Here is a 217,696-nt window from a genome sequence, read left to right on the forward strand (position 1 = left end):
AGTTAGCTAAAGCCATTTAAGAACTAATTCTTACGTTTTCTGAGATGCAAGTGACATTTACTGTGCTGCAAAACAATAGCCAGCCTTCATGGCATCAAAATATGTGTGTACGTGATTGATAACTGCAATAATGAAATTAGAGGTGGTGGGGTAAAAAGGGATGTGGGTAGGGATGAGAAACAATTAATCAAGTTTGCCTGGCCTTGTTAAATATATGAGCACATTTAGGCCAAACAAAAATTTCAGTCATTTAATTCGTTGGCGCATATAACTACAACTGCTGATGAAATTTATGAACATATTTAGATGATTTCAGCTATTTGACACCATAAACATCAAAGCAAATCATTTTGAGTGTTTAGTATATTTTATGATCTGTAGCTGGGCTGCTCCCAAACTAGCTGCACATGAAGATTCAGAACACCTGCTATAAAGCCACAAGCAAACTGTTTCAGTAAATCTTTACTTGGAATGATCTCACTTGAAGAATGATGCAGTATTGAGGCATTTTTACTTGTCCTGTTACTTGTAGCTTATCTTGTATTATCAGTATGGTTGTATAGCTTGTAGTTGTGTTTATTGCTGTATGTGCTCTGGTAGGGAAGAACAGCTTTTGCCGACTACCATGGGGTTAAACAAATAATCAAATCAATTTTTAAATGGAATTTCAGTGACTGTTCTATAAGAGTAGTTTAAATATTTTGACTGCTTTATTAGAGTATCTCAGTTTTTTTCACTCAAACTATGGTTCAGAATATTACTAACAAGTTAAATTGCAAGATTTAAGTAAAATTGAAATACTCTAATAAAACAGTCAGGATTATATCAACTATTGTCAGTTACAGCTGCAGTGGAAATTCCATTCAAAATACTTCCATATTGTATCATTCTTCATGTAAGAATATTCCAAGTAAAAATTTACTGAAATGTGGTTTGCTTGTAGCTTTGTAGCAAGTGTTCTGACTCTGAGTATATTGGTAGTAGCCCAGCTATAGATCGTTATAACAAAACTGAACACTCAAAATGATTTGTTCTGATGTTTATGGTGTCAAATTGCTGAAATCATCTCATAAATTTCATCAGCACTTGTAGCCTAAATGCATCATTGAATGAGCGAAATTTGATTGGCCTACATGCGTTCATACATTTAATAATATCTGAGGCATACTGTTGATTTATAAGCTGATACTTGGTGGGCTAGACCTTGAGTGACTACCCTATAGCTACATGTACAGTTGCATTTAAATCTTTGCATTTCCTGTGCTTTGTGAGGTATGGTCCAAAAATATGTACTTTTGGCCAAAACGTCATGCAATTCAGACATAGACTGAATGCCTCACCAAACACACAGTTCTTGAATAAATTCTACAAAACTTGGTACTTGGTGTGCTAGTTGGTGAGTGTCTAAGCTAACAATGATGCAAACTTCAAGGGAATACATTTTCATAGTTCTTGCATACAAGCGTCTGAAAATCCCTGGTGGCTGAACATCAGTGGGATATTGGAAGTGATATCCCACTAGTGATCTGCGAAGCCTGTAAATGTAGGAGTCTAGCATTGTTGAGAGCACACTGAGGCAGTGAGGGTGTGAGTAGAGTTGTGCGTTAGTTATAAAAAATTTAAAAAGCACAAAACAAATGACAGGTCACATTAACACTGCACACTTAAGGCCACTCCAAGTCATACCTTAGTTTCTGGTCACTCCCAAGCCTACAAATGGATGCGAGCGGGCGGATGATCAGGATTTCAGGACTATAGACTCTACTGTGACAATATACTGTATGGTATTATTATTTGCTCAATTTAGCAAATTCATGTTGATTTTGTTTTTGAGTCAAACTTAACCAACAACATAAGTAGTTGTGCTTCGGCAAAAAATGCACTAGGAAAGTTGTTGATGGATCATGGCTAGCTATACACTGATGTATAGCATTTAAGTATATTTATTTATTTATTTAGAATATACTATAGGAAATGTTTTGCTCATGTAGCTACTTATGCTTTCCAAGTGAAATAAATGTCTCATTAGCTATGTCAGGAAAGTATTACTATGACTTATAGCTAAGTTGTTCAAATGATCATGATCCAAAATGAAATTTAACTTCTATTTTCACATCAGAAATTCTTCATTCAAATGTGAAGTCTTAGCCCACTAGCTATGTGTTTCCAGCCTTGTATTCAGTAACCTTGAGAAAAGTAACTGTCAAAGTTTTGAGTCATTGAGTGCTCCAAACTAGTGCTTTTAGTGATCATCTGGGAATGTTTAAACTATAAGGGTTTCTACTTGCCAATCTAATTTTAGTTATGGAAAAGTTTAAGTTTAAGCTCACCGAATGTTGCCGGCTTTCCATACCCCTGTAGTGTTCAGTGATAAGGAATTTGAAGTTACTAGACTAATCATTAGAGGACTACATTTTAACTAGTTAAAGTTATGGCCCATCTGCATGGACTAGTAGTTAATGCTACTGAAATTACTTTGGTTACAGAAGCATTAGTAACAGTTATAATCTGAACAGCTATATAATCAAGGACAAAACTAGCTATAGTTAGAAACATTTTATTAGTGTGGCATATATACCTAATATTAGAGTTAAGAGTAGTGTGACTGCTCTATTGGAATCCCTGACTGCTCTATTAGAGTATATCGATCGTTTGCAGTAAAAAATAAGTGTCTTGCTGGGTCATATGCACTTACGGTACCGCTCAAAGCCAACGTCGCACGAAACCCTGGGGTGCACGCGAGCGACTACGCTATGACTTTGGAGTACTTTCGTGCACAAGCTTACACAGCCCCAGCGCAGACTCGCACGTCAATGGGAGCGGTTTTCTTAATAATTAATACACTTGCATGTTAGCTGCACAATCGCTACTCCATGCAAGCATGTTAGCGAAAACAGAGCCATTGCAACAATACCGGTTGTTTTGCGTATAGCACGAATAGTAGGTTTTACGTTTAGTATAGCATGAATATATAGTAGGTTTTGCGCCTTTGTCGACCGCCACAAATGCTTCAAGTTGTTTCAAGGACCATTCCTGGACTACTGAAAAGCAAACAAGAACGTCACGTGTTGAGTCACTATCCGGGCGATCGAGTCCACTCGAGTGCTCTCAGCTAGCTAATTATAATTCTCCGTGGGGAAAACCCAGCAGGTGGTTGACAAAAGCACAGCTAATGTTATTAACTTACATTATAATAACGACAACTATTGAACATAAATTTATACTTACCAGGAAAATTAGGCTGCCAGTGCTCAAGAGAGCTGAAACAATTTTGTAGCCTGGTTTATTTTCACACGCGTTCACTTACGACGTTTTGATTAAAAGCCGCAGTCTTTACGTATGTTAAGCTACCATGCGGATTTTAATCAAGTTGTTTATATTATATAGGCTATATGTATAGACTTGACATGCAAATATAATTATTGTTGCGTATCATCAATATTACAGGTGTTGCTAGCCATGCCTGAGGACGCGAAGATAGCTTGACGGTCTACAAGTTAGCCAGACGACGGGTGAAGTCTCCAAAGAAGAACCTTCAACGTTGTATAATGTGATTTTAAGTGTTTACGTATAACCTATATTCTATATTAATCATAGAGCAGGATGTTTTTAATTAGCATAATGTTCTTGCGTTGGCGTGGCCGAGGGCGTGGCTAGCCACTGGCCGGGGAACGTGATCCAATACCGCACTTCTTAGCCTATAAGAGAGGGAGAGAAACCATCAATATTTACGAATAGCAAGGTTGTGTTACAAAATATTATAGCTACCCATTGAGTGAGTCCTCGACGCTGTGACAGTAGAAAACACACGTGACAATAAAGTAACTTGTGTACAACCTATATGGTAGTCTGTCGGCGCCCGCCCCTTTGCATAGAGTGGTCGGGCGCCGCCAGACTATATAAATGGCACAATTATAATAATTCAAGCGTAGCTTGCAAAATGCCTCGTATGGATGTAGCAACCAGGAAGAGAGTAATTGTACTGCATAGAGCTGGATATACCCTAGGAACCATTTGGAAACGACTGCAACAAGAAAGGATTAAAGTAACACTCAGAAGCTTGCAGCGGTTGCTGAAAAAATTTAAGAAGCATCACATTATCACCGACTTGCCTCGACAACATAAGTCCCGTAAAATAACCGCAAATATGAGCAAGATGATTGATAGTATGCTACAGGACAATGATGAACTTACTGCTAGACAGATTCGTGAAAAGTTAGAAAAGAAGTTTCCATCTTTGCGAGTTTCTCTAGCTACAGTAAAGCGGTCTCGTAGAGAAAATGGTTGGGTATGTACTCGTCCCCATTATTGCCAGCTGATTCGAGAAGCTAATAAAGCAAAAAGAGTAGCGTGGTGTAAAAAGCAATTAGAAAACTGTGAGCAGTTTGAAGATGTTATCTTCAGTGACGAATGCACAGTTCAATTAGATCACCATGGTAGACTGTGCTTTAGAAAGCAAAACCAAAAGAGGATACTGAAACAACGACCAAAACACCCTGCAAAGGTTCACATTTGGGGTGGCAATTCGGTTAGAGGAGCAACCCAAATTGTTATCTTTACTGGGATTATGAACGCTGTGAGGTATGTACAGCTACATAGCTGTAGATAACAATTGCAGGTATTAGTTAACATAATATTATACTTGTGCAGGTATCGCAAGGTATTGGAATCATCACTGCTGTTATTTTTGAAAAAGTGCTATCCACGGGGTCATAGACTACAGCAAGATAACGACCCCAAGCACACCAGCAAGTACATTGGAAGGTTTTTTGCAGCTAAGAAGATTAATTGGTGGAAAACGCCTGCAGAATCTCCTGACATTAACCCCATCGAAAATGTATGGGGATCACTGAAACAGTTTTTAAGAAGCTCTTACAAGCCATTAAACCTTGAAGAGTTAAAGGAGGGCATTCAGCAATTTTGGCAGACACTGACTCCAACTGTTTGTAAAAAGTACATTGGGCATTTGCATAAAGTGATACCAAGGATTATAGAGGTGGAGGGAAATCCAAGTGGATATTGATACAATTAAGTTCTGTAGAATACTTAACTACATAGCTATACTTTATATACATTTTTTATGCATTGACTTCAGTAATAATTAAGCAGAAATGAATTATTCATGAAAAGGAAACAGTAATCACTTATTAATTGGGATAACAGTAATCATCTAGATAGTTATTACTAACGTTTCTGAAGTATTCACTGTGGTGGTTGTTGTCTACTAGGTTTGTTTATCAGCCTCCTACAACTTTCATCGATAGAAACGACGCAGGCAGCCCACTCTTTTCTTTCATTTTCATACCCCTGGAGAGGAAAGAACTGGAATGTCAAAGATCGGATATATTGAATCATTTGAGGATTTAACTGTGATTTTCTACCCTTTCCAGACACATTGGATGAGCACCTCACCGAAACAGTGAATAATCTTCTGACTAAGTTGACAGAAAAGTTGCGCCTAGAGCAACTAGTATTGTAAATGGATGTGAGCTCCATGTTTGATAAAGCCGTAGTGGGCATTGGAACTGGTACCATACGGTTAGGGGTAGGAGGGGTCCTCACAGAATTTGGTGTGGGATCTGTAGCATTTGTCCCTTGATCTGGTACCAAACAGGCAGGGGTAGGAGGGTTCCTCACAAAACATTGTACAGAATTTGGTGTCACTGCAATGGGATCCATAGCATTTGTCCCTTGTACTGATACCATACAGGTAGGGGTAGGAGGGGTCCTCACTAAAGGCTGTACAGAATTCGGATTCACTGCAATGGGGTCCGTAGCATTTGTCCCTTGATCAAGTAGTACTCCAGCTGGTACCATACGATTAGGAGTAGGAGGGGTCCTCACAGAATTTGGTGTAATTACCACAGGCACTGTAACATTCGTCCCTTGATCAATTGTAGGGTTGGCTTCAGCAATAGTTGACTCATGACTAGGTGGTATCATATTCTCTTCAGCATTTGGCGGTAGCTCCCCCTGATAAGGCTCTGCAGTGGTAGTAAGTGGACTAAGTGATGACTGGTGACTTGGTGGTATCATAATACACTCTGTTGGGGATGGAACTTGTACACTTGACGAATTGAATCCAACTGATATGGTATCGGTGGGATTGAACATTTTCGTAAGAATAGACGCAAGAGTTTTTTGCGAATCCTCTACTGCTTTTGTCAGCTTCCCAACAGTTGAATTGAGCTCCACTAAAGACTTCTTCTATAAAAAAGAAAAAGTTTTATGATTTTTTCAGAGACTTAGCTACTTAAACTGAACTACATTAGTGTGCCAATATTATAAGTTGTGTCATGATTTATGCTTTTAATTAATATTAGTGAATGGGTGAGTCTATACAAAAATTATTAATGCATGTAGAGAATCAAATATATGCAATAAGAAGGTAGTCATGACTGTGCTTTACATACAAAAAAAATTTGTTAGCTTCTGCTTTTTTCTGTATTTGTTCTAAGCACTGATGTTGTTCAGGATGACATCAGTGAAATTTATTGTAGCTATATGCATACTTTTGATTCCCCACAAGCATTAGCACAAGTATGTATTTCTTACCTGTTCAGTGCTTTCAATTTTTAATTCCTTCTTTAGCTCATGAATATCTAATTCCTGCTGGAAAAAATTAAAATTAACAACGGTAACTAAAGTAACTATGTAAATGGAAGCATTTTAGGACTACTCAAATTTTCCACAGTTATAGTTAGAACGAGCCGACAAGGTTTCTACGTGATTTAATGACCTGATTTATGGGTAGTTGAGCCCACATCATCAGAGGGGCACTAAATCATAGAAACTGAAGTCGGCCCATTTTAAGTAGTTTAGAAAGTTTCTCTGAGCGTAGCAGGCAAAGAAAGATTGAGAGAAAGTGGCACTAAGGGTACTCGAATCGAAATTTTTTCGAGGTGTCAACACCATACCATAGTAGCTACTATGCCTAGAAGAACGGCGCCAATGATGATTGTCTAGTGTAGAAAGTAAGCTATAACAAGTGGCAAAATGGCTGTTAGCATTATGAGATATCTGTTAAGTTTGTTAATCGGCAGCGCCACACTAACATCGCATTGTGCCCAGTTATACTGAAGTGGTGTGTTGGCTAGCCAGTATTGTAAGCCTTTAGAAACTTCTGATCGAGTGAAGTGAGTACAGGAGAGTAAAAGAAAGTAGCAAACTCTGTAGCTGTTGTTGTCAGAGTCGAGTTGCTGATATTAAGTGTCAGCCACGCCACCATGTGGCAATAGAACGATCAGCCCAAATATTGTGTGTCTTGTCCATAAAGTAAGCTAACAGTGAAGGTACTGTGTATTTGGCTTTTGCCGACTTTTGTTTGATGAATGTAGTAAACAACCACTGGCGAGACCACAGGTTACTAAGTGGTTAGTAACCCCATCGCAGGTTTCTATTGGATTTAGTAACCTTATTAAGCATCTAGAGAAATTATACGTAATTTTCTAAGGGAGAATAAGTTATACATCCATGATGTTTAGCGTATGACTGGTTATGCAAGTCTTGCACCTATCATACTGAGTAATAAAGTTAGCTCAAACTATTATATTATTAGCCAAGTATTCAAGTGAGTTTCAAATATACTGATAATCCTAATGCTAATAGAGCTACGTTTATGATAGATATAATAGTAAAGTACCTCAGGTTGCACAGCTATCACAGATTTTCAAGATCCATGCTATAAAATGCCACGTTTCGTGTGACTTACTGCCAACTAAAATGGTTACAAGACAGTAGTCAGCATCCATAATTTCACATGTTATGCTGCTGTGCAACATAAGGAACCAAGAACTGCACAACTTGAAAGGGCTATACATAGTATACATTTTGAAGTACACACCTGTCTACCACCAGTGTAGTGGTACACGGAACGGTCACGCTCACGATCACTCGAATCCATAGCCATCGGTACCACAATTTCCTATGTAAAATTACAATAATTAAATGACCAAGTTTTCCAATGCTAGTACACAGTACATACTTTGTTCACTGCTCCAAAAGAATCTCTCGTATGCTGTAATTAAATAAATTAAAACAAATTTAATGTAAGAATTTACATAGACCATCTCAAGCAAACAACAACATAGGTTGCAGATTTCTTTTATCGTCTGATCTGTACATTGACTATGCTGAAAATACACTACTGGGTCAACAGTACCATACAAATTAGCATATTAACTTTTTCTCAGAGCACTAGTTATTCATTTATTCCTTTTTAAGTGTTGAACGTGTATCGGTACACCTAAGATGGCTTTTGCTGGGGGCAATAATTTAGTACATGAACTTGAGCAATTTTCTTGTTTGACACACTGCCCTGGTAGTCAGATAATTCAACATCAACAGTTTCCTACAACAATCATTCATCATCACTAGACAAAGCAGTGGTGATAGTTTTTTTTGACTATACAGTATTGTGCATCAAAGTGAATCCATCCAATAATTGATGGTACACAAGAAACAAAACACTAGGCACAAAAAGGCTACAAAATCTGACTGAAACACAGTGTCAGCCTATACAATCAACCAACTCTGCGAAGCCCAAAACTACACAATTACACAATGTAAGTATGGTTATTACAAACCCACTGCTAGATAACAGCTAAGAAAACTGTGCTTTTAAAGAAAAGTACCCACTTCAATATCATCTTCACTGTATTCATCATCAACATTTTTGTGCTGATCTATGATCTAGAGGATACATTAATTAACAATTGTACATATATTTAAAGCACTTACAATGTCATTCCAAGTATCCAAATCATCTGATGTCATCTATAAAATACAAAAATACAGTACGTTTTAGCACGGTAATGTATTTACACATACTTCAATTTCATTCATGGGAATTTCTTGTATGGGAGCTTCACCAACCTTTAAAATAAAATCATCATCATCCTGCTATATAAGATATATTTTAGTAATGAATATGTGTCAGATCTTGGTACTATGTATACTCACTTGCTTTGCTTTCTTTGATCGCTGCTTTTGTTTGCCTTTCTTTGTAGTTTCCTAGAAAACAAGCATCAAACTTGGTCACATAATAAGAAATGGATACATTTTTGGTCTTCTGTGGTTGTTGCTTGCCCATTCTCCCGGCCTCCTGAAAGATTTTATAAATCATGCACAATAAACATAAAACACCTGCACATACATTGTCATGTTTCATGCTTTTATCTTCATTGTTGTTTACCTAAAGGGAACAATAACAAATTATTGAAGCACCTATATATATGTTAAACTTGCACATGAAGCACATTCATACTTGTATCAGTTTTCTTTTTCTTCTTCTTTTCGTTTTCTTTCTTCCTATTTCTTCACTCATACTTTGAGCTTCATTAGTCTATGATTGATCTACTATAATGAAATTTTCAAATGGACATATACCTACATCAATCAATTTCCTTCCTACAACAGCTTTCTCCTTTGTGACGTTCTGTTTAACTCCTCTGTTCTCCTTTTCTTCATCATTCAGCAATTCGTCTTCTTTTTTATTGCAACAATCTTTTGATCCTACAACAGAGAATATAACACAACAATAATATGAACTGCATGGCTTGGTCTCTTGTTCATTTCTTTTATAGCATATGGGCAGATTGTGGTAGGAACTTGTAAGACAATTTAATAATACACTCCTATCAATTATCCAAGCTCTATATTGGCTGTATATCAATGGTGCATGAATTTGTGAGAGTTACGTAAATCTTAGCTTTGCATTTCACAGACATACACATTTATTAGGTGCTCACAGTGTTTCTGTTAGAATGCACGACATGATACATAGGTACAGAAAAATAAAATTGATCAGTCACTATAGGAAACCACATTTTCCAGGTTAGGTTATCCCATTTGCATCCATGAAACTGCAAATTGTGAATATAGATGTAGCTTATGCGGTATAACAACAACCCCTTAGTGGACCAGTGGTCCACTACACAAATCCATTCATAAATGAATTAAAGACCTTCTGACACCCGTGATGGAAGTATATTTACCTGCCATAACAAAAGTAGCTGGGTACAAAACTCCATCGTCCCACAGCACAATACAACTATCTCCTTCAGATAGCTTTTTAATATCTGATTGTATCCGAAAATCTTCTACAACAGACGTACACCCCTCCTCCTCATCAAATCGAACAACAGCATGATCACATGCATCTACAGTAAAACAATTGATCAATATGTACAAAATATTGCCAACAAACAGGTTCTCACAGGTGCATGTTTATGTGTGTAAGTATATATCTCATGCAAGTTCTGATACTGCTATGGATTATTGACCTATTACTGAGTGATCAAGCAAGTAGACACTAGACCAGAACATAAATTTCACAAATCACTGCAGATAATCATTGATATGTGGTAGCTTTGAGTTGACCAGTGAATTTTCAAGGTCCAGGATGCCACCAGATAGTACTCCCACAACATTATTTACAGCCAGTTTATACACCATAAACCACTAATTGCCCATAATTTGTGGTATATGTTTATCTAATTTCAAATGACCATGGTTCTTTTTTGGAAATTTAATGTTAAAGTGCAAAAAGACATCATGGATTATACAACGCTGGTTGTACGTAATAGTAAATCCAGCTACTACATGTACCTACATGTTCAGTGTAGGTGCTGTGTTCAATAAAAGATACAATTTATTACTGTAACAGTTCACACACAAATGCCATGTAACTTACATACCACTCACCATATCAACCAGAAGGCATACAATTGACCACAAATTACAACCACCTAGTGGTTTTCTGTATAAGGTAGTATTGACTAGAGAAGTAGTTCTTTGGCTTTGGTACCAAGTACATGTACTGTTCTAAGCTTCTGTACGATATAAATGAAGTTTCAGTGCTTGGTGTTTCCTAAGAAGTTAGTCAATTTTGGCAATTTGTCAGGCAGCCATGGTACAGTGAAGATATGGACACAATGCAGTTCAGCAAACTCATTACAGAGATGTGCTAATACAGCATGACCAGTAGCAAAGTACTATATAGAATTATAAGAAATGTCTATGACTTGTGTAGGCCTCTAAAAGCACACTTTGAATTTTACAGAGTATAAAATTATTTTTGAAATATATTGCATTCAGTCATGGGTTAAGTTAATTTCATTAGTCAGGAAAGTTTAATTAGGTGGGTTCAAACTAAACAAACACAGATGTTCCTCCTTAAACCAGAAGCCTGTAAACACAAAATGCTAATCCCTGTCAAACTTACCACTAATTGATATAGCAATTTGTGGTGCATAATCCAGGGTCAACAGAATTATACTCTGAGCCAACTTTAAATATGCTATAAAGCACAAACAAAAGAGCTGGGTGGATCTGACTGAGTTATCTTTAGGTCTAATGTTTTTGTTTGATAACTAGCATTGTATTCGTTGTGTCATTGAGCCAAAAATAATGATGAAGACATGCCATCCTATAATGTCAGCGTACTACATAATAAAACATGAAAGTCTTTATGTACAGTATGAAACCACTTATGAAATTAGATAAAACTGACACTACAGAATGCAATGTTACTGTATAACCAAGTTTAACAAGTAGAATGCTTGTGTAGCTTCCCAAACAATACCAGAGACAGGTTGGCGGAGGATATGTCTAGTACTAATGAATGAATGGGTGAGTAACACATGAATTTCGTTAACTTATGAAATCACTGTGACCAAGAAGAGGCTCCACTGAAAAGCTTTTGTGCCTACACCTTCCTCCACTGTAAAAACACTGTGCCTTCAAAATCCCAGTACGTACTAAACAGCACTGGTACTAGTGTGCAGAAAGCTTATTAAATTAGAAAATAAACTACCATAAGGATATGGATGCAAGAGGTCTTGGAGCTCAAACTATTCCTGAACATAATATCATGCGTGTGCTACAAAACAAAATAAACAATTATAGGCCAATTGCAAAGTTATGCAACTCTGTTGTGCCTTGTGTGATGCTATGAGATTCTAATCAATACCACAATTTTGAATCTAACAGTATTAGTATGCTTTTCAAAGATGACACTGAGTAGCTACATTATTAAAAACCACTATAATGTGGGTGGTAAGTACAGTGAATTGAAAAAGAATATAGTAAATGTTTGTCCAAGACATATTTTTGCCATGCTATGTCATAAGAAACCATGAAAGTCTTTATGTACAGTATGAAGCCACTCATAAAATTTAACAAAAAATTATGTGATTGGCTTCCTAAACAATACCAGAGACAGGTTGGCAGAGGTTATGTCTATAGTACTAAGTAATGAATAGGTGAGTGGAATTTGTAAACACATGAATTTCAATAGTCAATAGTCTGATGTACTTATTTGGATGTAAAAAAATATTGGACTTCTAAAAATTTTATTCTACCATTCCAGTAGTCCATTCCACTGTTTATACACTCCCATTAAAATGTTTAACAGTCATTCATTATCCTTTAACCATATTACAACTCTTATACCATTCATGCATGCTTATACCACAGACTTGTCAGTTAGGCATGTTCCTGAGCTTTTTAACCAAGCAAGCAGTATGCTACCTATATACCAACAGTAGCTAATAGCTTTGACCAGATGAGGTAACCAATCCATGTACAGCATCACTTCCTTCAACCTAACCTTGTTGTAGCATGCAAAGGAAGTTGGAATAAACTACCCATAACATGCAGCATACAGTGCACTAGAAGTTTCAAACAACCTTTCTAATGAGCACAAAACAGCAAGTTGGCATTGTGCTACTTCTAGAGAAGGCAAATGTTTAGCTAGATAAGTACATTATGGCTATAAAATATTGTGCATCCATAAGCGGGCAGCTCGATGGATCTGCGGGAGTCGCTCGTGTCCATCTACCAGCTCTTGGACTATCTCCTCGAACGATTGTTGCTCTCAACTTCACCGTCCTTCTCTGCAGTCAAGACGAAGTTTCCTTTCAGTCAGTTTCCTCAATGACAAAAAACCATCAGCAAACACCTATTGCATTTAATAGTCACTGTTAATTAATTCAATAGCATCTACCAGAAGTCACCATCTTTCACTAGTCCCTCCATTGACTCTAGGAGATATTCATTTTTTGTCAACACTACTTTCCTCTGGAACACTGTACCATTACTAATCGTTGAAGACAGTAATCGAAAGTCTTTCCAGCATCTCCTTATAATTACTTATGTGTCAATTAATTTCTGTATCACTGTTTTGAGCATTGTTTAGCTAACTGTGGGTCTATATACATATGTATGTATGTATGCTTGTTTTTGTAGGCAGACACATTGTACAAGCTTTACCTTTTGTGTATGCCTTCCTTTATGATAATAATAATAATAATAATAAGTATGAATATAATAACCAAGTAATAATAATAAGTGACGCCATTAATAATAAGTATGAATATAATTATTTTTGGTAATTAGTTACAATGGTATGGCCTCCAAATAAGTTTAATCTGCCATAACTTATGCATAGTAGCTATCTTCACAAGAAATGTACTTCACGACAGTTTCATAGTGTCTATCGTATTTTCTCATGTAAATTCTTTAGAGAAAGGCTCGAAGCTACTCTACATATTCGTTCGCGCAAGTATAGGCCACGCCCCTTTTACCTCGAACGTCAGTACGAAGCTATAGACACGGCGTTTTCAGCCCATTGTGAAAAGCACCCATAACATTTCAGGAGCTCGTTTCACACGGGTTCAAAGTTGGCACGAATAAACCTCAAAGCGAAAGCTTATACCTAGTTATATAACCTAGAACTGCTATACTGGCGCTGCATGCATAGCTATAGTCTTCATTCCTCTCATACTGTAGCATAGCTAAGCCACTTTGCTAACTTGGATGCGCAAATACAAACCAAAAGCTACAAACACACTCAAACGTTTTTGGAACACGACGGTAAACGCCCCTGGTAAACTACTTTTAAAAAGACCTGGCGCGTCCGTTCAACTCGCGCTCTAGCTATAACCGTAGAACTACTTACCATAAAACAAAAGGCGACGTCTGGCTAGCGTCACTTGGTTTGCTTAACAGCTGGTGCAAATCAATGCGAAAAACAGCTAGATCAATGCCCACCAGCCAGTATTGGTTGGCTAGCTACTTAGCGTTAGCTAAGCATGTACGACCAAAAAAGCAGTTAGCTAGCTAAATATAATACAGCAGTAATTAATAACAAACCTTTGCTCGCGAGCGCCATTGCACGCCTCGGCCTTAAGGATGCCATCTCCTTTCGAGTAACTTCGAGTAACTTCGAGTAACTTCGAGTAGACTGTGAATTGTCAAGTAGCTAGGCTCTACAGGGGGGTGCCAAATATCGTTAATTGTCAGCTGTCTGCGACGAATGGTTGAAAAGACGGTACCAGCCAGTTGTTGATGTCTCGAACGACTGTTCCACGGGATTGAAAGTTTAACACCAGGTGAATCCCGTAAAGTATGCATGAAATCATCACCACAGAATGTTTATCAGTGTATACCTCTTAATGGCAATGGATTTCTATCGCTTCCGTTGAAGGGCTAGCAGTATTCCATATCGTGTTTTGGTATACGTACCTGCGCATGGCGAACTCTCGAGGTAGCTTGGGAGTGCTTGCACGTTACGGTAGCGTGATCACGCGCGTACTCCAATGCACGATGTAATGGACTCCAGAGCAAGTGCGACGTTGGCTTAGAGCGGTACCGTAAGCACCTGTAATATTAATAATAGTCCTCATAAACTAGAGTTCCAGGTTTACCATGTGGGCGGGTGACCAGAAACTAAGGTTTGACTTGGTGTGGCCTAAGTCTCACTTGTCAGGACACGCTGTAACATCAAGTGATGATGTTTCTATATAATCACGGAGTTTGAAGTCGGTGCCCGAACGAAAATCTTAGAATACAAGTGCGTTGCCTAGGGCGTCTCCTAATCAACTCGCCGGTAAGAAAGAAACCTCGAAAGAAACAGCGAAACTGAAAGAAATGAAACTCGACTCGTTTATCAGACTTCTAGCTAGTAGTTTACTGAAGCCAGCACATGCTGAATGTCGCGTGAGATTGTAGAAACAGTACAAGTTTACTTTGTCGCGAGCCGCACGACAATTAACGACCCGGTTCACTTATTAAATATTTTATAAACAAGCTACTACAATACAGAGCTGCAACTTTTATTCGTACAATAACTAACTCACTTAGCAACGGCCTTTAGCCAGCTAAAAAACCGGTTCAACAAGTTGTACAAGTTACGTAACATAAATACACGTAATTAGTTTCTCGCGTGATCCGCGACACTCCCCAGGAGGGGGGGGGGACATCATCATCATCAGGGTCAAGCCACAACTTCAGCATACTTCTTGCTGTAATGGCTGCATTACGAGTCGGCTGGCTTGTCCTTGGTGTACACGAGTCGACTGGAGCATCATTACTCTTATCATCATTCAAGTCCATCTCATGGGGTATCTCATCAATGTCACTACCACTATTCAGTTTAGTGTCAGTATCCTTGTTCTCCATGTTAGATACATCAGTGTCAATAGTTGTTTCATCTGGACATTCAATAGGGTACAACATACTGACTGCTCTATTAAGGTACTTGTTTGGTGCAACATTAACCTTTGCTGATCTAATTTTCTGGTCCTTTCCCCTTATAACTTCAACAATTCTACCAACTCTCCAATGTCCACGAGGTAAATTCTCCTTTACCAGCACAACATCACCAATTTTAGGAGGTGTTGGTATGTTCTTTGATCCCTTCAATGGCACCTGTGATTTTTCTCTTAGACTTAAGAGATATTCATTTCTCCATAAAATCCAAAATTGGTTTAGACGATTCTGTCCTCTCTTCCAAGTTTGCAATAGTGCTTGTGAAGATGTTGGTCAGGATCATCCAATACATTGGGAAAGATGTGTTGTGAATGAAACGACAGAAAATTTGATGGTGTGAGTATCATACTAGAATTGATGTCATCATCCACATATACTAGTGGGCGGGAGTTCACCACTGCTTCTGTTTCTGTTAAAGTTGTGATTAACTGCTTTTCTGTCAAGCATTGATTTCCAATGGTTTTCCTCAGAGCTCTTTTAGTTAAACCCACCAATCGCTCATAAAAACCTCCCATCCATGGGGCCAACTCAACAATAAATTTCTATTGAATATCTTGTTTGGAAAGGAAGTCATCAATACCATCTGATGTTTGAAGCTTAGCTTTACTTAACATTTGTTTAGCTGCTTTAAAATGTTTTGCATTGTCAGAAATTATTTGTCGTGGAACTCCACAGCGAGCCATGAAACAACGTAAGCACAAAAGAAATTCATCAGCAGACATACCTTCTACTAGTTCTAAATGTATAGCTCTTACCACCATACAGGTAAACAAGCACACCCATACCTTCTTGTAGATTGGTTTATCACCATTTGCATACTGCTTGATATAAAGTGGCCCAAAGTAATCTAGCTCTGCGTATTCAAATGGTAGAGCTTCTACAACTCGTTCCTTGGGCCAGGGTGGCATGTCTGGCTTTCTATAAGCAGTTCCTTCACACCGACAACAGACTCTACATTGTTTCAACAGCTTTCTAACAGTTGACCTGCCATGTGGAATCCAGTATTCCAACCTAAGTTGAGCTAAGGTTTGAGAAACTCCAGCATGAAACACTCTTTTGTGACAGTCTTCAACCACAAGTCTGGTGTAGTGCTCATCCTTTGGCAGCAGTTTAGGACATTTCATAGCTTGATTCAAGCTAGTGGCATTTTCATACCTTCCATGGCATCGCAGCAGACCAGTGTCATCTTGCTGAAGGTTCAACTGATTTCTTAAATTGTTCTTACTTCCTCAAAGTATGTCTGGGTAGTACTTGTACTGGATGTAAAGATCCCATACCAACCTTGCTTTCTGTAATTCCTTGACTGTTAGAGGACCAGAATAAGATTCTCTTTTCCTCAGATTATTCACAAATCTTAGAACCCAAGCTGTGACTCTTACGAGCTTCAACAATGAGGAACAACGACTCTCATTAATATCTGATAGATTTAACAGTTGTGGAATTTCTCGTGAGAGATCCTCCCTAGACAAAAGACTAGCCTCAAACATTACATTATTGCCCTTAATTTCACTGTCAACATCACCAGTCTTGCACTCTGGGATTTTGAAAACTGGCCACTGTTCTTCAAGGTTTTTTAACCATGTGGGACCCATCCACCAGATAGATGATGTTAGTTCTCTGGGAGACTTTCCTCTAGTTGCCAAGTCAGCAGGATTGTCTTCTGATGAAACATGTTTAAAGGTTACTTCTTTCAGTGATTTGATTTCTTTCAGCCTATTGGTCACAAATGCAGACAGTGGCTTCTTGGACTGAAGCCAATGTAACACACACATAGAATCAGTGAAAACAATTGTATTGGTTACCTGCAAGTGAAGTTCACTTGTCACGAACTTGAGGGCACATACTCCAATGAGAACTCCCATTAGCTCCAATCTAGGAATTGTCATATTCTGTGGAGCTAGCCTAGTCTTTGAAAAGATCAGGTCTACCTCACATGAACCAGAAAACGACTGGTGCAAGTAAATAACTGTGGCATATGCCTTTGCTGAAGCATCACAAAAACAAACAAGACTGTACACAACTGGCTTCTCTTGGGTGATACCGATGTATCTAGGTAGGTGACACAAAGGAATGTCCTTTAGTGCCTCAATAACCTGTAGCCACATCTCTAGCTGCTTTTCATTCAACTTTGCATCCCATTCATGCTTCTCCATCCATAGGGTCTTCATAAACAGTTTGGCATCAAGAACAGTTGGAGAAAAATAACCAAGTGGATCAAAGACAGAAGAAATCACTTGCAACACCTTTCTCTTGGTCCAAACGCAGCCATCATTACTAATAGAAGGACCAGGTACTGATAACATATCATTGATCAAATCCCAGTTGATACCTAGGACTTTGTGTTCAAACTTTCCAGCTTGGTCTTCATATGGAACAAAATCCATAAACTCCTTAGAATTAGAAGCCCATTCTCTGAGGTTCATAGAGGCTGCTGCAAACAGGCTCTTAGCTTCAACATAGAGATCCTTAGCTTGACTGGGTGTGCTGACTCCTGTTATAACATGGTCAACATAGATATCTTTCTGTAGTTTCTTAGCAACAGGTAAGTCACATTGTTCTAGATGGTAATTAATGGTAGCTGCCAAAAGGAACGGACTGGAGATTACACCAAATGGTACTCGACAGAAACGATAAATCTGTAAATTGTTTTCTATATCTGTCCTTGTGGAATCTTGTAGCCAAAGAAATCTTGTGGCATCTCTGTCCCGCACCTGAAGTCCCACATTCAGAAAGGCCTTCTCGATATCTCCAACCACACCAATTGGAGAAAGCCTGAATCTGATCAACAGTCCATACAAACTAGGCAATATAACAGGCCCCCTGTACAAACACTCGTTTAGACTCTTGTTATCTTTATTGGTTTTTGCAGAGGCATCGTAAACTATCCTCACCTTTGTGGTGTTCTTTGCTGGAGTAATCACTGGGTGGTGGGGGATATAGTGTTTGATCAAGCCTTCACTTGATGTACTAGTGACTTTCTCAATAATGCCATGATTCAGTTGGTCTTGTATTATCTCATTATACTGTTTGAAAAGCTTAGGGGTCTTGGTCAATTTCTTCACTGTTGATCTCAGTCGTCCAACTGCCAGCTGATAGTTCTGTGGCAGATCTGGAGTACTCTCTCTCCACGGCCAAGTGACCAAGTACCTTCCATCAGCAAATGTTACAGTCTTAGAAAAGTTCTCAATAGCAATTTCGTCACTTTGTGATGGCGAGTCAGTAATGCCTATTGACTCCAGGTTCCAGAAATGTTCCAGGGAGAGCTTAGGGGAGAGGGAAGGATCTATGCTTGTCAGCATGTGAGCAGTAGGTTTGATGCCATTCGGGGCAGATCCAACAGTGCTAACTAGTAAACTAGATTCATCGTTGTTAACAGCTGGTTGCTCAACTCTCCCACCAAGGATCCAACCAAGCTTAGAGTGAAACAAGCACAGACCATCACCTAAATCCATCTTTCTTGGCTCTAACAAATCAAAATAGTAGTCATTACCAATGAGCATTTCAATGCTAGACGACTCTGCATGACATGGTAAAGAATCAGCCAGCTTCCCATCAACAAATTCTCCTTTCAAGAATTCTATGTCTTCCTCTTTCAGAGGAACACGGTTTATCTTCCCAGTAATGTGAGGGACCACTGTGATGTTCATTGGCATAGCACTACCATCCTTGAGAAGTAAGCTTAAGCTTCCTTGCTTACAGTTAATGTTCTTGGGTTTGTTCGAACCAAAGGTGACAACTGACAGCTTATCAGTTCTATCCAATGTCAACTGAAGTCCTTTAGCTAGGCTTTCTGTAATGTATGACCTCTGGCTACCTGAGTCAAGGATAAGACGCATTGATACTGATGAATTATCCTTTGTGTTCCTTACAGTTACAGTTTGCACCAGTACCTGGTTGGTACTGGCTACCATAGCACCTTCTGGCTTGGGACCTTCAGCACTGATTATTTGTGGACTAGGGGGCTGCTGGAATAATGTGCTACAAAGGCTTCTGTGATGACTCCCCTTCTTTCCACAATGAGCACAGGTTCTGTCAACCTTGCAGGTCTTCAAAACGTGGCCATTCTTTAAACAGATGAAACAACACCCTTTCAGTTTCTCTTTCCTGGCTTGCAGTGTGCTATACTTGGAGCATTCATCAGACCAGTGAGTTTCAGCACAGTAAAAACAACGAGGCTGGTAAGATTGGGTCCCTCTCTGTGGATTGTTACCTTTGTATTGACCATTTCCAGCTAATAGTCCTCCTGCTGTAGACTTCAATTTTCGCTGACCTCCATGATTGAAGTTAGAACTAGTTGGTGCTTTATGATCAGATGATTCACTACCTGCCATTTCCATGGCAGAAATGTGTCTCCCCAGCAACACACGCAACTTAGTAACAGTCCATTCTTCATCCTCTGGCTTCTGCATGTATAGTTGGTAGCGAACTTTCTGAAGAAGCTTCTCAAGTATTAAGGCAACGAAGTGCCGATGGTCAATGTTCTCACCAATTGCTTGTAGGCTTCGCAAATGGCATTCAATGGTGTCATAGCAGTGCCTTAATTGTGCAACATGATTTTTTGCAGGTGGCAGATGTGATAAACTGCGATAATGTGCATCGACAATAATCTGTGGTCTTCCAAACCTTCTCTTCAAAACATCAACTACAACCTTGTAGTTATCATTGGATAACTGATATCCTGCAATTGCCTCTAAAGCCTCCCCCCTTAACTTTGACTTTAGGTAGTTGAATTTGTCAACTGGTGCGTAGTCTGCCTTATCTACTGATGCTTCAAATGCATCCCAGAACTCTTGCCACTTTAATACTTCTCCGTTAAAAGGGGCTATATCAAGCTTGGGTGGTTTTATTGCTGCCATTGATGGCTGTGACCAGATTCTGGATATTCCTGATTCCATGCTTCCTGTTGATGGTGATTGCAGTTGTCTAACTTGTTCTTGCACTTGCTGGAGTCTTTCTTCTAATTTCTGACTTTGTTTTGACTGAGTTGATCTACGCTTTCTCTCTACTTCTTCCTTAAGTAGTCTCACTTGTGAAATTCTGTCAATAATTCCATCAGTAAACTCCCCATCTGCATCTAGGGTACTTTGAAATTCCTCTGCTGACAAGGTATCCTCACTCTGCTCAAGTGCATCTGCTAGCTTCTCATTGGCCGCCTCCAAGCGTGCCAACTTAGCTTCGAGATTTAAAATTACTCTGCTAATTGATAGCAAGTATCTGTCAACCTCTCTTTCTTCGTTCAGCTCTAAGTCTCTCTGTAATAGTGAGTTTGCTTCCGCTTCTTCTTTAGTCAATGCAGTCCTTGCCCTCGTCCTGTTGCTCTTCAAACTACTAATTGCCGGCATGGCTAGGTGAGCTCAGTCGAAACGCAAGTGGCAAAATTATGCTTTTTACGCGTATTTAATTGCACGGCTTTTCCCGCGGAGGCACCAGCGGTAATTGTAGTAAAACACCATCTCTTTTCATACGCTTGTAACTTCCTGCTGTGACGCTACACATAATTATCCAATGGAACACGAAATAATACGTCAGCTACCTTTCCCACAGTAAACCAAACCAGGCAGCTGGAATATGTTAGCAACGAAATAGAGACCGCAGAATGAACCAGGTGAGTATTAACACAGTGATTTTGCATGTAGTACAAATTTGTTTCAAGCCATACTAGTGTTGTTAATCCATTTAGTTAGAGAAACAAAGGCTTATGCTTGAAAATAAAGCTTTAAAATGTTGTGCACTTTAGTTGTTGTAGCCAGATTCGTTAATTATTTACAAGACTATTTTAACACATGTTTTTAATCAACAATTTTAAATTTAGTCATCAGGTGGAGACTCCTTGTGCCAGAATTCTGCTATCACTGCTCTTGAGTCAGCTGAAGAGGAGACCTCACAGTGCTGTGTTCTGTGTGGAAACAGAGTTAGTCAAAAATTAAGGTATATCAATGCAGGGGCTACAGAAAAAGAGTTATTTAGTAAACACCTTGGTAAACACCTACCCGAAGATAGCAATATTTGTAAAAAACATTGGATAGAAGCAAAACGTTACAATGACATTCCCCACTATACCCCGAAATGGAAAAATAGTATACAATCATCTTCTAAATTCTGTATACACCCTGCTTGCACCAACAAGTTAAGTGATAAACTCATCAAGCCTGCTTTTGCTAACATAAGTGAACTTGAGGAAATGCTTGGGGTACAGTCATCATCAAGTACTCCATTCCTCCTGTGCCCAAGCTGCTATAGTAAAGTTTATCGTGAGCTAAATCATCCACAAAACTGCTCCTCTTGTGGAGCTACACCTAAACCTGGTCAGAAGCTTTATCGTCACAGTCCCAACCCTGTAGTAGTTTCAAAATACATTACAGATACAACTGGAACTGACACTGTTATATCACCAGATGACTATATTTGTACTAGCTGTTATAACACACACTGCACTATTGTCAAGTCCACAGATTGTAAACCAAATTGTAAACCAAACGGGTCAGATGAAATGTTACAAAAATCTATCAAGGAATGGGAAGCTACAAAGGAAGATATCAAAACTGACCATCTTACCAAAGCCATAGTTTCATCTGTGATATATGTCTTATTGGTCCAGAAGGCCCTTTTGCTTCCATGGGTATGTCAAGTATTTCTTGATGTTTATGGTATTCAGCCCTCTGAGGACACCAATACTGTTCAAGTTACCCTAGACGTGGGAGATAGCAGTGTGAAATTTACTTCTCGTTGGCTACTACACCAACTAATCACTCACCTTGATGGTTACATGATTCACAAGTGTGTTCACAAGAAACTTGGGACTGTATTGTATCGTCAAGGGGGAGATGTCATAGTTGCATTGTCTTGGGCACTCAGTGCATCACAACCCCCAAATCAGTACTTATCTGAACCTGAAATCCAATGTCAAATACCAGACGTAGACACAACACTAAAGGAAGCAAGCATCATTGTCAATAATTTATTACATGAAGAAATAAAGAAGTCATCTCATTCACAACCATCTCCCAACTGTGCGTTACTTAACATCAACACAGAGTTAAATAATATCAATCCTCTATTACTTCAATTTTTAACATCTATAACAACTACAGTTAGAGATAGAGAGACCACCAATGTTACAGAACACATTAAAAAATTTTGATTATTTTTCATTTTAAATCAACTCAAGTTCTGCACAAATCACAAGAAGCCTACACCAATCCACGATCTGATTGCTGATGTTGTAGAAGTTTGTGGAGGGTCACGGCTACTAATTAGTATTCTAAACAGATTAGGGCGTGTCTCCTCTCCAGATACCCATGATAGATTCGTAACTCAACATGCTATAGCTCAACGTCAATCTAAAATCTGGGATGAAATCCCAAACAATAGATTTACAATAGCCTCCGTTGATAACTTCGACATGCTGCAAAGTTATGCAGCAGTTTATTGTGGCAACCAACATAGGAGTTATCATGGCACTACACTACAGCTAGTACAACCAGATCCAGACAATTTAGTGTTACCATCTACAGCAACCAGTTCATCAGAAGGTACTGCAACACCAAGTGCCCCTTGCAACAGTTCTCCACCAATAACTTCATCCAGTCAACAACATGCATCTTCTGATAGCCATCACAAACTGGGACCCAAGCGTCCAAGAACTGTTGAAGTCCACTCCTTAGCATCAGGTCTCACTACAAATAACACAATACAAACTTCACAAGTATACATGGAAACAACAGCAACAACATTAGCATTTAACCATTTTCTACAGACCAGCACTGAACTTGATGAAAAAAATAACTTACATGATCTATTATTTTCTTATGTCCTTCAAAAGCATACCTTACACTATCAGGCAAGCCAATTCCCATCAAAAGCAACTCTTTGTGAATTCAGATTTTGTTTAGAGGACAATAACAACTGTGGTCATCAACACCCATCAACAGTACATTACATGGAGCTAATAGATGAAAACCCGGATAGTATGGAAACCATGATACTGGTAGCAGAGGACTTGCTTGACAAATTTGATAATGTACAGAATGGATATGTGCTTTTAGTAGGTGACGGAAAAACATACAAACATCTTATGAACATTAAAAAACAGTATAGTACAACCCTTCAAAAGCTGTTAATTTTCCCTGGAGATTGGCATATTTTAAAAAATTATCAACCAATTCTTATGAAAATTTATTATGCTGCTGGTCTGAAGGAGATAGCCAGTAATGCAGGGTACCATGGTAGTACATTAAAATCTATAGAACAATGTTCTAACTTTAAACGTACGCACTACTTTCTCATGCAAGCATGGGAAGCCCTTTACAGAGAAATGTTGCATACTTACCTTAGTAACTCCAGCAACACCATCACTATGGATGCTAGCTGTATCCTGTTGCCTAGTATACAAGAAAAGAGATCGCCACAACACATGGTGAAACAAACATCTGAATTAGTGAAAGACAGCCATACTAATAAAGGTTTCAAGGATTTCGTAGAAAAGATGAGTGAAGTTGATCAGACATGGAAGTTTTGGGCCCAGTTTGTCTTTAGAGATTGCTTCTCCTACGTTAGCCTCTACTTGGCTGTACGAAGTAGCAACTGGAAATTACGTGTAGCAAGTCTGAAACAGATGGTTCCTATATTTTCAGCTTTCGATAGAGACTACTATGCTCGCATTATCCCACACCACTTAGCTGAGATTCAATGCTACCCATCAATTGTTCTAACCTGTCTGGAGAAAGGAGGCTTTACAGTAAATCTCACCGGACAACAACAGCGGGCAGTAGCATTGGATGAAGCGCACAAGATGTGCATCAACAAGGACTTAAAGACTGCTGTTGTTCGTCCAACAGAATCATACTTGCAGAAAACAAGTTTGTTTTTCAATGATCACATTATGCTGTACAAGAACCTATTAGATCAACTATTTCCTCCACAGTCAGGTAGCCACATACATCCATCAGAAATACTAGATAGTTCTCCTCAGACTTACAGGTGCGAAGAGAACATCATGGAAATGTGTAATTTGATTATTTATAAAAGTTTATTTCCTGCCAGCCAATGCAACAACAGAGGTTTACTGAATGTATTTACAGGCCAGCCAGCTACTAATGAGCAAACCAGTGACATGCTTTCATTCTATCAAATCGGTGAACAATCATACGTATCAAAATTATGTCAAATATCACATATTGCAAACTTCTGGTATAAAAACACCTTTACGACAACACAGATTGATAACAATGTCAACTAAACCAAAAAAAGCTCGCGGTACTGACAATGAAAGAGAAATGAAGCAGAAACTCACATGTCTGCAGCGGAAACTTGTTTGGGTAAAACATAAACATCAGCCATATATCACATCTGAAGAACAGTATTCAGAATTACCTAGAGCACTGTGTGATGAAGATGGCAATCCACACAAAGGGAACAAGAGCAAATGGACAGACAAGCTATCTACTCGCTATCAGAAGGAAAATCCACCAGTATTTACAACCACCTTACCTGTAACACCACAAGTTGTTATTATAGATGCTATGTTCATCATTAATACACGACCACTACGTCAAACCAAAACATTTTCTGACTATGCCTGTTTCTTGTTTGAACAGTTTGTCACCCAATACTTTAGAGCTGGAATACAAGAAGTACACCTTGTGTTTGATAAACCACATAGGCATGCTTTCAATCCTAAACAATCCGAGCACAGAAAGCGATATTCACAGAATAGTAGTAATCACCAACATGGCTCATTCACTCCTACCACAAATATCCCTAGTAATTGGCAAGAAAACCTCCAGTGCCAGCAATGTAAACGATTGATAGTTGAAGCTATTGGGCTTTCTCTGTTGCAACATGGACGTTTCTTACTTAAGGGCAACCAACGTTTAGTTATGGCTGGGTGTGTTTCAGGCTTAGGTGAGAATAACGCATGGCTATTACATGCAGCAGAATTGACAGTAGAACAGCCAGAGGAATACTATTCGAATGCTGAAGAAGCTGACAACAGAATCTGGTGACATGCTGTGCAATGTCATGCCAATGTTATTCTCATTTATTCTCCAGACACGGATGTGTACAATATTGGGCTAAGTCACTTAAGCCAACGTCCCAATACTACCTACGTTATCCAATTAAACATGCCACACAGTGATGAAAAGAGGTACATCAACATTAACAATTTAAAGTTAGCACTAACAAGAGACTCTGACCTTGGCAATCTACCTCAAGGAAATGAATTATGTCAAATATTACAATCTTTGTTTATTAGCACAGGGTGTGACTACATTTCCTACCTCAAGTTTATAGGGAAGGCGACTGTCTTGAACAACTTTTTTCAGTTTGCATCATTTATTTGTGGTCACAACATGCTAGGGTGTTTACACCAGACATCTGATGACAAACACTATGGTTTTTTGTCATTTATTAGACTTGTTGGGACATGCTATTTTATGAAGCATGCTACAGGTTTTGCAGCACTGAAAGGCCATAAAACACCACTACATAGTCATTTGTTTAATTCAATAGACCCCACACTACAGCCAGAAGAGCAGCATCGAATGTGGTTGAACAGCATCAGAGAAGTTGTGAGTGACAGAGTCATAATTGAGGAGGACAGGGTGCCCACTATCACATCACTTTGGCGACACTGGCTCAGATGCTGCTGGGTGAGTCAGATGTGGCAGAATTCTGGCAAAGCAGACATGTTTGCATCACTTACATCTCCACAAGACAGTGGGTGGTTAGTCCAAGAAGATGGTAGCTACGTATTTGATTGGGAAGCAACTGAGGTCCGACAAATGATCAAAGACAATATAGAATTCCTAACAAAAGGGTGTAGCTGCACAAAAGGCTGCAAAACTCAGAGATGTGGCTGTAGAAAGAGACAACGAAGCTGTGGACCAGGATGTTTGTGCCAGGGATGCACCAATTTGAATATCCCCAAACCACCACCAGATGATGATACTGAATCAGAAGAATCTGAAGATGAGCCACAATGTGAAGGTGATGAGTGTGAGCTATATGAAGAGGAAGTCATAACAGAGGATTTATTTTTAGAAATATGATATTGTATAATAGAAACAACTAATCACATACAGTGTGTATAATTATTAGCATGACTACCATGTGGTGGAAGAAAGTTTGTTTAACATCTCAAGAGATAGCTATATAGAGGTTTTTGCTGAGAATGGTGAATAGTGGAGCTAGCAGCCCCTCAGACAGTAGCAATATGAAGGTGGGAGGTATCGCTTGTTATGGTTGTAACTTGAATTGTTGGTGTTGACAGAGGGAAAAGTAGCTTAGAGAACACTGCTGTTGGTACTTCATCATGGACTCCTTTTGTTACGGGACATCATATTGCTAGGAACTCTGTTCTCCGTAGAATCATAGATAGTACATTCTACGTACCCGTACAATATACTATCTAAGGTAGAATGGACTCCAGGTCTCTGTGTGTGTAGTGTGTGTGTGTGTGTGTGCGTGTGTGTGTGTGTGTGTGTGTGTGTGTGTGTGTGTGTGTGTGTGTGTGTGTGTTGTACTTGGTATTTTGCTAAAGTTCTGTCACAATACTTTGATTGTTTAGTAGGCTACACTGTTATTATATTTGTTCCATCTTCTTCACCAAGAGAGGCTTACAAAGTCCACACAGGAGCTCATCTCGTGGTGGAGACACTCCTGATCGATCAATGAGCCCAACTATGCCACCTCTGTCTCCAATAACAGCAACTACTGACGACAGTCTTGAGGACTCCATAGTAAGTATATTATGTATGTGTAACTTTGTGTATATACGTACTGTAGGTAACGTGAGGTATGTTACAAGCTGTTTATGGCAACAATTGTACAGCCTAAAAGTTGCCAAAATTGGCAACTTCAGGCAACCCAAAATTGGCAATAAATGTACTTTCTTTTATAAAAGATGATAGAGAATTTGATTGTGGGATTCGGTTATCCACAATTGGTAATTTTGTGTGACAAATTCTTAGAATTGCCAAAAATGGCAATTTTATAAAAGCGTGTGCAGTAGCTACTGTTTTTGGCAATTATAACAACAGTCTAAAAGTTGCCAGTTTTGGAAACTTTGACACTTACAGTTTACCGGTATTAAGCATGAAAGTGAGCATTACAGTGTTAAAGTTCACAAAGCTGCTAACTTAACTATGCTTACTTTAGAGGAACTGTTATAATGATGCCTGAAAGTATTTAAATATGATTACTAGCAATATTATCAGTGGATGCCAGGTAGCTAGCTATGCATTCACTTTAAAAGCAGCAGTAGGGATATAGCTATGTAGCAAACTTATGATTTGAATGTGAATTGACCAAAATGCAATAAAATGGACAAAGTCATAAGAATATCTTGCTACAAATCATGCTATATAGCTACAGATCAAGGTGCTAATTTTATGCATGTCCATGCAGATTGCACTTTCATCAGCATCTTCACTCAGGTTCGAAATGCTGTGATGATTATAAATTTACAACATTCATGATTTTTGTAGCCTCCATTATATTAATCCAACATAGCTCTATCTTTTGTACATACTTACACATTGTAGTTTATCAACCAAATTTGCTATACAGCAAATGCATCTGTTATTCTGTAATACTAGCTCTCTGTGGAGCATCAGTGTGCTACACCTGTTCAAGTTCTCAACTTTCTTAGTTAAAATTGAGTTGTATTGCCGGAATGCAGAATGGATAGGTACAAGCACAGTTTGTGGATGTTCAGGCTACCAAATTTGGACTATAGTTCTCAGTTTTGGGGCAACTTTTGGCTTGCTTCCAAAAGTAGCCTAAAGTGGAAACCTCAGAAAATTGCCGAAACTGGCAATTTGTAAGCAATACAATAGTTTTGCAACTTTTAAAAGTTGCCAAATGTGGAAACTTTTATTTGCAAGAAATTGCCAGAAGTGGTAATTTTAGTATGCATGAACAGTCCAATAGTGGGCATCAAATTTTGTCATTTTTGCAAACTAGATCCCACAATTGATTTATTCATTGGTCTTCATAAAAAAGAGTACATTTATTGCCAGAATTGGTAGTTTTGAGCACCAAATTGCCAAATTTGGAAACCATCAGCAGTTTCAGGCTTGGCAACTTTTTGATGGTTTCCAAAAGTTGCCAAAGTTAGATAGAAACTTAGTTATCAAAACTTGCCAAAACTGGCAAATTCTTAGCAGTCCTATAGCTTTGCATTACACTGCTTTATAAAGTTGCCAAAAGTGGTAACTTTTGTTTGCAAGAAGTAGCCAAAATTGGCAATTTTTAGGCTGTCCAATAATTTCCAAAATTGGCCTTGTAACATACCTGGGTATGTATTTACCAATGCTTAGTTACATGTCATAGTGTTCTTATTTACTGGGTATATAACTTCTGTGTGTGTTCAGGTACCATCTTGGGTAGAACGGGCATTTTGGTTGGCTCAAAATGTGCTTATTAACTTATCACCAGCAGTGGACTCCATGATGTCTCCCTGTAACTGTCTCCTTTGGAATGAGAAGTGATATCAGCTTAATGTCCATCACACAAGATGATGTTCCTCCTGCAGCAATACAGAGGGTTAGCTCTTTTGATCACATCAAAGAAGGAGACCAAATTGTTAAGGGACCACCTGTACATAAACACTTGGAAAGAGATAGTTCAGCTGGTGATTTTGGGGCAGATGCAGCACCCTCAAAATCAGCTAACTCAGGTTTTCCTAAACTTAACAGAAACCTTCTTCTGTTAAAGGACAAGAGTGTAGAGTCCGTTCCTGTTTCATCTCTGGACCCAAAGTCTAAAGTTAGGAGCATGCCTGGAGAAGTTACTCATGTAGGCAGCAAAAAGAACTTCTCAGAAACCACAAACAATTTATCAATGCCTGTGGCGGCCACAATGTCTCCAGTGGATGGGCCCAAGTCCGTTATGAGGAGTCCACCAAGCGTGTTCGGTAGTTCACCAGTAATGGCAGGAAGGGTGCCACCATTACCTGCAACTACTGGAACACAGCCAAGCACCTCTTCAACTCAGAATGTAGCCAGCAAACGGATCACTTTTAGCAAGCAGAGAGTCATGTCTGGATGTGTCTATGTCTCCTCCTAGCCATGAAGGACTGAACACATCTAAAACTGAGCCCAAGTCTCCAAACAGTGTGTATGAGTCAAGTGTACAACCAGAGAACAGAGTCAAGTTGATTTTAGTGTGTTGGCTTGGTTGCTTGGTAGTGTGTGTCATGTTTACCTGTGTCTTCCAGCCCATACATTTTGGCTTACAATAGTTGTTGTTCTGGAGGACTGCTAGTAATTTCACTATATCTATACAGGCGAAATAACTGGGGAGGGGGATACAGTTTAATCAGAGGTAGTAGTGTATAAGCATTACTTTTATGTGCATGGCATCTAGGGGGCCATGCCCACTAGATTGTCAGATTGCTTCTGGTGCATTCTCAGGTACAGTAGCATTCCACTTAAAATATCTTTGCATTTTGGACTCTCATACTGTAGATTGCTTCTGATGCTAGCCACTCCAGCATTTTAGACTCTCATGGTTTTTGGTGTGTTCTCAGGTATGTGATATGCCGCTCTGAAAATCTTTGCATTTTAGGCTCTTGTAAATTACTTCTGAATGTGCTGCTCTAGAAAATTTTATGTTTTTGACTCTAGTAAATTGGGTGCATCTCATGTACTTGAGAATGACATGACACTCCAGAAAATTTTGTATTTTAGACTCTTGTAGATTGTTTTTGATGCATCTTGAGGTACTTTCATTTAAACTATTGCTTAAAATTTAAAGGGATGATAATTTGTCAAGGGGGGGGATGAGTGCCCCCTGCTCCCCTAAATGAAACTCTGGTATATATGTAGCTGTTAGCTTATTACTATAATTTTAATGTACTTGCATACTTTATGTTATTGTATCCACAGGTCCCAGTGACATGGACAGTACCATGAAAACAATGCTGATGCCTCATCTGTTGTCAATACTTCAACAAGGCTCAACCACTGAGAGTGGTACAGAGACTACTGGACTGGAAGGGATGAACTCCAGCTCCAGTGAGGGAGAACACTTTCCTCAATTTCATCACCAACAGAGAATGTACCGACAAAAAGGTGTGTTTGTCTGTGTGTGTGTGCGTGCGTGCGTGTGTTGCCTCCTGTGAGTTGTCCAGGAGGATTTGCCTGCACTGACTCACACTGGATTTGCCATGATTTGCATTCATGGTAAAAATTTTAATAACGACAATTCAGGGGAATTTTGTGCTGGTCTTGGCACAAAATTCACCTGAATTGTCGTTATTAAAATTTTTACCATTAACCTACCATCACAGCTATTTCTTGGCCGCCACCTTTGGTTTCACATCTTTTTTCACCATAGCGTTTTTGGGGGCCACACTCTTTTTTTTACAGCTTGGCTGTTTTGGATTAGATTAGTTTTACAACCACACCATACTTGTACAAATAAAGTTGATTACAAGACTGACAATGATGATTGGTGATTAGAATAAGGTGGCTGATAGCTAAAGGCCAGTAGCTAATTACTACGTACCTAATTAAAATATACTACTTAGTTACTTGTAGAGTAAAAGGGGTAGCACGTGTGTTGTTTGTACAGAAAGAACAGGGACAACAACAACAAATAAAACGTACAAGTATTGTTAAAATTGTTTTAAAGTGATGCCATAGAAATTGGGTGAGTTGCTTTTTTACTGTCACATAAGGTAGATTCAGGTCAGTCGAGAGTAGAGAGTTCCATAATCTTAGTAGCCGGCAAAAATAAAAATGATGGTTCGATCGTTGGTTGTGGAAATACAATGGACTAACTTGCCTGATGATGATGATCTTGTGGATACTGATGCTTTCATTGATATGTAGTTGTTAATGTCAAAGTGGGGGTAGGTAGTTTTGTAGGATTTTATAAAAAAAGTAAATCACTCAGTTTGTATTGGTACATAAAAGGGAGTAAATCGAGTTAGTTTTGTAGAGTGAGTGGTAGTCATTTAATATGTACTTTGTTGCTCTCCTTTGAACTCTTTCCAAGATAGAGATGTCTTTTAATAAAAATAAGGTCTCCATAATTGGCTACAGTATGTCAGTCATGATCGTACTAGTGTGAGATATAATAACTTTTTGGCTATGGTAGAATGCGTTAAGAAGGTCCTTCGGATTAATCCTAAAGTTTTGTAGGTTTTGGAAGCAAAGATTTCACAATGGGTCAAGGATTTTACAGATAATGATTTGTGAACTCCTAGATCTTTTACACATTTGGATCTTACAATGGGTGTTCCATTTACGGTGAAGTTATGTGAACCGAAATATGTGGAGAAACTTAGATTCATTGAAAAATAGGTCATTTGTGTTACTCCAGTTAAGTGCTTGGTTAAGTGCATTTTTTGGGGAGATCATGTCGGTATGGTTTGATACAATCTTAAAACATTTAGAGTCACTGGCGAATAAAAATAATAAGGCTAGTGTGACATATGTACAAAGGTAGGTCATTGATAAAAGCTACAAACATAAGTGGGCCAAGTATGCTTCCCTGAGGAACTCCTGAGAGAACAGGCACTATACTCGATAGAGTGTCATTAAATCCAAGGTAGGCCTTGAACCAGTTCCAAAGGTTACCCCTGATTCCAAGAGATCACAATTTTGATAGTAGCTTGTTGTGTGAAACTGAGTCGTAAGCCTTCTTGAAATCAAGATAAATTACATCAACACTTGTTTGCAGTTAAGGCTTTCTGGACTGCATTTGCTACTGACAAAAGTTGCAAATCTATTTGGTAAGAACCCAAACTGAAATACTGTGAATTGCTGTAACAAGGTTTTGTCATACACTAGCCTCTCTAGAACTTTGGACACGATGCAGCATTTATTGACCTCTACCACAACCACTGTACATAGAGTATTTTTCACAAGTCCATGTAAGCACTAGGGAATTTGTGCATAGTGCATTTCTGTCTCAGTCATGGTGGGGGTAGCAAAGAAGATGGCTCACCACTCTGGATCGCTTCCTGATCTTTGCAGGATAACTGCCCCCAAACCAAAAGAAGATACATCTGCAGACACCTTAATATCATTCATACAATGCGAGAAGTGGAGTGTTTATAAATGCATCTTTAACCTTTGTGAAGGCCTCACTGTGACTTGGTCCCCAATAGTATATGTGTTTGGAACTGAGTAAAGGTGGTAATAATGGTAATGGTATGCAATTCAATGGTTGTATGAAACTTGAAATACAACAGACACAGTGGGACTCTTTTATCCCACACCTGGGTGGCTTTTCAATCAGAAAATCTTCAGAAAAATGAGATAAAGCTAATCGTTATACAGAGTTTCATTCAACAAACCAATGGTAGCTAACACATTGCCAATGACCATAAAAGTGTGTTAGGAGGTAGCAATACCAGAGACCGTAGAACTTGTTTTCTTGTATGTACCACCTCAAGTCACCACTGAAACCATGGAGATAGAGTGTACTATGAACAAAGTAGCTGCAGCTGATTAAAAACATGTGTTCTACATGGAAAATGCATGCAAATCATTAATTATTTTTCTCCCATTAGGATAATTAAGTAATGGCATCTCTTCTATAGAATCACATTTGGGCCCAAAATTTGGTATTGTCCTATTTGCTACATGATAATTATTTTTGTTCATAGTCTCTAGCTACGTAGCTGTTTGATGAGTATGCAGTTTAAAACATGTAATATTTACATTCACCAAGTAGTTAGCTACGTACACGGTATACACTGTGAATGATTTGAAATAAGTGCTATAAAATTGCATTTCCTAGTAGACTTGCTAATTAATAAACATGTTCGTATACATATTTAGTTATTAATGGCTAACTTTGTACATAAAGAGGTATGTATATAAAATGATAGCATGAACAGATTAAAGCTAAAGATTTTTAGTTACCAAAGTCAGCTGAAGTGGCCATTCTGACTATAAGGTTGAGCCTCTTTGCCACCCCAAGAGGTGAAACATCCAGTTAACAGGTGTACATGTTCTGTGTGCAGTATTTAGAGAGTATAAGGTTTTTGATAGAAAATTAGTAACATAGTCCAGCGCCTAAGCCAAATATTAGTTCACTTTTTGATAAAAGTACCAATTTTTTTACAGAGTATATGGAGCGTGCACTAAGTGTTTTAAGAAGGGGAGGCATTTAAAAAGTCCTCAGGAACACCCCTTTTTGCACCCTGACAAGAAAACCATTTGTTACTATTAAAAATCAATCATGTTTCTATCAAGATAACTGCTGGGCCTAGTATCATAGCAGTACAAAGCATACAGCTGGAACATAATAGCCTATTAGTCATCTATAAAAAAACAAATCGTTTTCTCACCTAGGCAGTAAACAAAATCACTAAAATTTCCATTTGCAGGGATTCTGTTAAAGTTTTGGACCTTCAAAGCTGACGATTGTGTAGTACTATGTACAAGGATCATCCTGATGTGTATCGTTTCTTTATTAAAGGGGTATAACAAAAGTTATTTAATGCTAAAGTCACAGGTGGATATCTCAACAGAAAACCATGAACTACAGCAGTTCAATTATCAAGCACAGAGCTTGAACAAAAGGTCCCTTGTCCTTATACTGGGCACCATATGAAAGGTAATTAAATTTCTAGTTTAATGAAGGCAGTTGCAAGTTGTTTCAACATCTTGTTCTCAAGTTACAGCGCTTTCAATTCAGTGTTATATAGTATAAGCAAGAAAAGCACAAGGATGTGTCATAAGGTACTTCTTAGTGCTCAAAACCTCACTTCATTGGAACCCAGCTCCTTTATGCTTATTTTGAGCATTATCACAGCACTAAGAAATACCTTAATACTCATCTGTGCGCTTTTCTTGCTTATGCTATGTTACACTGAATTGAAAGCGCTGTAACTTGAGAACAAGATGTTGAAACAACTTGCAACTGCCTTCATTAAACTAGAAATTTAATTACCTTTCATATGGTGCCCAGTATAAGGACAAGGGACCTTTTGTTCAAGCTCTGTGCTTGATAATTGAACTGCTGTAGTTCATGGTTTTCTGTTGAGATATCCACCTGTGACTTTAGCATTAAATAACTTTTGTTATACCCCTTTAATAAAGAAACGATGCACATCAGGATGATCCTTGTACATAGTACTACACAATCGTCAGCATTGAAGGTCCAAAACTTTAACAGAATCCCTGCAAATGGAAATTTTAGTGATTTTGTTTACTGCCTAGGTGAGAAAACTATTTGTTTTTTTATAGATTACTAATAGGCTATTATGTTCCAGCTGTATGCTTTGTACTGCTATGATACTAGGCCCAGCAGTTATCTTGATAGAAACATGATTGATTTTTAATAGTAACAAATGGTTTCTTGTCAGGGTGCAAAAAGGGGTGTTCCTGAGGACTTTTTACATGCCTCCCCTTCTTAAAACACTTAGTGCACGCTCCATATACCCTGTAAAAAAATTGGTGCTTTTATCAAAAGGTGAACGATTATGTCAATTTTAAGGGCTTATGTACTGCACTAACAAGCTAATTATTGTGAAAATCTTCATACCTAGTTATGTTAAAGTTTTAGCGATTTTAATTTTTGCTAAATATTAGGTTTTGTTTAAACTGTCTATCATTATACAGAGCCATGATATTTTGATAAAACTATTATGGGATGTCATGGACTGCTCACTTACAATTGAACTTAGCAATGTGTTCAAAAAACAGAAGTTATTCAACATAGTACACATAATGTTGCGGATTGTTCAAATAGCTGTTATACAAAAGGGTGCAGGGTGAGTTTGTGGTGGCTAAAATCACTTTGTACATACTAAGGAATAACTGTACCAAGTTTGGTACTTTGGTCCAATAAATCATGATATTGCCTAAAATTTGACATAAGAGACTGGACTAGCTATTATAACTTTCGGTTTATACTTTCCGTGGTGAAGCTGGCAGTTTTGTCTAAATTTTACAATTATCCCAATCATCATTTACAAGTTACATCTAGCCTAAAGTCATGTACAACTAGCTTTTGACAATTTGCCCCTTTTTAAGTCTCTGTTTTGCCTAGCAGGCCACATATACTAGGATAGCATAGAGTCTAACTACATGTATGTATATGAAACACACTCTGGCTGGTACATACCAGCAGCCCAGTGTGTGCCTTGTGGCACTTATGGGCTCTGTACATACTACTGGTCTAAATGTATGTCACTATCTCCTTACTTGTGTACATGTCAACACTATCACATTACACTTCAACAGATGGAGCAGCAGATGAAGACATCTCATGAGGAGGAGAAAAAAGTGCTACAAAATTCAGCTCAACAACAAATAACAAGATCACGGGTTGGTTACTATGAGAACCAGCCACTCCTCCTAATGTGGTGTGCTATTATTAGGAAACTGAAAGTAATTAAAAGGAGAAATAGATGAATTGAAATCAGAACTTGTCAAGGTAACATATTGACTATGTAAATATGTAGTATGACATAATTACCTGAATGGCTCAGATCACAGAGAGGTCGCCAGCTATTCTGGATTACATGAGGAATGTGAGGTGAACATATCAATGTGTTTGGCCTAGTTTTCCATATTTCAGCAAGTTTGACAAAAAAAAACAATAGTGATGTCACGTCTGGTACCCTATAAGTACTGTCGCGTGATCACTCCCATCGGCCATTTTCTGGCTCCGACTGTAGACAATAATGCTGGAGGAGTGAAGTTAGATAAAATGGGAGACACTGCTCTCAGAAAGTAGAGAGACTCTGCTCTCAGTAATTAGAGAGACTCTGCTCTCAAGTCCCAACTTATCAAGGGTTGGGGTTGGGTGGGACATTGATATGTTCACCTCACATTCCTCATATAATCCAGAATAGCTGGTGACCACTCTGTGATCTGAGCCATTCAGGTAATTACATTTCAGAATGCTCGGATCACATATCAATGTGATGTTTGTAGCGAAGTTGTGGGAACAGATAACACTGAAACTCCAACAGCATTTGTATTAGTAGGCTTATAGTAAAAACGTTAGAAAACAGACTCTGAACTCCAGTTCGCTGCCTCCAATATTTGGTTTGTTGTCACACCAGAGGAGGCTGCTGCTGAGACAGAAGCACTCCTAACAGAGTGAGCTTTGAAGTTGTCAGTATCAATGCCAGCCAAGTTTAGCATGGCTAGAATCCACCTAGCCACTGAGGAGGATGAAATAGGATTATGTGGCTTAATGTAAGACAAGAAGAGCTTGGTCTTCCTGTCTGGCCCCGTGCCTCTGTAGGACTCTGTCCTGGAGATATACTCAGATAGTGATTCTTTGGGGCAGAGACTCTTATCTGCAGGGAAGGCTGGAAACACAAATGGAGCAGCTAGTTTAGATGGTCTGGATTGTTTAGCCAGAGTACTAGGTTTGAATTCCACACCATCAGGTAGAGATTTCATGTATCTTAGATCAAGGTTGGAGAGGTCGTGAGATCTTGATGGTCTTGTCAATGCTAGTAGCATTACCAGTTTTAGTGAGAGTGACTTAAGGGGTAAGGAACCGTTCTCTCCCATTGCAGTTATGTACCTTGTCATGATAGACACATCCCACGTGGTGGAGTATTTCGGTTGGGGAGGCCTTTGGTTGAAGGCTCCTTTCATTAGCCTAACAATTGTGGGGTGCTGACCCACAGGACAGCCATCAACCTGTTCATGAGTTGTGGAGATCGAGGACCTGTATGAGTTTAATGATCTGTACTGGTAGCCGTTTTGGTATAGCCCTGCTAGGAAATTGGCCACATCGCTTATAGGGCCACAAATGGGATCTCTATTCCGTTCACTACACCAGCTTGCCCATTTTCTGAAGCATGAGTCGTATGACTTTGATGACTTTTCCCTCCATGAGGACAGGACCAGGTCAGTAGCTGTTCCTGAAAGGTGGTTACGCAGGCATCTCTCCCTGATATGACCCACATGGCTAGTTGGGGTAGGAAGTCTGGAAGGTGGTTCTGACACACTGGTTGTATCATCTCTGATGATTTGGGTATGAGGAGTGGTACTCTGACCAGTCTCTGTAGGAGCATTGGGTACCAGGCTTGAGCTTTCCACACTGGAGCCACCAGGATGAGCTCTGGAATGCTTTGACTGCATGTGTGTGACAGGACTCTGCGCTATCATGTTCCAAGGAGGGTTCGCATAGATCTTCTGTGGAAGATCTGACCAAGTCAGTGTGAATGCATCTGTCGCCATTGCCAGGGGGTCTGGCTTCCAGCTGACAAATGTTGGGAGCTGATTGGAGAGACGGCTTGCCTGTTGACAAGGGACCCAGCTGAGAATTGATTCTCTGGAATATCTTGGGTGATAGTTTCCACTCTGACCTGTCTGACCATGCTCTGGACTCCCTGTCTGCAATGGAGTTCATGACTCCTGGTAGGTGTTGAGCTTCTAAGGAGATGTTCCTCTCCATGCACCACAACCACAGGGTTTTTGCCAGGTGTGAGAGTGTTGGGGACACTGTCCCTCCTTTCCTGTTGATGTACACCACTGCAGTTGTGTTGTCTATCCTCAGAAGAACTGAGATGCCTGATCTTTCTTTGGCAAAGGTTTGAATTGCCAGAGTTGCTGCCAAAAGTTCCAGGCAGTTGATGTGTAAGGTCTGTTCCTGAGAAGACCAGGGAGCTCTGGTTAATTTCCCCTTGCAGGTCGCTCCCCAGCCTAGTCTCGTGCCCAGACCCCACCCACTGCGTTGAACAGGGTCTGGTGACATTCGCAGGAGTTTTGGGCCCTACGCCATTTTTCTTTTCTGACCAATCGGACGCCTTGATTCAGGTACAACGCGATTTGATAGGCTGGAACTAGGAAAATGGCCGACTACAGCTATAGATACAAATGCGTAAACAATATGGCGGCGGGCCCAAAAACATAGCGTAAGTCACCAGACCCTATTCAACGCAGTGGGTGGGGTCTGGGCACGAGACTATCCCCAGCCCTGCAGTGAAGCATCGGAGTCTATTACTATCATGGAGGCTGGAGAGATCAGGCTTCTCCCATTCCAGGAGGTGAGATGGTGTTCCCACCATTGCAGGTCCTCTATTTCCTGTGGGGATAGTGTGATTGTTGACTGGTAGTCCTGAGAGTTGGCTGATAGGGTCTGTCTGAGACACATCTGTAGTGAGCGACAGAACAGCGGTGCCATTTGGAGAGCTGGACTGGTTGCATTCAGCTTGCCTAGGAGCTGAGCTAGTGATCGAGCTGGGGCATTTGGGGTAGCCAGAAGGTGCCGAGCTTCGGTTCTGATCTTCTTTATTTTCTCTCCTGGAAGTTTCAGCTCCATGGACTGTGAGTTCACGGTCATTCCAAGGAATTTGATTTGCTGACAAGGGGTTAGTATGGATTTTTGGTTGTTGATGACAAACCCCAGATTCTCCAGGAGGAAGAGTGCTATGTATGTGTGCTCTTGGATTAGCTGTACTGAACTGGCCGTGAGAAGCATGTCGTCCATATAGATTACTAGCCTGATGCCCAAGGTTCTCAGAAGCTCTACAGCTGGTTTGAGGACCTTTGTGAGCACTCTCGGAGCAGTGCATAGCCCGAAGGGGAGACATAGAAACTGGAATGACTCTGCATTCACTTTGAAGAGGAGGAGATGGCGGAATTGTTGTGCTAATGGTACCATAAAGAAGGCATCCTTCAGGTCTACCTTTGTCATCCAGTCTCCCTTCTGAAGAAGGGATTTCACTGTGTGAAGGCTCTCCATTTTGAAGTGCTCTGACCTCACATGGTTGTTGAGCCTTTTTAGGTTGATAACTGGTCTCTGACCACCATCTTTCTTGGATACCATAAACATGCTGGAGTAGAAGCCCATTGTCTGGAGTGGGACTATTTCTATGGCTTGTTTCTCCAGCAAGGTTTGTATCTCCTCCTGCAGCAAGGTCTGGTTCTCTGATGAAAAGTGAGGGCTGTGAGGTATGACCTCTTGTTTGGGAGCTGATAAGAGGGGGATGTGATAGCCCTCTGTCACTGTCTGTAAGACCCACTGGTCCTTGGTCAGCACTCTCCAATTCGGAATGAATAGACTGAGTCTTCCAGCAAACAATTTGTGAGACCTGGCTATCACAGCTGCCATTGGTGAGATGCCTTGCTTGAGGAGCCCCAGCCAAGGGGGAGACTGCCATTTGCAGTTCGTGTACAGTATTGGCATGCCCATGATAAGTGGGTTGTGGTCTGCTGTGCCTGGTGCAATCTCTGGCACCATGTGTGGTGGTGTGGTGAGTCTATCCCCTTGGCGATGGGTGGAATCTCTGCCACTCTTGTGTGGGTTGGTGAGTCTATCACCATTGTATCTGATGCAATCTCTGGCATCACCACCTGATGTAATTTTGGTGGGGTGGTCTTCAACACCTCTGGTGTGGATTGCCTCTGAGGGATCTGTGCCCCTCCTTGACTTGTGCATGCTAAGTGCTGAGTACTGTTCACAATGTTTAATGATTTTTGAAAAGGTATTGTACACAATACAGTGTTCAGTTTTTGGCAGGCTTTCTCTGCTGCTTGTTGCCCCCTTGGTTGTTGCTGCCTCCCCGGGACATTGGGGGGCAGCCCCTCTGAAAAGACTGGTTAGGTCTTGAGTTGGTGAAGGATCTCTGGAGGGAGTGGGCAGTGTCGATGTGCTCCCTGGCCCGTCTGTCAAAGTCCTTCCTGAAGAGTAGGGGGGCAGCATCCTTGAAGGACTCCTCTTCCTAAACTAGGGTGGATAGCTCTCGATTAAGGAAGCGGGAAGCTTTCTGGCGTCTGTCCATGGAAATGGTGGCTGATGCATTGCCCAACAGTCGTAAGGCTTGCTGTGTCGACTCTGCGGCATCTTTTGGGGTGAGCACGCCTCTGCGTGCTGACTCAAGCAGGTTCACCAATGGGCTGGCCACATCCAGTACCTGGGATTGAAGATGGACTAGGTTCGCATCAGTGTCTTTTGCCTGTTTGGGCAGCTTGGCTTTGATGGCTGGGTCCAGCCTGGGGCATTTTGTGTGTACACTGTCCGGAGGTGAGTGCTTCCTCTTGACGTTCTTGCGTCTCTTGCTGGAGAGTGTCTTGGAAAAGGCGTCTTGTATCACCCTGGCGGTGGTGTCTGATATCTTCGAAGATTTCCCCTCGGAATTGGACTCCTCTGGTGACCAGTAGACGATCTCGTCGTAGTCTGGGGGTCATTAGTTACGGAGCGTTCGTCCCATGGTATAGGGTCTGTGCGACTCTGCGCACTACCGTCCTTGGGTGCCTCACGGGTTGGTTGTGGCTCTGCGCGGTGACGGGGGGCTCTGCGTCACGGCCGAGACTCTGCTTGGGTAGCCTGTTTACACATGCGAGATTCTGCTCGCTGCCAGTTTGGGCCTGCGGGGTGGCTGATTCTAAGTGGGAGACCCGCTGTGACACAGTATTTAAGCTCCCATGAAGCGACTGAAATTCTGCTGCCATCTGATCCCGAAGGGTGGTCAACATCGTAGAGACGCCGGCAAAATCGTCCGAAGATCTCTGCTGGTGATGGCGGCTATGCCACTTCTTCCTCTTCTTGTGATGGTGATCCGGTGAAGAGCTAGTTGACATCGTGCTACACGTGTTGCTGAGCAAGAAAAAAGGCCGATGGGAGTGATCACGCGACAGTACTTATAGGGTACCGGATGTGACATCACTATTTATTTTTTTTGTTCTACAAACTTGCTGAAATATGGAAAACTAGGCCAAACACATTGATATGTGATCCGAGCATTCCGAAATGTAATAATGAAGTGTTTTGTGAAGGTAGTTTATACTGTAACTATTAATGCTGCAACTCAAAGATCACTTGTCTTCAGAATCCTTAGATTCCTTACCTAATAACATCAGGGGCGGATCTGGGGGGGGTTCAAAGGGTTCCCCTTTTGAAAGAGCCTTTCTTACTTGAGATACTCTAATAGAGCAGTCACAGTAGTCTTTTGAGGAGCAGTGTAGCAAGCTATGTATGTAGTTATAAATAAGGAAATATAGTTGGTGAGGGCATCTATGGTAGGGGCAGCTATTGTCAGCAGGTGTTGACTTTTTTTTTTGGGTCTTCAACTTACAGCTAGGCTGAAGTTGCAATTCCAGAGTGGAACCCCCCTTTATAAAAGTCTGGATCCACCCCTGAACATTATGATGTAAAAATTTTATCTCATAATCAAAAGTTCATTGTTAATAACATTTGTATATTTGTGGATACTTTTTGCTGTAATGTAGGGGCTTTCCAATTGCAGATGTAAAATTCCTCATAGCCAGTCCCTTTAAATCTAAAACTTACTTGTGTATGTACATGATGTGTTGTTCCCTATAGCAAAGAGACCAGAATCAGTTGAAACAGAATCAGGAGATAATGGAGATGTTACAGAAACACTTGAGAGTGCTGAGGAATTTGCCACCTATTACAGCATTTCCTAGCAGTATTCACGCTTAAACTTTCGTGGTGGACGAAAGGTGCCTGCTCAAAGCATTTAGCCGTGCATGTAAACAATGCACATTTGTCCACATTCCTGATAAGTGGGTGTGGCTCACAATGATAATGATGCATACATACACCTGATGATCAATTAAAGTGGGTGTGGCTTCACATTAAGCATACACGCAGCGATGAGAATGGCTTCGTGCTTGCCTTCAGACTACTACAACATAAATGGGTGTCGATCCATGTATGACTAGCTACAGACAGTGATGCACAATTCTAATAAGTAGGTGTGGCTCATGGAAGAAGCTGGGCTGCTGCAGGACTTTCCATGTTGTTAAGCAAATTAATTTTATTTCACACGTCAAACAATCCGGTCAGATAAGCTAGTAGCAGCATTTGCTAGAAAACTGTCGCGGCTTTTGAGAAAACTGTGAAATCCGTTTTGCCCCTCAAAACTTTCTCCCTATACGGTACACTGGGCCCTGTATACCTTGGGACCAACCAATTTCCAAGTTCCCACATTAACAGGATCTGTTTGTATGTCATACCTGTGATGTGTGACCATCCTTCACTATCAGTACACACTGTTGTATTACATATCATGTACAGTTAGTTGATGGTTGTCCTCCTCCCTATTCCAGACCACTACTCTACACAATGCTGGCCTACTTCATGACAAACACCAGTACTACAAGTCATCAAGTGATGAGGTCACAACCACAACAAAGTGAGTGTAATTTTATGAGACATTGAGATGGGAGGTGTACACTGATATCTTAAACAGTGAAACGTCACTGTCTTGTATGAGACCACCTCATCGTAGTGATCATGTCAAATAGGTCCCAAACATGGCTAAGGTGTACTTCATGACCTCATTAATAAGACCACCTCATTATAGTGACCATGTCAAGTAGGTCCCAAATGTATCATTCATTAATGTACATACTATCTGTCATCATACTATCATATCTCCTTGTACAGGTATGACCAGTGACTCTAGTAGTGTAGAAGATGATGAAACAACAGAAGAACAGTCCCACACAACAAACAATTACACTACACACATCACTGACAATATCACTATTACACAACCTGTATGTGATGATCAACAGTGATCAATAGGAACTAAATGATACTTTGTCATCAGGACACTGTTGACAACATGAATACAACATGTTGATATTACTGTAGTGATACTGATAGGGTTGTCATTCAGGCCTGTACTCGGAGACACTCAACAATAATACAGAATGTGGATTCTAGAGCTTGTAGGGAATGGCTGCATGTGTCTCCACACCTACAAACTTAAACTGATAGTTTGATAACTTGCTTGGACTCTGGTTTGGTTGTCCCCAGATGTTCTATGCTTATTGCAGATAGCCACTGTATTAGACACTTATCAAGCTCATTGCAGCACCATGTCAATGAGTCAATACACTAAAGTGTGCAGAAATATACGATGTTATACAAAATGTGTTATTAAGCCACACCCTCAATCTCTATTTAGTCAGGGTTGTAACCTTTAAAAAATGCCTTTTGTGCACTTTTGGATAAAAGCATGAAACTTGGTATAAAGTTTGTGTGTATGACAAAGATTATTTTTCAGTAGGGAGCCACCTCAGATTTGACCTTTACAGGCAATTTTATGTTCGAAAACTATCATTTTTATCTCCATTAATTTTCATGTTATGATCCAATATCTGCAAACTTGGTGTCAAATTCAAGCTCTTGCCCTAAAGAATAAGTTGGTTTTTACAGAAAGTCCATAGCTTAATCAGTTCTAAAGTTACAGTGATTTGAATGGTAAAACATGTCACAATTTTCTCCCGCCCACGCACAAGCTTGATGAAATATGTACAGAAACAGATTTACTTTTTCGATGTATGAAATTTCCCATGTTAAATAGGCATGATACTTTAATACTTAGGGATAGGTCAATGAACTATACCATGGGGTACATACCCAGGTTATACTCTGTGTGGCGGGATTACATACAAGGTCCAATTTGTGTAAATTTTACTAATTGAAACTTCACAAAAATTTTACTGCTGTTTTCATATGAATGCATTTTGACTATATATACCTTCTGGATTCTAATATTTTATTAAATCATCATAACCAAGACAGTTGCTTGTGTTCTGTAGTTTGTGATTGCAGGAGTTTCTACTGTGCACTATTAAATTCCTAATTAATCTCAACGCCTCTATAGCTGTAATGGAGAATATCTCTAATCTGACAACGATCGTTTGCTAAATCAATATAGAACTTTGTCTGTTTGATATTGTCTTGATAACCCAACATCCCCACACAATTTTTCTGTCCTATTTAGCACTGAGGTTTTACCGTATAGCTGTTTAGCATAAACAACTCACTCCTACAATTTATAGCATTGATCTCTTTACTTTAAAATAATTTATAGTGCATGTTTACAGGTACCCGTATTGTATTATAATCTTATAATGGGCCGGGAGTGCTGAAATGGGTGATCACTACGTAATTATAAGTTATAACCCAGTGAGTCAACTATAGGTAAGATTGACACATTGCTCTATATAGCTAGAATGTAGAAACTCAATAAAAGTTTTCTTGATTCTAATTTTGTATTTATTGTATACAGTGTGTAATGTCAAAAAGCTTGCAATAAGATACTGTAGTGAAGGAATTGGCGGTATACTTTCAATAGTATATAATAGTATAAATACCACTAGCTGAACTGCCTTATAATAGCTATGTACATGTATATAGATCACCAGTAGTACTGTTTAACACCAGTTCCTTGCAATACATACAAACCATAACACACCAGCATAATCCTTGATATACTGCATGTATATACAACATTAAGGGTGCTCTAGAATGGCATTGTTGCATGCAGTATTGGAGTTTAAGGAGAAGGGCAATGTGTTAATATTGCATGCTTAATTGTACTGGTTATTTTGTATCCCATAGGCATTAGCACCATTTTAGCCATAATGTTCTACTTCATTTTAGATGAACAGTGTGTTTACTGTATATGCTATATCTCCTTGTATAGAGAGTTGGTCTCTTAGCACAGGTGGCCACTATAAGACAGGTTCCACTGTACAATTGTAATGATATCACATATCTAACTTAACTTATGTTGTAAATACAATCTGTACTATATATGTATATAAGTGCACGCTATTATTGCATGATGTGCATGGGCAGGTGAAAATAGAGCTACTTTTTACTCTTATAAATGGCTATCAGGGGCTGGTTCCAGAAACCCCTTTGGGGCTGGACTTACTTCAGAACAGCTGTCCAGCCCTTAGGCAACTAGTATTATACCTCGTATTATACTGATTCTTAACGGTTAGCACACGAATCATACTCACCAATGCTCTGATACTTTCACTATTCTTGCTGTAAAACTTAAGGATCACAAGTATTTTTGAGAGCATAAGATCGAGCTAGATACTTTAATAGAACAGTCATCTACTCTAATAGAACATTCAGTTGAAACAATAAACATTATGCTAGTTCCACAATGTATTTGTTTTTAGGATGCAATTTATCCAAACCTATCTGCTATTAGAGATGTATCTTATGTGTGTAGTTCAAAGGCCTTTTATTTATTGATATCTATACTTGTACAGTACTTAATGACAGCCTTTGAGGAATACTGTATTCATGTACACATGCATCATTGAAATTGTTCTCAAACCTCAATTGTTCTCAAAACTTTAATCTTCAAAATTTTCCTATAGGCATATATGCCCTAGTATTGTGATTTGCGCACTGAGGTGCAGTTAATGATTCTTAGATACTTCCTGAATGTTAACCACCTCATATTTTTATTGTGCACGTTACATATAAGTAAGTTTTGTGTTGTTTTGTAATATTTTCAAGCATTGTAGTGTACGTAGAGTACTTTAAAAAACGTACTGTCGGGTGGAAGGTATAGTCACTGGTGCTTACTTTAAAGTGTGTAGTTACTTCGCTCGGGTTAGCGATTTTCAGCTCCAGAGCATTTTTCTGGTGGCTGTGTCATCAGCTCAAAAGTATAAACCACTTCAAAGTAGGCACAACAATGCCATAATTGAAACCACAACTCCACCTTAGGTATTGTGGCACCTCCACTTTAGTTGTTTGCTTTTATAAGTTGCTAACTTGATGTTTTTACTTACTTGAGATAGCCACTTGCCTATATGGGTATACACCATTGTATTGAGAAGTGTGCAGTAGGTGAAACATATTTGCTCACCACAAAGCATACAATGATTGCTGAGATCCAATAAGAACTGAAGTTACTCTCATTACATGTACAAACTTGCAGCTAGAAGCAACTGCAGTTTCAAGATAGTCCAGATTACTAGATGGCTTCCTGATTCAATTGTGCCATTTTCCCTTAAAATGTATGGGAAGCCCTGGAGAAATTTTTTTACCTTTTTTCAGTTTTTAAGCACTGTGCATGCCAAAGTAGCTAATTCCAACCCAATAAACTATATATTTCTGAGATCGGCAATCAATACACTATCTATTCAGCATATAAAAAGCCCATTTTTCCAAATTTTAAAAATTGGGCTGGAATGCCTACTATTGATGAAAACATGACATATTAAATGCTAGTGAGCATCAGTAGATCAGAAACTCTGTAAAATATTAGAGTAAGTTTCATTAAATTTCAAGCATTGTAAAATTAAAACCCTGGGGGAAAACCCCACATCTGAGTCCTGCTACCACTGGAAACCCCCTTCTGAAAATCCTAGATCCACCCCTGGCTATAACTATTGAATAGTGCCGGAAAGCTATGGACTTTCTTTAAATGTTACTGTCCTCTTTAGAGCAAGAGCATTAATTTGACACTAAGTTTGGAAATTTTGAACCATGCATAAGTGAGATACAGTAGACTGCAGAAAAAAGTTAACGTTTCGTAATTTTAATTACGCTGTAGTAGCGTAATTACAAAGCGTAATTACGAATTATGCTCTATTGGTAACTATGAGTATATTGTATATATGGCTGGTGAAAAACTACTTTTTTGCATAATTACAGATTACAGTCAAAACGTAATTACAGTACAAACATGGTAATTACTTAGTAATCACACCGTAATTACAATTACGAAACGTTAACTTTATTTTGCAACCTACTGTAGATGAAAAACTGAACGTTGTAATGCATTAAATTGAGTGTAAAGGTCACCAAAGGTCAAATCTGAGATGGCTCTCTATCAAAAAATAACCTTTATGATAGCTACATACAAACTATGTGACAATTGTCATGCTTTCAGTCAACAAAAGTGCACAAAAAAGGTCTTAGAATCCTAGCTAATTGTTTGCGAAATGGCTGAAGCACCGGAGAAAATTGAGGATCTCAGCGATAAGTTGATGGGACTTACTCTCAATGAAGTCCGACCACTGACCCAACGCCTAGGAAGAGGAGCGTACGGTAAAGTGTACGCAGTGGAGTATCGTGGGGTGGTATGTGACGCTAAAGAGATTCATTCAATTCTCCTCGAGGATGAGGATACGGGAAAGCTTCGAGCGTGAGTGCATCCGTTCCAGCGAGCTCACCCACCCCAATATCGTTCGCCTCATTGGTGTCTATTATCATCCCAGTCGAGTATCACTTCCGGTGATGGTTATGGAGTTGATGGACGAGAGCCTTACCAAGTACGTGGAGAAGCCAAATATCAGTCTGAAGAGGAAGATCTCTATATTACACGATGTAGCTGAAGGACTGACCTACCTGCACACTCGTACTCCTCCAGTAATTCATCGCGACTTGTCCCCCAATAACATCCTGTTGAAAAATATGTCATTATTTCCGGTTGCAAAGATTGCTGATTTGGGCGTGGCTAAAGGAATAGATGTTGATAGCTGGAGCGCCATGGAATATCTCAGTCAAGCCCCTGGAACTCTTCCCTTTATGCCCCCTGAAGCTTTAGTCAACAAACCCAAGTATGGATTGTCCTTAGATGTATTTTCCTTTGGAGGAGTAATGCTGTTCACCATCAGTGAACAGTGGCCTGAACCAAAAGCTCAAGCTGAGTTTGATCCAGTGACACGTCAGACCAAGGGGCTAAATGAAGTTGAACGTCGTAAGGAGTACCTTGACAAGATGACAGGAGAAGCTGAAGTATTGAGACCACTGGTTGAGGCTAGCTTGGATAATAATCCAGCCAGACGTCCCCCAATCACACACTTGTCTAACAAGATCAAACCACTGAAGGTGTGTAATGTGTGTAGTTTATGTGTGACACTGAGTTATTCCATGTAAAGTAATAGAAGAAGTTGTAAGGATTTTAACTCTTAGCAATAGTTATAAGTATTATTAAATATACATCATAGTACATACCATATGACCTCTCCAATTGGTAATTATGCTTCTTGTCTATCGTCTGCATCCTTTTCTGAGGATGTGAAATCTCAAAATACATGCAAAAAAGCCAAAGTTGGCATACTGAGAGACGTACTTCAGAAATGCATGTGGGGCTGCAGTGAATATGTTACATCTGCCCAAGAGTCACAATAATAGCAATTATCAGTTAAAACCTGTAAGAAATTGACAAATGTTGATCAATATACTCTAATAGAACAGTCATTTCATTGCTGTGAAATTATTATTATTAACCACTTTACAGTGACCAGCACTGAAAATCTGACAGCAACATGTGCTGCAGCCTTAGGATTACCTAACCTAATTTCAAGGACTTAGACTTAATGACTGATAAGGTGTAACAGAAAAGGGGCCAAAGTAAGGAAAAAATCTCTCCAACCCCAGGATTCGAACTGCAGGTCACCCAATGTCTAGTTGGGGCCACACTCAGTCTTTCTCCAGGAGGGATGGATAAAGGAATAGATGCCACCTTCCTGCATCCAAAATTGAATTCCACAGGACCAGAAACACAATTACAGTTGGAGTGACCTACCACACAGCCAACACTGATGTATAAAATTTGCAGATCAATGGCTGCCGCTACCTTGGGCTATCCCATGATGGGGTCATTTACTGAATCCCATATAAAGTATCAATTATCGACTACCAGCAATGGCGGATCCAGGATGGGGCATTTGGGGCAAAGGCCCCCCTCCCCACCCCTCCCTCACCTTGTCACAGTCGAGGAGCCAGCCATACTTCTGATTAAAATAGTTACTAAACTTTGTCAGGCCAAGATCAGTTTATCAACTCATGAAAATATGTACATTTTACTACAAATTCACCTGAAACCAAAGCGAACGAAAATCAAACTAACTGTAAAATTGTCACCCAGCACCTTCGTCCGTACTAAGTGCCTCTAAAAATAATTATCGTGTTGTTTAAGACATTCAGAGCCTTTTAAACAGCTTTTAAGACTTCACAACCATCTGAAACAAAATGGCAAAAATCAATAGTGAGACACTACTAAGAGGTGACTATTTGCTGCTTCAAAAATGCAGCACTGAACTAGAGAATCTGGTTCTCCCCTGTTTGTGCCCCTCCCCTTGCCAGCTCCTGGATCCGCCCCTGACCAGTACCTGTAAATTTATATTTGCATAATACTCCCTAAAACTCTGCCTTGGATATAATTTAGTATGTGTACACGCCCACCGTTTCAAACCATTAGAATGCTTGATACAATTGCAAAATAAATTGCAGAATAACATGACAATCATAGAAGAGACATCACGACACACCCTCACTCCCCATTATAGTCTTCATAGTAACTCATCATCAGTAACTTTATGTGTGTGTTTAGGAGTTGCCTCCTCAAGTGCCGGCACTACAATGTGGTTGTTATGAGCTCACATGGGAGAGGTGTGCAGACCTGCCATCTCCCATGTATGCCATATCAGCAGTCCTACATGACAAGAAGGTATACATCATGGCTGGTGATTCTCCAGATAATGATACATATTATCATGTCTACTGCTACAACATCACCACTGACCAGTGGGAACAGTTACCTCCCCCTGGTCACTACATGGGCAGACTACAAGTAATTGATGGGAAATTAACTGTAATTGGTGGACGGGATAATGCTACTAAGAAGGTCACTAATAAGGTTACCACCTACATTAACAATGGTTGGACTGACCACTTCCCCAGCTTGTTAAGAGCCAGGATCAAACCAGGAGTAGTGAGTCACTCAGAGTATGTCATTGTAGCAGGTGGAAAAAGAGACGATGACACTATTGAGATACTGAACACTACACAACCATCTCACTGGATAATGACTAGTATTCTCCTACCAAAGCCAATGTGGTACATTTTCCCTACCATCAGTGACAATATGATTGTTATTGTGGGATACAGTAAATCAACAGGCAGGACCAATAGAGTATACCAACTACCAGTGGATATCATCACATCATCCACCACATCACAAGCTACCAATAACCAGCCAGTTCAATGGATGGAGTTACCCAGTGCCCCTCACTATCACACTATAACAATACCAAACTCTCACCCACCAGTGATCATGGGTGGTATAGTACAAGGTGTTCCTACCTCTGATGTTGCCATGTTGGATGAATCTACTAACAAGTGGAATACAGTATCATCATTGTCCAGCCCCAGGGATAGTGTTGCTGTAGTCCCCATTGATTCTGACACCATCCTTGTCCTTGGAGGTTGTACTGGTGGAAGAGGTGTTGCAGGAGCTCTGGCACATTCCATCACTACAGTGGAGAAGGGAAAAGCTACCCTACACAAAGTAGCAGATATTCTTACAGAAGATACTCATTGTAGTATCTAGTAAGACTATACACACACTTTGTATGTTACTGTAATATTATTTACTATTAATTATTTCTAATTGAGAATACATTCAGTATGGGTTGATAGTGGACGTTATTGTAGAGTGGTTTGGGAAACTGGTTATTTTAAAAACTATGTATAACAAATGATACATGGTATATTCTAGGGTAACAGTGCAGTGGATCCTCCATTATCTGAACACCATTATTTCTCAAGTTCAAACAAATTGCATTTAACTGCTCTAATTGAGCAGTTATTGTCACTTTCAGATACTCAAGGTGTTAATAGAGGTCTGGATCCACCGTACTATAAATTCCACAATAAAATACCTTCTTGTGTTTTTTAGTGATGTCTCTTGGATCATCTTTTCACTAGTGGTTACAGTGGCAGGTTATCCACCATTCTCCATTCTTCTCCTGTAATGGACACTGTCACACTTGAAGTACTCACTTTATACACTCACTATATGTAGTGATCTCCTCTTGACTGGATGAACTACTTGACAACTTCACAGCCCGTGTGATTACTGCATACACCCACAACATTGCTAGTACTTATAGGAGCATTTATAATTTATTCAGTGAGTGCTATCCCACTAGGGACCTGTGAGAAGGCTTAAAGGGAAGTCAGAATCATGTACCTAAAACGTGAAGAATACAGAAAAAATCCCAGACCCAGTGGTGACTTGATCCCCAGCAACAAGTAGTCTAGGCATGTGCTAAAGGAGCCACAACACCTTGAATTTTAGTACAGTATTTAGTGAAATACAACACGGAGGAGTAATACATCCAGGTTGAGGTTCCAAACATGCTGACTTGCATGTACTTTATAAACCACATACTAGTTTAAGCACATATTGCAAGCTGTTACCAGAAATGGACCACAACATTACAGTGAACCATCCCAGGAGTTACATAACACCTTGTTTTGATTTGTACACTAATAACAAAGTACATGCAAGACTAAGTAATGGAATAATTTCAGAGATCTTTACTATTTATTTTCATATTTAGTAGTCCTGTAGACTAATAAATGAATGTCTTTGTAGTTAGTATGAAATAATTATTCCATTCCACAGTCTATACACACTCCCACAAATACACTATTAGGATATGGAGACATAGAGGAAATTTGCTCCATGTGCAGATGTGGGGAAACAAGGGGGGCACTGGCCTCTCTATGATCCTCAACTGCTTTGGAAAGATCGAGATACTTTAAGAACATTAAATGTGATACAACAGAAGATGTCCTCGGAACTTATCTGAGGAATCAAAAATATTTAGTGGGGACATACAGCTTGGTACACCGTGAAATTTTATTATTTATTTATTATCTAATTTATCCAAAGAGGAAGGGGTAGCACCAAAAGGCTAGGCCTGCACAAGGCTGCTTTCCCAACAGCTTACACATCTACATACAAAACTAGCTAGCTACATAAAATTATTACATGGCACCATATGAAGAAGTTTGCTACAAAAACAGACATTATTGTGCTTAATTGTCCTACATATATCACACTCAGAAAGTTACTAAACAGACACAACGTGGACAGTACACAATCATTAATTTTCAATGGTTTTTCAGTCAAAACGTATTGGACATGCCTGTTCCAGCTGGCATTTTTGCTGCAAATGTCCACAAAATTCTTGATATGAAAACTAAAAATGTCACGACAATTTTAAATTAACATCCATCTTGGTTGTACTCTACCACTGCATTCTTCAGTGGGATATGATATTGGAAGTGTTATCCCACTAGTGACCTGTAAACATAGATTATATCTATGCTGTAAATGTAGGAGTCTGGCATTGTTGAGGGCTGGCCTCGGGGCTGGCAGCTGCAGAAGGTGAGACTGTGAGTAGATTGTGCATGAGAACACAACAAATGACAGGTCATATTAACACTGTACACTTAAGTCTCACTTGTCAGGACATGCTGTATTAAACATCAAGTGATGGTGCTTCTGTGAGATTCTGCTTTGAAGTCGGTGTCCGAACGAAAATCTTAGAATACAAGTGCGTCGCCTAGGGCGTCTCCTGACAAAAACTGTTAAGCCGCAAGAAAGAAAGAAACGAAACTTGACTCGTTTATCAGACTTCTTGCTAGTAGTTTACTGAAGCCAGTACATGCTGAATATCGCGTGAGATTGTAGTAGAAACAGTACAACTGACGATTGTAGTGCAGATCAGCAAACGACAGTGAAGGAAGTCGCTATAGTGGAGTCCCTTGAGGCAATTGATGTAAAGAAGGCTGCACCATGTATACACTGACACAAATACAGAGAGCAATGAGTGGAAGAAAGTTTATTTAACACCTCAAGCTAAGGGATAGAGTTTTGTACTGAGAATGGTGAAATAGTGGACCTAGCTGCTTCAGATCGACAGTACTAATATCAAGGTGGAAGGTATCGCTTGTTATGGTTGTAACTTGTTGGTGTTGATGGAGGGACAAGTGGCTCTCACTCCAGGTAATAACATTATTGATAATCAGAATAGCTTAGAGAACACTGCTGTTGGTACTTCATCACAGACTCCTTTTGTTATGGGACGTCGTATTGCTAGGAACTCTATTCTCAATAGAATGGACTGCAGGTCTGTGGGTGTAGTGTGTGTTTGTATGTGTGTGTGTGTGTGCGTGCGTGCGTGTGTGTGGTATTTGCAAGTTCTGTCACAAAAATCTGCCAAAACAGTCACAAAGTCACAAAGTCAAGGGAAAACCTGTTTTAGATGATGAAATGATTCCTGACAATGAGTGGAATAATGCACTACTACAAGTTTACATTGCTCGATGAAATGAATGCTTTTCATTGTGGGTTTCAATTTACAGGACACATGCAGTCACATGCTAACTAGTGCTAAGGCACAACAAAGCAGTTTAGCTGAGCTTCAATCATATTATATAACATTTATCATTGTCTGATTTTGAATATAATGTGATATGATGATTATGGTTATTGGAAGCTCGATTGGAAGACGCTCTGATGATAATATTTTTTAAGGTTAGTGTTGAGTCAGATAGCTAGCTAACATTGAAAATAGTGAAGTCTCTGCAGTTCTGGAGTGAGACTGGGGTAATAATCATTTCAAAAAGATCGAGATTCTCTAACAGAGCAGTCAAACACTCCAATAGAACAGTCATTGCATGCAACAGAGAATAAGTAAGTGTTTATCCCCAGGAGGCTAATATGTTTTTAGCATGGTGCTGCAAATGCAAGTTTTAAACTGAGCAGTTGCTGTCCTTTGAATACCAAGTGCTACAACTCAGAAAATCAATCAGAAACAATTAATGCATAATATTTTATTTGCATACAAAACTACAAAGATATTAGACAATAAAATGTGTATAGCTTCTGAGGGACTATAGACATGCCCCCAGATCCCCTGCTCTAATATGCCTATGAACTCTGGAGCACATGACACTTCTCCATTTACATTGTATCACATGAAGAATGTTCCTGTACAAAGAAAAAACACGAAATAAAAGCATAATGCATTTCTGAAAAGCATAAAAACAAGCATAATAGGCAGAAAATTGGGTAAATGCCAAAAAATATAATAGGCAAATTTTAGAGCATAATAGACTCAAGCCTCGACAGGGCCTGTGATAACCATGCAGGCATGTGGCCACAAACTACACCCCATCACATATGAGGCTATATACCATAATTATAGCCGGGAAAGTTTGCGGGAGGAAAATTTGGAGAATTTTCTGTGATATGATTTTGGCGAGAAAAAGTTTGGCAAATTTGATAGTAGCTAATACAGATTTGTGTTAGACAAATGATTTGGCAAATTTTAATTTATCAAAACACCGCTCACTCACCAAACTTTCTGGTAAGTGTTCCTGTAGGACAATGACATGAGTAGTAGTGGTGGTGGTGACAAATCTAAAGCTGTATCCAAATTGACAACAACTTCCACAGCGTGAGTTCATCTGGTGTTATGTTGTGCACCAAAGTCTAAAGAGTTGGCATGTGTGTGAATGCTTGCAAGTAAATACCGTAGATTCCCTAAAATTTTGGCATCTCTAAATATTCGGCACTCCCCGTGCTTTGAACGCAATGTGCTCTAATAATAAATTTCGGCAAGTAGAAAGAAAGTTTCTATTATAAGCGCGCTAATTTTTCGGCACTTGGAGTACTAGTTGACGAAGGTTTCTTTAGTACTGAGGATTCCCAGTGACCTCACATAATATGCTACCTCGATGCTGGATGAAGCACCAAGTGTGAAATTGTTCACGGAACAAACATGCCCAACGATATCATCGTGTGACATCACGGCTACCACAAAACGATCTTTGTTTCTGTTCACAGAAGAACATCTCTCCTGGAGCCCACAAACATGATACATCCTCAGATATAACGCTCTGTTAAGTCATGGAACACTTCATGCAGCAACTGGGAGCTAGCGAGATTTCACGAGATAGCTACTAGTTTAACGATAGTAGCTATTGATTGTGGTTTCTATTATTATTAGTGTCGAGTGACTGTATACAAAAGCGATGTAGTAATGACAATGATCATCTCTCCTGGACAATGTAGGCAATCACGGTATATAAGTTAGTGCTGCAGCGAAGTGAGTGTTGCGGCCAGTATCGTCAGTTCCGCCACAAGGCGTTCCTGTTGGTCCCTGTAGAAAGAAATCCAGAAAGTAACCAGTAAGTAAATCACAAATAACATAGCCATGAAGCGTGCAGACTGTATTAGGGATAGATCCCTAAAAATTCGACAATAACACCGGGTTGATATGTTTTTTTCCTAATTGTTCGGCCAGACACGAACGGAATTAATTTATTTTTTGCCGAATTTTTAGGGAATCTGCGGTATACAGTTTTGTGTGTGTAGTGTGTAGTAATTCTCAGTTATATTGTTACAGACATGATGAAATGAAATCAGAGCATACAAAGTTACAGAGCCAGTTAAAGGAGTTTGAGAAGAAACAAGCTGACTATGAGGAGGTGAGACTAGACCACTACAGTAGTGTATCACATGATCTTGTTGTCATGGTGTAGGAACTAAAGAAAGCTAAACAGGAAACTGAACAAGCTCAACAAAACATGAGACATGAGCTAAGACAACTAGAAGATAACAAAAAGAAAGTAAGGAAGTTGTGTGTAATATTTGCACACTTTTATGTAACTAAACATGTTACTTTCATTGTACTATTAACAAATATCAAAACCTCTTATCAAGCTGTCTTCTATGAGCTTTAGAATTAAGGGTGATTTTTGGAGTGTAAGTAAAAGGCCTTTCATGATATCACTTCCACAATAAGTTTGACTATATTCTATTAGGATTTTCATCCTTTTTATTTTAGAGTATCATTATCTACATTGATGTGTGTGATTCGTGATTCTGTGCTGGAATTTTGTGAATGCTTAATTTATGCCTGAGCAGACCCAGCAGCAATGTTGTGCTCCATTAGCCCAAATAGTCCCCACACACCTCCGTTTTCTTAGCACTATGTGGCCATTGCACTTCAAACTTGAAGTGGTTGGTCCAGTGGTATACTAAAAGTCTATGCATCAAAAAACACCATGGCTGTTACATACCAGGAGCCTTGAAGCATTGTGCTTTGTGGGCTCTCTGTACATACCTATGGTCACTCGATTTCCTCACTTACTTGGCTTGGTGCTTTTAAAATTACCTATTACTCTGGTTTCTAGAAATTCTTTTTTATTTACCTGTTATTCTCAACATTATTCCTGATGGATTGATTTACAATTAAGTTACATGCATTTCTGTTTCAGCTGTAAATCAGCACAAAATATAATGCCAGATACAGTCACTGGTGACTGTTTTATTAGGATAAGTGACTGCTCTATTAGAGTTATCTCTATCTTTTTCTTGATTTTGTGCTAGCAATGTTTGAGGATGTGTTTCATGCAAGAAAAGTTTATGAATTTTAAGTTTGTTATTCTTGAAGAGTATTCCTAACGTATTCCTGTTTCTTTTTACCACCAATTATTCCCAGCATAATGTACGCATACCTGCCTATCACTTATATACATAATTATTACAATCACATTACACTTCAACAGATGGAATAGCAGATGAGGACATCTAATGAGGAGGAGAAAAAGGAACTACAAATTTCAGTTCAACAACAAAATCACAAGATTGCTGGTTAGTTTTTATGGTAACCAGCCACTCCTCCTAATGTGGTGTGCTCTTATTAGGACACTGAAAAGAAACTGAAGAAATCAGAACTTATCAAGGTAACATATTGACTATATAAAATTAATGCCACAATAATGAAATATTTTACTGTACATGCCCATGTGTAGCTACTGTTACTATTAACAAGAGTATTTTTATATACTCTTGCTATAAATGTTATACATTTCTGTAACTCAAAGATCACTCTCTTCAAAATTCTCTAGACCCAGTAACGTTATGATGTAAATGTATAAACTTTTTGTCTCATAAATAAAAGGTTCATTTGCCACTGTTAATAAACATTTATATTTGTGGACAATTTTTGCTGTAACATAGAGGTTTTCCAATTGCAGACGTAAAGAGCTAGACCTTTTGAGACTAAAACTTACTTGTATGTTTGTGTAGTGTGCTTGTAGCAAAGAGACCAGTTGAAACAGAATCAGGGGGTGATGGAGATGTTACAGAACCACTTGGGAGTGATTTGACAACTACAAACTCCTCAGCAAAGGTATATGCAATTGACACATGAGTAATAAATAAACTATTGAAATTGTGGCCACTCTTAACTTTTAAATTCTTCTATAAAGACTGAAATGAAAACAAATGAGATAATCATCCTACCAGTAATGTACATGTATTAGGGATCATGGAGTAGAGCTGGCAGAGGCGGATCTAGATGGGTTTCTGAGGTTTCGACAGAAGCCCCCTTTTAAATTTAGCTCAGTGGTAGTCTAAATACATAAACATTGTTGTACTGACAATCATATCAAACAACTATATATCACTGTGTTTCAGTAGTATGCTTGCAGCTGCACTTAACGGACACCATTTATAGTTATTAAACCCTCAATACCACATCACTTTCATCTCCCACTGTATTAAAAACGATACTCTAATCACAATAATGATAAGTATGTATCATGATAGTACGTGAAGGACAACAAGTTGCATGATAACACACTATAAAGTGAGCAGTGTGTATCACTTACTGCTCTTTTCTTGAGAAAAAAGCGAGCCTATGGTACAACAATAGTAGTAATTTACAGGTATTACATCCATCATGATAGTGTAATAGCTAATTATCACAATACGATTTGACAAGAAATATCACAATATTTGGTATTTTTCAATTATTGCCCAGCACTATCATGGAGGTTTCACAAAAAAATATTAGCTTCACAATACCTTCATGGCACCTTGGCAGTATTTGTTACATATAGTCAAACTCAAAAGTGCCTTCAGTGCCACCCAAAATGCTACCAATAGGTTCTTACAAAATAAAAATAATATTTTGGGAAATTTTCTACTGACTTGACTTACTTACCAATGCCTTCACTCTAGCAACTCAATAAGGGGTAACACTAAGGGCTTGGATTTTCACTGTGAGACATTGCTACAGCCCGACAGGTTCTTTTCTCCATACCATAGTACCAAGAGTATTATGGACCCTTGGTAGTACTTGTACATACAATGCATGCATCATGAACTTACCTTTGTACTCCTTTGTATCATATTCTTTTTGTTGACAGTGCAAGGTGTCGATTCGCAGTAGCGTGTCATGGCTTCCCTGTAGCTACGTGCTGAACATATGGCTATCACTATGTAATTTCTGTAGTGACAGGATTGATTTCAGATGCTTATCATGATGTTCTCTGTTTGCAATGCTGTGTAACATGCTAAACATAGCTGAAAATGAACTATAATGGCCACTTAACCTTTCAGTAATTAACCATAATTTTGGGTGCATGTTTTTACTTTATGATTATGTCTGGTGCCATTATTTCTTTTGATGTGGTATGTGCTGATTCACCAGTCATATACAAAGAAAATTAGTACATCTGCAGGTATAGGTGACCTCCCTTGTTTCACTTATTTCTATGGTCCCTATATTCTAACTTTAAGATTCATTGTTAGGTGAAATTTGAATAAGTATATCATTCACAACATCTGCCAATTTTATCTTTCCATGACAGTTACTTGCTATTTCTTAAATTCATGATCCCAAGCATGCATTACACTTGCAACCACTTGAATTATTTGTTTCATCATACTAAGAGTTAATAATATGGGGTCCTATCATTTTTGTAAATTCTTGATCAAACCTTCATAAGCCCATTCTTGTATGAGCTTCAACTCTCCTGTATACTTGTTTGAAGATTCATTATCCAGGGTAGTGCTGAGCGATAGTAAAAATTTTACTATCACGATAGTTACTCCTTAAATATCACAATAGTGAATACTATCCCAATAGTTTATGAAACGCTTTGCTCTTAACAAAATCTTAGTTGTATAGCTATGATTTGTAGTCGTATAGAGAGTTATTTTTGCATGCACAGGACATTTGTCAATTAACTGCGTGGGTGGACGATGAATATGGACTTTTGGTATGGCCACTCCTTTGTAAGAAAGCTGGTAATACTAACTGTAAAACAGTATAGAAGGCTTGTTAATAACATTTTAATGCAGATCTTAGCTTATCATAACTATCGCGATAGTGATATCACTACTATCGCTATCGCGATTGTGATTTACTATCGCGATATATTGCACTATCGATACTATCGCACAGCCCTAATCCAGGGTGATGTTTGTGTTATGTAGCCATTAATCCATTATTGTCTGTATTGACAGGTCGAGGAACTACAGGAAACTACTAAGAATGTCGACAAGTCTCCAACAAGAAACACAAAGAGCAAAGTTTGTAACTAAGGTAGTTACCAAGGTACAATGTAATTTTGGTGTATTATAATTTTTAATCATTAAGACCAATATATTACATGAAGCGTAATTGGTTTATTTCTTCTTTCCCTTTTTCTTCTTCAATGCGGAAGTTGATTGGTCGGCTAAACTCCTGGAACTGTTTTTCACCTGGATGTGTTGAATCTCCCTTTTTTACCTCATCTGAAGCAGTCAACTAAACACTCATATGTTCTGGCTGTTGAGCAGTCAGTTGATTCACTGATTGTAGAGCTGCGACATTCTGTAATAGCCAACAGTCCAGATGTCTCTTCCACTGTCCTAAACTCTTTATCTGTTGCTAAGGCTTCACTTTCAGTTGCTAACATATACTCTGCTACATTCAAGAACCATGCACATCATAATTTACATTGTACTCACATTGATTATTAGGAATCAAAATTTGAGCCATTAAACTGTTCAAAATAAATTTTTGATATTGTCACTCTGGAGCAAGCTTGGCTTTTGTGGGTTGATCTGAGAAACAGCAGCCCTAGCTTCTTGCTACATGCTGGTTGTGGTGCTCTACTCCTATGAACCTGGCTAGGTGGAACATCATTTCTACCCCTAAATGTGCCCTGTGTGAAGTTCCCCAACCCACAACAAACCATATCTTGACTAGATGTCCTGTTGCACTTGATCAAGGCAAGTAGCTACATATCCTGGAGACATCATTCAGTCTCATTCACGGGCTCCAACAGCATTTACCTGACATTTTAAACTCTACACAGCTATCTTGCTAGTGCCTGCCCATTCCAATCAATCTTTCCTCCACCTTTAGCAGGCCTGACTTGGTTTTGGTTTCTAATAATTCCATCTGTTTGTTCAGACTAACTCAGCTGTACATCTTTTTGCTACTAGAACTCAGAGGGAAGATTGGTATAGCTATTTACAGTATCACCTTCAGCTTTCTGGCTTAACGGTTGATTTTATTTCCTTGGTTTTTTATTCCAGACACAATTGCCCAAGTAGCTAATGCTTGTCAAGTGACGAAGATACCTGTCCGAGCAAGTTGCTTGCATTGCTGTCTCTTGCTCGTAATTCTAGAGCTGGATCTATCAGATTATCTAAACTGAACTTTTCTGCATGCTATAACTATGTATTATTATTATTGTCAAGAGTACATAATAAAAATAGGAGGGTACTCTTGTTATTGTGTATAATTGTAAACCTCATATGCATGAGTATAAAACAATATGTTAATTAAATTAATAAACTTGTTATTAACGTAACACTTTGAAAATGTCAAGAGATTGCAAATAATCAGGTAAGTTGTCCCATAACTGAATGACATTTGGATAAAAGCTGAATTTATATGCATCTATTCTGGTAGATGGCTGAATAAACTGTCCCTTGTGGAATATTGAATGTAGTTTGGACGTGGCAAATTCACACATTCATGGATAATTTTGTAAAAAAAGCAAATGCAGTTTTTTATTCGAGTTTCAGTGAATTAAGCATATGAGTGACACTACTTGTCTGACAATAATATTATTGGATATTACACATCTGGCAGCATGTTGGTGGACACCCTCTAGCTTATTAATTGCACATCTGGTATGGGGAGCCCATACTGACACAGCATATTCAAGGATTGGTTTGACATATGTTAAATATAATTTTCCTCTGACAAGATCTATCTTTATATTGTAATTTAATAGTGTCAGTCTTGTCAGGGCTCCTGTATTCACCACATGCAGTATCAGTGCATGGTACCCCTAAGTCTAGACCCCTGTAATTATGTTGTATATTATCTTAATGAAAATAAGACGCTAATCATCACTGTATTAGAGCTTTCAGCTACACAAAAATTCACCCTGTAGAGAGTTTAGAAACAAAAAATCACCTGGTGGAGAGTTCATCAGCAAACAAGTCACCCAGTAGAGAGAACAAATCACCCTGTGGATAGTTCAGCTACGAACAAATCACCCTTCAGCTACAAACAAGTCACCCTGTAGAGAGTTCAGGTACAAACAAATCACATTGTACAGAGTTCAGTTACAAGTAACCTATAGAGAATTCAGCTACAAACAAGCCACCTCAGCTAGACATTAAGAAGTCACCTGTAGAGTTCAGCTCACCCAGTAGAGAGTTCAGCTACAAACAAGCCACCCTGTAGAGAGATCAGTTACAAAAAAATCACCCTGTAAATAGTTTAACTACAAACACGTCACCCAATAGGCAGTTCGTCTACAAACAAGTCATCCTGTATAGAGAGTTCGACTACAAACAAGTCACCCTGTAACAAATATATAACTCACCCAGTTGAGAGTTCGGCTAAAAACAAGTCACCCTATAGAGAGTTCAGGTACAATCAGCTACAAACAAGCCACCCTGTGCAGAGATCAGCTAGAAACAAGTAACCTGTGGAGAGTTCAGCTACAAGCTAGCTGTACAAGCTAACTGTAGAGAGATCAGCTACCTGTAGAGAGTTCAGCTACAAACAGGTCACCTTGTATACCGTAAATTGCTCTTTTTTTCGGTGTAAAATAATTTTCGTATGTAACGAAAATTTCTTACACAATTTTTTTACACAAGATCGAACTACTCAGTCATTCACATAAATCATACGAAAATATTTTACACGAAAACTATAATCACGAAATTTTTTTGCATGAAAATAAAGCAAATTACAGTAGAGAGTTCACCTACAAACAAGTCACCCTGTAGAGTTCAGTCCCAAAAAAAGAGTTCAGCTACTTTTGTAACTAATTTAGTTGTGTAATAGATTAATATCTAGTAATATAACCAGCTACAGTAACAAGGAACAACTGCCCAAAATTCAAGTTCGAATCATTATTATGGTTACAAACATACTGTCTGCCTGTTCATTTATATAAAATTAGTATAATTATAAAAAGTTGCTCAAATCCACAACTGCTCTAGATCTCCTTTACTCTGTAGTAAAGAAAAAAAATACAGGTAAAAGAAGCTGGCTTATGACCTGTTTGGAGTATGCAAATACAAAAAGAAGAGATATCTATTCCAAAACAGTCAAGCTGTAAAAAGGTGCGGCCACCAAAAAGCTATGGTGAAAAAAGATATGAAATCCAAGTTGGTAGCCAAGAAATGGCTGTGATGGTAGGTAATTAGGTAAATGTCAAAATAATTAATAACAACAATACGGGTTAATTTGTTGCTGAGTCCTTGGTGGAGGCAGAACCGAATTGTTATTATTAAAATTTTTGCCATTTACCTACCATCACAGCCATTTCTTGGCTACCAACTTGGATTTCATATCTTTTTTCACCCTGGCTTTTTGGATGCCGCACTATTTTTTACAGCTTTGCTGTTTTGGATTAGATATTATCATCAAACATAATGCTGGCATAATATGATCATAATAGGTCAGACATAATAAGTTTACATTATTGTGGAGGAGCTTTGCTACAGAGAAAACATACGGTCACAGCAATAAAGTTGCCTATTCGATCCATTAATCTTTATCAATGGTAAATTAAAAATACAACAGTTATGGTAATTGCTAAAAATTCAACTCCAATATAGTATGGTTATACCAGTATTTTAATTGAGTTTGAATAGCATGTTGTCGGGCATTAAAATTTAATATTGTTACTGAAAGTTTGCAATTATACAACAGCTTTAGCTCAATTTGTAGGTTGTTTAACTTAACATTTGAGGCACAATTGGAAAAGTGAAGCATAAAAATGAACATAAGAAGTTGATTTTTCAGGAAATTCCAAAAAGTATATATAGTGGGTAAATTAAAAGGCATAATAGGTTGCTGAAACATTAAACATAATGTTAGCATAATAGGCAGAAGAATTATGCCACACTGTACATCCTGAATGGTGCATAGAAAATTCTCTAATAGAACTGTCAGGTACTAGTTGACCATTTATATCATTAGTTGTAGTTCTAAAAAAGCAAAGCTTATAATACCACACACTACAATATAGTCCATGATTTGTCTAACTTTACTAGACAAGTTCATTTAATTAAAATAATCTTCCTGGGGGTGACAGTGCACATCGTTTAACTGGATGTTGAAAAAGTGCTAGCCAATTAATGGATAACTTGAGTCTATTATAAGTATCAACACCTCATTAACTGATATGACAGTACAGTGCTGTTTGGTTGGTGCACACTTTCAGACATTCATACTAAGAAATGCTATAATTATATCCCACTGACCTTAGTACAACAAAACAGCTTGAAATTGCTAATTATAACATGCAAAATTATGTCAGTGTGTGCATGAAATAATATTATTAATAAAACTTTCCATATATTATCACGTTTAAGTTATAACAAAAAATACCAAAGCTAACAATGTTATGTAATTACTTAATTTCAGTGAAGGACCCATAATTTTCAGCTTTTTGCAAGCGTGCGCACTTTTTCATTTAATTTATCCCCTCCCTCCTACACAAAAGCATACTATATAAGCTGTTGTAAATGAATAGTGCTTCTTTTCTTTCACTCAGAGCATCTGCCAGCTTTGATTTGTCGAGACATATATATATATAGGCATTGATAGAAATACACTGTCTTGTGCACACTATACTTGGCTGTACAGCCAGCCCACAAAGCAGTCTCATTCAGACACCGGCTAGTGGCACCAAGATGGTTTTATGAACCTTGCAAGTAGCTATATGCCAGCTCAGTTCTACAATTGCTTATATATAAAATCACAGTATATAGAGTCATCATTGTAATATTCATGACCATGCATGACAGCAAAGTCTGTATGATCTATTCTTTGGTTATTGTTCATGTCCACTATGTTGTGTATTATGCATATACTGCCAACCAGCAGTGGCATCAATGATTGGGGAATTTGGCCTGGTATATACATGTAACAGTATACTTGCAAGGTGGTATGTAGATCAATGGATTGGACTGCATTCTACTATTGCCAGCTTTACACCATCTATTAATTTCAATATTCAAGAGGAAAGGGTAAATTCATCTGTAAGCTTTTTTTACATTAGAAGATTCACATAAAGAAATGATTACAGAACTAATGCTGTTGTATTGTGTTACATGTTCAGTACACAAGTCATTACCACCACTCCAATACAACATGAGCAGTAGTGATGAAGTGATCACAGGTATGCATAAGGTACGATCAATAGTGTTCAACAATAATATACTGTTGTTCATTGTATACATAAATAGTTAATAATCTTTTTGTGATAAGCAAATAATGCTATAGGTGTTTATGACTTAGAAGGTTGATAAGACAGTGTACGTAGTTGTAATGTAAGAGATGCTGTAGTAAAACTGAGTATAGAGTCTAAAAACCTACATATGTGGTAGCAGGTAAATACTTAAACTTTGGTTCTTGCAAAAAGTCCTTTTCCTGGAGAAAAGAAGACGTGCTGTTCTTTTTAAGTATAGTTTATTCAACTTACTTTCACATGATCCATTAATTTGAATTGAGTTTAGCTATGTATACAGTTAGTGATTGTGTGCATGAGTGAAGATATACCAGTATTTTGAGTGAGTAGCTGATTCGAAATGAACATTGTTTATAATCACTATAACAGAGTAGTTATGAACTGTTTTTTTTACAGTTTACATATGTATTCTTAGCCTCTTCAAAACTTCTTTGTATTTTTTTTATCAAATCCAGTTTTCTGTACTATGCAGATTTAAGGGATACTGAAATACTGTGTATACACCTGTATGTAATAGTTAGACTTCAGACCACAGGGGTCTAAGTAATTTATTTAGACCCCTGTGGTCTGAAGTCTAACTATTACTTATTGCTTAGACCCCTATTACTTAGACCCCTAGTTGTGAAGCATGCATTATGTTTAAAGCCAAAAAGTGTAACCTTGACCAGGTGGCATCATACTAGTATTGTCGCATGCTGGAAAATGCAATGGCTTCTTTAGGTATTCAAAGCCTATCAAGTATGTAACAGAAGAAGCAACAGTTACTGTGTGAAGCATGCATTCTGTTTGAAGCCAAGTGTAATCTGACCAAGTTGTTTACAAATGCTAGCTAGTCAACACTTGATTGGGACAAGCATGAGTGAGCCCCACACTAGCGAGAGTACAATGAATATTCTATATTTGGTCTGTACAGTCGACAGTATCCAGAACGAGTACAAATAAATATAGTTACAATAAATATTCCATATTTGGTCTGTACATTTGACAGTGCCTGAAATGAGTATAAAATAATTACAAAGTTAACTGACCATCACATGATAAAATTAGACAATCTGAAACTGCCAATAATTGAAGTGACTTCAACCATGTCACGGTAAGCATGCTGTAACATTTACTGAAATTCTTTCATGTCTGTAAAGTAGATTGCAAGACAGTTGTCAGTTACAATTCCTTTCATCAGTGCTAGCCTTTCCTTGTGTACAAATTTGTGTTATGTAGTTAGTCTGAGAACATCCCTTATAGCATGCACAGCATGACCAAAACAAGTAAAATACCACAGGTATCCCATAATAGAAAAACACTATACAGTATTTCATACATGTGTAGTGTAGTGTGCATAATATAAAATGCTGTGGGAATTATTTTAAACCATAATTTCCAGATCATTAATTTGGCATAATAATTAAATTTTAAAAAGTATATCATTGCTGCATATGTACAGTGTACAGTAAATCACAAGGGGATGAAGATAAAATATTAGAGCTGTGACTTGGACCAAATGTACATAACCGATTATTGGCTCCCTATAACCAATTGATTAACCGATTAATTGGCTTAATGATTATTTTTACATTTTCAATGTTATTTTGTATATATGTATTAATAGTGTTTTCTTAATCAAACGTGCTGTTTGACATAAGAAGTAAGAGGAAAGAGTGGCTTTGTGATGTGTGATCCCTAACAAACAAACAATAAACAGCCTCCTGCTCACTTTAGTGCACTCTTTATGACCAAAATGTAAACAATTCTGTGGTCATGTGATCCAATTGTATAATTGGTTGCTGCATACATAGCCCAATTATCAATCACTCTCAACAATAACTGATTGATTAACCGATTAATGCATAACCGATTCACAGCCCTAAAAAATATGTGCATTCATATACAGCCACTGTAACAGTGTGAACTCATCAGAGAGTATTTGTACTCCTTCTGAAGTAAAGTGATTTGTTGTTTCTGCATCATCAGATGACATCACCATTTCTACAATTGGGCCAGTACTTAGATTCTGAAAAAGAAATTAATGAAGTTAAAAATGTACTGTGTGCTAAGTTTTTTTAAGTAGTTGGTACTGTACTACACATAAATATACACAGTATTTCAGTATCCCTTAAATCTGCATAGTCCAGAAAATGGATTTGATTTTTAAAAAAAACTAAATAAAAACACAATACGGGTAAAAAACGCTTTTACAAATACCGCATGTTTATCCCAACTTCAATGGAAGTCACCAATAGGATAGCTAGCACACAAAGAAGTTCTGAAGGGGCTAAGAATGCGTAAACTGTAAAAAAAATGGTTTATACACTATGCTGTTATAGCGATTATAAACAATGTTAATGTTCATTTTGAATCAACTACTCACTCAAAATACTGGTACATCTTAACTCAAGCACACAATCACTAACTATATACGTAGCTAAACTCAATGGATCATGTGAAAGCAAGTTGAATAAACTATACTTAAAGATTAACTATTTATGTATACAATGAACAGGTTTGACTGAGACTATAATGAATGTACCTTATGCACACCTGTGATCTCTTCATCACTACTGCTCATATTGTATTGGAGTGATGGTAATGACTTGTGTACTGAACATGTAACACAATACAACAGCAGTAATAACAAGAGGGAAGCATACACAACAACACCAATTAATTGCAAAGAACAAGTACATGCTATTATCACTGAAAGTCTCACTCAAAGCTCATTACTACTACCAAGAGATGACAGATTATTATGATAACTACATAATTATGACATCATCAATGAGCTCCTGGTAATGTGCTCAGTTTCACATTTGTCTATTGAAAATTAATCATCTCATAAACATTTCCTAAGACGTTGTTTTAACAATGCTATAGTATACAGTGTACACTAACATCTCTTCTACCATATTACAAGTACTTACTAGTTTGAGCACTACTAGACGTCACTTGCATGTCTAGTTTGTTGATTTGTTTGCGATTCTTTATTTGATCCTCACATGATAGTTCAGCATTAGCAGTTACCTATGAAAATTTTTCCCTTTTGAAATTTGCAGCTCACTCAAAACGAGTATTATAAAAGATCCTGAAGAAGCAATCCCCCTCAAAAATTTGACCAAAAAAAATTCCCTCCCCCCCAAAAAATCCCAGTATACAATAATCAGGAGTTTTCATTGGGTACACTAAAATTCATTGTCTGACATCAGATCAACAATCATGAGAGGTGACTGAAAATACTCTAGTTTGTATCAAGGTCACACATTGATTTTCTGAAGAGATTTATCGTACTTTGACTAGTGCTACTACTAGACTACGTGTATGTTTCCTATAAGTAATTTTCGACTTTTTTAAAATTTATTTTATTAAGGCTTTACAGCACAAGAGCTGAAGGCCTGTAGGACACCTGGTCCTACAGCCTGTTTAAAGTTGCCACAGGCTTGGTACAGTACTTACTGATGGTTACACATCACCACCATTGAAGTTTCATTTACTTGTGGTGGTAATTTTGTGCCCACATTATATTTTAGGCCATGCAAAGTTAATTATATGTTTCTGGTACTACCAATTCCCCAAAATTGACCAGGCGACCAGGCTTCCCCCCCCCCCCCCCCCCCCCTGCAAATTTTGATGATACACTACAATACTACAATTAACATAGCAGTACATGGAATTATAGGCAAAAACAAAAGTTATGGTGTAAAGTTAGTGCATCTTTATAAAATACAGGAGTTTTTATTATTATTATTATTGTGATTTTGCTGCTGAAAGACATGGATACAAACTGGGGGATTGGTATAAAACTAAACTAGACTATAAAATACAGCAGCTGGTGTGCTGATAAGAGCTATCAGCACCCAATTATAAGTTAAGATTACAAGGGAGCAACTAAAATTACAAGTAAACTAATTAATTAACAAAGGGGTGATTGGGGTGGAACTACACCTATGACAAGGACATACAACATAATAAGTACAGTAATTATTGTCATCAAAGTTTGAAGTGAACATGGCCCAGAAGATGTTGTTTAACTGTCTCTTTAGTGTTGCTATAGATAGATCTAGATTTAAAGGTGGCAGTACATTCCATAAACGTGGTAAACGGTTAAAATAAAAGTGGCGGGAGGTGCTGTATTTCGTATAATTATGAACTAGCTTGGAATGGGTGGTGTTGCTGTAAAATAGACCCACTTGGAGATGTCAAAGTGTAAAGATGGATTCTTGATGGATTTAATAAAAAATAACAAGTCATTTAGTTCGTAAGTAAACATGAGGGGAAGCATCGACAACTTTAATAGTCTAGTTTTATAGGATGAAGTATAATCATTAAGAATGTACTTTGTGGCTCTCCGCTGAACCCTTTCCAAAAGATGGATATCTTGAACAAGATTGGGTCGCCAGATTTGGGAGCAGTACATAAGTTGAGAACGCACCAAGAAGATGTATAATTGTTTCTTTGTCAAGATACAGTTGGTTGTAAAACTACGACGGATTAAGCCTAGCTGCTTGTAGGCTCTGGACACAACCATATTACAATGAGCAGACCAGGAGAGGTCAGTAGATATCATGATCCCAAGGTCTTTAATCAGTTCTGTCGATTCAATATTGTTATTGTTGAGGAAGTACTGAGCAGTACTATTATTGTTGCACCAAAAGTGTAAAACAGCACATTTGGAGCAATTAAATGATAAATTACGCAACACAGACCAGTTTCTGGCTATGTTAAGGTCCTCTTGTATAATGTTGAAGTCTTCAGCAGTCTTAGCTGTATGTATACACTTGGTGTCGTCAGCAAATAAAAAGGGCAGTAATTCTTTTAATAGTGAAGGAAAATCATTGATGTAAAGAATGAACAAAAGAGGACCAAGGATGCTGCCTTGTGGTACTCCTGATAACACAGGTAGCACCTCTGAAATAGAATTGTTAATACGTACTCATTGCTGTCTGTTGAGAAGATAAGCCTGAAACCAATTCCACAGGTCACCACGAATTCCCAGGGACCATAACCTGGTCAATAAGTCATTGTGGGGAACAGAGTCGAATGCTTTCTTATATCAAGATATATTACATCAATGGGAGTGGATAATTCATGAGCTTCAATTACAGAGTTGATAAAGAGGAGTAGTTGTTGTAATGATGACCTGCCTCTAACAAAACCAAATTGTAATGGTGAAACAAGCTTGATTACTTTGTCAACTATCTTGTTGTACACTAATCTTTCCAAAAATTTTGAAAGAATACAAAGCAGTGAAATTTGACGATAATTTTTGATGTCTGTCTTCGGACCTGACTTGTGTATGGGAACTATAAGATGAGTCTGCCACTCACTAGGAAGAGAGCATGAAGTGATGGACAAGTTAATTAAATGATGGACAATAGGAGTAATTGGACCAGCACACTGTTTCAGTACCTCAGGGCTCATGGCATCAATCCCAGCTGCTTTACTAGCATCCAAGGAAGACAGACATTCAAAAACTTCCTCAGGTTGGATATCAATTGAGGACATAGCAGGTGGTTGTCTGCAGTCTGTGGTTGGTCCATAAAACTTTTGGTAAAAACTGAGTGAAAGTATTTATTAAAACCATTGGCTATACCAAGATCACCAGTACAAGAATCAGAGTCAAGCGACATGGCTGCTGGAATAGAGTGTTTATAAGATGTGAAAACTTTCAACAGATATAAAATATTATAAATTATTGTATGGTGATTGTGCAATTCATTCAACAAAAAAATGACCAGGAAGGAAATTCAGAACCGTATAATTAACTTTTCGTGGTCTTAGTATGCATGGCTTCATGTCAAATACATATATGTGGGAGACAGAATACAATCTGCTAGTTACATAGTTTTGACAATATAAAAATACTTTTTCACACTTAATGGACACTACTAGCAGGCTAATGGATGATCTGAACACACATATTAATCCTTTTTATGTACTGTTAGTTTACGTTAAAATGAATCAACTGAATTCTTACAACACATAGCCACTTAATTTCTACAACATATTTGTGGGAGTTACTGTTAGCTATAAGCAGAAATTTTTGAGGAATAAAATTTCATGTATTTTGTGATTGATGACAACTTCGTGAAAATATAATTGTGAATGTGTTTGTGTGCCAAACAACCCTGTTAAGTAGACTAATGTGATATGGTACTATAAAAGAGTATAATTCACTGACCTTGAGCTATCTTGACACATGGTTGAAATGAGCTGTGTAGAAAAGTGATCTACACATTGTAAAAACGATTATAGTCAGTGGTGCCTAGCAACCAAACTAAGAATAATAATAAACCTGCTCCTTGTATAGCAGATTTTGCGGTGTAACAGCTTATGGTATAAGATCTTCCAGTGGTATGTTGACTAAGCACCTGATAAGTTTGTCAGTGGCTATATTGTCCATTTCTTTTCATCTGTAGTAAAGAGAGAGTAACGTTAAAGATTCCAATCTTTCCTCATAAGTCATCCCAAGAGTTCATAATATAAGTACAGGAGACTAGTATTATGAATTCTTAGTCATCCCACTCAAATACGTATACACATCTCTGTACTGATTCTACTGCAGTGCCCTGATGTCTTTTAATAGGTAGAGATGCAAAATCCAAAAGGGGTCTAACTAGGCTAAAAGTAACTCCTCAGACTCAGTCCTCACTAGATTCCTGAATCACAATATCTTGAGAATCAACTATAACTGTATAACATCTATTACTTGAAGAATCTCTTAGTGACCTTTGATCTGAGGTGTCAAAGTGGTATATATATGTGTTATAATATGAATAAACTGTTAGATCTGGTGCTCCACTGTTACCGCCAACTATAAGCTCCACATAAGATATAAGAATGTCAAACAGCACTGCCTGTTAACTGAGACAGTGCACATTAATTTGATAACTTTTGTTGCAAGGTGTGGTGAAGCCAATCCAGGTCACATGTTAGAAACGGTCAGATCTGAATAAAATGTACACCTGTGAAGAGCCATTACAGTACTTCCTTCACAGTGATTATCTGTATCTTAGGAGCATTACCTTTATATACTTGACACCGGTTGGTTTCTACAGTGCTACCAAATTTCTACTCAGTATCTGTAGCAGTGGTTGCCTAGTAGGCACGTCATAGACTTATATAAATAGCATTGTATTGCATGATTGTATGGAGTTGCATTGTATTGTGCAATGAATTGTTAATAATATAGTATCTACATATCTACAGTAGCTGACTGATGTTTTCAGTCAAGCAAAGTGGTTTAGAGAAGAAAATTCCTATATACTTATTCCAACAATCTGATGCATTTGACAACACTGGCCATCAAGAACTAAAACTAGGAGAATGGATAACAGCATATAGTGGCCAGCCCACTAGAGCATGTTTAAGTAGACTGAAATTCCTTTACCACCCATAATGGAAATTTCAGCTCATTCCAAACAACCAACAGGTCTCGTTACAAAGGACAATAAAATTAGCAAGTTGTACTGTATTGTCCTAAGACCTCACCTGTAACAGAACTAATAACTCAATAATTAATTTTAAGACTTTATAATTTGGTTGACATCATATACAATAACATACAGACACAAGGACAAGCATAAAAAGCATGAATGAACTACAACTACAAATACACTTCAAACACTTTTACAATGATAGTCACAGAAATACATGGCTCAACTGAAATACAAACATCAATGTTTTAATGGAGTATAAGTCACTAAGAAAAAGATACAGTCATCTTTTAAATATTGGCATTGCTTTCTTGAATTGTATTTCAGTGTTTTATGAGAAATAAATCTGTCACACCAACACCCAAACTCTGGCTGTGTGTCGTCTGTGACTCGTTGGCACTCGTAGCCTCCACCGTAAAACACAAAATGTTTGACCTTAGAATGGGCAGAGTCTTTGAGCTGGTTTAGAGCTTGTACAGTGATTACTCCTTCAAATGGCCAAGGAAGTTGATTGTCATTTTCACCTCTCACCAAAGACACGACCATTGCAATAGAATCACCACCAGACCAACCATTGACATCAAGCCTCAATCTGATACTGTAACCATTTGTATGAGTGACAAGAACAGGGGAATACCATCTCTCATCCTCCATCTTCCTTTTGTTAAAATCATTCATCATGACCACTACAGGCATAGCGGAACAGTCTCTACTAGGCGGAGTTGTTCTTAGTGAAACTGGTAATTTAATACAGTTAGAATCATGGTGTTCCTTCAGCATACAGTGTGGTAGGTGATCATGACATACTCCGCAAGTTATCTCTACAAACTGACAGTCATTGACAATGTGAGTAGATATAGTATCAAGGGATCCATCCCACTGGCAGCCCCAGTGTTTATTAGGACAGTAAACAACAACAGTTCTCTTTGTAGGAGTACCAACTATACTCTCATCACTACTGCTACTGCTAACTGAGCTAGCAAAACTACCAGACAACTCTTGACATGCTATTCTACTAGGAACAGACGGTCCTTGTGATACAACATTGTCACCTGGTAAATACACCGAATCATCACTTAGATCAGCCATACTGTACAAGTCACAAGTCAACAGCAGCAAACCACACTCGACCAGCAGCTAAAAATGAATGCTGACCAAAATTATGCAGATTTTATAGTGCATGGCAAAGCCATACATATACATACGTGGTTGCCAAGACACCCACACCACAAAGTCAACTTGTAGCCTAACTAGTTCAGTTAGCAGTAGCAATGATAGTGTAGTTGGTACTCCTACAAAGAGAACTGTTGATGTTTACTGTCCTAACAAACACTGTAGTACACATAAACTTCACCACCAACATTGCACTACCACACCTAGCTATTACATAGTGATAATACAGATCAGAGTTTCATGGAACACCCTAGCTCCTATCCCACATTGGTATAATCAAGTATCTGCTGGGCAGTCACCTGCATGACTAATTTTAAATTATAATTGTAAATTGTATGCATATAATCAGACCTTCACAGGGTCTACCTTAACATCACAAGTCACCAATTGTTAGTCCGCAATATGATATCGGACCAAGACCGACAATTTTCTGCACAGTATAGCAATACTTATCTTTTTCTGTATAGACAAGATACAAGCAAAACCCTACAAGCACATTGCATTTCAAAGCACGTTTAAACCACATGCATGCTTCTCAACCACTCACACAAGCAGTGAGCAGTTGTGAAGCATGCAATATGTTTAAAGCCAAAAAGTGTAACCTTTCCTAATATCAGCCAATACCTGATACTAGACATTGGATAGTGTTGAATGTGACCAGGTGGCATCATACTAGAATTGTCGCATGCTGGAAAATACAATGGCTTCTTTAGGTATTGAAAGCCCATCAATTATTTAACAGAAGAAGCAATAGTTACCATGTGAAGCATGTATCCTGTTTGAAGCCAAGTGTAATCTGACCAAGTTGTTTACTAATGCCAGCTAGTCAACACTTGATTGGGACAAACCTGACACACTAGCAAGAATACAATGAATATTCCATATTTGGTCTGTACAAGTTGATAGTGTCTGGAATGAGTACAAAATAAATACAAAGTTAACTGGTCCTACATGATAAATTAGACAACCTGTCACTGCCAACAATTGAAGTGATTTCAACAGTGTTACGCTAAATGTGCTGTAAACATATAGCGAAATTCTGTAGAAACAATAACAAACACTGATAATATATTCGCATATACCAATGGATTATCTCTAATCAGGTTCGCCCCACAATGCTAGTAGCACCTGCTAGTACTAGACATTGTATATAGTGTTGAACTGATCTCACACACGTGACCAGGTGGAATCACAATAGAGTTGTCGCATGCTGAAAAACTATAATGCCTTCTTTAGGCATTCAAAGCCCATCAAGTATGTAACAAAAGTTACACAGTGCACAGCAGTTGGAATTATAACACAACTGTCGCATGCTGGAAAATACAATGGCTTCTTTAGCCCATCAGTTATGTAGCACAAAAGAAGCAACAGTTACTACTATTGCAAAACCCCACACACTACAAGTTATCAGTTCACAAATGCTGCATGTACAAATGGTGCATGTTTCAACAGCAGTTATATAATACACACAACATCAATACAGATGATGGCTTATACATATTCCCCAATAGAAGAACACTACAGTATTTCATACATGTGTAATGTAGTGTGTGTATTATAAAATGATGTAGGAATTATTTTAAACCATATATCATTACTGCATATGTACAATTTTAGTTCAGTGTACAGCTCATCATGTAACAAGGGAATGAAGATAAAAATATGTGAATTCACATACAGCCACTGTAACAGTGTGACCTATAACTCATCAGAGAGTATTTGCACTTCTTGTGAATTAAAGTGATTTGTTGTTTCTGCATCATCAGATGACATCACCATTTCTACAATTGAGTCAGTACTTAGATTCTGAAAAAGAAATAAATGAAGTTAAAGTTACAAATGTGCTAAGTTGTTTTATACTAGTTGGTACTGCACTACACTTAAAGGGGCAATGCGTCGCTAATGTGTTTGTTGCGAAATAATTCAAGATTGCATAAGCACATGATTAATTTGTGTACAACAAAATCACGTGCGTGTCACTGGATGGGAGAACAATCTTAAAAATTATCCACAGAGTTTATTCTATCGCTGTAAAAGGAATAAACAAACAGCTGGGAAGTACAACAACTTGTGTTCACGTATCACAACCAGGCGAGTTGTAACAGTAATGTTACTGTGTGAAACGAAGCGCTTCATCTCAAACAAGATAATCAATGTTATACAGCGCAGGGGGATTCTAAGCTAGCTTACCTGGCTTACAATTGTCGTATATACAAAGTCTGCCGCTTTAATGACACACGTGATCCATATAACAATGACATACTTTGTTTATGATTACATCACAAACTTGAACGGCTTCCTGTATAAACAATTCACGACACATTGCCCCTTTAAGTACACAGTATTTCAGTATCCCATAAACCCAGAAAATTGGATTTGATTTTAAAAAATGGACTAAAAACACGATACTTTTTACCAATTTACATAACACAGACGTATCTTGTAAAGCGTTCATCCAATCTCTTAGAAATAAAGATTTTAGTAAATAGCAAGGAGCAAGCTTGTAACTACATATGAACTATTATCATAACAAGGAACTCACTTGCTACAAAGCGTTGATTTGTTTTGTTTCCTTTTATCGTTGTATTGTCACTGCGCTTGTTGGCCATTTAACCTTTAAAGTCGCACACAATTATTAATAAAAGTGCACTGAAAATGCATAGGCTGATATTTCGGCCGTAATGCATGACGCGCTGTAACTTCTGTACAGTAAGTGCTAAAGCTATGCAATTTGTACCATTCTATCTGTGATGTAATAAATAACTAGTATTTAAATGAAGTAGGGATCTATGCAATAAAAAGTAGTGAAACAAGAGATGAATGATGGTATTACAGCATAGCTCGGTGGGAAAGTCCCTACCTTGGCACATTAGCTATAACAATTATTTTGTTCAATGCCAAAGTAGGGACTTCCCACTGAGCTATGCTGTAATACCATCATTCATCTCTTGTTTCACTACTTTTTATTGCATAGATCCCTACTTCATTTTTAAATTAACATTTTTTAAAAATACTGGTTTCTTTAGTTTTTTTTTGTTGTTGTAGCACAGCTAGCTACAATGTAACCTGTGACTGTTCTATTAGAATATCATACATGACTGTTGTATTCGAGTGTAGGAGTGACTGTTATATTAGAGTATTGCAAGTCAACCAAGGGGTGTGCAGCTAGCTAGACCAATAAGGGGTGAGGTCATCTTGTTTCTGTTAAGCAAACAGTTAGATTGCTAAGAGGTGTGCATGGTCTCCATACTCAATTGCTATTAGTCCACCTAGATCTTTATTATTTGATGGGTGTGGTCGTCAACCTATCGCGAACGGGATCCCAATTGCAAAGTTGGATATCTAGCTGGCTTCTGAAATCCAGCTCTGAAATAATTCTGTAGCATCTAAATATGCTACTGAAAGAACATGGTGATACAGAAAATTAATGCCTCGATATGGTTTCGTTGGATGAAGAAGAAGACAAGCAGCCTGATTGAAGATAAAAGAAAAGACAAGGCGCAGAGGACCTACATTCATCAGAACCCCAAAAGGCACATTCCACCGGTCAGTTTGTTATTGTGCCGTAAAATAGTGGCCATGCACTGCTTCATTTGGCCTCTAGGCTTGCGAATGTGATCAGGCAGGCAGTGAGACAGACTAAATTTCAAGTTTTGGCAATGTTTAAAAGAATCCATCCGTTCACCGATAAGTGTTTTCTTGTTTTCAATGCTGTATTTTATGTTAGATGGACTAATATTATTCTATAAAGGTGATTTTTGTCGCGTAATGTTTCTCTAGAATGATTTTTAAGGCAGTAATATTGGCGCGCGCATCATTTTGGGGCAATCCCTACATAAACAGTACCTAGGCTTTTACCCTTTATCGAAAACATAAGGCCAAACTCGTTGTGAATTAAAGCCACCACAAAAACGAAAACAATTCATTACAGTTGATAACTTCTTCACAGTGTGTCTTATGAAGTTCTGGTAAGGACCATTCAATTCTCCATTCAATGACGAATCAAAGCTCACATGAGTCAAACATTTTTATACATGGCTACCGAGGTGATGCATGTGAACTAATAGGAAATACAATCGCCATTCTTCATGGCGTCATAACAAGTGAGCGATTGTTGATACAACCATTATTTAAACTTGTCTAAGAAGCCCAATGAATAAACTTTCCATTGAAATAATGTTTTTAGTTAATGACATCAGATATTAAAGTTAGTCTGTGCTGGTTGCTTAGAAGCCAATCTTTAAGCATGCATTACTCGTAATATTTATGCATTTCACATGCTTTTAAAAAACATATCGGCCTATGTGACTTTAAAGATTAATTATATCAGCTGAATCGCAATCCCATGGCAAGCATCATGGCATCAAGAGAAAGTTGATAGGATGAAGTATGGCCGAGTTATGCTTTTTTATCCCTCATTACATAAGACAAAGAGATAATTCTTTAAAGGTATGGCACAAAGATCTGGGTTGGAAGGATGCGACAGGATGGAGCTGCTTAAACCAAAATTTACAGCAAGTAAAAAATGGTGGAGTTTATTTAAAGGCATGCGTTTACTGGACAATGTGTTTCCAGTGCTTCACATTTTAAAGTGGCTGTGGGCTTAAATAAAGGGTATTGTGAATATGAGGAACAAATCATACTATATACAGTAGAATAAAGGCGCTGCATGAAAAACAAAGCATAGGCTACAGTCAACTTGTTGAATTAATTTTGAAGCAGAAATCCTTGTAGAAGAGCACAAACTTATAATTTTGAAAGTGACGTTATTTCAAAGAATTCAAGATTATGAAAAAGCAGGCTTTGCTCTATACAACTGATCAGAAGTAATAAGTGATGGGTAAAAAAATGCTTTCTACAAAAACCAACGTGTTTATCCCAACTTCGATGAAAGTCACCAATAGGATAACTAGCATTATTCAAACAAGTTCTGAAGGTGCTAAGAATATGTAAACTCTAAAAAGACAGTTCATAACTACTCTGTTATAGTGATTATAAATAATGTTCATTTTGAATCAGCTACTCACTCAAAATACTGGTACATTTTCACTCATGCACACAATCACTAACTATATATATAGCTAAACTCAATTCAAATTAATGGATCATGTGAAAGTAAGTTGAATAAACTATACTTACAAAGAACACAAATTTTGTAACTATTTGAAAGTTGCCTGTTCCACATATCTTTATAGACTCTATACTTGCGGTTTTACTATGTATAGCAGATAGTTAATAATAATCTTCTCTGTACTGTACATATTTAAAAGCAAATGCTATAGCTGTTTATGGGTTAATGAGACAGTGTGTACTAGGATAAGAGATTACATATACAATGAATAGTACACCACTGTTGGACGTACCTTATGCATACCTGTGATCTCTTCATCACTACTACTCATGTTGTATTGGAGTGATGGTAATGGTTTGTATACTGAACATGTAACACAATACAACAGCAGTAATAACGAGGGGGAAGCATACACAACAACACCAATTAATTGCAAAGAACAAGTACATGCTATTATTACTGAAAGTCTCACTATAAAGCTCACTACTACTATATACGAGATGACAACAAATACAGATAATTACTATCATGACTAAATATGACATCATCAATGTGCTCCTGGTAATGTGCTCAGTGCCAAGGTGGCGGTAAAGCGGCTACCAGGCAGCCGCCCACTTTTAGTATTAAATTTTTCAAAATGCTGTATCTCTCTCTTCCTACAGCATTAAGGGAATTCTAGCAGTGCTAATAACAAGAAGGCATAGAACTATGTTCCTGCTGCATAAAGAAGACTTCGGTGTTGCATTATAAGATGGTTTTATAATATTACTTGAAACAAGTTTATGAACAAACGTGAAGCAATAATTGTCCCCCCTTTTGGTAACCTGATATTGGCAACAGTCTTTGTGGTTCTGTGTATTATCATCAATATTGGCACTACAGATGGCACAGAGCTCACATTTAACTTGGAAAAAGCAGTTCTACTTCGAAAACTGCTAAGTGCAGCGTGCTAATGATACAAGGAACCATTTATTAAATTATCCATGACCAGCATTCAAAATTTTGGCCTGATACGATAAGCCGTTGTGTAAATAACCTGCTCAACAGGTACTGTGGTTGAACACATGCTCGAATGCATGAGTTACATAATCAATGCAGATTTCTTTATGTAGTGTACAATTTTCCATTGTATCCAGTACGAGAAGTTGCTGCGATGAATTCTATATGCGTGAACTATTCCAACAAGAAGGAACAACCATGGATGATTGTTACACATTGAATCCAATCTCGACATTAGTACACCAATTATTGACTCAGTCTGAGAAAGAAACTATACTCTGAGCTGTACTTATCAGTGAACTCGACACTGAAGAACCTGGTAAGTTGTTGAAACTGCTGTAATAAAACTATACGTTTAACATTGTTGAACAACACACATGTACAGTATCTGCCTACTATCTGATAGTTAACACAACTCCTTGATGTCAGCTAGTTCCCGGATTGGCTGGCCTGTAGGAAACATAAGATCTGCCATTTCAGGCAAGTAGTACTTTAAGTAGAATCTTTTCAACTCAGGAAACATTTTGCTTCCAAAAATGTATTGTCTCTATTAATTTTTTCCACCGAAATTCCATGTGGAATCCAAATACAAAAGTCACACCATGGTCTTCGTGTGACTGCCAGTTGGCCTTGAAATTAAAAATAGTAATAATGTGTTTTCTTTAGACTGACATGGCCATCCACTAAATTACTGCAAAATCTGTTGAGTTCCTGACAAGCAGCTTCAGGAGTCAAAGTTCTGGCAGAGTATGGACATTTGATTTCAAGGATTCCTTGATTCCTGCCTTCCACCTCAGAAGGGTGCTCAACAAGTCCATCAGGGGATGCAGCAAGCCATGGATGCTCAATACTGATGTGTATGACTGTGTGATCTACCTGGTATGCTTCACCTCTACTGTTGCTGTTTACATAAGCTTCTCTTGCAGTGTCTTCATGAGATCTTCCCCATTCTAAAGTTGCCACAGCTTCAGGAGGTGGCTCGTAATGGATGGTCTCTACTAGCTTTTCAAACTTCGATTGGTATTTTATATGGAGCCACACTTGGATGCAGTCAACCGAACACTCCAAAGTCTCTGCCACAGACTGTTTGGTGATGGATCTTGATCTGCTGTGGGCTTTACAAACTCAGCCACATGGGTCTCAGTTACTTGTAGTAGAGACTTCAAGAACTCCTTACATATATCACAAAGTTCTGACTGACTTGTTGAACTTGGAGCAGTAGCTTCAGGGCCATAGTCCTTATCATGAATTGCTGGCTGAAGATTACATTTCCTCTACAGCCGAGCATGCTTGTAAGTTTCCGATGCTTTCCTAGCTGTGTTCTGTTCATGTTTCCATTTTTGTCAGTTAGCATATACCTCAGCTATGGGTGAAGGTGTTTTAAAGAGGTGATTCCATGATTCTACAGCCCATGTGGGACCCAGACAGACCAGCTGCCATACACCTGTGTTCAAAGGATCCAGACTGTACTTGATTAATTTGTTTTCCACTATCCATTTCGGCCTATACTGGCATGAAACATTCTGTCAAGTTGGTCGTTTGATAACTGATAAGCTGAGCAGCTTTACTGACCAGTCTATCTCCAGCCTACTCGCGGTAAGTCATTCAAATAAATATTTGATGGTTTGCCACTGACTACTTCTGAACAGCATACTGGATCACAAATCTCATGGTTTCCTAAATAAAGCCTTGGGCCAGCTCTCAGTAAGTTTAGCAACATCATTGGTGGAAGAATGTTTATGTATGGCACAGCGTGCACCATAGGCTATTTTTTGTGATATGTAACTACTTTAGTAAGGCTACCATGTCCCTGAAAAGTTGGATAGTCTTTTGCCAACTGATCAAGTCTTCCCCGATAGCATTTTACAGCATAGTTGGCACACTCTACATTTTTTTTTACAATTACCATATGGTGCTGTTGTCTGAACAGTGTGAAGCACCAAACTGTCACCATCCCTAATCACCTCAGTGTTGCATCGACTCCGATGCCTTCAATCCGACTGCAATGATATCTGCTTCCATGGAAGTGGATGACCCACTCCAATTTTTGAAGCATTTGTGCTGAGGAGGAGTACGCTGCTTTATCTTAGCAATGGAACAAATAGCACAATACTCATTGCAGACTCCTATATAAAGAAGTTTCTTTGTTGCAGCACTGAATATAACACCAACACCTGAGTTGGCATTATAGGAATGGCCATGTGATCTCTTGCCGTCAACAATAACACTAATGGCAGGTATTTCATGATGTTGTGTTTCATTTCATATGGCTGTTAGCTTTTCTTCCTGCCCAACCTTCAACATTAACTCAGTGAGGTAGTCCCCGAAGGCCAATCCTAAGCATCTTTCAATTCGATGAACGTTGGTTTTGACAGTGAGGATATACCCATTATGCTCACGGATTCTTCCAGGCTGCTACATCTGGCCCATCACAGCTGCTACATTTGTTTGGTACGTTGTCCTTTATGTACCATCCTCCCTTGTTAAATCTATTTTATTACATGATCTTATTTTACACTCCTCACTGCATTTGCTGTATTTAGCTAATAGAATGCAAGACCATCATGTTTTACTTTACCTATCAATTCAACTACAGACTGGCAAGCTGTACTGTGACAGGTAATGGTGTCACGTAATTTCTCAAGGCTAATAACTCTACTGCCTTTCAGGTGTGGTGTGGTACAAGGACTCAGACTTGAAGTACTGATGTCAAGGTCAGTGGAGGTGTTCTGACCTATAGCAGAGCATCTGTGAAGAATCTGCACCTTCATTAGTACTCATGTTTTCTGTAATTATTATAATGTTAATTAATGTGTTAATGCAATATTAATTACCCTCACCAGACGTGCGAATTGGATTGATTGCCTGTGGTGATGCAGCTGGCTTATTTCATCTAGCGTTTATAGCATTTCTTCTACTAACAGTTAACCTAGACGATCGATTCAATCACTTCTGTCTTCTTGACGTTCTACTCATCTCGCAAATTTGATTACTGGTACGTACCACTAAAACCACTGACCCTATGCGTATGTAATTCATCCCCTTACCTTTTCTTGCTCGTTCAGGTCCCAAAAGTCCACTGATCAGCTGTAGTGCTAATGGCTCCATCAAGCTTGTTAATGGCACGGCAGGCGTCTACGTTACTAGGCCCGGGGTAAATACAACCAAGTACAATCACCAACGGGACAACCTACTAATGGGGCAAGTACAAACAGTGCATGGCCAACACGGTGTGTGCAGATCGTGTAGAAAAGATGTACAGGAAATGATACATATGCATACGTACACAGTCAAGGGAGTTTAACTGGCATCAGAAAACCACAATACTAAAACACAACTGACACAAAAACCAAGTTAAGTTAGCTATATTGAAAATTTATATTGTAGGTGTGACGTGTCTCTGAAAATGACTCAGCAGTGAAGTGAGGCTATACAGAACAAAGGACATGGTGATGGCACAATTAGCAATTGATCCCAATCAAGCCAATATGGCACAACAGACTCTATTGTAATTAGAGGCCACCGGTGATGTGCCAGTATATCAGCGGTGTGGCATTGGCACTAGTTGGCACAGTGATCAGTCTATAATAATATGTATACAGCCATGCACAACATACAGGAGATAGTTACACATTGTAGTATATGCAGCAATGCATCTTCTTGTTTATTACAGACTCACAGTAGAGTAGCTAGTAGTTAAACCAGGTGGAAATAATTCCAGCCGCTAGCAAGCCAGATGAAGGATGAAGATGTATAATACAACTACAAGTAGTACATTACTCATTACCTTGTTGTTCACAAGTGCATCAGCTGGTCATGAGCGAATCAGCTGGTATCCCAGCTGGGCATCAGCTGGTTGTTCACTGGAACGTATATCCTGCATATAAAATATACAGTTACAAACATTTAAACTTACTTGTAATCTTGTTGTTCTGGTTCTCCTGCTATTACTCAGTGGATGTTTAATAATCTTCTCCATCGCGCAATCTGTAATTAAGCAAGGGTGTGGTGCTGGGCATTATATAGAATTACACGTACGGTCAAGTTATCAGTACGAACAGGCGTACTTATTATACGGTTGTGCCTTCATTCACAGGCAAATCGATCCCCACTTAGTTCATGTCTCTAGGCCTTGTAGTTTTCTCAAACATTATTTATTTATTATTTATTTATTTATTATGTAATTTTAACCGCGTTTCGTATTACTCTTAGTACTTCGTTGTATAATTATTATGCAATAAACTATGTAATGTGGTTTAGAGTTTGTATGAGTTCCACTTGGGTGAGCCGCCTGATAGCTGCTTGACCGCCACCTTAATAATATCATAGACATTTCCTAAGATGTTATTTTAACAATGCTATAGTATACAGTGTACACTAACATCTCTTCTACCATATTACAAATACTTACTAGTTTGAGCACTACTAGATGTCACCTGCATGTCTAGTCTGTTGATTCGTTTGCGATTCTTCATTTGATCCTCACGTGAATGTTCAGCATTAACAATTTCTAATAAAAAATTAAATTAAGTAATCATATTTAACCAAACAAATATGGTAGTTACACATCTCCACCACTGAAGTTTATGTCTCTTATGATGGTAATTTTGTGTCCAAGTATTTCTTTTAGTATGTGGTTTCATAAGTATGTGGGAGACTATCATATCTGTGAATATGATCTGTTAGTGACATAGTTGGGACTATAAAAATACTTAACACTTAATGGACACTAAAATCAGACATTAAAGTAAGCTAAAAGCACATAATGATCTGTTTTATGTTTATGTTTTAAATGTATCAAGCCAATTCATTGTACAGTATGTGAAGTAATAATTGTAATTACATAACAAAAAACGTCATTTCTACAACTAGTGGTTTATTTGTAGGAGTTACCATAAATACACAGAAATTTTTGAGGAATGAGAATTTCGTGAGTGACGACAGCTTCATGAAAATACAATCGTGAATACGTTTGAGGCTACATGTATCGCTTTTGAGTTGTGATGTCTTACTTCCTGAAATTTGTGAAGTAAAACATGCAAAATTTAATAAAGCATTTGTGCACTTTTGCAAAAAAAAATCCTCAAAATTTTTGTGCTTGCACATAAAAATCCCTTATATAAGTAATGCATGCCACTAAGGCATACTTACCTAATAGGTGAAAAGACAAACCTAAATTCATCTAATTACTTTTATACAAAGGCAGAATATGGGTTTAAAGCATGTACCATATATGACATCTAAAGTACAGTAGGCTAAGACGCTAAGGTAAGTTAAGTTACTGACCTTGAGTCTGGCCAGACCATTTTTTGGCATGATGCTTATCGATTACAATTATAAGTTCCTGCCTATCAAAAAAAAACCGAATCGACAACTCGTTCTGGCCTAATTTGTCAGTGCAATCTGTAGATCGGCATCAATGCCACATGCAGGAGTTAGGGTTACTGGGAGCAGGCACACCATAGAGCTGTTGTTGACAAATTGTTACCTACAGAACATGTAAACAACAAGAAAGTGTTGTCAATTCTGTCATTCCCAGACCCTATTTTGAGCAGGAACTTATACAATAAGAGCTATGCAGAGAAAATCTGGTCTGGTGACATGAGACTACCTTGAGTCACCTTGTCATGTGGTTGAGTATAGAACAAGATCCCCACATTGTAAAAACAATTAGACAGTGGTGCCTAGCTGCTAAACTAAGTATAATACTTTTTTTTCTTTGAGACAACACTTAAAACTTCATTAACATGTTACACCTCATGGCTACTCTTAATTTTCGTTTGCATACAAAAGGGATACACCCTCTTTCAACTCAAGAAGATATGCCATTCCTGGTAGCTTACAAAGCCTGTTATGTTGTTTTTCAGTTGCTACATGCATGGTACAGCAGCCTTACTAAACTTTTCACCTGGTTTCAGTTACCAGCCACACACCCTTCAAGAAGTAAACACGATAAAAATAGAAAATTAAGCTTTAATACGAAAACACGAAAGTTCATTTTCTGTAGCTGAAAGCCTATTGGCTCACGTGAGTGTTGGACAGACATACCTACACGCAGACACACGGTTTTAGCCAAACCGATTTCAGTTTAAATTACAAGAACCAGAAGAAGACACCCATGCCAACAATCAGATGCATCGGACTTCAAGGACAAATAGTAAGGAGGAAGGATAACAGTGCACAGTGGCCCACTATACACACTTGCACAATGTTCAATACATCTGGGAGAGTGGTACACTGAAAAAGGAGCTACCCAAGAAAATCCTTGGATTGTCCAACAAGACCCTGAAACCATCCAGTGCACTATGTCAAATATGTGTGAATAATCACACCTTGCCCAGCATGACACTACGCATTTACAAGCTGTCCACCACAAAATGGCTCTTTTGTGTGCTTGGTAAGAATGAACCATCATCACAGTCAATAACTGGCTATGATAAATTATCAGACTGAAACTCCTTCACAACCTACACAATGGAAGAAAACTTTCAGCTCATTCCAAGCAACCAACAGGTCTCATTGCAAAGGACAATACAATTAGCAAGCTGCAATTTATTGTCCTAAGCAACCACCAATACAATAATACCCTTATATAACAGAACTAACTCAATAAGTAATCTTAAGACTCATATATGGACAGACACAAGGAAAGTTGTAGCCTCTAAAAGTCATGCTTCCAAATGCTGCAGTTCAAGCATTAAAAGAGGAACGCTCAGAAGGTTTCCTTTATTAATACATACTCAAATTACATGCTTTACAAGCACATTTTCAGACAGACTACATACAAAAGAACTGGCTGTATAACGAAAACATCATTGCTACAGATTCTTTACTCAAATTGCACCATGACAATCAAATATTTATTATTTTTATTAAGGTTTTACAGCACAAGTGCTGAAGGTCCCCTGGTCCTACAGTTAAAGATGTTTTACATTTGAAAAGGTGAAGAAAGGAACTCTAGAGAGAGTGACTTATTATCTCAAAGTGCCCCATGTGGAACCAATGGACATTAGTTTATTTATTAACTCTTAAACCTGCAAAGTACTTTTGCGGAATGCGTGTTTACACAATGTGGGCATGCATGGTGACATTAAGTGGGGCAACTTAATTCTTAGAGCCTATTGTTCAAAAGTTCACTAGGCTACTTGGAGAAGGTTAAATATAAATGAACACTAATTACAGTGGCTTACTTGTTATGAAGCATTGTTATGAAGCAATGAACAACAGCAAGTTGTATCTCCATGTTTCAAAATTTTTGCCATGTCTTTAATTTCAATTGTGGGTTTACTCACATGAGTCACATATGGCCTGATAGAACAATTTATGGTGAAACGAATGGAACTTGTTGAAAGTCGATAGGAGCAACCACCATCGAGTTATGTAAACCTATGTCAACGGTTTGCGTGTTTCCTTGCCAAAAAGTTATTTACATGGCTAGTTTTAACCTCACTGTTTAGCATTAGGGAAAAACCCTTGGTATCATTTAAATCCTTGTTACATCCTGACGTAAATTGCATAGTCATAGGATGAATGCTTCAAATGCTACACCACATTGTGCAAGGCACGTGTATTTAGGCTAGTTTTCTGGCCTATGTGGGTTTAAGGGTTAAGGCTTTATAGCGCAAGTATAAACATTTCTAAATACATGTAACTCTTTCAACTGGCTGTGGTTTCAAAAGACTTGTTTATTATTTAGTAAAGGTATTAATATTCCTGTCACCTTTTTACTTTATTGCATAAAGCGAGCCTTAACAGAGATGGAATTAAATTTCTGATGTGGACAATACTGTTTTACTGACTTAATGTGGCAGTATAGTTGACACCATCTGGTACGCACCTGAAAGTAACTTCAAAGTTATGATGGTAATGGAATTATCACTGGAATTGGGAATTATCACTGGAATTGGATATGGTATTACAAGTGCTACTCTAACTAATGAAGGACTTCAAGCAATGTACTACCTGTAATGGCTTCTCACAGACAACAAACACTGTTATTTATAATAAACTACCTACTCTATTTTGCCATAGTTCAGGATACAACTGACAACGTAAGCATATTCTGTCCACAAATATACAATGATGCTTCGGACATTGTACAAATAGCCCAAACCTAAAAGAATTTCATTTAGCATAGTAAACATGTGATCATGATAAGTTGCTAATTTATTTGTATTCACAGCTGACAGAGTCCCCCTTTACATTATATAGTCACTTCTGAACTAAACAAATTTGATGGGTTGCCATGTTCTGGGAAGGGAAACAGTTATGCATGATGTCTGTTTTATTCTATGTGATAGGCAAGGCACAAAGCCATTGATGTGTTACTGCGAACTGATACCTGTGCACTGCAAGCAAAAGACATGAGACACAAAGGTGAGCCCTTGATGTGTGTATTGTATGAACTGCAGCTTCGTCTTGTTCATTGTTTGTATATTCATTACCGCATGCTTATAAGTATGGAATTCAAGACAATTGCATGATCACATATTAATCTGTAAAGTATAATTGAGTTTTGCTTATTTTGTACAACTTTCAAAAATCAGTTCCAATTTGTTTAACCTATTTCTGACATAGTCTACAGTTAACTGGTATCTGTGACTATAAATAGATAACGCATAATGCTTTGATTATCTGAGTATGGATGCTACTGAGAAAGATGACAATAATGATCCGTCCTTTGATACTAAATAGTAATCAGACAAAAGATATTAAATACCTACACACACTATAATTATGGTCTATGGTAACTATAGATGTCATTACTGTGCGTTAGTTTTACACATTGTGAGGTTACAGAACAACTGGCCCACACTCTTATGCTGTAGGTGATATGACTGAGCAACTAATTTTATAATTGGAACAATGTTAATTTTACAAAGTTAGCAAACAAAACATGCTAATATTATCAATGAAAGCACACGCACACATACATATATATCCATCCTTCAAGTAGTCCCAAAAGCTTTTGGTAAATGTAGTCTTAGTACATTAGGCCGTGCAAAGTTAATTATATGTTTCTGTTCCTACCAAATTCCCAAAATTGACCAGGTGACCAGGTTTTTATTTATTTATTTTTTTTTTGAAGTGGTACACTGCATTTGACATATGTAGCAGTACATGGAATTAGCAGGCTATAGAAAGTTGATGTATAAAGTTAGTGCATTTTTATAGGAAAAAGGTGTTTACAAGACATGAAAACTTTTCAACAGACATACATTATTGTATGGTGATTGCACAATTCATTCAGCCAAAAAATGACCAGGAAGGGAACCAGAAACATATAATTAATTTTTCATGGCCTTAGATCATTTTATTTCGTGTGCTAACTCAACTTTTGCTTTCTTTCATAAATTTTGTTTTCTAGATCTATACTCCATCCATTGTAATCTAATGGCTGTTCTTTCTGTCAGTGGCTTACAGTAGAAGAAATCATATTGATTCTAGGCTAGCTTGACATATCATTCATTGTATGTAGGAACACAGAGGTTGGATGCGCTTTAAGTGCTACTTAAATATATTACTCTTAATTACATTCTTTTGTTTGGTATTTCACGTGACTCTCAATAGTCGCAATACTAAATGAAAAACGATATGGTTCACTGGGGTGCATTAGATATTCAGATCGTCCTTTACATAAGCTTCAAGGCAATGTACTTTGTTTTCTAAAAGTACTCTAGATTTGGGGTGAAATTAATAAATTGCGATTTGATGCATACAACTTCACCAGACTTGTCACGTACGTTTTCTACAATGAAACAATGACCCTTCTCTGCGTTACACTGAGATCACTGTATTATCCTCCTCAATAAAACAGATTTTGCATAATTTATTTTATTGGTGCTTTAAACTCTGGCTTTTTTACCAGCTTAATCAGCAGGGTTGACTGGGGTTTATCACGCCGTTAGATTTAAAAATACATGAGCTTTCAAATGCACTATAGTTTTAATAAAATTGTCTTGAATGAAGATTTTCCAATGAAAATGTACAGCTCATGTGAACGCGTCCAACCTCCTCTGGTAGGAACATAACACAGTTGAAAACTAAGCAAAATGGCTACATTGTTTATCAAGGACAGTCTGGTACCATTCTTGCCTTTGATGTGGTGTTGTTATAGAAGTTTGATAATGATGAATTGTGTCACATAAAAGTTAACAGTTGAGTATGACAGAAATTTTCCCGTGCACTTAGAGACAAATGACATGGGAACCTGGTATATTAACTGAGACTGAAGCTTACCAAGAATATCATAAAACAAGACCCACTTACACAACCAAAACCACCAAAAGTGGAGTGCATACTATGTAGATATATGTTCTCCTGACACACACACACACACACACACACACACACACACACACACACACACACACACACACACACACACACACACACACACACACACACACACACACACACACACACACACACACACACACACACACACACACACACACACACACACACACACACACACACACACCACGGCTTGTACCAAGGCTCAAACGATTAACCAAAATGTTCGGATTAATATTCAAATGTACTGTAGTTAAATATGAACAAGTGATTATTTGTGTGTGATCACTTATACAATGGCATGAGATTAATTGTCAGCAATTAACATAGTAGATGGATGTAAAATGAAAGCAATGAAAATGGTAGTGATAAAAGTGAAGTGTAGACATATTATTAGGCACGTGCCTCTTGTCACTCACACCAATCACATATCACTAAATCTCTCACAAGCGTCACAGAAGTGTTAAAGGACAGTACTGAGCCACTGACAAAGCTTCAAGTGATCATCTTGTTAGAAGGGTTACAACATAGGAAAGACATTTCAACTAACTTTGATGGAAAAATAGCCTTGATGATTGAAGAACAGAAATCTACGAGTGTGGAGAAGTTTTTCAACATTGGTTTGTTAACAGGATCACTAAACTCCAGTTTTTCCTTCGTTTTCAACTTGTTCTTCAAAACCAGCACTGCCTGCAGACATCCCTCCGAATTCCAATACCACCAGTCAATCCTCAACCTACAAACACAAGCTCACAACCTCCCACGTAACAAGTAGACTTAAAATACACAGAAAACACTCCATGACAGCTACACAGAAAACACTCCATGACAGCTACAAAGAAGACACTCCATGACAGCTATCCAATGATTATAACAGCCTCTACACTATCACAGAACCCAGTCACTTGAGTCATTTAGTGAACACCCTTGCTGTTACCCTGGCTGCATTCCCATGTACGTAATTGTGGATGTTGCTTAATACGATATAATGGCATCAAAACTGTTCTGAAATGTATGCCACACTAAACAGGTTTCCCCCTCACAAATAACAATAATTTGCCATCAGTCACAGGTGGTTTGCTCAACCTCACAAAGCTCACATGCAGGCTCTCACACTCCTACACAATTTCATAATTTAATTGAAAACCACACCAGAAGCCTTTGCATGGGAAGAACAGTGACTCTCATGGTGACTTACCTACTTGTTTGTGCCCATCACTCTCGGGAAGTTGCCCAGAGATAAGTAACCAGAGAGCAGCACAACAAAGAATGGACACTAACAGTTAGCGTTACTTGTAGAAATCATATTCTCAAAGCAACTACCACTAATTCTCACTATATCATACATGCTGACACCTACACTACTAGACATCAAAAAGAAGTATCCGTATCTGTGTTTATTGTTGTCCAATTGTACTGTATCGCTGAACATTTAGATTGTGCTAACCATTTGTTCCCCTATTCAGAAATCCTTTCAGAAAGGGCACCATGTATCTTCTCAGAAATTTATTCATACCACCACAAACGTGATAGTGGTGTGTAAAAGCTTTTGGTTGAAACAACTTGATTGCACTCTCTCATAGCAATGAAACCTTACACCTATAATTCTCCACTAATTATGTAACAGCTAAGCAGTAAACTATTATTCATTTGAGCCTTAAGCTTCGACCAGCATTTCCAGTTGCATCATCTATTGTCCAATTTGGTAAGTGTAAACCATCAACAAAGTTGCAAATTGGTTGTGGAAAATCAATAGATGAAGACTCCTTCACCATATTAACATTATCAGTTCATTCCAAACAACCAACAGGTCCTCATTAGAAGACATAAAATTAGCTGGCTGTATTTAATTGGCCTAAGCAACCACTGATATAATTTTATGTCTGTGACAACTACATTTCACCAACTCAATAAGTACTTCTAAGAATTCATCACTATCATACACTACACACAGACAAGTGGCACATAGCAAACATGAATTACAAATACAAATACACTTCAAACACTTTTACAATGATAGTCACAGAAATACATGGCACAAATACAAATATCAATGTTTTATTGGAGTATAAGTAACTAAGAAAAAGATACAGTCATCTTTTAAATATTGGCATTGCTTTCTTGAATTGTATTTCAGTGTTTTATGAGAAATAAATCTGTCACACCAACACCCAAACTCTGGCTGTGTGTCGTCTGTGACTCGTTGGCACTCGTAGCCTCCACCGTAAAACACAAAATGTTTGACTTTAGAATGAGCAGAGTCTTTGAGATGATTTAGAGCTTGTACAGTGATTACTCCTTCAAATGGCCAAGGAAGTCGATTATCATTTTCACCTCTCACCAAAGACACGACCATTGCAATAGAATCACCACCAGACCAACCATTGACATCAAGTCTCAATCTGATATTGTAACCATTTGTATTAGTGACAAGAACAGGGGAATACCATCTCTCATCCTCCATCTTTCTCTTACGAAAATCATTCATCATGACAACTACAGGCATAGCAGAACTGTCTTTACTAGGTGGAGTTGTTCTTAGTGAAACTGGTAATTTAGTACAGTTAGAATCATGGTGTTCCTTCAGCATACAGTATGGTAGACAACGATGACATACTGCACAAGTTACCTCTACAAACTGACAGTCATTGACAATATGAGTAGATATAGTATCAAGAGATCCATCCCACTGGCAGCCCCAGTGTTTGTTAGGACAGTAAACAACAACAGTTCTCTTTGTAGGAGTACCAACTATACTCTCATCACTACTCAAGCTACTGCTAACTGAACTAGCAAAACTACCAGATAACTCACAACGTGCTGCTCTACTGGGAACAGACAGTCCTTGTGATACAACATTGTCATCTGGTAAATACACCGAATCACTCAGATCAGCCATACTGTACTAGTCTAAGTCAACAGCACTCGACCAGCAGCTAAAAATGAATGCTGACCAAAACTACGTGGATTTTATAGCAGAAAAGCCATACATACACGGTTGCCAAAACAACCATACCACAAGTGCATACCAAAATAACTCATTGTCACTCAAGCACCCACAAAAAGGATGGTGATGATTTACATGTGTTATAGTCATTTGGTTTCTGTTGCACACACACATACACATATCAGTACAGCTGCAGTACACTTTAAGTAATTCAGTTAAAACAGTAATGAACTAGTTGATGTGTTCCCCATATTGCATGACGTGTTACTTACTGGCTTTGAGACAACCACTACTTTCTTTGGGTAACTGCTACTTATAATATGATCGTGAACAGTCACCTGAAAGTTTCAATAGTTTTCAGATTAAATGCTTCACAAGCACACTTTCAGATAGATTACAGAACATAATACATTACAGAGTCGGATGGGCAAATGACAACCAAAAAAACTGACATGTAAAAAATTACAAAATAAGTACATGGTTTTCGGATTTATAATTATGAAATAATCAATATCTACGCCGGTTCCCTTTTACTGTATACAGCCTTATCAACTGATATGGTAGAGATGAGATCACATTCTGTGTATGCACAATAGATTTGTTTGTTGACTTCATGTGGCAGTATAGCTGATAGTAACATCTGTACTGAGTAGATACATTCCTTTGACTGTACAAAGTACACATATTACGGTGTGTACATGTTCACGCAACCATTCGGCACATGACTACGCACGCATCACATGAAAATCACCACCAAATTGCATGATTGGAATTGGTACTAGTGAAGTGGTACAAGTGTGCTGCTAGGATTTCAAGCAAGACAATACAATTACAAGATAAATGCCTTCACACAGACAACAAGCACCATGTACTGTATCTATTCTGCGATCTAATATCAAGGATCATGCTGCAAGGTTGAAGCAGACATATGTTATTTTGTGAGATAAGAGTTGTCAGTTCAAACTTGTATTTGTGTAATCAAGGCTTGCCTATGTAACAACATTTGTCTACAGTTATCTTTGTATCATAGCATACACTTGGTAGCTCTTCATAACACACTACAAGTCAATGAAACAATAGAACTAAAGCTGACACCATAGGTACACATTTTGTACTCAGTCCACAAATACAGAACACGATTTACACCATAATCAATTACCAAATGCCTGTTTTGCATGTGAACACAACAATTGCCAATTTAGTATCCATTACAGATAGAGTCCTCTTCATAATGTATGCATCTTTAGTAGCTTTTTAACTAAACAAAGCTTGTCATGTGCTTAATCATTAACAGAAAGAGTAACTATTATGAACACCAACTACAACAGATGGAGTACAGACCTAGCACATCCCAACTGATGTTATACAGTGTACATATTAAATTACATTCACTAACATTTCCAATAAACATTTGGTCTAATACTGTAACCTTCTAATACAAACATTGCCAGTAGCTTCTCAGTATTGCACAGATCGTGCAGTGTTTTCACTGGGCAGGCAGAATTGTGTAACAACAGTAGCTGCGATTTTGGTTTATGTTATGGTCTAATAGCCAGTATGTAATATTGTGATTCTATTGTGGCTCCCCTAACAGCCTACACAGGATTTTGTATCTTTTCAAGTGGAATACATTACAATTGCTTGGTCACTATAATAATGTGAATTGGGTTTTACTAACCTTATTCACTTACAAGAATCAAGTTCCAATTTGTTTGACCTACAACTGACATAGTCTACAGTTGACTGGTGTCTGTGACTATAAATAGACAACACAATGCTTTGATTTGCTGAGTATGGATGCTACTGGGAAAGATGAGAATAATGATCACGGACCATATACAATAGCATAGTAAGGTGTGGCCGATGATTTATTCTTTGATATTAACTAATAATGAATACCCAACCATGCAAAGATTGTCATGTGTGTTATGCACTATTACTATGGTCTGCGGTGACCATATATGTATGGTTGCTAGGTACTAGTCTATAAATACATATTGTGAGGTTACATAGCAACTGGTACACACCCTTACACTGTGTGTTGTGACTGAACAATTGGGACAAATCTTCCTGGAAACTGTATTAGTGCATAACTTGTATCAGAGCTGTAAAATATCCCACTAGAAACCTGTAAGAATGCTACTAGCCACATCAAGTTGTTACCGGAATGCAGAATAAAAAATTACAATAGCAACTAACGCTTGTACACAAACTATACTCAGAGTACATTAGCCGTGTACATCTATATCTCCCACAACATTGTACCTCACAGTACAATCACAGGAAGATAACTTTTTATGGAAACTTAATAGCATACCACTGTATTAAGGAGTACTGATCAACTATCATATCTTGTACACATAATTGTATTGATAACGTGCTAACATCAAGCTATAAAGCCAAACAATCACATAGATCGGATATGCTAGTGTTTAAACAAACCTATCGTCAACATGACAATACAGTAGCTGGTGACGGTTGGTAACTGAAACTGTTTACCTAACAGCTCTATTTCTTAAAGGCAATCAAATGAAGTAAATAGTGGCTACTAACAACTGTTAAAAATGCATAAGATAGCGTATATTTGTGACTGGATTTTGGGAAACGATCATTACAAGTGTTGATAGTTTTAAAGAATTCAAGCTATTACAACTTGCCAAGGACAGTAACTACGCATATGAAACTTAGTATAAGAGATTCATCAATTTATTACTTTTCAGACCACTTCCAGCACTTTTAGCTGCTGGTAGAGTTTCCCACCAAATAAGATAGAAAATCTGAGCAGTTATACAAGAGAAGTAGCATCATGAGTGCTCACAAAGAGGGGAGGCTGGAGGGTGGCAGAATGGGTGAGTGATAGACTTCAAAACTAGAGCTTTGCAGCAGTCATGAACTCCTGGCATGAACAATTGCATGTTATCATCACACAATTACAATCAGTAACCTTTGTGATAATGGTGCCAGGTTTTAAGAGGTACAAAATGTCAGCTCTACAAGTGAAATCTTGCAGGGATAGATATACTGCCTTATACTATAATCTGCAATATCATAGCACAGATACAAGTATCAAATTATGAAATCTACGAAGTGACCAGATACTTGTAACACAATCCAACATGCAGACATGTGTGTAGTTAAAAAAAAAAACACGTGTAACACTATACCATGTACAGTATAGAATGTATAGAAGATGCTGTTGTAACTTACCTGTAGTGTGTGTTGGTACTAAGATGTTATCAGTACGCCACATACTAGATATTTGCTGGTCTTCATCACGTGACTGTGCCTCCTCATCTGACAACTCTAATGGATTACTATGCATAAAAAGATTAATAATAACAAACCAATATTTAAAGTTATCTAAAATGACATCAACACAATAAGCCGCTGAAGACCAACCAGCTTTTTCTCGTAACATTTTTATGGAAACTATTACACAGGCTTATGCATATTATGTTATAATGGAGAGCCCATTAGGCTCGGAATCTCATCTATCAATTATCACAAATGTGAACGTTAATTTATACAAATGGCTGTCCCTAAATATGGGTTATTAGTCATCAATCAGACACTTAATACTACACAACCTACACACACCCTTGGTATTCAACAGATACATAGTTGCAAGTGGGGGATTAAAATAACAACATCTTCTACAATTAACCACTCAAATACATAAGTTAAAAGACAAAATTAGTTGCAAATGGCTCATGATTACTAACAGAGTATCTGTACTTGCCTATTTAAAGTATCTGTGTGTGTCTGTCTTGTAAGGTGACCTCTTACAGCTGCCTGGATAACATTCACAGCCTCATCATCTGAATCTTCTGTGGCAGCTTCTGACTGAGACATGTCAACACCATCTTGGAGAAATTTTCTTTGACTTAAATGTGCTCTGATTGCTGACTGGACCAGGGAAACACCCTAAAATTAAAGAATTAATGCACTATAGCTAAACAAACACAGATACCTTCCAGTAGTGTTAATAGAAATGTGAAGGGAGTAGTGGTACACAATACATGATGCTAGGAGCCCACAGTGCTGTATTGCACCTTCAGCATTTTTGGGTCCCTGATGATGCTCAGATTACAAAATAATTAGGAAAGTAACCATATATATTCTACAGCCACTTGATACTGAATAACTTAAATAACATGATGCCAGCTGCCCACAGTGTTGTATTGCACCTTCAGCACTTTGGGGCTCCTGATGATGCTCAGATTACAAAATAATTGGAAATACTAGGAAGGTAACCATACAGTCACTTGATATTGAATAACTTAAATAAGCAGATATAGCAGTTCTGATAAAAGTACACATTTAGGACCACTGAAAAGTTAATCAACTATTTCTTAAACTCAACATATACTCATGAGATTATTCTTCAAGATGCATAAACTACATCAGAAGCAGACATGCTAAGTAACTTCATGTATGGATGTATACAATGGTGTTCATGCAAAAAGCAGCTCAGGGACTAACCTGCATGTCTTAAGGCGTGCGTTTAAAAGACAAATTACAACACTACTACCTTAACATGTATACATACATTGTAATGTGTACATGTATAGTACCTCATTGAAATCTTCATCATAACGTTGCTGTTTCCTCTACATCAAAGAAAACAATACAATAATGTACACATTCAAATTTGTAGACACACATACACTAGCGCTGGGAATTGTGACCCCAGTATCATATTATTCATAGTATCCTGGTAATCAACTAATACAACACTTTTAATCAAGATAACCAACTGTTAAAGTCATGGCTAACAGGTTTGTACAAGAAGGCTGACACTGTATATTGTAAATGAATGTAAACTGACCTCACACTTTACTTAGGCAGGGCTTGTGGTCACCACCAAACCACCCAGCACTGAAATCCACACATACACAAACATGTGCATGCATGACATCATTGACATGCGTGCATGACACAAACTTGTGCATGCACACTTGATTATGTGCACAAATTCATACACAAACACAAACACAAACACACACACACACATTCATCACACCAAACCAATACGCGTGCACAGTATACAGTTATTCATAGTACACTATGTAATCACATGACCACAATGGCTTTGGAAGCTAATCACACATCACATCAGTCTCAGGTACACAGTACACACATGCAAAAGAACACTCTGTACTATGCACAATGTCATGGAAACCCTGACCATCATCCTTATTGTGTAATGTTACATAATCACACACTACCAAAATTCAGTTCAAGGAATTTACAAATCTCAGTCAAAAGATTATTATATACTATTAGTACAGAGCCTGAAATTATGGTCAGACATCTGCCATTTTCTAACCATTTCTGGCTAATGTCTGAACACTTTTAGAAAGTCTTTTTACAGTATAGTACTATTGAGTATATCCGACCACATAACAGGATTTGTCAGATCATTTCCAAAACATAATTTCAGGTCCTGTATACTGACTTTGGCCTCCCCCCACCTTAATATCCTGGACTGAACCCTGCTGAGGGTGTTAGCAACCCAAGTGCTATCAGGTAGACCAGCCATGCGTTACAATTACTAAGGGGAGAGCCTGACGGTAAACTTTGTGACTTTTATGTGTCGTGAATGCAAATTAGCTAATTAATTCTTTTTATCTAGCTGCAACTCATCACAAGCTGTCAGCCAGAATGTCAGGTCATGTAGTAGAAGTGAATGTTCCTGAGTGAGGTAGACCATCAAAAAACAATGCCACTGAATCTTACTAAACATTTATCGTGTAGTAGTCAAACAATCTGTTGAAATCATCAGTTGATGTTGCGCTGAGTGATTGGAACTACTTTATCATTCCATAGGCCATGATTCTTCTTGTTATAAAGCTTTTCCCAACATCAGGCAGTCCTTTACTGACTGAACGTGCATTTACATGATCAGTCAATGTTGTATTTTTGTACTTTGTTGACCAGGGCCTTATGGCATTATAATGTTTCTGTGATCATTTAAAAAAATATATAAGGCTGATGTTTATACAACGATGATGTTGGTAAGTTTCTGTAGTTTAACTTAATACAATCTGTCTGCGTTCTGCAAACTAGGTTGCACCATAAGTCCCTAGCCTTACCTGATCTCTTTCTCTTCTTCTACCCAACCTTACATCTCTTTCCTCCACCATTTCCTGTGCTCTTAAATTCTAATTTTATACTAGATGATACACTTATGCATAAGCCTCACGCAAGAAACATTTGCGCATAACATAACATATAACACTGAAAATATATATTATTAATTGCTGTTGGTACAAAGTCAGTGATTGTACAACAGCTTTAGCTATTGCTAACTATCATGCAATACTTATCATGACTCAGCCGTTACCATGTCACTATGAAGCATGCAGTAGAGCAGTATAGTGAGTCACTACATTCACCACGAAGCAGTCAGTGGTCACTGTGTTCACCAAGAAGGAGTAGTCACTGTGTTCACCATTTCAATATCTATGTCACCACGAAGCAGCAGTTCAAATGCTTTGACCACGAAGCAGTAGTCACTGTATTCACCATGAAGCTCGTTACAACTAAAGCGCCAGGTGACTCCCACATCCCAACCCAGCCACCTGGGTATGAAACATGGACAAAAGGTGTCATGTAGCATTCACTTTGATTATATTATCAGCTGCTTGTTTTCTTGCTCAGTAGACAATTCGAAGGTTACTTTATTTTATGAAGATGCCGATTAGCGCTGACATCATGATTTACATACGTATTTGCGGGGCACTTCTGTTGCAGATATATACTTATTTACTTATACACAGGGTCGAATAGAACCAGATTCCTTGCCTCAAGCTAAGGTGTTTGGCAATAATTCTCTTCTATGCAATCTCTCTTCTCTATCCATTAAACTATCACTCTGAGCCATCAACATCGCATAAACCACCACACCAACCAAATATGGAGCATTTTTAGTAATCTCAATTCATTACTGTTTATGACTTAACCACCATACCTACCAAATATGGAGCATTGGTAATCCCAACTTATTATTCTCCATGACTTGATCATCCTTATTATTCATAACTTGAAAGACCAGGTTATGAGGTCATGTAATACCATACCAAGTTGCATCAGTGTACTGTGTTTGATGACATGAGCACTCATACTAACCAAATAATTTTTTCCCCAATAATTGTTAGTACATGTGACGACCATATCGACTCTCGCTAGTATGGCACACCAAACATGTGATACTTTTTGGCTGTCATCTCATACTACAGAAGGTACAAACCTCCCACTTTACTTAGGCAGGGCTTGTGGTCACCACTAAACCATCAACACATATATAATTTAATGCCAAATACCTGATGCTTGGCTTCCCTCATAGCCTAATGGCATCCATGTCATTATAACACACCATAAAGAGTAATATAATGGTTGATAGCACCCAGCACACACCAAAAATTGGCATGTGCAAACATGCTCATGCATACACACGCATGCACAATCACACACGCATGCATAATCACACACGCATGCATCCTCACACACAGTGCACACACACCATACAAATACACGTGTAGTTTAGTTATTCATAGCACACCATACAATGACATGTTTACAATGGCTTCAGAAGCTAACCACACATCAGCCTCAGGTGGACAGTACACGCATGCACAGGAACACACTGTACCATGTACACACACCTAGATCATCATCTATATTGAGTAATGTTACATAATCACACACTACCAAAAAGGTATCTGCAAATCTCAGTCAAAAGATTATCATCCCTCATATGCCTTTTGTAGCATGTACATCATATACTAACTATACCCAGCATATAAGATATCCTGTTTACTGTCTATATTTGTAACATGGGCATGACTGGTCTACCTGATATGAAAATTCACCCTCAACAACCCATGGGCTGAGGGTAAACAAACAGCATCAGGTAGACCATGATCACACATGTTACGACTATCATGTGACACTTTTGGTATTATATCTCATACTACTGAAGGAAATATAGAGATAAACTAGTACGTGTTTCAGAGCTTACAACGTACAAATTAAGTCCTAGATATGCACGCTACATCGTAATATGTGCACAGCCCTGTACAGTGAATGTTTTAAGCAGGAAAAAAAGAATGGCTAGAAATATTTTTACTTTCAACAGTGCTTTTGTAATAACAGTAAAACAAACAAGATACTCAAATCTGAGAAGCTAGGATGAGCATGACGAAACTGCAAAAGTGCAATCAATCATGGGCTATAACCAGTAATACCATCACATTAAAATATAGTGTTTCCAATCCATATGACATTGTTGTACATTAAACAGACAACCAGATTTTATGCAACCATTACAGTAACATGTCTGAACAAAATTACTCAAATATGTCAAATTCATTACCTTCATATGCAACATATACTTGCTGACTGATGCGTGTACAAGACAATAAGCTTCTTAACACAAAATGCAATGAAATACAATGGAATTCCTTTAAGACATGCTTGAATAGTGGATAACATCTGTCTAGGTCTCAAATCAATGGTATTAGTAGTTTACAGACCTGAAACTCCCCTGACAATACTTAATTCCAAATGACTGAATTCATGTAAATAATGTATACCTTGCAAAGGACTCAGCTAAGTGGAAACTGGCTGTTTTAGCAAACTTTTATTTTGCCATGAAATACACGTGCTACATAAAAATACGCATGTTTTAAGTGCTTTGGTACACACTGAAACAAAGCTCAAATCAACAAAACATTAATACCATCTGGTTCATCTGTTAAAGGACAGTAAGAAAATATTTAAATTGTTTTGTGTTCGTACAGCAAATGGCATGTGAGTTATGGGTGCTTATTTATGATGAATTAAAAATACAGTCCATCATTGTAATTTCTATGTTGAAACAGCCTGCTTCCTTGTCTGCACAACGAAAGCACTATACTTTGATAGAAATGACAGTTCATGGTGAACAGATTGAGCCAAGTCCCATCTTTATAGCTTGTTTCAGTTGTGAGTTATGATTGATTAATTAAGCACCTATAATTTACTTTCCATATTGTTGCTGTACAAATTTAACTTATTGCTGTTCCAACTGTCTAGCGTCATAACCTCAAGGCCATAAAAGGCTGAAACTTTGGCTATCCACTACTTTATTATTTTTTTAAAAAACAGACGGAATCCAAGGAGCGTTAAAAAAAGCTGGTTTTTCTGCTTAGTTGGTCACAATTACTGAGACTTGTCTTGAGATTGTACTCCTTGGATGTGTCTTTCACCATTCTCTGTGTCCTTGTTATTTAAGGCCACATGTATCTTCGTTTTTATTGTTTTTCTGTTGTTTTTCTGTAGTTCTTATGTAGGCTTGTAGGCATTAATTAGAAAACATTATGGAATTGTTTTTTTTTGTGTCAAAGTTGTGGTCGGTTGCCAATCCCGTCGCATATACTATCTAAAGAAGCAACACGTGGTGTAGTGTTGAAGCCTAGACAAGTAATACAGCTTCCTTGGAATGAAATGTGATTATGTAGTGATGCTGTTGACTGTCTGCTCATTTAAACGGGTATTTTTTAGTACATACAAGCCAGCCTATGTATATACATCTATACCCAAGAAGGAAGCACAGTTAACATGTTTGTAGACACTGTAAGATATTTGTAATGGTTGCAGTATAGCAACAGCCATAACTATCAAAATTCAAATTTGCTGAGTCAACAATATGGAATGACACTTAGTGAGTTACCGTATTTGACCGGTTAATAGCCGCGGCTGCTATAACTTTCAGCAAGCAAAACCCTGTGGCTACAATGCGAAGGCAGCTACTATCTGAGGTCGGCTACTATGAACTTGTGTGGCAGCAGCCCGTGGTGTTTATTCACGAGTGGCTGACCTTGTTTAATCATCTGTCAATACTGCCATTCATTTTAACTTCTATCAAAAAACACTTAAAACAACTCCTTTTCCCAGTTTCTGCTTCAAACATGTCTAGTCAACACTTGCAACAGTATGTTCAGATACACAAGCCGCGGCTTTTATTAAAAGGGCGGCTCTTATGACAATAATTCTAGGCTGTGGAGTGGCTACTATCCGGGGGTGGTTGTTATACGAGCCGGGGGTGGTTGTTATACGAGCCGCGGCTATTAACCGGTCAAATACAGTAGTTAATGAACCTTAGCCATAATGATGAAAGTGTCATCACAATTAACAATTGTGTAGGGTCACACAATCAATGAATTGAACATTTTTAATGGATTTGTTCAACTTGGAACCATTAGATAACAGTGTTAAATGTATTGTAGCAGTGCAAAACGGAAGTACCTATACCAAAGTTAATATAGGGTACCTAAACACACTTTTGCATTGGAAGTAAGTATATATGTGGTGTCTTTGTTAACTTTATCATGGCTAACTGACATCTCTCTCAACATCTCTCTGTACAAGTTCCCCCACTACCGCTACTATTGTTATTTCATGAAATAATTAGGTTCAAATTTTGATCACCACAGAAACTAAATACTCTAATAAAACAATCAGTATTTCAGTTGTTCTGGATTAGTCATACTGGATAACTACAAGACAATCTATGCAACAATGTTTAAAAAGCCAGCCGTGGCACTAACTATATCCATAAATGTCTTGAAACGAGATTAAACAGTAATACACACACACACGCATATACACACAATCACTTACAAACACAAACACAGACACAGCTAAAACTCAAACAAAAGTATTACAATGAACTTATGCCATACAACTAAAACATACAATGCTCTGAGATCTCTTCCAACGCTCTTGTATTACTGCAGCTGCCTCGTGTCGCTGTGCACGTGAAGACGCAAACATGTGTGGCTTTTTCCTACACAACACAATACACCATATAAGATTCTATAGATCACATATTTGACTAAATGGAATACTCAATACAACATCATTCAAAGTTCTCATTTACTCTAATAGAACATACACTTACTCTATACAGAAAATACACATCAGTAGACAAAATGTTCTAAGAAAAATTACATTAGAGAATGAAACAAGGGAAATCATCTACACATGCAGTTATACTGTAATTTGTTTTTCTCGTAAAATAATTTTTGTATGCAAAACTTGTATGAAAAGTTCTTACATGAAATTTTTACATAAGATTGAACTACTCTAATAGAGCAGTCATTCATGTAAATCATACTAAAATATTTTCACATGAAAATTTTTATCAAGCAAATTACAGTACTAGTAGACATCTAATATCACTCACGTACAGCCTGTCAATAATATACCCACGCTAAAGACTAGGGATTAATATAGCTGCAGATGTACATAACCTTCCTGTTTCATTGCTTTTTTGATCCCTACTCACTCAAATGATAAATTAATACTTGCCTGTTTACATTTTTGTAACCTAGTCCATGGTTCCATTTGTATCAGCACACACACCAGGACACTCACTACAATAACGGTACCTAGGATGCTTGTCAATGGTCCCATTTTTATTATTTAGAACAATGAAACTAGCAGCACAACTAGGAGTATGGTTCTGAGGTGTCCCAGAATAGAGGGACGGATTCAATGTACAAGGTAAAATTTTGGTGGGAAAGTCATTGTAATTAAATGTTAAGTAGATGCCTTCTTTATAATGTAACAGCCCTTATCAAAATGATAACAAGAAACCTTTAGGCAACCACAACAGTTAAAAAGATTACACTTCACTGTTTAATGAAGATGACAAAAAGGTTACTACACTATGGATTAACCTCTGTAAGGTGCGAGCATGTTCCCTAGCCTTCTCCTCATTACTCAGCTGTTCTTGTGTCTGTTTCAGTTGCTCTTGTAATTGCTGAATTGATGTGGAATGTGTGTGTAGTGCAGCCCTAGCCTCTTCTGCTTCTTGACTACAGCAACATAAAGCAACGATAAAGAATATTTTTGAGTATGTGCATGTCATTGTGTGTGTGTGTGTGTGTGTGTGTGTGTGTGTGTGTGCGTGTGTGTGTGTGTGTGTGTGTGTGTGCATGCTTGCATGTGTGTATATGTGCGTACGTGTGTGTGTGTGTGCATGCATGCATGCATGTGTGTATATGTGCGTACGTGTGCGCGTGTGTGTGTGCGAGCACGTGTACATACATACACATGTATGTGCGCATATATATGTATGTACTACCTTTTAGATTTCTCTTGTTCACGGTAATAATTCTTGTCAGTTTTCAACTGCTTGAGATGATTCTTCAGCTTCTGCTTACTCTTCTCAGCCTCAGCCAGCTGAAACTGGACAGTAGTACTCTGAGAGTTTGACTCATCCAAGTTTGTCGCAAGACCTTTGTACAGTATAAGATGTACACAGTTTGGTAGCAACATACATTAGCTAAACATTTGCAAAGGTAGTAGCAACCTACATATCTACCGAAACCCAACAGTCCCTAGATCTACTAATATTAGATTCCCACCATAAAGTACAACCTCTTTATGATAGTAGAATTAGTTGATCTTAAAGTGTAGGTTCAAGGTTGGGGCTATAGAGTCTGTCCTTCATAGAGAACTTATATGTGTCTATTATCACAAAGAGAGGTCCATTGTATGTACCATAAGCTTTACTTAATAAAAACACATCATCAATCTAATGTATAGAAGAAGTTACACCTATACAGTACAAAAGCTGCAAAGCACAAGCAGTATAACATGCTTTACTTAGTGACCGTATTGTATATTAGAAAGATTACTGGGCTGTAGGCACTGGTTGCCAGCAGACCTTTGGCTTCTTGCCATAAAGCAACAATAAATAAATAAATAAAGTTTGTTCACCATTAATTCTCTCCTCATACTGCTTCTTATTCTCCTCAAACTCATTACACAGTGAGGTGATGGTATTTTCTTTCTCTCTCATTGCCAGCTCCAAGTCCACAATACGAGACAACATCTCTGCTCTTTGTTGATCAGCATATTGGTCAGCTATCGGAGCTCTAATACCTACAGTATGACATATAGCACAGAGTCAGGATAAAGAGTAAAGAAGAAGGACATGTTCTTTACTTACAACATACTCATTTGTGCTGGAGTTTTATATTGTGTTGTTTACTTAGCTCTGTTTCCTAATGTTAGACTTACTATAAAATAACCTCATTAAACATTAACAAGTAAATTAATGTTGGTAGGATGTGCATATAGTACTTGATCCTTTCAGTACAAAGACAATATTGACCCATCGCACCAAACCTAACACTTTATAGATATGGATAGGTGCTAGTGTAACCAAGCTCCCAAAAATACATCCTCAAATGCTGTATTTTAGAGAAACAGTTGAAATACTCTAATAGAACAATCATTCAATAGCTACCATATACTCATGTTTTCACTCTTATGTGTGACCGGCTGAGTAAAAACCCGCCATTTTTGCACATTCCTCGAATTCCATTTTATTGCATCGCTGTAATCTATAGTAACAAAAGAGTGGACAGCCAAAGTTTCAGCCTTTTATGATGAATGGTCTTGGAGTTATAGTGCTCGATATTTGGAACAGTGACAAACTCAATTTGTACAGGAAATAAATTACAGGCGCTTAGATAATCGATCATAACTCACAACTGAAACAAGCTACAAAGATGAGACTTGGTTCAATCCGTGCACCATGAACTGGCAAATCAATCAAGGTATCTGTACTCCTCCGTGTTGACAAAAAAGAAGGCCATTCCAACTAAGAAATGGTGAATGTTGGTTGTAAATAAATACCCATAACTCACATATCCTTTGCTGTGCAAACACGAAACAAAGATTTTCTTACTTTCCATAAACAGGCGAATCCAGTGGTATATAGGTTTTATTGATTTGAGCTTAATTTTAGTGCATATGAACACGATTAAAGCATGCACAAATTTTTCACGTAGCATGTGTATTTTTACCCGGTGCATTTCCAATATGGTTTTATGGCAAAATAGAATTTTGTGGTTTTCACTCAGTGGGTCACATATTGCAAAGACCACACAAACAACATACCTGTTTCACTATGCTCAATTCTTGCAACAGAGTGTTTGAGTTTCTCTTGGAGTAGTTTCTTGTCAGATTGCAAGGCCTTCTTCTGCTCCAATAGTTTAATGACTGCAGCATTGAGCACTGCTAGTCTGGACATTACATCACCAGCAGTACTACAAGACACAAAACACAACATACAATTAAGTTACAAATTGATATTACAGCTAGCACTTTGTCCTATAGGCATTGCTTGGTTTTGCTTCGATCAAGGCAATTTACAGAAACAGGAGCTTATGAGCCGCTGAAGGTGGCAAAGGAGCATGAAACTCGGTTCCACCACAATCCAAATTACATCACGTTTTTGAATAAATTGCTACGAGTGTCGCGTACTATTAGCACATGGCATCCACTAATGAGATTTTGCTTTCCTTATATGGAAACTAATTGCTATTGAATTTGGATTTCGATGGCACCCGGCAGGCAGCATAAGTTTCATGCTCCTTCGCTGCCTTTGGTGGCTCATAAGCTCCTGACAAAAAGCATGTAAAAAAGAGGATGGACACATCTCATGTAATAGTCACTATAACACATGCTCACATTTAGTGTTGTTTTGGTTCTAAGGTACTAGTAATTTTAGTACAGTGATTTGAGGTCCTACTGTATACTAAAACTAACTCAAAATTATTAGGTATTTTGGTTTTAAAACAAAAACAACACAATTTTTGGTTCAAAAACTACAACTAAAGGAAAACTTCTTGAACTTTTGGTTCTATGGACTTTATCCACAATGACATCACAAGCACAAGATGGCTGTGTTATTTGGGGTACTAATGTACAGGTACTTATGGAGAAATTGTTTTGATTGATCATATTTCACCCGTGAAGAAAGATACCGACCAGTAGTCAACAGGTATGAACAAAAACCATTGCAAATAAGCGTTACCTCGAAAAATTTTCCATCATGCAATACAAATCGTTTATTGTATTGTCTTGTACCCATACCTGTTTCTTAGAGCTCTTCCCTGGCTGAAATATGATCAATCAAAACAATTTCTCCATATATAGACGCCTGTACATTAGTAATCCAAATAATGTGGCCATCTTGTACACGTGACATCATTGTGGATAAAGTCCATTACTAGTACTAAATTAAAGGTTTAAGACAAAAGCAAACCGGACAGTGAATTCTAAAAGGCAAAGACCACTGCCAACTATCACAGTTTACTGAAGTTGCTTATGTCTGTAAGTGAAGTCATAAAAATCTTTGTCTTACTTACTCTTTGTATAAGCTGTCAACAACACAAAATAAAACACCTGTACACTGAGGATACTAGAACTAATACTAACTAAAACTGTTCTTAAAATTGAGTACTAAAACTACAGTAGAACTAAACCAAAATGATTTTGCAGTACTAAAACTACACTACTCACACTGAGTCTGACCTCAATAACAGTAAGTGTGGAGCACAAGTGAATCTATTGAAACTTTTAACACTTGTTCAGTTTGATACTTAATCAAAAATAAAGTTTTAGAGAAAAAAACATGGATCATTTAGGCCTCTGAAACAATTAAGTTGATGTCGTCTAAATAAGGAGTGCAACCAAGAACAAGAAATACTCTAATAGAACAATCAACTACCTTACAAATAGCAGCGATAATATTGGTAGAATATTTCAAAGCATGATCGACTTATAACTTACACTACAGTTTACCACGTAGATGTTTCTCCTAAGTACTGTACCTTAAGGACAGCATCTCCTCCACTTTACTGTTTTGGTGTCTGAGTATTTCTTTTAGTCTACACACCTCATAGTAATATGTCTCAGCTGTTAGTTCAGCCTCTTCCACACGAGACACTTTCAAGTTGGCACTTAACTTGTTAATGGTTGCCTCTTTCTCTCGCAAGTTTCTCTCCAGCAAGTGAATCTTTTGCTTTAGTGATGATAACACCTGTGTAATACATGAGTAGAACATGTGTAAAACAGATGGTACAATGAGACACACTTAATATGGATATACCAACAATTCAGGGGAGTCCATAATATAAAAAGGCACAAGACATAGACAGTCATCAACTTACTGTGGTATCGATTTTCTTTCCGCCAGCAAGTGTCCTCGTTACTTCATGGTTACCAACATAACCAGATGCCAACATGTCTTCAACTTGTTTATCTCGTTTTACTAGTAATTTTTCCAGTTGAACCAGTTTGGACCTAGCAATATCTCTTTCAGATGTAACAATGTTCAGCGACTACACAAACAACAATGTATTAATACATTTTGGGTGACTATAAATAGTACCCTTTTTAACTCCACAATTTCATCATACATATCCTCACAAGACTTGCTGTATTCAGCTGCAGGACCACCTAAGGCTATACAATACAAGCACTGTTAGTATACAAGCAAGACCTCCACTTTAAACACTGAACACTGTAAGCACTCAAGAAAGTAAATTGGTTAAATAAACCAATTCACTTAAAAAGAGTACAGCACTTTGTCCAATTGCTACAATAGAACGTACACCGACAATTTATACCCTAATAGAACAGCCACTTCAACAATCACAGGTTTGCTTTGTAAAGATTTAACATACGACAAAAATCTGTCTACTATAGTTATTGGGGCTAAAGGAGTTGGTTGTTCATATGTATATTACATCTATAGTGGAACTTCAGCTATCCGAGCCCATGGGACCAACTGGTGTTCTATGTAAAATCAGCAGCACTTTTGCAAACTTCATGAAATTTTGACTACTCTAACAAAACACTCACTATTGTAACAGAACAACCATTTTCTGAGTTCAGTTAACTGAATTAAAGTTCAAATAATTGGCATTTGATAACTGAGGTACCACCGTGTGACTTCATGTTCTAAACTTACAAGTGGGTTAATTTATTTCATCTATACACTAAACACAGTGTTCCACTTCTTCACAAACCAGGGTTTTGATAAGTATTTCAACTCTGACCAAAACTGGCCCAACCCAGACATTTACTGCTCCACCACTGGACCAATCAGCTTATGTTTGATGGTTATTAGTCACAAAACTGGACTAGTGCTGAGAAAATTGGAGCAGAAGCCATGAGTTGTGTGGGTCATTTTGCGTTCACACTGGGCCAATGGAGCGCCATATTGCTTTATCAAATACCCTGTCACAAACTATAGTATGTTCACGTTGAGCTGAACCCTGAAAAACAGCTAAAAATTAAAAGTGGATTTTTCTCAACAGAGTTAGCATTTCTGCCAACCAGATGATTATTGGTAACAGCAAAGGTGTCAACAACAGACACGTACGGTTTGGCTCCATTACAAGTTCGGGAAAGGGCTCTAATGGACACTGCGTTTATATGGCTTCTCCATAGGAAATGTATTGTGAAAATTTTGATTGGCTGTAAATATTATGTCAAACATTTGAACAACAAGATTTTGAAATATTTTTAGCGGGTCAAGCAGTAAAAAATGAGCCAAATTTCAAGATCATATGTAATTGCATCCATGAGTTATTAAATGTTTTTGAGGATTCAGCTCAACGCGAACATACTATATAATACTTAACTCATTTCACTTGAGTGTAATCTTCGTTTTCTTCTATTAGTTTCAATGCCCTCAGTGGACTAAATGATAAAGGATAATTTGCAATCACATACAGTACACATAAAATCTATAGAGCAAAAGCTGTGGCTAAGCTGTGGCTAAGCTGTAGCTTTGATTGCTCTATTAGAGTATCTTGATCGTTTTTAATGCAGTGGAGGTAAAAAGTAAAGTGTTGCTGAGGGTTTAATAGCTATAAATGGTGTTAGTTAAGTACAATTTGCATGCATGTTACTGAAATACAGTATATAGTTGTTTGCTACGATAAATTATCAATACAACAATGAGCTAGTTAGACTGCCATTGAGCTAAATTTAAAAGGGGGTTGCTATCAAAACCACAGAAACCCATATTGATCCACCACTGATTCTAATCTAAAGACCACTTTCGTTACCTGGCATTCATAACAATCTGCTACTTATTGTGTCCCATATATGTAGCATGTAATGTTATACTGTACAAGCACTATTATAACATACTTTTAATTTAGAACCCATTTAAGAGATGAGTGGTCAAATAAAGTACTTTAAAAGTAATATTGTGCATGTATGTCAATGAGAGTTCTCGTGCCGTTCACAGTATCACACTGAGAATGACACAGTTACACTTCCATAAAGCGTTTCATGACTGTGGACCTGCCTGCCCCTACACATTGTAAAAGTTGGTTTGTGAGGAATGATGGTTTTGCATGGACCTTATACGTACTAAAACACTACGGCAACAGGGGCGGATCCAGGAACTGGCAAGGGGAGGGGCACAAACAGCAGTTAGTTGCTGAAGCAGCACCTCTTAGTAGTATGTTGATTTTTGTCATTCTGGCTATATAAATTGATTTTGGTCTAACAAGCTTTAGTATTTTTAATCAAAAGAAGTATGGCTCCTCAAACAAAGCTCAAGGGGGAGGGGAAGGGGGCATTTGTCCCGAATGCCCCATCCTGGATCCACTATTGGGCAGAACAGCTTTGTACATTGTTCATATTACTAATGTTGCAAATAAAAGCATCAAAGGTGGGTGTCCAAACAGCCCCTGAACTACACAACAGAACACTCAAGTCACCTTAGACTTGTGCAGGGACTTCAGGAACGCAGAAGTTACAGCTTGTTGGGTTGTGGCTGCTCTGACAACATCCCCTGGAAAACAACAATACAACCGTAAAAAGTCGATTCTGACTATAACAATATAACATGTGGCAACCAGACATGTTCAGCGAGCATTAATTTGTTGACAGCGTAGATTTTATTTACTCATTTATTACTATTTCCAAATATGCACTTACAACTTACACCAACATAAGCCAACTTAATGCAATGACAAACCATCTCTACTGTACATACACCCCTATACCAACTGTCAGGAGCTAATGGAGCATGAAACTTACGCTGCCTGCTGGGTACCATCAAATTCCAAATTCATTAGCGATTAGTTTCCATATAAGGAAAGCAAAATCTCATTAGTCGACGCCGTATACTAATTGTGTGCGACACTCATAGCAATTTATTCAAAAAACGTGACGTAATTTGGATTGTGATGGAACCAAGTTTCATGCTCCTTCGCCGCCTTTGGCGGCTCATAAGCTCCTGCAGCTATAGTATTTGCTCCTAAAATCAGGTACTTGATAAATAGATTTTAACTACCCAGTTCAATTTTGTGAATTGCATAGCTTTATTACATGTGTACACTGGTGTAAAAGCTGATATAAAATAACAACGTATAACCACAAATTCTGAGTATACATGGTGCACACACATGTGTGTGTAGAAAACCTCCCTTTTATACAACCTGATAATTAAGCTGATAAATCAAGGTAGTGCATTGGAAGCTGATAAACAAACATTTCATTACAAGAAACTATTTGAGAGTTGAAAGTGTAACTACAGTTCTACAGCAATTAGCCAACAGTCAACAACTATTAGCCCGTCTTTCCTTTGCAATAAGTGGCCTCACTTCAGTCAGTAAGCTACCAGTCTAATCAAGTAACTAGTCACTTGGCCATTGTTAAAATCTCTGTACATAAGTGACCTGTCAAAAATTAAACCAGCCAGTTTGTCAATTCCTAAGCTTGTAAAAGTGTGGCCACAATCTGAAAATTCGAATAATAGATAATTCATTTGAGCCCTACACTGCATACATCATGGCCTAAATACCCATTGTGCCATATATACGTACGTTATAAAAATGTTATCATGTCAATGGCTTTTGTATGTTAGCTATCATACAGTGTGGTAGTGCTGTGTATAAGGCATCATGAAGGTTTACACTTTTTCACAAAAAAATATTAACCAGATACCAACCTCTGTACCATAATTGGACCTTGCAGTATTGCTTAGGTTATATAACCAAGCCCTCAATATGACCTGAAATGCTTCCAATTGATCTTTTAAATCCTTTTTGTTAAATTAGCAGTGGAATTTTCTACTGACTGACTCACTGCCTGATTGATGCCTTCAGACAAGTATAACTCAACAACAGCTAAGGTTACAGCCTTGATTTTTCACTATCTGATGTTATTCAGCTTGACAGGTGCCTGCTTCATGGAATTACCTGTGCCCTCCATTTATTTTTGCTGACAGTGCATGCAAGATATCAATTCATGGTAGCACCACATCATGGTAGCACCACATGATGGTTTCCTTATGTTTGTAACAGGAATTGTCTGAGTTTCATTTTAACTGGATTGATTACAGAAGCCCTTCTTGTAGTGCTCTTCCTTCACAATTTTGTAACTTTGCATAACGGATCGCTGAAAATGACGTGTAATGACCACTGGCTTCACTGTTTCAGTAACTGATAGTTGACGCAGGCATTCAGATGAAAACAATATGGTTGTCTTTCTTTTAATGCAGTGTGGGCTCACTCATGTTACAAAAAGAAACAAATAAGTACAAGGAAAATTTGAACTTGAATTTTGATTGGGGATCAAAGAAAAAAGCATTGAAACAAGATAGGTTGCCTACGCTTGAAGATATATGGACATTTAATCCCAAATTCAGTCATGGGCTATACACTGAATCAACTAGGAATCAAATGTACAAATGTACAGTAGTATATCAAGTGCAGGTGACCTCATTTTTTACTACCTTTTACTTTTATTTGATCCCAAATCAAAATAATTCCTCGTACCTGTCATGTTAGTCCTATATGGGACCAAAAGGATAAGACGGACAAGTAGGATTGAGCTGTATTGGTGGGACACAGAGGACAGTCCTAAGGATGTCCACCCAGTCCTATGTGAGACCAAAAGGATAGGATGGGCAAGTAGGATTGAGTTGTATTGGTGGGACATGTGGGACAGTCCTAAGGATGTCCACCCAGTTCCATATGGGACCAAAAGGATAGGACGGACAAGTAGGATTGAGTTGTATTGGTGGGACATATGGGACAGTCCTAAGGATGTCCACCCAGTCCTATGTGGGACCAAAAGGATAGGACGGACAAGTAGGATTGAGTTGTATTGGTTGGACACGTGGGACAGTCCTAAGGATGTCCACTCTATCCTATATGGGACCAAAAGGATAGGATGGACAAGTAGGATTGAGTTGTATTGGTGGGACATATGGGACAGTCCTAAGGATGTCCACCCAGTCCTATATGGGACCAAAAGGATAGGACAGACAAGTAGGATTGAGTTGTAATGATGGGACATATGGAACATTTCTTAGGATATCCACACTGTCCTACAGGCACAGTGGGACATCCTACTTAGGACAATGGAAATCCAATGGCAAACTTGGACATGAGTGAAGGGCCACAATAGCAAGTTGGCATAACGGTGACTGGAATAGAGCAAGTTTCTCTGTACGTATTATAGTCAGATACCCAAATTGTAATAGTTGGACACAATTAATCATTTCATTAAAAATATTGTAATATTGCAATACTCACCAAAAGACTTCCAAGTTCCATTAGAGCCTAGTTTGGCACTACTATCCTTCACAGATTCTTTACGTTGTTGTGGCTGCTTGGTGCTGGTAGCAAGATAAGGCGAGGAAGCTGTAGTGAGATAACACACATAGCACATTTCAAAAAGAAAAAAAGGTTAACTATGACCTTCATAATTACATTATGTCAGTGTGCATGTTTCCCATTGTCTGAATCATATACAGTGGAACCTCTCTATTACAGACATTTTGGGACCCAGAATTTTTGGCCACTTATTTCTGTAATATAGAGGATTTCCTCCTTTAGAGGTAAAAAATATATTAACTAGACCTGTTGGAACCAAAATTTTTGTCCTTATTACGGAGGTTTTTTTCTATTGTGTCCTTAATTCAGGGAGTTTGTTAAGGGAGATTCCACTGTAGTAGTAGCATGGAAAATAGAGACATGTACTCCACTACATGCAAGTAAGAAGTGTTAAAAGTGTACTTGTACTTAACACATGGATGACAGATGTCTTGTACATAAATTCAGCGATTCATACACAATCATACAGATATAAATTTTCCACTGTAGAAGATTTTGTATCAATTGTACCATACTACTTGGAGTACAGTGAATATACAGATAAATAGTACAGTATGTAGCAATTCACATCACCATAAACAACATACTTATAGGGCTTAGAACTCAAACTTCAGGAAAAGGCTTGTTGTAGCCTCATAAAGCGACAAGCAAAAGATACTTATATAAAGTAACTGCACAAGTTAAACATGACATACTCAATACCTATTCTTGAGCGTCTCTTAGTATCCTTTCTAGCAGGCTTGGGACCATCTACGGTAATAACAACATACACATGTTACACAGAGACACACTACCATACGCCCACTATAGTGACAAGACAGTGAACAGTAAATATACCCTCCAAGACAAGCAACAAATTAACTTGCTTTGTTGACAACTTTTCAAAAATAAAAGTAAGCTTGTAAAAGCAACTCTAACCACACTTCCTCAATTCCTTGTACCTCAATTCCTTGTACGAGGAAAGTTATAGTGTGTCATTTGTGACTTTACACCATGGTGACAGTGGGTATTGTAAAACAAGTAGCCATTTAAAAATAACGCACACCATCATATTTAAAAGTCACTTTATACTACCTGAGATACAATGTTGACTGATAACACACCAGAGTGAGTAATAAAATCACTGGCAGATGAGACATTAAATAAGCCTTGTCAACACTGACCTCACAAAGAAGATGTACACAAACTTGTCCTTTCCATTACTGGCAGTGAACAAATGATGACATGTTAGGCTACACATGCTTACAATATGTGCTATGACAACCTCATGAAACATCACAGAACCATTTTGATGAGCTGACATGTATGATAAACCTTCTTATAAAAGAGAATCCGAGAAGCCAAAGCTGTTTTCAGACTGAATGCTAAAGGGACACTTTTTTGGTACTCATATTGAATGACACCTAGGGTAAAGCTATCATCGGTCTGTTTCCCTTTTTTCAATGAATAAAATGAACATTCTGAGCTAACAAGCCTAGTCAGCCTTCTTACATCTTACAGTCCCTAATGGATAATATTTATGATGTTGTTTTATTTGCTCACTATGGCAAGGGAAAAACATAGTTTTCCATATATATATACAAGGTGCATGATAGGGATGGTGTACAAAGGAGCTTGTCAGGGTTTTGCTACTAAAAATGGTTACATGAATGTACCAGAAGTTCTACCTGTGAAGTAAAATATTTGACACCCACATAGCAGAATTCCATGTGTATAGCTTTGTCCATTACAAAATTTAGGTTGACAGGGTACCTCAGAATCATACACTGTACCATATACAATTGTTTTATCACATTTCAAACAAACGATTATCCAACAAATTTAACTGATTAACAAACATGATAACCTGGTCAATTTCTAGAGCCAGAAACACACAACATCTGTTTTCTGCAAACACAAATATAGCTCAGTTCTCCAGGGTTCATGTTGACATAATGAAAGGCTTGTAACCTCACTGGCTCCCACACTATCCCAACATTGCTATACCCACCTACCCACAAAATTGCTTAATTTAGCCTAACAAATAACAGTGCTGCAGATAAATGGGAAACAACATTACGGAATATAATTGATCCAAACATTTGAAAAAAAAATTATGTCAATTATTAGCAAAAAAATATTAAAGAAACAAACATATTGAATTTAAAGGAAACGTTTACAAAACAGCAATCGTCACTTACATATATGGCAAAAGAATGAAATGATGTAATTTTTACAGACACCAAATAAAATACATGATTCTTATTGGTTAAATGCTGTTTTTTAAAACATAGTCATAGTTCTACTCCACAATCCCACCAGACCATATATAAGGAATGAAAGTTAGTTCACTGCCTAAGGATAGACCACTATCCAAACTACCCACCATCATACCACTGTGATGTACACTAAACAAGATTCATAGCTGAGAGCAACAGTCCCAAAATTCTGAAATTAGTTAACCTTGTGTAAAATGGACACCTTGAAAGTCAACTGACCAATTGTCTTGATTTTCAGTTAGTGTCCTAGTTTTCTAGACAGTCTGTGATAATGGCTGGTTTCCATGTACAAACTGTCTTCCGGAGTCAAAAAGCAAATTAGTGTCTGTGATAGCCTGTGACTAGCCTGATAAAATAGTCTACTACACGTCACTATTCTATTAAGCTTAGCGAACCGTGGAAAAGAACCTGGCAACAAAGGTATGCCATCATTTGTTACAATATGGTGTAGTACAAGTAACAAAGGATGAAGCAGGGTATACAAGAAGACTTTACTCTTGGTGTTTCTTTGTGTTAAACACTCCAGTGCTTTCCTTCAGTGTTTGTTTCCATTTACAAATCATCCTGCCTGTAATGTCAGAAGAACCGGAAAGCTCCCAACTATTGCAATGGCTCTGGCACAGTTGTTGCTATGCCGGTGGTTTCATATTATTTTATATGTCCCCGTTACTAACTGCTGGCAATGCACAGGAGGTGTGCGGTAATATGGAAACCAGTCTTAAAGGTCAAGCTGGGTAAACAAAACCATTTGTACTTTTTGTCAGTATAGCTATTGTACTGTACTTAACAAGTTTATAATATAGCATATGGTCACTAGGGGTGTTTAACTTGGTAACACTTTTAATTTTTCAGATTACAACTAAGTGTTAAATTTGGCACTCTTGCTCATGTTCCTGCAGCTAATTGTTTCACTTACCTAGTGTATTTCACACCTAACACACACACATACACACACTTGCGCATACGTACACATGCATATATACATATACAAACACGTGATACAAAATCATGCACGAGTGCACATGCACGCAGACACGAACACACACAAACACACACATACATGTGATGTGCACACAACATACACATAATATACACACGCAAGCCCACACACATACATGCAAGAAAGTGAGAGAAACAGCAAAGACGTCTTAGCAATATTTCCAGACAAAAATAATTAGCAGAATCTGTGTCATACATGCTGACACAAATCCTACTTCTATCAATATATTACACTCAGCTAACAACTACATAAAAACACAACATAATCTCACCTGGTGGTTTTGGCATAAACACACCCAGTGCTGATATTTCACTAGCAGATGCATCACTAACCTAAAGCAATTCACAAAATTACATGAACGGCGAGCTAAAAGTGGTAGTGGAGGGCATTGTACTCCTAGATATGCCGAAAAAATACGGACAAATCCGTTTGCTTCAATCCAGCAGATTTAACCGATGAATATTAAAGGATTTAAGCGTTGTGGAGTGCCAGCATAATACAACAATATATTCCTACAATTTATAAATCTAGTCTGCAGTGGATAAACGTTCGAAATATGATGGTGAGTATTAATTAGAAAACAACGCACAAAGACGACTACAAAGGTTATGTGAAAACTTAAAGTGTAGGCTACTTGTTATCACGTACCACTGAGTGAGATGATAGGCTGTGCGCCTCCATGAGCGACTTTCAACGTTTCACCACTTCTACGTTTAAAAATTTCCCGCCCACCAGTACATTTTCTAATTACAGCAATCACCACGAATAATTGAACCCATTAATTTTTAACTGCACCACTTTATAATGTAAACAAGCCATAAAATAGATATACAGCATCCAAATATACAATATGCGATAAAATTAAACTACGCTTACATGTAAGTCTTCGTAGCTAAGTATCATAAAATATTTACATCTTTACGTAAATAAATATTGTGTATATCAGGTGGAGAATCATTGCTGAATTTCATCAATACTGTTGACCTCGTTTTCAGATGAAAGTGTCAATTGGTTGACAGCCTTCGGAGAGCTAGGGACATCTGGGATATCTGGACTGCTGGACAATCTTAGAATGTCTGGGCTATCGGAGAGATCAGGACTGCTAGGAAATTCTGGCATATCTGGACTGTATGCCATCCCTGTGTTTTCTGGACCACTAGATGTCCCATTAGTAGGAACCCCTTCTTCGATATCTCCTAGTGTAGCACTGCCAGATGGCTCAGCTGTGTTAACATCACTAAATGAGCTTTCCTCGTGTACATCAACTTCAAAAACGAAATGTGATAGAGTGGCACCTCTTTCGAGGGTGGATGATTCAGGAATTGGCTCTAAACTTGCCAAAGCACTAGGTTTAACAACATCAAGTTCAATTGATCCCTCAAATCGGGTCTTTTTATGGGACTTACTAAGGTTAAGTGATCTATTACTACCATAGCTTAAAATGGTACCGTTTGCTTGTGAATCCTCTTCAAATCCAGAATCACTTTGTGTTCGGCGTAAAGGTGATGGTGAAAACCTGCTGTGACGTGATCCCAATGGTGATTCAGTTGCAGTAGTTAATGAAACATCCATGAGTGAATTTGAAATACGGTGAGATAGTTCAGATCCCTTCTTTATCATGGCCCCTGTTCCAGTACGGATCGATTCACCAATGTTCTTCTTAACACTTACTAACTCTGTCCTCAAGTCACTAATAAACAAGGTTTCTAAAACAGGCTGGAAAAGAATATTGCTTAGATAACAGAGAAATCCAAACACAAACACTTGTGCAGGTACCTTGCCATCATTGCGACCTCCACTAAATACAAAAACAAACCCAACAACAACAATAGGGGACCAAGCAAAGATGTACGCTACTAAGAAGGCACCAAAAACTCTTGCTAACTGACGCTGCTGGCCTTTGTGGTGTGTAACTTCATTCATTTCTTGCATGGATTTTCTTCGATGAAGTGACTTGCGTCTTATGTGATTAGTTTTCAAAGACCTTCCAATCACTCTGTAGGTCCAAACACTAGTAACTATTAGTGTTATCAAGGGAAACAAGGCTTCAATTAAACAGAAGCCTATGTAAAATTGCTGACCGTCACTGCCTGTAAAGCGTGGCAGGCATACTCCAAGATTTCTGTTAAAATCAATTTCACCAAATCCACAAAATGGCGGAACAACAACTAGTATGCATAAGACAGTTACTACTATGATTGCAATAAGCATCTTCCTCTTGTTAATGTACTCTTTGTAAGTTAACGGTTTTACCAACAGTAACATACGATCAAAGGACATCAGGGCTAGTATGTGCAATGCTACATCCACCAGTAGTACAACAATAGCACCTTGGAATCCACAAACTATGCAACGGCCACAATCTGAATCATCAAAGAATATCCACTCCTGAGTTGCCTGGGTTATAACCATTGGGAGAACAACAATTACACAGGTGATGATATTTATCACTGACAAACTAAATATTGCAACATGTGCTGGGAGTTTGAAGGTTGTTCTTTTCTTTACCATAACAATCAAAATAAAAAGATTCCAGCCAAAGGCCACTACAACGAATATGGAGTACAACACAGCTAGTATAGGATGGTGAGCCTCTCCACGTATTCTCCAGAACCTGTTGTCAAGGGTATGAGAACACCTAGTCTCGTTCGTGCAAAGATGGTAATCGTCGTCAAATGTGAAATTGTTGTCATTGTCAGGTGTATTCATGTTAGAGGTTATATCCATTTCGTAGTCCCACGAAGAATCGTTAATTTCGCTGGCTGACACAATTAAACGACAATTGAACCTGCAACGCAAAACGAATGAAGCATTAAAAACATACGCATTTGAAAAACATCGACAAAGCCTATCATGGCAAACGCAATTACGGAAACAAGTAACACTCGCCTGTAAAAACTGCTCCAACTGTGTTAGTATCGTCTTGTCTAGCAAATGCAGCCACAATAGTGAAGATCAGAGTCTAGCGCCAAGGAATTATCACGTTTATTAGCACACAAACTAGATGCTCTAAAAGGAACATTATTAACAACGGAAAACGCAGAGAAAGGAAAGTGTTGCTCCGCCTAAATAAGGTACGTCATGATTTGCAGGGCGAATTCCTAAAGATCACGCGTCACTACATCCGTAGTTTATTTTATGCGGTATGTAATTTTAGCGATTTAACACATAATTATTTAGCCTGTTTAATTGTTGGTTCACTTGATGACCAGACCAATCTCTAATACTGTGATCATACCATTTATCATCCATATTTATGCTGCAGGATCACTGAGTCCTGCAGTTGTGCTGTGAAGCCGCCTCAATTATGCTATAAGCTACGTATAGTTAAATTAGGTAACTGTAGAGGGTGTACCAAAGGAAATAGTCAGATCTCTTCAAGTTTAGCAAACCGTGCAGTTGAGAATTTAGATTGTGACTTGGTCAGGAGTATGTCACATTGCAGTTTATCAATCAATGAATCTGTAATATGGCATCTCATATTAACAGTCTGAGAATGTCCTTAGCTACATAGTAAAAGTCAGCAAAACAAATCATGTGCTTATATGCATAGATAATATAGTACATATACTTATTATCTATGCTATATTCTCGCATATAGTGCCACCTGACTTATACATACTACAAACCTGTGCATTTATCAACAATGCTATGGGTATACTTTTTAAAGGAGTTTAAACTGTCAAAATCATCAAGTAGTATCATCAATGCTCAAGTAGTCACCACCATGATCAGTTGGTCACTTGTGTTACCTATAGCTACACGACTGTGCTGTATTATAATTTAGCTTGCAAAAACATGATCATGTATGTCTCTGCCTACAAGATTCTTTATTACAGACATTTTGGGACCAAGAATTTTTGGCCACTTTTTGCTGTAGTATAGCGAGGTATTAACTAGACCTGTTGGGAACAAAATTTTTGTCCTTATTGTGGAGGTTTTTATATTGTGTCCTTAATTTGGGGAGTTTGTTAAGAGAGGTTCCACTGTACAATTATATGGCATAGATGGCAGCCATGAATGTATGGATTCTATGTAATCCCCAATTTTATACCAATCTTTAATGCAATATTACTAAATTGTGGTATCACTGAACACACTTGCATAACATTTTAGTCAGAAAAAAACATATAGCTTGCTACGTATAAGGTGGTTGTATAGCATTCCAATTTACTTTGATAGAGTTCTCTTCCCTACATGTGATACGTCATGAACACAGTTCAGCTAATCATTTTATTGCTTCAAAACATGTATGTTTTCCTCTTACTATGTGATTGTGCCTGCAAAAATAGAGCATGCATGTGGGCACAAATTACATTCCATCACCTGATAGATTATATCTCAGCACTGGGATAGCATATCTACTTTCTGTAACTTGCATTATAAAGCCAATTAAATGTTTAATTATTCATGAAAATTGCATGGCTGTAGCATAACTAAATTAAAAATTATGATCCTTGCAAGTTTAAAAAAGTAGGCAAATTTTATGTGCCCACATGCCAACTTTGTGTGTGTATATAATTGATAAGTGTATCATGCTGTAACTGTGGTAGTCTCTACCTATAACACTGCATACATGCATGGAACAATGCTAAGGCTATAGCCCACTGAAACAGGGACAGATCTATAGGATTTCACAATGTATGGGGTACTAATTCTTTGCAGTGTAGCCTACATAACAAGCAAGTATGTGTATAGCTATACAAGTGTAACAAGAGATAGTAGGGATATAGAGTCATTATTTACCCTGCAATTGTTTTAGCTATATCACCATGGTTATCATAGGTGGACTGGATCTGAGGAGAGGCCAAGGGGAGCTTTGCTCCCTCTGGCCCTTTTCTTACCCCCCCCTTGAGAACTATATTAATTGATGCCAGAATTTAAGCTAGGAATCATTTACACTGTATTGAAGTGCAGAAAGCCAAAGAGCAAACAGTTATAAATGTGTTTAACAGTTATTAACTGTACACTGCGAAGAAATTGAAGAATAAAAGTTTGAATTTTTGTGACAAGATTGAGTTACTCTAATAGAGCAGTCACTTCTCTAATAGAACAGTCATAATTCCAATTTCATCAATTACTGTCTTATCTACACTTTAACAAGTTTTATTTCAGATAGGTTAACTAATTTTCTATGCATGCTTTTCAAGGCATACGCTTTGCTATCAAATAATTTATGCTTTCAAATTCAATGCCTAATTTTAAAAATTACTCAGAAGCGTCTTAGAATGTCTATTTCCTTTTAGTAATGATGTCTATTTCCTTTTAGTAATGACAGTTTGTTGCAGAGTCTATAATGTGGTACCCTGTCAAAAGCTTTGGAAAAATCAAGGAAAGTACAATATATCTGGCTGTTACAACATGTAGGTTTGCATGATATATATATATTCTGAGAGGTCAGTGGGCAGGCCCCAACAATTTTAGATGATCTTTTTTGCTGTGTTGTAGCATAGCCAATTTAATACAGATGATATATATGCAAAATGTGACTGAGTGATTGCAGTAAAAACAAGGCTGGCTAAGGTGTGCGTGTAAATCACATACCCAATGCATTGATTGCATTTGCAGTTATGATTAAGAAAAACCTTCATTGTCAAAGTTGCCACATGGGCAGACATGCTATTTGGCAATGGATGCATGTAGCCTAATTCTATATTGTTTATAGAATGTCATCAAACTATATATGCAGAAAACATTAGACACTCAGTATGTATTCCACTAAGAGGAGAAAATGGAACTCTAGACACATTTGCATAACTTTGTCTAAATGAATGAAGAGCAATAGCTTAGCTACCCTCTCATGCTGAAAAGTACTGCTGCAATATCTTGGTAGGCAACATGGTCTTATAAATGATTTAGAATGGCAGAGTTTACAATCAAGGAGATCAACTCTAAAAGTGACGATGATGTACAGAATAATTCATAGGTTAGTATCCATTCCCAGCCATTACCTCGTCCCAAGTAACTCTAACACACGACATCACAATTTCACCTACCAACTACCCTACTCTAGAATAAACAGCCATCTGTACTCATTTTTTTCCATCAACAACTCAACTTTGGAACAGCTTAGACCATGAATAATTTATAAATATTCTTTACAACAATTTAAGACTACGCTACATAATCATGCACTGTAATTGTATTTTTAAGTAATCACACACCACACTTGTATTTTTGCACTCACAAAGTACTTGTAATTTGTGTTGTTCACTCAAGCTGTTTAGAGGTTTTGCACACTATTTAATAATAATAATACTTTAAACTCCATGCACTGGGTTCTTGTTCCTCTTCTACATGAACATCCCTAACTTTAAGACCTTATAAAATAATGCAGGTCATGTAGAGGAGGGGCATCTCGAGCAGGCTTGGTCTTGAGGCTGTGTACATGCACATGCAACTAAACCTTTTAAATAGAGCATCTTAGCAAATTAGCTTATAAAGTTCAGTGTGGGAGTGTCATTATTCACTAGAGCATTTTCTTCTTTCAAATTGTACAGTAAGGTGTGATAATAACAGGGATATATGGAATTGAGAAACCAGAACCCAAAGTATAATTGTAGAAAGAAACAATTCATCATGCACACACTTAATTGTCATACTTTTTTATTACAAATAAAAGTGCACGGCAGCTGGTTATTGAAGATGTAGCTATATGGTGACAAGGATGCAGTGTAAAATAATTGAAGAAATCTAGATAATTATAGTTAACTGAGTCAAGTTCTGTTATAGTTAACTATGCAAAGACCACTTGCAGGCGCTCTCTGTCCAATCCAAGTTTGGTGACTCTGCCTGAACTGGAAAGCTCGTGTAACTAGGAGTTTTCATCCTGATCATCTATCTTTTCTCTTACGAGCTGCTTCAACTACACTACCCACTGTTGTCAATTTGCAGAAGTAGTCTATTTAGTGTGATGCAAAATGCTTATTATTGTAAATTGATTGTTTCCCATCCTAGTCAGACAAAAAAAACACCATGCAGGCGGGCAGCTATTTTTTATTATATTGTTAAAATCTATTATTTAATATCAAGGATATTAAAGGGAACCTGTTAACTCCTAATTACTTTTTTCTCTCAGATTCAGGAGAGCTAGATTCAAGGTTAGTTGTGATTTGAAAGATTTTACTGGGATTCAACAAGATTCAAACCTCTAGAAGGTGAGATTCATAGTGTTGCAAACCCCTCGTGTTTTCTGTGCAGCCATGCAGAAAAGCATTTGTCATGCTCGTGGTGACACATGCTATACAGCACTACCCTGACTCTGTACCATCAACTTTAACAGTACAACTTTTCTGAATGTTTCACACACAATAATAGAGAATTGGACTTGAAAGAGAACCATCATTATTAAATGAGGAAACAAGTAAATACATTACGGTATGATGGGCCCTTGGTCTCGTGCAACCACAGCCAGACTCTTAAAAGAGATCTGTGTGGGCACGGCAACGTTAAACAAACAAACATACTAACAAAAACCTAAACCTACATACAACAATAGAAATTTGTTACATTATTACACATAAACTACGCTGTCCACTCACTGCAATTCCTGGCCAAGAAAATTTTCTGAGAGCAGGATATGCACGCCTTAGCAGCATTGTCAAAAGTCTGTCGAATAGAAGACTGCTATATAGCATTACCCTGACTCTGTATCATCAACTTTAACAGTGTGACTTTTCAGAATGTTTCACAGACAATAATAGAGAATGGGACTTGTGTTCATCTAATGTATCTCAAGGCTACGTGAAGAGATCCACTGCTAGTATTCAGAGCCATGCACTAAATAACATAACATCTGAAGCTCACATCAGAGTCCACCTCAATGGCGGATCCATAATGGGGCATTTGGGGCAAATGTCCCCCATTGTGTGGAGAAACCACACTTCTTTTGATTGAAACACTAAACCTTATATCAGACCAAGATTGCTAACTCATGAAAAATATGCACATATATTATTAGTATTCATTGCAAACTCACCTGAAAACAAAGTCAAACCAGCTTTTAAACAGCATCTTCGTGTGTACTAAGCGCCTCTAAAATAATTATCGTCAGTGTTGCTGGTGTTTAAGACATTCATAGCCTCCCCACCCACCTACAACTTAGCCTGTGTTGTGCCCCTCCCCTTGCCAGCTGCTGGATCCGCCCCTACGTCTATCCAATAATACACCATGACACTAGTACCAGTAGTAATATTTAAGTCACGTGACTATCAAATGCAATAATAAATTTTCATGTGGCTTTATGCAGGCGACAGGAAACAAGGTATCTACAATTGGTGGTCTTGTGTGATTCCACTCAACCTACAACAGCAGCACATCTGCCCGGTTGCATTGACTTAGCAGTGTTACCAAGAGTACATAATATTTACATGGGGGAGAGTGTCTAACTTGAATGCATTCACCAAACACCCTGGGTAAAGTAACAGCTCATCATTTTGTGAGAACAAAGGCTTTTCCCTCATCAACATAAATCAACACCAATCAACAGTTCTCTATTTCCAATGAAGGTGATGATTTGATGAAAGGTGAACTTTGGTGAACTTTACCCAGGGTTGTTGTACAGGCCATACTGAGAGTTAGATACTCTCTCCATGTAAATTATTATGTATTCTTGGTGTTACACTTTGCCATAACTTCAATAGAATCACACGACTTACACTTTTACTTCAATAGAATCACACGACTTTACAACTACCTCCCAGTTATTAACATTTCATTACCAACTAACATTATCAAACGCCAATTAATCCAACACTTATAGACTCATTTTTACAATAATTTCAATTCTGATCGAGCCTGCACTTTTCACCTTCTTTGTCCATGTCATCGCTGCTCCAGTGTGCCTATATCTGTAAACTTCAATGAACTGTAACTATAATTCTGTAATTAACGGTAACTAAAATTGTTTATTTATTAAATTTTTTTTTTTTTTTTTCACCTTGGATGTCAGCACCTGTTGCTGGCATACCTTCAGCATGCAATTTTGATTTTACTTGCACGCATGCTGTAAAGCTAAATAAATAAATAACTAGGTTCTTTATATGTGACTGGATACTGAATGGGGTCTTCCAGTAGACTTCCACAAAGGACTTACTTTATCTCTTGCGCATGCGCAGGTGATAACACAGAGTGTGGTCACATACAGTACGAGTTACGCAATTTAAAGGGTGGGGGAATCTTGCGGATAATCCCCGCCCGTAACCTCGTTCATTATGTTAAAAAAGGCTTTACCTTCAAGTTTAGTTCCATTGAAAGCTGAGGATGTTACTCAAACTGATACTGAACTTGGAATTGGCACCTATGCGAGGGTTTTCGAAATTGAATATTGCAGAGGACACTTTGCTGCCAAGAGGCTGCGTTTTTCATTTGTTAAGAATGCTAGCCAAGATGGCATTAAGGTGTTTCTGAAGAAGATCACAGATGAATGTCGCTTTCAGAGTCAATGCAGACATCCTAACATTGTTCAATTCATTGGAATATACTATGGTGACGAGGACATGAGCGAAAGTGGGGGTTTGCGTGAGTTGTTTAGATTCACTAAAAACATGCCCCGAATACCTACGGTAGTAATGGAAAAGATGGAATGTACCCTGTTTGAACTTGCTAATCGTGATATTAAAAACGACCTAGACAGGATTTTGTCAATTTTACAAGATGTATCTAGAGGTGTGTATTATCTCCACACACAAGATCCTCCACTAATGCATGGTGATCTTAACCCTCATAACATTCTTATCAACACCACACCCAGCTTGCAGGCTAAAATATCTCATGTTGTAGCCGTGAGAGACCAAGAACATATGCTAGGGACAGTAGAGTTTATGCCACCTGAGGTACTAACTGCTCTTCCAGTTTATGGCCAAAAGTTAGATGTTTTCAGTTATGGAGGGGTTGTACTGTTTGCAGTTACTGGTGAATGGCCTACGCCAATGGCAAAAATAAAGCATGATTTTAGGACAAGAAATGTTGTTCTACTTTCTGAGTTTGATCGACGTCAACAGTACGTTGAAAAAATTAGAGGTGGGGCTGAATTGCTAAAATCTTTGGTAAAAGAATGCTTGAATAATGATCCTGCTATAAGACCCAACATAGGAGATGTGTCCAAAAATCTTGAAGTGATACAAAAGAAACTAAAGGTGGGAAATTATCCAGACATTGAGGTAAGCAGTTATACATACGTACATACACAAGGTAAAGCAATATTTCAGAACCTGTGCTGCCTTTTGTTTCGTACACTTTAGTAATAGTCTGTTAAAGTGAAGACAGGTTTCACTATGTATACTGTGTTTGTGTTTTGTAGCTACATACATAGTTGGTATCTACTTAATAGACCATGCAATAAAAATTATTCACCCCAGACCACTTACAGCTACTAAAGATGTTCACTTGCAATGCCCCAACTGGTCCCTGGACCACTTATGGCACTGGCCACAATGAAGTAATGAAGCCTACTGAATGAAGCTTATTCACCAGCTTCTTCTTACTTATAACCAAGATTTGCACATTGTCCAACAATGCAATCATGTCACGTGATAAGGTGGTAGTTTCACACATGTCAGCTTAAGGCTGTGGACACAAAGTAATATAATATGTAATATTATTATAGTTACTTTATTTTATGGGTAATATGTAACTGTAACTAAATAGTTCTGTTGCAAGTTATATGTAACTAGTTACTTTTAAAAAGTAACTTGCCCAACACTGAACAGTTGTGCCAGGTCACACACAGTTTCTCAGTGTAAACTTCAGTATCTGCATGGTTCCAGTAATATCATTTTTCAGATGCACAGTAGTGCCTGTCCAATCATGTAAGTAGCTTACTGAACAAACAGTTTTGAATGTCAGTGCACACCTATGTGTATAAACACAGATGTAGATATTCTGCATGATACTGCAGTTGTAAGTGTTAATACAACACACTGGACCAACACACAGATGGACAAATATGTTGGCAATTCACCTGCCCTACCTCAAAAGTGCTGTAAGAGTCCCTATGATGTAAGGCAGTTATGTGCCAGTGCTGAAAACTGAGCATAAGAGTTGTGGATGAAGAAACAAAAGATGCATCAAAAAGGTTCCAAAAGTGAAAAGTTATATCCTAGGTGGGGATTGAACCCACATTGGTTATAATAACTTGGGGTTAAGGGAGGTGTGCAAATTGCCACAGTTGTTTGTCTGCGGTTTTGACAGGAATGTGTAGCTTAACTTTTCAGTGACCTTTCCCTACACCAATGCCTTCATCGCCCTATAATAAACTAACAAAAGCATGTATTGATTTGCTACAACCTGATGATGGGTGTTTAATTTCGTTGCTTTGCATCAGTGGTGTAGCTACACCCGGGCATACCTGGGCATTTGCCCGGGCATCACTTCACTTTGCCCGGGAATCAGAAAATGGTTGGGTCATGCAGCCACTCAAAATATCGCGTTTAGCACATAAATCCTCCCCCACCCCCATTACCATTAATTCTACGCCATTTGCCAACAGCTTCTGCCTACCATCGACACTTGCACCCTCTCTAAAAATGGGTGCGCCGCGATATGAAACAGATTAGCGCTGCGCGTTCAGTTAAAATCATAAAATGGCACCATGTGTTCTCCACATGACGTGTGAGTGTTCACAGTTGGCTGTTAGTTGGATATTGTCTGATTATTGTTTGATGGTGTGAGGTCCGTGATAATGCTCTAAACAGAGTCCTCTGATAGTGCCCAAATTTATTAAATGCAACATGACAAGGGGAACAGTGTCAGTGGAGCGAGGTGTGGAGTCAGTGTTGTACGATTTAGGAGTGGAGTGTGATATGTGATGTGAGCTATTATTAAAACACAATTGTATTAGTTGCAGTGGTGGGAGATCACCAGGATTTTTGCCAGTTTTGCCACCATTTTTTGTAAACCTAAATTCACTGAAGCAGAGCCAGTCAGTGGATGAATTGTCATGTTTAGTGAGTCACATCTTAAATGGAGGACTTATCACACAAAATTTCTTAAGCTGCGTGTTGTGGCTCTGCACGTGATTACTACTACATGTACATTCCACAATCAATTAGGTAGCAATCCTGCAGTAGCGATTAGCTAGGTAGGCTGTATAAATGCTTATGTTCATGCACCATACAGATAGAGTTAGCAGCTATACAGAATAGCTAGCCATACTTTGCACTAAAAACATTTTTTTATGAGTGTACGTATGTACATCCCACAGGTTGCTCACTTTGTTGCTTGCAAGGGTAGTGGTTTGCCCGGGCATCACAATTGGTCTAGATACGCCCCTGCTTTGCATACCAAGATATGATGAGCTAAAAGTTGAGTTTCAAATAAGTGTGCACAAAAATGTGCTGTTTAGAAAGAAAAAAATCTGCAATCATGTGGATTTGAATCCACAACCTCCTACATGGTAGTCAGGCGCTTTACCACTTGAACAGTATGTGCTGTTATTTTTAAAGGAAGTTAGCTCAAATTTTCTCTACACCTTGGCTCTATGCGTCGTAGAGAATGAACAGAAGCAAGCGTGAACTCGTGATAATAATCTTAGAGTAAGAGTACTTTATTATCAGCACTGAATGTGTCGAATCTCGCTGAGTTTAGTGAGTAAGCAGTATGACCGTATTAGACGGTCAGATGGACAGGCGGCTTTTCAGCTTTATATATATATGTGACCGGGCCTGCAAAAACAGGGCATGTGGGCACAAACTACACCCTATCACTCTGCAGGTCATATCTCAGTACTGGAAAAGTATATTTGCATACTGTAACTTGCATCATGATGCCAATTAAATGCTTACTAAGAACTGAAAATTGCAGTGCTATAGCATAATGGTACAAAAAATTATAAATGATGAAAGTGTGAAAAAGTAGGCAAAAATCATGTTCCCACATGCCCTATTATTGCATTCCCGGTCATATATAGGCTAGCACTGGTACCTGCCCTACGGTGACCATAGGACTGTTTACAATGAGTCATGCATGTGCATTTTACACTAAATTTAATCTTGTAGCTATCTAGTGACAAAAACCTACACAGCATTGGAAACCCAAAACATCATTTGTCTATACTTATTTTTAAGCATATAGATAATATAATCATGCTTCAAGGTACACGTTCAGAAAGAATGTAGTACCGATAAGGTTCAAGTAGTATATTGTGTAGACCTAGAGTGTTTACCACGCAGGTACAAATGGTGCAGTGTTTTCTAGTACAGGTATAATTTTCTAGTGCAGTTCTCTTATAGTTCTACTTCAGTTGCCAGAAATCTTTTAAGGTAGTATTAGTTCTACTATTCATTGTTTTAGCATTAGTTATAGAAACAATAATAGTTTGTATTAGTTCTAGTATCCATGGCTGAAACAATTGCAATTTTAGTTAGTATTAGAGTATCTGCAATTAAGTAAGTATTATTTACAGTACTTAGCTACACACAACTCATGTTCTTTAAAAGTGACATCACCTACACATAATTACATGGATGGCACTGATATTTAAAGCTTGGCTCAAAGTGGTATAGAATGATAATTCTAATACACCTACCTATATTGATCATTTTTTTTTGTAAAAGGAATGAATAAATACGACAAAGTTTATATAAACCTTGTATTGTCCATCTAACTACAGGCCAATTAGTTTAACTTTGATAGTTGTAAAAGTAATGGAACAGATTATACGCAGCAAACTAATTGATGCTCTCTCCAGGAACAATCGATTTTGTGACTCTCAACATGGCTTTTGTTCAAATAGGTCTACTGTTTCCTTGCTATAAGCTGTGGATGATTGGTCACTGTGTTTGGAACACTGTAGTACAATGCATTGCTTATTTTTAGACTTTTTCATTCGACTCTGTGCCCCATGAACATTTGCTACTCAAGTTAAATGCTTTAGGCATTACTAGACACCTTCTAAACTAGTTGAGATCCTTTTTGACTTGCAAACATCAGCGTCTGGTAATCAATGGAAAGTTTTCCAACTGGCTCCCAGTGACATCTGATGTGCCTCAGGGATCCATCCTAGGTCCATTGTTGGTTTTATTGTATATTAATGACCTGTCTTTTGTAGTGCATCACTCAACCATCAAACTGTATGCTGATGATGTTGCCATTTATAATGAGGTTAAATGTTATGAAGATTGTGAGAAATTGAGACAGATAAGTTATGAACTGGTTTTGCCCAGGCTGATTTTTGCACTTTAAAGTTATATAATAGCTTTGTGGTTGCCATTGTGTGCAACTTGATAATCAGGTTCTTTGTTCTATAGTGAATATTTTGATATATAATTTTATAATTAGTGTTTATAAATTATAGCAGTTTAGAAGCAATAGATTAGAACCTTGGCGGTGGGGGTTAAGGGAAAAAGGAGTACGAAATTACAAAATACAGGTGATATTTGTGGTAAACAGTATGCATTGGAAGAATACAAGGCCTGTGCTCAGAGTTTCTACTGGTATTTTACCTTCATTTTCACTAATTATTTTAAAGTTTGTAAAAAAGTGGCCAGTTGGGCCCATGAAGCAATTAATTGAGTTGATATCATAACCTTAAAAGAATATCAATGATGTATTTATACTGTTGGGTGCCATGCATCTTTAGCCTAGGTAGATACATAATCACATTTAATGATATTATAAATGACAGTTCCCCTTTTGTGTGATTATAGCCCACAATGGAAGATCTTTCATTGGAGCAACAGCTACAACAAAATGATCGAAAACTGTTTCAAAAAGATCAAGAATTACAACAAATGCATCGGCAGCTAGAATTGAAAGACCAGCAATTGCAAGAAAAAAATCAACATCTGAAAAGTAAAGACCAACTGCTAGAAAGAATAGATCAATTACTTCAGGAAAAAGATATTCAGTTACAGGAAAAAGATCAACAACTGCATGAGAAAAATCAACAACTAAATAAAAAAGATCAACAACTAAATGAAAAGGATCAACAGTTGCAGAAAAATGATAATCAAATACAACATGATAACCAACATATTGTGGAACTGCAAAGAAATGTTGAAGCACTACAAAAACCAACCTGGGTGGTTAGCAGAAATGATATTAGAGTGTTTGAAGATAAGGAGCTGGGAAGGGGTGCATATGGAGTAGTAAAAGAATCAACCTTTCATGGTTGTAGTGTTGCTGTGAAGTTTCTCCATGACATGATTATGTCACCTTACTATCGTAACTTGTTTGAGCGTGAAATGAACATGGCTGCTAGATGTCGACATCCTAATCTAATTCAGTTTATTGGTGCCAGTAATGAGGGACAACTCTTTATTGTCACTGAACTAATGTACACCAGCCTTAGAAATATTTTGCAACAAGGTCAACTCCACAGTAGTCAAATAATCCCCATATCACTGGGTGTGGCTTATGGACTAAACTATCTTCACCATTCCATTCCTGATCCAATACTTCATCGTGACGTCAGCAGTGCCAATGTGCTCCTTAATCCTTTACCCAACAACCAGTGGCATCCCAAACTATCTGATTTTGGCTCTACTAATTTTATGTTAGACAGTCGTACTGTAAGTGCTGGAAATGTATTCTATGCAGCTCCTGAGGCAGCTCAAGGTCCATATAGTCCTGCAATGGATGTGTTCAGTTTTGGAATCCTAACTTATGAAATGTGCTCTAAAGAATTTCCATCTGTAAAACCAAACCCAACAAGCATGAACTATGTCAAATGGGATATCATTGAGTCTACATTGATTGGTCTAATTCAACACTGTGTTTCTGATGAAATTGAGGAGAGACCTACCATGGATGATGTGATTTCTAGACTAACTGTTTAATTCACAAGCATACAATATATAGCTAGTACATGTTTTAGATGTTATTGACCACATAAAATGTATAGTGGCTATGTATTTAAGTATATAAATTGTTTTAAAATGTGTATTTAACAAGGACAAGGTACAATTATGCCTTAAATTAAATTGAATGACTTGATGTTATAATAAGTTGTTTATTAACAGGTACTAGTTGTAACATTACACGATCGCGATGCAGAATGACATGTTTGAGCACTTGCATTCTCATTATATTCAGAATACAGTTAGCTACCATACATTGGTGAATGTTGGTGTTGGTTTTGTAGGGATTAGCTCCATGAATATATCTAGAAGACCAAATATATGCATCATTAATGTTGCTACTTGTAAGATGAAGGGAAAGTTATAGTAGTGTATATATGTCAGCTCAGTTAAAGTACTATTACTGTTATTGTATGTTAGAGAATTGAAAGTGGAGGAAGAAATAACTTTGAAGTTCAGGATTCCAGGAGACCCCGACAATGATATTGTCAAAAGTCAGGTAAATAAGAATTTTATTGACAGCCAGAGAAGGGGAGAGCGCAGAGAGCACATGTACATGCCTAATATCAACACAAACAAGTTCATACAAAATTGAGATAATATACTCCACTACAACAGTCTAATACCCTAATGGAAAATCATGCTTAAAGTCTAATATGCAGACATTACTTTGAGAATAATGGGTGGTGAAAAGAATCAGGGAATAATCAGAAAGTTTCCAGGAATATAATGGATGGTGCCTTGAACTATGTTCTTCATTGTTAATTGACTGATATATTTAGACAGTTTCTGGAAACCTCAAAAAAACCCTGGATTTTCCCTGTCCACTAACCACATATGTTTCTAAGACTATATACATTATATGTCATGCAATGGTGACATTGACAATTAACCTGTTAGCAAAGTCCTGCATGCTAACCTATCCCACAATTTCCATCACGAACATACAGTATATGTGTTTAACTATGTACATACTTAGATACATATGTGTTACTAGTCTCTACTTCCCACCATGCAGTAAAAGTGAAAAGCACTTAGGTAGGCACCAGCCTATATATGTGACTGGATTTGCGAAAAGGGGTCTTCCACACACATCCTATTTGCCAACTTTGACAATTCATAACTTCAGATTGGAAAGAGCTATGTCCTTGAAATTTGGTCAGACATGAGCACCAACATAGCTGAATACGTGGTAAAAGTTTCAGGTTAATATTTTACTTACACATTGAGTTATGCTCTCCAAGGTTTATGAATTGGATGTGTGTGGAAGACCCCTTTTCGCAAATCCGGTCACATATACTATTATAGTACAGTACCTTGCATGCAATGCTAAAATAATTATCCATGTTTGGATTGTAAATTTGCTCCAATAGTTTGACTGTCTTAAAGCAAAAGCATTGTTTCCTACACATGTAAAAAATTATCAACTTGGTTACTTTGTGATCTGATTACTAATGCTATACTTATGTCAAATAGCTATTTGACTGCTCTATTACAGTTACTGACTATTCTATTAGAGTTACTTATTAGAAACTATTCTGTGACATGGGAAAAGGATTATAGTAGTATAGTTTGGCATGACTATTTTTCTTATATAACTAGCAGTATGCTTAATATGCTAGTAACTACATTTAAATACCTAATATAATCATATGCAATTGAGTAGTGTCACTGACTTTAAGGCCTCAATTACGATTCAGAAATGATAAATCTTTCATCTAAATGTTAAGTGCCCACATCACAGAACAATAGTGGTGCACCATTGCATTAGCTTGATGTCAATGCATATACATGCATGCAGTAATGCTGAGTTAGCACTAAAGAATGAGGTCTCCTCAGACTCCCCTATTTTTATTTATTAAGGCAAGGTCTGTAGGACACCTGGTCCTACAGCCTGTTTAAAGTTGTTACTATCTAATCCAAAACAGCCATGCAAGCTGTAAAAAAAGAGTGCGGCCCTCAAAAAGGCTATGATGGAAAAAGATGTGAAATCCAAGGTGGCGGCCAAGAAATGGCTGTGATGGTAGGTTAATGGTAAAAATTTTAATAATGACAATCCAGGTGAATTTGGTGCCACTTGGTCTTGGCACAAAATTCACCTGAATTGTCATTATTAAAATTTTTACCGTTAACCTACCATCACAGCCATTTCTTGGCTGCCACCTTGGATTTCACATCTTTTTTCACCGTAGCCTTTTTGAGGGCCGCACTCTTTTTTTACAGCTTGGCTGTTGTGGATTAGATTTCACTTCTTTTTGTATTTGTATACCTCAAAGCCGGCCTCTATGGCCGGCTTTGGGGCTTCTTAACCTATCTTTTTTTTTTCTTTACCACAGGATGAAAAAAAAAGATGAAGCAGATTTAAATACTTAAACTAATTCTGATTTCATCACTAAATGTACAAATTATATATATAATACATATATTTATTACATGTCAATTATTCCCTACAGATAACTTGTTTGCAGCTGATCTCTCTATGGGTGACTTGAAATGTAGCTGAAGTCTCTACAGGGTGATTTGCTTGTAGATGAACTCTCTACAGGACTCTCTCTACAGAGTGACTTTTTTCTAGCTGAACTCTCTGCAGGGTTATCTGTTTGTAGTTGAACACTCCACAGGGTGATTTGTTTCTATATGATCTCTCTACAGAGTTACTTGTTTGTAGCTGAACTATCTGCAAGGTGATCGTGATTTGTTCATATCTGAACTCTCTACAAGGTGATCCTTCTAGCTGATCTCTCTGCAGGTTGATTTACTGTAGCTGAACTCTCTAAAGGGTGATTTGTTTCTAGCTGATCTCTGTACAGGTTGATTTGTTTGTAGCTGATCTCTCTACAGTAGGTGATTTGTTTGTAGCTGATCTCTCTGCAGGTGTATTTGTTTGTAGCTGAACTCTCTACAGGGTGACTTTTGTCTAGCTGATCTCTCTACAGGGTGACTTTTTGTAGCTGACCTCTCTTCATGGTGATTTGTTTCTAGCTGATCGCTCAACAGATTGATTGTTTGTAGCTGAACTCTCTACAGGGTGATTTGCTTGTAGCTGAACTCCTTACATTGTGTCTAGTTTCTACTAGCTGATCTCTCTACAGGGTGATTTGTTTGTAGCTGATCTCTCTACAAGTTGATTTGTGTGTAGCTGATCTCTCTGCAGGTTGATTTGTTTGTAGCTGATCTCTCTACTAGGGTAATTTGTTTGTAGCTGAACTCCCTACAAAGTGATTTGTTTGTAGCTGATCTCTCTGCAGGTTGATTTGTTTTAGCTGAACTCTCTACAGAGTGATTTGCTTGTAGCTGAACTCCTTACATTGTGTCTAGTTTCTAGCTGATATCTCTACAGGGTGATTTTTTGTAGCTGAACTCTCTACAGGGTGATTTGTTTCTAGCTTATATATATATATATCTCTACAGGTTAACTGATCTCTCTACAAGTTGTAGCTGATCTCTCTGCAGGTTGATTTGTTTGTTGCCGATCGCTCTACAGGTTGAATTGTTTGTAGCTGAACTCTCTGCAAAGTGTTTTGTTTGTAGCTGATCTCTCTACAGGGTAATTTGTTTGTAGCTGAACGCTCTCCACAGTGACTTGTGTGTAGCTGAATTCTCTAGAGAGTGACTTAATTGTAGCTGAACTCTCTCTACAGGGTGCATGACTTGTTTATAGCTGAACTCTCTTCAGTGTGACTTGTAATGTTCTGAATCTCTACAGTGATATTTGTAGTTTAACTCTCCACAAGGTGACTTGCTTCTAGCCTAACTGTCTGTTTGCAGCTGAACTCCCTACAGCATAACTTGCAATGCAATAGAAATCTGTAATGGAGTAAGTCATGAACTAGCTGAATGCTCTATTAGTAGGCATTCCAGTATCCAAGATTTTTTAATAAAAAAATTCTCCGTATATTTCCCAATAGAACCCTGGCACAAAACAACAACTCGTGTTTAACTTGGGATTGCTTCGTAGTCCGAGCTCCAATGAGGATGAAAATCGCTATGGGGTTTGTCCACATGCTGATCATCATGAAAATCTTAGTTTTGTCGTGCACGTTACATATAATTAAGTTTTGTGTTGTTTTGTAATCTTTTCAAGCCTTGTAGTGTATGTAGAATACTTTAAAACTTTTTAAAACATGGTGTCGGGTGGAAGGTAGTCACTGGTGCTTACTTTAAAGTACGTAGTTACTTCACTCGGGTTAGCGATTTTCAGCTCTAGAGTAATTTTCTGATGGCTGTGTCATCAGCTCAAACATACAAACCACTTCAAAGTCAGCATAACAATGCCATAATTGAAGCCACAACTCCACCTTAGGTATTGTGTGGCATCTCCACTTTAGTTGTTTACCTTTACAAGTTGTTAACTTGATGTCTTTACTTACTTGAGATAGCCACTTACCTATGGGTAATCATGCATGGGTATACACCATTGTATTGAGAAGTGTGCAGTAGGTGAAACATATTTGCTTACCACAAAGTATACAAAGATCACTGAGATCCGATAAGATCTGAAGTTACTCTCATTACATGTACAAACTTGCAGCTACAAGCAACTGCAGTTTCAAGACAGTCCAGATTATTAAATGGCTTCCTGATTCAATTGTGCCATTTTCCCTTTAAAATGTATGGGGAGTCCTGGAGAAAGAATGTACCTTTTTCAGTTTTAAAGCACTGTGCATGCCAAAGCAGTTAATTCCAACCCAACAAACTATATATTTCTGAGATTGGCAATCAATACTCTATCTATTGAGCATATAAAAAGTCCATTTTTCCAAAATTTAAAAATCTGGCTGGAATGCCTACTATTAGGGTGACTGTTCTATTAGAGTATCTCGATCTCGCATTTGCTACATGGAGTTGGCTTTCGAATGATAACTCAGTGGTTTGTAACCCGATTCTTCTGTACTACTGCAAGAACTTTCTAGGATGAGTATTCCAGCTACATACCGATTTTCAGCCCACTGCTCTAAGCGGTTTGCTTGGTAGACATGCAAATTATTGGTATTTTTATTCAAGAATCTCGATCACACAATTGTTACACACATTCGGTTTCGTGTCATATCTCCATGATCTTTATTTCGATTGCTTTCAAACCATCAAAAGGAACTCCTACAATAGTTGCTCTATCCACAAACCGATTTTCAGCTCATTCCATGGAGCGGTTTACCCTGTAGGCGTGACAACAAATCGATCTTGTTTTACGCGAATAATCGGTCATAATTCCTTAACCGTTCATCGGATTTGCACCAAATTTGATACTAGGATTCGCCTTTGGACCCCCTTTCTGTGTGCCAAATTTCAAGGCGATCGGAGTACGGCATTTGCGTTTTATAGCAATTTTTGCAAGCGTGCGAAAAGACGAAGAAAAAAAAACGAAGAAAAAAAAAAACGAAGAAAAAAACGAAACTTTGGCTGCTCGTATCTCGGAAATGGCTGGAGCGATTTCCTTCAAATGTGGAATGTCGACTCCCCTAGTTGGCGGGCAACTCTGCAGCAAATTTGGTTACAATCGGATAAGGGATCACCGAGATACAAAGATATGGAAATGACATTTTCTTTCTTCCTGTCAATATACTCACGGTGTGGCGCGCCGGCTTCTTAGGCCGCACGACACACTATCGTGTGTCTTGATAATTATACTCACGGTGTGGCGCGCCGGCTTCTTGGGCCGCACGACACATGATGTTATACACACTATTCCACTGACCTCCAGATTGCACATTTTTATTGACACAACACATTACAGGGGTGGATCCAAGGGGGGTGCACCAGGGTAGTAGATATTTGGAGCAGGGGGTCTCAGTGGGGGCACAGTCCCCCCAGAAGCTGAAGCAATTTCATAAAAGTGACAGTCATGAGGAGTTCAGCTAGCAATTAATGAGCCTAAGCAAGGCAAACACAAGACCATCATTTTTTTAGCAGGCCTAAGTGTGCCTATATGCATGGGATATTGCAGATGTTAGATTTCATGCTCAGTAACTGTGGAGGGACTCTCAATAGTTAATAGTGTTGTGTGGTGTATTAGAGTATTTGACTGACTGCTCTATTAGAGTATCTCGAACTAGTATTATGTTTTTGTTTTGAGGGGGGACTGATATCGACCTTACAGGACTAGGGTACACTGGTGATTTTCCAATGCTTTCCATAATGTATAATCATTTCTGTCAACATGGAGTAATTCTTTTGTGTTGATGTGATTAAGTACTCAATTGTTGATATCATGCCAGTTGATAGTTCTAGTTGCTGTACTCTATACAATATGTGATTATTGTATGGAGTACAACAGACATTATAATATGTTGTGTGTGTGTGTGTGTGTGTGTGTGTGTGTGTGTGTGTGTGTGTGTGTGTGTGTGTGTGTTGAGAATTATAGATAATTTTATTTTAATTGTCTATGAAAATGACCATGCAGTCAAAATTCCAAACACCAAAGAATTCATTGTATCCTTAGATATGTAGGTATGTCCATTGCAGTATGCATACAACTACATTACTGTTTGTATCACTCCAAATAATCATGATGTGTATACTGCATATCCATGAACCCATGCAAATGATACTACCAGTATACTAAAATTCCACAACCTTATAATTGTATATATATATATATATTTTATAAGTTGAAAATTTTGCATGGTTCTGCGAGGTCAATCGCAATCACAACTCAGGATTTCATCTTTGAGAGGTAAGCATCTGATGTTTCCTCCCTCTTTGAAATTCTATATATTATATACTGAAAATTCCCTCCATAAACCTGTTATGACAATCACAAAATATGCATTCCTTGTATTTGCCACAGATTTCCCCATAATTATAAGTGCCACATAACATTTACCACTAACAATATTCATGCAGCTACGGATAGCTTTGTATGGTAAATATTTTCCCATGCCATTAGCAGTGTAGTAAAACAGATTAATAACAAAATTATGCATATCTAAGAGTACATAATGTGCCACACTATTACTGACTAGCTATATTATCATACATGCACAGCAGGTGTATGTTACACTACTCAGTTACAGGTGTGTCTTTATAACATCTGCCAATTGTTGATCTTCTCTTCTTATTTGTATCTCAACAAATTCCCATGTGAGGTCATCATCATGATGGTGCATACGATGCATCACATCCATGCACCTGATATGATCATCTTCACTGTTCTCTTCTATCTTCTTCCTTATCTCATTACTGATGTTGAACACCTTGCATGCTGATCACTTCCCATGTGTCATTTCTTACACTAATCATCTCTTTTATGATTGGGTCATCATATATCTTCTTTTCTACTGCACAATATTGTGTATTCAACACTGCTGTGTGTTAACATTGTCACCCCTTGTACATATCCATATAAGGATGATATTTTAGTTTGAATGATAGAACATAATATCTTCTGAGATTTAATTTTAAAAATAATTACATGAGGCATCTTAAGTTTGGCATTTTTGATAGTTATTTCACATAGTGTATGCTTTGCAAAGCCTGTTAGCCTGTCTGAAACAGAACCTGTTTGATGGTAAAATGTACTAAATCAGTATTGTTATATATTTTACAAATATTATCAATGATGACATTATAATTATGACTGCTCTATCAAAGTATCACAAACTTTCCACAAAAATTCAAATTCAATTGTCTCAGTTTCTTCAGAGTGTACAGTTTATAACTGTAAAGTGCATTAACATAACTGTTATCTCCTATTTGCTCATTGGTTTTTTCTGTACTTCAATACAGTGCGAATGATTCCCAGTTTGTTGTGGGGCAAGAAAAGGGCCAGGGGCAAATCCCTCTTTGGCCCTCTCAGATCACGCATAGGCTGAATCAGCCTATGCTTTGTACAACCATACCTTTGTGTGTGCCACTAAAATTGTAAACTTTAACCATCTTGCTGCAAAATATGAAAGCTAATGTGTGCATCAGTATTCTATGAGTCTGAAGCAACAATGTTGGAGGGATTTTTTATTAGTACTGTAGCATATTGCATAATATATGGTGATTGTGTGTACTTTGTGAGAAAAGCATCAAACTTGCAATTGTTACATAAAGACTGTGCTTCTAATCACATTAATTTTTGGATGTAGTCCCATTGCCCCTTGGTGAACTTTATAGCCATTTTAAAATATTTTTGCCTTACTCTTCTGGAGAACTTATTTTACACCATTGAAACATGGCCGTCTTGTTGAAAGAAACAACTTGGTTTTTATTTGAAGTCAATAGTTAATAGTATAATGTTACCTGCCCATTGGTAATTCATAATTACACACAATGGTAGATAAATTCAAATAATTTTAAGGCTAAAAAAATTTTATAACTTTGGAGTGGAATAGCTATTGACTTCAAACAAAAGTCAAATTGTTTCTAAGATTAACATCTTTAATTTGGACCATGTTTCAATAGAAGTACTCAATAACAGAACAGTCATTAGAAATATAGCTACATATATGTCAAAATTGAAAGATAGCTACGTCATTGTAGGATGAAATTTTAGAGCAGCATAGTGTGAAAGTTGTGTCATTTGTGAGAAAAGCATGAAACTTTCCATATCAATTGTACTCCTAATGACATTTATTTTTTGATATAGTACCATCATAGATTTGACCTTTAGTGACCTTTGCAGCCATTTTTGCACTGAGGCATTATTTTACAGCATTTCTCTTCTTTTAGAGAAAACTAGCTTAAGTGTAGTCAGTAGGTAAACTTGGCACTTTTACAAGTTCAAGTTACCTGTTGACTTGCAAGTGTCAAGTGGTGTGGAGTGATAAATTTTTGTTAAAATTTAATTGAAACTTAATGTGAGCATAGTCATAAAATTTATACCTGAGAAACCCCAAGCATGTGAAGAATGATGTGTAGCTATAGTATAAGTTGCTATAGTATGTAATAAAATGTTAAACAGTAAAGATAAAGTCCAATTGAGACTTCAATTGAGAGGTCAGCAACTACTTTCTATGATAATGAATGACAAAGTAATAATGGTGATTGATCAAACTTGACTTCTTGACATCCAAAGCTTTATGTGTTAATTTTGTATGTCGTGTGGCATGCACAAACACATGTACATGCAAGGGGTTGTTGCTTTTTGTGGCATGTCAAATATACGTACTATATAACAATTGTAATTGTATAATTGCAGTCTTGACGGCAGCAGTGTTAGTTTTGACACTTTCAAAATTGAACAAACCAAACTTAAAATGATATACACTTGTCACAAAAGTGAAAATGTTGGTGTTAAAACATGGGATGGGTTATGGTTTATGACAATGTTTCTTCTTGTCAATTCAACATGGAAATAATTTTTCTACTGGATCCATCACATGCTGAAAACTGATTGCATTCCACCTGATGATTACATTGGCCCATGCTATGTATATGTGAATACATAATAAAACAGCAACACTGAAATTAAAATGCAATAAAATTTTGCATAGCAGCTACCTTTTGTCGAGAAGCCAAACACAAAATGTATTTCATGGGCAAGCTACTATTTAAGCAACATTCTTAGCCACTTAACTGATAGTCCTATACATTAACAGTGCCAGATACAGGGGGTTGCAATGGTTTCAGCTGAAACCCCCTCTGAAAATAACGTGCGCCTCTAATTCATTTACAATTTATGATTGTGTGAGTGATAACATCACCAAGAGTTACATATAGTGTATTATATTAGGACTTTTTCTACTGGCCAAACTTCATACTTTTGCCATTGAAATCAGCATTACACGTTCAACAGCAGGTACTGTTTTTTTTTTAAGTCTTCGACTTAAAGTTAGGCTGAAGTTGCAATTCCAGAGTGGAACTCCCCTTTCAAAAAAATTTGGATCTGCCCCTGACAGCTATTGAAAATTTCCTCAACCTGAAGTCCCCCCTCAAAATTTCTATATCCGCCATTGATTAATGAGGCTTTACTGTAATCAAAATGCAAAGTAAAGTGAAGTCCATATTTGTCACATTCTCATTTCTCTCAAATCACATGAGAATATGAAAAATTGGTCTACTCCAGGGGCGGTGGAGCAGGTCAAAAAGTGCGGGGACTAACATTGACTATATACAGTGGAATTTGAAACATGCAACAGATGTGGCTGTTAATTTTAATTTTGGGTCTGAGGGCTTTCCCCCAGAAGCTCTGAGAACATATTTTAGTATGTTTTGCAAATAAATTTAAATAGCTACTTGCAGTTTCAGCTTTTAAAAGGTAACTATAGAGAAGGTTGACTGTTTTATTAGAGTAGCTGACTGCTTTATAGAGTATCTCAATCTTTTCTTGCATGCAAAAGCGTCATCCAATAAAGGGGGGGGGGGGAGTACTTAATTTATCCACTGGTATAAGCCAGCTTTCAAACTCTCATTGAGTAGACATACTATTAGTGTTGGAAAATCAGTACTTGAACTGCAAGGTGCAATATAACAATCATTGACATGCCATTATTTCCATATATGGTCAGCTGCATTCATACATATGTGCTTGCTACTAGCTAGTCTCTCATATATAATTCTTACTTATGAAGTAAAATGAAAAGTAAGTAAGTGTAGCCAAATGCATACACTTGAACATGAACATCAACTGCTGCAAGATAACACCTTATATTAGAACAAAAGCATGACCTTACTAACACCAATCATCACCTACAAATCAATAGCTCACTATCATCAGTAGAAGCACGGTAGAGGTACATGTGATCAAAACTGAACGTAATTGTGTAGACTGTACTGGCAGTTAGACTCTCTCTCCCATAGATTATAATTATTATGAACTCTTGGTAGAAACCAGAGCAGTTACCTGCTTGCAATTATTAACAAGTTACACAAATGACACAACATGCATCTTTAACAGGAAACATGCTATCAAGCAGCAGACTGCAAATACATTTGAAATGTTATCATTTAGTTGTACGTTGCATAGCTAATGTTTGCATGACAACACCACATACAAAATATTTGCTTACTGTTTAGGACTTTCTGAATCAGTTTTTAAACTATACCTGACACATACGTACGATGACATCCACAGGTAGACAGAGAGTGAGGTGGTTTCTTCATGAAAATGTTCTGCTATATCTTGGTGCACAACTGACAATGATGATATTACAAGCCTAGAGTCACTATAATATCATCTACAATAAAGTCTTTTGAATTTAATAATTAAAATCCTCTGAAATAATATCTGTCATCTATTATTAACTACTCCATATTGTCGATTGACATTATACCACATACAAGGTGAGATTGCTCTCTACACACCTCGTGTTAATTGAATGGTGACTATTATTGGTGACCTGTAATACAGGTATTTTTAATGAAAATAGCCAAGTAATTAACAGCCCAGATGACTCAAAGGTAAAGTAAAGGTGTTGATAGCAGATGTCACCATGCAGTTTTTCATGTGGACAAAGGATCAATAGGTATATGACTTCTCTTATAGGTCCATAACTTGTAGCTTGCAATATGCAAATTATTAGCATACTGACTACCACACCAAACATCATACATACATAAATTACATGCCTGTACAATTGCATGTATAACACTCTTGGAAAACCATTTCCCAGATATTTCATCCTACTTTGTTGCATTAGAGCCGAAGTTGAAGACTGTAAGAGAAGGCTCTATTTAGTATTGTTATATGGACCATAATTCAAGTTTTCATTCATTGGAACAAGGCCATCATTGAGAGGTTACGGAACAAAGTAATTCTCAGTCTGGTTTCCCATTCTTATACATATACTGAATAATTTATATCTGTGTGTGAGTGCTCAAGTGCATGTGCGCCAACACATGCACTATATATATTCATACCTAGCAACTTTATGCAATTGTACAGTGCATCATATTTAGCTCTGCTGCAGCAGTACAATATAATTATTCTAACAAGTAATTAATTAATATATGTGGTAAGTAAGAATACACATCAATGCAATTATCACTGTGTATAAAAGAAGAAGCTGTTACTAGTACTCCCATTGGCAAGTTAGGCATATGTATGTTGATATGGAGATAGCATACAAGACAGTTCTACTGGTAACTGTGTTCTATGTCTCAAGACTAACAGGTGCAATATATGAAGGTTACTATGAGGACAAATATGGTGATGAGTTTGAGCCAGCATATATCAGGTTGAAGGTATGGCTAAATCAATTTTGAATAGCTATAAATTGATTTCTTTCATACATTTGTATATAGTGCTGTTACAACAAGTGGAAGACATGCTGCCGAATTTATCCTTGGGAAAGAACCCCACCTAGTGTGAAACTCTACTGTAAACCTTATGTAGAATCAACTGTGAGTTACACTGCTGGATGTGCACACATGTGGACTATTTGTTATTCAGTCTATAAGTGATGACAGAGTAGTAAAGTGCATCAACATCTACAAACTGCAAGCAGACATCAAACAAACTAGGAATAAGATTTATGAGTACCACAGGTGTTCTCCTAACGATAGAGATCAAGCCTTTATTGACAGGGTCTTAGAAAGAGAGAAAACCATTGTTAGTTTACTTGCTGACATTGTTTACTTTGTTGATGACTGCGTGTTTAGAAACTGACCATAAAACAGTGTTGCAACTTTGATGTGTACACGAGCTATTATTTTTGGGATGTAAGTTTAGCAATCCATATATGCATGGTACTGTGCAGAATATTGGCTTTAATTTTTATTTCAGATTTTCCAGCAACAGAAACATGTTTATTCAGCCATTTCACAGTATAAACACTACAGAAGGTTAGTGAAACATTATTTAGTAGTACAATTGAATACTAACAAAGTATATCAGTGCTGAGCATCAGAGTTCTGATTGTTCACAATACGAAAGTACAAGTGAGAAACAACATGTAATTTACTTTATTGTAGCTAAAAAATTTCAGCTGTGATTGATAATGAGCTGCAGAATGCTATATGGATGATGGGAATCTTCATTGAGTGTGCCAGACGTATTTCCTGCACATAGTAGTAGTATTATAACAAGCTGATCATGAAGATGTTGCAGCAAACACTATTGATATTTTGCTAGCCTTGTAATAATATTATAGTCATTAAGAATATTACTTTACTATTAATCACCAACAGTTGAACTACATAGGCTATGCATACACTATATATTTCATGGACACTGCACATGTGAATTGCGGACAGTGTAAATAAATTATACATAATATTGTGTTAATATCAATTATTTAGCACTAGCAAGCAAATATCCTGTATAGTATAACAAATGCAAGAAATTCAAAATCTTTGTATACAGACCTACAGCAGTAGTAGATCCAGAGGAGAACAGGACACATGCTTTCCTCAAGCTCCCATCCATTCTCAAATACGTATATAATTTCATTGATACACAGTATTTTAATTGATCTCAACTTCCCTATTCATTAGAGGCGATAGAAATTTTTACAAACAGAATAGAAGAGCATCCATTATGCTGCAATAACTCAGAAATAATTTTTAGCAAAAAGAATCGAGGAATATTCCAGATTAAATGGATGAGATCTATGTATAACTGGTGCAAAGTATAATAAGTTTGGATTCCTCTGAAACAGTTCAAGCCTAAAGACAGCACAAAAGATTGAGTTACTCTAATAGAGTAGTCACATATTCCAATAAAGCAGTCAACTTTGAGTCCATATTTCTAATGTAGCAGTCACTTTTGTGAAAATCCTAGCTAGTGTGCTTATGTTAGGCATAAATTTCAGGAGAATGGCTGATACTAGGTTTGAAAGAATAATTGTAATTTGCATAAAATATTCTCCTTTAAAAGGTAACTTCAAAAATTAGCAATTGGCAACTATGATTTCACCCTGACTAGATCCAAGAGCACTTTTGCACCAGTTGGTGGAATGCATTGACACAGTTAATTATGTCAAAGATAACTTTGCTCAAAATTTATGGGCGTACATAATTATTATTAGAAAGCTGAGAGCATGGAGATCAGTGAAAATCAATGCTTACATTTATACAGATACCTACATGTTAGTCAATTAGCAGTTTGAAAATAGCAGTCCATATGGTGCAAATTTCTCCATACGTCAGCCTCTTGTTTGCAACAAACACTATTTCTATGTTTTCACACCCATATAGAATATATTAATAACCTCTAAAGTACTAAGAAACTTAATTTGGCAGATAGTTATTGCATGAAACAAAGCGAATTATTAACATTGAGATGTAGGGCTATTAACAGATGTAGGGCTATTATAGCTATATACATATAAAGACATCACAGCTATATATCTACATATGTATAATACAGTTAATTCAAAGATATGAGCCTAACAATCATCAGCACTGTTACTGTTGTCATTTCTGATGCATTATACAGTGCGATAGTAGGGATCATGCAGGAGCTTTCCAGTTCAAAGTATCACCCTAAACCCAGTCTCGATTTTCCTTCATGACAGCTTAGCAGCATTGGTTAGGCACAGCCAAGCTTAAAAATGTCTTCAGACTAACCCCAAACTCTTTCTATAGCATTTTAAATTTTTTTTCTATTTAATAGAAATTTATGCTGACTGACTGACTGACTGACTGACAGCCAAGTATAACTTGACATACGGACTTGATTTTGCCAACCGCAGACATACGTACAATACATGCATCATGGGCTTGCCTTTGTCTACTTTGTGTTCTAGTTCTCTTTGCTGGCAACGCAAGGTGTCAATTCACACTATATAGCGTGATACGGCTTAACTGCAGCTGTGTAAGGTTATCGCCAGTACTTTCCATTGCAATATGATTGATAGTTGAGACACTTCTCATGCTGTTCTTTGTTTGCAACGCTGTGTAATGGAAAAAGCATAGCCGAACATGAAGTGTAATGGCTACCTCCATTTTTGCTTCATAATTGATAGTTGGGGCATGCAACCAGACATAATATATTTTGTCAGGTGCCCTCCTCCCTTTTGATGCAGTATATGCATGGGTTCACCAGTCATAATTTTAATCCCTATACTTCAGTCTAATAAAGTAGTGAAAAAAGAGAGGTTGCCTATATGCTGCAGTGGACATTTAATCCCTAATTCAGTCGTGGTTATAGAATGACGAAGTATAGGGATTAAATGTCTACTAGTATATGCAGGTGTATAGGCAACCTCTTTTCTTTCACTCTTCTTTCACTTCTTATATAGCAATTCCCTACTTTTTGATCCCTAATCCAACTTCAAAATTTTCATTTTTCCTTCTACTTGTATGTTTAAATCTTCATCTGTACCACACAACCATGCAAGGTAAATTGTTGCAATAGCACTAGTATTTTAGCATGGAGCAGTTACTTGCAAGTCTGTCATTAAAAACATGTTGGCTAGATATTTTATCACTGTGCCAAATGTCCTTTTTTTTATTTTTGTCATCTTCTGGATAAGAATCACTCCATCGACAATGGCAATATTTGGATTATTTAAAGATGTGGGATATGCAATCATTCTGTCACTGGAAAGCAAATTTTCAATGGATTAACAGTTAGGTAACAGTGGATCCTATAATTTTCAAAGATTGTGTATCAATTTTAACTTGTCGGAGCATGTCTCCGGTGCATAAAATTGCACTTGGTGACCAGGGTAAATTCACTGTTGCCAATTGTTTATGTGAAAAGGAAACTTCCCTTTTAGGGGAGAGCTAATTCCAATTCCTGCAATTTTAAAATGAAAATTTCTTTCAAAATTCATCTAGTAAGCACATTAGCAAAAATATGAGCTCAAAAGTTGACTGCTTATAAGTGACTGCTTTATTAGATTATCTAAATTTTCAGCTGTTTTTTAAGGTTTGAACTTTTTAATAGAAGTCAAATTATACTTTGCACTTAGATGAATTTTAACATTTTCTTGAAAAACACCCATCTAGATATTTTTATATTATTAATTGTTTATTCAACAGATTCCATAAACATTTTGCTGTACACCACTAATGGAATTGTGTACATGAGGTGCACATGGTAGACATGGTTGTCCTACGTATGTCATCATCAAAAATATCTGGGTGGGTGTTTTTCAAGAAAATGTTAAAATTCGTCTGTGATTGAATATCACACTATTATTCATGGTTAGCTAGCTATAGGGTTATACTTAAAAACAGTGAAGAAAAATTTTAAAGTCAAGTTTTCTGGGATTAAATCTGAGAGGAGCTATATTCAGTGTTTATTCTAGGATTTCTCCTTTAGGGAGAACCAGGAATTTGGGGTGGGGATTTGTTGCTCAAAATTGCAAACTGGCAACTTCACTCTATTCAACCTTCAGAGCATCAAGTGTCGAGCTTAATTTGTGATCATTACTGATCAACATATATGTGAGGTTGCACATGCTTCTTTTACATGTCTCCATGGGAGGACTGGCTCACAAAGCTATAGTCTTTTACAAGCATCTGACATCCCTTTTATCAGCTATATGAGTGGAGACAGATACAGTGTATGTATTTTTTTGGTCTTAAGTTTTGGCTCCAGTGCTGTCTTGGTTGGTTTCTTGTTACTCCAGTCAACCATACAATGCATTCAAGTACACAATCGGCTCCATCACCAATGGATTTAGTACAAGTGTATATATGCCTTTCAGATAGATGGACTGCCATTGGTTACCAACAGATTGATGGCACAAGCCGGCAAACTAGAAACCAAATAACATAATTTATAGCCATGATGTGTGATCATTATAGATTTCTTACACGAAAAATGCATGAAATAACATGTTAATGTGGTGTTGTTAACAACTTGTGCTTGTTCCTGCTACAGTTAGTTGGTGCTACATGCAATATACTTTGCACATTTTATGTATTTTCCCATCTTCCACACAGCAACTCCAAGATTGTATCCAATAATAGCTGAAATAACATTACCTATAATATGTAGACAAAAAAAGCAGGTCACTCCTCACCAGTGTTTCCATGCACAACACAGCCAGAGTTTTGATGCCTCGCACTACATTTCCACAAATGCAACTGGTAATTTACACATGTTTTACTAACCTTGTGTAATGTTGGTACTGCTTATCGATATTTGTTATGTGAATTCCAATTTTGTAGAGCTACACAAAAGATGATTTTCCATTTTCGAATATGTAGTAATACGAACACATCTACTCACTTCCTCAGACACTCTATTGTATGTCAATTTATTCTTAGAGTACAACTGGCAGCATTCAGACACTGTTGGGTTCTGCAATAGATTTGACATACATACATATACATACAATGAAATTCCATTGCTTACTATGGTTTGTTCTAATGACAGAAGTTTATCAACAAAGGCTTGGTCTTTTTTATAGTAGCACCGATGAAACTCATATATCTGATTTCTATGTTTTCTAATATCCAACCTCAACTTGTAATTGTTGATACACTTATTTGCATAAGTGTTGTTAGACTACATCGGTTAGGCAATAGAGGTATATAATACGTACTGCAAATATATCATAGCTTACATATGCTTTAAAATATCTTCTGCAGTAGTGAAACTCTGTTTCATAACTGCCTTGTTCCCAAGGGTACAATTGACAACATTGATCCCAGTTGTTGCGGCAGCACTGTTAAATGTATGCATATACACAGTTAGCATACTGTCTTTTCTCTAAACTACATACATAATTTCTAGGTTATATATTTACATTCTGACACACTGCATTACCTTGTGTTGTATGTCACTTGGCTCAAGCTTGTTATCTGGAAACTTCAGAGCTAGGGAGACCGATAATCCACTTGATAATCTTCCAGTGAAACAAGCAATGAACACAAATAGAATACAATGATCCATATCAAACCAAACAGCACAAGTAATCTTTTCCCCCAAACACTAGCGCTACTTATGCTAATTCTCTTTGTTACATAAAATATTGAGTGTTCAACACTCCTGTGTGTTAATATTGTCACTCCTTGTACCTATCCATATAAGGATGTGTGGAGACCATTTTTTGCATGATAGACACTTGTCACATATTGGCAGCCATATCTTTGTGCATACCAACACAAACTATACCTTTGCACATATCACTGAACTGCAACCACATGGGTGAATCGACCTTGGAGGAGCACACAATGAACTATGATGACAGGCACAAAGTACATCCCCCTGACCCAAATCCAGTACATTTGTAATAAAATACACACAATATTACACATTAGGATACATATGAAAAGTATGTTCCAGTCTCATCATATATCTTTGGGTTCTTATATAATCCTTCAATGATTTTAAACTGCTCTATATATATATCTCAAGTTTATATAATTATTGTCTTCTTGAGAGGGCAAATTTAAGTGTAGTCTGTCAGTAAACTTGGCATTTGGCATGCACTCTTACAATTTCTCCTCATGACAGAAAATGCTGACCTGTTGAAACAATACAAATGTCCTTCAAGTAAACTGTTAATCAGTGGTATGGATTGATAATAATGTAGCTACTAACATTCAGTTTCAACCAGCTGTGTTAAACATGTAACCACATATGTTCAACCTTACTGACATAGTGAATCCGACTTCCTGCATTGCAACTAGAATGTAGCAAGCTTAAATGTCACCTTTATTATCCTATATATACATTCACTTAAAGACTGTTCTATTACAGTGGAGAAGTGAAATACCTTTCCCTGAATGTACTCTTTAGCCATATATGATGTAGTTAAGTTAATCAATCCATACCACTTAGAGTTCTAGCTGTAGCATTTTTACAAGCTCTCATCATGATATACAAAATCTGACCTGTTAAAGTAACATGATTGTCCTTCAAAGTATACTGTTAATATTTGGTGGTGCGAAATGCTAAATGTAAGTAATATTCAGTTTCCACTGCCATTGCAATTGTGATTAAATAGCTACATTATATGCAATCTTACTAGCTTACATTAGCTACATGAATTAGCTATGTGCATGCATGTAACAGATGCAAACATTACACCAGTGTGATTTCAAGTGGTTATTTTGTTGTATTTCATGAGTTTACGCTATCAGTGTATGCCCTAATATGTTTACAAGAACAAGTGTCAATTTGTGGACAATTCTAAACAAACTCAATAACAATCACCCAACATTTTACACTACCATATGACATGTTGCTAATAATGTGTTTAAATTTTCACATTTTGTGGCTACACTCATAGGATTGTATTAAAGGTGTTCCAAAACAGTCATCTACTGGGAATGGCTCAATACTGGCCACACATTTGTTTGTACACTGTAACAATTTGAAGGGTTATATTGTAACAGCCATCATTATTGCCAACCTCACTAAACTTACAGTTATGAATATGGATAGTGTCTCTTGATATCATGGTTATCAGTCAAGATCTGTACCATGTAGTATGTAAAACTGTAGGAAAATCAGTGAAGCAAGTGGTGGCCAAGCAAAATATGTATGAATAATTTTCATTGTTTATAAAGTTAAAATTTCAAATATTAAGTACTGTAGAATGAACAGATCCTGTTTGAGATCTTGGATCAACCGCCTCTCTTTATATAATAGTTTCCTGGTCCAATGAAATAATAAAATAACAAGGTTTAATGATCTCACAACCCTCACATCCTGAAATCCAAGACATCGGGTGGCCTGCAATTCGAATCCTGGGGTTTTTCCCTATTTTCTGTTTCACCTTATTGGATATAGACTAAAATCTGTTCATTGTCTAAATTTCAGTGTGAGATTACATAATCCAAAGGTTATAGCACAAGTTGCTGTCAGACCTTCAGTGCTGGTCACTATAATAGTAATAATAAAATTATGTAATGTGGCAAGGAAGAATACATACAAAATCAGCTAACACTGTATATAAATGGAGAGAAATATTACAAGCTAGCATTCACAACAGCAAGTTAGTGTACATGCAGTTGATAATGTGCAAGACAGTTGTATTAGTGGCTCTGTTCTATGCTGCAATCCTGATAGGTGTAATATATGGCAAGGAGATACAAGGTGGTGAATTTGGACCGACATACATAGCAAATAAGGTACAGCTAGTAGTAATGAGCTGCTCTGCATTTGATATACTGTGCATGTATATAGTGTTGCAGCAACAATTGGAAGGCATGCTGCCGATTGCATCCGAGAAGTCCCTATAATGTGGGAATCTACTGTAAAAAATATTCAACGTCCTATGTGAGTTACAATACTGGATGTGCCCACACACCACACACACACATTATTCTTTATTCAGTCCAGTGATGACAGAACTACAAAATGTGTGAACAACTACAAACTGGAGGCAGACATCAAACAAACTAGGAATGAGATTTATGAGTATCACAGGTGTTCCCCTAACAAAGATCAAACCTTTATTGACAAGATTCTAGAGGGAGAGAAAACCATTGTAAGCTCACAACATGATTTAATTTACTTTGTTAATCAGTACACTTTTAGGAGCTGACCATAAAACAGTGTTGCAGCTCTGATGTGTACAAGAGTTATCTTTTTTTGGAGGTAAGTTTCTGATAGCATACAATGCATCATAGTATCATAACAATTAGCTATTATATATTTTAAACAGATTTTTCGCCAATACCAGCGTACCAAGTGGGCCGATTCACAATATGACCGCTATAAAAGGTTAGCACAATGACGTTATGTTATGTGTCAATGATAAATGCTGACAATGTACTAGTGCCGAACATCAGAATTCTGATTGTTCACAATATGGAGATACAGGTGAGAACAACATGTAACTTACTGTCTACTGATGTATATATGCTTATTTGGTTTCAGCTGTTATCAATCATGAACTTCAAAATGCCATTTGGAATATGGAACTTTTCATGGAGTGTGCTAAATATATTGCCTGTACTGAATAATGGCAACCTAGAGAGCAGCAAGAAATTGTAACAGATACTGATCATGACCTGTGTATACACTGTATTATTTTATTATGAGCTATGTAATACACATTATGATATTTTTAAATTCTTTACTGATTCAAACTACATAACTTATATTACAGCTGTAATGTGGGTGAGTGGTGCAATTAATTAGTTACTCAGTTGGAACTAACGTATGATTGCTTTAACACTTGTATCTTCCTAATGCACACTTACCGCTACACATGATCATGAGCACTGTGCAGAAGGATCAGATATTTGTTGCAGAGATTGTATAATGAACCATGCAGTAGTTACATACCAAATTATATTGTGAATATTCAGAACTAAATCAGCTAGTTAGAGCAAAACTTTACACACTTATCGGATATGTAAAATGAATTTATCTTGTGATTAACACATGGTTAACAACAGGTACTGTGCTATTAATATATACCACACTAACCACAGACCATATAAACAGCAAAATATCTAAGTCAAACTTACTATGTAAATTGTAAACATCCACTGCACATAAAAAAATTTAAATCTCTGTAATTATAATATTATCATTACATTCACCAGTATACAGTTTAGCTACTGGTCAGTACACAAATTTCTTTTGTCATATAGTTATATAGTTCCCTCATGAAGAAGATCAGGTTTTTGCAAGAATGCAGTAGTTAAAGGATACAAGCTAGGCTAACAGCAGATCTAGATTATTATCTAGTAAAATTATTTTGAAAACTGGTGACATTAGACATATATGGGCATTTCAAAGGCAACATCCACCAGCAGAAATGAGTTACCAATATCACAAGGAGACATTGAACATTTGAATGTCTCAAGATTGCCAAGATTTATGTAAGTTATAGAACAACATATAATTTAATATGAATAACTGCTGGGAAACAGCTAGCATGGTTATTCACATACATTTTCCACTAAAACTGGAATGATTTATAAACAAATAATTACTTATACTAATTTCATCAAGAATGCATCAGTTGTGATATACATACAGGAGCATATGGCCAAAATGTGCAGCTTTAGTAGTATATAAGCTCACAATAGTCATCCTTGAATGGTTTTAAAGATCTATTGTCACTGTAAAGTGTTAGTAATAATAATAATAATAATAATAAAATTACTTACCGTAGATTACAAATCTAGTGTTTACTGTATATCTCTGTGTGTCACACTCTGTATAGAGTCTTGCACAGTAATAAAAATTATTTAAAAGTTTTACATGGTCTTAGCAATAATAATAACAATCTGATCAGTAAAATTAATAGTCTTACATAATGGAAATCCCTGAATTCAACACTCCGTAATATCATGTAATAGAGCTCCTTCTCATTTTGATAAATATTGATATTTATATGAATTCACTTGATTGGGCTATTGTCCCTTCTCCAAAGCAAACAGATGTATCATTTTGTACTGTCCTGCATGCTATTTTGTTAATCAGGTCATAGGTGGGTCCATAGCTAGTCACTGTATGTGGTTTGTATTTAGAAATGATCAATTTTAAAGTACTTAATTTTTCATGATCTGTTTATTCTCTAGTAGAGCAATCAACACCCTAATAGAACATACAGCATACCAGTCTGTATCATTTAATCACACACTCACAGTAGTAATTACATGATAAAACTAACTGAACGTAGTGCTTGGTTAGTAATATAAGCCTTAAACAGTATAACATTGTATAGAGTTAAGAATTATAAGCTATCTTGAATATCTGGCTCAACCACAAGTGTTTATCAAAGTGGCAAGAATTTTCAGAGGATCACAAGCACCAATTTTATTGAAGTATGTATCGTTGCTAAGCAATACAATGAATTATCAGTAATAGGGACCTTTGGGACTAACAGTTATTGCCTCAGTAGGTCACCAATCATGACGTATATCAGGAACATAGTTAGCATTGCTGCTATAATGAGCCAGCAAAAATAAATTGAGGTTTCATCATAATATACGTAGAACTTGTATGTTAACATTGTCATCAACTATTCCTCCGTGTTTCACTAGACCTGATCACACATTCTGAACAGGGTACTCATAATTACTTAACACTTTTAATTGCCATTTCACCACAAAAAAATCAACATTTACAGCTTCTGGTACAGTTAACATCCCCGCAATTATGCAAGTTCCTTTGGTTCCATTTTGTAAAAGAATCACTAAAAGAACCTTTCCTTTTCTTCAAGTTAACAGAAAAGGTACATACTTGTTAACAGTAAGGCTAATGGGAAGCCATATAGCTAGCAATAGTAACTAACCCATACAGCCATAGTGTACTTATCTATACAACTACATGTGTGTGTGTGCATATATTATAGTTCTTACATTTAAATGGTAGCTACTATAATATACAACACTAGGAATCCACAAGAGAGCTAAGACCTGCAAATTCATAAAACAGAAAATCTTCACACTATAAAATTATGCCATCAGCTCCATTGAATTTAGAACACAATTTCAAACCAATTGTTTCTCATTTCCCATATATGGCTTGCATTTTAGAAAAGCATCCACACAGCTGAGATCAATTGGATTTAAATTTGAGGTGCACTTTAATAATGCAGGTAGCTATAGACATTTTGTTAGTAAAGCTATGATGTAAGCAAATTTGTACATTCCATACATTGTAGCTCTGATACCATAATAGTAGGTGTGGTGACCAAACATGGAGGATGTGTTCTACACTTGGCAGTGTTAACAGTGAAGCCCAAAGAAAGCATACATAGAAATTAGACTACTAAGAGTTTCTCAAAGAAGGTGTAGTGATCTGATCTGGCCATGTGGAAGCCTGTAAGATAGATCATGTACTATGCAAATAGTTACTATATAAATTTACTATCCTCAGTGGACAGTCGTTTACTACAATAGCTATGCTGGCATCAGTAATACTGCTACTATTTGCCAACTGTGTCTTGGTGACCTTTTGCACAGTAATATTTGATCCAAGTCTGCCCATCACTTCAAGGGATATTCAGCTTAGAGTAAGCATAGCTACATATGTAACTGTGTATAGCATGTGTATAGATGATGGTATACAGCAGGTATAGTTAGATCTACCATCATTAATTTTGTATACAGTGTTGCAATAACCAATGGGAGGTGTGCTGTAAGCATTACCCCAGCATGGATGTAAGCACTGACCAAGAAGGATCGGCCTTTTCAGATACAGAGGGCTCTGCAGAAGGAGATTATTCTGGGACACTTATGGTCACACCTTATTGCCAGAGATACCATTCAAGATTTGTAAGAATTATATTTTATATATTGCTGTTCACTGCTCATATGCAAGTGTCCCTCAGCATAACAGTCACTATGGTGAAAAATGTCTTAATAACTACCTTCTATTCAGAGACATGAGAACTACCAGAAATCTCATTGAAGAACTTCACAGATGTAGTGCTATAAAAGATTATGAATTCATTAATGCAACATTGAAACTCGGACAAAGGATGGTAAGACTGTTTGGAGATATAAGCACAGCTACAGCAATTGATATTAATATTTGTTACAGAGAGGTAGTGGATCACAGTGTTGCAGGAAACACCGACAAGGAAGCACCACTGTTGGAATTCTTTACATGGTACATCAATTGTGTACACAACTTTACACAATATACAGCAGCATTTTGTGATCTCAGAAACTTCTGATATTAAATGACTTGGAAGAACTACAGAAGAAATATTATTTGCAGCGCAGGCTTCCCAGGATACCTTGTATCAATTATGGACATACCAGTGAGTGTATTATATGTAAAGGAGCTGGTATGTGTGTTACTTTGTAGAAACAATTGATTACCGTCTGTCAGAAACCTTGTGGTGGATGGGAGTATACTTAACATGTGCTGAAGAACTAACATGTTAAGTGACACAATATGTACAATACAACTATTTGCAAGTATAATACACTTTCCCATCACAGTGTGAGTTGAATTGGTTACTGTGTATTAATCTTGATCATTAGCATATTATAGGAGATTAAAACAAAAACATGCACATATAGATGCCAAGTTGCATTCCAAAATATATTATGCACTGTCAATAATATGCTAACCATATAGAGTAGGCTACACCAGACCTTGAGTAGATGCATAACTATAAAAGCTCCAATAGTTTTCAGTGTAATGTATAGTGTCTTTAGTAGATTATTCACAGACCAGTGCTATCCCACTAGGGACCTTTGGAGTATAGCTAAAGCCTGCTATATTCACACAGTCAGAATCTTAACATTACAAGCCTCACTGAATGTAGAAAGACTTAGTGGGGACTTGATCCTTTAGCAACATGCACTCAGGGCATGCAACACACTAGCTGGGTCTGTATTCAATGTGTTTTACTATGAGATAATGGTTGTAATTATTTGTCATGCTAAAGTAGTGTAGAATGATGATAATATATCTTGTAACCAAAATTTCTTGTAGATTCAGTATAGCTGGTGTCTTCTCACGTGTGGCGCAACTGATGCACATTGATTTCAAGGATTGTTCAATTATTGTGCTTGTTAACATGTGTGTTCTGTTAGAATTAATTTTGCAGTCCACAATAAATTTATTGATAGATTGTTTGATTGATTAATTTATAATTTGCCCTCTGGCAATCTACAACTATACTTGCTAGAGCAGCACATAGCTACCTAACATGTACAAAACTTACACGTGGGATGGATGAAAATGAAAATTATTAAAGCATGTTTCTTCAGACGAATAAAAAAATAGAGACATTTAAACAAATGATACAATTTAATTGAACTTGACTTCCCTAAGCTCAAACTCAAAAGCAATTGCAAGGAGTATGGGCAGCTACAATTATCCACCCCCAATATAATACAAAGGCTGCTGAATGTACTTAAATGTGAGGTTAAAAGGCTGTAGGATGTATGTAGTTACCAACTTGAAAGTACTTTTAAATTTGAAATTGAGATCTCAACGCTAATGCTAGTCTGAAAGTCCCGTGCATGTTTGAACCCATGTGTATTTGTCCCATATACACACTTAAATATGGGATGTAACATGTATTCACAAGAGACTTGTGTCTACGTATTATGATTATAAATGGATAAAGTTCATTCATTGCATGCACTCTGTCACTGTTGCCAAAGAAACCTCCTATATCCTTTTTTTTCAATTTATCAATCAAATATTCTCCTACCTATACCATCTATATGCAAAAACTGCTAACATTATATGAGCACGCATGAGCATGTGACAATCACATGCTTTGATTTTATAATATTTGTATGCTACCCCTCAAAAATTATGAAGAACAAAATAAGTATATCCACCTCATACTTAGTTATAGTAGTTTAGTGGTCACTTACATTTAAACAGTAGTACATTTTGCATAATTGAATTGATAAACATAATTGATAATAGAATTATCTAAACTGTTCGATGCCTGCTATCTGTCCTGTGTGCATGTTGACTGCACATTTTGGCTGGGTGTCTACCTGCTCAAATTGTCAGGTGTATAAAAATAATGTGAAAAAAGTTAGCTGATCTATCGAGTTTACAGCCATGTATGTATACACAATAGAAAGACCTTGCATATTGCTGAAATCTACAGGAATCTGTATCTAAGTATCATTTCAACCAGTGAAAATGGCAGGGTTTTTTTAACCCACAGTGACCCACTGAACAGAAACAGGACAAAAGACTCTGAAACGTTTTGATGTTGCAAACTATAGCTAGTTACCTACCTGATCAGAAGTCAGCCTCCCATCCCTAACTTAATAATACATGGTTGTGTAGGCAAAAATATAATAAAAGTAGATAGTGTAAAGACATTGATGTCATTAGTGAATTGCACTAACACATTGTGTAAGTTTTAGTGTAATACTTTGTACCTTTTGTTAAACACATTCTGACAGTTAGTACAATGCAAGCTAACACATGAAGTGTCATTGGCAGGTATAAAACCACATTTTAGGCAACTAGTTGTTGTTCCCTGTAACACACTGCCAGGTCAGATTAATGGAGGCTCAGATCAACTTCACAGTGAGTGGTCAGTCATCTAATGGATTACTAATGACATTTTCTCCAATGTGCCACTGTTTGCTACCTACCTGAGGATTCTACTGTTGATGATAGTGATCCCTGCCATTGTAATACCGGCTTTACTGATCATTCATGTCATATGGAAGAATGAGGGGTTGCACACAAAGTATTATTTCTTAGTGGTCAACTTACTGATCAATGATATAGCCAGTACACCTCGGTACCTGTATGAAATACTAATACTTTTGATAATCTTGTACCTGTTTGGCATGAGCGTGATATCTTCTATACCATCATGATCATACCAAGGATGAACCTACGTTATTCATTTCTCCTCCTGGCTATTAATCGTGTCATTGGTGTTGCATTCCCATATCATCACAGGAAGATAATGACTACCAGAATAGTCTACACTCTTATAGCTGTTACATTTTATTTTTATTTATTAATGCTTTACAGCACAAGTGCTGAGGGTCTGTAGGACACCTGGTCCTACAGTCTGCTCAAAGACTTTAGCTACTTAGACTTTACTACTTAAGGTGTGTTTGAAAAGTTGGAGAAAGGAGAAAAAATCCATGACTGGACCTAGGTAGCCTCGAACCTGCAGCCATCCGATTTACGCTCGAACGCTTACAGGAGTCTACCAGGTGGTCAGGATGTTTTCTCCTTGTTATTTTCATGTAATTATATCCATAGGAATTCTAGAGAGTAACTCATTATCTCTAAGTACCCGAAATAGAACCAAATGGACACTAGTTTATTTATTAATGCTTTACAGCACAAGTGCTGAAGGTCTGTAGGACACCTGGTCGATGGCTGATGGCAGCTGCCACAATGTTCATTATCAGGGTAACATCAACTACACTGTTTGCACGTCCTTTGGGAACTATTTACCATCATTTAGTCCTGTGAGTTCCATTTTACTTGTCCTGTCCATGGTGATCCCCACAGTACTGACAGTAGTGAGCAATGCCTATCTATTCTACATTACTGTTTAGTCAAACAAACGGCTACAGCAGAACAGGAGATTAAATGGTGGAGAAGGAAGTGAGATTAACAATATACAGAGGTTTCTAAAGGCTCTCATAATGCAAGCCAAGCCTACCACATCTGCTTTGATATTGGGTGGTGTTGATTGTGGAATGACCGTGCTGCTGGTTATCTTGTTTGCTGTATTCCAGTCATCCGCCATTCCAAGTGCATACACTTTCCAGATTACTTATCTACTGGAATGGGGATCAAATGTTATCACACTTCTTTGTTTATGGAATTTACATGAAAGAAATTCAAAAGTGTATACAGAAATATAAACTCTACCAAAGGCTGCGAAGAATATTCCATTTGCGACCCAACCAGGTTGTTCCTCAATGAATAGTGATGGCAACTGACTTCCATTGTTGTAATGCATATCATAATAATTGTGTTATCTTGCTGTGTAGTTGAGTTGTTGTAGACAGAATCTACATAACTAAATGTGTGCACATTATGTTCTGTATATTAATTATTATCCTGTACATGTACATTTTTCATAGTAGTTCATTGTGTATAAGTAATTAGTTGTCAATATATAGTTACCCTCCAAGGTACACATTATGATTGTATACTTACTGGGTACAAATTGCCAACAATTATAGAGCCTCATAAATATATTGTACAATAGTGAGACAACAGTGCACAGGTCAAGAAAGTGTTTCACCGAATGTTCTATTAGATCTTTTGATCCTAATTGTGGTCACCTCTCATTACATCTCCCCAAATTCGCCATTACAGGCATACACCTAGAACATGTACCTACCTACATATCAAGATGAGCTGTGAAGACACAAATTATGTACAGTATAGTGCCTCTGAAGCCGTAGGATAGGTATGACTGGAGTAAGCATCCAGCTTCTATATGCAGTGTTGCAGTTGAAGTTGCAAAATCATACTAGCCACAGCTAGTATTTAGGATATTCCATCAACAACAATAAGCATAAAAAGAGGCACCATTTTGCCATACATTCACTATTGACAATTGTGACTGGATTTACACATCTTACATACCAGCAAAAAAAATGATGTAACACTTGACTCCTTATACTGATTTAGTATCAAAATGCAGCCAGATACTTTAGCTCATGGAATATTTCAGAGAATTATTTAAAAGTTATGAAGCTTTAAAGTTCAAAACATGGGTCACATTTTGTGTGTGAAAATGTACCTTTTTGTAAATCTGGTCACAAATGTTATTTGGTGTAGCTGTTTATTATATCCAACAGTGTGTCCATCACATGCTAACTTCAGTATATATTATATCAACAGCATCTCCATTGTTCCTTAATTTGAAGCTATAGCCATGAGAGTGAGTCTGTATGTGTTTGTCTGTGCAAGCCTCTGTGCGTGGATAGCCAGTAGTGCCAAGATTGTTAACAACACAGTGGAATTAGCATCATTCTATAATCATCCCTGAACTGAAGATAAAACCATTGTAAGCTCACAACATGATTTAATTTAATGAATACAGTTTTTAGGAGTTACCATCAAACAGTGTTGCAACCCTGATGTGTACAAGAGTTATCTTTTTTTGGAGGTAAGTTTAGCATACACTGACAGTATACAATGCATAGTATCATTACAATTAGCTTTATAAATTTTAAACAGATTTTTCGCCAATACCAACGTACCAAGTGGGCCAATTCACAATATGACTGTTATAAAAGGTTAGCACAATAATGTTGTGTAATGTGTCAATGATAAATGCTGACAATGTACTAGTGCCAAACATCAGAATTCTGATTGTTCACAATATAGAGATACAGGTGAGAGCAATGTGTAACTTACTGACTGTCTAATGATATATATATGCTTATTTGGTTTCAGTTGTTATCAATCATGAACTTCAAAATGCCATTTGGAATATGGGACTTTTCATGGAGTGTGCTAAATATATTGCCTGTGATGAGTAATGGCAACCTGGAGAGCAGCAAGAAATTGTAATAGATACTGATCGTGACCTGTGTATACACTGTATTTCAAATTCCGTACTGATTCAAACTACATAACTTATAATACAGCTGACAGGGGCAGATTTAGGGAGGGGGCTGTAGCCCCCCCTTTCCTTTCTAAGTTAGTACTTGGCCAATAAAACCCTAAATCTTTTATGTGTATCAAAAGCAGGCTTATTTCAGGAACTATGCATCAATACCAATACAAATAATGTGTATGTAACTATACCCATTGTTCAACCCTGTTCCAGGAGAGTACAGCTTCCTTTTCCTCAAGAGTTCTTCAAGAAACTTTCGATTGTGGGTTGCATTTTTAATTACAAAAGTTTTAATTGTGGGTTTTGTTTTACTCAGATAATTAGCACTGTTTTCTACTATGACTATAAGAGGTGATTAGTGTGGTTTTTAGATGATTCAAAAAGTGTTAATTAATTGGTTAGAATTATCAGCTTCAGTATAATATATAGTTACCAACTCAGCCATTTAGCAAACTGTAGTCTTTTGGTATTTTATAAGTTTATAAGGCAGCTATAGCACTTTTGTCTATGAATGTAAAATCTGTATCAGTTAACTTCTGATACGACCCCATGCTGTGGGTTATGGTGCTCGTCAATCTTCATAACCCGGCAGGTCTAGAAATAACTAAGTTGACCATCACAACAGTAAATTCAGAAACCCCATAAATGCAAACATAGTTGTACTTTGCTAAGGATTTCCAGTGGACTAGCTAATAGCTACTAGTATCCTTCACTGCATTCTGCTTTTCAGTACAATTTATTGGTGTTAAGGCTAACACTAGGCTAAGGAGCATGCATACTAATAATTGTGACGTTCAACACCACTACTACTTTCCTTATGTTTCTGCCTCTGTTTAGCTATACAGGTTTCTTCCACACATTATCCCACACAGGCTTCCCTTATTGTCAGGCTTTGTTTGATCATGGGAGTATTTAGAAACAGCATTCTTCATGTAGACTGCAAAATCATCACAGTCAAACTTGTGTAGTTTGTAGTCCTAGTCTCACCCAATGTTGATGAATCCCAGAAGATGATAGTCAAGTGTTCCATAAAGAGAGTTTGCTTTGAATCTGTTGATGTTGAGACTGGAGTAAGCATTTTCTACAATTCTTCCAACTTCATGGTGTGTGTAATAATCTTCCAGTGGGATCCAACAACATTATTTTTATCAGTAAGATAGACAGTTGAGGCTGTTGAAGAGGAGCTGATGCATTATAATATATAGCTAGCTATATCTAAATGCTTGGTAGCTAAAAATGAAAAGATTATCATGCATGCATGATAGCTACTCATGCATATTGCAATCAGTCTTGATTTGATGGAAAAGTAAAAGTGTTTTGATAAACTGAAATTCCACTGAAAAACTGCTAAAAATACTCAGATTCACCTCTAGAGGGCCTAATTTTCAGAACTTTTCTGAAGGGCATGCCCCCAGACCGGCCTAGACTAGCATGAAAACATGCTAGTGTGCGTAGTCATTATCCCAAATAGCTAATTTTGACCATGGATACTACATGAATCTTACCATTAGGGCCTTGTGAGCACTACTGAGAAGGCTTGGTATCTTCTAATGTCTGGCTAGTTACCTATGTCCCTGTCCAGCTTAGCCTCCCCTTTCAAATAATCCTAGATCCGCCCCTGAGCTGTAATGTACATTAACGTGGGTGAGTGGTACAATTACTAAGTTGGAACTAACATATATGATTGCTTTAACACTTGATCTTCCTAATGCACACTTACTGCTACACATGATCATGAGCACTGTGTAACAAGATCAGATATATGTAGCAGAGATTGCATATTGAACCATGCAGTAATTACATACCTAATTATATTGTGAATATTCAGAATTAAATCAGCTAATTCAGGCAAAGCTTTACATACTTATCGGATATGTAAAATGAATTTATCTTGTGATTAACACATGGTTAACGACAGGTACTGTGCTATTAATACATATATACCACAGACAAACAGATGCCATATATATATAAACAAATATCTAAGTCAAGCTTTTTAAAAAACTATGTAAACATTCACTGCAGATAAAAAATTAAAATCTCTGTCCATTACATTCACCAGTATACAGTTTAGCTACTGGTCAGTACACAAATTTCTTTTGTCATATAGTTAAATAGTTCCCTCATGCAGAAGATCAGGTTTTTGCAAGAATGCAGTAGTTATGCCAGCTTCAAAGGACACAAGCTAGGATAACAGCAGATCTAAATATTATCTAGTGAAATTATTTTGAAAACTGGTGACATTATATTACATAGCGAGGGCATTTCAAAGGCAACATCCACCAGCAGAAATGAGTTACCAATATCACAAGGAGACATTGAACATTTCAATGTCTCAAGATTGCCAAAATTTATGTAAGTTATAAAAGAACTACATATAATTTAATATGAATAACTGCTGGGAAACAGCTAGCATGGTTATTCACATACATTCTCTACTAAAAATGAAACGACTATAAACAAATAATTACTTATACTAATATCAAGCCAGTATCAAGAATACATTGTGATATAAATACAGGAGCATATTGCCAAAATGTGCAGCTTTAGTAGTATATAAGCTCACAATAGCCATCCTTGAATGATTTTAAAGATCTATTGTAAAATTACTTACCGTAGATTACAAATCTAGTGTTTACTGTACATCTCTGTGTGTCACACTCTGTAAAGAGTCTTGCACAGTAATATATATTTTTTTAAGTTTTACATGATCTTAGCAATAATAATAGCAATCTGGTCAGTAAAATTAATACTCATACATAATGGAAACCCCTGAATTCAACACTCCATGAAATAGAGGATCATTTTGATAAATATTGATATTCATATGAATGCACTTTGACTGTGCTATTGGGCTTTTGTTCCTTCTCCAAAGCAAATGAATATATTATTTTTGAATTTTTGTGCTTTTCTGCATGTTATTTTGTTACATCAGGTCATAGGTGGGTCCATAGCTAGTCACTGTATGTGGTTTGTATTTAGAAATAGTCAATTTAAAGTACTTAATTTGTCATAATCTGTTTATTCTCTAATAGAGCAGTCAACAGCCTAATAGAACATACAGCACACCAGTCTGTATCATGCACTCACAGAAGTAATTACATGATAAAACAAACTGAACTCAGAGCTTAGTTAATAAGCCTTAAACAATATAGCAATATTGTAGAGAGTTAAGAATTATAAACTATCTTGAATATCTGGCCCAACCACAAGTGTTCGTCAAAGTGGCAAGATATTTTAGAGGATCACAAACATCAATTTTATCGAAGTATAAGCCGTTGCTAAGCAATACAATGAATTATCAGTAATAGGGACCTTTGGGACTAACAATTATTACCTCAATAGGTCACCAATCATGAAGTATATCAGGAACATAGTTGGCATTGCTGCTATAATGAGCCAGTGACAACAAATTGAGGTTTCATCATAATGTATGTAGAACTTGCATGTCAACATTGCCATCAACTATTCCTCCAAAATGTTTCACTAGATCTGATCACACATTCTGAACAGGGTATTCATCATAACTTAACAGTTTTAATTGCCATTTCACCACAGAAAGTCAATACAGCTTCTAGTACATTTAACATCCCCACAAGTTCTTTTGGTTGCATTTTGTAAAAGAACCACTTTGTTTATATAAGTGCCACTAAAAGAACCTTTTCTTTCCTTCAAATTAACAAAAAGGTACATACTTGTTAACAGTAAAACAGTTAATGGGAAGCCATATAGCTAGCAATAGTAGCTAACCCATACAGCCATAGTGTACTTATCTATACAACTACTGTACATATGTGTGCATATAGAGCTCTAAAATTTAAAATGGTTAGATTGGTTGTTCCTAGCTACTATATACAACACTGGGAATCCACAGGAGAGCTATAAGACCTGCAAACGGGTAATACAGAAAATCTTCACAAGGTACCAGCCTAATATGCTTTTGACTTCACCTATTATGTATACTGCAGTGCTCTAAAATTTAATCTATATATTATGCTTATAATTATGCTTAAACTTTTGCCATAATCTCCAAGTTTAACTAAGCACTTTTTGTATATTGATAATAATAACTTTTGGCTTGCAAACAATTGTTTAAAGTTAGCTTTTGAAAAATAATTCATAATTGCGCTAATACCAAATATTTATATACCTGACTGCTTTATTGGAACTACTGATTCTACGCTACTTTTCTTTTTGTGTGTGGGAGGGAATGTATGTAGTGGTATGGCTACACAAAACTATCTTAAATAAAGTAGCTACTGTATTTTGACCTTTCCATGACATGCATACATTTTTTAATGATAACGATTTACATGCAACATGGCAAAATCAGATATAATAAACAGGCAAAATATGCTAGCATTATGCTTGATGCTTCAAAGCACCTATATTGCTCAAAATTATGCCAGCATAATAGGCCGATGCCTAAATTGTTAATTGTTATTTCTTCACACTATATACCATAAACTCCACTGATTTTAGAGCACAATTTCAAACCAATTGTTTCTCATTTCCCATATATGGTTTGCATTTTAGAAAAGCACCCACACAGCTGAAATCAATTAGATGTGGTACGCTTTAATAATGTAGGTAGCTATAGACATTTTGTTAGTAAAGGTATGATGTAAGCAAATTTGTACATTCCATACATTATAGCTCTGATACTATAATAGTGGATGTGGTGACCAAACATGGAGGCATTGTCAGTGATGTGCTCTACACTTACCAGTGTAAAGAAAGCATACATAGAAATTAGACTACTAAGAGCTTCTCAAAGAAGGTGTAGTGATCTGATCTGGCCACTTGGAAACCTGTAAGATAGATCATGCGATGCACACTGCAAATAGTTACCATATACATTTACTAGCCTCAGTGGACAGTCATTTACTACATTAGCTATGCTGACATCAGTAATACTGCTACTATTTGCCAACTATTTCTTGGTGACCTTTTACACAGTAATATTTGATCCAAGTTTGCCCATCACTTCAAGGGATATTCAGCTTAGAGTAAGCATAGCTACATATGTAAGTGTGTATAGCATGTGTATAGATGATGGTATACAGCAGGTATAGTTAGATCTACCATCCTTAATTTTGTATACAGTGTTGCAATAAGGCCAATGAAACTTGATTACCAGTTTCTCGCTCAGATTTTTGAAAATTTGATGCGGGCGGGCGGTTATTATTCATTATTTATTATTTTTCCAAAAGCACAACACACATCCAAACATAAAGATTTCTGCCAAAAAACAGTGAGATCTACACTGATTATTCTTGCATTAAATAGCTAAAGTACGTTACTAATCTATAACAAGTGATTTTCCATTAGAGTATAGCTGATTGCTCTATTAGAGTAAAAGTGACTGTTCTATTAGAGTATTTCGATCTGAAATACCAATAATGAAATTCCATGCGGGTGTATCAAAAGCATGCGGGCGATGACGCGAAACTGCTAATCAAGTTTCATTGGCCTAACCAATGGGAGGTGTGCTGTAAGCATTACCCCAGCATGGATGTAAGCACTGACCAAGAAGGATCGGCCTTTTCAGATACAGAGGGCTCTGCAGAAGGAGATTATTCTGGGACGCAGGGCCGCCCACAGGGGGGGCAACTGGGGCATTTTGCCCCGGGCCCCAGCCTGAAAGGGGCCCCGGAGGCCCCATGAAGGGCCCCTGAATCAGTGGCGTAGCCAAGGGTGGGCATGGGCGGGAATTTGCCCAACCATCACAGTTTCTTGCCCAACCATCACAAACTTTTGCCCAACCATCATCTGAGTAGCTTAAGATTCACGCGAGGATTCACAGCAGCACACAAAACACCCTACTTTAATAATGTAAAGCGTAAACGTGTACCTCATTTGTTGAACCCTTGACTTCGAAAAAGGGATCGAGATAGATGGTGTATCACGTGATCCATTTCGCAGAAAATCCCTTGGAAAGTCCCTATAATTACACTCATGTAGACGCACGTGCCACGCTCCTTGGCGCGGTTTAAATTCGAAATTTAAAATGGAGTCGAAGCGTGGTACTGTACCTCTATTTATTTATTGTTACTGGGCAGACGGCAATTGCCGATGCGCCCAGGGGGCGATCAACACCCCAAAGAAATCACACATACACATAAGATATACAGCAAACAATTAGATAGACAATAAGTAATTAGTAAATGTATCTATGTTTTCTGATTCTATGACAGATACTGGCAAGCTGTTCCAATCTTTGATTGTTCTTGGAAAAAAAGCATGTTGATAATAACTGGACCGTGTACTGGGTTGGATAAAGTGGTGAGTGTGGTGGTGTCTGGTGGATCGTTGAGTTGGCAAGAAATATGGTGGAATGGATAATCCTGATAAGTTGTTGATTCCTTTATAAAATGTTTGTAGTCGACCAATTCTTCGTCTAGATTCAAGTGACGGCCAACCCAAAATCTCTAGCATATCAGTTACACTGCTAAGTCTATTATAGTCAGACAGTGCCCACCGAGCAGCTCTACGTTGGACCTTTTCTAGGGACAAGATGTCATTTTGTTGGTATGGGTCCCATACTGATGCTGCATACTCTAAAACAGGACGAACTATAGTAAGGTAGGCAGTGGCTTTAACTGAGGGAGAACAGTTACTCAAGTTTCGTCTTAAAAAGTTGAATAATTGTGATGCTTTTGCAACAGTTCTAGTAATATGATTAGACCATGATAGGGATTCGTGTAACAGGACACCCAAATACAAATGCTCATCTCTTACTTCTAGAATATGATTATGTAGTTGGTAGTCATATTGAAATGGATCAAGTGATCGAGAGCATCGAATTAGTACACACTTAGATACGTTGAACTTCATTTGCCAAAGTGTTGCCCACTGAGATAATAGATCAAGATCACGCTGAAGGATAATAGAATCATTTTCACACTTAATAACTCTGTATAAGATGCAGTCATCAGCAAACAGACGAATTGAAGATGACACTCTATTTGCAATATCGTTAATGTATAATAAAAACAATAAGGGACCCAAGACAGTCCCTTGAGGCACACCTGATAGTACGGAAACCGGTGAGGAACTAGTACCATCTACAACGACAGATTGTGTGCGTTGGATGAGCCAGGATTTGATCCAAGTCATAATAAGATTATCAATTTTACAATTTTTGAGTTTATTAAGGAGACGTATGTGAGGGACAGTGTCAAAAGCTTTACTAAAATCCAATAGTATCACATCTGTCTGAAATCCATTGTCCATTGCATGAGATATATCTTCTACCAGCGAGATTAATTGTGTTTGGCAGGAAAATCCTGACCTAAATCCATGTTGATTATCAATTAAAATGTTATTATGTTGAACATGATCCATTATAGAGTGAAATATTATATGTTCCATTATCTTACAACAAGATGATGTTAAGGAAATGGGACGATAATTAGATGGCGTATTACGGTTACCTTTCTTAAAGACAGGACAGACATTTGCAGTAAGCCAGTCAGAAGGGAGAACCCCTGAGTTTAGTGACTGTTTAAAAATAATTTCTAATATAGGAGCTATTTCTGCAGCACAGTTCTTTAACACAAAGGGGGCAATCTTATCGGGACCTTGAGCCTTGTTTGGGTCAAGGTTATGTAACAAAGTTTGTATACCACTGGTTGAAAAAGAAATTGCTGGCATAGGAGTAACAAAACTGTTATCATCCAATTTAGGTATATTTGATGTGTCCTCTAGGGTAAATACAGACTGGAATTGATCACTTAAAGCAGCAGCTTTTCCCTGTGAATCAGATACTATGGAACCATTCACAAGTAAAGGAGAAATTCCTGATGAATCTTTGCGTTTGGCTTTGATGTACTTCCAAAACTGTCTGCGATTGCCAGAAAAAGAATCATCAAACATTCTTCTACAGTAGGAAGGGTGTGCTAACTCCAGTTTACCATTCACTTCGTTTCTTGCTGAACGATATGCATCCCAGTCTTCATGTTTATTAGTTTTTTTTGCACGATTATAAAGGCGTTTCCTTTGTTTCATACAATGTTTAATGTCATGGTTTATCCAGGGCAAGCTTTTCCGGTTTCTGATGGCTTTTTGTGGTACATACTTGGTAATACTTTCTAGTAAACTTGTCTTGAATAATTGCCAATTCTCCTCCACAGTCCTAGAATAAGGGTCAGCCGAGATATAAGTATAGTACAAATCTATCATATCTTTCCTGATTGCGTCAATATTTCCCCTATGATACAAGAATACAGTATGTTCTGCCACATTCTGAGGTACATAAGCCTCAACATTAACACTGAATAATACCGCCTCGTGATCTGACATTCCTGGAACAACAGATGTTTCAGAGACAATTGGAAGGGAGGTAAAAACCAGATCTAGGATATTCTCATTCCTGGTTGGATCTGTAACAAATTGTTCTAGACTACTGTCATAAATAATATCCAAAAACAGAGAATTTAATTCATAGCCGTAAGCTGGGTTTTGTCCCAGTTGGCCATTACCATCTAACCAAACTATTCCTGGGAGATTAAAATCTCCAGCTAAGATTATGTTAGGAAACTGGGTAGAGTTATTTATCACTTTGTTAAGGGATTCTTGAAGTTGTATTAATGAGTGTTGCATACTGTTAGGAGGACGATAATATGAACAAATAAAAATAGGATCATCCTTAGCTAAAGTTATCTTAACCCATACAAGTTCAGCATCCGTGTCCAGTGATGGGACTTCAGATGCACTGAATTTATCATTGACACATGTAAAAACACCACCACCACCTTCACAACGATCTTTACGAAAAACATGATAACCCTTGGGGAATACTTCACTAGAATTATATGATTGGTCTATCTGTGATTCACACCCAATGATAATATCAGGTTGATGTTCTTGGACCAATGCATGAAATCTAGCTCTTCGATCAATGCTACGGATACTACGACAATTTAGACTTAGAATTTTTAATGTACTGCTATGGTTATAAGTTACTGATTGGTTATTGCTATGGTTATAAGTTACTGATTGGTTTGTGTTAGGAGGACTGATTTGGTTGAGACTTGCTCAAGGTAGGGTTGCTACGTTGAGATGATACAATGATTCTGCCCCTTTTGATAATCAAATTAGACTCCCCATTTTGTCTTCTTCTTTTCAGTTCATCACGTAACCTTTTGCCTTCTTCACGTTCTTGTCGAGTTAGGTCAGGTGTAATAAAAACCGTCTTCCAAGAGTCACTCTGGCGTAGACGAGGTGACCTGGCTAGAATTTGCCTTTTAATATCTTCATTTTCCAGCACTACTAGTAGTAAACGTGGCCACCCACGTTGTTGGCCAAGGCGCTTAATGGTAACAATTTTGGCATCAAGGCCCAGCACATCTTTACAAATAGAAAGAAAAGTTTCTTCATCTTTAGAATCTTCAGGTAGCTTGTGCACAATCAAATTACATTTCCTGCGATTACGATCGTCGAGCTCATTCATTGCTTCTATGGCAGAGTGAGGAGTGGTTGGAGACTGTATAACTTCAGATGATAGTGAGCTCAGTTTGGATTGAATATTCTGGTGCATATCATTCATTTTGCTTGCTAAGGATGAAACATCATTTTGCAGTTGGTCATGTTTTTTCTTGATTGAATCACAAAGAGTTTGGACTTGAAGCATTGATGTGCTGGCTTTCTCTTTATCTTGAGTGGTCTTATCACAGGAATCAGTGATTAAGTTGATTTTGGCTAAAAGATTAGTTTCTAGTGATTGAATTTTAGACTCAATGGAGCTGTGCAATTCTTTTGAGTCATCGTACAATCTGAAGGCAGAGGGTACGTTTTGCATACAAGTGGAGCATAGGAACACAATATTACCTGTAAGCTCACCTAATACAGTACATTGCTCGACACTTATCTTACAGCAGGTCCTATGTTGAACCATCTCACACCACGTACACTCCATAGCATCATCGCTGGTGCTTTCATCACAAATGGTACATTTACTGTAGTCTACTTTGGATGGCGACGTCGACTGACTTCTAGGACGCTTTGGTCGAAACATATTCCACCACCTCAATCCAAATAATGCTCCCCTGGCGAGCGATAAAGTACACGAGAACAAACAAAACTATAACGAACGAACAACTAGCCTTAAGTGGTACCGTTTCAGACCACGGTACCAAGGTTCTCAAGCGTTCTGGGGCCGGTTGTGTTTTCAAAACAACTGCTGTGATACCAGACGAGACGAAAGTGGCCCCAGCTGTTTTGCTGTATAGTAACTTCTCTACTTGCGTCTCTAACTTCACAGGAGAAAGTAACAATCTTTGAAAGCCAAGTAAAAGTAACAAAATACGCGGGAGGTGACTCAAGAACAACCACCTCCGTCACCATTTTTTTTTTTTTTTTTTTTTTTTTTTTTTACCTCTAAGTTACAGTTAGTGATAATCGTCAGTAGGATTCAGTGCGGATGGTGCTGGCAGCAAAAGATTTCGTTTCAGTGGACCGGCTTGTCAAGCGTATTTTTTGATAAGGAAAACACCATAGCCTAACTTTTTTACTGCTGATGAAAGAAAACGGGAAAACGTACTCTTCTATATAACAATAATAGCAGATGCAAATGGAGCTGGAAATGGAGAAAAGGTCAAGTCATTGTAAAGTGTCACGTGCACAATTTGTACTGATTAACCAAGTTGTGGTTTACACCAGATACATGCAAAATGTACATTGGCTGCTATAAGTCTGGGACGAAGCTTTCCTGGCGTGCTGATATTTGTGATTATCTATGGACTCATTATAGTTCATAAATTAGCGCCCCCGGCCTTCATTTGGGGCCATGTGGCGTTTACTTGAAAAGCATTGCATATCGCTGTGGTGGTTGGTCTGTAAGCTGTACTGCCAGTTAATTGTAGTAAATGATGAACTATTTACGTTGTTGGTTCTTGTAGGTTCAGCAGTTTGATGTCACTTGATACTCAGCTACGACGATCGTCAGTGGTAGTCTGGCGCCGCCCGCCCCTTCGCATAAAGTAAGGGTCTGGTGACATACAGATACTAAATCATTTCTAGCGCCCAGATTCGGCGCTAGCCAATTAGTGCATGCCAATGACGTTCACTCAGAAATCGCCTTGGCAACACAATGCTTTTGTTCGAATTGAAGTGCAATCATCTGACGTAACAAGCATTACGTGCGCTGTCTAATTGAATTCCTTTTGAAATGATAAGGTATTTGTATTTCACCAGACCCTTACTTTTTGCGAAGGGGCGGGCGGCGCCAGACTACGTCAGTGGATGCATACCCTACAAGTAATAGAATAGCATAGCTACAGCTAGTAAAATGTTCTCATGCAAATAAGCAACATTTGTTTACACTATAGCATAGGTAGCTGTAGGCCTTGTGTGCATACACTTTTCATATTTTTCTTTGATGACGTCTCACATGAAAGTGAGCGTGTTTCTTGTGTGTGTAGTTAAGTTGATGTTATGCCTAACCATCAAATATTGGCTGGCTACGCCCCTGCCCTGAATACCTGTTTAAAAGATCGATATACTCTAATAGAGCAGTCAGATCTAAATACTCTAATAGAGCAGTCAGTATTCTTCAGAGTAGTGTAGCAAGCTTATAGATAAGGAGATATGGTTGGTGATGGGTAGTTATTGTCATTGCCAGCAGGTTGTGACCTTTTTTTTTTTTGGTCTTCACCTTACAACTTGGGTCAAGGGCCCCACTTTAACTCTTTGCCCTGGGCCCCTTAATTTCTCTGGGCGGCCCTGCTGGGACGCTTATGGTCACACCTTATTGCCAGAGATACCATTCAAGACTTGTAAGCATTATATTTTATATATTGCTGTTCACTGCTCATATGCAAGTGTCCCTCAGCATAACAGTTAATATGGTGACAAATGTCTTAATAACTACCTTCTGTTCAGAGACATGAGAACTACCAGAAATCTCATTGAAGAACTTCACAGATGTAGTGCTATAAAAGATTATGAATTCATTAATGCAACATTGAAACTTGGACAAAGGATGGTAAGACTGTTTGTAGATATAAGCACATGTACAGCTACAGCAATTAATATTTATTACAGAGAGATAGTGGATCACAGTGCTGCAGGAAACACCAAAAAGGAAGTACCACTGTTGGAATTCTTTACATGGTACATCAATTGTGTACATAACTTTACACAATATACAGCAGCATTTTGTGATCTCAGAAACTTCTAATGTTAAATGACTTGGAAGAACTACAGAAGAAATATTATAATTGCAGTGCAGGCTTCCCAGGATACCTTGTATCAATTATGGACATACCAGTGAATGTATTATATGTGAAGAAGATGGCTTCATTTGTATGTGTGTTACTTTGTAGAAACAATTGATTACCATCTGTCAGAAACCTTGTGGTGGATGGGAGTATACTTAACATGTGCTGAAGAACTGACATGTTAAGTCACACAATATGTACAATACAACTATTTGCAAGTGTAATACACTTTCACATTACAGTATGAATTGAACTGGTTAATATGTAATTCAGTATATATCACTGCTTGAAGTATCTTAGTTTACTACAGTGGTATATCCCCAGTACATGGAACAGTTAATTGTTTGTTATTTTAGTAGTTTTTCAGTAAACCCGCATTCACTGATGTTTTACTGAGAGTTTAAAACTTAGTAAAATAATTATTTTCCATATACTTAAGTCTACTGACACTTTACTATCAGTATATCTACAACAAGGCATCTTAACAAATTAGTAAACTAAGAACCTTCAAGCAGTGTATGGAAGAGCATAGGAGACTAAAACTAAAACATGTCTGCTAAGTGCATTCCAAAATGCATAACTATATTATGTACTGTTGATAATATGCTAGCCATTTAGAGTAGGCTACACCAGACCTTTAGTAGTTGCCAATTAGTATTTAGTGTAATGTATAGTGTCTTTAGCAGATTACTCACAGACCAGTTCTATCCCATTAGTGACCTTTGAGGTATCGTAATATTCACAGAGTCAGAATCTCGACATTACAATTCTCATTGAATGCAGAAAATATCTCAGACTCAGTAGTGATGTACTTGATCTTTCAGTAACGTGTGGTCAACACATACACTTAAGGAGTACCTACATTGACTTCTCACTAATCAACATCAAAGGGTTTACTATGAGATAATGGCTTGTAATTATTTGTCACGTTAAAGTAGTGTGGAATGGGAATGGTGATATATCTCATGTGAATTGCAATCAAAGTATCTTGTAGATTTAGTATAGTGTCTTCTCATATTTGGCATAACTGATTAACATTGATTTCAATGATTGCTGAATTAGTGTGTTTCTTAACATGTGTGTTCTATTAGAATTAATTTTACAGTTCACAATAAATTGATTCATTCATTGATTTATAGTATTTACCCTCTGGCAATTGGCAACTACCGCTCTTCCTTGCTAGAGCAGCACATAACTAGCTAACAAGTACAAAACCTATACACATGAGGTGGATACAAAAAAAATTATAGAAACATGTCTTCAGATGGAAGCCATATACACAGATCCAGTATTGTGTTACAATTCGAACTTCTCAAACTCAAAAGCAAGAAGTATGGATGGCTATAATTAACACAAATAATAGAGGCTGTTGAATGTTTACTTATTTGTCCCATACACATAAATATGGGATGTAATATGTATTTCACAAGAGACCTGCATCTACATAATGATTACAGACAGATACAGTTCATTCATTGCATGCACACTGTTGTCAAAGAAACTTCCTATATCCCTTTTTTCACGTTATCAATCAAATATTCTGCATGTATCAGGGGTGGATCTAGGGGGTGGGCTTTGGGGGCTGAAGCCCCCCCCCTTCACTTTTAGGCTATATACTTGATCAATATTATTATATTATATTGTTTAATTAGTAGAGCCCGCCTGGGGCATAAGTGCTAATGTACATTAAATTAAAAGTGATTGTATAATAATTGTTTGAAGCTGTCAATAGTTTGTTGGTTGATGATGTCTTGTGGTAGTCTATTCCATTCTGGTATTGTTCTTGGAAAAAATGAGTACTTATAATTGTTTATTGATGTATGATAGTGTAGGAATTTTTGTTCATGATTAGATCTTGTAATGGTGACAGGTGATAATGTTGGTAAGTAGCTGTTAGGTATTTCAGTTAGGTTGTGGATAATCTTGTATAATAGAGTTAATCTTGCACATTTTCTCCTTAATTGGAGTGGTGGCCATTCTAATGATGTTAGCATATCAGTTATACTATCTTGCACATTCCTTCTCCATGGTCGATTCAGGACAAATCTAGCTGCTCTATGTTGTATCATTTCTATTTTATTTATGTCCTTTAGGTGGTATGGGTCCCAAATTGCGGCAGCATATTCCAGCACAGGTAAGATAAATTGTTTATAGCTTAGTTCTTTAAGTGCACGTGAACAGTTTCGTAAGTTACGTTGTAAAAAAACCGATTAGTCTGGTTGCCTTGTTGCATACATGGTTAACTTGTGGTCCCCAAGAAAGATGGTGATCTATTATTATTCCAAGGTAAGAATGCTGTTCAACAACTTTGAGGGGTTTGTTTGACATGTGATAAAGAAATGTTGTTTTATGGTGGTGTTTGGATAACTGAAGAATGCAACACTTGTCAACATTAAATTTCATTTGCCATGTTTTAGCCCAAGTATTTAGTGTATTTAAGTCTTGTTGTAATAGCTGATGATCGTTAGGAGAATTTATTGGTCGATAGATAAGACAGTCATCAGCAAATAAACGAACAGTGCTCTGAATATTTGATATTAGATCATTAATATATAGTAGAAATAGTGTTGGTCCTAAAACTGTACCCTGAGGTACTCCAGAAGTGACTTCACATGGGGATGAGTATGTGCCCTCAATGACTACTTGCTGTGATCTGTTGTTTACTGAGAAAAGATGTATATAATCCAATGAAGTGTTTTCCCTCGTATTCCATAATAGTCTAATTTCTTCACAAGCCTGGCATGTGGAACGTTATCAAATGCCTTTGAGAAGTCCAGAATTCCAATGTCGACTTGTAACCTGTTATTTAATGCACGAGCAAAATCATCAATTGTTAGCAGGAGTTGTGATTCGCAAGAGCGTCTAGCTCTAAATCCGTACTGGTTGTTACACAATATACTATTTGTTTCCAGGTGTTTCATAGTCTGACTGACTAAAATATGTTCCAACGTTTTGCAGACAATTGATGTTAAGGACACCGGACGATAGTTAGATGGATCATATCTTTTGCCTTTTTTTAAATAATGGAGTTACAAATGCAGACTTCCACTCCTGTGGTATATCGCCAGTAGTCAAAGATTGTTGAAATAGGTGTGTAAGCATCGGTGTTAACTGATATGCAAGTTCCTTAAGTATTCAAGCTGGAATGTTGTCTGGTCCCCCTGCTTTGTGTGGATCTGTCTGAGATAAGAGAGCAAAGACACCAGGTTCTGTGATGGTTATCTCTTCTATGGGTGGATGGACTGATTCAGGTAATGTAGGTAAGGAAGTTTGATCTTCTACTGTAAACACTGATTGAAAAGTACTATTGAGAATTTCAGCTTTACTGCTTGGTGTAGTAACTATTCCATCAGGGGTTTGTAGTACACTAATTCCAGTGTGGTCATGGTAATATGTTGAGGAATATAATGAAATTTTGTCTTAGCATAATTATATGATCACTAATAATACAAATACTCATAAACTCACCTTATAAACATCTTTCCAAGGCATTATTAGTGGATTTATGCTAAAGGTTATGTAACAAGGACCCGGATCAGCATTGGAGGTGTACAAGATCGAGATACTCTAATAGAACAGTCACCTGACTACTCTAATAGAACATTCAGTGTAAGCATAAAAGTTGGTTCTGTTATGGAATTTTTCCAAATCTGCCTGCGCCTATAGTACATTGGTCTGTTTAAAAGGCTTGTTCATCTACTTGTGTAGTTATTACCAGTACTGGTATACTTAATTCAGGACCTTCAGGTACACAATTTCCATTGAAAATGTTCTCAGATTCAATCTTGTATCATTCAAATTTCAAAATTTTCCATTTTCAACATTATTATTCTAACATGCATCTATTGCTGTGCAGTTGTGAGAGGGTGCATCATGTACTTGGTTGTCTGAACCTACCCAAGCCTTTCCATTAGCAAATGCTGCAGAGAGCCATATATATCTAAAGGCAGTATAAAAAATATCTACAGGCATAAATATGCATTTTATGTGGAAATGTCTCCAAATTGCAGTATTTTAGCAATTATTTTTCAAAAATTTCCTGAGGGGGCATGCCCCCCAGTTCCAGCATGTAAAGGTGTGCAAAGCACACCACCACCCAAGGGACTAGTACCTTGAGTTAGCCCCCCCTCCCCCCCTTTTATAAATCCTAGATCCGCCCCTGTGTATGCACAGTTAATGATCTTGCATATTGCCAAAACCTAAAGAAATCTATGCCTAAGTATCGTATCATTTCAATAGGTGAAAAAGTGGCAGTTTACTACCCACAGTGACCCACTGAATAGAAACAGGACAAAAGACTCGATATTACTCAATCAACTCATACCTACCACTAACCAGAGAAATAAGACGTCAACCTCCGATCCCATCCCTTATTTAATAGTACATATGGTTAAACTGATTGTATAGGCAAAAATAAAAGTACATGGTGCAAAGACACTGATGTCATTAGTGAATTGCACTAACACATTGTGTAAGTTTAGTGTAATACTTTATACCCTTTGTTGAACACATTCTGACAGTTAGTACAAGCTAACGCATGAAGTGTCATTGGCAGGTATACAACCACATTTAGTTCAGTTTTAGGCTACTAGTTGTTGTTCCCCGTAACACACTGCCAGGTCAGTTTAATGGAGGCCCAAATCAACTTCACAGTGAGTGGTCAGTTATCTAATGGATCTACTGATGACATTTTCTCCAATGTGCCACTATTTGTTACCTACCTGAGGGTCCTACTGTTGATGATAGTGATCCCTGCTATTGTAATACCGGCTTTACTGATCATTCATGTCATATGGAAGAATGAGAGGTTGCACACAAAGTATTATTTCTTAGTGGTCAACTTACTGATTAATGATATAGCCAGTACACCTCGGTACCTGTATGAAATACTTTTGATGATCTTGTACCTGTTTGGCGTGACCGTGGATCACAGTGATATCTTCTATACCATCATGGTCATACCAAGGATGAACTTACGTTTTTCATTTTTCCTCCTGGCTATTGATCGTGTCATCGGTGTTGCATTCCCATATCATCACAGGAAGATAATGACCACCAGAGTAGTCTACACTCTTATAGCTTTTGCATGGCTGATGGCAGCTGTCACAATGTTCATTATCAGGGTGACATCAACTATACTGTTTGCACGTCCTTTTGGGAACTATTTACCACTACCTAGCCCTGTGAGTTCCATTTTACTTGTCCTGTCCATGGTGATTCCCATAGTGCTGACAGTAGTGAGCAATGCCTATCTATTCTACATTACTGTTCAGTCAAACAAACGGCTACAGCAAAACAGGAGATTAAATGGTGGAGAAGGAAGTGAGATTAACAAAATACAGAGGTTTCTAAAGGCTCTCCAAATGCAAGCCAAGCCTACTGCATCTGCTTTGATATTGGGTGGTGTTGATTGTGGAATAATCGTGCTGCTGGTTATCTTGTTTGCTGTATTCCAGTCATCCGCCATTTCAAGTGCATACACTTTCCAGATTACTTATCTACTGGAATGGGGTCAAATGTTATCACACTTCTTTGTTTATGGAATTTACATGAAAGAAATTCGAAATTGTATACAGAAATATAAATTCTATCAAAGGCTGCAAAGAATGTTCCATTTGCGACCCAACCAGGTTGTTCCTCAATGAATAGTGATGGCAACTGACTTCCATTGTTGTAATGCATATCATAATAATTGTGTTATCTTGCTATGTAGTTGAGTTGTTGTAGACAGAATCTACATAACTAAATGTGTGCACATTATGTCCTGTATACTAATTATTATCCTGTACATGTACATTTTTTCATAATAGTTCATTGTGTATACTGTTTCATAAGGAATATCATATAATTAGTTGTCAATATATATAGCTACCCTCCAAGGTACACATTATGATTGTATACTTACTGGGTACAAATTGCCAACAATTATAGGGCCTCATAAATCTATTGCACAATAGTGAGATAGCAGTGCAGGTCAAGAAAGTGTTTCATTGAATGTTTTATTAGAGTACTTGACTGTTCTATTAGATATTTTATCAGTTTTGATCCTAATTGTGGTCACCTCTCTTTGCATCTCCCCAAATTTGCCATTGCAGGCATACACCTAGAACATGTACCTACATACATATCAAAATGAGCTGTGAAGACACAAATTATGTTAGCTAGCATGCATGTACATTTAAACAGTATAGTGCCTCTGGATAGGTATGACTGGAGTAAGCATCCAGCTTCTATATGCAGTGTTGCATTTGAAGTTGAAAATCATGCTAGCTACAGCTAGTACGTATTTAGGATTTCCATCAACAACAATAAGCATAAAAAGAGGGATCATTTTGCTATGCATCACTATTGACAATTGTGACTGGATTTCCAAAAAGGTACCTTTTCCACACATTTTACGTACCAGCAAATAAAATGATGTAACACTTGACTCCTTATACTGATTAACTTGCTCTTAGTATCAAAATGCAGCCAGATACCTTAGCTCATGGAATATTTCAGACAATTATATGCAATGATTAAAAAGTTATGAAGCTTTAAAGTTGAAAACATGGGTCACATTTTATGTGTGAAAAGGTACCTTTTTGCAAATCCGGTTACAATTGTTATCATATATTGTTCGGTGTATAGCTACGGTAGCTGTTTATCATATCCAACAGTGTGTCCATCACATGCTAACTTCAATATAATTGTATTATGTCAACATGCACATGAACAACAAAATATCTAACTCAAACTTAAAAAAAACTATGCGGCTAATTACAGTCTCTGTATGCACTACTATTTGATGTATGGGACAGAAGTTTTTCAATGTTGTGCATTGCTCATGCATTATAGGATGACTTTTGCTCTGCTGCATACTTTTGTTATCTGCCTTCATGGTTCCCGTACAAAATGGAGATCTTTTGATAGTACAGCCACCAAGAACCATCACTGACTGTTATATAGTTTAATCTGTGTTTAGTTTGGTAAATTTTTGTACGATTGTTGTGTGTTTTGTATGGGTTTTGTGCTCAGCATTATATCATGTTTGAGCGGTTGTTTCTCCCTAGAAATGTTCTGTGTGTTTTATTGTGCTTGTGTGTGCAGTGTTAAACATCTTGTGGTGACATTTATCGTGTAGGTTTTTAGGCTATAGGTTCTCCCTTATAGAACATCTTTAGTGTGGAGAATGAGTGCATGTCAGGTATAATAAAAACAATAGAAGAACAAAAGTGGCATAGTAATCATCGTAGTACAGTACTACATATTTCAGTTTTTAAAGTAATTTTTTTGGTTTTTTCGACTTCAAATTTCACTATAGTAAATTATAAATTTCTTTGAAATAAACTTCTAAAGCTTCTTTTGAGGTTGGGTTTTGTCTAAGCTGCATAGTGCATGCTTTGCTCTCTAAGGTGGTGTTTTGAGCTTGGCAAAAACATGGGTAATCTCTATCATGAACCGTAACTTAGTTTGCTGAAACATTTCAGACATAAATAAAGATGTAGCTGCCAAAGTGCTGATATGTGACAAGTATCCATCGTGCAAAAATATATGTCAAAGTGATATAAATACAAGAGGTCTATTTATTCCCTCATGATAGCTGCAGACTATAGCAGTAAAAGCTAGTTTTGCATCACATCTGATAATGTCAGGTCTAGAAATATCTTTTCTTCTATAAAAACATTCTATGCATAATTTTCAAAAATGAAATCTGTAACTGTACATAGATATTTATACGAATGTTATATTAGAGTAATACTGAGTACGTTTTTCAATCTTTCAAAGAAATTTTCAAGAAGCCTCACATCCCCTCTATAGATGCTAGACTCTGATGAATGAATGTAAGTTAGCTATATGTATGTTACTATAAATTGTTGTGTTGCATTGCATGTTGACTTTTGTGCTGCCAAACTAAAGTTGGTGTTGGCTGCTGTAAACTTTGATATCTAAACTACAAAAAGGGGTTTCCTAAAAACCCCTTCCCTACACCTCTATGCCTAGTCTCTGGATAGTAGTAGTTTTACCTATATCACTCTCAAATATTTACACAATTAGGGTATACCTAACCTATTATACAGAGTCTTTAACAAACCAATTATTCCAGTACACTGGTCACAAGAATGCCGAAGATGCTAGACCCACACCTAAATATCTAAAATTAGTAAATGCATGTATATAAAAACAGGATCTTCATGACTTTGAAGAGCATAAGACTACTAGTAATGTCAAATAGGTACCTAACATGTTTAAGAAGTAATAAGGCCACTTCTCTGTTTAAACAATAATATGTTAACCACATAATTATAATAATTATACATAGGTGGTAGATAGCTAGATCACAGGAGAAAATTGATATGTGAGAAGTTGATCTGCTACATGGAAGTTATCCACCAAAAGTGGCTCCAGAAATTTTGGTGACAGGTTTCCAAATTTTCTATTACATACACACTTAAATCTAAGAAGTCTGGAGGCATCTTAAATATTATTTCATTACCACACAACTGAAGTCACTACAAAGGCCTTATGTCATGCTGGAGGTTTGGGCATTGCCAATGGAAAATTTTCAACTACAATTTTAGACTTTTTTTACTGTGTTGGGATAGGTATAAAAGGTGGTTGACTGCTCTATTAGAGCATCTCAATCATGAACTTTGATACCTTTGCAAATCAATGCAACATGTAAATTTTGATTGCCTGATATACTTGAACAGTTTATAGAAACCTCAGAAACTCCTGGATCTTCCCCAGTCCATTAACCACATACGGTGTTTCTAAAACTATACACTATTCCATACAATAATGACATTGACAAATAACCTGTTTGGAGAAGTCCTGCATGCTAATGCCCTGTAACCTATCCCACAATTGCCATCACCAACATACCACAGATGTGTTTAATTATATACATACTTAGATACATATGTGTTACTAGTCTCTACTTCCCACCATGCAGTGAAAGTGAAATGCATTTGTAGCCCAGCCATTATACTACCTTGCATGCAGTGTTAAAAATTATCTATGTTTGGATTGTAAATTTGCTCTAATAGTCTGACAACTATCTTAAAGCAAAAGTATCATTGCCTGCATATGTAGAAAATTGGTTACTTTGTTACTATGCTATACTTATGTCAAATAGCCATTTGACTGCTCTATTACTGTTACTGGCTGTTCTATCAGAGTTACTGACTGTACTAATTAGAACATTCTTTTCTGTGACATGTAAAAGGCTTAGGATTAGTAGTTTGGCATAATTATTTTTCCTATAGTATATAGCCATGTAGCATTATACCGAATGCTTTCACAATATGCAATAGTGACTACATTTAATAAATACCTAATCTAATTAGATGCAATTGTGGAGTATCAGACTTTAATACCTCAATTAATATTCGGAATAATAAATCTTTTATTAGAAATTTACAAATAGACCACTGCATTAAAATTTTTGGCCCACTGTATATACATGCATGCACTAATGCTGAGTTAACACTAAAGAATGAGATCTTTCCTATGTTATACACAATGTTCCACTGACCTCCAGATCACACATTTTTATTGGGGATTACCCTTATAGGACTAAATAGGGTATATCGGTGATTTACCATGCAATGCTTTCCATTTGATAGCTTGACACGCAACCATTTCTGTCCACATTGAGCAATCCTTTGTGTTAATATGATTAAGCACTCAATTTTTGATTGATATATATCATACCACACATATACAAGCTGATAGTTTTGGAGGCTGTACTCTATACAAACTGTGATTATTGTGCATGCATGGGGTATACAACAGATTATTATGTGTGTTGAAAATCATAGCGGATAATCACATATTTCAAAGAATTAATAGTATCCTTGCATGGATATGTAGGTATATCCATAGCAGCTAGGTTGCATATTTTTATGTATCCTTGTAAGTGTAGAACATCCACCCATGCAAACAATACATTCAATCGCAATCACTATTTCAGGATTTTATCTTTGAGAGGTAAACATCTGATGTTTCCTCCCTCTTTGAAATCCTACCTGTTATGCACTATCACATAATAAAAGTTATGTGCATTACTTGTAATGACCATAAATTTCCCCATAATTATAAGTGTCACATAATTTACCACTGACAATGTTCATGCAGTTATGAAAGTTTTGTGCAGTAAATAATTCCATTATAGCAGTGTAGTAAAGCAGATTGATAACAAAATTATGCATATCTAAGAGTGCATATGCCACACTATTTCTGACTAGTATATTACATGCACAGCAGGTGTATGTTACACTATACTACATCTCAGTTACAGGTGTGTCCTTATAACATCTGCCAATTGTTGGTCTTCGAATTCTCTTCTCATTTGTATCTCAACAAATTCCCATGTGAGGTCATCATCATGATGGTACATACGATGCATCACATCCATACACCTGATACGATTATCTTCACTGTTCGCTTTTATCTTCTTCCTTATGTCATCACTGATGTTGAACACCTTGATGATCACTTCCCATGCATCATTTCTTACACTAACCATCTCTTTTATAATTGGGTCATCATTTATCTTCTTTGCTATTGTACAATGTGCTGGATTGTGACATTTACCAAACTCAGATAATAAATGATTATGAGAACCATGTGGTACACAATGCATAAAATGATCAGTGTACCGAATAACAGGAGGGTAGAATAGCACATGCAACTCTGTGTCACCACAAAGAATCTGATAGCCATTCATCATAAGTACAACGTGTTCGCGCACAGAAATCTTATAATGATCTGCTACCATTGAGTAGAGTTTGTTGACTGTAGTGTTGTACTCCACACTTAGAAAATAGTCATTTGGGTTATGATGTGAAGTGTTCGTATCATTGGGTATTTGTACTGAATAAACGTGTTTCTCTCCATCGTCTTCAGTGTGAAGTAAACTAACACAAAGCTTTAGCAACTGCTGAAACAAAGACACATAATGTTCTAATGTCATTCCATTAGATAATTCTGTATATTTGTCATTAATCCCGAATAATGTGTCATAGTTTAGTGCTGGATCTTGCTCATGTGACTGTTCATTACCTTTTGTTATATCATGTGGTGGCAGAAGTATTCCCACCTTAGCCAGGGCTGTTAAATGTGGCTCTAAGGACTGTGGATATCTCAAACACTGGAATTTTTCTGAGTCTACCTTAATACCCAGCTTCACATACATCTGATTTTTCACTGTTTTAATGGTATCAAAGTTGTTTACCTTCAAAATGTCACTTGCAATCATGTTGTTTGGGAAGGGCCTGTCTGACCTGACCTCATGATCACAGCATACACGTACATAGAATTCCCCACTAGTTGCTGTGATCTCTAGGATCATATCAAGTACACTGAGATTCCATCTGATATATGCACTTAGCCAGTGAGGGTCAGCCAGGACAATATTGGGCTTCCCTGCTATCTTCAGTGTCAGCTGTTCACTTGGGATAAGTAGTTTGCCAGCAATGGCGTCCTTTACATCACCTATTGTATCCGACGTTTTCATTTTAAAAGTAATCGTGTTCCCGTTCGGCATTGTTATGAATAAAGCAACCGCTCCGCGCGAGGCTCCGTCCCTACCACTGATATGCCGTTGCAAAACTTCTCTAGAATGATGCAAGGCTGAGTGTGAGACTGCTTCTTCACGTTGTGCTGTACTACCGTCCATGTCTGCGGACTACGACTGATGGTTGTGAATCTCGTATAATTTATTATAGAGCTTATCCAGGGGGCGTGGGTGGGGACTATTCTACGGAACGGAACGGAACGGAACGGAACGGAATGATGGACTAAACTGCGGAACGGAATGCTTTCTCAGATTGAAGCTTGCAGCTTACCATTGTTGTACAAGTTATCAGTGGCACTTCCAGCAGGTAATCAAACGTACTCCAAGAAAGATAAAACGAATTTAAGGATCGATTGTGGTTTCTTGTTGGTTGTCATTAGTAACGAAGTACTAATTGTGGGAATAGCTGACTCAGTGATTTCATCTTCGGATATATCAAGTAGGGAACTTAATGCATGACTTGTTTTTACTAGTATGTGAGTTATTTTTACTTACTTGACTTTAGAATGTACAGTCTGAGGCCCAGCCTTTCTAATCGGCATAAATCAGTATGTGTATAGCTACACTACAAAGGAAACAAGTATGGTGACAAGCTGAATCAACTCAGTCTAAGTAGAATCTAAAGGAATTTTGTGCAGTGTGTGAGGAGCAAACATTCAGATACCTCAAGGAGGCTATATTGTGTGAACATCAATGATTCATTAACAGAGTAGTGGACTATTGTCAGATATCTCAGCCTGAGTACTGAGTTGAATTCTGGATGGGGTCTATTTTACAGAATGGAATGCTTTCTGAATCAACTTGCAGCTTGGCTAGCTGCTATCATTGCTGAAATTGCATTTTATCAGTGGAACCTCCAGGAAAATGGAATAGGATAATTATAAAACATTAATTGATTGTTTAGGTAATCATGACTTTATTCAGTCTAATAAACAGAATATATGGTTGATTGAGTGAGGTATCACTTTCAGAATGTTCAGACGACCAGTGATGAGATGCATGGATTCATCGAATTTTTGTTGTGGTTGGAGACATTAAATATCCAAAAGCAAACTGACTGTATAATATTAATTCACTTTCTTTATATTTTCTAAATTTTGAGCCTGTATACAAATAATTGAATTTTCCTTGTCAATAGAAATCCTAGAATAAGATGGGAGAGAAACTTATCTTTGTTTACCTATACTGTACAACCAAGAGTTCGTAATACTGATTTGTATGGGGGAGAGTGTCTAACTCTCAGTATGGCCTGTACAAACACCCTGTGTAAAGTTCACCTTTCATCAAATCAACACCTTTACTGGGGGATAGAAAACTGTTGATTAGAGTTGCTGAAGAAGGTAAAGCCTTTGTTCTGAAATAAGGCCGAGGTGTTACTTTAAGCAGGGTGTTTGGTGAATGCATTCAAGTTAGACACTCTCCACCTTATTATGAGCTCTTGGTACAACTTCAAAGGAAATGAAGAAAGCATACAGATGAATCAATAAAATCATTACAGTAAGGTGAATTACAGACTAGTGAGATCTTGGTTAATTAATGACAGTGGTTGGAGATTAAGTGTGGTAGCTTCTTGCTCTTGAATATGTTGCAAAGTGGAAGTACAAATCAAAATGGGATATCAATTTCATTATGAAAAATTTGTATACATAAATAATCTAGCATTACTATTTCATTTGTCCTCCACTTAAACATGCTACAACAGTACTAGTGTCAGTACATCGGCAGTGAGTCTACCTTGAAATCTCAACTCTAGGGTAGATCCAACACAGGACAGCCCGCACTGTAACAAATACATGTGATCCCATTGTAATTTCATGGACCAGCTGGACTGGGAATCACTTGAAAATAGACGAACAAATTTAACCTGTTTTGTTTGAAGTGAAGCATGTGAAATGTTACACTTAAGAAATCCTAGGATTCTTAGGTGGTATGTAATTAATGTAAGTGTTCCATTTCAGGTCTGACTAGATACATTGAAATTACACACACATCCTGGTCCAAATCACGTTTGCCTGGTGGCTACGGGCATGGTTTCACATGCAGCTTATAATAGAGATTTGGCTGATCTTGGAGTTTTGACATTTAGCCTGATTCAAGGCTAGCAGTCAGACACATCCTTGAATTGTGCAACAGATAAAATCAGCTCACTATTGAATACGGCATTAGTCCACTGCACCAGCTGTTAATATATAAATAACTCCATGCATACACTTCAGTGATGTTTGCAGAATATACCCTCCTTGCGGTCTGCCAAAATATTTGCTCCTCACACACTGCACAAAATTCTTCAAGTTTTAATTCAGCTGGCTCTTTCCTGTTACCAGTATCTTCCTGCTTTCTTTATTTATACACTGACTTATGACTTGAAAGACCGACCCAGACTGTTTTCTAAAGTCTAACAGCTCACATAAAGTTCCCTTCCGTATGGATGAACATCACTGATACAGCTCATCCCACAATAATACTTCGTTACTAATGACAACCAACAAAAACCCACAATCGATCCGTTAATTCTTTTTATCTTATGTTTAACCACCCACTGGAGATGCCACTGCTAACTTATAAGGGAAGTTTCAGCAATGGTAAGTTGCAAGCTTCAGTTTGAGAAAGCGTTCCGTTCCGTGGTTTAGTCCATCATTCCGTTCCGTTCCGTTCCGTAGAATAGTCCCCACCGGGGGCGTGGTAATTACGACTACGCGCCGGGGTGCAAAATAATTCTATTGCCAGCCGCCATTTTGAGTGGAGAAAGCGTAAAACGAGTGTAACGTTCTCAAAGTACTATTCCGAGCTGGAAAGTGACACGAGGGAGAGATATGATGAAAAGCTAAGACTGTTAAAAGCTTCAGAAGACCCCTACTGTCTGTTTGAGCATAGAAGTTGGTTATCAGAAAGATAGCGGTGTCTTGTGTGTGTTGAATGGTTCGAGTAGCCTGAGGAAAAAGCCTGACATTACTTGCGTTACGATATAATTTGCAATTATTGGATTCTGAACCCCTAGCTATTGTACTAAAGGCTTATAAAAGCCTGGATGGCTACAATTCTTTTGACGGTTGGGTGAATGACCAAGGCAGCACGCAGGAGCTACTAGATACAGTATTCATTTGTTTGCCTCGATTGAGAGGCACTCCCAGAGTTTGTACAATTGGCATTGTGGCAGGAATTGAGGCCTGCACACACATTGCAGCACTTTTTACTGCAGAAGCAAATACACAAGCTATCCAAAGGCTCACCTGTAATCATATCATCAATAGCAGAGTTTACCGGTGTCTATATATGTGCCAATGTATGAAAAAAGGATTATACCTAAGCCACTTCAGAACTGCTGCAATGAAAATGACATATCCTGATCTAAAGATGTGAAAAAGTATTTTCATCTGTTTAATTTTCATTCAGTCAGGCTCAATTAGAAGAGAATACATGGAAACAATGAAGTTGTAGAATGTGGTTTCAGCAGCAGATTGGACATATTACAGCCTCTCGATTTTACATGCTGAATTTTCTCAGCCATCATTGTGTGGGCTGGAGAATGACGCTCCATTTGCTTGTTTCAAAAGGTACAAGAGGCAGTTGAAGCAACTGAGTAAGGTAGTGATGGAGAAAGTTATCACTTATCTACATGGCAAGAGTAATAGAACTTGTTGGCAGAAGTACACAATGGATGCAGCTTGGCAGTACTTTTTTACTAAATTTGATGTAGCTATTAAATGTTCGACAAACTCCTCACTTAAGATAAAAAATCAAAATTAATTTTATGTTGATAGGTGGCCTTTCTGTACCTATACGGATGACTGGGTCACTGAGGGGTGAATCAATCTTGGAGGAGCACACAACGAACTATGGCGAAAGGTACAAAATTCATCCCCCCTGGCCCAATCCAGTAGTTTCGTTTGTAATAAAATACACACAATATTCAGTACACACTAGGTTACATATGAAAAGTATGTTCCAGTCTTATATATATCTTTGGATAATCCTTCAATGATTTTAAACTGCTTCATATATCTCAAGCTTATTGTCTTTTTGAGAGGGAAAACTTAAGTGTAGTTGGTCAGTAAACTTGGCATTTGGCACTCTTACAATTTCTCCTCATGAAGAGATATTGATTCTGGTCCCCTCACATCAGAAGAGATATTGATAAGCTTGAAAGAGTACAGAGGCAATCTACCAGATTCATTAAGGCTGACTTCTCACGTTTCAGCAGCATATCCAACATGCTCATTGACCTTAACATTCCCAGTTTAGAACACCACAGACAAGTATCTAGTATCACCCTCCTCTACAAAATTGTTCATAATCTCATTGATATATCTCCTGTTGATTTAATCCCTGTCACTTCCAACACCAGAGGACATGACCAAAGATTTCATCACATCTATGCAAGGACCAATCAGTACAGTAATTCATTCTTCTCTAGATCAATAAGACTGTGGAATTCACTCCCACCTGACCTAATCCAACAACAATCATTACAAATTTTTAAGCACCAACTGAAATTTTTATTACTTTCCCCTACCAATCAGTAATCCCATAATCAATCACATTGTAAAACATTTTGTATGCATATTTCATATGTGTGTTAATCCTCAAACTGAGGCTGCACATTTCTTGGAAAATAAAAAATAAATAAATGAAAATGCTGACCTGTTGAAACAACACAAATGTTATTCAATTAACTGTTAATCAGTGGTATGGATTGATAATGTATAGCTATGTACTAACATTCAGTTTCAACCAGCTGTGTTAAATATGTAACTACATGTGTTCAACCTTACATACATATAGTGAATCCAACTTTCTGCATTGCAACTAGACTGTGGCAAACTTGAATGTATCCTATATATATACATTCACTTAAAGACTGCTCTATTAGAGTGGAGATGTGAAGTATCTTTCCCTGAATCTATTCTTTAGCCATATAGCATGTAGTTAATTATTCCACTTAGAGTTCTAGCTGTGATATTTTTATTAGCTCTCATCATGATATACAAAAGCTGACCTGTTGAAGCAACACAATTGTCCTTCAAAGTATACTGTTAATAGTTGGTAGTGTGAAGTGCTAAATGTAAACTAACATTCAATTTCAACCATTGCAATTGTGATCAAATAGCTACATTACGTATATGCAACCTTACAAGCTTATATTAGCTGCATAAATTATGTGTTTGTAACAGATGCAAACATTACACCAGTGTGATTTCAAGTGGTTATGCACCTATCAATGTTAAGCCCCACTACCCCCCTCCCGGGCTTACTAGGGGATTAGTGGGGGATTTTGACCTGATTTGATCTGAAACTCTGCCCCACTAGTGGGGCATTTGACCGCTCGAAATTTTAGGCGTTTGTTTTAACTTGCAAGCTAAATGAATTGACCTGTTTCCTAAAGTGCCTAACAGCCATACTACATGGAGATTTGACCACTAGTCGTTCCCCCATGGGTGGAGAATTTGATTTTTCAAAAAGTCAAATCCCCACCATTTCCCCCACTACGCCCGGGAGGGGGTAGGTGGGGGATAACATTGATAGGTGCATTAGTTAGTTGTATTTTCATGAGTACACTATCAGTGTATGCCCTAATATGTTTACAAGAACAAGTGTCAATTTGTGGACAAACTCAATAACAATCACCCAACATTTTACACTACCATATGACATGTTGCTAATAATGTGTGTAAATTTTCATATTTTGTGGCTTCACTCATAGGATTGTATTAAAAATGTTCCAACACAGCCATTTGCTGGGAATGGCTCAATACTGGCCACACATTTGTTTGTGCTCTGTAACAGTTTGAAGGGTTATGTTGAAACAGCTATACATAAACATCATTATTGCCAATTCAACCTCACTAAACTTACAGTATTGAATATGCATAGCGTCTCTTGATATCATGGATATCAGTAAAGATTTGTACCATGCAGTATGTAATTTAAAATTGTAAGACTGAAGTCAGAATATCAGTGAAACCAGTGGTGGGCCAATTGCAAGCAAAATATGTGTAAATAATTTTCATTGTTTATAAAGTCAAAATATTAAATATTTAGTAAAAACCCAGATCCTGTTTGAGACCTTGGATTAACCTCTCTATAATAGTTTCCTGGTCCAATGAAATAATAAAATAACAATTCACAGTGATGGCCCTGATGGGTGAAGAAAGAGATTCAACTAAAGTTTATGTTGCTAAAGTACTTGCATACCTGAACAACATGCATGTAGAAATTTGTACTGATTTCTTTGCCCATTTGAACATTAATAAGCACTCACGTAAGGTAATGTATATAATACATCATTGTGATTAAAGCACATGCATGTAATTCTTCAAGAAGACAACAAAACATTATACTGGAAAACACAATTTTCATCATCATAAGCAACAAAAGTGCATAGTTAGTTGTACAGATCACAGAAGCTCTGTGTGCAGATGTGCAGAAGCTCTTATGCATATTGTACAACCTACAGTGCATGAGTTAGCAATTATTTGTAGCTCCAGTAGAGAATATAAAAGGATTGCCTAAATGTATACAATATAGTACTTACATTTGAAACTTTTAAACCAGTAATGAACACTTTATTTCAGTTTCCAAGGCTGAACTTATTAATTTTTTTTTGTATAATTAGAACTTTGGTGAATTACTGTACCATGCACATTTGTGGCATCAAACTGTGAACTTTGGCCTTGGAGTTGCTTTTTAACCATGCATGCTGTCCACAGAACATGACGACAGAGTTGTAATGAAATGTGACTGGATTTTGAAAAACCAGTCTTAATGTCACGCTTGAAATACATAGAAATCCACATTAATATATGTGCCACCGCTATAGCTCTCATGCACCTGATAAAATATTTCACAGATTTTTTAAGATATAGTGATTCTAATCTCTGTAAAGCTGATTGGAAGTTTGGAATACGTACCTTATTTAAATATATATTTGACTGGTAAAATATGACATTAAGGCTATTTTCCAAAGTCTGATCACAAAACATATAAGTACACTTTGGTTTCTACCTCATGACAAGTAATCAATTAACATAGAAGCATTGAAGTTGTGAGTGAAGCCTGACTGCATATATAACACAGAAACTACATTGATCTAAATACATCACTACTGATAACATGAATGTTTAGGACTACTGTACATGGTACTAGCCTACTATGCTGGCATAAATTTGAGCATAATAGGTGCTTTGAAAATGCTAGTAGACAGTATAATAGGTGTTGATGCTCAACTAAAATACTAATATGCTTCTAACACATTCACTTTCACTTTCAAACATTTGGAAATCTTGCTTTATAGACATAGCATAAGTGGATGTTTTGTAGCTCCATGATCCATAATGCAGTACACAGAATATGCATGAGCATCACTTATGAGTTCTTATACCTATGTATAAATGTTAAGCTTTTTTTTCCAATGGTAATATACTAATTTATGATGTACTTTAGCAGCAGCAAAATCAGTGAATGTATTGTGTAGCTATAGCTACCTTTCATTTTAAGAAGCATTAATGTTGTGTTTAAGTGTTGTATGCGGATTAGCTAATTGAATAAGGTTATTATGTCCCTAAGGCATAAGAAGGTTTGTTATGTAAATTTTGTTTAGCTAGCTATATTGTGTGTTTGTAAGACTGCAATGTTAACAATATAAACAAAACTGGAGCCATATACTTATGTGTTTATTTTGATCATGCCAGCAGTTGCTAACTGGTACACATCTGTCAATACATTTATTGTGGTCAAGAACTTTTTCAGTGTGGGTTTAAAGATGCCGTGTCAAAGTTCACACAGTTAATCCCATTAGACAGAGTTGCAATTCATGATGCCAGAGTACACAGCTGTGATAGTTATTGCAAATGCATACATGAATAGCTCTCATGTACCTTTTCACAATCATATTTGGTTCAATCTTCACTGTAGTATATTTCCTATAATGCATCAGAAACATGTCATGTGATTCACATTATTCCTCATCATGTGATCATTACATTGAATGGTGCCTGTGAAGTACACAGGTCAACCACAGCAATTCTTTCAAGCATGCAAAACTACTCCATCAAAACAATTTGCCTGTATAGTGCTGTATGTAAATGTGAATTATCCAGAAATATATATGGCTCCAAAACATCATCTTTGTTGTACTAACACAAGACCTAAATACAAAATTAATGACAAGTGTAGCCTTGAAGACTAAGGGATTGCTGAATTAAAGTGTCAACATCACCTGGAGTTTGGCCTATTACCTACATACCTATGTCTGATATGTATGGCCTTGCCCAAACACTACTATTGGCCATGGATAGCTACATATGCTCACCTCTTTAATGTTACTAGCATTCACAGATCCCAGTGCTGGCTCCTCACTGGGTAGGTGTGACTGTGTCAGCATATCTTTGCTTTCTGTGTGTGCGTGCATGTGTGTGTGTGCGTGCATAGCTAAATGCTTACATAGGCTCCAACATCTACGTGTTTCTGTGTGTGTGTTGTGTGTGTGTGTGAGTGTGTGAGTGTGTGAGTGTGTGAGTGTGTGAGTGTGTGAGTGTGTGTGTGTGTGTGTGTGTGTGTGTGTGTGTGTGTGTGTGTGTGTGTGTGTGTGTGTGTGTGTGTGTGTGTGTGTGTGTGTGTGTGTGTGTGTGTGTGTGTGTGTGTGTGTGTGTGTGTGTGTGTGTGTGTGTGTGTGTGTGTGTGTGTGTGTGTGTGTGTGTGTGTGTGTGTGTGTGTGTGTGTGTGTGTGTGTGTGTGTGTGTGTGTGTGTGTGTGTGTGTGTGTGTGTGTGTGTGTGTGTGTGTGTGTGTGTGTGTGTGTGTGTGTGTGTGTGTGTGTGTGTGTGTGTGTGTGTGTGTGTGTGTGTGTGTGTGTGTGTGTGTGTGTGTGTGTGTGTGTGTGTGTGTGTGTGTGTGTGTGTGTGTGTGTGTGTGTGTGTGTGTGTGTGTGTGTGTGTGTGTGTGTGTGTGTGTGTGTGTGTGTGTGTGTGTGTGTGTGTGTGTGTGTGTGTGTGTGTGTGTGTGTGTGTGTGTGTGTGTGTGTGTGTGTGTGTGTGTGTGTGTGTGTGTGTGTGTGTGTGTGTGTGTGTGTGTGTGTGTGTGTGTGTGTGTGTGTGTGTGTGTGTGTGTGTGTGTGTGTGTGTGTGTGTGTGTGTGTGTGTGTGTGTGTGTGTGTGTGTGTGTGTGTGTGTGTGTGTGTGTGTGTGTGTGTGTGTGTGTGTGTGTGTGTGTGTGTGTGTGTGTGTGTGTGTGTGTGTGTGTGTGTGTGTGTGTGTGTGTGTGTGTGTGTGTGTGTGTGTGTGTGTGTGTGTGTGTGTGTGTGTGTGTGTGTGTGTGTGTGTGTGTGTGTGTGTGTGTGTGTGTGTGTGTGTGTGTGTGTGTGTGTGTGTGTGTGTGTGTGTGTGTGTGTGTGTGTGTGTGTGTGTGTGTGTGTGTGTGTGTGTGTGTGTGTGTGTGTGTGTGTGTGTGTGTGTGTGTGTGTGTGTGTGTGTGTGTGTGTGTGTGTGTGTGTGTGTGTGTGTGTGTGTGTGTGTGTGTGTGTGTGTGTGTGTGTGTGTGTGTGTGTGTGTGTGTGTGTGTGTGTGTGTGTGTGTGTGTGTGTGTGTGTGTGTGTGTGTGTGTGTGTGTGTGTGTGTGTGTGTGTGTGTGTGTGTGTGTGTGTGTGTGTGTGTGTGTGTGTGTGTGTGTGTGTGTGTGTGTGTGTGTGTGTGTGTGTGTGTGTGTGTGTGTGTGTGTGTGTGTGTGTGTGTGTGTGTGTGTGTGTGTGTGTGTGTGTGTGTGTGTGTGTGTGTGTGTGTGTGTGTGTGTGTGTGTGTGTGTGTGTGTGTGTGTGTGTGTGTGTGTGTGTGTGTGTGTGTGTGTGTGTGTGTGTGTGTGTGTGTGTGTGTGTGTGTGTGTGTGTGTGTGTGTGTGTGTGTGTGTGTGTGTGTGTGTGTGTGTGTGTGTGTGTGTGTGTGTGTGTGTGTGTGTGTGTGTGTGTGTGTGTGTGTGTGTGTGTGTGTGTGTGTGTGTGTGTGTGTGTGTGTGTGTGTGTGTGTGTGTGTGTGTGTGTGTGTGTGTGTGTGTGTGTGTGTGTGTGTGTGTGTGTGTGTGTGTGTGTGTGTGTGTGTGTGTGTGTGTGTGTGTGTGTGTGTGTGTGTGTGTGTGTGTGTGTGTGTGTGTGTGTGTGTGTGTGTGTGTGTGTGTGTGTGTGTGTGTGTAGTAGAAATTTTACCAAACATGTCCTAATGCAGTGACTGCTTTATTAAGAGTATTTGATTTGACTGTTCTATTAGAATACCAAATATTTTCAATATGTGACCAAACCCTTTGTTGGGTTCTGTACCGGAGTCTTAACCAACCCATCTTTCAAGTCTTAGCTACATGGGCTTCTTAGAGGGTAAATTAAGATCTCAACTACAATGTAGACATGGGATTTTCCTGCTCTTTGCTGGAAAGTGCAAGGCTTATCATTTATTACATGTATATAGGCAGATAGCCATTTGACATGACCTTTTTGTTACAGTACATTATCCATGCAATTCTTAAAGGAGATACATTGTCTATTTTAAAACGGTCTCCAAAAGTGGTACTGTCCATTCTGAAAGACATCGATATTGAGCATATAGTTGTAAGCACAATGGGTTGAGCACTGCAGCATAGCATAATAGCTAAGCTAGTGCCTAATTAAGAAGAATGAGAATCACATGACATGTTACTTGTGTGTTATACTAGGGAATATACTAAGATTGAACTGTATAGCTGTATAGGATTGTGAAAATGTACTGAGATGCATTTGTAATGACTATCACGGTTGCATGCATACTCTGGCAGTGCAACTCTGTCTAAATGGGATCATTAAAAATGAACTTCGACATATGGGCTGTGTCTTTAACCACAATAAATTTTAGGAAATATATTTTTATGTAACCATGATAATTGTATTGAACAGATGTACACTGCATGGATATGGTTACAAGTGGCTACCAGCATGATCAAATAAACACATATATGGCTCCAAGTTGAGCCTTCTTTGTACCATTATTGGTCCAAGAACTTTGCACTTACAGGTCAGTACTTTCCCTATCAACCACTAAGCTAGCTTTACAATACATGCAATGGCAAAAGAACTTTATTCAATTAACTAATTCATGCACATACCATACTTTAACGCACAGTATTGATACTTTTAAATATATACATTGCATGCAGCTAAACATTTGCCGTAAATAGCATTTATAGTCATTCCATTGAAAATCAGTAGTTTAAAACCTTGATATAACATATGTAAGTATGTGAAATCTAAAGCAAGATTTGTAAATGTATTTAGTTGAATGTGTCAGACTTTATATACATATATACCCTGCATATACAGTGTAGCTGAACTTTTGTTTTTAACAAAATGTACTTTGGTACTATAATATACTGAAACTACCCACTACATAATTGTATTATGGTTACAAGTGTTTGTGCGAGACAAAGTTCATAGTTTATAGCTGCTACTATCAGTTTCGTAATTAAAATGGATATTTTTATTTTTTAAAAACTTACATGTAACTGTCTACGAATGATAATGATAGCCTGACTCATATACCTAGACAATAAGAAGCATTACTACCAGTACTTGTGTGTTATTTGTCATACAAAACCATTATGCGCATGGTAGCTGGTGTATATATGATAACTGTATGAACATTTATAATGAGGTTGACATATCTTTGCCAATAACAATAGTGCATGGACACAAATTTAAAGTCCATACAGACATAATTAACCTGAAATTATGTTTGCTGTGTGCAGCATTATTTTGTGCCTACCCCACCAACCTCTACTCTCCTAGATGTTTTCTTTATTTCCTCCTGCATTGACAGGGAGGTTAATTAGAGAGATCTCTTTTCTCCTAACCTGGTGATCCCAAATCATTGTCCGACAACCAATTTGATTCGTCTCAAGTGCTGACACTGTAGAAGTTGTTTGGCTAAATATGAGGTCGTATGTATGAAGCATCAAGCACAGCTGCCAGTTTGCATCAAACACTGTTGTCTGATGTACAAAGAATTATGAATGGCATTGTCTAGTGAAAAGGGGATCTTAGGTTCCCTCTTTGCTTGTAAATGAGCATGGCTTTGCTTTGCATAAGGATTGCACTGGTACAATTGAAAAGCGCCTGACTTTCTTTTTAAAGCAGCCACGTGGCTGATTGAGTAGCCATGTTGTGTGTAAGCAATCATTGCATGGTGCATGGGGACATGTTTGGATGTTTTGCAGATTGATGGGTTCTGGGGTGGCCATCACCAGAGCACTTTTTATCATCAAAAATCCTAGCAGCTAGTGTGTAGTTTTTATTGGAAAGCTACACAGCCTATACAAAATGCATATTAAACTTACATGCACTGCAGCTTTGGGCTAGCTCGGCTATACGTAATAGCATATACGTATAGCTACGTAGATTGGTATGTTGCATATCTGCAAGCTAGAGCTTATACCACAGACAGCAAGTGACGGGCAAGGTGAGAGGACTCATTTTCGTGGCGCGACGCTGAACTAATTCTACTCAATTAATTCGTCTCTACCGCAGTCAGTATAAAACTTTGCACCTTTGCACTGTAACCTCCGGAAATTTCCCCAACGGTCTGATATTTCACCGTAAACCACTCAGTAATCCTTATAAATACAGTAAAGTTCATCACATCAGTCACATACAGCTCTGTAACTTTTACTGTTGTTGTTTGGCTGACGTAAAGGGATATGGAAGTGACCAGATTGTTGGGGCTTTTCATTCTGCTGCTGTGTGTAGTGCAACTGTCATGGGCATGTGGGGATGGTCGTTCACCAGGAAGGTGCAAAAGATTTTGGAGGTGCATCAGACAAGGGACATCTTCATCTGTTCCAGATGCGCGATTTTTTGATAATGGTACATCAATTGGACCAATGGGAATAAGGAGAGCTCAATATGATGATGCTGTGGCCTTCAATTCCAACCTGCAATCAGGCCAATATCGAGGATTTGGTTACCGAAGGTGCTTTGGAAAAGGAAGCTACAAATATAGCAGGGCTGTTGGGAACAGCTACTTGCAGAGGTACTGCACTGTTGCTAATGTGGGTCGTGAACCAACTTTCTCTGACTGTGCTCGAATCCACATGGGCGGACCAAATGGACATAACATGGAGTCTACTAGAGTATTTGGAGAACAAGTACAAACTTGTGCCAGACAACGTTAACAACTTCATATGGCTAACAGAAATGACTGATAACAATTTATGTTATTGTAGTGTATGTAAATCAATGTGATATACAATCATTAAAACAGCATTGTATTATTAAAATGCTTTGATTATCAGCACACCGTCTAACAAGATGTACACTTATGCACACTGGTAGCCATATCTTAAAATGCAGCCTTTACCTGTATAGTTCATAGTAATGCATGCATGGATACAGCAATTTCATACTCCTTACTAGTAATGTTTGGAGAGCAGAAGGGCAACTGCTCAAGATTATCTTTCTCTGTACAACTGTATTTACTGTATACAGGAGATATGCTAGCTATATACTTATTTGTTTACAGGCATGTATGTATGTGCACCACTGTAGCACCAGTTGGTGACGGGTAAATATGTGTAATGTAGATAACCATGTATTGAACACAATTACAAGATCACAAGTAATTTGGTACTTTACATATACACACATTGCATGATTTTAATAGCAGTAGTATACAAATAAATCCCTACATACATAAATGGCAACATGAAGCAGCTTGTTGAAAACTGAATGGCTCACACTCTTTATAAATGTCATTAGTTTTGTTACTGTCCTGGCAGCATGAAATGGCCTAAGCACTAAGCCACTTCATTTTGTAACAAGATCAACAGAGAAGCCTGAGCAGTGAACCACAATAATGTTGCATATATGCATGCAACATTATATGCATGCAACATTAAGAAGTAACTCTGCCACCACAACCTTTCCTACTTTCATTGACCAATGCTGGCAGCAATATTCTAATAGAGCAGTCAGTTACACTAATAGAACTGTCACACTGTTAAAAAATGGTAAGTGGCTTCTTACTTTACCAGTGAAAATAGTTTACACTGAATAGCAGCTCAGAGCTTCTATAATTAGACAATTTTCTTAACGGCATGCTCCAGAATGGCATCCCTGTCTATTGCGTGTTTCAATCCTGCCATGCAAAGTTGGCCTTCTTTTTGGCCTGATCTTAATTGCAATGGATCATGACCTGTATATGCACATACTGTGCAAGCCCCCACAATAGTACAGTGCCATGTTCCATATATTGTTTAAGGCATAAACACACTTACTTCATCATACCAGGCCTAGGGATCATTGTACCTCCTGGAGTGCTCACCTGTAGGTTTTCATGCATGCTATTTTATTTGTTGAGCTTACTGCTGATACTGTCTGGCCTCAAACCATGCATCAACTATTTGACACCTATAGTAACCGTGCACTTGAGAGTCACAATTATCAGTCTTGCCTGTTGAAGGTATTATTCAGAGAGTAGCTATACCTGATTGTGTGTTGTTGAGGTGATACACTGTTATCACATTGTATACACCCAAAGTTTGTTATTTAGAAATGATGCAGAATTATATATTGTTTGTCAGAAAATGTCTACCATGTACTTTCATACGAGTGCTCTATATAGGAATGGCAAAGTGAACCTATAGCCAAAACAGTTTCAAAATGGATGTAGGGATGCGGCGATTATGCCAGCATAATTTCGGGAATAATAGGTATGAATGGGAATCAGGCATTATGCTAACATTTTGAGGTGATTATAAAGCTTTAATAGTATAGGAAAATCTGCAGATTGCACAATTCCCTTTTAAAAAGATCGAGATACTCTAATAGAGCAGTCAGAAACTCTAATAGAACAGTTACTGAATATTATTTACTCTAATAAAGCAGTCACATTGAATGAGATACTCTAATACAGCAACCAGCTAAAGAATTCCAGACTATCTGAAGCTTAAACATCAATGAAACTGGTCTGATACGGCAATAAACTGCACATATTAGCCAATTATGGTGGCTTAATTTTGGGAATAATGGGCAATTCTCAAAAGCATAATAGGTGATTTTTTGAACACTGCTCACAAGCATTATGATTTTTGGAGCACAATAGCCTCATGCCTAAATGGATGTTACATTGCAATTCATGCATATAAATGGTTGTGGACATAGAGAATGACATAAGAAGGAAGGCTATATGCAGTTATCTAAATCAGTTATCACTGATGTGATATAGCTGAAAATGAAGTCCACTGATGCTAAGGCATGCATCTGTTTGTCTTTGTGCATTTTCTATCTGCAACTCTGTTGTATGGTGCTCTAGATCATGTATATAAGTCACAGACTTACTGCCTGCTGCCAAAAGCAGCCTAATAATCTATATTTTACAATCCTAGGAAGGTGAATCGAGTAATGTGCAAATACAGTGGAACCTCTCTATTTGAGTAGTCTGATGCACACTGCTGTCCATATATCTTAGAAGCATCTGTAACTAAGAAATGCATGCTATTGTGCTAAAGTATAGAGGGTTATAATTATCACCTAGCAACTGAGTCGTAATTATCAGTAGCAGCCGAATCCACAACTATAAAGCAACTCTTAGGCTCTAACCCAGACTTCATTATTAATAATAGTACTGAAGAAATGAAATTATTATAACTCTTGATAACATATATATATATATACATGTAACAAATGATAAGCCTTGCACTTTCCAGCAAAGAGCAGGAAAATCCCATGTCTACATTGTAGTTGAGATCTTAATTTACCCTCTAAGAAGCCCATGTAGCTAAGACTTGAAAGATGGGTTGGTTAAGACTCCGGTACAGAACCCAACAAAGGGTTTGGAAATATTTGGTATTCTAATAGAACAGTCAAATCAAATACTCCTAATAGATCAGTCACTGCATTAGGACATGTTTGGTAAAATTTCTACTGCACACACACACACACACACACACACACACACACACACACACACACACACACACACACACACACACACACACACACACACACACACACACACACTCACACTCACACACACACAACACACACACAACACACACACACACAGAAACACGTAGATGTTGGAGCCTATGTAAGCATTTAGCTATGCACGCACACACACACACACACACACATGCACGCACACACAGAAAGCAAAGATATTCTGACACAGTCACACCTACCCAGTGAGCCAGCACTGGGATCTGTGAATGCTAGTAACATTAAAGAGGTGAGCATGTGTAGCTATCCATGGCCAATAGTAGTGTTAGGGCAAGGCCATACATATCAGACATAGGTATGTAGGTAATAGGCCAAACTCCAGGTGATGTTGACACTTTAATTCAGCAATCCCTTAGTCTTCAAGGCTACACTTGTCATTAATTTTGTATTTAGGTCTTGTGTTAGTACAACAAAGATGATGTTTTGGAGCCATATATATATTTCTGGATAATTCACTCACATTTACATACAGCACTATACAGGCAAATTGTTTTGATGGAGTAGTTTTGCATGCTTGAAAGAATTGCTGTGGTTGACCTGTGTACTTCACAGGCACCATTCAATGTAATGATCACATGATGAGGAAGAATGTGAATCACATGACATGTTTCTGATGCAGGGGCGGATCCAGGAGCTGGCAAGGGGAGGGGCACAAACAGGCTAAGTTGTAGGTGGTTGGGGAGAGCCAGATTTTCTTGTTAGTGGCTGCATTTTTGAAGCAGCAAATAATCACCTCTTAGTAGTATCTCACTGTTTATTTTTGCTATTTTGGCCCTTGCAGATGGTTGTGAAGTCTTAAAGCTGTTTTAACAGCAACACAATAATTATTTTTAGAGGCGCTTAGTCCGCACGAAGGTGCTGCGTGGCTGTTTCACAGCTAGTTTGACTTTAGTTTCAGGCGAATTTGTAATAAATGCTAGTAAAATGTGTATATTTTCATGAGTTTTATGGCTTGACACAAAGTTCAGTAATTTAATTTTTAATCAGAAGTATTGCTGGCTACTCCACAAGGTGAAGGGGGGGGGGGGGGGCATTTGCCCCAAATGCCCCATCCTGGATCCGCCATTGTGATGCATTATAGGAAATATACTACAGTGAAGATTGAACCAAATATGATTGTGAAAAGGTACATGAGAGCTATTCATGTATGCATTTGCAATAACTATCACAGCTGTGTACTCTGGCATCATGAATTGCAACTCTGTCTAATGGGATTAACTGTGTGAACTTTGACACGGCATCTTTAAACCCACACTGAAAAAGTTCTTGACCACAATAAATGTATTGACAGATGTGTACCAGTTAGCAACTGCTGGCATGATCAAAATAAACACATACGTATATGGCTCCAGTTTTGCTTATATTGTTAACATTGCAGTCTTACAAACACACAATATAGCTAGCTAAACAAAATTTACATAACAAACCTTCTTATGCCTTAGGGACATAATAACCTTATTCAATTAGCTAATCTGCATACAACACTTAAACACAACATTAATGCTTCTTAAAATGAAGGGTAGCTATAGCTACATAATACATTCACTGGTTTTGTTGCTGCTAAAGTACATCATAAATTAGTATAATACCATTGGAAAAAAAGCTTAACATTTATACATAGGTATAAGAACTCATAAGTGATGCTCATGCATATTCTGCGTACTGCGTTATGGAGCTACAAAACATCCACTTATGCTATGTCTATATAAAGCAAGATTTCCAAATGTTTGAAAGTGAAAGTGAATGTGTCAGAAGCATATTATACATAATATACTAACTATAGTTACATACAAGCTCTATATAATGGACACTGTGAAACCCAGCCAGCTGATTTTGATTTAAAAATTGCACTGCAAGGAGGTTGTCGTCTGTTTTCAGAAGTATAAAATTGGTAGAGGTCATAAGAGTAGCTCCACTGCAGCCTATATGATATACCTTAGCTTTATGGAAATTTGTGACAACATATGCTTTGGTAATATTATACTGACCTATTATCCTTTGATACTCACTAATTGTATTATGATTACAGGTGATACAAGTGTTCATGTAAGACAAAGTTCATAGTTTATAGCTGCAGCTGTCCATGGAATGGCTATATATATTATGATGGGCGTGCAATGAACAAACAGCCTGACTCTTTGCCTAGACAATACACATTAGCAGTAATCACCATGCAGTACTAGTAACTCTCAGTATCTATAATGCATCAGTGTAGTGCTGGAGACACCTAGATCATAATGACTCATTTACTGTATACAGGTAGTTTATATAATTAATGGATGGATATGGCCATATGAATACAAATGTAGCCTGGTATAATTCGATAACTGTTATATACTATATGAGTTTAAAGTTTAGAACGCAAATTTTTCCTTCACACTTCGCTCAATGGCGCTTAACTTTGTTAGACACTAGCTACTTAACGGATTACCTACCATTGTGTGGAGCTACTTTTCTTATCAGGTCTTTAGTTAACACGTTAGTTCTACCGATATCACACAAAGATTTGAAATAATATTGCCATGTATCACCAGGCGGAGGTGAGTACAAATAATCAGCTTCCAGTCTTCCACACAAATGCAAAATTCAATAGCTGTATCTTGAAAAAACGGTGTTGGAGTAGTTCTATGGAGGCTTATAGCAATCTTGTTAAATGCTGTGATGATCTGTAAAAACCTACAGCAGTAAGACATTGTTGTCAATGACAATGAGTGCATGGGCAGCTGCACAAAGTTGGGTGGTTCTATGTGTAACTTTTCCTTACATTACATCATTATGATATCATTGTAATATGGCAATTAGTATTTAGTGGTAATAGTGATAATATAGGTAGTAGTGATAATATAGGTAATACTGGTAATATAGGTAATAGTGGTAATGCAGGTAATAGTGGTAATGTAGGTAATAGTGGTAATGCAGGTAATAGTGGTAATGCAGGTAATAGTGGTAATGTAGGTAATATAGGTAACAGTGGTAATGCAGGTAATAGTGGTAATGTAGGTACTACTGGTAATATAGGTAATAGTGGTAATATGGGTAATAGTGGTAATGTAGGTAATACTGGTAATATAGGTAATAGTGGTAATATGGGTAACAGTGGTAATGTAGATAATAATGGTAATATGGGTAGTGGTGGTAATGTAGGTAATAGTGGTAATATGGGTAATAGCGGAAATATGGGTAATACTGGTAATGTAGGTAATAGTGGTAATGTAGGTAATAGTGGTAATATGGGTAGTGGTGGTAATGTAGGTAATAGAGGTGATATAGGTAATAGTGGTAATATGGGTAATAGCAGAAATATGGGTAATAGTGGTAATGTAGGTAATAGTGGTAATATGGGTAACAGTGGTAATGTAGGTAATAGTGGTAATATGGGTAATAGTGGTAATATAGGTAATAGTGGTAATATGGGTAATAGTGGTAATGTAGGTAATAGTGGTAATATGGGTAACAGTGGTAATGTAGGTAATAGTGGTAATATGGGTAATAGTGTTGATGTGGGTAATAGTGGTAATGTAGGTAATGTAGGTAATAGTAGTAATACGAGTAATAGTGGTAATGTAGGTAATAGTGGTAATACGGGTAATAGTGTTGATGTGGGTAATAGTGGTAATGTAGGTAATAGTGGTAATATGGGTAATAGTGGTAATGTAGGTAATAGTGGTAATGTAGGTAATAGTGGTAATATGGGTAGTGGTGGTAATGTAGGTAACAGAGGTAATATGGGTAATAGAGGTAATATGGGTAATAGTGGTAATATAGGTAATTGTGGTAATGTTAGTAATAGTGGTAATACGGGTAACAGTGGTAATCAATGTGGGTAACAGTGGTAATGTGGGTAACAGTGGTAATGTGGGTAATAGTGGTAATGTAGGTAATAGTGGTAATATGGGTAATAGTGGTAATGTAGGTAATACTGGTAATATAGGTAAATAGTGTTGATGTGGGTAATAGTGGTAATGTAGGTAATAGTGGTAATATGGGTAATAGTGTTGATGTGGGTAATAGTGGTAATGTAGGTAATATGGGTAATAGTGTTGATGTGGGTAATAGTGGTAATGTACATGTAGGTAATAGTAGTAATATAGGTAATAGTGGTAATATGGGTAATAGTGTTGATGTGGGTAATAGTGGTAATGTAGGTAATAGTGGTAATACGGGTAATAGTGTTGATGTGGGTAATAGTGGTAATGTAGGTAATAGTGGTAATACGGGTAATAGTGGTAATGTAGGTAATACTGGTAATATAGGTAATAGTGGTAATATGGGTAATAGTGGTAATGTAGGTAATAGTGGTAATATGGGTAATAGTGTTGATGTGGGTAATAGTGGTAATGTAGGTAATAGTGGTAATATGGGTAATATTGGTAATGTAGGTAATAGTGGTAATGTAGGTAATAGTGGTAATACGGGTAATAGTGTTGATGCGGGTAATAGTGGTAATGTAGGTAATAGTGGTAATACGGGTAATAGTGGTAATGTAGGTAATACTGGTAATATAGGTAATAGTGGTAATATGGGTAATAGTGGTAATGTAGGTAATAGTGGTAATATGGGTAATAGTGTTGATGTGGGTAATAGTGGTAATGTAGGTAATAGTGGTAATATTGGTAATGTAGGTAATAGTGGTAATGTAGGTAATAGTGGTAATATGGGTAGTGGTGGTAATGTAGGTAACAGAGGTAATAGAGGTAATATGGGTAATTGTGGTAATGTAGGTAACAGTAGTAATATGGGTAATAGTGGTAATATGGGCATAGTGGTAATGTAGGTAATAGTGGTAATGTAGGTAATAGTGGTAATATGGGTAATAGTGTTGATGTGGGTAATAGTGGTAATATTGGTAATGTAGGTAATAGTGGTAATGTAGGTAATAGTGGTAATATGGGTAGTGGTGGTAATGTAGGTAACAGAGGTAATATGGGTAATAGAGGTAATATGGGTAATAGAGGTAATATGGGTAATTGTGGTAATGTAGGTAACAGTAGTAATATGGGTAATAGTGGTAATATGGGCATAGTGGTAATGTAGGTAATATGGGTAGTAGTGGTAATATGGGTAGTGGTGGTAATGTAGGTAATAGAGGTAATAGTGGTAATATGTGTGATAGTGGTAATATGGGTAAGTAGTTGTAATGTTGGTAGCTAATAGTGGAAATGTAGGTAGTGGTAATATGGGTAATGTAGGTAATAGTGGTAATATATAAATGTAGGTGATAGTGATAATATAGGTAGGGAACAGTGATAATGTCAGTAATAGTGGTAATATAGGTCATTACATACCAAATCAATGTCTGGACCCATTTCAATTTTCATGAAATTTGGCACAAAAATGAACCCTATCAAGAAACGTTCTCACACCAAAGTTTTGCTCATTTCATTGGTCTCCCTTGAAGTTATGACCACTCAAAGTTTCTGTTGAAAATTTTATTTTACTTAATGCCTTTAGTAAAATGACCATAACTTTGCTTTTGACATAGACACTAGATTTTTGAAATGTTTATTAAATTCTCTTTCAGGTGATAATATATAATGTTTTATAATTGCTCAAAGGAAAAGGTCAAACTACAAAAATGTAGCTTTTTCTTGGATCTTAATCATATTCATTAATTAATTTTATTTTTGGTTTACATGTTGCTCTAATACCAAGAGTTTATAATGGTGTACCCTAACACATTATAAACTCTTGCTAATACCCATCATTCATCACTTTAAAGTTGGGACCAATAGTAGATATTGAGTTATAAGAGTTAATGTGTAGCTTTGTAATCACTGCTGTTTGTATGGTTCAAGTATGCAAAGATGCAATACCAATTGCAAGTAATATAACTTTATATAATACTATGTCGCAATCATTTTATACATCGTTGGTTTGTAAGTAAGGTAAATTTGTTTATGTTTTGTAAGAAAACCCAGTAAAAGCTTATACTTAATACACATACTCAAGAATTTACCCCTGATCAAGCTCGTATAATATACATTATTGTTGCTGATTATGATGCCAATTTAAGTTTATTATATAGTAGTGAAATATTGAACTTAATGGCATTTTCACTAGCTACAGTAACTGTTACTGCTAACATTTAATGCTGATTGTTGATTTGCAAGTACATATTATGTAGCTATAGTGGAAACTGTCTAAGCCAGTTAGGGCCAAATTTTTTGGCCTTAATATGCAGGCGGCTATTTATATAGTTCGATCAGTGTATAAATAACAATTTAAAGTTGGCAATATAGAAAGGTGGCCTTTTGTTATGTGGCCACTAAGACAAGTTCTACTATAATTTGGAAAACTTAGCTACAAATAAAACATGATGTTTTGTTTGCTGCATTCTTTGTTGTTAACACAGGCACGAATGTTTTAAATGTTGTAATCTACTAGAGCTTTTCTAATGAGTAGCAATGAATGACTGATGCAGGCTTTAAATTTTCAACTTACACTTTCAAATATTCAATTGTGTACAGACATCAATGCATCAGATTTTGTTGGATGTATGCATGTGAATGATTGTAGAGACTGTCACACGATATGTACAGTACCAATGTCAATTATATGCATAAGTGTGCAATTGCTGTAGTGAATCTTCTGTATGATGTAACACTTAGCAATTTCTATGGAACATTTCTATGATTCTATGATATTCAAGGGAAACAAATGAGCTAGGTTGCCTACACCTGCAGATAGCTATATACTTGTGAACATTTAATTCCTAATTCAGTCATGGTATATGTAGGGATCTTTGGTTCATTAATATACAGTATCTGTAGGACTGAATTAGGGATTAAATGTTCACTGCATAGTATATCTGTAGGTCTATGTAGGCTCTGTAGGATAGTTATTTTTCTTCTTTTGTGCATATACAAAACTTCACTTCTATATAGCTAGAGATTGGGGAGGATGGAAGTTCCATTAGGGCTAGTATATCTGCAGGTGTAGGCGGTCTCCCCCTGTTTCCCTACTTTTTTCTATGATCCCTAATTGAACTTAAAATTCCTAATTTTTCTTTTCTCTTGTGGATAATAGTGGTAATATGGGATGTAAGGATCAAGACGATAAAAGGCCGCTAGGAGTGGGAAAACAAGGAAGGTTACCTATACCTGCAGATATACTAGACTATAAGTGCAGTGGCTAAAAAAAAACTATTTTTTACAACTAGCCAAACCTGAGAGGCGGGGATATTTGTTACATATGTAAAGAAAATTTGCATTTATGTTTGATGTATATACATATTGTACTCTATTATTATTGTGATTGCCCAAATAGCTGAAGTATTGAAGAGAGAACTTGTGTAGTGACAGTGGATGGGGAAGGCCGAAGGTGGACTAGGGCAGCTGGGGCAGATATACTGCCCCAGGAAATTTTTGAAATGTAGCTGTGATAAGATTGAATCTGACTGAAATCTGGATGTTTTAAGGAAATGGTGAATTTAAAGGATAAAAAGAGCTATGTATAGAGGCAGCATAGTTACAGGGTTTGAAAGTATTTTTTTTAAAGAATAAACTGTTGTTTATTAGCTAGATTCTAGGGCAATTTTAATTGTGGACTGTAATAAAAGTAACTATGACTATAGGCTGAATTGTAAGACAATCTCTAATAAAAAAATAGTGGAGAAATTTTTTGAAAAATAGTTATCTCAAGATAAGATCTTGAGGTACTTTTAGCCAAATCCCTGTAAAAGAGGTTTAAGCTGCTCACACATGCACATAACATAACTTTTAGGTTATACTTTTCTGTGCATAGTGCAGCTTGCTATTTTAGCCTGACTTTTACAACTAGCCCAATCACCATTTACAACTAGCCAAAAGTCACTTACAGCTAGCGTTTTGGCCACAACTAGCCTCTTTTTTAGCCCCTGTACTAGTGGAACTTAAATCCTATACTTCAGTCCATAACCCATTTAGGAATTGAATGTCAACTAGTATATCAGCAGGTATATAGGCAGCCTCCCTTGTTTCACCACATTTTAGCTATTCCCTTATTTCACTACATGTACTTTTTCTTTGATCTCTAATCCAACTTAAGATTCCTAATTTTTCTTTCTACTTTAGTCCAGTTGCTACTGGAAATATGGGCAATAGGCATATACAGTAGGCTGCAAAAAAAAGTTTACGTTTCGTAATTGTAATTACGCTGTAGTAGCATAATTACAAAAGCGTAATTACGAATTATGCTCTATTGGTAACTATAAATATATTGTAAATATGGTTGGTGAAGAACCACTTTTTTGCATAATTATGGATTACGGTCAAAATATAATTACAGTACAAACATGCGTAATTACTTAGTAATCACACCTTAATTACAATTACGAAATGTAAACTTTTTTTTGCAACCTACTGTAAGTAGCTTAAGCCTGAGTTAAACAATACCATTCTATAGTAAATTGACACCTTGAGTTGTCAGCAAAATGAACCGGAACCCAAAGGAGGACAAAGGCAAATCCATGATGCATGTATTGTACATGCTGCGGTTGGCAAAAAAGCACATCTTGGGATGAAGTGGACACAATCAAGCCCAAAAATTTCTTAAAGCCAACCCCAAACCCTTCCAACAAGTTTCATTATTTTTGTTCAACAGAATAATACTCTGCCTGACTAACTAGCTGACTGATTCCCCCAACCAAGTATATCTCAACAATGGATAAGGCTACGGGCCTGATTCCTTCAGCTCCCAAGCTATCATAAAGGGAAATTGAAGCTGGTTTTAGGGTGCTGGAAAAGCCCAATTTTTATGATCCCTAATATATACACAGTACTATCATACTATATGATACACTCACAAGGTACAATCTAAACCTGTACATGGATGCATAAAGTACATCTGACATGTACACTTGGCATGTACATATGAGGTAAATTTGAAATGCATATATATACACATGAGGTACACTTGACTTGCACACATGAGGTACACTTGACATGAACACATGAGGTACACTTGACTTAAATGTGTCCATTTCAATGTACCTCATGTGTTCAATTCAAGTGTATATACCTCATGTGTACGTGACAAGTGTCCTCATGTACACATGAGGTACATTTGACTTGCACACGTGAGGTACACTTGAAATGTACACTTGGGATACACTTGACATGTACACATGAGGTACATTTGACTTGCACACATGAGGTACACTTGGCATGTACACATGAGGTACACTAGATATGTACACATGAGGTACATTTGACTTACACACATGAGGTACACTTGGCATGTACACATGAGGTACACTAGATATGTACACATGAGGTACATTTGACTTACACACATGAGGTACACTTGGCATGTACACGTGAGGTACACTAGATATGTACACATGAGGTACATTTGACTTACACACATGAGGTACACTAGACTTGTACACATGAGGTACACAAGACATGTACTCATGAGGTACACTTGACATGTACAAATGAGGTAGACTTAATTGACATGTACACATGAGGTACATTTCAGTGACTTACACACATGAAGTATACTAGACATGTGCATGCACATGGGGTACACTTGACATGTACACATGAGGTACATTTGACTTGCACACATGAAGTACACTTGGCATGTACACATGAGGTACACTAGATATGTACACATGAGGTACATTTGACTTACACACATGAGGTACACAAGACATGTACTCATGAGGTACACTTGACATGTACAAATGAGGTACACTTGACATGTACAAATGAGCTACACATGACATGTACACATGAGATACATTTGACTTACATACATGAGGTACACTAGACATGTACTGGGGTACACTGGACATGTACACATGGGGTACATACTCATGAGGTACACACATGAAGTAGAATTGACATGTACACATCAAGTACATTGACTTGAATACATGAGGTACATTGACATGAACAGTTGAGGTACGCTTGACATGTACACATGACATGAACACATGAGGTATGAACATACAAGGTACATGATGACATGTACACATGATGGTACACTTTACAGGTACAGATGAGGTACATACACTCGACTAAGATGCACACACAAAAGTACACCACTTGTCTGTGTATAATATAGTAATTGTCTTAACAGCTGTCAAAACACATTCCATAAATGCTGTTATGCACATTTAGAAAAACAACAAGAAGTTAACAACATAGCTTTCATAACTGTGTTGTATCTATAGATTATCTGTAATAATTGTTATAAGGTAATATAGGTAATCGTGGTAGTATAGAAGGTACAGGTAGTGGGTAATAGTGGTAATATTGATAATAGTGGTAATATAGGTAATATTGGTAACAATGGTAATATAGGTAATAGTGATAATATAGGTAATAGTGGTAATGTTGGTATATATATATATAGGTATAGGTAACGATGGTAAGGGATGAATAAGGCCAATTTATGGACCATTCAGGCCAAAACTGGCTAAAATGAAAGTAAAGTTACAACACAGGTCTTTATTCAACACTACAGACATTTATACAACACCACAGAGCTGTGCAGCTACTGTACATATGCATACAGTGATCCACATGCAGGCAGGCCAGATCTCCATTATAGGCCCCAGATTGCTCATACAGATCACCAATGTACTTAGCTATTTCTCTGGTCAAATACGTATTCATGTGTTACATAACCGTTATATCCTGAGCTTAATTGGGCTGTCACGAAAAATCTGGACCTCACCGGCTAAGTCTGAAGTTTGTTCCTCTGCATGGTCATTGGCGGACCTGAAAAACTTTGCCGGAAAGCCAGAACTCATGCACGTGATCAAATCACGAGCTACTCTCCCCCTATAACTTCGTCTCCTATACCGTCGTCAGTTTTATATTTAATAAACTTTGCACCTCTGCACTGTAAGTAACCTCAGGAAACTTTCCCAACGGTCTTGGTATTTGACCGTAAACTATTCGGTAATCCCTATAAATACAAGAGAGCTGGGTAAGCATCACATACTGTACTATACCTTTTACTCGAGCTTTTACTGCAGTTGTTTGGCTGACCTAAAGAGATATGGAAGCGACCAGATTGTTGGGGCTCTTCATTCTGCTGCTGTGTATAGTGCAACTGTCATGGGCTTGTGGGGATGGTCGCTCACCGCCAAGAAGATGCCGAAGATTTTGGAAGTGCATCAGACAAAGGATATCTTCATCTGTTCCAAATGCGCGATTTTTTGATAATGGTACATCAATTGGACCATTGATGATAAGGAGAGCTCAATATGATGATGCTGTGGCTTTCAATTCCAACTTGCAATCAGGCCGGTTCCAAGGATTTGGTTACCGAAGGTGCATTGGAAGACGCAGCTACAAATATAGCAGGGCTGTTGGGAACAGCTACTTGCAGAGGTACTGCACTGTTGCTAATGTGGGTCGTGAACCAACTTTCTCTGACTGTGCTCGAATCCACATGGGTGGACCCAATGGACATAACATGGAGTCTACTAGAGTATTTGGAGAACAAATACAAACTTGTGCCAGACAACGTTAGCAACTTTCTATATGGCTGACAGAACCGACTGATAACAACTTATGTTATTGTAGTGTGTGTTAAGCAATGTGATTGCATTGTTCATGTATATTAAAATGCTTCAATTCTCATGCAGTGTAGCTAAATACAACAAGATGCATATATATATATATATATATATGTATAATGTATATATACACTAGTGGCTGTGCGCAGTGTGGTATACCCAGGGACATGTGTATATTAAAATGCATGCAGCTTTCACCTGTATAGTGATACATGCTGCTTGCAGCAATTTCAATCCATACCAACTTTCTATACTGTAGTCATGTAGCTATATATTGTTGCTGAAACAAATGCACCAATTTCTGCACATAGACTTTGTATTTTGTGCTTCATTGTTTGCAATATATATGTAGCTAGCAGCTATACTGATCAGTGGCGTAGCCAGGAAAATGTTTTTACCGAGGCAAAGTTTATTTATTTAAATAATTGAGAGGGTCAGCTTCTGACTCAACTGATTCACACACACTTTCAAGATTGGGTGGTACAGCATTTGCAGGTTGACTCTCTGTTTGGATGGAAGAAATTGTTTCAGAGCATTTTCTACATGTCATAAGTATCCAGCTTAGTTAATACTACAGTATATGCATACCATGCTTCAATTTTTAGACTAGTGTAATTGCACTCAACATAAAAACTGAATCAGACTACTCCGGAGATATTTTGAGTGATCAGGCCATCGTGGACTGCAATGGTAGTCATAGTCATGCACACTACTTTTTCAGCATTGATTTGCTGTGACGTTTTAAGTCAAAGCTTATCTCTTTGATGTGATGTTCAACTGCATGTGCTAATTATGTCAAGCTAGTGAGTCTAGGGGCATGCTCCCTTAAGGAAATTTTTGAAAATATATGCTTTGAAATGGCATGTGCATGGAGGCTATTTTTTTATTGTAACTGCATGCTAATATGTGATATAGCTATGCATGATCAACTGATTAACATAAATGTAAATGATTTAGACCAAGCAGTGCAATGAGAACAGTGGCTATAATCTGTACTGAATGTTATATTACGATGAATGTTCTATTAGAGTATCTCGATCTTTTTACAAACTCAAGTAGCTGAAAAGTGATCCATTGAATGCCGGACTGTGTCACCAAGAGTTCTGGCCCTGCTTAGTACTACAGCCATAGATACTTTTGTGTGTGGTACAGTAATGCTGTCTAGTAATGTTTGAGTAGAAAATCCTCAGGCCTACGTACAGGAAAAGTACCTGAGGAATAGTATGTAGTGTTTTGCAGAGCATTTTTCTGTGTTATAAAACACTCAGTAGAATTATGCATAACATTTTACTGAAACAAACCACAGTAATATAGTGCAAACAATTTCACAGGACATTAAACAGTACTGGGAAATATGTATATGTAATAGGACGGATGGCTGTGGTATTTGGGATTAATAGTGCAAGCATTGTAAACAGGAAGGAGTAAAATAGTGCGAGGCGAAGCTGAGCACTATTTCCTTCCTGTTTACAATGCGAGAACTATTAATCCCAAATACCACAGCCATCCGTCCTATTGCAAATTAATCCGACAACCATAGCAACTGTTACTAGGCAACAGAAATTCAAAAAATAACCATTGCAAAAGACCAATCACACTTAGTAACCGTTGCCTGGCAACCGTTGATATGGTCTCAAAATGACTTTTGCCATAGCAACGGTTACCTAGCAACCGTTGCTAAGCAACCATATTGTGTCATACCTTGGGGGAATCTATCACTATGGTAACAATAGTTGTCAAGTCGGACATTTACTTCTAATATAAACACACCACACTATTCTAGCCAATCAAATTAGTATTATAGATTTTTGTCAACAGACCTTGACAAACAAGTGTAATACTAATTCTATTGGCTAATCGCTTGACGTATATCAATATAATACGTCAAGCTGCTATTGAGAGTATTATACAGTAACACATTCAATTATACTACATGATATTTCATTGTGGAATTATGACAAAAGAATATTGCGAGTAATTCCACAATATATTCTCACTTTACAAATAGTGATATAATGACTATAAAATATATATAGTGTACTTTATTTCACAGCAAATTTTAGTGCATTGTAAAATGCTTTGTAGAATTCTATTACCGCATGTATGTGTTCATCTGATCATGAGGCTTTGAATGTTAATTATCTTTACAACATCAATACACACAGAGCTATAATCATATAATTATTTATTATAGTAGTTCATCCAACTTGCATGGACTGTGGTAGTATGCAAATCATCGTGGACTTGTGATTTCATCACTGATTAAAGACTGGGTGTATAGGGCTGTGATGAACCAACAGCAGCAAAGCACCTTTGTATAAGCTGCCATGCATAATCCAATCCAAAGTAAATGATCACTAAACAATGTGCATGCTACTGCATGTGGACAGTCACCAACTGAAAACTGAACTTCCTGGCTTTATACACCAGTGTTCTGAAACTTCACAAGATGGTAAATATTCAACCTTCCATTCAAATCCCAATATGAGTATATTCCAAAAAGCATCAGCTTTTATAGAAAGTAACATGATTCTAGCATATGTGCATGGCATTGCATTGAATGAACAACTGAATGCAATCATGAGAGTGTATAAGTATGCACACAAAACATGATTGTTTGATCAGGTACCATCACCATTAGCTACAATTGTTGGCTTTTGTCCACACCATAGTCAACTTCAGACATTGCTGTCAAGTATGGCCATGGATATTATATGCTACCTATGGTACGGCATACTGACTGGTTATGTTGCATGGCTGATTTCTTGGTTCTCCAAATTGTCAGTCTTAGAATGGTGATAAAGGCTCGTGTAAAAGTACTTTCTATTGGTGTTAGTATTGTAGTGATGTGATCCCTACACACACTTGCCTCATCTACAATAAATAATCAGGTCATAGACAGAGATGATGCGCACAGAGCATACATGTATTGATTAAACAAAGTGTTTAATCAATACATGTATGATTATGATTAAACAAAGTGTTTAAACAAAGTGTTGATTAAACAAAGTGTTTCATGCACATCTGTACTATATTGATTAAACAAAGTGTTTCATGCACATCTGTACTATGTCTGACTACAACGCTCTGCAAGAAGATATCATCGCTTTATTTACTTGGTCCAGAGAGACAGATCTGAATTTTAATCTAAAAAAATTCGTACATTTATCATTTAAATGCAAGTTAGATACCACCTACACCATTTCGGATATTACTATACCACATAATGACTCACACAAGGACTTAGGGCTCATATTATCTGAGAATCTAAGTTGGGACAAACACTACAAATCAATCTCTGCTCGTGCATACAAGGTATTGGGACTAATACGTCGTACTATTGCTCCTACCCATTCTACTTCTACATTGGTCACATTATATATTTCAATGGTTCGATCTCAGCTGCTCTATTGCACCCAACTATGGCGTCCACACCTGATGAAAGACATTTTAACTCTTGAGCAAATCCAGCGCCGTGCCACTAAGTATCTATTAAATGATTA

The 217,696-nt window shown here is 37.4% G+C and overlaps 13 protein-coding genes and 5 long non-coding RNA genes across 35 annotated transcripts; 9 read left to right on the plus strand and 9 right to left on the minus strand.

Annotated features, from left to right (window-relative positions):
- Positions 1-5,101: 5,101 nt before the first annotated feature.
- LOC136237928 (uncharacterized) lies at positions 5,102-14,527 on the minus strand. 7 transcript variants are annotated; one of them, XM_066028200.1, is made up of 14 exons: positions 14,155-14,527; positions 9,996-10,160; positions 9,392-9,513; positions 9,266-9,343; positions 9,155-9,193; positions 9,059-9,103; positions 8,962-9,012; positions 8,830-8,874; positions 8,740-8,775; positions 8,638-8,691; positions 7,985-8,017; positions 7,844-7,924; positions 6,556-6,612; positions 5,102-6,207 (listed from the first exon to the last, which is right to left on the minus strand). In XM_066028200.1, the coding sequence occupies exons 1-14, from the start codon at positions 14,198-14,200 to the stop codon at positions 5,203-5,205; spliced, it is 1,857 nt and encodes a 618-aa protein (XP_065884272.1). In that variant the 5' UTR covers positions 14,201-14,527; the 3' UTR covers positions 5,102-5,202. The 7 variants fall into 7 exon arrangements, with proteins under 7 accessions (XP_065884272.1, XP_065884274.1, XP_065884271.1 ...); XM_066028202.1 differs by lacking the exon at positions 8,830-8,874 and adding an exon at positions 8,875-8,898; XM_066028199.1 differs by having other exon boundaries at positions 8,830-8,898.
- A 647-nt stretch (positions 14,528-15,174) lies between these two features.
- On the minus strand, positions 15,175-16,676 carry LOC136239257 (uncharacterized). Its single transcript, XM_066029988.1, has 2 exons — positions 16,277-16,676; positions 15,175-15,809 (listed from the first exon to the last, which is right to left on the minus strand). Exons 1-2 carry the CDS (start codon positions 16,674-16,676, stop codon positions 15,175-15,177), a joined length of 1,035 nt encoding a protein of 344 aa, XP_065886060.1.
- A 105-nt stretch (positions 16,677-16,781) lies between these two features.
- LOC136239260 (uncharacterized) lies at positions 16,782-20,894 on the minus strand. Its single transcript, XM_066029993.1, has one exon. The coding sequence runs from the start codon at positions 20,892-20,894 to the stop codon at positions 16,782-16,784; it is 4,113 nt and encodes a 1,370-aa protein (XP_065886065.1).
- A 354-nt stretch (positions 20,895-21,248) lies between these two features.
- On the minus strand, positions 21,249-22,701 carry LOC136237940 (uncharacterized). Its single transcript, XR_010692659.1, has 3 exons — positions 22,307-22,701; positions 22,108-22,240; positions 21,249-21,448 (listed from the first exon to the last, which is right to left on the minus strand). It is a non-coding gene; the product is annotated as an uncharacterized lncRNA (long non-coding RNA).
- A 3,351-nt stretch (positions 22,702-26,052) lies between these two features.
- On the plus strand, positions 26,053-30,622 carry LOC136237944 (uncharacterized). Of its 2 annotated transcripts, XR_010692664.1 has the most exons (4): positions 26,053-26,773; positions 26,825-26,983; positions 27,165-27,293; positions 30,444-30,622. It is a non-coding gene; the product is annotated as an uncharacterized lncRNA (long non-coding RNA). The 2 variants fall into 2 exon arrangements; XR_010692663.1 differs by having other exon boundaries at positions 26,053-26,983.
- Positions 30,623-35,831: 5,209 nt separating this feature from the next.
- On the plus strand, positions 35,832-43,052 carry LOC136237939 (uncharacterized). Of its 2 annotated transcripts, XR_010692658.1 has the most exons (5): positions 35,832-35,846; positions 35,900-35,955; positions 41,812-41,951; positions 42,561-42,646; positions 42,901-43,052. It is a non-coding gene; the product is annotated as an uncharacterized lncRNA (long non-coding RNA). The 2 variants fall into 2 exon arrangements; XR_010692657.1 differs by lacking the exon at positions 41,812-41,951.
- A 4,104-nt stretch (positions 43,053-47,156) lies between these two features.
- On the plus strand, positions 47,157-50,689 carry LOC136237931 (ankyrin repeat and protein kinase domain-containing protein 1-like). The gene is made up of 2 exons (XM_066028207.1): positions 47,157-48,114; positions 49,622-50,689. The coding sequence occupies exons 1-2, from the start codon at positions 47,404-47,406 to the stop codon at positions 50,618-50,620; spliced, it is 1,710 nt and encodes a 569-aa protein (XP_065884279.1). The 5' UTR covers positions 47,157-47,403; the 3' UTR covers positions 50,621-50,689.
- Positions 49,391-51,593, minus strand: LOC136237942 (uncharacterized). The gene is made up of 4 exons (XR_010692661.1): positions 51,086-51,593; positions 50,952-51,038; positions 50,374-50,543; positions 49,391-49,723 (listed from the first exon to the last, which is right to left on the minus strand). It is a non-coding gene; the product is annotated as an uncharacterized lncRNA (long non-coding RNA).
- Positions 51,594-52,602: 1,009 nt separating this feature from the next.
- LOC136237933 (uncharacterized) lies at positions 52,603-59,688 on the plus strand. Of its 4 annotated transcripts, XM_066028218.1 has the most exons (9): positions 52,603-53,089; positions 53,152-53,213; positions 54,461-54,545; positions 55,497-55,578; positions 55,633-55,719; positions 56,662-56,746; positions 56,800-56,838; positions 57,185-57,287; positions 59,411-59,688. In XM_066028218.1, the coding sequence occupies exons 3-6, from the start codon at positions 54,481-54,483 to the stop codon at positions 56,668-56,670; spliced, it is 243 nt and encodes an 80-aa protein (XP_065884290.1). In that variant the 5' UTR covers positions 52,603-53,089; positions 53,152-53,213; positions 54,461-54,480; the 3' UTR covers positions 56,671-56,746; positions 56,800-56,838; positions 57,185-57,287; positions 59,411-59,688. The 4 variants fall into 4 exon arrangements, with proteins under 4 accessions (XP_065884290.1, XP_065884289.1, XP_065884291.1 ...); XM_066028217.1 differs by having other exon boundaries at positions 52,603-53,213; XM_066028219.1 differs by lacking the exon at positions 54,461-54,545 and having other exon boundaries at positions 52,604-53,089.
- LOC136237943 (uncharacterized) lies at positions 53,891-54,647 on the minus strand. Its single transcript, XR_010692662.1, has 2 exons — positions 54,445-54,647; positions 53,891-54,076 (listed from the first exon to the last, which is right to left on the minus strand). It is a non-coding gene; the product is annotated as an uncharacterized lncRNA (long non-coding RNA).
- A 12,476-nt stretch (positions 59,689-72,164) lies between the features above and the next one.
- Positions 72,165-118,095, minus strand: LOC136237925 (IQ domain-containing protein E-like). Of its 6 annotated transcripts, none has more exons than XM_066028190.1 (20): positions 117,970-118,095; positions 117,593-117,653; positions 114,766-114,813; positions 113,983-114,090; positions 111,157-111,230; positions 110,065-110,122; positions 108,807-108,880; positions 108,586-108,756; positions 108,247-108,455; positions 106,529-106,677; positions 105,341-105,505; positions 104,703-104,856; positions 104,296-104,433; positions 103,310-103,400; positions 97,144-97,179; positions 96,309-96,493; positions 95,777-95,883; positions 83,738-83,836; positions 78,620-78,690; positions 72,165-75,062 (listed from the first exon to the last, which is right to left on the minus strand). In XM_066028190.1, the coding sequence occupies exons 1-20, from the start codon at positions 118,000-118,002 to the stop codon at positions 74,955-74,957; spliced, it is 2,139 nt and encodes a 712-aa protein (XP_065884262.1). In that variant the 5' UTR covers positions 118,003-118,095; the 3' UTR covers positions 72,165-74,954. The 6 variants fall into 6 exon arrangements, 3 of the variants coding, with proteins under 3 accessions (XP_065884262.1, XP_065884263.1, XP_065884264.1); XR_010692642.1 differs by lacking the exon at positions 72,165-75,062 and adding an exon at positions 94,248-94,369 and having other exon boundaries at positions 78,673-78,690; XM_066028191.1 differs by lacking the exon at positions 78,620-78,690.
- LOC136239262 (uncharacterized) lies at positions 72,324-73,172 on the minus strand. Its single transcript, XM_066029994.1, has one exon. The coding sequence runs from the start codon at positions 73,170-73,172 to the stop codon at positions 72,324-72,326; it is 849 nt and encodes a 282-aa protein (XP_065886066.1).
- Positions 118,096-118,099: 4 nt separating the features above from the next.
- Positions 118,100-120,411, minus strand: LOC136237930 (G-protein coupled receptor 161-like). The gene is made up of 2 exons (XM_066028206.1): positions 120,211-120,411; positions 118,100-120,109 (listed from the first exon to the last, which is right to left on the minus strand). The coding sequence occupies exon 2, from the start codon at positions 120,046-120,048 to the stop codon at positions 118,276-118,278; it is 1,773 nt and encodes a 590-aa protein (XP_065884278.1). The 5' UTR covers positions 120,049-120,109; positions 120,211-120,411; the 3' UTR covers positions 118,100-118,275.
- Positions 120,412-126,483: 6,072 nt separating this feature from the next.
- Positions 126,484-133,276, plus strand: LOC136237926 (uncharacterized). Its single transcript, XM_066028193.1, has 2 exons — positions 126,484-127,481; positions 131,967-133,276. Exons 1-2 carry the CDS (start codon positions 126,534-126,536, stop codon positions 133,095-133,097), a joined length of 2,079 nt encoding a protein of 692 aa, XP_065884265.1. The 5' UTR covers positions 126,484-126,533; the 3' UTR covers positions 133,098-133,276.
- Positions 133,277-178,197: 44,921 nt separating this feature from the next.
- Positions 178,198-180,930, plus strand: LOC136239051 (olfactory receptor 8U3-like). Of its 2 annotated transcripts, none has more exons than XM_066029793.1 (2): positions 178,198-178,379; positions 179,359-180,930. In XM_066029793.1, the coding sequence occupies exon 2, from the start codon at positions 179,748-179,750 to the stop codon at positions 180,762-180,764; it is 1,017 nt and encodes a 338-aa protein (XP_065885865.1). In that variant the 5' UTR covers positions 178,198-178,379; positions 179,359-179,747; the 3' UTR covers positions 180,765-180,930. The 2 variants fall into 2 exon arrangements, with proteins under 2 accessions (XP_065885865.1, XP_065885866.1); XM_066029794.1 differs by having other exon boundaries at positions 178,298-178,370.
- Positions 180,931-199,380: 18,450 nt separating this feature from the next.
- LOC136239264 (uncharacterized) lies at positions 199,381-199,854 on the plus strand. Its single transcript, XM_066029995.1, has one exon. The coding sequence runs from the start codon at positions 199,381-199,383 to the stop codon at positions 199,852-199,854; it is 474 nt and encodes a 157-aa protein (XP_065886067.1).
- A 5,531-nt stretch (positions 199,855-205,385) lies between these two features.
- On the plus strand, positions 205,386-207,925 carry LOC136239265 (uncharacterized PE-PGRS family protein PE_PGRS20-like). Its single transcript, XM_066029996.1, has 12 exons — positions 205,386-205,410; positions 205,481-205,615; positions 205,679-205,876; positions 206,147-206,200; positions 206,246-206,335; positions 206,390-206,443; positions 206,487-206,551; positions 206,610-206,700; positions 206,752-206,913; positions 207,058-207,165; positions 207,301-207,363; positions 207,894-207,925. Exons 1-12 carry the CDS (start codon positions 205,386-205,388, stop codon positions 207,923-207,925), a joined length of 1,077 nt encoding a protein of 358 aa, XP_065886068.1.
- A 5,745-nt stretch (positions 207,926-213,670) lies between these two features.
- Positions 213,671-214,147, plus strand: LOC136239266 (uncharacterized). The gene has a single exon (XM_066029997.1). The coding sequence runs from the start codon at positions 213,671-213,673 to the stop codon at positions 214,145-214,147; it is 477 nt and encodes a 158-aa protein (XP_065886069.1).
- The last annotated feature ends 3,549 nt before the right edge of the window (positions 214,148-217,696 follow it).

This window comes from Dysidea avara, chromosome 11 (genome assembly GCF_963678975.1).
Source record: "Dysidea avara chromosome 11, odDysAvar1.4, whole genome shotgun sequence".
Classification (NCBI taxonomy): domain Eukaryota; kingdom Metazoa; phylum Porifera; class Demospongiae; order Dictyoceratida; family Dysideidae; genus Dysidea; species Dysidea avara.

What these genes read in the sequence shown, in the direction of transcription:
- LOC136237928 (XM_066028197.1), bottom strand. Translation starts at nt 14,200, where the DNA reads ATGGCATCCTTAAGGCCGAGGCGTGCAATGGCGCTCGCGAGCAAAG. An exon ending in GATCAAAGAAAGCAAAGCAA is followed by an intron (nt 8,902 to 8,961) that starts GTGAGTATACAT and finishes TATCTTATATAG; the next exon opens with CAGGATGATGATGATTTTAT. An exon ending in CTTTTGGAGCAGTGAACAAA is followed by an intron (nt 7,925 to 7,984) that starts GTATGTACTGTG and finishes AATTTTACATAG; the next exon opens with GAAATTGTGGTACCGATGGC.
- LOC136239257 (XM_066029988.1), bottom strand. Translation starts at nt 16,676, where the DNA reads ATGAAATGTCCTAAACTGCTGCCAAAGGATGAGCACTACACCAGACTT. An exon ending in ACATTTAGAACTAGTAGAAG is followed by an intron (nt 15,810 to 16,276) that starts GTATGTCTGCTG and finishes CATCTTCACAAG; the next exon opens with CACTATTGCAAACTTGGAAG.
- LOC136239260 (XM_066029993.1), bottom strand. Translation starts at nt 20,894, where the DNA reads ATGCCGGCAATTAGTAGTTTGAAGAGCAACAGGACGAGGGCAAGGACT.
- LOC136237931 (XM_066028207.1), top strand. Translation starts at nt 47,404, where the DNA reads ATGAGGATACGGGAAAGCTTCGAGCGTGAGTGCATCCGTTCCAGCGAG. An exon ending in ACAAGATCAAACCACTGAAG is followed by an intron (nt 48,115 to 49,621) that starts GTGTGTAATGTG and finishes GTGTGTGTTTAG; the next exon opens with GAGTTGCCTCCTCAAGTGCC.
- LOC136237933 (XM_066028215.1), top strand. Translation starts at nt 53,062, where the DNA reads ATGGAGGGACAAGTGGCTCTCACTCCAGGTAATAACATTATTGATAAT. An exon ending in CTCAATAGAATGGACTGCAG is followed by an intron (nt 53,214 to 55,496) that starts GTCTGTGGGTGT and finishes ATATTGTTACAG; the next exon opens with ACATGATGAAATGAAATCAG. An exon ending in AACAAGCTGACTATGAGGAG is followed by an intron (nt 55,579 to 55,632) that starts GTGAGACTAGAC and finishes GTCATGGTGTAG; the next exon opens with GAACTAAAGAAAGCTAAACA.
- LOC136239262 (XM_066029994.1), bottom strand. Translation starts at nt 73,172, where the DNA reads ATGGCTGATCTAAGTGATGATTCGGTGTATTTACCAGGTGACAATGTT.
- LOC136237925 (XM_066028190.1), bottom strand. Translation starts at nt 118,002, where the DNA reads ATGGAGGCGCACAGCCTATCATCTCACTCAGTG. An exon ending in TAAGAGACGCTCAAGAATAG is followed by an intron (nt 114,091 to 114,765) that starts GTATTGAGTATG and finishes ATCTCACTACAG; the next exon opens with CTTCCTCGCCTTATCTTGCT. An exon ending in GAAAGAAAATCGATACCACA is followed by an intron (nt 108,456 to 108,585) that starts GTAAGTTGATGA and finishes TGTATTACACAG; the next exon opens with GTGTTATCATCACTAAAGCA.
- LOC136237930 (XM_066028206.1), bottom strand. Translation starts at nt 120,048, where the DNA reads ATGGATATAACCTCTAACATGAATACACCTGACAATGACAACAATTTC.
- LOC136237926 (XM_066028193.1), top strand. Translation starts at nt 126,534, where the DNA reads ATGTTAAAAAAGGCTTTACCTTCAAGTTTAGTTCCATTGAAAGCTGAG. An exon ending in GAAATTATCCAGACATTGAG is followed by an intron (nt 127,482 to 131,966) that starts GTAAGCAGTTAT and finishes GTGTGATTATAG; the next exon opens with CCCACAATGGAAGATCTTTC.
- LOC136239051 (XM_066029793.1), top strand. Translation starts at nt 179,748, where the DNA reads ATGGAGGCCCAAATCAACTTCACAGTGAGTGGTCAGTTATCTAATGGA.
- LOC136239264 (XM_066029995.1), top strand. Translation starts at nt 199,381, where the DNA reads ATGGAAGTGACCAGATTGTTGGGGCTTTTCATTCTGCTGCTGTGTGTA.
- LOC136239265 (XM_066029996.1), top strand. Translation starts at nt 205,386, where the DNA reads ATGAGTGCATGGGCAGCTGCACAAA. An exon ending in TGCATGGGCAGCTGCACAAA is followed by an intron (nt 205,411 to 205,480) that starts GTTGGGTGGTTC and finishes TATGGCAATTAG; the next exon opens with TATTTAGTGGTAATAGTGAT. An exon ending in GGGTAATAGTGGTAATGTAG is followed by an intron (nt 206,914 to 207,057) that starts GTAATACTGGTA and finishes TTGGTAATGTAG; the next exon opens with GTAATAGTGGTAATGTAGGT.
- LOC136239266 (XM_066029997.1), top strand. Translation starts at nt 213,671, where the DNA reads ATGGAAGCGACCAGATTGTTGGGGCTCTTCATTCTGCTGCTGTGTATA.